This window comes from Pseudorasbora parva, chromosome 15 (genome assembly GCF_024679245.1).
Source record: "Pseudorasbora parva isolate DD20220531a chromosome 15, ASM2467924v1, whole genome shotgun sequence".
NCBI lineage: Eukaryota > Metazoa > Chordata > Actinopteri > Cypriniformes > Gobionidae > Pseudorasbora > Pseudorasbora parva.
The window spans coordinates 23,256,830-23,518,334 of NC_090186.1; the positions used below are offsets into that span (position 1 = coordinate 23,256,830).

At 42.7% G+C, this 261,505-nt stretch overlaps 1 protein-coding gene across 3 annotated transcripts; it reads right to left on the bottom strand.

Moving 5' to 3' along the window:
• Window positions 1-52,787: 52,787 nt before the first annotated feature.
• Window positions 52,788-234,546, bottom strand: traf3ip2a (TRAF3 interacting protein 2a). Of its 3 annotated transcripts, XM_067417394.1 has the most exons (10): window positions 234,455-234,536; window positions 234,132-234,183; window positions 187,266-187,790; window positions 160,340-160,439; window positions 103,972-104,141; window positions 102,098-102,186; window positions 101,932-102,000; window positions 91,591-91,695; window positions 54,281-54,355; window positions 52,788-53,672 (listed from the first exon to the last, which is right to left on the bottom strand). In XM_067417394.1, the coding sequence occupies exons 2-10, from the start codon at window positions 234,145-234,147 to the stop codon at window positions 53,526-53,528; spliced, it is 1,296 nt and encodes a 431-aa protein (XP_067273495.1). In that variant the 5' UTR covers window positions 234,148-234,183; window positions 234,455-234,536; the 3' UTR covers window positions 52,788-53,525. The 3 variants fall into 3 exon arrangements, with proteins under 3 accessions (XP_067273495.1, XP_067273496.1, XP_067273498.1); XM_067417395.1 differs by lacking the exon at window positions 234,132-234,183 and having other exon boundaries at window positions 234,455-234,546; XM_067417397.1 differs by lacking the exon at window positions 91,591-91,695.
• Between the last annotated feature and the right edge of the window lie 26,959 nt (window positions 234,547-261,505).

A 261,505-nucleotide genomic window follows, 5' to 3' on the forward strand; every position in this document is an offset into this window, starting at 1 on the left:
TATTAAGTGGGGGTCTTTTTTTTTAGGATTCTTTAGCTAACTGAAGTCTCTGAGATCCTGACACCTTCACTTCTGGAGACTCCGGGTAGGTTGCAGTTCTGGAAAATTGTGCTGCTGGGGACTAAAGGGTTTCTGATGGTTTAACACTTAAATCTTCACCTTAATTCTTAATTATTTTGCAGTTAGCGTGTTAGCGTGAAACCACATTGGTTTCTTTGCCATCTGTGTTTGTCTGACGTGGGGTACCAAAAGGTGGTACAATGATTGATTAATTTGTTTGGTCTTTTTCAAAGGGCTGTTGGGAGAGCGATGACAGAGGAGTGAGGAGCTGCACTGTTTTTCTTTGATTTGTTTGTGAAATACATTATTTTAGACTGTACTTTTGATACTTTTGTATTATAAAGTTGTAAATGTTGTAAGACATTTTCAAATTATTCCAAATAAACCTTATAATAGCATAATAAACTAAAGCATGATCTACTGGTTTCTGTTCATTGAATACTTTTAACATTTTAGTGTAGTTAGAGGTTTACTATAAGATAACCCAAACAGAAAATATGATAATCCATCTATATACCATCTATATTCCCATTGTGGCCCATAAGAGCCCTACATAACACCCATCTGGGTCCTGTCATCAACCCATATAGGCAGACCCATATAGGCCCCAAATGGATGCTACCTGGGTTACCCATATGGGCCCAGTATGAGCCCATCAAGAGACCTGTCAACAACCCATTTAGGCCCCATAAGGGTTCTGTATGTGGCCCACATTGGCCCCATTTATTAGAACCCATATGGGACCCATGTTGGCCCCTATAATGAACACACAAATGGTCCCCACTTAGAGCCCACTATGGACCCATCATGTGCCCCTGTGGGCTAACACACATGGGGCACATGTGGAGCCGATGGACAAAATTGTACAGGCCCCACTTGGGTTGCCCATGCAGGGCCCAAGTGACAGCCCATCAAAAACCCACATGGGGCCCACATGTTGGCTGGGTATATATATATATATATATATATATATATATATATATATATATATATATATATATATATATATATATATATAAATATATATATATATATATATATATATATATATATATATATATATATATATATATATATATATATATATATATATATAAACATATGAAATACTTCAAATGTAATCAGTTGTTAGGGTTAGGCTGTTACCGATAATTGTACAAAAACAAAACCAACTGCAAACAATAAAACTTTACAATTCTAAATATAGCCCAAATGTGGCCCACATGGGACCCTCAAATAAACAATAATGGGCAATCTAACTGGGCCCCACAACTTTATCCAAGATGGGACCCACATTCAGCCCATCAAACTGCCCACCCTGAGCCCAAGCCCAGATGACGCCCATGTAGCCCAGCTAACACACATGGACATGTTGGCTGGGATATTTCCTCACACCCTGACGAAACTTAACATTTCACAAGATTGATGGAATGCATAGCTGATATAAAAAAAAAGGATGAATAGTAATTTCCTGCAACTTAATTTAGATAAAACGTCTCGGTTACGTATGTAACCCTAGTTCCCTGAGGGAACGAGACGCTGCGTTGAAACGCTGTGAGAACGCCTCTGCGTTAATGCGTCATGAAGCGCGTGTAGAACCATTCCATCGGAAGATCGATCGATCGTCGGCGTGATGACGTCATCCACCGGAAGCTATAAAGCGTCCGCAAAAACAAACAGGAACTAGCTTCTGATAAAGCCTGAAGTAAGTGATCACGGACACGCCGGGAGTATGGCAGAGCGACGCAGCGTCTCGTTCCCTCAGGGAACTAGGGTTACATACGTAACCGAGACGTTCCCTTTCGGGGAACTCGAGCTGCGTCGAAACGCTGTGAGAACGCTTATACCCACATCGCCATAGGACCAAGTGTCTCGTATGTGTGAAGCCGAAGCGCACACGATTACGAGAGTACCTGCGCACCAACAGTAGAAGCCAGATCTAGTTCGTAGAACCTGACAAAGGTTAGTGGAGACGACCAGCCGGCCGCATTGCAAATATCATGGAGGGAAGCCCCCGACAAAAGTGCTTTAGAAGCAGCCATACCCCTGGTAGAATGCGCCCGGAACAGCCAGTGGAGACGGCTGCCCGGCCGCCTCATAAGCGAGTGAGATGGCCTCGACCACCCACTTGCTCATTCTCTGCTTAGATACTGGAGCCCCCTTCTTAGGGGCTCCAAAACAGACGAACAACTGATCAGTCTTTCTCCACAGGGCAGCTCTGTGGACATAAGTATCTAACGCCCTAACAGGGCACAGCAGATTTAATCTTTCCTGGTCTGACGTCGTGAAAGGAGGAGGACAAAAGGCTTGGAGAGTAATGGGGCCCCGTGGGCTCGTAGGAACCTAAAAAAGCCTTTACCATCCCTGGCGCGAACTCTAGGCATGAGGGCCCTACTGACAGGGACTGAATATCTCCTATTCTTTTGAGAGATGAGATGGCCAAAAGGAAGATAGTTTTGAGGGTGAGGAACTTGTCCGAAACCTCCTCTAAGGGTTCAAACGGAGGCTCGGACAGGCCCCGCAAGACAATGGCCAAGTCCCATGCTGGGACCCTCGAGTGCATAACCGGCCTCAACCTTAAAGTGCCACGGAGGAAACGTGTAATCAAAGGGTGTCTTCCCAAAGACACTCCACCCAAAGGGACGTGGAAGGCACCCAAGGCCGCCACGTACACCTTTATTGTGGAGGGGGTCAACCCTGCCGAGAACCTTGCCTGCAGAAACTCCAGCACTGTACCAACCGGGCAGTTAACTGGGTCCCACTGGCGTTCTCTGCACCATGCTGAGAAAAGTTTCCATTTCAAAGCGTACAGCTTCCTCGTGGACGGAGCTCTGGAGTGAAGGATGGTCTCAATGACCTCGGCCGAGAGACCCTCCTCTATGAGCCTGGCCCCCTCAGAGGCCAGGCCCACAGTTTCCACAACTCTGGGCGTGGGTGCAGGAATCTCCCGCCCGCCTGAGAGAGTAGATCCCTCCTGGTCGGAATCTCCATTGGAGAGCCTTCCAGGAGAGATATCAGGTCCAAAAACCATACTCTGGTCGGCCAGTACGGAGCCACTAGAAGTACTTGGGCCCCGTCCCGGCGTACCATCTCCAGAACTCCTGGAAGCAAGACAATCGGGGGGAAGGCGTACAGGGGTAGCCTCGGCCACTCCTGTACCATGGCATCCAACCCCAGCGGGGCTGGATGGGACAGAGAAAACCACTGCGGGCAGTGGGAATTCTCGGCCGAAGCAAATAGGTCTATTTCTGCCTTCCCATATACCTTCCATAGGAGCTCCACCACCTCTTGGTGGAGTCTCCATTCCCCGGGCCTCGGCCCCTGCCTCGACAGGCTGTCTGCTTCCTGATTCAGGACCCCCGGGATATATACTGCCCTGATTGACAGCAATTTCCCTTGGGCTCACAGGAGGATCCGATGAGCCAATTTGTCCAGCGGACGGGACCTCAGACCCCCCTGGTGATTTATATAGGCAACCACCGATGTGTTGTCTGTCCTGACTAACACATGGTGGCCCCTGAGGTCGGGCAGGAACTGTTTCAATGCCAGAAACACTGCGAGCATCTCTAGCCGATTTATGTGCCAGTGCCGCTGATGTTCCTGCCATAGACCCTGGGATGAGCGACCACTCATGGTCGCCCCCCAGCACGTGAGAGAGGCATCTGTCGTTAGCGTTACGCGACGAACATGAGCCCCTAACACGGGACTCTGAGATAGAAACCCCGGGTTTTTCCACATGACCAGAGCACGTAGGCATCGCCGCGTGACTTTGATCGTGCGGAGCGGATTTCCCCTCGGGGAGAATCCCTTTGTTTTGAGCCACCACTGCAGTGGCCTCATGTACAGTAGGCCAAAAGGTATAACGTTGGACGCTGCTGCCATGAGACCTAACAGTTTCTGGAACTGTTTCACAGTGACGGCCCGGCCTAGCTTCTGTTCTTTGATTGCTGCCAGGATCGATGCTATGCGTATTGGCGATAATTGCGCCCACATGGTTACCGAATCCCAGTTCACACCTAGAAAAGTGGTTCTCTGAGCCGGAGAAAGCACTCTCTTCTTGGCGTTCAGCCTCAACCCCAGCTTCGACATGTGCGCGAGAACAGCATCTCGATGCTGAACCGCCATCTGTTCTGTGTTCGCTAGAATCAGCCAGTCGTCGATATAATTCAGTATGCGGATGCCCTGCAGACGCAACGGAGCCAGAGCTGCATCCACACACTTGGTGAATGTGCGGGGTGACAGAGCTAGACCGAAAGGAAGTACTCGATATTGGTATGCCTCTCCCCCGAAGGCAAACCTCAGGAACTTCCTGTTATGTGGAAGGATGGAGACATGAAAATACGCATCTTTGAGGTCTATGGTGGCAAACCAATCCTCCGACTTGATCTGCGATACAATCTGTCTGAGTGTGAGCATCTTGAACCTGAGCTTGGCCACTGAGTGATTTAATAGACGCAGATCTAATATCGGGCGTAAGCCCCCATCCTTCTTTGGCACGATGAAGTAACGGCTGTAAAACCCAGACTCCCTGCCGGGAGGAGGACCCCTCTCTATAGCCCCCTTTCGCAGGAGTGTCTTTACTTCCTGTGCCATCACCAGAGCCTGCTCCGGGCCCACCTCTGTGGGTAGGACACCGCTGAAAGGAGGTGGCCACCTTTTGAATTGAATGGCGTACCCCCTTTCGATTATCTGCAGGACCCAACGAGATATATTTGACAGATGTTTCCATTCGTCTAGAAAATCTACTAAGGGAACCAGCCTCCCGGCGTTGCGGCGGGGTTGGCAGCGCGGCCCCCAGAGGGTGCTGCAGGGAAACGGGTACCGTTAGCAGGGGTAAACACCGTTTCCCTACGGGGGGAACCACCCTCAGCGTCCTGACATCTCTGGCATCAGGAACGCTTAGACGAGGCCTTCTTGGCGATCAGGACTGTCCTCAGATCAGCCCTGCCCCTCGAAGGCCTCGCCTGAGAGCGCCGCCCCTCGTCCCCGCGCTGAGGGAGAGTTCGGGTGGCGACGCTCTGCTTCTGTTGCGCCATGTGAGCGGAGCTCGTACTCGGCTTGGGCTGCTTGGTGTCAGCAGCAGCCCCAGGGACCTGGACCCGGAGAGGGAGAAACTGCTTTAGCGCCGCAGCTTGCTTCTTTGACTCCTGGAACCTCTCGGTGACAGTGTGTACTGCGTCACCGAAGAGGCCGCCAGGAGACAGCGGCGCGTCAAGCAGGAAGCTTTTCTCCCTCTCCTTAATTTCGGTGGGGTTGAGCCACAGAGGCCTCTCCGTAGCCACCAAGGCTGCCATAGAGCAGCCCACACATCTGGCGGAGAGCAAGATCTGCCGACGTTCTGAGCTCATTGATAATATCACCCCCCCACCTCATCACGTCCATCAAGATCCCTGAGCAGGTCAGCCTGATATGCCTGCATTATTGCCATAGAGTGCAGGCATGCAGCAGCCTGACCTGCCGCCGAGTACGCTTTGCCCACCAATGCCGACGTTGTTTTCAATGGTTTGGTGGGCAAAGTCAGGGCCTTCAGGGACGATGCCGAGGAAGGCGTCGCCCCATAACCGTAGTGCTTCAGCCCGATGATGTTGCTATAGACCGAAGTCTGTGGGCTGAACACACGATATGATGCCGGTCTCTTCCATGACTTTGCCACCTCGGTGTGCAAATCATGAAAGAATGGCAGGCCCCGGCGCTGAGGTTCTGAAGCGCGAGAGGGCAGGAATCTTTCATCTAATTTACTAGACCTCTTTCTTCCTGCCTCTGATCTTTCAATGGGCCAGTCAATATTAATCTGGCCACTGCTCGCGTCAAAACCTCAACGAGCTCCTCACTCGCAGGGGACTGAAGTGGCGAATCTTCAGTCACGATGCTCTCAACGTCCACCTCCTCAGAGCTGGATAATTGGAGCACCGGCGACTCTCTCGGGGGGGAAGAAACCGCAATGCGTGCTTCCAAGCCCCGAGAAGAGCCACTGGATGGTGCAGGTGAGGGCAGAGATAAGGCAACGCCCGTCTCAAACCCCTCTGCAACATCCAATTGTGAACCCGGCAGCAGCGGGACCAGAGCCGCGGGGAACACGAGCCGAGGCACCCTCCTCGAAGAGTGCCCGGCGGGAGCGCAGCGTTCTCAGCGGTAGTCTCTCACAGTGCTCGCAAGCAGCCCCCTCGAGGGCTGCCTGGGCATGCTGCGCTCCCAAGCAGGCAACACAAAGAGAGTGTGTATCCCCACCCGTGATGTAGCGTGGCCAGGGATGAACACACCTCTTGAACTGACTGCTTTCACTCGCCATTTTCGATCTATTATTTTCTCTTTTTTGTTAATATAATGATATATATTTAACAAAGGGTGGAAAAATCTTGCAATAGACAGACAAAAACATCAAATAGACAGACAGGTTCACACAGATCGCTTACTGAAGGCACAGAAGCTAGTTCCTGTTTGTTTTCGCGGACGCTTTATAGCTTCCGGTCTATGACGTCATCACGCCGACGATCGATCGATCTTCCGATGGAATGGTTCTACACGCGCTTCACGACGCATTAACGCAGAGGCGTTCTCACAGCGTTTCGACGCAGCTCGAGTTCCCCAAAAGGGAACTGAAGTTTTAATTATTGGACAGAAAATCTCCACAAGTAGTAACCTAGAATACTGTCTAACACTTGATGACTGCTCTGTCAAGCCCTCATCGTCAGTCAGGAACCTGGGTATGCTCTTTGATACCAATCTTTAATTTGAAAGCCACGTTTCTAGCATCTGTAAAACTGCATTCTACCATCTTGAAAATATATCTAAATTCAATGCAAAATTCTGAAAAGTTAGTACATGCGTTCATGAGCTCAAGGCTAGATTATTGTAATGTGTTCTACTGGGTGGTTGCCCTGCTCGCTTAATAAACAAACTCCAACTAGTCCAAAACGCTTTCTTACTAGAACCAGGAAGTACGGTCATATTAGTCTAGTTCTGTCAACACTGCACTGGCTCCCTATTAAACATCGCATACATTTAAAATTTTGCTTATTACTTACAAAGCACTAAATGGTTTAGCTCCCCAGTACTTAAGCGAGCTCTTAACACATTATACTCTGTCACGTCTATTGTGGTCTCAAAACTCTGGCCAGTTGATAATACCTAGAATATCTAAATCAACTGCAGGCGGTCGATCCTTTTCCTATTTAGCACCTAAACTCTGGAACAGTCTTCCTAGCATTGTTCGGGTGGCAGACACACTCTCAGTTTAAATCAAGACTAAAATCACATCTCTTTACTATGGCATACACATAGAATATTTTTTTACTTTCATTATTCAAATCAATTGACTGATTGTTAGGCTGCATTAACTAGGTCAGCTGGAACCGGGAACACTTCCAATAACACCTGATGCACTTGTTACATCATAAAAAGAGTGGCATCCACACTAATGTTAGTCTCTCTGATTATCACAAGGTTTACTGAAGTCGGCCAGATCCAGATCCGCATGTCTGGATCGGATGGTGGACCTGCGTCTGGACATGACCAGCACATCCTGGAGTGTCTGCTGAGTCCGTGTCAATTGGTGTCTCCTATGAATTTCCCTCACTGGCATGTCATCCTCAATAAACTCGCCTCAATAAACTCGTCTCATGTCATCCTCAATAAATGCGCCATTCTAAATGAACCCGTCTCTTGCGTGATATCCAAAATTTCAAATATTTCTATCTAATATGATTTATGACTTGCAGGGTTGGCAGAATAATACACTGCATGAAAACCCTGGAATACGGCATTATCCGGGCATGGTAAACTCCTGTGTAATTTGAGGTTTACCAGACGTTTGTGGGAAAAAGCGGATCAGAGTAACATGGAACAGTATATTTCAAGATACACCCGGAAACCTCACATATGCGGACATATACAGGCATCCGTGAAATTTCACGGAAATATACAGCTGAAACACTGCTGGGTGCTAGGACTGGTGACTGTTAGGTGTGAAGAAGGCCTTTCATATGTTAATGACACTGAGGTGCTGGCTGTTCTCAGAGGGAGGGGTGGCCGGGGAGGACTTCAGGATTGAGGATTATAACTCTTAATCAAAGTTTTTATAAAAACACTACAAAATAAACACCCCGAACATATAGTCACAAAAACAGAGTATTTAAATTAAGGAATTGAATGGAACAAATAAAGGAAAATTAACCAACCATTTTAGAATAAGACACATTTATTGTGAAGTTTTACAAAATGCAGTTAATAACAATAACATTTAATAAAAAGGAATGTACATTAATGTGAAATAATGAAAACATGGCTTTAAAAACACAAAAAAACAGATATGCTCAAAATAAAATTAAAGGAATAAAAAGAAGGTCGTTGGAAATCGCATGGGGCTAAATCTCAAACATCGTGCAAATGGGAATTATGACTAATACCTTTTCTTTTGTCTGACTTAACTGCACAATGTATGTACTTAGTACACATCTCCCTGCAATACGTTCCACAGGTAGGAACGCTGCTGCACAATCAGTCTGTGTTCCATACCTCCACAGGGTTCCCAAAGAAACATCTGTCTGGATGAGGGTGCAACCACGAAACCTTTGCGACAACATGGCGTATAGGACGTGTTAGTTTTTAACACTGATTATAAGAAATCTCTTAATGAATCCAGTACGCAGCTCTGCATTTGGGTCGAGGACTGGTTCGTCCAAGAATTTGTATTTCTCTCCACGCCCCTCTTTTTAAAAAACCCAGGTCTTTTTTACCAAGGTCTCTAATGACTGAGGTACTTTCTTGTAACAATAGGTTAGTTTGGGGTAGATATTCCTTGCCATTGAAGCTTATCATCTTTTTGGACAGACAGCATATTCAGTGAAGTTGTCGTACTGGTATATTTTCTTAGTTAATATAAAGTCTAGGGAATCATACCAGCAAATTGCATTAATCAATCAACTTTATTTATATAGCGCTTTTACAATGACGATTGTTTCAAATTAGCCTCACAGTATCAAACGAGACAGTATTGCAACAAAATTTTAGTTGGCTGTAAAATAAGTAAATAATCAAACGGTGTAATAAATAAATAATAAATATATATATATATATATATATATATATATATATATATATATATATATATATATATATATATATATATATATATTGTATTATTAATAATTATTTGTATTAACACAATTATTTAACTAATTATATAAAACAATATTGTCAATGCCCTACAAATAAACTGGTTTTATACATTTTTTTAAATTCAAACCCACAACACACACACACACACACACACACACACACACACACACACACACACACACACACACACACACACACACACACACACACACACACACACACACACACACACACACACACACACACACACACACACACACACACACACACACACACACACACACACACACACACACACACACACACACACACACACACACACACACACACACACACACACACACATGTCTGGTTCACTATCGTTCTGGGGACTCAGCATAGATGTAATGGTTTTTATGCTGTACAAACCATATATTCTGTCCCCCTACACTGCTCCTACATTTTCCTACATTTTCGCCTTTTCAAAAGAACTCATTCTGTATGATTTATAAGCTTTTGTACCCATTGGGAAGTCCCCATGAGTCTGTGTGCATAGAAAACCATTCACACACACACACACACACACACACACAGAGGCAAGGTTTTTTGCTTGAAAACTTATACAATATTGCCCTCTACTGGTCATTTAAGTGAGAGCATAAGTGTTGAAAAAAAACACACACAAAAAAACAGTGTGATATATATAATAACCAGCAGGTGGGAGTATAGCCTTATTTATGAACCAGGCACTTGTGTGCTTATTTTGTCTTTTTTAGGCTTTTGCTAAGGGAACACCGTTTGAGATATCAAATAACCGTTCGCATTTTAGCATCTTCTGTATATTTACTTCATGTTGTCCGAGTTTGGAGGAGATTGGATGAATCGCTTTTGAGGAGAAGGTAAAAACTCAGAGCTTAACTCCAAGTCTTCCAGAGTTTCGCCAGTTTCTGTGTTTACTAGAAGCACGCGCAGCTCTGCCGTCATTATGTTAAGCCCCGTCCACCGACTCTATACACGATTTGATTGGCCCGACCAGAGTTTGCGTTTACAGCTCAGAAGTGTATTGAGAGTTGCTAGTCGACACTCACGTCAGATTAGATTTAGATTTAGATTTACTGCCGCTAGGGTGCATCTAGATTTCTAGGCTACCTTCCCTGCTCTGCATGTGAAACAACTATGCACTTAACTGTACTTTTAGCAACTGGACACAACTGATCCACATCCTGCAAAGGAGTTTCATCAATATAGTCTATTGTTGTCACCTCCATTTTAAAAACATGAAATATTTTTAACGTGTTGCAAATTGTCCCGAAAAATAATGTAGAACATTTGTTTATTTGAATATATGTGGTGGGTGTGTAAAAGTATACTTGTTGAAGGGTTATTAGGAGATACCTATTTCTGAAGCAGCCTAATTGAATGTTTAAACTTGTTAAAACATTCTGCTTTTTTGTAACTTATTTTGAACATTTTGTATTGCATTTCTTTGTGGCCTGGTGAATCTGAGAAAATAAATACAGTGATTTGAAAATTTGAAAATTAAAAAAAAAAAATTTGTGATCTGTTTATTATATATACATATACAATGCAAAATGGTGACCATTTGGAAATTTAGAAATGTTCTTTAATTCCAGAGTGCTAAAAGCACAATTAATCTTTGTACTTTTTTAGAATAAACCTGTGTGGTAGGGTTTTTACCCGGTTAGTGTAAAAAATAACCTTTTAAATTGGTGTATAATACCCTCTTGCAGAGAGTAATACACAGTGTACACTAGTTTATTGTAGCACTGTTCAGAGGGAGTGAGGAAGAAGACAAGGGGTCGGCGTGTCTGGGACTCGTGAGTAACTTTATTATTCTCTCGGTCAACAAAACAGGGTGCACATCGCGCCCAAAACATAAATCATAAAGTAAGCTCGTTTCGTAGTTCAATCGTCGGTTTTAGCAGTGCCTCTCTGCATCAGCGTTCACGAGTCCCCAGAGCAGTGGTTCTCTTTCTCTCCTTGCTCCTCCTTTCCTTCCGGCTTTTATCCTGTCTCTCCACGCCAATTACTGCAACAAGAAACAGGTGTTCGTCATTTGTACTTGACCTACTTACGTGCTGCCCGGCCCCTGAGTCTCTCTCCTGTCACAGACTTCGCTAAACCACGCCCCCCTCGCCACGTTTATATTGTACACTTTTGGTGTAAAATAATGTACACTGTCGAGGGGTATATATTCAACACTTTTGAAAGTGTTACTTAAACACCAGGCTGGTGGAACCTATATATACACCAGAGAAGTATAAAATGTACACCAGAGGAGTTAAATGAACACCGGGCAATTTGCTGTGCAGACCTGACTACATTAACCCACAGTCCAAAATTCTGTTTGGAAGTTTAATGACAGAAATTATGTTTTACTTTCATGTCTCTATCCTTCCTCGGCACAGACCGTTCCTACACTTTGCGTTCGAGTGGAGGGCATATCAATACAAAGTCCTGACCTTCGGGCTGTCCCTGTCGCCTCGCGTCTTCACGAAAGTCACAGAGGCAGCCATTGTTCCGCACAGAGAACGCGGCGTTCGCATCCTCAACTATCTCGACGACTGACTCATACTCACCCAGTCTCGAGAGCAGTTGTGCGAATACAGGGACATCGTGCTCAGTCACCTCAGCCTGTTGGGCCTTCAGGTCAACCGAGTGAAGAGTAAACTCTGTCCCACATAGAGGATCTCTTACCTCGGTATGGAGTTGGACTCGATCAGCCAGACTGCGTGCCTCACAGAGGAGCAAGTCCAGTCGGTATTGAACTGCTTGAGTTCGTTCAAAGGCAGGACAGCGATCCCACTGAATTTTTTTCAGAGGCTCCTGGGGCATATGGCATCTGCAGCCATGGTAACGCCGCTCGGATTGCTTCATATTGCTATTCCAATTGGTCTCTGGAATTGCCAGTCTGCCGTAAACAAAGCAGACTTTATTTCATCTATTGGGACTCATTCTCAGCTCAGCCTCATGGCCCTTACTGAGACTTGGATCAAACCAGAGGACACTGCCACTCCTGCAGCCCTCTCAACTAATTAAATTTTTTCACACACACCTCGACCATTTGGGAGGGGTGGGGCTACTGGTTTACTGATCTCAAATGATTGGAAATTTGATCCCTTACCATCTCTATCAGCCAGTTCATTTGAAACACACTCAATCACTATTACTCACCCTGTTAAAATCCATGTTGTAGTGGTCTATCATCCTCCAGGTCACCTCGGTAACTTTGTTGAGGAGTTGGGTGTGTTACTTTCTAGCTTTCCTAAGGATAACTTTTAAAATTTAAAATAAAAATGTATCAAAGGCACTCCTTTGATTCTGCTTGGTGACTTCCACATCCATCTTGATAAACCCCTAGCCACAGACTTCACCACTCTACTGATGTTGTTTGACCTTAAGTTAGTATCTACTATGGCTACTCACTAATCAGGTCATCAATTAGACTTCGTCTACACACGCTACTGCTCCATGGACAACACTTTAGTTACTCCATTACACACCTCAGACCACTTTCTCTTCACTCTTAACCTCAGACTGACACAACACACACTCCTACACAGATTAGCTTTTGGTGTAATCTAAGCTCACTCTCTCCCTCTCGCCTATCCACTATGGTTTCATCTTCACTCCCTCCACCTGCTCAGTTCTCAGCACTGGACACTAACAGTGCTACTGACACTGTTTGCTCCACTCTAACATCCTCCTTAGACAGTTTTTGCCCCCTTTCATCCAGACCAGCCCGCCCCACCCCAACTGCCCCCTGGCTGTCTGATGTTATCTATGAACATCGCTCTGGACTCAGGGCGGCAGAGAGGAAATGGCGGAAATCTAAAAACTCTACCGACCTTACCTTGTATCAGTCTCTTCTATCTTCTTTCTCTACAAATGTCTCCACTGCTAAAACAACATACTACCACAACAAAATCAACAATTGCTCTGACTCTCGCACACTCTTTAAAACATTCCCCTTTCTTCTTTGTCCTCCCCCTCCTTCATCAACTCTTACAGCTGATGACTTTGCATCATTTTTCAGAAATAAAACCTCTCTCATCAGCAACCAGTTATCCTCACCACAAACTGACACGCACATCTCAAAAACTAACAAGAACACGCTTCCATCCTTCTCTCTGAGGCAGATATTTCAAAACTCATCCTTTCCAATCACCCTACTACCTGTCCACTTGATCCTGCACTCACCTCCTTCAGGCCATTTCTTCTTCAGTCACTCCTGCACTCACTCACATTGTCAACACTTCACACGGGAACCTTTCCCACAGCATTTAAGCAGGCTCGGGTAACCCCACTGCTTAAGAAACCCTCTCTGAATCCAGCATTTTTAGAAAACTACAGACTGGTATCCCTTCTGCCTTTCATTGCAAAGACACTTGAACGAGTTGTGTTCAATCAACTCTCTATGTTTCTTGAACATAACAACCTCCTGGACAACAACCAATCCGGCTTCAAAAGCGGCCACTCGACTGAGCCTTGCTTTCTGTAACTGAGGCACTGAGACTGGCAAAAGCAGCTTCTAAATCCTCAGTGTTCATCCTGCTGGATCAGTCTGCTGCTTTTGACACAGTTAACCGCCAGATCCTCTTGTCAACTCTTAAGAAGATGGGTATCACAGGAACTGCTCTCCAGTGGTTCAGGTCTTATCTTCAGGTCATGGAGAGGTAAAGTGTCTAAGTCACATCATCTAGCTACTGAGGTTCCCCAGGGCTCAGTGCTTGGACCACTTCTCTTCTCCATCTACATGTCATCATTAGGCTCTGTCATTCAGAAACATGGCTTCTCCTATCACTGCTATGCTAATGACACTCAACTCTACTTCTCATTTCAGCCAGATGATCCTACAGTCAGTGTTCGTATTGCTGCCTTGCTGCCTTGACAGAGATTTCTGACTGGATAAAGGAGCATCACCTTCAACTTAATCTTGCAAAGACAAAATTACTTGTTGTCTCAACCAACCCAGTACTTCATCAAAATGTCTCCATTCAGATCGGTTCATTAACCAAAACTCCATCCAGGACAGCCAGGAACCTTGGAGTTGTGATTGATGACCATTTAAACTTCACTGACCACATTACTGCAACAGCCCGGTCCTGCAGATTTGCCTTAAGATACAACATTAGAAAGATTAGACCCTTCCTATCAGAACAGGCTGCACAACTCCTGGTCCAAGCTCTTGTTCTCTCCAGACTGGACTATTGTAATGCTCTTCTAGCTGGCATTCCAGCATGCACTATCAAACCCTTGCAACTAATCCAGAATGCAGCGGCGAGAGTGGTCTTAAACGAGCCGAAGAGAGTGCATGTCACGCCGCTCTTCATCAGACTGCACTGGTTGCCAATGGCCGCTCGCATCAAATTCAAGGCACTGGTTCTCGCCTACAAAGTAACCACTGGCTCTGCATCAATTTACCTAGACTCACTTGTTTAGACTTACACACCCTCCAAAAGCTTGTGTTCTGCGAGTGAACGGCGCCTCGTGGTTCCATCCCAAAGGGGAATGAAATCGCTCTCACAGACATTTTCCTGGACCGTTCCCACCTGGTGGAATGACCTGCCGATTTCAATTCATGCTGCCAAGTCTGTAGCCATTTTGAAAAAACATCTTAAGAAACATCTTTTCCACTTGCACCTAACCAATAAAGACTAGCACTTCAACTATCCAATTAAATTTTGTGTGGTTGTTTGTCCAAAAAAAAAAAAAAAGTTGTGTACTGTGCTCAATCAACTGAGAATTCTTACAGCCCTTGCAGGCTGTTGGACTTGTTTGTTTCGTTGCTTCTATTGCTCTCCCCCTTTTTTTAAGTCGCTTTGGATAAAAGCATCTGCTAAATTATTAAATGTATAAATGTCATGTAAGACCGCTTCAACCGGTCAGTACCGGGTCCCAGTTACTTCTTACTGCTGCCAAACTTTTTAGCCCGTGGTCCAACACTTTGTTTCTTCGGGCCGGGGTGCCCTTAGAACAAGTGTCAAGGCATGCTGTGCTTTTCACGGATGCCTCTGCCACGGGCTGGGGGGGCACATACAACGGGCATGCAGTTTCAGGTCTGTGGACAGGACCTCAATTGCATTGGCAGTACACTTGGCACCGTCCCGCCTCAAGGGGCTGCTACGTGGCAAGCATGTACTGGTCCGTCTACGCAGGGGGGTCAATGCTCCCGTTGCATGTTCCAACTCGCCCGCCACCTCCTCCTTTGGAGTCAGAAGCAGCTGAGGTCGCTTCGGGCCATTCACATCCCAGGTGCGTTCAACCGGAAAAACCATCAAGGTATGGGGGAGATTCTGGGTTTTTAGGATAATGAAATTGAATAGCCTACTGAATATAAAATACATTTTATGAACTTATACTTATATTTCACAGAAATATTTATGAAATAATTACTTTTAAAGGATTTTTGCATGGATGCTACTTTTTAAATATATATAGGCTATATTTTAAAATCGCACGTACCCCCTGTAGTGCCTTCACGTACCCCCAGGGGTACGCGTACCCCCATTTGAGAACCACTGCCCTAGACAGTCGTAACAGTGGCAAATAAATAAATAAACTTTTATCGGCCCCAGAGTGCTTTGGCCCACAGGGAAAATGCCCGGTATACCAGATTACCAGTCCAGCCCTGCGTTATGCATAACTGACAAGCCTACATTGACCGAAAAATGTTTTTTCATGACCATTAGCTTTAACATCAATCTGTCAATGAACTAACGTATACATCAGTAAATACATAGCATTTGCGCTAACGTTACCCTGCCAGTGTACAAAGAGAGATCAAAATGATATTACGTTAACCAACCATTCAGAAACGTCCAGCTCGCCGGTCATCATCTTGTTCTGGCTTCAAACTGATACGATGTGTCCTCACACACTCCTGTTGCTGTTCTTTCTCCAAAATATACTACAACTGTTGTCAAAGCAACAAAGCGCCCCACAGAAAAGAGGGGTGGGGTGACCAAAGCTCATTATCATTTAATGCCGTATTCAGCCGTTAATACGTTGCTTTGGATAAAAGCGTCTGCCAAATTCATGAATGTAAAATGTAAATGTAAATGTAAAATGCTAGATAATTACAGACAGCGGATGTGGGCCACTTCAGGCAATGATGCGGCACTGCAGGCCTTCTTATGGCCCGGATAAAATGTATGTGAGCCTGATGTGGCCCACAAGTAAAATGGCAAATATGGCCCAAATATTTAAAATCACATGTGGGCCTTTTTAGGCAAAGATGCGGCACTCATGGCAATGTGTAATCTGAATATGAGCCTAAAGTGGCCCATATAATAATTAATGAATATGGCACAAATATCACAAACCAAATGTGGGCCACCTATGGGAAAAATCTGGCAAAACCGAAAATGACTAATCTGGGTGTAAACCAAATATGGCCCGCATATGTTGCATCAAATGTGACCCAGTTATGTTATAACATATCTGGGCCAGTTTTGGCACATATAAGGGACAGTAATCACTGGCAAATCGGAATGTGAACCTAAAGTGGCCCACACTTGGCAAAGAAAATAAGGCCCGAATACTTTACATCAAATTTGGGCCACATTTGGCAAATATATGGCAAAGTCAGCACTGGCTAACCAGGGTGTGAGCCTAAACTGGCCCACACATAGTGCAGCAAATAAGGCCCAATTATGTTAGAACATATCTGGGCCATTTTTGGCAAAGGTGAGGGACAGTAATCACTGGCAAATCTGAATATGAACCTAAAGTGGGCCACACATGGAATTTGCAAATATGGCCTGGATACAGGGCCGTTTCTAGCCTTTCTGGCACCCTAGGCAAGATTCATATGTTGCACCCCCCCCCCCCCCCCCCCTTTTTTTTTCTTTCTTTTTTTTAAACTATAACCTATAAAGCAAATATGACTTCCTTATTTCATGGGCATATTGGAAATTTTTGATTTCTATGATCTACATATGTGTATTTTAAGATGTTCTGAAGGCCAAAAAATTAGATAACAATAGCTTGAAAACCATGTAATTTGGGGCCACTGCGGATTGAAGAACACATGTGACACAAGGACTAAAAGACGGGACGAAGCCGTAGCCGAAGCCCCGCGCCAGTTTCATATGTTTTAAAGGTTAATCACATATTTTTTTAGGGGGGGCTGAGCCATAAGTTCATAAAAAAGGGCCTAGTGACGCCTATGGTTATGACATTAGCCTACTTGATCAATTTAAACAGCTATCTCTGATGTAATGTTTTTTTTAATTCAAATTAACTATGCTATAATGTTCTGCACCTGAAATGAGCTCGGCGTGTGGTCCGTCCAGTACTAATATTCAGTGTAATGTTTTGCTCAACGTTATGATAGAGCGACCAGCTTATATAGAACAAGTAACCAACAAGTAACTAACATACCTGTATATTTCGCTTTCTTTTTTATATTTCCTCTTTTTTCTTTTTACGATACTGGGCCCCTGATGGCTTTGAGCTTATCATGATGATGAAACTGAACCACTCTGTAACGAGTAGAAATATAGTGTGGACCCTTTAAGAGTTGTGCGCGCTCCCTGCAAACGAAGTCTGCATTTTGTGTATGTGCGCACTGAGTCTTGAGCTCCCATGTGTGGGGATTATTTTCTGTTTTCTGTTGTTAAAAGTCAGTTATTTTGTTTTCTTAAGTAATGAAGTGCGATCTGTTTGATGTTAATCGCCTCCGTGTTTGCATCCACTCCAGTTACATTAAGTGAGCTATCCGCATTTTTCACTCGGACACAAGCATTACAACGCCACGGATGACAACGTTCTGCCGCCCTCTACATGATCTCATTTCATTACAGCAGCGCCAATATCACCATGGCGACTTCACTCCAATAATCGCAACTAATCATAATGCCTTGAAATAGCAAAAGTACGAAATATTAATATATATGAAATAACTAAAAAAATCTTGTTGGGGCGGGGGCTCACTGGCGCCCCCCAGCTGTTGGTGCCCTAGGCGACCGCCTAGTTTGCCTATGCCTAGAAACGACACTGCCTGGATACATTATACAAAATTTGGGCCACATTTGGCAAATGTATGGCAAAGTCAGCACTGGCTAACCAGGGTGTAAACCTAAACTGGCCCACATATAATGCAGCAGATGTGGCCCAATTAAGTAAAAAACACCTGGCCCAGTTTTGGCAAAGATGAGGGACATTGATCACTGACGAATCTGAATGTGAACCTATTGTGGCCCACACATGGCAGAGCAAATATGGGCCGAATACATCACAGCAAATTTGGGCCACATTTGAAAAATATATGGCAAAGTCAGCACTGGCTAACCAGGGAGTGAACCTAAACTGGCCCACATTAAGTGCAGCAAATGAGGCCCAATTATGTTAAAACATATCTGGGCCAGTTTTGGCAAAGGTGAGGGACAGTAATCACTAACAAATCTGAATGTGAACCTAAGGTGGCCCATACATGGCATAGCAAATATGGCCCGAATATATCAGAGCAAATTTTCGCCACATTTGTAAAATATATGGCAAAGCCAGCGCTGGCTAACCAGGGTGTAAACCTAAACTGGCCCACATTGAGTGCAGCAGATGAGGCCCAATTATGTTAAAACCTATCTGGGCCAGTTTTGGCAAAGGTGAGGGATAGTAATCACTTTCAAATCTGAATGTGAACCTAAAGTGGGCCACATATGGCATAGCAAATATGGCTCAAACACATTACACCAAATTTGGGCCACATTTGGCAAATGTATGGCAAAGTCAGCACTGGCCAACCAGGGTGTGAACCTAAACTGGCCCACATATAATGCAACAAATGTGGACCAGTTTTCTTAAAAAAATATCTGGGCCAGTTTTGGCACAGATGAGGGACAGTAATCACTAACAAATCTGAATGTGAACCTAAAGTGGCCCACACATGGCATAGCAAATATGGCCTGAATACATTACATTAAATTTGGGCCACATTTGGCAAATATATGGCAAAGTCAGCACTGGCAAACCAGAATGTGAGCCTAAACTGGCCCACATATAATGCAGCAAATGTGGCCCAGTTTTCTTAACAAAAATATCTAGGCCAGTTTTGGCAAAGGTGAGGGATTGAAATAACTCGCAAATCTGAATATGAACCTAAAGTGGGCCACACATGGGATAGCAAATATGGCCCGAATACATTACACCAAATTTGGGCCACATTTGGCAAAAGTACAGCAAAGTCAGCACTGACTAACCAGGATGTGAGCCTAAACTGGCCCACATATAATGCTGCAAATGTGGCCCAGTTTTCTTAAAAAAAATATCTGGGCCAGTTTTGGCAAAGGTGAGGGACAGTAATCACTAACAAATCTGAATGTGAACCTATGGTGGCCCAGACATGGCATAGCAAATATGGGCCGAATATATTACACCAAATTTGGGCCACATTTGGAAAATATATGGCAAAGTCAACACTGGCTAACCAGGGTGTGAACCTAAACTGGCCCACATTAAGTGCTGCAAATGTGGCCCAATTATGTTAAAACATATCTGGGCCAGTTTTGGCAAAGGTGAGGGACAGTAATTACTGGTGAATCTGAATTTGAACCTAAAGTCGCCCAGACATGGCATAGCAAATATGGCCCGAATACATTACACCAAATTTGGGCCACATTTGGAAAATATATGGCAAAGTCAACACTGGCCAACCAGGGCTTGAACCTAAACTGGCCCACATTAAGTGCTGCAAATGTGGCCCAATTATGTTAAAACATATCTGGGCCAGTTTTGGCAAAGGTGAGGGATAGAAATCACTCGCAAATCTGAATATGAACCTAAAGTGGGCCACACATGGCATAGCAAATATATCCCATTACATTACACCAAATTTGGGCCACATTTGGCAAAAGTACAGCTAAGTCAGCACTGGCTAACCAGGATGTGAGCCTAAACTGGCCCACATATAATGCAGCAAATGTGGCCCAGTTTTCTTAAAAAAATATCTGGGCCAGTTTTGGCAAAGGTGAGGGATAGAAATCACTCGCAAATCTGAATATGAACCTAAAGTGGGCCACGCATGGCATAGCAAATATGGCCCGAATACATTACACCAAATTTGGGCCACATTTGGCAAAAGTACAGCAAAGTCAGCACTGGCTAACCAGGATGTGAGCCTAAACTGGCCCACATATAATGCAGCAAATGTGGCCCAGTTATGTTAAAACATATCTGGGCCAGTTTTGGAGAAGGTGAGGGACAGTAATCACTAACAAATCTGAATGTGAACCTATGGTGGCCCAGACATGGCATAGCAAATATGGGCCGAATACATTACACCAAATTTGGGCCACATTTGGAAAATATATGGCAGAGTCAACACTGGCTAACCAGGGTGTAAACCTAAACTGGCCCACATTAAGTGCTGCAAATGTGGCCCAATTATGTTAAAACATATCTGGGCCAGTTTTGGCAAAGGTGAGGGACAGTAATTACTGGTGAACCTGAATTTGAGCCTAAAGTGGCCCAGACATGGCATAGCAAATATGGCCCGGATACATTACACCAAATTTGGGCCACATTTGGCAAAAGTACAGCAAAGTCAGCACTGGCTAACCAGGATGTGAGCCTAAACTGGCCCACATATAATGCAGCAAATGTGGCCCAGTTATGTTAAAACATATCTGGGCCAGTTTTGGAGAAGGTGAGGGACAGTAATCACTAACAAATCTGAATGTGAACCTATGGTGGCCCAGACATGCCATAGCAAATATGGGCCGAATACATTACACCAAATTCGGGCCACATTTGGAAAATATATGGCAAAGTCAACACTGGCTAACCAGGGTGTAAACCTAAACTGGCCCACATTAAGTGCTGCAAATGTGGCCCAATTATGTTAAAACATATCTGGGCCAGTTTTGGCAAAGGTGAGGGACAGTAATAACTGGTGAATCTGAATTTGAGCCTAAAGTGGCCCAGACATGGCATAGCAAATATGGCCCGAATACATTACACCAAATTTGGGCCACATTTGGAAAATATATGGCAAAGTCAACACTGGCCAACCAGGGCTTGAACCTAAACTGGCCCACATGAAGTGCTGCAAATGTGGCCCAATTATGTTAAAACATATCTGGGCCAGTTTTGGCAAAGGTGAGGGACAGAAATCACTTGCAAATCTGAATATGAACCTAAAGTGGGCCACACATGGCATAGCAAATATGGCCCGAATACATTACACCAAATTTGGGCCACATTTGGCAAAAGTACAGCAAAGACAGCACTGGCTAACCAGGGTGTGAACCTAAACTGGCCCACATATAATGCAGCAAATATGGTCCAGTTTTCTTAAAAACATATCTAGGCCAGTTTTGGCAATGGTGAGGGACAGTAATCCCTCGTGAATCTGAATATAAACTTAAAATGGCCCATACATGGTGTAGCGACTCAGGCGAATCAAACACACAATCGCCAGTTACATTTAACAAATATGTTTTGAATGCTTTGTGCTTAGTAACAGGCCTTCCCCCAACACAACAGAGAAAGATTCTTCGTTACCCTGGAAACCATCTGATAAGATGTTTTATGGCCCAAAAGAATTTGGTCACAGAAAAGTGTCTTAGACACAAAGACTTTAAGACACGAGGCTTGTAACACACCCGCTTTTGCCTCAAATTATAGACAAACCATCTATAAATGAACATGCACCCCAGGACATTATATGTAAACACATAACTGTTTTGTAAAATGTTTCTTCTGTATGGTATTTTGCATCTTTTTGTCTTTGTCTTAACAACTTACTAGTTCAGGTAACCTCATATATGCATGCCTACTCAATCATGGGGGTAGAAACAATGTAAGTTTATTTTAAATGCTTGTATTTCTGTATAAGAATGTATCTCTGCTTTAATACCTCCCAGCCATAAGGTGTTTGATATCTAAATATTCCTATTTCTTTGACTTACTCAACGATGCACCAAATGGGATTATGAAATGTATCATTAATATGTTTAGCAAACTTGGGAGTAAAACTATACAAAATCAACACCCCTTTACGACACCTCAGAAACATGCAAAGCAGGTCGTAAACCAAGACAAAGAGAACTTTTCCCGCTCAGAATTCACCCTCTGGATTGGGTAGACTACCCAGAAGGGGGCGTGGATTAATTGTCTTAAAAGACCAGTGGAGACCACAATTGCTCTCTTCTGAAAATCTCTTCCGAAATGCTCTTGTCTTCTCTCCCTGGCTGAACCAACACGTCCCCCCCAAGCAGGGAGGGGCTCCACATACAGAGCCATGTGCTGTGTGGGACCAGAAACCGAGGCCCACAGGCCCCAACTCTTCCCCTCTTCCTCCTCTTCCCTCCTCGCTTCGCTTTTGCATCGCATCAAATTACTAGCCTCAAGGGCATTCTTCAGAAGGAGAACACGGAGCATCCCTAAAAGCAACCAGCCGCTCCCCCCGACCTCGGAAAGAACCGCCGGACACGCAGGGCATTTGAACTCGGAACACACGCACACGCGAGATGCCACAACTAGAGCAAGTATGCTTATCTTCCAAATTCAAACTGCTGTTAAGAGGGTGTGTTATTTTCCCGTTGGGACAAGTTAACTCCGTGAAGGTTGTATTTGATGAACTGAAGGAAAGCTGCTTCTTATCCCTAATTCTTTGTCCCATCTCTCTCATCTCTCTCTCTCTTTTATCTCTCTCTAATTTCAGTCTATTCATTATCCTCTTTTATGTATTCTTTCGTTAATATCTATATTTCTACTCTCTTGATGCATATTTAGTGTGTACTTTCTGTGTGAATCGTAGTGTTATTTTTAGTCTGTGTTTTTTAAACCTCCAAAAGACATTTAATGAGTTGAGTCTGTTGTTCTCCCACATACACAAAGTCAATGAAACTTAAGATCTAACGTTACCTAACTGCTTATGCTACTATGTTAGTAAAGTAAACTGTATGACCATTTGAAATATTGAACTTGTCCTGATCAGTAAAGTTAATGTTTCTTATGTGCTCGTAAAGCAGTAATCCCTTATTGAGAATTGATTTGAGAGTCTATAACTAATTTGCAGGACAAACTTAGTAGGATAATTTCAAGCAATTCCGTAAAGGGTTACTTGTATTTAATTAAACAATTTTCCCTATCGGAAAATTTTAATACGTAATGAACGACTAGCAAATTATATTCATAAATTCATGAATATTGAATATTAAATCCCTTTTGAGTTAATTATTCCCCGAGACATTAAACTCATAAGTCATTGTCGTTACAATGGCATAGCAAATATGGCCTGCACACAATACACCAATTTTGGCCCACATTTGGCAAAAGTACGCCAAAGTCAGCACTGGTTAACCAGAGCGTGAGCCTAAACTGGCCCACATATAATGCAGCAAATGTGGCCCAGTTTTCTTAAAAAATATCTGGGCCAGTTTTGGCAAAGGATAGGGACAGTAAATCTGATTGTCACCCTAAAGTGGCCCAGACATGGCATAGCCAATATGGCCAGAATACATTACACCAAATTTGGGCCACATTTGGCAAATATATGGCAAAGTCAGCACTGGCTAACCAGGGTGTAAACCTAAACTGGCCCATAAATAGTGCAGCAAATGAGGCCCAATTATGTTAAAACATATCTGGGCCAGTTTTGGCAAAGGTGAGGGACAGTAATCACTGGCGAATCTGAATGTGAACCTAAAGTGGCCCAGACATGGCATAGCAAATATGGCCCGAATACATTACACCAAATTTGGGCCACATTTGGTAAATGTACAGCAAAGTCAGCACTGGCTAACCAGGGTGTAAGCTTGTTAATAGTTAATAACATTTACAGCCATGTTTGCCAAATATACAGTACAGTTGACATGTAGCCTGACAAGCCAGACCCACATCAAGATGTTTGGTCTGGAAACTCACCATTGACGGCTCAATCAGAGGGGCGGATAAACGGTTGTCTGTCAAACTCCCTCTGCACGCGATAGGATAGCGCTACAACCAACCAGAGCAACGAAGGTGAAGCAGAGCTCGTTGAGAGATTAAACATTCGCCGTATCCGATCGGCTAAACTCAGAACACATCTTCCCTTTTTAAGAATGACTTCAGTGCCGTTCTTTTCTCAGAGAAAAGCTTAACTCCAAGTCTTCCAGAGTCGCGGTCAAAGCTGATTCGAAAGACCGCCGTTCGCCAGCTTCTGTGTTTACTAGTAGCACACAAGCGCAACTCTGGTGTCATTGTTTTAAGCCCCCCCCCTACCAACTCTATACACGATGTGATTGGCCTGACCAGAGTTTGGCGTTTACAGCTCAGAAGGGTATTGAGAATTGACGACACTCGCGGCAGATTAGATTTGCTGCCGCTAGGGTGTGTCTAGATTTCTAGGCTAGTTGACATGGAAAATATGCCTTAAATATAATTACAGTTAATTTAGATGTATAGCTAAAAATGCCCACATTTGAAAATATGGCATAGTACTTTGTAACAAAATTGGGCTATGTTTGATAGGATGCAACTCTTAATTGTACAGTTTACTCTGGACAAAAAGAGTTGCGGATTGGCCTGCCTTGTGATAAAAAAAGTACATAACTTTAATTGTGTGTGTGTGTGTGTGTGTGTGTGTGTGTTTGTGTGTGTTTGTGTGAGGTGTGTGTGTGTGGGCATGTTTTTGTTAAATATCTGTCACGTCACAGACAAAGGAAATGGTGCGAGGACTCAAGTGCAGAAAATAATATATTTATTTATAAAAAATAAAACAAACTCAAAACAAAACCCACGAGGGGGAAAAACACATAATAGAATAATAACATATAAACTTAAACAAACCAACAGAATCACGGGGAGGACGGAGGACGGAAGACGCAGACATTACACAAGGATCCAACACAGACTGACAAACACAAGGAGATTATAAAGGGAACAAACAAGGCAGATAATGAGGGAGAACAGGTGGGGCAAATAAACCAATAATCAGATAACAAGAAGGGCGGGGTTGACAGTAGACCGGAGACATGACAAAACCCACATGTGCACACAAGACAGGACAGGCATGTGACATTACCCCCTCCTTAAGGAGCGGCTACCAGACGCTCCACTAGGGACGGGCGGGACAGACCAGGGCGGGACGGGAGGGACAGACCAGGGCGGCACGGGAGGGACAGACCAGGGCGGCACGGGAGGGACAGACCAGGGGGGCACGGGAGGGACAGACCAGGGGGGCACGGGAGGGACAGACCAGGGGGGCACGGGAGGGACAGACCAGGGGGGCACGGGAGGGACAGACCAGGGGGGCACGGGAGGGACAGACCAGGGGGGCACGGGAGGGACAGACCAGGGCGGGACAGGGGAAACAAACAAGGAAGGAACAGACAAGGGAGGGGTCAACAAGGGAAACATGGGGAAAACAAAAAGTTCAGGTGGCCATAGTGGCACACAAAGTTCGAATGGCCAGGACAGCCTGCCGAGGTCGGGAGGCCCACCGAGTTCAGGCGGCCCGCAGAGTTCAGGCGGCCAGGGCGGCCAGGGCGGCGCGGTGAGAGCAGAACTCCTGGGTGGTGCGGTCAGTGCAGGGGGCGCCAAGGAGGTGCGGTGAGAGCAGGACGCCTCAGCGGCGCGGTGAGAGCAGGACGCCTCAGCGGCGCACGGAGAGCAGGACGCCTCAGCGGCGCACGGAGAGCAGGACGCCTCAGCGGCGCACGGAGAGCAGGACGCCTCAGCGGCGCACGGAGAGCAGGACGCCTCAGCGGCGCACGGAGAGCAGGACGCCTCAGCGGCGCACGGAGAGCAGGACGCCTCAGCGGCGCACGGAGAGCAGGACGCCTCAGCGGCGCACGGAGAGCAGGACGCCTCAGCGGCGCACGGAGAGCAGGACGCCTCAGCGGCGCAGGGAGAGCAGGGCGCCTCAGGGGCGCAGGGAGAGCAGGGCGCCTCAGGGGCGCAGGGAGAGCAGGGCGCCTCAGCGGCGCAGGGAGAGCAGGGCGCCCCAGCGGCGCAGGGAGAGCAGGGCGCCCCAGCGGCGCAGGCAGGGCGTTGAGGAAACTTCTCCAGTCCAGCAGTATCCACCGGCACTGGGACCACCGGAATACGATCTGCTGGCATTGGGACCACCGGAACATGATCTGCCGGAACTGGGACCACCGGAACACGATCCACCGGCACAGGGACCACCGGAACACGATCCACCGGCACAGGGACCACCGGAACACGATCCGCCGGAACTGAGACCACCGGCACACGATCCACCGGAACTGGGACCACCGGAACTGCCTCCGGGGCTTCGGATAAAGCCCTGTGCTCCTTCCACGCATGCAGGACTGCCACCACAAAGCATCCCATCACAGCCCTCCAGGCCGTTTCCGGACTCGGGACCACAGGAACGGAGTCCACCGGCACAGGGACCACCGGAACACGATCCACCGGCACAGGGACCACCGGAACACGATCCACCGGCACAGGGACCACCGGAACACGATCCACCGGCACAGGGACCACCGGAGCACGATCCACCGGCACAGGGACCACCGGAACACGATCCACCGGCACAGGGACCACCGGAACACGATCCACCGGCACAGGGACCACCGGCGCACGATCCACCGGCACAGGGACCACCGGCGCACGATCCACCGGAACTGGGACCACCGGAGTGGTGGATGACACCCTGTGCTTTTCCCAAGCATGCAGGACTGCCACCACAAACCCTCCCATTACGGCCCTCCAGGCCATGTCCGGACTCGGGATTCCCGGACTCGGGACCCCCGGAACTGGCACCGAGGGAGAACTTCTCTGCTGAGTCCTCATTGTATGGTTGGATCCTTCTGTCACGTCACAGACAAAGGAAATGGTGCGAGGACTCAAGTGCAGAAAATAATATATTTATTTATAAAAAATAAAACAAACTCAAAACAAAACCCACGAGGGGGAAAAACACATAATAGAATAATAACATATAAACTTAAACAAACCAACAGAATCACGGGGAGGACGGAGGACGGAAGACGCAGACATTACACAAGGATCCAACACAGACTGACAAACACAAGGAGATTATAAAGGGAACAAACAAGGCAGATAATGAGGGAGAACAGGTGGGGCAAATAAACCAATAATCAGATAACAAGAAGGGCGGGGTTGACAGTAGACCGGAGACATGACAAAACCCACATGTGCACACAAGACAGGACAGGCATGTGACAATATCAGGACACTGATTAAATGGGTATTATGACATGGGTATGACACATGTGGGAGAGGGTGAAATATGAGGACATTACCCATGACCCCATTTTTTTTTAAATGTTTATAAATCACACAGGATGAGTTTTTTTGTTTTGTTGAGAAAATAAAAATGCAGAATGTTTCCTGTGATGGGTAGGTTTAGGGGCAATGTGTGTGTGTGTGTGTGTGTGTGTGTGTGTGTGTGTGTGTGTGTGTGTGTGTGTGTGTGTGTGTGTGTGTGTGTGTGTGTGTGTGTGTGTGTGTGTGTGTGTGTGTACTTGTTTATATTATATTGTAGGGACCAAAAAATGTAATATAAACCTGAGATCACCAGCCAGCGGTCCCCACAATGTAAATGGATTCATAAACATACTATGTTTTTTGAAAATGTAAAACTGCAGCATGTTTCCTGTGATTAGGGGTAGGGGCAGTGTAGGGGGATAGAATGTACAGTGTAAAATCCATTACGCTTATGGAAAGTCCCCACAATTCACACAAAAAACAATGTGTGTGTGTATGTGTGTGTGGTCTAGGTAAACCCTATGTTATGGGGACACAAAAATGGCAATATTTGAAATCCTTGTCCATGTGGGGATGTTTTTGGTCTCTATGAAGAAAACTAAATTAAAAATTATGCTTTTTGAAATTTAAAAAAAAAGTTTAGATTTCTTTGTGAAGGGTAGAAGTTTTAGTAGGTTTAGTGTAGGGTGATACAATATACAGTTTTTACAGTATAAAAATCATGTTTGTGTGTATACTGTGTACACAAAGATGTGCACTAGAGACAGCTACAGTAGGTTGAAAATATGTGTGTGTGTGTGTGTGCGACCTGGTAATCCCCACGTTATGGGGACAAAATGTCCCCACAAAGATGGCAATATCCGAAATCCTTATCCTTGTGGGGACATTTTTAGGTCCCCATGAGGAAACCATCTTATAAATCACACAGAAGGAGTTTTTTTGAGAAAGTAAAAATGCAGAATGTTTTCTGTGATGGGTAGGTTTAGGGGCTGTGTGTGTGTGTGAGAGAGAGTGGGTAGGTTTAGGGGCAGGGGCAGTGTAAGGGGATAGGATGTACAGTTTGTACAGTATGAAATCCATTACGCCTATGGAAAGTCCCCATAAAACATGGAAACACGACATGTGTGTGCGTGCGTGTGTGTGTGTGTGTGTGTGTGTGTGTGTGTGTGTGTGTGTGTGTGTGTGTGTGTCTGATTAAGAATTGTTTGCAACAGGTCAAATTTGTAAACTGTTTATAATGGTCCTGACTTGAATATTTGGCTGGGATACATTTTGAGTTGCTGTATGTGAAAATCTTTGTCAGGATTTTAAGTAGGACATATTTCTAGGTCTACATATGTATATATTTATCCTGGAACACAATTCCTGTCGTGAAACATAGTCCTAACCCCCTAACCCTAACCTAACCCTACCAAAGAGGGAAATGATAGGTAAATAACTAGCACCAAACCCTGCAGTTAAACATAAACTTGACATAAACTTTAAGCTTGTCACTGAAATATGATTTGTTGTTTGGAATGCAGGATTATATATATAAAAACATTTTTTATCCCTTGCTAGAATATATATATATATATATATATATATATATATATATATATATATATATATATATATATATATATATTCTAGCAAGGGATAAAAAATGTTTTTTGTAATGAAAGCATAACAAAAAAAGGGTTGAAAAAAGTTGGCTTCAAAATAACAATAAAATGTTCTCATAGCAGGTTTTGCTGATTTGTCATTCATTTAGCCTACTCTTAAATGCATATCTCAATTAATATACTGACAGGTTATAGGACAGGACATATATATATATATATATATATTCAATATTTAAGTCAATATTTAGCAAAAATGAAAGACAAATTGAGTATTTTATTTATAATAATTTAGAATATCAGGGTCACTTGAGGCGGTTTATAAGATGACACTGCCTTACAGTTCCATACATTTACAGGTGAATGTGATTTCAACAAGACTGTTTCTGGATATTTATAACATTGTATATATATATATATATATATATATATATATATATATATATATATATATATATATATATATATATATATATATATATATATATATATATATATATATATATATATATATATATATATTTTAAATCAACTGGTTCGAGTTCCTATTTCCGGCCCTTTAAATTAAAAAATAGCCGTGGAAAAGGCGCCCAAAAGACGGAGCCGCAGAGGAGGATTATTGTTTGGAGATTTGACAGTGGAAAACGGCAAAGAAAGTTAAGGTAAGATTTAATAAAAAAAATATTGCTTCGTTTCGGGGATTGCTTCGTTATATTCAGTTGGAGTAGTGCATGTTATGTGATATTAAAACGTTAGCTAATGAAAGCTACAATTGTTAGCTAGCAAACACATTAGTTATTTTGTCAATTCAAAACTTTTGCCATTGCCTGAAGGATTTTGTAAGTGACATAGCAAATTAAGTTGATTATCGTTAGTTCACCTCTCTTTCATACATTTGCGCCACGCCAGTCTCATGCCGGAAGTGGGCGGAGCTGATTTATCTTCGCATACATTGCTCTATTTGGAGCGTTTCAAGCCCAAAGTTTAAACGATGTTAATAATGTTAAGTATTTAATTAATAAGTTCTAATTAAAGATAGATAGAGAGATGATAGATAGGCTAGATAGATATACTCACTCATAGTTAAATCATATAAATATGTTTTAAAATAAACAATACTGGATATTAATACAAAATAAAATAATTTACGTTAAAAATGTATTAAAAAAACCATTGTAACGTTTTTAAAGTAAAAAGTTGCTATTATTATTATTTTTTATTTATGTTATGTCTTAAATATTATATTAGATAAACTGAACACAAATCTTAACACACAAAAAATGAAAACAAAGATTAAGCATTTGAACATTTATTTTTATGACAATATATATATATATTTTTTTTACTCAAGCATCTCAGAATAAACCTTTTTTTCATAGTACTTAATATACATTACACAATTCTACACTGTTATGCAGGATTCAGATTAATCAAACCCCAAAACACACAGAAATTGTTTAATTTTATAAAATGTTCCTTAAAAATCCCCTTAAGTAGAAAAGGCATCATATACTAGCTTGGGTTTGCCTTAAAAAATACACAATCAGACCAAGGGGAATAAATTGAACTAAGTTGAAAGTTATTGGACAGCAGGTACATGACAAATTAAATCTAAAATAAATGTAACCTCTATAAACACTGTCAACTGTCTCTTTGGCCAGCTGTCGGTCAACCATTCAGCCTGTGAAAGTTGAAGGGCTTTTTCCTAGTCTTCCACTTTCAAATTTCAGAAATCAGGGCTCTTCCACTAAACTGTTGAACACTTCTGATTGTTCCACAGTCTTTACACTGCAGTGCAGAGGTCTTCTGTGATCCTTCGCTCCTTCATGAGACAAGGGTACAAAAAAATAGGATGACATGTTGGAAGTGTTTTAACAATATCGTGTGTCAGAATGTATAATAAAGTTGTGAAATTCAGTTTCTCATGTCTATATTTCTGACATAAATTATACCCTGTCACAATCAAATTAATTAACCATTTTCAGTTCAAAATGTATACAGAAATCAAAGGCAAGCACTTCATAGGGCTTTTCACACTGAGCTTATCGTCATTCTAAACACACTTTTAACCTCGGGTAAAGTAACATTTCACACTTTTATATTTACGTGCTTTGGACAGTCACTGAAACACTGTGCACTCTATATAAATAATAAAGTCAGCATTGAAGAGGAAAAACATCAAATGCAAACAGAAAACGCAATTGCAGCGAAGAAGAGACCATTTAAATTAATGTATAGTCTGAAATGTCCATTCAGGATAAACTTGTAATACAAGGACAGGCAAAGCTTGAGCATTTATGAAAACATATTATGTGCAGTGCAATGTCTGTCAGTGACCCTGATACTGCACATGTGTTATCCCATGGTTTATTAAAGTACAGTGTGGAACGGCAGTGTATGAATACCCAGGATTAATTGTTCATCTCGGGTAAATGATGATCAGTGTGAAACATGAAGCAAGATAACCCAGGATTCTGTATATACAATCTTTACTACTAAGTTTACTATTTCAAGTGTGTAAAGCCCTCATGTTTTTTATCCTAATGAAGGGAAGCTTGTATTTTAAAAAAGTTTTACCTTTCCCTTCTTTTTCTTACCCTTAACATGAAGATCCTACTGTCAATAGAGCCATCCAACTGTTGTGGAACAGTCTAAAACAATCGAACATTATAGAATAGAACTATAGAACATTCCTGGAAAATGACATATAACAACACACTATCTGTATAAGTAGCTTATGTCTTTATTTGAGCCTTTTAAAACTAACCTTGTTTTTGATCAGCTTCCATTGTCCTGGGGTGACATTCTGATTATCAAATTACTGCAACAAAATCAAACAGATATATATAATGCTTGGTTGTGTATTTAATTTAATTTTAACATTCAAACACATGAAATAGTGTTTGCATTTTGCTAGCTTAAGCACTATATATATATATATATATATATATATATATATATATATATATATATATATATATATATATATATATATATATATATATATATATATATATACACTTGAAACTTTATAACCAACTAATATTACTTATACTATTTCTTGCCACTGTGTATAAACAAATAACTCCAAACCTTCATACCTCCGTGGACAGCTGCTTTTTGAAGTGAATTTGAAGGTGTACTGTGCCATCTGGTCAGTTTAAAACACTGGGCAGTAGAAACTGTTGCAGAATGTCTTGCATTGATGTACATGAAGTAAAGCTGATCCTCTGCAAATCATAATGCCTCTAAATTAGTGGGAAAAACACATAAAACACTGGTCAGTATCAGATAAAAGCAAATAAAAAATATGGCGCCAACAACAAAGTAAAATCACAAACAAAAATGTTACTTAAAGCAAGACCATATCAACAGACGCGATAGACATCGTAAAGCAGAGCACATTAGAAAAAAATAGAGCCACGTTCTGTATAATGTGTTAACAATGGGTTAAAAAACACAAATAAACTTGATAGATTAAAACCACAACACAAAACAGCTGTTTACCTCTCTTCTTCCGCCGTGCCGATTGTTTAGTTTTCGTTAACTCCGCCCACTTCCGGCATGAGACTGTGGCGTGGCGCTGTTGTCCTCAGACCGTTGTGAGTGACGTATATGGGTTCTGCGGTTCTGCAGTTGGTTATTATTGAGGGGGCCGATTCAAGATGGCGGCGAGACCAGACGCGATTTGAATAGAGCTGTAACGACTGTTGAAGATTGCTGCTCAGTTTAACATTTAGAATTTAATTTAGCTGCTAAAAGTTTTTTTTAATTTACTGGTTGCTCGACTGTGTTATTAAATTTCATTTTTTCTGCCGTTTTTTTGGAAAAATAGCGTCTTATTATTCCAGCTAGTAATTGTTAACTCTGCAGCTAGCATAACAGCGCAATGGAAGTGGTGGCAAATAAGGAAAAACGAACTGTCCGAGAAATACACTCTTATGCATGCCAGGCCAGTGCTTTTGAGGAGTGTATCTCATCTCCTAACACACCTACAAAACCTCAAATGAAAAAGGCAAGAGGCAGCGAAGAGCAGCCATCGCTGCTGGAACTTCAGGATACCATCATCTCTGCCGTCATCGACAAGATAAATGAACGGGCGGATCAGACCGACAAGGCGGTTCACTACAATACAGTCCAGATAGATGGTCTGAAAAAGTCTTTGGACTTTTGTCATAAAGAAGTGGCAGATTTGAAAAAACAGAATAACATCTTAAAAGCTTCATGCGAGACACTCCAGAGAAAAGTCTGTGAAATGGAAACTAAAGTAAATGAGAGTGATCGATACAGCCGACGACAGAACCTACGTTTGCACGGGATCCCAGAGAGAGAGGATGACAACTTGAAATCTCGTGTGCAAGAGATCTGCCGTGCGGTGCTGTCGGACAGTGAGGTTGGAGCAGTGCTGGAGGCAATCGACGTTGTCCACAGAATTGGGAGACGCAAAGATGGTAATTCCAATCAGCAACCAAGACCAGTGATCATCCGGTTTATGTCGAGAACAGCGAGAGACTTAATCTGGAGGGCATCTAAGAAGAGTGAGTTCCTGAGCAGCAAGAAGCTTCGTTTTAAAGAAGACCTGACCGCTGAAGACAGAGCCATTCGCGGCCGGCTCTGGCCAGCTGTAGAAGCGGCAAGAAAGAGAGGAGAGAAGGCTTATTTCGTGGGGATCAGAGCATTTGTGAATGGAAACGAAATTAAAGACACCTGAAAAGGAAAGATCTTGTATGCTCTGTTGAAGTGCAACCATTTCTTAAGGTAACCCCCCATGTGTAATAAGGGGCATTGAGGCAGCTTAATGATTACATTAGAGCAGTTATCTCTGCAGTTTTTGCACAGAAGTTCATACAGTTAACGTTAAATTGTTCTGAGTTTTTATGTCTGTATCTGTTTTATCTGTTAATGCCAGAGGTGCTAGAGACCAATTAAAAAGGAAATGTTTATTTTTGTTTTTTCAAAACAAGGGTGCTGATTTTTATTTTATACAGGAGACTCATGCTACTAAATCGGATATTTCTTTTTGGGAGAGTCAATGGGGGAAAAATATATGGTTCTCATTTGGGAGTAACCGATCAGCAGGGGTCGCTATTTTACAGGGAAACTTTAAAGGGCACATTATTAAACATTTAGCAGATTCAAATGGGAGATGGGTAATACTGGTTGTTGATGTAGATCATTCCTAATTCATTATTGTAAATATATATGCGTGTAACAACAAAAAAGACAACAAGCTATTATTTACAACAATAGAAAATATAATTAACCAGCTGATTACAACTTTTCCTATTGCCAAGATTATATGGGGTGGTGATTTTAATACAGTTATGAATGGAAATCTGGATAGATGGCCTCCAAGAAATAGTTCTTCAGATGAGTTGGAGAATGTATGTCAAAGGATGAGTCTTGTTGATATCTGGAGACACAAAAATCCCAACAAAATCATATATACTTGGAGTAATAAAGATAGGTCACAGAAGTCCCGGATAGATTTCTGGTTGATTTCTTCGGAGATCGATGACAAGATGGTTTCAGTTCATATAGAACCTACTGTTCTCACAGATCACCAAGCCATTTATATAAAGATAGATTTAATAATACTTAGTTACAAACCAAACAGAGATTATTGGAAACTAAACCAAATGCTATTACAAAATAAACAATTTAAGGATGATGCAGCCGTGATAATTGGGAAATATTGGAGAAAAGCTATTCTTGATAACGACTTTGGAAGCTGCTGGGAGCTGATGAAATTTGAAGTTCGTAAGTTAGCTATAAAACTAGGGAAGAAAATAGCCAAAGACAAGAGAGAGGAAGAATCCAGAGTTATCACTAGAATAATAATGTTATCAGAGAAAGTTAATTTAAATGGATGTGAATTTACAGAACTAACTTCTTTACAACTTAAATTGGACAAGATGTATGAAGACAAAGCTGAAGGGGCTTTTGTCAGATCTAGGAGGAAATGGCTTGAAAAAGGGGAAAAATGCACTAAATATTTCTTTAATCTAGAGAAAAGAAACTTTGAAGTATCATCCCTAAGTAAATTGAAAATCAATGATGTTGTCTGTGATGATAAGATCCAGATATCAAAATACATTGCTGATTTCTATCAAAGATTGTACTCTACTGATGTCGAAAATGCAAAAAATATGGATCTCTTTCTAAAAAGTAAACAAAATTATATTGATGTCATTGACGATGGCTTTAAATTGGTTTGTGACAGAGAGATTTGTTTATCAGAAGTGCAAAAATGTATTGCCTCTCTAAAAGAAAATAAATCGCCAGGGAATGATGGGCTAATAAGTGAATTTTACAAGGCTTTTGACCAATTGTTAGCTCCTTTTTTAGTTAAAGTTTATATAGAAGCAATTAAGAAAGGGGAACTTCCACCAACTATGCGACAAGGACTTATTAAACTGATACCCAAACCAAACAAAGATAAATTAAGTATTGAAAATTGGAGACCAATTAGTTTATTGAATAGTGATGCTAAAATATTTGCACTTATATTTGCTAAAAGATTAAAATCAGGGTTAAATGATATAATTGATGAAGAACAATCAGGCTTTATGCCAGGCCGGAATATAGGTAATAATATACGCTTGATTTTGGATATGATTGATTATAATGAATACATAGTAGATGATAGTTTTGTCCTATTTGTCGATTTTTACAAAGCATTTGACACAGTTAGTCATCAATTTATGTTAAAAACGGTCAAATGCTTTGGTTTTGGAGAACAGTTTTTAAAGGCTATTCAAACTCTATACAGAGGATGTAACAGCTCAGTTAAACTTGCTCATGGTACAACTCCTAGATTTGAGGTAGGTCGTGGAATACGACAAGGATGTCCCCTTAGTCCTTTTCTTTTTCTCCTTGTTACACAAATCATGGCCAGACATATTAAAAATGCCCAGTTCCAAGGTATATTGACATTAGGTACAGAATTTAAAATTTCACAGTTAGCGGATGACACAGCATTATTTCTCCGTAATAAGCATGAGGTTATCAAAGCAATTGATTCTATAACAAAATTCTCCGAAGTCTCGGGCTTAAGAATGAATCTAAATAAATCTGCCCTGATGTCACTAAAGGATTGTGACGTATCAGTCATAAGCGGTATTCCTGTTAAAAATACAATAACATACTTGGGGGTTATCATTGATAAAAATGAAAAAAGGCGTTGTAATCTCAATTTTGACCCCATAGTGGAGAAAATAAGGAAAAGATTTAATATATGGTTGATGAGGGACTTGTCACTGAATGGCAGAGTTTTATTATCTAAGGCAGAAGGGATATCACGTGCCGTCTATCTATCTTTATCCATGGGAATGCCAGCTAGTGTATACAAAAAACTTGATAAGATCTTATTTAATTTCATTTGGAGGAATAGATCCCATTATTTACGTAAAGATATTTTATGTAACTTAAGGAAAGATGGTGGTCTTGAAGTGTTGACTTTTGAAACCTTAAGTAATTCTTTTTTGGTGAGATGGTTAAGTAATTTACTTAAGGAAGCAGAGAGTATTTGGAACACCTTTCCCAAACAGATTTTTGATTCACTGGGAGGATTAAACTTGTTGTTGAAATGCGATTTTAAAATTGAGAAGTTACCTGTAAAGTTGGCCAACTTTCACAAGCATGCCCTGTTAGCCTGGAAAATGATATACAAGCACAATTTTTCTCCCACAAACTGTTATATTTGGAACAACAGGAATATTCAATATAAAAATAAATCTATATATTATCGAAGATGGGTAGATAACAACATTCTTTTAGTTGAACAACTCATGAATACAGAAGGTCAGTTACTAACATATGACGAGTTTCTTTTAAAAGCTAAATTTCCTGTCTCCCCTAAGGAGTATGCTATCGTTTTTGATGCTGTGCCAAGAAATATCATTCAGATGTTAAAATATAACTCGACTGTTGTAAGCGGCAGTTATTTGACTACACAAGAAATTTTTCTTGGCGACATTGACATCACTACCAAAAAATGCCCAAACAAGTACATTAGGAATCTAATGCATACTAAGATACTTCCTGCAGCAAGATCCTTTTGGGCTTCTCAGTTTGAAGAAATCAAATGGGAAAGAATGTGGTTAATTGGGGACAAGTTCCTCTTAAATAATAAAATAAAGGAGGTGTCTTATAAAATTGTATATAGAATATACCCAGCAAAGAAAACGTTAGAGAGATTTAAAATTGACATTGAATATTCCTGTACCTTTTGTGGTAATTATGATGAAACAATTTGTCATCTGTTTTATGATTGTATATATAGTAAAATATTTTGGAGAGATGTTGAAAACTATATAAGACGTAAAACTGGACTAAATTTAACATTAAAGGGAAAAGATGTGTTTATTTACTTTGAAGATGGTGGAACAGATAAGGATTTTTCTTTTTTTGTCCAATTGCTTTTAATCTTTGGAAAATTCCATATTCATAAGAAGAAATGGGCAGAGTCCAAACCAAATTTTGAACACTTTTTAGCAGAGCTAAAACAATATCACACCACTGTAAGAGGTCTTAAAAATAGAAAGACTATTAAGACTGATCTTGTACTCGCTAAATATGTGTAATTTGCATCCTTTTGTGTAATGTGGTCTCGTTTTATTTTATTTTTATTTTATTTCTGTTTTATTTTGTGGTTATTGTTTGTCTTGTATACCTGTTTTAGTAGTGTATTTTGTGTATCAACCCTGGCATAAACAGATTTTGGTGTATTGTATTGTTAATACTGAATAAAAAAAAATAAAATAAAAAAAAGATACTGTAGGCTATAGGGCTGTAACGATACACCAAACCCACGATTCGGTTCGTATCACGATTTTTGACCCACGGTACGATACAAACCTCGATATGGTGGGGACAAAACAGTTTTATTCTGTACAGTATTCTGTAGCCTATTTTGCCGTCAATACCATATATCTGTATGGTCAATAGGCTACTGCCAACGTTTTCTTTGCGGTACCAATAGGCAATATATATTTAACATGAAGTATAGGGCCTCCTGTACATCAATACCAACAGAAGCGGCGCGTCAGACACGCTTCTGGTGTGCAAAGAAAGAGAAAACGCCACGTAGCCGCCCCGCGGATGACACGCAACAGAAACCCCACGCTCACACCACTTTGCCAGCCGGTTGGGGAAGCTTCTTGAAACATTTACGGCAAATTGTGTGGGTCTTGTCAACTACACGATTGCCATCCTTGTTCTCCACCGGGTAGCTGAAATGTTGCCATACTGCTGACTTAAAAGTTGGACCTGGACAGGAAGGATAATTCTGGGAGTTGGAAGGGGTGTGTCGCGATTCTGCCTTCTCAGATCGCGATACAGGTTCGTGGACCTGCGTATTGCGATTTCGATTTCATATCGCATATCGTTACAGCCCTAGTAGGCTAGCAAAAAAAAAAAAAAAAAAAAAAAAAAAAAAAGGTTATTATTGAGTCTATGCGGCTCTCACGTGACAAAAGTATGAACAAGGCCTAACGTTACCAGAATAACCTAAATGAATCATCTGTTTCTCATAATTTGTTATTTTGCCTGCAATATGTATAGTTTTTATTATCATTATTTTATTATTTATTTTAAATATGAAGTTGTTATCAAAGTTTGTGCTACTTGAGGTGATTGTTAACGTTAAATGATTTAAAGATCCAAGTCAGTAAAATGATATGATCTTCCCATCACTAACGTTACAAAGAAGTCCTTCGAACTGAAAATCACATTGTTTTCTGCTGAAAAAAAGCATAGACCAGCATGATTTCACTTTCACTCACTGTATACCAACCTGCAGTCAGTTCTGTATGGTCAACGTATTTTCCCAATTATAATGTTATAATTATAATGTATAATTTGAAATTCATCTATGTATAAATTTGACATTAAACTGCACTAACTAGTTGTATTACTTGTATTACAGAAACAACAGGATCACAGAGCAAGCGAGTAAGCTGTAGAATCCCACATCAACAGATGGCTTCAAATTTCAAGTGAGACAGAGGGAGAAGAGAAAAGGAGTAACGAAAATGGACACGCAAGTAATTTACACGGTCTATTTTGCTAATTGTTTGTAATCATTTGGAGTAAATCCGGGACTACACTTCACTTCACTTGTTAGGTCTATCTCATCTATTTCATCTTTGTTAATAAAAATTAGAAGAGATATGCAATAAAAAACAGTAATAGAAACTGTATTTTAGGGATGCAACAATACAGTTAGTCCACAGTTCAATACATAACCTTACTTTGGTTTTTAACCACGGTTTTCCGGTTCGGTTCGTTTTTTTTTTTTTGCTCTTCTATTGTTAGGTGACAGGAACAGAAAAAGGTTAAGGAGAAAATGTTTTTATTCCAATACTCTTTCTTTATTTTACTTAAAAGACTTGAAAACCCTTACTTAAACTTAAAACTTTACATAAAAAAATGTATACACATTCCCAGTGTATTGTATTAAATAAAATAAATATATATAAAGATTTACAGTAGCAGCTCAGAGATGTACAGTAGCATTTAAGTATGAAATTGAATGAATAAATGTAGAGTATAAACGTAAATGCGGGTAAACACCCTTAACTTTAGTGCATATAATTGGATATTTGCTCAAATCAGCGCATAGACTCAGGCAAACCATTAAAAAAAGAGCAGAATAAATAAAGCGGAATATTCAAGCGGGTAATCTAGCGCTCGGAAAGCGTTCCACCCATAGGGGCGGCCATTGCTAACCAAGCCATCACCCGCTGTTAGCATCCCATTGACTCCCATTCATTTTTGAGTGACTTTGACAGTGAATAACTTTACATCAGAAGCGTTTAAAGACTCCATTTGTCCATTGTTTATTTCTAAAGAAACACGACAATGCATAAAAGGCTCCATTACCTTGTATCTTACACTATCTCCCCGCAGAAGCTGTTTTTGTAAAAATAGGCTAACTATTGCGTTATAACCAACGCGACTCTGTCGCACAGTTGAGAAATTACCGTATAGACCTGAGGAGACGCTCGCAGGCAATCTTTTACTGTCTATGAGACAGTCGGGGGGACGTGGAGACATAAAGTCTGATAAAGTCAAGGGGGAAGAATGGGGAGAAGCCCATAGTGTGCCAAAAGCAACGGGAGAAAATATTTAAGCAACGTGATTCAGATTTCACTTTCCACAACTACTAGAAGACCTACAGCTGTCAGACAGGTTGCTCACGTCACATCTACGTCGTCAAGCTCAGTCTGAGCCTGCGCAGTTCGCTCAGCCATCAGGAAATAAGTGTTCCTTTACTGATCTCACTTTCCGCCGTCGAAGTCAATGGGATAGCTCTGTCCATTTCTTTTACTGTCTATGGGAATATTTCAAACGGGGGGAAATGGAAATAATTAATTAAATGCAAAACCGATTCAATATTATATTGAGTATTGTGGCATCCCTAATATATATATATGTATACATACAGCTCTGGAAAAAATTAAGAGACCATTGCAAAAAAAAAGTTGGAGGAACATTGTCACAGCAGAAGGAAGCATGTTTTCTTCTACACTCTAAACACGCTGGGTTAATAACAACCCAAGTTGGGTTGAAAATGGACACACCCAGAAATTGGGTTGTTTGAACCCAGTGAATGGACCCTTTCAAACAACTCAATGTGTGGGTTTGTCCATTTTCAACCCAACTTTGGTTGTTATTAACCCAGCATTTTTTAGTGTAGGACAACCTTGTACGTGGTTTAATTCATGCGTCCTTCACAAAGACAAGTCTGCCCAATTCAAGCTTTGCTGAAGCACTCCCAGATCATCACCGATCCTCCACCAAGTTTCACAGTGGGTGTGAGACACTGTGGCTTGTAGGCCTCTCCAGGCCTCCGTCTAACCATCAGACGACCATGTGTTGGACAAAGCTGAAAATTGGACTCATCAGAGAAGATGACCATACTCCAGTCCTCTACAGTCCAATCCTTATGGTCTCTTGCAAACCTCACCCTGGCTCTTCTTTGCTTCTCATTGATGAAGGGCTTTTTTCTAGCTTTCCACAACTTCAGCCCTGCCCCTAGGAGCCTGTTTCGAGCCTGTTTTCTGTTTTTGCCATTCTTTTTGTAGGTCACCTGAGGTCATCCTATGGTTGTTGAGTGACATTCGAATGAGTTGGTGGTCATTGCAGTCAGTATAGAGTCGTTTTCGCCCTCTGCCAGTCTGTAACTTTGTTGTCCCCAATGTCTGCTGCTTGACCTTGTTCTTATGAACCGCCGTCTTTAAAATTTTAAGGATGGAAGCAAACCGACGCTCACTGTATCCCTATGCCAGTAAAGCCAGAATTGAAGCCTTCTTTTCCTCACTCAAAACTTTCCTTTTCAACTTTTTTGGCACGGTCAATAGTTTTTTTTTTTTTTTAATTCAAATTACTTTTGAGGTACTACTAGCACTGTTTTTGCCATTCAGCTAGTCCTACTGCAAGAGGATAGTGATGACCACAGAAGTACAAAAAAAAATACTTTTCCTTATTAAATAAGATTTGGTTCAGGTGATCACCTAATCAGCACTTCAGTAGAATGAGTTGAGCTTGTGTTCAACAGACATTGGAATGGAATGGCTTCCATACTTGTAGAGATGCTGATTTAAGAAAAAAAATGCAGTGGTCTCTTAATTTTTTTCCCAGAGCTGTATATATATTGTAGTGTTTTACTTATCTAAACTTTTTAGGGAAGAAAAACAAATAATCAAATCAAATAAAAATCAATGTTTAGTCTTTAGTGTGTTTATTACAAATGAATTGATCATTATTAAAGCTACAAATGTAGTTCAGTTAAGAACAGTGAGTGATTACCTTTTTTCTTTTATTGTTTCATTAACATAAATATAAAGACCTAATTCACAGATCTAATATAATGTTACACATCATTTCCCCAACTGCTCCCCAAATGTTCACTTTGCATTAAGTTAGCCTGACAAGCCAGAGTCACATCAGGAAGTTAGCTCTGGGAACTCACCATTGACAGGGCTCTATCCGAGGGGCGGGGTAAACGGTTGTCTTTCAAACTACCTCTGCACGCAATAGGATAGTGCTACAACCAACCTTCTCGGAACCTTCTCTGCCGTCATTATGTTAAGCCCCGCCCACTGGCTCTACACACAATGTGTTTGGCCTGACCAGAGTTTGGTTTTTACAACTCAGAAGTGTATTTACAGTTGCCAGACTAAACTCATGGCAAATTAGATTTGCTGCCACTAGGGTGCGTCTAGATTTGTAAAATAGCATTATGTAACATTTGCAGTAAGATATCCCAAAACCACTAGGCCAATACTACATATTTTGTTCAGTTGAGAACCTCAATATCCCAAATGTTTCCAACTATTTGTAAATCGTGAGAAAATTGCTATTTTAACCAAGAAACCGGGATGTGTGAGGGCGTCGCCTAATGATGTCATCATATCTCTTAACCCTCGGTTTCTGGTTTTATTCTGCTGATGCACTTTACTCCGACTGCAGTGTTAACAAGTGTCACACCAGCCGCTGAGTGAACGCACAGAATAACGTCATAACATAATTTAAAACTCACTCAAATGTGTTATATGATAAACAGAGCTGCGTTACCTCATACTCATTACCAGAAAAGCAGAAATGGTGCCGGCGACAATGGCATAATCAAAGTTTTTCGCGCTGCTCGTGAGGCTTGTGTTGTTCATCTCATTAACAATCACTCCAGCAGCCTTGCTCAGCTCCTCAACACTCGCTCCTGCTCTGCTTCAGGGGCGGCAGTGGCTCAGTGGTTCATGTAGGTTGTCTACAAACCAGAAGGTTTGTGGTTCAATCCCCGGTTGACCCCACCTGACCAAGTGTCGAAGTGTTCATGAGCAAGACACCTAACCCCAGCTGCTCCCGACGAGCTGGATGGCGCCTTACATGGCTGACATCGCCGTCGGTGTATGAATGGGTGAATGTGAGGCAATAATGTAAAGCGCTTTGGATAAAATCGCTATATAAATGCAGTCCATTCACACTGCAGTAACGTTAATAGGGATGTAATGATAAATTGTTATATCGCATTAATAAAATGTGACGATATGTATCGTTGATGGAAACGATATGATTTGCAATATAGTTATTTTATCCAAGGCTCAACTTGCTGTAGTAAGCCTATTTATAAGGTATAATTTACCCAGACACAAATTTACAAATGTACCTCAAATGTAAATTCTGTCATAATTCTCACCATCATGTCGTTTTTCGTTTAACTTCCAAAAACAAATGAAGATATTCTTTATGAAACCCATTTTTAAAGTCCATTACTCTCAAACTTAAACGATGCAAAAAATAAAGTAATCAAGTGGTCTAATCCAAATCTTCTGAAATCTTCAAGTCTTCTGAATAGACACAATGGCTTTATGTGGTGAAAATATTTAAAGCTACACTGTGTGATAATTTCCCCCATCTAGTGGTGAAAAGGTATATGACCAACCAGTGATTATTAGTTTCTGTTCCTCTCAATTCCGATTTTGTTTTAACTCCTACAGTGGCCAATTTAGTCCAAGATTAACATGGCATCCAGTTCAACCTCGTCCATGAGTGCCATCGAGTGTTAAAACACGAAAGGCGAAGCTTGAATTTACGTGTATGTCCCTCTTTGGCTAATGTACTTTAAGATGGAGGGGCAACATGACGACCGGCATCCGAACCCCTCACCTGTATGTATTTTCAATGGCATATTATAAACTTACGAGAATACTTTATTACTTGAAAGAAGTGCATTACATCACATTACATACATTAATGAGCATATATTTTTGAAAGGACTAAGTGTTTTTAAGCTAAGAATAAACTAAAAAAGTAACACAGTGTAGCTTTAACACAGTGAACATTCTGTAGTAAACACAGACGTTCAAATGATTGTGTGACGTGCTTGATCATCTGAAATGCATGCACTGCTGGAATGACCCTCTTCAAAGTGAGAGCGCAAACATTATTTAAAGCGGCACTCCTCCAAAGTCAAAGCGCAAACACCATTTAAAGCGGCAATACTTAGTGAAAGCGCAAACATAATTTAAATCACCAGATCACAATTAATTTTAGTAGTATGATTATTCAAAGCAGTTTAGATGGTTCATTCTTATACTGCATTAATAGCAGGAACAGCAGGACATAGCGAGCATGAGCAATGCTGCCTGCATTGAAAGTGCGAGTAATTTGTGAGGGATTTTTGTTTTTTAATTTACAGAGTTTCAGTGACACTATTACATTAATAATCTCATTACATTATACAACGACAAAACATAATGTTAAATATAATTAATAATAATGCAATGGGGGAATATTTGTGGGTCCTGATAATAATACACAAATAATAATATAATAACAATAAAAAAGTACAAAATAAAAATAAAAACTTTATTTCGGCTTATCAGGATACATATCGTATCGGCGAGTTTAGTATCGAGATACATATTTAATCGTGACACGAGTGTATCGTTACACCTCTAAATGTTAATAATCACTTCCATGAACATGATTTCTGAGTCCTATCCCGATTTTTTTCCTACCGGCTGTGAGGTGAAGACCACATGTCCCAAGATCTTTCCCAAAACTGACCTGATTGTCGCTTGTGCAGATTAATATTAAGATCTGTTTGATCTTTCTGAATTGTAGAAATTAACCAAATGATACAAGGATCAGCAGTTGTTTCTGCACTGAAAGTAAATCCAGACACGATTAAAATCAACGTTTGGGAAGCCAAATTTCCAGTATTTTTTGCACAAAATAATAAATCATGTCAATAAAACCCTAATTTTAGTGTTTAGGATGTTATAATCTAGATACATAAAAGTGACATACATATTTTTATGTATATATGGGAGCGATAAGGTACAGTAATGGTTTTACAGTAATGGTTTTTAAAAAATCTGGCAAACAAGAGCGGACCGCCCAAGTGCTTTTATTCCATGTGGTATGTGGGCCAGAGCAAGGTATTAGATCTGGGCCGGATCTAATACCTACACATGAAGCAGAACTGGCCCACATCTGGGCAACAGTTGTGGGCCAGTTCTGCTTCATGCGTTTTGTTCATAGCTGACATGTGGCATTGCTATGGCTTGATTGTGGCCCAAATCTGGCAAACAGGATCGGACCGCCCAAGTGCCATCATTTCACACAGTATGTGGGCCAAAGCAAGGTATTACATCTGGGCCGGATCTGGGCCAGAATTCAAATAAACTGTTGCCCAGATGTGGGCCATTTCTGCTTCATGCGTTTAGTTTATAGCTGACATGTGGCATTGCTATGGCTTGATTGTGGCCTAAATCTGGCAAACAGGAGCGGACCGCCCAAGTGCCATCATTCCACGTGGTATGTGAGCCAAATCAAGGTATTACATCTGGGCCAGAATTAAAATAAACTGTTACCCAGATGCGGGCCAGTTCTGCTTCATGCGTTTTGTTCATGGCTGACATGTGGTGTTGCTATGGCTTGATTGTGGCCTAGACCTGGCAAACAGGAGCGGACCACCCAAGTGCCATCATTCCAAGTGGTATGTGGGCCAAAGCAAGGTATTAAATCTGGGCCTGATCTGGGCCAGAATTAAAATGAACTGTTGCCCAGATGCGGGCCAGTTCTGCTTCATGCGTTTTGTGTTGCTATGGCTTGATTGTGGCCTAAATCTGGCAAACAGGAGCGGACCGCCCAAGTGCCATCATTCCATGCAGTATGTGAGCCAAAGCAAGGTGTTAGATGTGGGCTGGATCTGGGCCAGAATTAAAACTAACTGTTGCCCAGATGTGGGCCAGTTCTGCTTCATGCGATTTCTTCATGGCTGACATGTGGTGTTGCTATGGCTTGATTGTGGCCTAAATCTGGCAAACATGAGCAGACCACCCAAGTGCCATCATTCCACGCGGTATGTGAGCCAAAGCAAGGTGTTAGATCTGGGCCGGATCTGGGCCAGAATTAAAATGAATTGTTGCCCAGATGTGGGCCAGTTCTGCTTCATGCGTTTTGTTTATGGCTGACATGCGGCGTTGCTATGGCTTGATTGTGGCCTAAATCTGGCAAACAGGAGCGGACCGCCCAAGTGCCATCATTCCATGCGGTATGTGAGCCAAAGGAAGGTATTACATCTGGGCCAGATCTGGGCCGGAATTAAAATGAACTGTTGCCCAGATGTGGGCCAGTTCTGCTTCATGCGTTTTGTTTATGGCTGATATGCGGCGTTGCTATGGCTTGATTGTGGCCTAAATCTGGCAAACAGGAGCGGACCGCCCAAGTGCCATCATTCCACGCGGGTAGTGGGCCAGATGAAAGTGTCAAGTGTGGGCCGGATCTGGGCCAGAGCAATTTTGCTATCTGGGATTGGAACTGAAATCTGCAGGATGGCAGCTCTCCAGGAGCAGGGTTGGACACCCCTGCAGTAGGCTGTGAGAAAGTGAAAATGGAACTTGTGAACAGAAAATGTGTTGTTTGGCAGTACTTTCAGTCACAAGAAGGCAATTCAAGCCGAGCTATATGTTCAATTTGCAATGCCGATTTGTCTCGTGGTGGCAAGAACCCTAAACAATAGCCACTGTGATGTCCGTTTCGTAAAAACAAATTGTTCTTTTTAACCAGATCTTTTTAGTGATCCGGTCGAACCAGTTCGGACTGAATTTTTCTAAATGGTTCACGTCTCAAATCAGCGCTGATCCCAAAAGTTACTTGTGCGACTCTTTTTTTGGGTCAGGCTGTTTGTTGTGCGTTTTGTTGTGAGGTGTTCGTTCGGTGTACTGGGGGAAACGATAGGCAATCGGATGGTCGGATGAATTTCTGGCATGTCAGAGAGTTGTAGTGACTGGACCACCTATATTAATAAATTAAATTAGCTCAATAGGGAATTATGGGGATTAATATTTAAATATTTATTATTAATCATAACTGGTTATGATCAAACAATAAATCTTCAGGGTTCAAGTCATGTGACCAGATCACTGCCTGTCTCATTTCGACTGGGTCATAAAAACTGTCTTAGGTGTCAGCTCCTCCAGACTTGTTGGCTTCGGGTCCCTAATTTATATGTGGCTAAAAGCTATCCACCCTAAACATCAGAATTGACTCATCTTTGATCCTGATGAGAGAGACTCCAGACGCTACAGAGTTCTACCCTCATGTCAGTAGTGCACAGCTGAAGCAGAGCTACAAACTTATTTCCCTATTTTTCCGTCACTGCACCTGCGCAAAAGCAGTTGTAAATTTCATCTTTAATGCAGCAAGAAAGAACACGAAAAGGGAGATCTTTAAAACATTTTTATTAGGCCACAGATACATTTGTAGAGCTTTTATCAGGCATTGCTTTTACTATAAAAAACTAGCGGTTTTAACAGCAATTTGATCAGACATCTGTCACACCACCAAGACTGTATAGAAAAAGTTCACTTTATTGATAATTTAATCCAGCAAAAAGAAATATCTTTTAAATAACATTTTAAACAACCATTTTTTTTAATTATATAAAACACTTCCCTGCCTACTGGGAACAAGGAGAAGAAGACAGTCTTGCCGGAAAAGGGACGTCCACAGGAACAAACTTCCTTCTCCAGACTCATGGCAGTTAAACATAAACAAGTCCATATGGCAGTGTTTTGAGTCCACACCCACATAAAAACATTGTGTCAGCCCATATCTGGCCTACATGCTGCGTGGAATGAACTCCTGTTTGCCAGATCTGGGCCACAAGCAGGCCTTAGCAATGTCACGTCAGCCAAGAGCAAAGAAATAAAGCTTAAAGGGATAGTTTCCCCAAAAATGAAAATTTCATGTTTATCTGCTTACCGTTGCTTGTATAATGCATGTCAATGGGAAGGGGGTCTATTCTAATTAAACCCAATTGATATGCATTATACAAGCATTGGTTGGAGTTAAGAATCTTTAATTTGTGTTCTACTGAAGAAACAAACACCTACATCTTGGATGCCCTGCGGGGGGTAAGCAGATAAACATAACATTTTCATTTTTGGGTGAACTATCCCTTTAACTGGAACTTATCAGAGCCAAAAAATCTGTGTTTATTAAAGGTGCCTAGAAAGAGTTGAAAAAATATGTTAAATTATTCTCTGATATCTACACAGAGGGTATGTGGCTTATTTAAGGGCAAAAATTGTCCAGATACAGTTTTACAGGTCCATTTACAACCCTATAAATTGTCCCTAGGATGTAATGCTCTGTTTTTGCCTTATTTGGAAGGGTCATGAATATTAATGTTGAGCTCTGCTCTTATTATTTATGTTCAGTGAAGCAGCTTGTGAGTCCTGACAGAACACAGACCGACTTAATGACACTTTAAGCAGAACATCTCAAATGGAAATTGATAAAATGCAGCGTACTTGTTTATTAATGTTTTCAGATCATCTGCGCGCGAGAAAGACCTCGGTGCTTGTGGTTGCTAGATTTCAGTAATTTAAATCCCCTATCAGAGCTTTTCTGTAAAAAGAACACGTATACTATCCGGTGTTTTACCTAAACATGTCCAATCTGGCAACCATATGCACGCAAGCTCTCTCTCGCGCGCGGATGATCTGAAAACACCAAGAAACACGTAGGCTGCATTTTAGCATCTCCATTTGAGATGTTCTGCTTAAAGTGTCATTCTTGTAGACTACATTTTAGACTTGTCTTTTATCGTTAAAGATATTGCATTAACGTTAGTCACAATGTAGGCTACGCAGTGACTGTGATGTGCTCTGAGATACAAGCATGCAAAAATATCATAGGCCTACTTTAGTTCTCAAAAATATAAATATATAACTTATATTTTTACAAAATTAATAGCCTTGTCAAATGACTGTCGTTTTAACTTATATGGTGGAAAAGGTGACGTTTGTTAGAAGGATCGAGTGAACGATCTGTAAGCAGCATATCTACGGTTGTATTTTGTAATACAAAATAATATTAACCTTTGTCATTAGAAAGACTATTTAGTTTTGTATGGTACTTGGAGTTTGCTATTGTTACTGTACTATATCTTGCGTACATATAAATGATCACCAGCACTCGCGTCACGGTTGGCCTTATGAATCACTTCTTTGTCTGTAGTGTTTTTCATGCACAAGATTTACATATAAAGGAGGAGGCAATGGTGTTTGAGACTCACAGTATGTGATGTCCATGTCCTGAACTCTTATTATTTCACTATGGCAAGGTTAATTCACTTTTTCATTCTAGGGCACCTTTAAAAATTGGGTCATCGCAACCTTAATAAGCCTTACAAAGCAGAAACACCTAAGGGAAGAAGAGAAGAGAAAAAAAGAGTCGAGCAGAAACACAAGAACCACAACTGACTTCAGTCACAGCCTTACATAAAATCAACTTAAGATAAAAGAAGACATCTCTGAAGATCTCAGCAAAGGAGGATTAAACAACTCCACAAACAGCATTACCAGCTTCACTTATTACTAACCAGATTAACTTTATTTTTGTTAGATGTTTACAGAAATTCTCATTGAGATTAACAGATGTTAATAATATGTTTAATTTAAGTCCCCATAGCAGTGATTAGTGTTTCCATTAGTTAGGCTCTTAATTCTTATTTGTATATTTTGGCTGCTGTGAAAGTGTGTTTGGAAAACACTTTTGCAGTAAAAAAGTAAGCTGAATTGAAAACAAGTGATGGCTTTGTCATCATGAAATCACCTGATGGTATTTGAAACTATTAAATGTGTTGTGCAAACATCAATCAATCAACTTATTTATATAGCACTTTTACAATGGTGATTGTTTCAAAGCAGTTACACAGTGTTAAACAGAATTTAAACAGAAACAAAATTTGATTCGGCTGTACTGTCGTTCTGGAGAAAACGGTGATGTTATCAGCTTATTTGAATTTATCATATAGCGACAATGTTGGCAGATCAGTATTATAGTTTGTAAAATTAATTAAGACCTAATAAATTAATTATATTTGTATATTTATTTGAATAACTTAGATCAAAATTTAAGTGTCCCCAACTGAGCAAGCCAGGCCAAAGGCCAAACATGAGCAAACATGAGCACAAAAACTTGACAATCTATGACACATACATCAAGAATCTGCGTATGCATAATGGTAAAAATCAAAAGTGCCATACTGAAATGCATGCTGGGTACCAGCATAGTACAAAACTCGTAGCATGCATTGCATCATGAATAAATTATGCAGCTTGTCCTGTTATTTAGTTTAGTTGTGAATATTTTGCTCTTATTTTTTTTGCTGTTTTTTTTGTGTGACCTTTAGTATGTTTTTTGTACAAGGTTGATATGGTTATCTGAATATTTTGTTAATTGCCACTAAAGATTCATGTGCTGATACTTGATGTCTGTTTTTGTGCTCATGTTTGTTAAAATTTGATTGTTGTAATAATGCTGTATTTTATGCAGCAGGATATGTAATGAAAATGTATTATTATTAGCACCGATCATTATTTCATGATCATTATAAAACCATCATCACCTGATTTTAATTCAGTTTCCTTTTTTATTGCAAATGTGTTTTACAAACACACTTTCAAAGTAGACAACTAATGGAAACACTAATCATTCAGTACGTTTACATTGACACTGTCAGTTGGGGACACTTAAATTTCAACTGTATTACAGATCTGCCTGCATTGACACTATATGATTGATAATTTAAATTAGCTGGATAACATCACTGTTTTCTCCAGAATGCCTGTACAGCCTAATCAAATTATGTTGCATTATTTTCCTGTTAACACTGTGAAGCTGCTTTGAAACAACTGACATTGTAAAAATGACTAAATAAATAAAGGTGACTTGACATGGACAACAAGTCTCCAATAATAACCTGATTAAGACAATACTCTTAATTAAGAAACTACCATGTAGACAGTGATTTAATTACCTTAATCCAGCTAAAGTCATACTTGAAGTAAATGCAAATCAAATAAAGACATAGGGAGTATTCCTATTTTAGTCGCATTATCAGAGTTCATTAAAGATTTGTACACAACCTAATCTATTTTATTAGAATCTATTTTATTATTTCATTGTTAATAAGTTATATGACAAAGTGATTTGATTTCTAACTGGAGACTTGGAAAGCCATGGGAGACTGGAAAAGTTCTGGGGAACATCTGAAGTGCTGTTGATAACGTTTGAGTTATTGTGAGCACTAGTGGCCGAGCCCTAGTTAGATTATTGAGAGAAATACAGTTAAACCGAGTTTACATCAAGCCGACCCTGTCTTCTTCCTTCATTTCCTATACTGAACCTTGCTACAAAAATGTATAGCCTATTTAGGTTTTGTCTATTTTGAAAAGTGAACAGCATGAGCAAGATACATTGTAAGATGCACAAAATGTGGGGGACATGAATCAGTATCAGATTTGAGTAAGGCTGTAACGATAGGCTACATCTTTCTGTAATACATTTCTTGAATACTAATGTTAATTTCAGTAGGCCTATAGATAGTGATAACATTTGTGGCTTTAAAGCAATAGGCTTTATATATTGTATACTTTATATATTGTATAAAGTGATATTAATTCCAGAGCTGGTGCAAACATATCCACATTGATATGACCTGATCAGAGGCTTTCACTTTAAAATGTCATATTTGTTGTGTGTTTTTAAAAACCTTTATGTGTGCAGCACATATTCACTGGATATTAATCTAAACGGCGTTGGGGTATGGAGGACCAACACTGCATAAATTAAAAATAAATAAATGAGCAAATAAATAAATATACACATATGTAAATTAATAAACAGAAAAATTATAAATAAATGTGATATTATAAAAATAAATAACAGAATAAACGACTTGATAAAATAAATGATAAATTTTTAATCAAATAAAATTTTGTATTCTCTTTCCCTTATTTATTTTCCTATTATCACATTTATTTATCTATTTATGTGTTTATTAATTTACATATGTGTATATTTATTTATTTGCTCATTTATTTATTTATTTATTTATTTATTTATTTATTTACTTATTTACTTATTCATTAATTTATTTATTTTTAATTTATAAAATGTTGTTCATTAACCGTATAACGCTGCAAAGGTATTTCAAAGTTCTTTTGACTAAATCCTAAAGCAAAGTACGATCAACAACACTGTAATGAAGTTTGATCATGATAAGGAAGGAAGAAGGCAGGGTCGACTTGCTGGAGACTTTTTGTCACAGAACATAAGTCCCGCCCACTGGTGTTCACAATAAACTTAAACGTTCAAGCGCCAGAGTTAGTTCACTCTCCCGTGTGGTTCCCAAGCCTCCAGACAGTCTCTCTTCCAGAACACCTCTTCCTGGTAAATAGAAAAGCCTATTTTAGAACCATTGTTTTCATGAGAAGTGAAAACTGTAAACTGTAGCCAGTAGAAACATGAAACCTGTAACCTACTGCACTGTAGGCTACAGTTTTCGTGAGATCGAGCTGCGTGTCTAGGGAACCCTATATAAGCAAATGTGTGTATCTAACCTAAAGGCTAAACTAATTAAAATCAGTATCTTATCTGTTTCTTGTAGTTCTCTTTGTGTGTGTGTCTGACACAGAAATATAAATCAGCCTAAAGGATTAATCTTTATTTAATTGATAATTTATGCAATGCAGACTGTTTGATAACGATTCAATTTCTATATATTTCCTACTGGTTAGACAGGTAGGAAGGGCACAGGTAAATATGACATTTATTGTAGGTTTACAAATGTGAGGAAAATTCACTTGAATTAATAGTTGTTATAGTTTTCTTAATGCCTAATAAATGTTAACAAAATTTGATAGCTTTCCATTATACTCTAATGTTGAATGATGAAACAAATGTTGAAACAAAAGATTAACAATGCATTTATTTTCACAGCCCCCCCCCCCCCCATATTTACAAAGGTTACCAACAATTTTGTCCATGTCTGTATATATTAGACTTGTATGGCTCATAAATGCAATTCATTGCAACTCAATGATAATTGAGAGATTGACAAATAAATGTCTATATCAGACACACACAAAAAATACAACCCATTATAATTAGTGATGCTGTCTACACTAGATGTGGAGCGATACGACAAATTCAGTAAACTGACACCCTGTTGTATTTTTGACATGCACCTAGAGCTCTTTCAAAAAGGACAATTTTATTTGCAACATTCGCATTGCTGTGTCCAATATATAAAAGCCATATATGATAACCAATGTCCAGTGTCAACAAATTTAACAAGGCACATCTCACCATTAAACTAAAAATACAACAGTAGGTAATGAAGAGAGATCAGTCTGATGTGTACCTCAAAATATTAGCTTCTGACAGTATGAAGCTGAATAAGTTCAGATGCGCCACTCATAAGAGACTTCACAAACACAAAGAGAAGCCCATTGAAGTTGATTAGTTGTAGTACTGTATTAATGACAATTGAAGTATTAATGGTCATATCTGAGGGTATCTTTATGAAGGTGCACATACGCGTTTAGGAAAAAGTTTAGGAACCACTGTGAAACACCAGTAGATCCAGTAAAATTACACTGCAGTAATGAGAATCACTATTGAGAATAAGGTTCAATTAAGTTTTTCCTTTTTGGGGTGAAACATGATTTGGACATGCTGTAATGAGATAAACTCTTATAGGGGTTTGATAGTGAGCATCAGCTCTTTGCCCAGTGGAGGGACAATGTATTTTTCCTCTCTAAGTAAACGCAGTAACAAGTCCTTAGCATCCTCAGGCCACCGGTACAGACGAGTGCTATGCAGCCACAGCGGAACATGACTCTGCAGAAAAAGCAACTGATTTTAAACTTCATAGTTTTTATGTATGTATGTACACCGATCAAGCATAACACTATGACCAACTCCCTGTTATTGTGTTGTTCCCCTCTTTTCTGCCAAAACAGCCCTGACTCGTCGGGGCATGGACTTCACTAGACCCCTGAAGGTGTACTATGGTATCTGGCATCAACAGCAGATCCTTTAAGTACTTAAATGCTTGCCTTCTTCCCATAGTCCATCCTGATTCCTTCCTTGGACCACTTTTGATAAATACTGACCACTGCAGACTGCAGACCCTACAAGAGCTGCAGTTTTGGAGATGCTCTGATCCAGTTATCTAGCCATCACAATTTCGCCCTGGTCAAACTCACTCAAATCCTTATGCTTACCCATTTTTCCTGCTTCTAACACACCAGCTTTGAGGGCAAAATGTTCAGTTGCTGCCTAACATAACTCACCCACTAACAGGCGCTGTAATAAAGAGATAATCAGTTATTCACTTCGCCTGTCAGTGATCATGTTGTTATGCTTGATCGGTGTATGTATTTATTTGCTTTCTAAAGATGTATTGCATCTCATGCCCATATAACATACTTTTTTTGTAGACTTACTTGATTAGCTTTGGGAAACAGCACTGGTACCAATCTGAAGTTCAGACATCTCTGCAGAATGAATTCATTTTGGATCTGAAAAAAGGAAACAATCAAAATAATGCAGAGCTAACCCAGAGGGGAAGACAATTTAATAGGCACAGATAATAGTCTTTAACCTATGTCATTTGGACAAATGGAACATTTGGACATACCCATAATAAAAAGACAGCTGCTCACAAATTATTCTGAATATACACATAACCAATATATTTATTTAGAAAGCAGACACTTGAGAATTTACAGCTGAATACTCAGAATTACTCAGACAGTTATTAATATAGGCTAAAACATAAACATAAAAAAGGAAATATTTAAAATATTTTTCTTCATGTATAAAAATATTAGCTGTGTCCCAAAGTGAAGTGCACGCACTTCGAAGGCCGCATTTGAAGTGCGATTACGTCATAGCGGCACTACAAAGGCTGTCCCAATGTGAAGGCTGCACCCTCTGAAGGCCGCATTTGAAGTGTGATTACGTCACAGCGGCACTACGAAGGCTGTCCCAAAGTGAGAGCTGCACCTTTGAAGGCCACATTTGAAGTGCGATTGCGTCACAGCGGTGCGACGAAGGCTGCCGCAATTCATGAGCGACTTCAAAATGCGCCCTTCGGTTCTCAGGCAAAGGAAGGGTAAAGCATGAATACTCAGAATTACTCAGACAGTTATTAATATAGGCTAAAACATAAACATAAAAATGTAAATATTTAAAATATTTTTCTTCATGTATAAAAATATTAGCTGTGTCCCAAAGTGAAGTGCACGCACTTCGAAGGCCGCATTTGAAGTGCGATTATGTCATAGCGGCACTACGAAGGCTGTCCCAATGTGAAGGCTGCACCCTCTGAAGGCCGCATTTGAAGTGTGATTACGTCACAGCGGCACTACGAAGGCTGCCCCAAAGTGAGAGCTGCACCTTTGAAGGCCACATTTGAAGTGCGATTGCGTCACAGCGGTGCGACGAAGGCTGCCGCAATTCATGAGCGACTTCAAAATGCGCCCTTCGGTTCTCAGGCAAAGGAAGGGTAAAGCAGATGGAACCTTCCCACAACTTCGCAGCCTTCCCTATCCCAGAATTCTTAGCACACTGGTGACTACAGGATTTGACTGGTCCGCATTCCCGCGGCACTCGATCAGATTTCCCAGTTAAAGATGGTATAGCGGTCGGTAACTCAAGTGTAGCCTATTGAACACAACAGCGCAAGCGCTTGAAGTAAATAAAACGTTTAGTGCATTCGCACAGTTCCCAGTTCCCTGCCCTGAGCAACCAAGATTAACTTTAATTTCCCAATTTTTAAATGCTATTTATTTCGCAACCATTATCTCAAGAAGATGAATCAGTCCATTATCACCCTTTTCGCTGTTTCTTTCACCTCTTTTTTTCCATACACTTTCTTTAAATAGCCTTCAAAATTAAATCTACGCGGGGCTGTATTTTCGTCCTGCTCCCGCTATTTCACACCGCACCATTTCGCTCGCGCGTAAAATTCACTCCGTGTAATAAATTATTTTATTCCCGACCCGACTGATCCAGCTAAATTTAGATTTTGTTTCCAGAATCTATCTTTTAAATGTCCCTTACAGAAAGAGAGACATTGGGGATAGGAATTGTCCGTGCAATCATTTTTTTTTTTTTTACAGCATAGTAGCCTAGCCTAGGCTATAGCCTGTCAACACCGTAGCTAAAACAAATATCACAGAAAAATAGGCTAAATCAAATGTGACATCTGTCACTCAGAATTATAAGAAAAAATGTAAATAAACGAAAACTGCGGACTTAATAAAGTTTTTTATATGAATGAATGAATAAATGTTCACTGACGACGGTCAAAGTTCGATCCTCCTAAGGCTGAATGCGTGGCCGACACAGAACAATTTAAATGGCTAGGCTATATTATTAGTTTATTATTATTTTTTATGCAAGTTATTTGTAAATTAAACAAAGAAACTACTGTCTATTGTTCATTTTCGTTCACTTCAAATGTAGGCTAAATTAAAGAGAAGTGGTTGTTCTGTAGCTTAGCCTACATTGTTTATTTTTGTAATGCACGTTATAATTTGTAGCTACATTAAACACATTTATATATGTTTATACATAGTATTTTCTTGTCATGTAATTTAAAATGTGTAAATGAAAATAAATTGGTCTATACATTAGCCTACCCTTTTTAAAACTATAGCCTATTTATAGACCAATAATATAACTTAAGTTTAACATCAGAAACAACAGAAATTTTACTTATCAGCCAAACCAGAAGAAAACACTTTTCTACACTTTCATTGCGCTGAGCGGAAGAAGCTGGAGCTGGACCGGGATGGGGAAAAATGCACAATAGAGACTCTGGCGGGACATCATCTTCTGGGATGAGTGCATATTTCCACTGTCTGCAGCTTTGCGAGGCTGAATCGGTCGACGGCTGGCATGTCATAAAACGTTGACAATGCATCTATGATGATGAGTTGAATAAAAATAAGTAGGCCAACTTAAAACAAAACATGGACGTATATATAGGCCTAGACTAAATGTTTAAAATATATTGTAACAGTTACATTTAACATAAGAAATAAACTGTTAACTAATATTGGCAATTTGACAATATTTAAGCGGCTAGATTTACATGCTATGGTCCGGTCTCCCATCGTCGCAGGCTTTGAAGCATGTCAAAACCCAATAAAAAGCTCAAAAAAATCATAAAAAGCTCAAAAAAATAATAAAAAGCTAAAAAAAACAAAACAAAAAAAACTATATATATATAGTTAAAACTATAAGTATTATTATTATTATTATTATTATTATATATGCTCCATTTCTCTTATTAAAATCTTCTCACGAACGTCCGCTGTCAGTTGTCACAACCTGCTAGGCCATTGGTTCATTGTTGCCAAGTCTGGAATGGGGTTGCATTGAGGCTACTGTTGCTTTGGGGTGTTTGTAGCCTATAGTCCACAGGTTAAGTTGTCTTTACTTACGCAATATTTCTACCGCCCACGCCCCGCATTTTGGGATATTTTGGCCCATTCTGGCCGTGATTCCGATACTTTTGAATAACAATTGGAGGGGTTTTGTTATTCAGACCTGGCAACCCTGTTCCTCGGTTCGCCCTTCGTGCAGCTTCATGCACTTCGTGCACTTTGAAGGCGTGGCCTGGCCTGGCCTTTGAAGTGCATGGCCTTCGAAGTGCGCACCCTTCACTTTGGGACACAGCTATTATGTGAATGTAGTATAACGACTTATAACTACAACTAAAGTGAAGCCACAAGTGTGGTCATGCTTTATTTCAAATCTGAGGCTTTGTCCAAAACGTCTCGGGTTACTATTGTAACCCTTGTTCCCTGAGAGGGAACGAGACACTGCGTCATCGAGTGACGACACTCTGGGAACGCACCCAGTGTGACGGCTCTGAAGTATGAATGAAATCAGCCACCAATCCGATTGGTGCAACGTCATGACGTAGTAGGCGACGCCGTACGCGGAAGCTATAAGAAGGCACCGCCCCAAACAACAGACTGCCTTTGCGATGAAGCGAGCGCTCTACGTGTAGGTGTGGCGACGAGACGCAGTGTCTCGTTCCCTCTCAGGGAACAAGGGTTACAATAGTAACCCGAGACGTTCCCTTTATCGAGGGAACTCAACACTGCGTCGTCGAGTGACGACACTCTGGGAACGTTAATACCCACTATGCCACACCGAAACACACACATCCTGGTGTGAAGCTGGGAACCAGGCACACTCAGGACGCAAGCACTCTAGCACCCGGCGTAGCCGGGAGGTCCAGCTTATAAAATCTTATAAAGGTATGTGGATTAGCCCAACCCGCCGCCTCACAAATCTCAATAAGTGAGGCTCCTGAAAGGAGGGCCACCGAGGAGGCCAAGCCCCTCGTAAAGTGAGCCCTCACGGCCATGGGTGAAGGCATATTGCGCACCCGATAAGCCGTGGCTATAGCCTGCACGATCCAGTTACTGATAGTCTGTCTCGCCGCAGGCAACCCTTTCTTAGGGAGGCCAAAGCACACCAAAAGCTGGTCCGACTTCCTCCAAAGAGCTGACCTGTCCAGATAGACCCTCAATGCCCTAACAGGGCAGAGCAGGTGCAGCCTAGCTTCCTCTGCCGTTGCGTGAGGCGGAGGATGAAAAGCCTGAAGAAATACTGACCCCATCCCCGTAGATGGGACCTTGGGCACGTAGCCCGGTCTGGGGTGCAAGATAGCTTTCACCTGGGGCAAACTCCAAGCAGGTTGGCGTGACCGCCAAGGCCTGGAGTTCCCCCACTCTCCTCAGAGAAGTGACAGCGAGGAGAAAAGCTACCTTCAGGGTCAGATTTCTCGCCTCAGCCGACTCCAATGTTCGAAGGGGGCCTCGGCAAGCCCTTCGAGAACCACTGCCAGGTCCCAAGCTGGGACTCTGGGATGAGCCGCAGGCCTCAGTCTCCTAGCCCCACGGAGAAACTGTACAACCAAGTGGTGTCTGCCCAGTGGGCCCCCTTCCAAAGGCGAGTGGAAAGCCCCTGTGGCAGCCACATACACCTTTAGAGTGGATGGGGTCAAACCGGCGGAGAAACGGTCTTGAAGGAACTCCAGCACTGAGGCGACTGCGCAGTCAACTGGGTTCACCTCCCTTTCTCTACAACAGCTAGTGAAGACATTCCACTTCAGCCTAGAGCTGAGAATGGTCTCTACAACCTCTTGTGGCAGACCCTCCTCTAGGTACTGTGCCCCCTCAAGGGCCAGACCCAGAGGTCCCACAACTCTGGCCTGGGGTGGAATATCATTCCCCCTGCCTGAGACAGCAGATCCCTCCTCAGAGGGACCTGCCATGGGGTTCCGTCTAGAAGTGCCACAATGTCGGAGAACCAAGCTCGGGACGGCCACCGGGGTGCCACTAATAGGAGGCTGATGCCCTCCCGGCGGACTCGCTCTAGAACTCCCGGGAGCAGAACGATCGGGGGAAATGTGTACAGACGCTGCCTCGGCCACGTCTGTGTCATGGCATCCAGCCCCAACGGGGCCGGAGGCCTGAGGCCGAACCACAGCGGGCAGTGGGTCGTTTCTAGGGATGCAAACAGATCCACTTCCACCGGGCTGAACCTCTCGCACATGGCCTCCACCACCTCTGGGTGGAGCCGCCACTCCCCGGGCCTCAGCCCCTGCCTCGACAGGACGTCCGCTCCCTGGTTCTGGTCCCCTGGGACATACATCGCTTTGAGAGACGACAGTTTCCCCTGGGACCACAGGAGGATCTGATGCGCCAACCTGCATAGTGGGCGCGACCTCAAACCCCCCTGGTGATTCAGATACGATACCACTGACGTGTTGTCGGATCGTATCAGGACATGGTGGCCGTGAAGGTCCGGGAGAAAGCTCCTCAAAGCTTTGTAAACCGCCAACATTTCCAAGCAATTTATGTGCCAGGAGGAATGTTGGGGTCCCCACAGACCCCTCATGAACCGGCCTTCCATGACCGCGCCCCAGCCCGTGAGGGAGGCGTCTGTTGAAAGGATCTTCCTGCAACATAACGCTCCTAACACAGGCCCTTGGAACAGGAACCTCGGATTTCTCCATATGACGAGGAAACGAAGGCATCTGCGCGTTACCCTGATCATACGGAAAGGTTTTCCCCTCGAGGAGAACCCCTTGGTCCCTAGCCACCACTGGAGGGGCCTCATGTATAGCAGGCCGAACGGAATCACGTTGGACGCTGCTGCCATGAGTCCCAGCAGTCTCTGAAACTGCTTCACAGTGCGGCTGTGGCCTAGCTTCATTCCTGAGACCTCCGCCAGTATGGACCCCACCCGTGCGGGAGACATGCTCGCTCGCATCGAGGTTGAGTCCCATACTACACAGAGGAACGTGGTCCTCTGGGCGGGTGTTAACACGCTCTTGGCCGTGTTTAGTCTCAGCCCCAAGCACCCGAGATGGGCTAAAATGACATCTCGATGCCGAATCGCCATCTCGCGCGACTGTGCCAAAATGAGCCAGTCATCGATATAATTCAGTACACGGATGCCCTGAAGCCTCATCGGGGCCAGAGCCGCATCCATGCACTTTGTGAAGGTGCGAGGGGAAAGAGCTAGACCGAAAGGAAGTACCCGATATTGGTACGCTTTGCCCCCGAAAGCGAACCTCAGGAACTTCCTGTGGGCAGGAAGGATGGAGACATGAAAGTATGCGTCCTTTAGATCTATCGTGACGAACCAGTCCTCGAACTGGATCAGGCCCACGATCATTTGAATTGTGAGCATCTTGAACCTGAATCTCCTCAGAGACCGATTCAAGTGCCTCAGATCTAATATTGGACGTAAGCCTCCACCCTTTTTGGGAACAATGAAATAGCGGCTGTAAAAGCCTGACTCCCTGTCTGGCGGAGGGACCTTCTCTATCGCCTCCTTGACCAGCAGAGACTGCACTTCTTGTTCCATAACCTGCCTCTGGGCCGGGGGGACCACGGTCCAGACCACACCGCTGAACTTCGGTGGTGGAGCTCTGAACTGTAATCTGTACCCCCTTCCCACTGTACTCAGGACCCAAGCAGAAATATTCGGGAGGCATGACCATGCGGAGATATATGCTACTAGGGGAACCAGCCTCTTGAGGCTGGTCTCTGGTACCCACCGAACCTCCTGCCCGACCCCCTGAAGCGGCCACCCGGCAGAGCTTAGTCGGGGAGGATTTTCGGTGTGCGCACGCATTCGCTGCCCCGGCGCAAGTTGAATTCGAGGCGGCTGGGACGGCGCACATACACGGGAAATCGACGAGGCCCGAAGCGTTGTTAACGGCGGGAACGCAGCATCGATTTCCCCAGAGCTGCGGGTTCGGAACGACCTCGGTCGTCCGCCCCCGGGAGGGCCAGCTCTGAGCGGTCCTGCCGCAGCCAGGACCGCTTGCCAGAAGCCTTCTTCGCCTGAAGGACTTCCCTCAAGTCGCCCTTCGGCTTAGAAGACTTCTGGCGAGAACGTCGCCTCCTTTGCCAGGCTCCCTCGGGAGGGGCGCGGGAAGCGACGCTCTCCTTCTGTGCCTGCCTATGGGCGCTGGCGGAGGGCCAGGACTGGCCACCAGAGACCTCCCTTCTGGCTACAGGAGGCCCCTGGCGGCGAGGGAGGTACTGCCGGAAAGCCGCCGACTGCTTCCTCACCTCCTGGAATCTCTCGACGACGCTGTTGACTGCGTCGCCGAAGAGACCCACAGGAGCTATCGGGGAATCCAGAAGAAAGGATTTCTCCTTCTCCTTCATCCCCGATAGGTTCAACCAGAGGTGTCTCTCTACGCACACCATGCCAGCCATAGAGCGGCCGATAGCACGGGCCGTCTCTTTGGTGACGCGGAGAGACAAGTCGGTAGCTTTCCGCAGCTCTGTAATATCGTCCGGTGACGGACCTTCTCCCTCATCGAGCTCCTTGAGGAGCTCAGCTTGGTAGGCCTGCAGTACCGCCATGGTGTGCAGACAACTACCAGCTCTCCCGGCCACTCGGTAAGCCCTGCCCACCAGGGACGACGTGTCCCTGCATGGCTTGGTGGGTAGGACAGGGGCTTTCAGGGACGCTGCTGCCTCGGGAGACAGATAGCTCGCTAATGCCTCCTCGACGCGAGGCAGCGTCCCATAGCCAGCCTCAGCGGCGCCCACAACACACCCGAAGTCGAGAACTGGGGGTGTCGATAGGCGCGACGAGTACGGTTTTCCCCAGGATTTGCACAACGAGTTAGCAAATTAGAAAAACAGAGTTAGAAAAGAGTTAGAAAAACGGCAAGCCCCTGCGTGGCGGCTGAACACGCTTTTTGAAGAAGCGTCCATCCAACCTGCTCACAGGCTGGACTTCGACCTCTTCCTGTGGCCAGTCGATGTTGGGTTTGGCCACATAGTACGTGTCAGCACATCCACAAGCTCTTCTTGAGCGGGAGAGTGAAGAGGTGAATTCACCTGCACTCCGCCCGCCTCCAGGCTGAACTGATCTGACCCCTCGGAATCAGACAGCATCAGCACTGGGTTATCGACCTCGTGGGAAGAAGCCGCAGCACGGGCTTCCTCACGAGGCGGAAGAGCGTCTGAATCATCAGACGAGGATTGGGAAGATGCCTCAGCATGCCCGCCTCCCGTCGCGAGATCCAGTTGTGAGCCCCAGGATCTACGCCGCCGCGCTGCCTCGACAGACGCGGGACCAGATCCACGGGGCTCGCGAGCCTGGCCGCTCTCAGTGAACACGGCCAGCTGTGAGCGCAGCACCCGGAGCGGCAGCCTCTCACACTCGCTGCAGGCGGCACCCTCAAGCGCCGCCTGAGCGTGCTGCGCCCAAGACACTGCACACACAGCTGGTGTGTGTCCGAGCCCGTAATGTAGCGCGGGCACGGATGAACACACCTTCTGAACTGCTCGCTTGCCATGCTTATAATAAGGACTGGTGACAGACAACAGTAAATAGACAAACAATATTCACACAGAGCGCCTCGCTGAAGAGCAAAGACTGTCTGTTGTTTGGGGCGGCGCCTTCTTATAGCTTCCGCGTACGCCGTCGCCTACTACGTCATGACGTTGCAACCAATCGGATTGGTGGCTGATTTCATTCATACTTCAGAGCTGTCACGCTGGGGGCGTTCCCAGAGTGTCGTCACTCAATGACGCAGTGTTGAGTTCCCTCGATAAAGGGAACTATGATTTTTATGAAACATTTTCTAAGACCATTGTGGCATCATAAGAGCGCGTGTTGTAGAAGGCAGATACATTGCTCTAAGATGGCTGGAGCAAGAGGGCCTCTTGTAAGAACTACCCTTTCCAGGTTACCCCATGTTAGCTGTGTCCCAAAGTGAAGGGTGTGCACTTCGAAGGCCATGCACTTCGAAGGCCAGGCCAGGCCACAAAGTGCACAAAGCGGCACGAAGGGCGAACCGAGGGACAGGGTTGCCATGTCTGAATAATAAAACCCCTCCAATTGTTATTCAAAAGTATCGAAATCACGGCCAGAATGGGCCAAAATATCCCAAAATGTGGGGCGCGGGCGGAAGAAATATTGCTTAAGTAAAGACAACTTAACCTGTGGACTATAGGTTACAAACACCCCAAAGCAACAGTAGCCTAAATGTAACCTCATTACAGACTTGGCAACAATGAACCAAGCGTCGTTAATGGGTTAGGAGGTTGTGACTGACAGTGGACGTTCGTGAGGAGATTTTAAAAAGAGTAATGGAGCATATATAATAAGTATAAAAAATACTTATTATTTATATATATATATATAAATATATATATAATTGAATCGCGTACCCCTTTTCTACAATCTGCAGGACCCAATGAGATATATTCGATAGACGTTTCCACTCGTCTAGAAAATCTACTAAGGGAACCAGCCTCTCGAGGCTGGCTTCTGGTGTACTTTGAGCAACAAGTGCGGTGCCCTGAAGCGGCGAACCGGCAAATTATAATATATAATTATATAAGACCGGACCATAAGCATGTAAATCTGTAGCCGGTTAAATATTGTCAAATTGCAAATATTAGATAACAGTTTATTTCTTATGTTAAATGTAACTGTTACAATGTATTTTAAACATTTAGCCTATATATACATCCACTTTTTTTTTTTAGTAGGCCTACTCATTTTTATTCAACTCATCATCTCAGATGCATCTACTTTTTATGACATGATACCAGCCGTCGACCGATTCAGCCCCGCAAAGCTGTAGGCTAATGTGTAGACCAATTTATTTTCATTTACACATTTTAAATTACATGACAAGAAAATATAAGTATAAACATATATAACTGTGTTTAATGTAGCTACAAATTATCACGTGCATTACAAAAATAAACAATGTGGCTATAGAACAACCACTTCTCTTTAATTTAGCCTACGTTTACTTTGAACTTAACAAAAATGAATAATAGACAGTAGTTTCTTTGTTTAATTTACAAATAACTTGCATAAAAAATAATAATAAACTAATAATATAGCCTAGCCATTTAAATTGTTCTGTCGGCCACACATTCAGCCTTTGGAGGATCGATCTTTAGGTGACCGTCATCAGTGAACATTCATTCATTCATTCAATCATATAAAAAACTTTATTTTAGCATCTAAGTCAGCAGTTTTCGTCATTTGCATTTTTTCTTATAATTCTGAGTGACAGATGTCACATTTGATTTAGCCTATTTTTCTGTGATATTTGTTTTAGCTACGGTGTTGACAGCCTGGCTATAAGAAAAATAAATGATTGCACGGACAATTCCTATCCCTAGTGTCTCTCTTTCTGTAAGGGAAATTTAAAAGATAGATTCTGGAAACAAAATCTAAATTTAGCTGGATCAGTCGGGTCGGGAATAAAATAATTTATAGCGGAGTGTTGCTTCTTCCTGGGTTCTGGCTCAAGGCGCCTCGCTGACAGACATATGTAGAGCTGCGGGCTGGGCGACACCTAACACGTTCGCTAGATTCTATAGCCTACGTGTAGAGCCGGTATCTTCCCGCATCCTCGGCCCCAGTGGCCAGGAGCGTTAAGTGCCCGTTCTTAGTGTCGGCTTGCGAAACGCCACTCCCGCCCTCTGGGCCGGATACGTGCGTCTATTGTCTCCAGTTGTGTTCCCCGGGAAACCGGCTAACCCTGTCGAGCTCCTCCGTCACCCCTTCGGTGTCAGACGTTGCGGACCATCTGACGCCAGGCCTGCACCCGTATGCTTGTGAAACGTGGCTGTAGGCTGGGTTCCATATGTAGCGGTTCCCTCACGGCAACCCCATATGTGTATTCTTCCACGGTACCAGCTACCGTGTCTTTCCCTCGACAGAGCCCGCTCTGTCGTCTCTGGGCGTGTTCTTTCCCCCCCTTCAATCAGGCTGGAACCACCCCAGAGACTACCATATGTTGCACTACCCTGCCAGGTTAGTCCTTATGTGTACTCCGCCACCTCTCCTTCCCTGAAGGACATGGCCCCACAGCGTACCCTCTCTCCGAGGTAGGCACACTTTCCCAGCTTTATCCAATAGTCATTCTGAGTGGGTCTTGCAGAAACAGCAGTGACTGTACTCCCTACTTGGAGCCCTGACTTCCGTACCATACTAGACGGTGTAGTGTGCTCAAGCAGGACGCTGGAAGAGCCAGCATCCTGGCGTTTTCCATAGGGATCCCATTCGTCGGTTCAGTTCTGACGTACGTCAAACGTGACAGTCTGAAAGGGAACGTCTCGGTTACGTATGTAACCCTCGTTCCCTGAAGGAGGGAACGGAGACGTACGTCCCGTCGCCAGGTGGTGTGCTTCCGCTGGGAGTCCGGTCACCTCTCGGCTCCTCAGCAGGAAAAGCGCTGATCTACCATTCCACTTCCTGTTTTATACCCGCGCCGCGGGGCGGAGCGTGGAATGCGTGGATCGCATGCCAAATTTCATTGGCTCGTTGTTAGATGCTCGAAGTAGGATTGGTCTCTAAAGTAAGATCCCATTCGTCGGTTCAGTTCTGACGTACGTCTCTGTTACCTCCTTCAGGGAACGAGGGTTACATACATAACCGAGACGTTTTTCAGACTGTATGAATAGGAACATGGCAATGTTCATTAAAAATATATAATTTGGATGCACAACAACTTGTCTACAGTTTTACATCGGCCTTTCACATTCAGTGAATTTATTTCAGGTAAGAATCGGTTCACAATAGTCAAACATCAGCTGTGGTGAGCGTGTCAAACCAACTATCAAAGACATCAGAATTTTAGCTTGTTCAAAGGTATCATTTAGGATTGTGATTGTCTGTTTCAGACTGCCATATTGTGGGCAAAATCGGAATGATAGGAACGAAGGAGGTGGGAACCAACAAACATTCAAATATTTTAATTAAATAAATAAACAAAACGAAAGTAACGCAGGCATCCCCTCACGGACGACTGCCCGCACACACACAACAAGACTCCCGAGACTGCGCTCTACTCCCCTCCCCGTTCACGGCGGCCACGGCACCTGGGGTAAGGACATATATACATTATAATCCTCCTAACTTCAGATGCAAAGAATTGCAGTTGTCCAACTCTCTATGCATAGGCCATTGTTTTGGATCGTGCTGTTACGAATGCAGCTGAATGTGGAGTCTGCATCCTCAATCAAGGTGCTGTTTATATGGTCATCCTCAGCATTCTAGTTACAAGCAAGACTCAAAATAACTAGCATATAAGTAGTATTTCCATGCAAATACTGGTGGTGGTATGTATTTCTCATTCATTACTACTTATTAATCCTGTTTGTTAGAATCAATAGCCTTTCATGATCATGTGGCTTTTGTCTCCATGTGGTCTACTGTGGTTTTGTCTGTGTGGGCTTCACGATGTAAAAGAAAATATCTCAAAGCATGCCTGCACCCCTAATTATTGTTCACTTTTCATACTCTCCAACGGGTCTCCCATAACATCTTCTCATCTCATCTAGTATACCGAACATTTATCCAGGATCATGTGCTGCTACAATGGTAAACAAATGTGGTTGGTTCCATGATGGTCAAAATGGTCTTCTTCAGCACTTCTAATCCTATATAATTTCAGATGCCTGATTGAGCATGCTCCACAATCTACAACTCTCATAATCTCAAAGGTATATTTCTAATGCAAACTACTGGTGGTGGTGGTTTTCATATGCTCCAAAATCACAGTTATGTCCATATCTACCCCAATTAGAGCTAAGTGATCTGCTAATTCCATTGACCATAGGTAACCTCATCCAATATCTTGCTTCTCAGACTAACGTGACTCTATTCTAAACATCAGTAACAATTATATTATGTATTATTTCCTTAACAGGTAATACTAAGATTACATATGTGCCTTAACAAATATCAGGTAAGTTTGCAGCATATCATTTAACTCCTAATACAACATGTTATGTGGTGGGTATACTATCTACACAAACATCTGGTCATGGTGGCAGTTCCTATATCTATTTTATTAATACGGCTCACTTTCATTTGGTCTATCCAGGCCAACTATGCAACTATGCACCTATGCTGTCTTCTCACTTTGGGCTATTGGATTAAAATTTTGCTTCACTTCACACCCCACTTTCTCCCCAATTCTCTCGGTTGGGAGGCCAGCTTGTCAGCTGGGTCTACTATCATTCCCTGTGCACTGCCTTACCTCCTTTCAAGGACAAGCCACAGATCTGAACTGTAAACATCTTAAGTTATGGCTAACATTCTCACAACACAAACTCAGACTCTTACTCGAATCATACAGACCCCACCCCCATCCCATCCCCCCTCCATCTATCTGCCTCCTCCTTTCCTCTCTTCCTCTCCTTACCCAATCCAAACAAAAAATCCCATCATGTGACCATGTGTGCTGTGTTAGTATGTAGATGTGTTTTGTATGTATGTATGCTTAATCTGCATTTTTTTCTGGAGAGCGTGTGGCGGCACATTAAATAGCAGTGGCTCGGAGGCTTGCTCCAAACACATTTTGTTTCATTGTACTTGTACATGAGTAATGCCAATACATTTGACAGAAATCTAATTGACAGAAAACCGATTATTGGTATAAAGCTCAACACAGTCTTTTTGTTTTAAATCTTATTCTTAATTTCTTAATTTACAGAGAGTACCATGTTTTACCTGTTGTTGCATATTGCACTATAAATACGCTTTATCCCAACCTCTAGTGGAGGGGCTTCTCAGCACAAAAAGAGATATAGTAGCAATTGTGTGCTTTCGACTTTGTGTTATTCCAGTAAATATGTCTCTATCTGCATGTATCAGCTACAGTGATATCTGGATGCCTTTGTCTATTTTCGGAACTATAGAATATAGTGTTTCATCTCATTTGGACTTTTTGTGCTAGGGGGCTGTAAGGGCACCCCTGGTTACGATTAATAAAAAAAGAAATGTGTATTCTCACTAAAGCTCACAACACCATATTACGGGCAGAGGTGTAGTGGTAAAAAAAGAGGTGGGTAAACTATAAATTCTGGGTGACCGCATCGTGGTCACCGTAAGGCGGGCCACTGCCTACCGGTGTATGCAGCCCGATCTCACGGCAATTCGTACTAATTTTACGAGGTGGCTAATATGAGCACATATGAGAGAACACACTAGAACATATTCACATTAAACAAGCTGGAATCAAAGAATTTTACTTTTGTCTTAAAAAATTACTCAAGCCGACTAATTGATTATCAAAATGGTTGTCGATTACAGTTTTTGCCAATTGCTAATGAGGCAGGTGCAGATTAACGACAGAAGGATGAATTTGGTGCCACATATTTTAATTTAAAAAAAAACTTAGTTTCTGTAATTAACAGAAGAAAGACAATATAAGTTGCACTGTAGTTTCCACAAGTGTATAGCCTAATGGCTGCCGACATTAACAGACGATTTTGCTAAACTAAAAAAACAATAAAACCAAAATTTTTCCATTTGAACACAAAATACACTGCATCATGACAGCTTTTTTTATTTTTATTACAGGGTTTAGACATGCTCTCTACATTAAACCAGCTGCCTGTGATTAATTAATATCACAACAATGTCCAGAGTGCCTCTTTGTCCACTTGAAAAGTGATGGAAAAGGGTCACAAGCTGATTAAATGTACTACAAATGGATAATTATGTAATTTTGAAAATTGCTGGATATCCATTTTTGGTTGTGTGTCGTTCATGAATGATTCGTTCATTTTGAACGAATCTTTAATATGACTCGGGACTACCGAGTTGTCTCAGAGAGTTATTCGTCCATTTTGTGTTGACCGCGCATGCGCATTACGCAACATATGGGTTCTGATCATTCTGATTCTGAATCGACAGGTGAGATCTGAGTCTTTTGTTTTTCCTGTCAGTCAAATAGAGACGGAAAGAGAAAAGATTGGTTCATTTTGCTGAACGAGACTCAAAGATCCGAGTCAGTAAAATGATCCGAACTTCCCACTACTCTCACTTGACAGTTGCAGCGCAATATGAAAGACTTCGTCTAACTGTACAACAAACAACCAATGAAAATGAACAAAATGAAACTAAAATGACATAAGCTTAATTTAAAATGGCTTAGGAACTGTAGGCTATTTAGAGGTGGATAAACTCAATTTAGAGGTGGATAAACACACTTTGGAGGTGGGTAAACGCTATTTCTGAATTTTGGGAGGTGCGTAAACGGTGTTTACGTCCGTTTAGCCTCCACTACATCCCTGATTACGGGTATTTCAAAGGTTTGGGTAACACTTTACAGTAAGGGTACATAAATTATCATGAATTCATGCATGACATATGCATTACTACATTCATTAATATCTCATGAATCATCAGGAACTAAAATGAATTCAAAGTCTTTCATTCATGACTACATGGATGAACAACACCTTAATTAAAACATTAACTAAGGTGAGTAAATCATCATACATTATGGTTTATTATACATGATCATGATGTTTTCTATGTTTAAAAATTGGCCTAATTCATGCATGTAAGACTACTACCGAAACCAGAATTTATGTATGTTTGAATGTATTTATGTAATTTGTGTATATTTTACCTACTATGATTTAATGTTGTTGCTGTAGTTGCAATGTAACATTTTAGAATGGACCCCATGAAGACTAGCTGATTGCATAGACTTTCAAGCTAATGAGATCCATTAAAATAAACAAATAAATAAAACTAAGACTATTTTAAACTGTTTTATTATATTTATCGTGAGGAGCACATTCAGACAATTAACCTAATTAATTTGCTTTACTCTAGTTGTTTAATGTAAGTGTGAACGTGTGAATTATTAAAGGAATATACAAAAATCCACATTACCTTATGCACAGGCTAGACCAGTATATAAATTAATGTGATTAACTAAAGTTTTTTATTAATTTAATTCGTTTTTTATTATTTTTTATTTTAACTTCTTTATAATAGCCTGCAGGTAAATGGTCATACCGCCAAAACTGGCCACAGGCTCAGCACATAGCACATGAATTCAGTTGACATTATAATACAGTAGTCATCATTTACTAAGCATTAGCTTCTCATGACTTTATCATGGTTGTGGCCCCTCAACTAAAGTGGTGACATGGTCCTTTGAAACAATGATGTGTTATTAATAATGGCATTGTGAAACGACATGGATATGTACATGAAAGTTCAAGCCTTTACACACAGTTATCGTAAGCTTTTTCATAGTTTAATGTGAGGTACAGATGAATATTAAAGTCTATAAATTCAACATCATTAAAACTCTTCCCTCCCTCTGCTGCGGTGTCATGCAGAGATGTATAAAGTACTAGAGACCAAGACTTGAGTAAAAGTACAAGTGCTCTATCAAAAAAGGTACTTGAGTAGAAGTTGAAGTCCTCTTTAAACTCCACACTTAAGTAGTTTATTAAAAAAATGACTACTCAAGTACTGAAAGTAAAAGTACAAGTATTGTGTTATGTTGTTATTAAAGAAAGAAGTCAAAAGTTTGAACATCATATTTCATTACCAAAAAGTTTATTCTGACTAATTTTCTACCATATAGAATTTAATATGATTAACAACTCGCTTTGCACCTTTTTTTTCCTGTTTTCACCTCACTCCAGTCTAAACTAGGCTAAATTATTTTTTTAGGTAATTTTTCACATTGTCATATAAATAACCTGAAAATACTGTAGTTCATTAAGTTTAAATCTTACTAAAAACAAATATTAGCACACTTATATTCTTATTTCAAGAGGTCTTCTGAGTAAATTATTTGTTTGTAACACATTAAAAATTTTTGATTAGTTACCATTACATTAGTTCCCAACCTTTTTTCAGTCATGGCACCCTTTGAAAATTTTCAAAATTTTGTGGCACCCCCTCACATACGTTACGCTAGGGGTGTAACGTTACAGAATGCTTATGGTTCGGTTTGTATCACGGTTTTAGGTTCACGATTACTATACATCTCTGGTGTCACGTTATTACAGTCAACATGATGAGGATTCAATATTCCTGTTATTATACTTAAAATAGTTTACAGAAAAGGCTCAACAAACTATTGCATAGATAGGCTACAATAGGCCTTCAGTATGCATCAATATCTCTTTCCTTTGTGCTTTTCTTTCCTTTGTGCTTTTAATGTTGTGTTGTGAAGTGGAAGCGTTGCCTCTGCACGTGTGCATGCTATGACTACATGTTGCTTCAAGCACATCATTCTGCGCAAGGGATGTGCATTAGCGCATGCGGGCTTTGTGCTGCCTATCGAAGTCTTTCATATTATAATACTTTAGCGCAATAAAAGATTGTTATAATTTATTTTTCAGTCCTGTATATCATATGTTGCTATTTTTGTCTTGTTTAGTCTAAATACCTAAACATTCTTAAAGCAATATGCATTTACTAGATACTTAAAATGACTTAAGATATTTTTTTCTTGTTTTGTTGAAAATAAAATGCAAATCAAGTTAGTTTTTGCTTAAAACAAGTGAAATAATTTGCCAGTGAAGTAAAAAAAAAGTATATTGTTTCTGACTGAAATCTTCAGTGGTGGAATGTAACGAAGTACAAATACTTCGTTACTTTACTTAAGTACATTTTTCACGTATCTGTACTTTACTTAAGTAAAATAAATAGTGCATACTTTTTACTTTTACTTCGTTACATTTTGCAGCAATTATTATATTTTCTACTCCACTACATTTCTACAATGTTTCGATACATTTTCGTGACATTTTCTGATCAGTTTCAGGGCTCGAGATTAAGGCTTGCCCGGATAATAATATATAATGTACATTATAGGCTAATGAATTGACGGTTGCGCTGTTGAGGCTCGCGCAGCCTCTCGAGGAGAAATGGAAACAACTCGCTCACACAAAGAAACTCAGTAACATACTATATTAAAAATTCAAAATGTTTAGTTTTTATATTTTATAACAGTTAAAAAACATCACATGACACGACCAACGAGTGTAGTTTTCCTGAATACCATCACGACAGAAAATGTGACACTGATTTCATTTGACAATTCCATAAACAATGAATTAACATCAAGTCACTTACATTTTATTGATTGCTTTTGTTCTATTTCAGCAGCGAAAATATTTCCAAGATCAGATTTCCACATCTGAACCATAACGTATTGCACAGCAACAGTGCGTTACTGAATCAAAGATTCAATGCCCTATTCATAAACGACTGCTTCATTTATGAACGAATCAGCCATTTGATCGAATCGACTCAATGGGCCCTATCTTGCACCCAGCGCAATTGACTTTGTACACCGACGCATGTGTCATTCCTATTTTGCACCCGCGCAAAGGGCGCTTTTCCCTCTACAGAAGCACGTCACTAAACTAGTGAATGAACTTACGCTCCCTGGGCGGTTCAGCGCAAAAAAGGAGGCGTGTTCCGGCACAAACAATCCCTGGTGCTATTTTGCTGTTCCATTAAACAGTTGCGCCACTGACCAGAAAAAACCTAGTCTAAAGTCAGTGGCGCGTTGCGCGTTGTTCATTATGCTATTTTAAGCGCGCATCCTTGACCATAATGTATAGCGTGCACAATGCGCATACACTTTGCTCATGTAATCTACACAGATGCAACAGTTATTTTTGCAAATCATAAATTGTTACACAAAAAAAAAATATTAACACATTGTGGTGTGCCACGAAGATGTGAAAAAATAGGCATAAATCTAGCTTACAAATTATTCAGGCTAATTGTAGTAATTAAAGGGTTACTTCAGCGATTAGCATATGGCTTTGTATCAGTAGAAACCCTGGAGAATATTCAAATTATTGTGCTTTTCCCTCTCATATCTCCCTGAGACGAGAGATTTATGCATTTTATTTCTGGAAAAATTCCTCCTATGATGCAAAATGACGATTTTTGCATCATAGGAGGAATGTTTGCCCAGAGGCCAAAGACTACAGCCAGCAGAGGGAGCCATTTCCGCATGTTTTGAATCCGGCATTGGGGGATGGGAGATTACACTCAGCTTGCAGGGAGTGCTCAGCTTGCAGACAGGATCATTTAAACGGAGCTATGGTGAGCAATGTAAGTCTTTTAACTTCTCAAATTCATTTCTATGAAAGTTAAGCTTGCAAAGGCATGAACTGAAACGCGCCAGACTGAACTCGCTTTGTGAATGTATGCCGCGAATGTAGTCGCGATTACCTCAGCTCTCATCACTCCTGCAGTTAGTGCTCAGTGCTGTGAGACTGGCGCGGTGACTCACTCATTATATTGAACAGACACGTTCAGTTTTTAATTGTAGTGTCTCTAACTCAGTCACAGTAATGAAGTTGTTGGCGTTGCGAATGGCCTCACAGGGCAGCGAAGCATTCTGGGAATTGTAGTCTTTCATCCCCATGGGACAAAAATACATTTTCTGTCTTTTCTCAGTCTAGAAGACACCAAATTCAAAAATAATTTCACATTTCTACTGCATTGATGACCCAGTTTAAATACAGATTCATCTTCCCAGCGCTGAAGTACCCCTTTAAGGATCAGACCTGTTTGCCCAATAGTGGCAAGACATATATGTATATAAGGACATCTGACAAATTGGTTTGTCCGTCAAGAACCAGGAAAAAAAATCAACTGAAAAAACTGTTTAACCGACGCTATTTTGGGTGGGTTTCTCCCATCCCCATACAACACAACTTATCTGTCTTTCACTCCCTTACGAGAGGAAAATATATTTACCAATATATTACTTGAAATATATTTTAATATATTGTAAATATATGGAATAATATATTGATGGTATTATAAAATATATTATATATTCATGTAATATGTAATATATTGCAAAATATACAAATGATTGCCGCTTTCAATATATTGCAATATATTGAAAAATATAAATATTAATTCCCATATATGTGAATATATTGCCTAATGTATTGCATGAAATTTTCCAATATACTGCAATATATTTTTGTGTCGTAAGGGCTGCTCTTACAAGAACGTGCGCCTGGTAAATATGCCATAATAATAGCAATCCATAATGGAACTTGCACCTGCTTTTAAAGGGAATGTTGGATGACGCTCTGATTGGTTTATTCACGTTATGCCCAAACCACACCTATGAATAATGAAGCTACTTCAGACCAACCCATTTTAGATTTGCGCCGGGCACAAGAGCCATTTATAGCAATAGCGCCGAGACCCGCCCACAAAGTTACTTGCGCTTTGCGCTTTGACACTTGCGTTTCAGATCGTTAAAATAGGGCCCAATGACTCTCTCATAAGGATTCACCTGCTGCCATCTACTGGTGGTTTAGTTAACTTTTTTTTAGTTAAAACAATCTCATAGCATTATTTAGTGCAGTTGTAATTTTTCAGTGTTAATTATTTAATTTGATTGGTAACAACCCTATTGTATCTTATTCTAATATAATTTATTAATCACATTTCAGAATATAAAGGGAAAGCTGGAGCAAAGCCTATATTTAATAAGATTAGGGGAAAATGTCCTTTATAAAAGGTAAAAATATCATAAATATGACGATTTAAATACATCAAAGCTGATGAGAATGTTGCTTCAGAAAAATTACATTTAACTTTGCAGATAATTAGAATTGTAAGTCAGAATGTAAACTAGGCAACAGATGGTAAGAGCAATTACATTAACCCAAAACTAACTAAATTAAAATGCCAGCACTCATACTGTTTTCTTCTTTTTAATTATTAGAATTAGACATTAAGAGAATGCATTTTTATGCAAGTACTTTTACTTTTAATACTTAAAGTACTTTTAAAATAAGCTACTTTTTACTTAAGTAGGGTTGTCGTTGTAGTACTTCTACTTTTACTAAAGTAAATATATTTCTGGTTACTTGTACTTTTACTTAAGTACTGAGATTCAGTACTTCCTCCACCACTGGAAATCTTGTTTCTTGTGTTTGTCCCAAACCGAAAGAAGATTATTTCTCTCACCCGATTGGCAGATCATTTTGCTTGTTTTAAGCACAAACTCACTTAATTTTTAATTATATTTGGACTGAAAACAAGAAACAAATACCAAATAAATAAACCAAATAGTGGTTAGTTAATGATGAACTAATCATTTACAAAACATTCATAAATGATTATCAAGTGATATGCTAACATTTTATGAATGTTTTGTAAATTCCGTTACAAGTCATTTACAAGTGATTAGTGTCACAGAACGCTCAACTGCGCCTCCTCCTGGTTTCACCAGATCCCTCTCTCCTGCGTATTAGGACTGCATGCTCCCATTAAACTCATTATCTCTGAATCATTTTCACCTGTGTACCCTCAGCTCACCTTTATATGGACTACTAGGTCCTTTGTTCAGTTGTGAAGTCTTGATTTACCTACACGCTGTCTCTAGCTTATTTCTTGTGTTAGCTCTTGTATTTTTGACTTGGACTTTGATATAGTTTTTGTATCTAAGCCGCCTGCCTCTGACCTATGCCTGTTTGACCTACGTTTCTTGGATTGCCCTTGTTTGCTGTATTAATAAATTACTGCAAATGGATCCGAAAGCCTCAGTCTCTTCGTCACAATTAGTAAATAATTAACTAATGATTTATGAAACAAGACTATGCATTCATAAATGATTAATGAGTGATTTGTAAATTATTTTACATATATTTAGTAGATTCTGTTATAAGTAATTTACAATTGATTAGTTAATGATGAACCTATGATTTACAAAACATGACAATGCATTTCATAAATGTTACTAAATTGTTACTTTTTTGTATATTTTGCAGATTCAGTTATAAATTATTTACAAGTTATTAGATAATGATAAACTAATAATTTAAAAATCATGAATATACATTCATAAATTATATATAATTTATGCAACTAAATTAAGTATAATATACTAATTTGCAGATCTGTGGTAAGTTATCTTTAAAAAATAGCATATCATAAAATAATCAAACAGATCCTTAGTAAATGGTTATTAAGTTACTAGTTAATATATTATTAATCACTGAAATGTCAGTGTACCATTATCTCAATAAACAATTGTTAATCATGAACAAATGATGATCAAACCATTAATAAACAATGAATATTTAATTTATTGATGCATCATTAAATTTGTAAGCTTTACCCACAAAATGCATTTATAAATGTATGCATTTATATTTTAAAGAATGATAAATTACTAGTTGTCAAATAAAAAAAAAACATTTTAGAATGACTTAAAGTCAGGGGATTGCAGAGCGTTAAGTCAATGGATCAGACTTGTTCTGTGAGGGGTCTAGTGATAATGTGAACTGGTTTTACCCTCCGGGGAAGCATCAGGTGCACATTAAAGACTGCATTGTGTGTCAGAGAAGAAAGCTGCCTATATCCTCACCAGTCAGCATTTCATTAAAGTAAGTTACACACTACAAAGTGTTCATCACTTGTTAGAGATGATGTTATAAACGCATGAATAAATCATTTACAAAGCTTTATCACCCATTACAAATGATCTGTACATGTATACAAATCATTTACAATAGTTTCTGCATCCCCTAATCTAAAGTGTAGACTATTCATCACTTGTAAATGTTTTACACATCATTTGTAGATATTTCTCACCCGTTACAAATAATCTGTACATGTATACAAGGCATTTACAATGCTTTTAGCGTCCCCTAATCTAAAATGTAGACTATTCATCACTTGTAAATGTTTTACACATCATTTGTAGATATTTCTCATTTCTCACATACAAATGCATCCACTGATTGCTACAACAAATGTAACGTTAAATGTGAAAATTAAATTCTGCTATTCCTCACCTGTTGCAACAGAAATGTGTAAATAGGTAATTCATCTTATTACTGAAAGCATTTAACTCCTATTTGTCACATAACCAATCCCTTTCCTAAACCTACCCGTTTGGGTTTTATATTATAAAAAAACAGGCAGATATGACTGCAGGAACAATTTATTCAAAAAGTACAAATATTCCAAGTGTCCCGAGGCCAAACGATTGGTTTTTGTGAAGTAAATCCCCAGAAGCGATCAGCATCGTCGAGTCCATCAGCCGGCCGATGATTAATGATTAAAGGGGGGGTGAAACACTCAGTTTCAGTCAATCTCATGTCTATCTTGAGTACCTATAGAGTAGTATTGTATCCTTCATATCGCCGAAAAGTCTTTAGTTTTATCATATTTATAAAAGAAATATAGGCTGTACCGAGTCTTTCCGGAAAAAAACGAGCGCCTGGAGGCGTATCGTGTGGGCAGAGCTAAAGAATGACAATCCCAAACAAAGCGGTGACGTCCTCAAGCGTGGAGAAGCCCATCGCTATCTCAGCTAATACAGATAATGATCCAGAATCTAATCTGAGGCAGAAATAAAATGAACAGGAGAAACGGCAACTTCAGGACGTCCGTCTCTGTGGCATGTAACGTTACTGTATTTAGGGGCCTGTCAACATCTCTGTGTCTTTACAAGCAGTTTATGAGGACATGATTCAGTTTATGGACTATTGTATGCGACTAGACCTTAGAAGTAGCAAGCAAAACGGTTTTGCACGTCAGAGTCAGACTAGTGTAACGTTATACAGAACAACAATGGAGTAACCGTTAGCGCATTTGAATGACGAAGCACGCGATCGTGTCGTTTACTGATGTTAACTCACGCGAGCCAATAGCAGAGACATTTGAAGCAGATTTACTCACCGGCTGCTTCCAAAGCAGGACCGAACCTTTATCGCTGGGACCGCTCCGTCAAAAACACACTTCTTTGGTATGATTTGTTGAAGTCCTGTGACAGCAGTGACCGTGGAAATCCACTTTGAGACGTGACTGAAGCGATGCTTTGAAGCTTCCCGTAATTTCTGCGTTCAAATCGGTTCAAATGTAGCGCTGCCTTCCCGGAATGCTGTGCTGAAGTGTTGAAGTCGCTCGACGTCACCCATAGGAATAAAGTGGAGCGCGGCGCGAGAGCAGTGATTACGGCGTGCATATCCTCTCTCTCGCTCTAGTGACGCGCGCGCGCATCCCTACCGGGAGAAGAGCCCGTACGGCCCATACAAGGACCTTCCGTTTTATTAACGTCAAGTGGACCCATACTCGAAAAAAACTCTCCGAAACTTGTGAGAAACCGGAAGGAGTATTTTTAACACAGAAATACTCCATCAAACGTCCAACATTAGTTTTTGAAACTTTGTCTATGTTTAGGATGGGAATCCAAGTCTTTAACAGTGTAAAAAGCTCAGTATGCATGAAACAGCATTTCACCCCCCCTTTAACACATTTCAAAATTTGCCGGCAGGAAGAAACGTCACGTCAGCTTTGACAGCATTGGCTGTCGTGCGTCTCGTGACCAATTGCGTCATTACGTCAGCTTTGTTTATAAAATGCCATTGGCTCTCATGTGTCATCTGACCGATTGCATCATGCTAGAGTCCGGATTATTATTTGAATTATAAATATAAGAAATATGCATTCATAAAGGGATCATCATTTCAATGATTAAAACATTAAGATCAACTCTGTTCTTCACATAAAGATATCGTATGACTTCAGAAAACTTGGAATGCAACATGAGCTAATACTTTTATACTGTTTTTGCTCAGTTTTTGCAATAAAAGCCTATTTATATTTATAAAATCATGTCTACCTTTACAAATGCAAATAATTAAATGTGTCTTGATCTGATGCATTGGGATATGCATCTATACATTATATAGGCTACTCATCATTTACTAATGGTAAATGTTTGATCATCATTTGTTCATGATTAACAATTTATTGAGATAATGGTATTTTGACATTTCAGTGATTAATAATATATTAACTAGTAACTTAACCATTTACTAAGGATCTGTTTGATTATTTTATGAAATGCAATTTTTTTTAAAGATAGGCCTAACTTATGACAGATTTGTAAATCGTTAGCATATTAATCATTTATTAATGTATAATCATGATTTGTAAATTATTAGTTTATCATTATCTAATAACTTGTAAATAATTGTTAATTATTATAACTGAATCTACAAAACATACAAAAAAGTAACATTTATGAAATGCATTGTCATGTTTTGTAAATCATTAGTTCATCATTAAGTAATCAATTGTAAATTACTTTTAACTGACTCTACTAAATATATGTAAAATAATTAACAAATCACTCAATATTCATTTATGAATGCATAGTCATGTTTCATAAATCATTAATTATTATTTTTTGCTAATCACTTAATGACTTGTAACGGAATTTACAAAACATTCATAAAATGTTGGCATATCACTTGATAATCATTTATGAATGTTTTGTAAATGATTAGTTCATCATTAACTAACGACTTATAAATGACTTACAACTGAACGTTATTATAAAGTGTTACCCATTGTTCAAATGTTTCATAATAACAAAGGAAGAACATTCTCTCTACCACTTTAGGAAACTGTTTTGAGGATATCATTGAGAGATGAGATGTTGAATGTTCTTTATATATTTTCTTCTAATGTGACGAGTTAAACAAATTAAAACATTTTACTTGCAACATTTTGAGTATATTTTGGAAATGTTCTTAAATTGAAATTTTTATAATGATATCAATATAACATTGTCTTAATGTTTCATCAAAAACAAAGGAAGAACATTCTCTCTGCCAAATTAGTAAACTGTTTTGAGCATATCATTGAGAGATGAGATGTTGAATGTTCTTTATTAATGTTCTTCTAATGTGACGAGTTAACAAAATTATAACATTTTACTTGCAAAATTTTGAGTATATTTTGAGAGTGTTCTTAGTTTGAAAGATTTTATAATGATCTCAATAAAACATTTTCCCAATGTTTCATAATAACAAAGGAAAAACATTCTCTCTGCCACATTAGGAAATTGTTATAAGGAAATCATTGAGGCCTGATGTAAGAAAGCATTATGATGAGCTCCGAAAACTGGGAACCACTATAATCATCACCAACTTTCAACGTGATGTACCACAAAGGCCTTTAGGACAGATTCAATAAGTATCGGAGTGGACCTATCGGAAGAGCCTTGGGCAGGTTGACTCTTGAGGGAACTTTTGTAAAACTGTTTGAAGATATCTTAGAACCTAGCAGTAGTTTTGGGAGTTCATCTTCCCGAAAGGTCCATTTAGCTCATTGATGGAATCTGGGCCCGTATTCATCAAGCATCGTCAAATTACTCACAAGAACACTGCTAAGAATTGACTTAAGAGTACAAAAATTCTTGGCTCAAAGCTGTGCTTAAAAGTTAGTTATCAAGCATCCCAATCATACTTTAAGTAAAGTGTAGGACTAAATCTTAAGTGTCAGTCATAAGCTTGGGACATACTCTGCAAGAACAAAGAAATATGTTTGTTTTCTCAAGGTGGCAAGAACAAGAACAAAGATCATTCTGGCCAGTACATTCCATACTTTACGAGAAAAGCAGTTGCTGAATATAACGCATCTCGCTCTTCAGTGCCATCACAAGCACAACATATGACGAATTGGGATCCCTACAAAAATGCCAGGAGGCTGGCCCTTCCAGCATCCTGCTTGAGCGCACTGCTGTTTCTGAAAGATCCACTCAGTGTGACTATTGGATAACGCTGGGAAAGCGTGCCCAGAATGCATCTCTTACCGAACAGCAAGCGCAACAGCGGATGAGAAACCCGCACAAATAATAAATACTACAGTTAATGTGTGACAAAATGTAGTTTTAAGACTTTTTCAGCCGAGAATATAGTTGTTTAAAGCTCAAATTTGTGGTTTATTTATGAAGAAAGCGCCGATTTGGCTATTTAATTTGGCGTTTTCGGAGTTGTGAGATCCAGTCGGTCCAGCGGGTGCTCAGCGCTCATTAACCCGCCGAAAGCAGCCATTTCTCAGCTAGACCTTCTGACGTTTGCCGCTGGCTCTGATGTCTCTGGTGGTTAAACATGAAAAATAATTTGTCTTGTGTAGATCTAACAGGCAATCTTTGGTCTCATTAATCTATAATTTGTTGCCTAACAGATCGTTTTGGCTGATGGCAGAATGAAGTTTTTTATTTTATTAACTTACCGTTGTAGATAGCACGAACTTCGTTTGACTGGATTGTTTGCTTTATTTCTTGTATGGCTTCTTATTTTATTTATACTTTTATATCATTGAATACACTGACATTTAACAAAAAGAGACTGGGCTGTGTTTTATGTCATATTTCATTTTATTAGAGTGAAAATCATATGCACACTTGTCTGAATCACATATTATTATTATTATTATTATTATTATTATTATTATTATTATTATTATTATTATTTAATGTAAACGAAAAGAGGCAGGGTTTTTTATATTTCGTTTTGTTAGATACATGCAGTGAAGATAATGCATTGCCTGCACTACATTTGTGTGTAATATCATATTTTTTTAATGAAAAGAGGCAGAGTGGGTGGTGTTTTATCATATATATTTTGTTTTATTGTAGCCTAAAATATAAATATAGCCAATAGGCCTGCACTTTCAGTGACACTATAGAGGGACGCTTCTGTTAGCAGATCAGCTTATGTCCTGCCGTCCTCGGGAGTCCGTTCTCCAGTCGAACTTGGCAAGTCTGAATTACACGGACGCAAGCCATTCGCGTACTTGGTATTGAAAAACGTATTCTATGCTACAATAAAACGAAAACACGAGCTGCCTCTTTTTTTCTTTTCATAAAAAAAAAAAAAAAAAAAAAAAAAAAAAACCTAATCATTTTAGGCTACAATAAAACGAAATTTCATAAACAGCCACTCTTCCTTTTTTCAATAAAAAAAAAAAAAACTTCAATATTTTAGGCTACATTAGCGAAATAAATCATAAAACACTCTGCCTCTTTTCTCCATAAAAAAAAAAAAACATATTATAGCCGCACAAATGTGGTTCAGGCATGTATATTTATAACAAAACAAATATAAAACACAACCCTAGCCTCTTTTCTCATGTTTTTGATATCTGATGTTTAACCACACCAGAGTCAGCGGCAGACGTCAGAAGGTCTAGCCGAGGAAAGGCTGCTCTCGGTGGGTTAACGAGCGCTGAGCACCCGCGGATCGATCTCACAAAACGGCAGATAAAATTGTCAAATATGCGCTCTCTTTATAAATAAACCACATATTTAATCATTAAACAAGCATATTCTCGCCTGAAAAAGTCTTAAAACAATTATTTTTTTGACACATGAACAGTAGTATTTTCAAATGACGCAAGGTTTCTCATCCGCAATTGACGCTTTGCTGGTCGGTGCGAGATGCACTCTGGGATGTCTCCTCTCAATGCAGCCTCGATAAAAGGGGTGGATCAAGGACACATCCAGGGATTCATCTTAAAAATATATCTAAATTACGGCACATGCTTTCAATGCAAAATGCTGAACAGTTAGTACATGCGTTCATGAGCTCAAGGCTAGATTATTGTAATGCTCTACTGGGTGGTTGCCCTGCTCGCTTAATAAACAAACTCCAGCTAGTCCAAAATGCAGCAGCTAGAGTTCTTACTAGAACCAGGAAGTATGATCATATTAGTCCAGTTCTGTCAACACTGCACTGGCTCCCTATTAAACATCGCATACATTTTAAAATCTTGCTTATTACTTACAAAGCACTAAATAGTTTAGCTCCCCGGTACTTAAGCGAGCTCTTAACGCATTATACCCCATCACGTCGATTGCGGTCTCAAAACTCTGGCCAGTTGATAATACCTAGAATATCTAAATCAACTGCAGGCGGTCGATCATTTTCCTATTTAGCTCCTAAATTGTGGAATAGTCTTCCTAGCATTGTTCGGGAAGCAGACACACTCTGTCAGTTTAAATCTAGACTAAAAACACATCTCTTTACTATGGCATACACATAGAACATTTTTAACTTTCATTATTCAGATCAATTGACTGATTGTTAGGCTGCATTAACTAGGTCAGCCGGAACCGGGAACACTTCCCATAACACCTGATGTACTAGTTACATCATAAAAAGAGTGACATCTACGCTAATGTTAGTCTCTCTGTTTATCCCGAGGTTTATCCCGGATCTGGGCCCTGTCCGGATCGGATGGTGGACCTGCCTGGACATGACCAACGCATCCTGGAGTGTCTGCTGAGCCGTGTCAAATGGTGTCTCCTCCGAATTTGCCTCACTGGCACGACATGCTCAAAACCCGTCTTCGGCGCAATAATTCCGATCTTTCATGTATTCATACTCTTGTGTAATTGACGCCCCATCCTAAATAAATCTGTCTCTTCCGTGATACCCTGAAAATTTTGAATAATCCGATCTAATATGATTTCCGACCTGTAAGGTTGCCAGAATAATAATCTTACACGGTGTGTTAATAGGCCAGAGGAGAACTGGCACCCCGACTGAGTCTGGTTTCTCCCAAGGTTTATTTTTCTCCATCATGCCCCGATGGAGTTTTGGTTCCTTGCCACTGTCGCCTTTGGCTTGGCTTGCTCAGTTGGGGACACTAAAAATATGATTAAAGTTATTCAACTTATTATACAAATAAAATATATGAATTAGGTCTTATTTAATTCTATAAACTATAATACTGATCTGCCAACATTGTCGCTATATGATAAATTAAAATAAGCTGATAACATCACTGTTTTCTCCAGTACGGCTGTACAGCCAAATCTAATTTTGTCGCAATATTACCCTGTTTGACACTGTGAAGCTGCTTTGACACAATCGTTATTGTAAAAGCGCTATATAAATAAAGTTGATTGATTGATTGATTGATTTTAACCGTTAGCCTGCTGTGAACTTTTGAACGGAACAGTACTTGGGCAGCGACTGATGACGTTTCACAAGTCCATGAGAACACAAGTACAGACAAGTATACATATGAGGTGTGTCTCATTTCAGAAGGCTGCATCCTCCGGAGGTCACATTCGAAGGGTGCATACGTCATAAGGCTGTCTCATTTCAAAAAAGTGAGTAGGATACTTCAAACGCGACCTTCGAATGCGTCCTTCTTTCACAGGATTTCGGAGTGTGCATGAGGTGTAGCCTTCACGGCTGGAGATAACCCATAATTCTTTGGGTCGTCGTTAACAAGCGTCATATATATATTTTTATATGCAAAAACTGCACCACTGCCAGATATACATGCGAGCGTAGGTGTGGTGTTTAAAATGTAAGTTCAAGCTTGTTTTTATTTTTAAGCTCTATTACCTCAAACAGATAGTTGTGCTTAACAGGATTACAACGCTTTAGTGCTTTTTAAACGTTTAGAACAGTACATTGCTGTCGACAAGAAACATTTCATAGTAATTTTCAAGTTATAAATAATTTTCATTCATATAACTGCCGTGAGAGGCTGAACGTGTTGGCATAGCAACATGCTACTTCCTGCCTGTGTGTCCTACGAAGGACGTCTCGTTTAATTCTGATTGAGGACGCTTCGTATACTGCATCCTACACAGGACGTGTCCTCCGGTGGATGCAGCCTTCGAAATTTAACGAAATGAGACACAGCTATTGAGAAACGGCCCTGGTCTAGTCCTCGTTTCACTAATTGTGCTCACCTGATCCTCATGTGCTCTGGTCCCTTTATATTGTGCTACCTTGCCTCACGTCCTTGCTGGTTCGTTGCTTTTGTGTGCATTTTTGTAATGTTTGCAATCCTCTAGCTCCTTGTCAGTCAGTACAAGATTTACTTTTCCATGTCTGAGAATTTCCTTTTTGATTTATTCTTATATTTCTTTGTTACTGAATTTTTACCCTTGCCCCATTCTAGTCTTTATTTTGTGATGTAGTTTTCCCTAACCTTATTTTTTGGTTTTCTAGTTTTTTTATAGCTTACCTTTTATTTTATGTCTCTCCAGTTTTCACCTTTTTATTTTTAGTTCAATCATTTTAAGAGATTGTTTTATTTGATGATTTAGTTTTATTTTTCCTCCTTTGCTAGCTCCAGTTGTTATTTTTTGTTTTGTTTAGTCATTTGTTAGTTTGTCTGTTATTTCTTGTTGTCTTGTCTTGTCTTCCCTGGCCACTGTCTCTACTGCCTGACAGCCAAAACTAGAGCTGATTCTGAGAGAGAACATCAAGCGTAAGATTCCTCCCAAGCTGTCCTCAAGTTCGTTGTCTCCCTGGACTGGTCTCAGTGGTCAACCCTCTGCCTGTCACCGTGGTGTCTGTCCCCTGCCCTACTGTCTGAACTCACTCCTTGTCACTTCCTTGTCGTACCCTGTGTTCAGTCTTGTTAATAAAGTGTAATTTATTCTTTATTCTGCGCCTGGGTCCTCAATTTCAGAAATCCTGACAATAATGTTCTAAAAATGTTGTTTAAACATTTAAGGGATATCACAAAACATTTATAATGTTTTTAGAAGAATGTTACCTTTTAAAAGAACATTTTGGGAACAAAAATAAAACTACCCGCTGAAAACATTTATAGAACAATGCATGGTAATGTTCTCAAAACACTCTAATAACAAAATAATTCTAGCTGAGATGCAAGTGAGCAAAATTTCCTTGAAACTGAGGACAAGATCATGTTGTGGTCCAAGTATGCAGAGCCGGACATAGACATTCTTGTAACTCAGTTCAAGTCTGCTTTTTTGGGCTGAGGCGATTCCCGGGAAAGTAAAGTAGTGCCATGGATGCAGCAAAGGTTCGAAAGTGATAAACTAGATAGGAAGCTCCATGAGCTCAGGGAGGCTTTGTACACTTGGAGAGATTATCGGCCACATGGAAAAGACAAATGGATGCTCCTTTTATCATTGAGAGAGGATAAGATGCAACTGATGGATGGGTGGGCATACCAATATGTGAGAATGAGGCCATAAACAGGAACAGTACAGAACTAAAAGATGATAGCAACAGAGACAGAGGTAAGAAGGAAGAGGACGAAGATGTGGGAGGTGATGACGCAGCCGGTGGGCATGTCACAAGCAGGCCCGTCACGACAAGGCAAGCAAACCAAGCAGTTGCTTGGGACCCCGAGCTGGCCTGGGGCCCCAAGACAACGACAGGTTAAGAATAAAATGCAACGACAAACTGCGTGAGCACCCCTTTGATAGTCAATGCAGTAAAGTGCAATGACACTGTTATCAGGATCCCCCTCAAGAGGGCTCTCTCAGGAGTCGCTGACAGCAGCCAGCCAACCATGCGATCTATGCTGCCGGCAAAATACAAAACCTCCTCTGCAATCTTGAAGCGGAATTATGCTTTAGGAAGAAAAGAAAAAAGAGAAAAAACAAGATAGTGGTAAGTGATAAATTACACTATATAAAATAGCTCTACTTGTACAAAAATGGTGTAATTTTGAAGCAGGTAGGCTAGCAAAAATATGTTTATGTTAACTAACTTACCTGCCTGACAGCAAATGCTGCTTGTAACGAACAGTTGGTGCAACTTTTTTTCCGAACGGATGAAATATGGTTACATACTGTAATATGTTTTTTAATGGGATGAAGAAGACGCAGATCTGTTGCAGAATCACTGTTTTTCGTATTTAATGACATGACATTGCTTAAGCTTTGTAATAGGTTTTGATGTAAGTCATGGGCGTAGATTACGCCCGTAGATTACTTTTAATCAAATGTATTTTCGTCCCCCGCACTTTTACTGGGTCTCACCGATTCTAGTCGACCCGCTCCGAGCGGGATTCGAACCAGCGTTAGCCTGCGCGGCGATGGCCAAATTAACAGGGACGCTAAAGACAGCCTTCTCTAATCTCAGTTGATAGAACGCTTTTTGAGGTCACGGGCAAGTGTATTTACATAGAAACCAACCAATGTGAATACATTAAGATTTAAAATCAGAGACAAAAATTAATCTATGCATGTCCTGCTGTCATTTTATTCGCATCTAAATATGAGGAGGGCGCTCTCACAGAAAGTACAAATTCCAAAAGCGGATTCGTAGAAGTAATACCCTGTCACGCTGGAGCTGCAGCTGAAGGAAAACAATCGTTATGAGTGATGAAACGTGACGAAGACAATCAGACGAGTGCGACAATATATGCTTTATGTGTGTTTTTCAAGCCATCTCAATGTAGCCTATTTATTGACAATAAAATAGCCTATCATATGAATAATGCAGCTTTTAATGTTTAGTATCTTCTGCTCACCAAGGTTGCATTTATTTAATCAAAAATAGTTAAAACAGTAATATTGGGAAATATTATTACAAATTAAAACAGGTTTTTTCCTATGTGATCAAAGCTGTGCTGCTCATGGTGATGCTTAAATTTTGTGGAAACCATCTAAAAATTTGTGGTAAAAATGTGTGTTGATCATCAAATCATCATATGAAAATGATTAGTGAAGGCTCATGTAACATTGAAGACTGGGGTAATGATGATAAATTCAGCTTTGATCACAGGAATAAATTGCATTTTACTATATATTTACAGAGAACAGCTGGTTTACATCAGAATTAAACAATTTTTTTTTTACATTGCATAAAATCTATGGAGACTTAATGCACAAGTATCTGTAATATATAAACCAATCACGAAATTTGCATAAAAAAATAGGAGAATAATATTATAGATATTAGGGGTTATTGTTCAGCAGTGTATTTGATATCTTACCAAATTAAAAGCAAGAGATGCGATAAATTATATCGGTCCCCCCAAAAAAAATGGTATTACATTTCTGTCCCCCTCACTTCTGAAAAGATGGCTACGCCCCTGATGTAAGTGGCATAGCATGCTATACTAACTATTCTTTAGGCTATGCATAAATAACCTGGAATAGTTCATATAGCATGCTATATTAACTATTATTATAAACATTGTTTAACCAGAAAGAGGCAGAGAAACATGATTTTTTCATAGCTTATATAAATGTGCTAGTGTCGGGATATACGGTAGTGACAGTTTATACAAATATGACATTATTTTTTATAAGTTACCAATGGAACTAGATGTCCATTTTACTTGGGGCCCCCAAATTCCTTCAAACAGTGGGGGGGGGGGGGGGGGGGGGGGGGGTGCAAGAAATGTAATTTACTAGAAAGTATAGGAAAAGTGAACTCAGGCTGTTGTGCGGCACAGCAGAAGAGATTGTGTTGGAGGTTCAATCACGACCTGCTGTAAAGAACCACCCGTCACGGAAAATTTTAGAATTGATTCTAGCAGTGAAGAGGGCAGCATTGGACCTGGAGTGTGAAGACGCTGTATGGAATCAGCAGGTGATTCTGTCTTTGGAGAGTAAACTCCCTGATGTTATTAAAAGAGAGTGGCTCATGTGTGTGACAAACCCTGTTAAGGATGTCCACCCTGAAAATTGTTTTGACATACTCTTGCTATTCCTGGAAGACCAAAAGACACTGCTCGTAAGGTTAGAGCCGTTGCTGCCCGGCAAGCCATGGCCTGCTAATGATCCTAAGATACCAAGTGAGAAACCAGGTGAAAGATGGAGAGAGAATAGGTCATTCACTAAGACTACAGCAAGTGAAGTCAAAAGACACTCCAAGCAGTTACTATGTGCTGTGTGTGGTGATGAACATGGAGGCAAACTGTTTCAGTATAAAACTTTCAGGAAGGCCAGTCTGTAGAAGAAAGCACAGGTGAAAAGGGGAAAAGAGTGGCTACACTCCAAAGTTCCTCTGTCGTAAGTCGCACGATAAAGGTGACAATCCAGTGGACCACCACTATGTCCTCTGCCCTAGGACAAAGAAGGACCCTTTGTTGGAGGTCCTCAAAAGCTCAAGCCAAGAGGTTGTTAAACCCTAACAGTCTGAAAGCTGCATTCCATGACCTGTGCCGCCCAGAAGGGAGTTAGGTTTCCTGTGACAACCTTAAACAGACTCATCAGCTGCGTCTGAAACTTGGAAAATGCTGCCTTCGGAGGACACATATGAATGCAGGAAGGCGTCAAGACAGGTCCGAATCTAATGTTTGCTTCACTTCCTGTCTCCTGAGAGACCTTCATCTAATGGATTTTGAAGGCATCACACATGTATCCTTCGCTGCCTTTGATATCCCACAATCCTGTGCTTTCCATTCTGTGACAGTTGAGCTGGGGAAAAAAAATGGCATTCAAAAGTTGCGTTTACTGGTCGGCTTGTGTGTAAATGTATGTTTTTTACCAATATTTTCCACTTCTGATGTCCTTTCTAGCAAGAAATGACAAATGTAGTAATTAAATATGTGTTTAGTTTTCACCAAAGCTCTCTATTTTGCTGTACATAATTAAAGTGTTACACTGCCTTAGAAGTCTGTCCGAAATCAGTTTCTTGAGGTGCCTTTATGCACAAAAAGCTGCCTTATAACTCATTGTCTGATAAGGCAGCGAGGCAACGAGTCAGCTGCCTAGGTTCTCGGATGCAGCTATCGTCAACATTGATGAGGATTCAGGGCTCCTAACATGCTATGGTAGAGTCCAGGCCATGACCCAGGGAAAGACCGGTGTGCCCCTGGTCCCCTACAATGTGTGGATCAGTACACTTTTCACACAAGAAGCCTTTGAAGCTAAGCACGAAGGTGTTGCTTACACTCCTCCATGTGAGGCCTAAAGCATGGGTGATGATTGGACCAAGGATTGCCAGAAATGTCATTGACTGTATGCACTGTCGAAAGATCAAAGCGAGAATGTGCAAACAGATGATGAGTGAGCTCCCCCTCAAGCGAACTGAACCAGCTACTCCCTTCAAGTTCACAACATTGGACCTTTAAGGTTCCCATGTTGTTAGAGATACTATAAGACGAAGAAAAAAGATGAAAATCTGGGGTGTGGTGTTCAGCTGTATGGCTTCGAGAGCAGTACATGCTGACATTGTGGAAGATCTGTAGACGGAAGGATTTTTTAATGCACACCAGCGCTCCTGCAGCCAAATTTGTGGCTGCAGGGCCAGTATTAAAGGGGCTTTTTGAGTTCCTAAGTTACATCGACAAGGATCAGGTCCAGAAGAAGGTGGTATCTATAGGCACCAACAGGATGTGGGCATTTCACACATCAGACTCTCCCCACCGCAATGGGGCAGCTGAAGCGGCTGTCCATGTACTCAAGAGAGCATTAAGCAGTGTTGGCAAAGAGGGTAACCTGACAGCGCTGGAGTTACATATCCTCTTGCACTTGGCTGCTAACCTGTCAAATGAGAGATCAACTAGAGCTCAGGTACAAGATGAGTCCGTGTTTTATCACTCCCAACTCTCTTTTGCTTGGTAACGGAGGGCCCAATGGGGACTCCCAAGGGTTTGAGTACTTACTTAACTTACCCTGTTGTGTGTCTGAGAGCACACAACAGGTGTGTGTCTTGTCGAGGTTGACAAGTTCTGGAAGTGGTGGAGCCAGCTGGCAGGTCCTCTACATCTGTCAGAAGTGGCATGCACCCGCTAGTAAAGTTGCAGCAGGAGACCTGGTGTGGTTAGCTGATCAAAATGTACTGAGGGGCCATTTCAGACTGGGTCGAGTTGTGGAGGTGTGTCCTGATGTGATGGGTGTAATACAAGATGTGAGGGTGAGAACATGTCGAAGCTATCCAGTTTTCAGCGAAAAAAAAGAAAAGAAAAAAATGAAAACACAAATGTCAGAGCATGGCAAACTTCTCCGGGGCCACAAATTAGCCTTAGGGTATAGAGGGTTAAAAATATGCAAGCTCTATCTGTGTAGCTGTTTCAGGGAAAACGCTCTCCAATGCAAGCTGAAGCATACAGGGGATAGTCGTGGCAACACAGACAGGGAAAATCTGCAGCCTGTCATATGCACTCTCTCTCATAGAAGGCGAACTCTTACTAGCCGTGAAAACGTTTTTTCAGTGCTCTAAACAGCGCACCGAACCAGCTGTGAGAACAGCCTTTTGTTTTTGCTCAATAAAACAAAATAGAAATAGAAAGAGAGAAATTTGACCCCACTGCAATGCCGTCACTCCAACACCAAATGAGGAAAAACCCAACCAAAGAACGTAACTCGTTATCATGTATAACGCTTTGTAGAGAGTGATTTCAGGACTATCCATCCACCACTCGGCTTCAAAGCAAAAGGCTGATTTGACGCAAGCACATGTGCCTCATTTATACCCGCGCTGTGTGGCATGAGCAGCTGGTGTAATCATTACATGCCAATGTGCACTGGCTCGTTTAGTTACACTCAAAATAGACTGGCTATTTCTCGCTAGCGAGATTCCTATTTGTCGGTACTGCGACGTGGCGTTGAGAGTGACCGACTGAATGGGAACTTACATGCAGCACCTTTAAAAAAATCACAACAGGAGAAGATCACAAGAAGAATTTGTCAATTTTAGAGTGTGCTAGAGATTCAGAATTCATCAAGTACGCACCACTTGATATATCAAAATATATCAAAATAATGAAAACAATTTTAGATTTTTATAACTATAGCATTACCTGATGGTAAAATGCTAGATCTTACAAAGATCAACTTTATCAATAAAATAAATGTAAGAAGCTTTCACACAGATCTATATAGAAGGATCAGAAAAGGCAACTGTCAACCAGCTCTCACCTGAGTATGTATGTATTTGGTGTGTAGTCCATGTTGATCAGATCCGTCTCCTTCAACATCTGTCTTATACTTTGGACTGATCACTACAATTATTAGCACTGACTTCTGCAATAATAATAATAATAATAATAATAATAATAATAATAACAATCAGATTCAAGTAGAAAGCAGAAAAACGTATACAATTTACTGGCTAATTTTGCCTGAAATTGCTCAATATTAATTACTTGTTTAAAAATGCGTACTGTGGTATATTTTTTTGTTTTTCTCTGCTCAATTGAACTACAGCCCAAGACTGTGACTAAAACTATATTTTGTGTTATTAAAGGAATCAATTTAAAATGACATACAGTACAGGCTAAAGTTTGGACACATTACTGTTTCTAATGTTTTTGTAAAAAAATTCTGCTCATCAAGCCTGCATTAATTTAATATTATTACAATCTAAAATATTTGGTTTTCAATTTATTATACTTTAAATTATAATTTATTTCTGTGATGCAAAGCTGAATTTTCAGGATCTTCAGTGTCACATGTGACATCCAGTCTATCACATGATCCTTCAGAAATCATTCTAATATTCTGATTTATTATGAGTGTTGGAAACAGTTCTGCTGCCTAATATATTTGATGAATAAAAGGTTCAAAAGAACGTCTCGGTTACGTATGCAACCCTCTTTCCCTGAGGAGGGAACTGAGACGTAACGTCAGTGACTGACGAATGGGGGTTTCGCTTAGAAGCCTATCAACTTCGAGATTTATAAAACACCCAATGGCAGTGCCAATGCCATGGGCATGCGAGATTTGCATGCATAATTCCGCCTCCCCGAGTGGGTTGTAGCGACAATGGGATATGGTAGTGAGTTAATAATTAAACATATGACCGGATGACCAGAGCTCCGATAGATAGGGCAGATTTACTGGCGTGGTCAGTGCTGGAGGAGCTCAGGGCTTTTGGAGAAGCTCACCTGAGAAAATATATTGCGCGTATTCAGTCTGTGGAGTGGAATGGCGAGCAAGCGAAGACACCTGAGCCTAGTCCATTACCAGCTACTTGTAGAGGTGAGTACATAGTCGGACACAGGCTCCACTCAGAGATTGTAAAATCTGGCGAATGTGTTCGGTGTCGCCCAGCCTGCAGCTCTGCAAATGTCTGTTAGAAGCCCAAGAGGAGGCCACACTCCGGGTGGCGTGTACCCTGACCCCAAGGGGGCATGGGAGCCCCTGCTGTTGGTATGCCAAAACAATGGTGTCCACTATCCAGTGGGACAACCTTTGCTTTGAGAGAGCCTTCCCTTTTAGCTTCCCACCATAACAGACAAAGAGCTGGTCTGAGGACCAGAAACACCACGTCCTGTCTACGTAAGCGTGGAGAGCGCGTACTGGACAGAGCAGTGCCAAGGCTGGGTCTGCCTTCTCCAAAGGCAGCGCTTGCAGGTTCACCACCTGGTCTCTGAATGGAGTGGTGGGAACCTTGGGCACATATCCAGGCCGGGGTCTCAGGATCACGTGAGAGTCACCCGGTCCGAATTCCAGGCACGCTTTGTCAAACGAAAATGTCTGCAGGTCCCCTACCCTCTTGATGGAGGCCAATGCGGTCAGGAGCGCTGTCTTCATAGACAAGACCTTAATCTCCACTGACCGCAAAAGCTCAAATGGGGCCCTCTGCAGAGCATCTAAGGCTACTGAGAGGTCCCAAGAGGGTACGAGAGGAGCGTGAGTAGGATGTAGTCTCCTTGCACACCTCAGAAACCTGATGACCAGGTCGTGCTTACTTACCGGTTTGTCGTCCAAGAGGTCATGATAGGCAGCGATAGCGGCCACATAAACCTTGAGGGTGGAAGGAGACAACCTTCGATTCAACCCTTCTTGGAGGAACGACAGCGGCAACTTGATCTGGCATTTCCAGGGGTCTTCTAGGCGAGAAGAACACCAGGAGGTTCCACTTCAGCGCATGGGCGTGTCTCGTGGACTCAGCTCTAGTGGAAGCGATTGTAGCCACAGGGAGTGGAACCCGGATGCCACAGGTGGCCCTGTCACAGAGAGAGGAGATCCTGTCTCAGAGAAATCGGCCAGGGAGGGGCTGTCGCAAGGAGGAGTAGTTCTGAGAACCAGGTCCGGCCGTGCCAAAACGGGTCGACCAACATGACCTGCCCCTTGTCCTCCCTGACCTTGCACAAAACCTGTGCAAGAAGGGTCACTGGGGGAAATGCATATTTGCGCAGGCCCTGCGGCCAGCAGTGCGCCAGTGCATCCTTACCGAGTGTGCCCTCGGTCAGGGAATAGTACAAGCTGTTGTATTGTCCCCCGGTCCTGCTACCGTCCCCTGGAAAGAACTGCCCATCCCTGAGCTGTCCGCGTCAGGAGCGCCGCTTAGCCTGGTGTTTAGCGGGCTGCGGGGCTGGAGCGGACTGGGGCGGCTTCCTGCGGTGTGCTCCGCAGCGCAGGTGAAGGCTGTTGCTGTGGCCACACAGAACCGGAGGGGGGGGGGGGGGACCACTGGAGGCCACCCTCGGCTGTGAGCATACTGAGACGACTGTGCTGGCGCTGCTTTAGCTGCAGCAACTGGCCGCCGGGGCAGTGTTTGTTTAATGGCCTCAGTCAGCTTCTGGGCAGCCGAGAACTGTTGGCCGAAATTCTCGACCACGCCACCGAATAGCCCAGCTTGGGATATGGGGGAGTTAAGGAAACGTGTTCGCTTGTCCTATCCTGACGTGGCACACCCAAAAACTAATCGTCCAACTGCGAGGGCTCAGCCACTCCAACCCAAGCGCCGCGGCTGCCCGGGCAAGCATGCCTGTCAGCTCCAGGTCCGACTCGTGGCAATGCTGGCACACCCGAGGGCGGCAGCACAGATGAATCATTATCCTCGGAGGACTCTAGCCCACCTTGCGATGCAGCGACCGACATCTCGTCGTCCTCTGGAGCGCCGAATGAGACCTGGGGGGTGGGCTCGATTCCAACGCTTGTGGGTACCGGTGTGCTAGAGGGGGGTGTGGGTCAAGGCATGAGCATTGGAGCTGTATTCCACACCATCACCCTCAGGTCACCCTGGCCCAGAGTCCTGCACGGGTCCATTTTTGGAGACCCGCCCCTGCCCGTACCCGCAAGGTTTAGCACCAGATCCGACCAGTGACCCGTGAAAATTTCAATATTAAATCCGCACCCGCACAGACCCGTTAATATTTGGCCCGTTACCCGACCCGTGTCCGCGATAAATCACACGCGCTAAAATCATTTAAATTAAAATGCTTTATTTTTTTATCCTGCACCTCTCTCAACATCACAACAGGGTCATGAATGGGCTAATGAAACAGGCAAAAGTGCCTTTAAAGACTCGTTGTCAACAATTTAATATACTCCACTCACCAACTTTACTTTTACTTTATCCATTGTTACTCCTGCAACGCTCACTCCTTCTGGGTTACGAGAGGCATCAACAAAAGTTTCAATGTCGCAGTGGTGGTGACATGATGGGTCAAATGGCATATGGTTGCTGCGTGTATGTGTAATGGTAATTTGGACATAGAAATTGTAATAGCCTACAATATGTTCGAGGGGGGAAGAAGGAGGCGGGAACCGGCGAACATTTAAAAGACTTTAACCAAACAAAACGAAAGTAACGTGGGCAGCCCCTCACGGACATCTGCCATGCGCACACACATAATAAAACGTAAACACAACTCAACGTCAAATCCAGGTCTGGTGATCTCTCGTCCCATGATATGCCTCCGAGCTCCCTCAGAGGACTCGAGACCGGTGTGGCTCGCAGGTGACGCTCATTCACAATCACGCCCCTGTCTCGCTCGCTCGCCCTCTCTCTATCTCATTCACCTCGCCACAGATATATTGCACATAGGTCTATTTTTCATCCGCGCTACTACCCGCCCGCACAGAGTTAATTATCCACCCGCATCCCGGCCCGTGAATTTTATAAATGTCACAATCCACCCGTTTTAGCCACTTTTTAGCCACCCGCGGGTACCCGACCTGTTGCAGGACTCTCCCCTGGCCACCAGCCAAAGTGACACCTCACGTAGAGACACCAGCACAGAGCTCACTAAGTCTCGACCGCAACATGGAGATGGCCATATTCCCGCAGTGGGGAACAAGCGCTGCCTAAGCGTGCTGAAAGCCCAAACACGTCAGGCAGTCGTGCCTATCAGAAGGCGGCAGAGACCGACCGCACCCAGAAGCAAACAGGTGAGATATCCTGAAAAGGATGTGCCACGTGTGAGCTCTTTTTGTGAAAGGATTAACCTCGCAGTCGATGCCGAAGCACCCAGGGACCACCATCTGGATACCGGATTGTCAAATCAGCAGGCAGGAAGTATCCGATCGCTGGAACGCGCCGTTGACACCAACACCGACTAGAGGGTCTTCTGCCAGCTTCTTCCTTATATACCCACATGGGTAGGAGGAATTATGCATACAAATCTTGCATGCTCATGGCATTGGCACTGCCATTGGCCGTTTTCTAGATCTTGATGCATAAATCTTGAGTTGATAGACTTCTAAGTGAAACCCCCATTCGTCAGTCACTGACGTTACTCTGAGTGATTGAACGAAAGGGAACTGCATTTATTCAAAGGATTAAAAGAGATTTAGCAAAATAAAAACATATTTTCAAATAATATAAATCTCCTTTACTATCAATTTTTTTCAATTGAACACATTGTTGCTGAAAAAAATGATTGATTTATTTCAAAAAAAGAAAGAAAAAAAATGACTGACCCCAAATTACTGACCAGTAGTGTATCTTGTTGTTACAAAAGATTTCTATTTTTAAAACATTTGCTTCTTTTTTTTTTTTTTTTTTTTTTACTTTTTATTCATCAAAGTATTATAAAAAAAAGTATCACAGGTTATGAAAAAATATTAAGCAGCAGAACTGTTTCCGACTTTGAAAATGATTAGAATGATTTCTGAAGGATCATGTGACACTGAAGACTGGAGGAATAATACTGAAAATTCAGCTTTGCATCACAGAAATAAATGATAATTTAAAGTATAATAAATTGAAAAACAAATATTTTAAATTGTAATAATATATCACAACATTACTTTTTTTTCTGTATTTTTGATCAAATACAAGCAGGCTTGATGAGCAGAAGAAACTTCTTTCAAAAACATTACAAATAGTAATGTCCAAACTTTTGGCCTGTACCAATTAAACACTTTAACTTTAGTTCCCTTTCAGTCGGTCACGTTCGACGTACATCAGAACTAGACAGACGAATGGGGATCACTTCTGGAGACCCTATCAGCTTCGAGATTTAGAAAACGGGCCAATGGACATTGGCGTGCGTGCTTTGCATAGCGCACCCCGCCCCGCTGCGCGGGTATAAAGCGGAGGCGCTCACCACGCACCATTGTCATTCACTTCGGAGCCGAACGGCGTTGATGAAGCATCTGACTGCCTGCTATCAAGCACGAGAGAGAGAGAAAGCGTGTGCCGGGGGAAATCGCTCGTGTTGGCCAGACGGCACAAGACAGCACGACCGCGATCTCACCGCTGCTGAGAGAGCTGCTGTTTTCACAGCTAACTGAGCAAAGTTGCACACAGACATACACGCAAACCACACACACACAGTTGGTTCGGTGGCCGTGTTCACTTTTTTGGTGAGAGCAGATGACAGGCTGCATAAAATCCTGTCATTTCTGCCACGGTTGATCCCTGGGTGCTTCAACACCTAAAAGAGCAAATTTTCCTCACAAAAAGAGCTAAACGGGTGACGTGCTGTCCTTTTCAGGATGTCTTTCAACCCGTGCGTTTCTGGATGCGGTCGTTCCCTGTCGCCCGCTGACGGTCACAAGTGCTGTATCACGTGTCTGGGCTTACAACACGCTGAGGCAGCGTTTGTGAATGGTTCGTGTTCTCACTGCGGGAACATGACTATCAAGGCGCTGTGGTCGAGACTCGCCTTCCTACCCATAGTTCAATCTAGGTCTATTTCTGCCCAGCAGAATAGACCTGCTGTGATGGATGGCGGGGGTGACCTCAGGATTACGGTTAGGACAAACCCGTCGAGTGAGCCTCCGCGGGACCCTAATCCCTCACGAGTGCCGCAACCGGTGGTGTTTTCGGGAGACCCCATCGGCCCCCCACATGCGCGGCCGACGGTGTCTTTTGGGGCACCCGCGGACAAACAGATGTCGATCGCTGCATCGGAGGGGGAGTTTCAGTCCTCTGGGGATGAAGATTCGACTGTACTGCCTCCCTCTGGGAGAGTGGCAACGGTCAAGTCGGACCCGGAGTTGATGGCTATGCTTTCCCGGGCCGCCAAAAAGGTCGAGCTTGAGTGGAACCCTCCACCACGTCCCGAGCCTTCTAGGTTGGACGACTGGTTTCTTCTCAGCGTCCCGCCCTGGTACCTTTCTTCCCGGAGGTGCATGAAGAGCTGACTAGGTCGTGGAAAGCACCGTTTAGCGCCCGCGGGCGACCTAGTGGCTCCTCCCCCCTCACTACCCTTGATGGCGGGCAGGCCAGGGGGTATGAGGGTCTCCCGCCATGGCGTTGCTCCAGGTGCATCAAGCACAGGCACTCATGGACATGCACGAGGGTAGTCCTGGCCCAGAGCTCCTCCGGGAGCTCCGGGTGGCGTCGGACCTCGCCCTACGAGCGACGAAAACCGCTGCCCGTACTATTGGCCAGGCGATGTCCACTTTGGTGGTTCAGGAGCGGCATCTCTGGCTCAACCTGGCCGACATGGGGGAGACCGATAAGTCCCGGTTCCTGGACTCCCCTATTTCGTTGGCTGGGTTGTTCGGCGACGCGTTCGAGAGCTTTGCCTAGCAGTTCTCGGCCGCCCAGAAGCAGACGAAGGCCGTTCGGCACATCCTGCCCCGGCGGTCCACTGCTGCCTACACCCCGCCGGTGGAAGCATCTCCGCCTGCTCGTCGCCGAGGGCGTCCGCCCGCCGCCGCTACGCTCCTGCCGCCCAGCAGCAGCCTCCATCCGGGCGTAGATGTGGAGCCGGCCGCGGGAAGGACGTCCAGCCCGCTCAGGCCGCTGCCGAGCCAGGTGGCAAGCGCCATCGTAAGAGACCCTGAGACGGGCCACCCAGAGATGAGGGATCCTGCTCGACAGGAAGTGGCAGCAGCACCACTTCCTCCCCCCGGAGGAGGGCCAGGGGGCTTTCCTGTGACTATAACATCTGTTCTGGTAACATCTAACATCTGGTACCCAAAACTTCACAGGAAGAGCAGTTTCCAAAATCTTCGGGTGCCTAGAGAGTGTGCCTGGCGGTGTGCGACGCTTCCATGCCTTGCCGCCCTCGGGCGCCTCTTCAATCGCCAGCAGGGGCACGCCCCCACGCGGCCTCCCCTCTGTTCCGCGCCCCCACAGCGGAAGCAGGAAGGTGTTGCCACGCGCACGCAGACCCCACCACGGGCCGGCCTCGCGCCGTCCGGGTCGGGTTCCTTGAATGCCGCCACGCTGCCCCGCTGCGAGTACGTCTGTGGTACCGTGGGTCCCGCCGGGACAGTCACTGGGAGCATGGCTAGTGCTCCCCAGCCCATCCCGCGGGCTCTTCCGCACCATCAGACTCGGCTGTGCGATTCAGTTCGCCCGGCGTCCCCCCAAGCCCAGGGGCGCTCTCTTCACCTCTGTGTTGAGGGTGTTTGCCCCGGTGCTTCAGGCGGGGACCGCAGTCCTACTGGCGAAGGATGCAAACGAGCCGGTCCCTCCAGCCGATATGAAGACCGGCTTTTTCACCCCGTACTTCATTGTACTCAAGAAAAGCGGCAGGTTACGGCCGATCTTGTGTCTGCGGTTCTTGAACCGGTCCTGTCCCAGGCTACCGGTCGGAATGCTAATCCAGGAACGCGTCCTCTGACACATCCGTCCCTGAGATTGGCCTGCAGCGATCGACCTGAAGGACGCGTACTGGCATGTCTCGGTTCTTCCGCAACGGTTTCCTCGCTCTGTGTTCGGCGAACGAGCCTTTTAGTACGAGGTTCCACCCTTCTGGCTTTTTGTGCTCGAGCACCTCAGCCAGTGAGGGCTTCAGGTCAACTGGGAGAAGAGCAAACCCTGCCCGATGCAGAGGTTTCCTTTTTCCGGTATGGAGCTGGATTCGGTTGCCCTGACAGCACACCTCACCGGGGAGCGCGTCCAGTCGGTGTTGGACTGCTTGAATTCGTTCAAATGCAGGATGGCGGTCCCACTGAAACTATTTCAGGGGCTCCTGGGGCATATGGCTCCCGGAGCGGCAAGCGCGCCACTCAGGGTGCTTCATATGAGACCGCTTCAACGCTGGCTACACGGCCGAGTCCCGAGGTGGGCGTGGCACAGCGGATCCCTCCGTGTCTTTAGTTACACCGAGATGCCACTAAACCTTCAGCCCATGGGCGGACCCTGTGGTTCTACGGGCGGGGGTGCCCCTAGAACAGGGTTCCAGGCATCCGATTGTCTCCACGGATGCCTCATCCATCGGCTGGGGTGCCACGTACAATGGGCTTGCGGTTGCGGGTCTGCGGACGAGTCCTCAACTGCAATGGCATATCTACTGCCTAGAGTTGTCAACAGTTCGTCTTGCCCTGGGCCGCGTCAGGACGCCGCTCCAGGGCGAGCACGTTCTGGTCCGTGCGGACAGCACGGCGGTTGTAGCATACATCAACAGACAGGGTGGTCTACGCTCCCGTCGCATGTCACAACTCGCCCGCCACCTCCTGTCATGGAGTCTGAAGTGTCTGAGGTCACTTCGTGCCACTCACATTCTGGGCCGGCTCAAGCGTGCGGCCGACGAGCCCTCACGGCAGACAGTTCTTCCGGGAGAGTGGAGACTCCATCCCCAGGTGGTCCAGCTGATTTGGGATCGCTTCGGGACCGCACAGGTAGACCTGTTTGCCGCCCCGGACACGGCCCATTGCCAGTGGTTTTACTCCCTGACCGAGGAGACTTGTAGAGCTGCGGGCTGGGTGACACCCAACATGTTCGCTAGATTTTATAGCCTACGTGTAGAACTGGTATCTTCCCGTGTACTCACTCCTCAGAGTCGGTAGCACCGAAGTGCTCGTTCTAGTGTCGGCTTGCTGCGCCACTCCCTTCCCTCTGGAACGGATATGTGCGCTTATTGCTCCGGTCGAGTTCCCCAGCTTGGCGAACCCTATTGAGCCCTCCGCAACCCTAGGCAGACAGACGTGGCGGAGCGTCTGACGCCAGGTCTAACACTCGTATGCAGTTGGAACTTGTGTTAGGCTGGGTTCCATATGCAGTTACCCCCACGGTGGTCCCATATGCGTATTCTCCACGGTTCAGCTCCCTACGGTGAGCCTGTGTCTTTCCCTTGGCAGAGCCCGCTCTGCCGTCTCAGTTTGGTGTCTGCCCCCCACCCATCTGGTCCGGGGCCACCCCTGGGACTCCCGTATGTAGTACTGCCCACGGTCAGTCCATGCGTGTTTTCCACACATTATCTCCTTCGGGGGAGTGTGGCTTCCGCAGCGGCCCCCAGGGGCACGCTTTCCCAGTGTTATCCAATAGCCACTGTTTGGGTCTTGTGGGATGGCAGTAAGGCTCTCCCTGCAGGAAATTCCCCCCCCGCTCAGACGAGGTCCGAGGGACTCTGGCAGGGCACTGGAAGTGGTAGTAACTGTGGCATTTTCCATAGGGATCCCCATTCGTCGGTCTAGTTCTGACGTACGTTGAACGTGACCGACTGAAAGGGAACGTCTCGGGTTACGTATGTAACCCTCGTTCCCTGAAGGAGGGAATGGAGATGTACGTCCCGTCGCCACAGTTGCTGTACCATCACTGCAGTTCGAGCCTGGTTCGGCTCCTCAGTGAAAAACAATGGTACGTGGTGAGCGCCTCCGCTTTATACCCGTGCAGCGGGGCGGGGTGCGCTATGCAAAGCACGCACGCCAATGTCGATTGGCCCGTTTTCTAAACCTCGAAGCCGATAGGGTCTCCAGGAGTGATCCCCATTCGTCGGTCTAGTTCTGACATACGTCTCCGTTCCCTCCTACAGGGAACGAGGGTTACATATGTAACCGAGACGTTTTTTCATGTTTTAAAATCGAACTAAAGTACACAGAGGTAAAAACTTAACTATGAAACAAAAAGTCAATTAAAGGTGAAGTACCAGGGTAGAATTACAAGAGAAATGAGCAAAAGATCAATGTTTTGGCTGTATCAAAAGTCACAGTATTTACACTTTTTGGAAGAACAAGTCTACGAATGCTTACAGTATTTACATGTTTTTAAATATTAAGCTGTTTTTATTTTTATATAACACACATCATTTAAAAAAATAAAATACTTAAGTTATTTTTCTGCCATAATAATAATAAAATATAATAATAATAATAATAATAATAATAATAATAATAAATTCTTACATTTTTTAAAAAACTGTCCATCCATTTGTTGATGTCCATTTCTCTAACTCTGTCTTCAAATATATCAATCTACAAAAGATTTAAAAAAATGTTTTTGTTACATGTGACAAACAATAAATGTTTAAATAATTGACACTGTAAATAAGCAAAAAGTAAACAATCTTACAGCCGGTCTGAATCCTTGATTATTCAAAAAACTCACAAAGGGCATCAACTCTGCTGCAGTGTCCACAGAGTATGTTATGAAAACATCTCCTGAAAATCATAAAAGTTATATAGGTTTCAAGAATTCAAGGTGATATGAAAATCTTTTTTTTTTTTTTTTTGCAACAAGGCCGTAACCATGTCTTAGACATGTTTTTATTTATTTTTTGTTTTATTTTTTGGGTATGGGTAAGGTTGGGGGTACTGTCTTATAGGTTTATTTAAAAGAATTAAATTATATAAAAGGACTAAAAGAGAGGTAACACTTTGCGGTAAGAGTGCATGAATTATCATGAATTCATGCATTAATTAATACATGACTTATGCATTACTACATGCATTAATATCTCATGAATCATCAGGAACTAACAGGAATTCAAAGTCTTTCATTCATGACTTCATGGATGAACAATGCCTTAATTAAAACATTACCTAAGCTGAGTAAATCATCATACATTATGGTTTATTACACATGATCATGTTTTCTATGTTTAAAAATTGGTCTAATTCATGCATGTAAGACTACATTCGAAACATATGTATGAATGTATTTATGTAATTTGTGTATATTTTACCTACTATGATGTAATGTTGTTGTTGTTGTAGTTTCAATGTAACATTCTAGAATGGTCTCCAGGAAGACTAACTGATTGCATAGACTTTCAAGCAATGGGATCCATTAAAATAAACAATTAAATAAAATAAGACTACTTATGTTTTATTTTATTTATCGGGAGGAGCACATTCAGAAAATTAACCTAACTAATTTGCTTTACTCTAGTTTTGTAATGTAAGTGTGAACTTGTGAATTATTAAAGGAATATCAACGTTTAAAAAAAAAATGAACGTTACCTTATGCACAGGCAAGACCAGTATATAAATTAATATGATTAACCAAAGTTTTTTATTAATCATGATCTCTGATGTCTTCTTCATAGTAGCCTGCAGGTAAATGGTCAGAACCCAAAACGACCACAGGCTCAGCAGAACGCAGAATTCTGACATGAATTCTGTTGCCATTATAATACAGTAGTCATCATTAACTAAGCATTAGCTTTTCATGACCTGATCATGTTTGTGGCCATAAACTCAACTAAAGTGGAGACATGGTCCTTTGAAACAATGATGATGTGTTATTAATGATGGCATTGTGAAATGACATGGATATGTACATGAAAGTTAAAGCCTTTACACACAGTTATAGTAAGCTTTTCCATAGTTTAATGTAAGGTACAGATGAATATTAAAGTCGATAAATTCAAGTTCACGTAAACTCCCCCCCCCCCCCCCCCGCACTGCGGCGGAGCTTATCTACGCAATAGTTTGTTAGCCTTTTCTGTAATAATTTTAAGTGTAATAACAGGAATATTTAATCATTATAGTGTTGACTGTCATAACGCGGCTGTCATAAAAAAATCTAAGTTTTTTTGGTGTTTGGTGTAGTTAATGTTTTAATTAAGGTGTTGTACATCCATTAAGTCATGAATGAAAGACTTTGAATTCCTGTTAGTTCCTGAAGATTCATGAGATATTAATGCATGTAGTAATGCATAAGTCATGCATGAATTAATGCATGAATTCATGATAATACATGTACCCTTACCGCAAAGTGTTACCAAAAGAGATTAAGCAAAAATAGTGAATGTCTGCATAAAAATAAATAAATAAATATATATTTTTATGCAGACATTCACTTTTATTTTTGTCTGCCAAATATGTAAAAATGCTAACTGTTCAGTTATGATTTACATAAATAATGCTATATTTTCAAATCAAAAAGAGACCAACCTAAAAATGTCTATAGTGGTTACGGCCCTGCTTTGAAACAACACTCACTGCAGTCATCAGGAAGACTGATGTTACGCTTCAGCGTTTGAAGGTGGCCGACAGCAGCTGGTTGAGACGGCTGGACACACACTTCTGACATGAGCTCTTTCACAGGGGCTGTGCTCTGATGGGATGTGACTTGAGGGGGCCTCACAACAGCTGCTTGTCTAGGGATGGGCCTCCAAAGGAAAGCAAAAAATGTAGATATTTACAAGGCAAGTCAGTTCAGGTTGTGTCATAACCATAGGTGTAAATCACGGGGGGTGGGGGGTGGGGTCAGGACCCACCCCAGTGCGACCACATTGTGTGTTGTGAATAATAGAATCATATATACTTAAAATATTTGTTTAAGTAGTAAAACAATACAAACACAAATGGGGCAAAAAAAGTCTCCCTGTCTTGCCTCACAGTGGTTTGGTCCACCTGGCCAGGATTAAGAACACGTGAGGCCCTGGGGCTCTAACAACCCAAAAGGCCCCTATAGTAGCCGATCTCTGTGCCATAACATTTCCTAACACAGAAATAATTTGTATTTTAAAAAAATAAATCTTCAAAACACAGATATACAATGAGCATATACAGTCTGAATATTAAATTGTAATATTAGGTAGGGCTATATTTAAATATTCCAGACTGCAACACATTAACAGCATAAATGCATTAACTCCAGATATGAGGTCAAAGTAAACTGGGGCCATATTCACAAAAACATCATGTGGCTAAGAATAGCCCCTAAATGGAGCTTGAGTGATCGAATGGAATTCAAACGTAGTTCAGGCAGAACACTGATCGCTAAACTTTATTAGCTGACGCTCAGCTGATTTGTTACACCACCTACTCTAATCACTTATAGTATTTAAGCTCATTCAAACTCATGTTCCTCAGTCTGTCGCACAGACATTTACACATTGACAGGTTCTCAGCATTGCCTTTAATTCAATACTTCTCAGCTCGAGGCTCACGTAAGCTTATATACACAGGGCTCGACACAGTAAGTACTACCAGCTTGCTAGCATTTTCAACTAAGGGCATTTTCACAACTGATGTCCGCCCCCAACGTCCAAATCCAAGTTCATGTTTGATTTGATACATTCGTAAGTTTGTTGGTTTCACATTCCAATCCTGTGAGCCGCTAAGCTAGCGCACTAAAACATTTCACATAATTGCGTCCTGTAAGTTACATTCATCTATTTGGGCTGCATCTTGACATTGTTTGGCTTAACTGACATGCGTCTGATGTCAGCGTGTTGTCATTCGGCGGGTAACTTTGACAAGAATGAATGAACAGATACAATGGTGCCACTAATGAACGTTGCACATTGATTCCCATTAAATTTCTTATCGTTTGGATTGGAAGTGGACATTTTAAGCTTCTATACAATTTCTCATGTTGTGAGGCAAGTAGCCTGCTGAATTTCGGTTATTCATGAGACATTCTAAGATGTAAACATGAACATTGGCATAAACAGGAACTTCCCGTAAATGGTCTGAAAGTCCGAGGGATATTACGTTCGTTCTTGAACAATCACTCATATTTTGTTCACTGAAAATCCTCCCTCCACAAACAGCATGGAGCTATTTGCAAGGAGCGCATGCGCAGCTTCGTGGACTGTTGCATTCTGTCAAAGATTGACAAACCTTGAGCCAATAGTGTTCTAGTATGAGTTGTGACGGATCATGTGATTGTTGAATCAGTGAATGAATACGCCCTTTACTGACCGAGATGCTTTGAGTCTGTCTCTGAATGGGAGATCTTGTTAGCGAACAAATTAAACAAATTGGTGCATATTGTTTGCGAAATGAGGAAGTGAACCAGTTGTTGAACGATAGCGAACAGGTGGAGCTCAGCTCGTGTAGGTGGCATATTGCAGCAAAAAGCAAAATATACACTTTACCATTGTAATGAAAACAGTGTAACAACACAAACAATGGTTAAATGATCACCTCACAGAATTGAAGTGTGTTTGTATTTTATTTTCATGCTTAAACAGTTTACTCATTTAAATTTAACGACTTCATTGCGTCTAAGTTATGTCATGCTCTTTCGAAAGTCAGAAATCCGGACCAAACTGTAAAATGTATTTTAGAGAACCCGTTTTAAATATAAAATCAATACCTTAAAGTAAGCTATATTAAATACTGTGTAATGACTAATTCAAGCCATCTTATATTCTGGGGAGCGAAAACGTATAACGTTATCATGATCCTGCAAACCTCAAAGGCTACGATTTCATTAAAAAAACTTGAGCTCACGTTTCAGAGCATTCTACAGCCTGCACACTACAATGCTTAAGACTGTTAAAGTTCAGAACCATGTGCGGTCAATAAATAGCGTGCATTATAATGCCAAGCAAATTCTTAATGTGTAACGCTTTGACCCAGATAACTGTCGTTGAATCATGAAAATAGAGCGTGAAGGCGAAAAATCTGTATTTCACATGTTTAATGGTAGGTAGGCTACACAGACACGCGCTGCCTCATACATGAGGGAATCACTTTTTCATAGCGTCACAAATAAAAGTATTGTTAAGTGTCACATAAGTTCGTTGGGGGTTTGTTAATAAATTCAGAGTGTCCTATGTATCAAGTATAGTCTGGCTTCTCTATTCCTCTGATCACGCATGATCAGTTTCTGAAATTAGTCAAGGAACTGTGTTCCCTACCCCTTTGAGGCATGCTACCTCCAATGATTTCAGGAGCTGCGCTCCTCTTAGACACGCTGTCTTTAGTAGTTACGCAATCCAACGCATAGAATTCAACAACCTGTCACACAGACGTTTACAGCCTTTGAGCTGCCCTATCGGCAATTCAAAATGCCTCATCTAACATTGCTGTAAGGCTACAAGCGATTGAGAACCAGCAACATACAACTTTATCTCTCCAATTATTATGCTTCAGGAATTTTCCTGCATGCAACGCTCGTTGGTAACTTTAAGTCTCATGTTTGTTGGGGGTTTGTAAATAAATTCAGAGTGTCCTATGTATCAATTATAGTTTGGCTTCTCTGTTCACCCATGATCAGATTCTGAAATTAGTCAAGGCGTTCCCTACCCTTTTGAGGTACGCTATCTCCAATGATTGCAGGAGCCGCGCTCCTCTTAGACACGCTGTCTTTAGTAGTTACGTAATCTGACGCACAGAATTCAACAACGTTATTGTGTTGGGGGATTCTGCCTCAAGGATGTATCTTGAGCTGCCTAGTATGGCAGCTCGAGCATCTCTGAGCCTAAGCCTTTCGCCAAATCAAAGATTGTCAATAAATTTCATTCTCAAAGTGGTCCTGACTGAAATGGAGCTTGAGTGAACGAATGGAATTCAAGCGTAGTTCAGGCAGAACACTGATCGCTAAACATTATTAGCTGACGCTCAGCTGATTTGTTACTCCACCTACTCTAATCACTTATAGTATTTAAGCTCATTCAAACTCATGTTCCTCAGTCTGTCGCACAGACATTTACACCCACCTCCACCCCTTCACCTCCTAGTGTCTTCATTATTGAGTATGGGATTCTGTGTAGAACTCTTGTTACCATTTATATTTTCTGTAATGTATGCTAAGAAACTTTTGGTTATTATGAAGGCTGGGGGATTCTGCCTCAAGGATGTATCGAGCATCTTTGAGTCTAAGACCTTTCGCCAAATTAAAGATTGTCAATAAATTTCATTCTCAAAGTGGTCCTGACTGAACTTGCATATTTAGGAGAAACACTTAAAAATGATGGCCGTGTCAGTCCTAATTTTAAGACTCCTACATTTTTGCTCTAATAGCAAAAGCATTTTCACACAGCATTTTAGCACTAAAACTAGCTCCTAAATCCATGAAACGCTAGTTTCAAGAGGACTCCTAAGTCACTAAGACCAAATCACAAACAATCATAATGGCTGTTGCGGACCTTTCTCCCCCTATTCTCTTCCACTTCACTTCTGTATACTCACTGTCCTATCATAATAAAAAGGCAAAATTGCCAAAAAATAATAAATATTATTTATTTAAAGCAGCACTGGGCAACTTTTGCTCTCGGGGTCCCCCTACAGTTGGGAAAAAATAATGTCCTCAACTACTGTCGTAAGCTCTGTCGTCCTTCAACAGGGGATGCCATCGGGCGTGCATTTGTTGACATGACAACCCTGATAGCCCTGAACTAGTGATGCGCGGGTCGTCTCATAACCCGCGGACCCCGTATGCCTATTTAATGGTCGCGGGTGCGGGGCGGGTTTTAAAAATATATACAGTGGTGCGGGGCGGGCCAAATAATTTCATAAAAGCGGCCCCGCGGGTTGGTGCAGCACTAACAGTTACCCTGAACACTGCAGGAGTTTACATGCAGGTGTTCTTCTGGCGTTGCGTGTGAAATGTCTTCATCCCAGGTACAGTCAGTGGCATATGTTTTAGCATGTCATATGAATATAATTTCATGGGTTTTTTTTCTTTTCCAAATACCAAATAATCCCGATGCTCATGTTTACAAGCCAGCATCATTATAGTACTCTATTGGTTACCGTTTTACAGAATCTATATGATACTTCAATTCAATGTTTGAGTGGTAGGTAATCACCATAACAAGCATGATAGCATCGGTCGGGCACGCCTCCTTCAGCTCATGCCAACGAGCAAACGGTGGTCCAATGTTGATCCTCGTCCTGCCTTTAATCCGATCCCTTTTTCGTTTCCTCTTATTGCTTTCCTCCAACAAAACCTTTTCTTTCTTATTTGTCTGTGCTGCTTCGGACATTACTATATTATCCGACAAACAAAGTTGGGCTTGCACATCTGAATTTAAGGAAGTGTGGGTGTTGGTGGAAGTGACGTATATGCCGTAAAGCAGTCGAATTTTGTAGTTCTTTTTGCTCTCGGGTTACAACCCGAAGTTTAAAAGTACAATTAAAAACGATACAGACCCCATCAAGCTATGGCAGACGTGTCATTCAACCTATTGTAAGTCAATGTATCATCACAAGAGTCTTGAAAATATATTATGAAGGTTGAAAAGTTACCTGGTGCTGCTTTGATATTAAAATGATAAAATGTCTGATTACCTGGGGCAGTTGTTTCACAAGCTCACACTTACAAATGATCGGAGAGAGTAAAATAGTAAAATAGGCCTATTTGCCATATTGTCCAAGAGGCGTGAGGTCTCCAAGCCCAAACTCCGAATAGGCCTACTCCCCTGAATCCCTGGCTGGGCCGAGAGTGAGGAGTCAAGGTGGTGGAGGAGGGATGCAGAAAACTGTTGAGGTAACAACAGGATTTGGCTGTGTATACTGTATGCCTTATCTCAAGCTGATTAGATAATACTCCTTCTGAACTTGTTTATAAAACATAATTTTTTGCTTGAATTCTGCAATCTCTGGTTGATAAATAGCTGAATATATACTTGTTTAATTAGTGACACTTAGACTACTTTTTAAAATCTTTATTTAAATATGGCAAAAAAAATGTTAACCTTTATTTGAATATGGCAACATTTTTATTTTAAAATCTTTATTCGAATATGGCAACATGATACGTTCTACAACATTTCTATCACTAACTGAGATTTCTCCTCCATCAGCCAATCACTGTGGGCATAGTTAGTAAGTGCGATGACATCATCCATAGCAACGAGGTCAACCACGCCCTTACTCTTAGCTTAAGACTGTTCGCTCTCAAAAGCTTTGTGAATAGGTTTTAAAGGCCCACTGAAATCAAAATGGAAGTTTTTTAGCTTTTAGTATGACTGTGTTAGCCTTAAAGTTATGAATAAGCTGGTATGTTCCAAAACTATGACAAAATTTGCATTTAGGAGATATAAGCATTCAAAATTTACAGTCTCTCACTTTCTTAAAAACGGATCTCAGATTTTGATGACATCATCGCAGACTTCACCTTCTCGCCATATCTTCTGTCCAATCAAATGCTCTCTAGAATCTAAAGCCCGCCCCCTACACTAGGCCCTCCCTAGTGTAGACCTAAAGCCCACCCCCTACCTTTCAGCTGCAGCTGAAATCGGTCAGTTGTTGACACACACACACACTGTAAAAAATTATTTAGAAAAAAAGTTACCTGGTTGCCTTAATTTTGAGTTCACTGAAATTAAAATTTTGAGTTAATACAATGTGGATAGCCTTGATATTGTGTGTGTTTTATTTCTGATCATGCAGTGAAACATGCCAAATAGTGCTATTTTAATGATTTATTAAATTTTTTATGTGGTTCAGATACAATAATATTTTGAGTTTCTATTTATTAAACAAATTTCCTTCATTGTATCAACTCAAATTTTTAATTTCAATAAACTCAAAATTTTAAGGCAACCAGGTTACTTACTTTTTTAAGTTAAACCAACAAAAACCAACCAAATTTTTTTACAGTGCATTTACTAATTTCTACATTGTGAAAGGCACATAGCACACTATATATGTTATAGGAAACGATTCAGTGTAAATATGCTTTCATTTGAGGCGAATGAAGTCTGTTTTCACGTTAGTTTCACGCACCACAGCAGCGCACTCACTCTAACGGCTCTGGTCAAAATTTAGACTACAGACACGAGAGCGCAGCGAGGATCATATGCAGAAGTCCGCGCAGACAACAAAACATATCGACCAATAAGAATTCTGCATTAGGGCTGCCCCCGACTAAAGATATTCCTAGTCGACTAACACTTGCGTATATACAAGGAAAGGTATAGTCCAAGTTGAAGTTTAAAGGGTCATGAAACCCCCCTGCTGCAGCGGTGTTTTTTCACACCTTCGATTTGAAAAAGCTTGTTAAAAGGGGAGTGGTCGACTGTGAAAAGGTGGGATGGTATTGTGTGGAAAGAGGGAATGTTTGCATAAATAGGGGAGTGTCTGTCAGTAGGTGCTGAGCGGTTCTGAGACATGTTCTTGGTTCACGTTGGCATTGTTTACCACAGTGAGATTAAATGAGGGATGAGTACAGCGAATGAGAGAGCTATGAGTGGCATGCAGCAGAGATCGCAAATCATTCAGCTCTTCAAAGTTCAAACCAGCATAATTCAGTGAGAAATGAAAATAAATGTTATTCTGCATGACGAAATATTTTGCAAACGTGATAAAACTATATTTGTCCAAATATGCACGCTGTTTGGCAAGATGAACAACGCGCCGACTTGATAAGAGAACGTGAACCACCCAACATGCGATGTGATAAGAGATGTGTAATTCTAGATCGGTGTAAAAGCGAAGAGGTTTGAGGCTAGTCTCGACCGCGCATTGCCGTGACGATCCGCGCTGTCTATCACTCGGCAGCTAAATCTATATTTGTCCAAATATGCATCACACTGTTTCACTAAGAGCCCGAACACATGCGGTTTAGTGCATAGCTGTGACGACAAATAAAACGGAGAGGACGTGGCTTTTGTTCATTAGCCTACAGATTACAGATTGGTTATTTTGCACTCCTGACATAGATAGTCAACGCTTGCAGGTTCGGCGTGCGATTCCTCAGGTGAATTTTACTTTACCGAGCCTTTGTAGCAAAGGCTTCCACAGACGGCGCCCGGTTACAGCTCACTCGGCGCCCTTTACGTTACTTCGTATCAGCACAACGCCTAGCTTTCCTCCGTGACTTTTCCGCACGCTGCTTCCAAAACTTCCCCACCATATCTCTACAATAATGATGTAAGACGAGCCTGACAGAAGTGACTGTCTCATGCATATTAACTAAATTATCTTGTATGCATACTACAGCGCAGGGATTGGACTGAATGAGCTTCATGTCATGAATATATATCGAGAATCGCTCGGAGCGGTCGACGTCAGCATGTGCCCAACTGCCCATACTTGGGCCGAAAAGGCCGTGCCGACGTCAGCATTTGTGACGTTGCTCCGACTAAACTTTTCAAACCGGAAGACAGAAATCGCTCTGAAAAATGCAAAAATAACTATTTTCACATATGCATACCATTAATGAGTACCCTTAGTGTTTTCAATGATGTGCAGCCTATACATATCTGTTTACATCTCAAAAAAAGTGTTTTGGGGTTTCATGACCCTTTAACACTTCCTTATGACAGAAAATGCTAAAGCATGATATTAGCGCGTTCAAAATAAAAATGAAGTGCTTAAAACAGAATAGTAAAGTGTTTAAAGTATAGGCTACAGCGCTTACGGACACAAAAATCAGTGGCCGGAACGTTATAGGCTAAAAATAACATTAAAAACAGCAATCAGACTGCCTGTGCATTTTAATAATTTATTATCAAAAATGCAAACTGTAACAGTTACATGTCCAAAAAAAAAAAAAAAAAAAAACAGTTTTGAATAAAATAAACAAATAAATTCATGAAAATAAATTCATTCTTTAAAATTAATTAAATTAACGTATTATAACTTAGGCCTAGTACAAAACAAGTACTGTAGCTAAAATGCTGTTTGGTATAAAAATACAGTGGAACATTTATATACTTTTTATATTGTTCAAAAGGAAAATTAACAAAAATGAAGAATTTAATAAATGCACACTAATACACTAATCAAAAATATCAGAGCAAAGCCGCAAACTGCCATTAAGACGACGGATGAGTCTTGAACTGAAACAACAAGTTGCAAAACTCAGACTAATTTTTCTTACAGAATAAAAAACAACTTCTGCATTTTATAAAAACGAATAAATAAAAATATGTATTTATTTATTTTTATAGCCTACCTGTTATAAAAATACTTGTTTTTATAAAGCCTAACAGATAGCAAACAGAAACACTATAAGGAAACGTTACTACTTTTTAAATGATAAGACATTTTCGATGTTGACGCGTGATAGGCAAATGTTTGCCTGCAGAGTTTGCAAACAGCCTTTTTAGGGTCATCCTTCGACTTTTCAAAATGATCCCACACTTTGGACTTTTTTCCTGGCATAATTATTAGCATCAGCCAGACACCACTCCCACAAGTGCGCTTTGGTATACCGCGAGGTGCGAGGTCTCGTTGATCTCTCGTTGCTTTGATGTCATGTCATACTCCATCTGCAGTGGGTGTGCGGTGCGTGTTGCGTTGCGTATGCGGTACAGGATCCGCACGCCCTGTTGTGCTTTCACATAGGCCTATGCTGCATTTGTAATCCGCAACTGATCCGCTGTTGCATACCACAAACAGCATTTATTCATTATTTTTTATTTAAAATCCAAAAGTTGTTACTGAACATGGCTCATCAGAATTGCAATTCTCTTTGTTTACTCTTTCATAGTCAGGATAACGTATACTAGCCTTCATTTAAACAACATTTTATTAAATTCATTAATTCATATTTATATAGCCTAGTACTTTAGATTTAGCTCACACAAGTGGCAAAACATTTAAACATAGGTTGTAGCCAAAAATCACAAACATTTTAAATTAGAAACTTACAATAGGCTATTCAAAAACAGCATCACAAAATAGACTCGGTACGAAAACGATCGTCGCACTGCAGCAGGACCGCATCCGCGTGCAGTTTGAAAGCTGTAACCCGTTAACATGGGTACGGAAAAAACTATGCACCGCACACGCACTGCAGACGGAGTATGTGTGAAACGGGCGTGACTGCACAGCCCCTGATTGCATAATTTTTTTCACTGGATTTTTTTCCCCGACTAACCACCTAATGAAAATGTATTCGACCAAGCCCTCTTCATATCGACTAACGTTTAGTCGACTATTTGGGGGCAGCCCTATTCTGCATAGAATGCTGCATTTCAAAGCGATATGGAGGAGATTATGATGGTAAACAGTGTTAAAGGAAACTGGCTTTACCAAACAGAAAGGTCTGCTCTTGCGCTCTAGTCAAACTGTATATTAACAAAACGCTTGGCTGTTTCAAAAAAGGGGAGGAGCTGCTAACAGCTGGAGCCGTTTCAGGGGAAATTACGTCCACACATTGAATAATGCAGCGCGTTTCAAAGCACTTCAGCAGGCCTTTAAAGGTGGGATAAGTGTTATTTCAAAACCTTTTTAGAAAAAGGACACGGGCCGGTTTGTGTTTTTGTGATAGAAGGGATGACTTTTTCATTTAATATTCGACCTGGATTAGATACACAGAGATTCTGCCATAGCTGTTGATGCCTCTGGGTTTACGTATGTGTGGGGGGGCGCTATCAAAATAGGGGCGAGACCCTTTTGGGGGTAGGGGCGTGTTTGTTTTGGTGATTTGAAATATCAACAACGGTTACCAGATAGCACTTACCCCAGCTTTAAGAGAAATCTCGGTAACACTTTAGAATAATGGTCAGTTATTAATAGATAACTATGCAGGAAGTAATGCAGGACTAATGCGTAGCACTACATTAACACTTCAGCTACTACTATTAACTAGTATAGAATATTGTTATCCACAAATTAATGTAAAGCGATTCACAAAAAAATATAATTTCACAAATCAATAGAATGAGATCCACAAATATATGCAGGAGTTTCACAAAAAGGAATTCGATTCACAAATAAATACAAAGACATTTGTGAATAACAAAAAAATCCACACATATTTTGATGTCACAAACACACAACTCTGCCTTGCATAAGTTGCATTCATTTGTGAATCGCTTCCTGTGCATTTGTTGATGGCTTCCTCTGCATTTGTGGATCTCTTCTTGCGCATTTGTGAATCGCAGCACAGCACGTGGATTTTGAAACATTTCTAGCGTCTAGACTCCACAAATACATAGACTCCTCCCACCGTCTACTTAAGCCAATCAGATCACGGCCATATCGTGCTGACCAATCGTAGCACATTCTCGTTCCAACCAATCAGATTTTGGCAAGTGCCGCTGAAAAACAGAGTTACAACCAATGATCTATATAAATCTATATTTCTATATAACTCTGTCTCTATATATCTATAACTCTATATATCTATATAACTCTATATAGGTCCACTTCCATAGGAGCTGAGGAATGCAGAGCGCTTGTCACGGAGTGACCAATAATTCGATCATTAAACACCATTAATTTCACATGCGGCTATCTCAAGTGCACTCATTGGAAAATTGATGAAATTAATGCATATTTTTTTAGCATTTATTTTTTATGCATAATTTAGATTGTATGGCATTATTGGCCTCTCAGGAATATTGACAGAAGATGTATTTTATGAAGCATGTTAGAGTTGATGTATATATTGTTATATAATAGATAGTCAGACTCTTAACTGCAGTCTCTAACGTGAGATCCCTGCTAAAGCTATTATATCCTGATGCTATCTGCCATTTCAACAGTTTTTAGATTCTCTGAGATCTTTCTGTAAAATGCGTTTATATTCATTCAAGGAGCAGGCTATCTAGCACCTGAATGTAAGAGTTGAATATTTGCCCTGTTTTTTAACCACCATTTGAAATTCCTTTCTTGGGTAAATTATGTATATCCTAGCATCATTCCTTTATATTCACCTGTTGTGTAAGCTTCGAGTATCAAAATAACAATTTAAAAATAAAACACTATGCTAGTAGATGTCGGAAGAGTTATTGGCTCATTAGCCTTTTTTCTATTTTGAATGAATTTTTATAGTTAATCAGATTTATACCACTAAAATAATAACTTTTGTTCCCTTTCGTTCAGTCACTCCGACGTAACGTCAGTGACTGACGAATGGGGGTTTCGCCTAGAAGCCAATCATCTTCGAGATCTTAGAAAACGCCCAATGGCAGTGCCAATGCCATGGGCATGCAAGATTTGCATGCGTAACTCCCCCTACCCACATGGGTATATAAGGAAGTAGCTGTTATGATCGCATTATGTTTCTGCTTCGGAGCCAAGAGCAATTCTTCACTCCTGCAAGCCTGAATTCTGAACACCTCTCTTCAGTCTTCGAGACGAGCGGTTCTCCAGGGTGTTGGTGTAACGGCGCGTTCCAGCGATCTCACATTGCCTGCCTGCTGATCTGTGCAGTGATCTGCAACAGCTGTGTGTGTTTTCCCTGGGCGCTTCGGAACTCTGCAGAGCTTCCTCTCACAAAAAGAGCTTGCGTGTGGCACGTCTTTTTCAAGACAGTTTGCCTGCGCACTTCTGGGTGCGGTCTCTATCTGTTGCTGTCTTTGGGATGCATTCACTGCTCGACGTGTTTGGGCCCAGCACGTTCGGACAGTGTTTGTGGATGTGCTGTGTTCCCTCTGCAAAAAGAGAGGAACATGACCATTGTGATGTTGTGGTCGAGACTCAATGATCTCTGTAAAGCGAGAGTCCCCTCTGCCACACCCCGATCTACCATCTCCGAGAGAGGTGGTACTTTGGCTGGTGGCCAGGGTGACCTGAGGGCGGTGCTGTGGTATTAAGAACCCCGACGATCATTCCTCGGGCCACTCCTGCCCTCTTGCACATCGCTTCCAGCAAGTTTTGGACTGAAGCAGCGGGACCGTCTGCTGACGCCCCGTTCATTTCGTTCACACTCCAGATAGCGGCGAGAGGTCGATTGCCGCATCTCAAGGTGGCCTAGAGTCCTTTGGGGATGACGATTCGGCTCTGCTCCGCCTCCGGGTAGCACTGTCGAATCTGACCTAGAGTTAACAGCCATGTTATCTCAGGCAGCCGCGAGCCTCGGGCTGGTGTGGAACTCCGCCCTGTCACGAGTGCTTGTGGTTGGGTGATTGGTTTTTGGAGGTGGCACCCGACAGCTGCGGGCCCCACCCCCAATGCCATTTCGCTCCCGAGATGCATGAGGAGTGCACGTGGTCCGGGAGATCTCCGGGTCTTCCCGCAACCGTTCGGTGGCCTCCTCCGCCTTCTCTGCCCTCGAGGGGTCGCGGCCTAAGGGTACACTGGGGTCCCTCCCCCCTCAGTCAGATGCTCTGTTGTACACTACAGTGTCCACTGAGTGCTTTGACCTGACGCGGTGAGGACGCGGTGTATCCTAAGCGCCTTCCCAAGCCTGTTGGCTCGTCTACTGCAGTGGCGTAGTCTAGCAGTGCTACGGGGTAAGCTGCCGCCCGATGCGTATGCACGAGGACAGAGCTGATTCAGGGCTTACGAGCTGCGTGCCACAACCGATCCCGCCCAAGGCGGCGTAGGTGACCACACACCCCCTGGGTCAGGAGATGTCCACAGCTGTGGTCCGGGAAAGACAATTGGCGTTACTTGGTTGATGTGGGAAGGCTGAGTTAGCCCGCCTCCTCAGCTCGCCCATATCCCAGGCTGGCCTTATCGGCGGCACGGTCGAGGACTGCAACCAACATTTCTAGGCCGTCCCCTGAGGCAGACTGAGGCCACTTACTCAGGGTGCAGTCGTTACCAGTGCCCCGACACCGGGCCGCTATGCCACCCGAGTCCGGGCCGGTAACACTGCCTCGCTGCCTCACCGAGGGTACGCCAGTGCTCCGTATGACCCAGTTGGTACACTCCCTGGGAGCGTGGCTTCAGCTGCCGGGACTGTCCTGCTGGGTCGCGTGGACCACCAGGCTCGGCTATGCGATTCAGTTCGCGCGAGCTCCTCCCCGCTTCCGGGGTGTCCGGTTCACCATGGTAGGGCTCTTTGCCCCTGTCATGCGAGCGGAGATCGCTACCCTACTGGCTAAGGGCGCGATCGAGCTCGTCTCTCTAGCCGAGATGAAGTCCAGCTTCTACAGCCCTTACTTCATTGTACCGAAGAAATCCGGTGGGTTACGGCCAATCCTGGACCTTCGCATCCTGAACCGATCCCTTCTTAGGCTTCCGTTCGGGATGTTGACTGCGAAACGCCTTTTTCAATGCGTTCGTCCATACGATTGGTTGCAGCGATCGACCTGAAGGACGCTTACTTCCATGTGTCAATCCTTCCGCAGACCGTTCCTGTGGTTTGCGTCGAGGGGCGGGCATATCAGTATGCTGTACTCCCATTCGGGCTAGCTCTGTCCCCTCGCGTCTTCATGAAGATTGGTTCGCACCCTGAACTATCTCGATGACTGGCTCATACGGGGCCACTCTCGGGAGCAGGTGTGCGAACACAGAGACCTGGTTCTCCACCACTTAGCCCGTCTGGGCCTTCGGGTCAACTGGGAGAAGATAGCAAGGCAGTCTCAGTCGAATGGCCGCTTTTGAAGCCGGATTGGTTGTTGTCTAGGAGGTTGTCCCGTTCAAGAAACATAGAGAGTTGATTGAACACAACTCGCTCAAGGGTCTTTGCAATGAAAAGCAGAAGGGATACCGGTCGGTAGTTTTCTAAAAGTGCTGGATTCAGAGAGGGTTTCTTAAGCAGTGGGGTTACCCGAGCCTGCTTAAATGTTGTGGGAAAGATTCCCATGTGAAGAGAAGTGTTGACAATGTGAGTGAGAGCAGGAGTGATTGAAGAATAAATGGCCTGAAGGAGGTGAGTGGGTATAGGATCAAGTGGACAGGTAGTAGGGTGATTGGAAAGGATGAGAATTTACAGTTACTAGCCTACAGAAGTTGATTTTACATGCAGTAAACATCCAAGTTACTTCAAAACATCATATAAAACATCGCATCATCACAATACATATATTTGGTACATTGAAGAGGTAATTTAATCTAAAAGTCCATATATTGCTGATCTGTGTGTTCTCAGAGCAGTTTCTCTGTGTATGTGTGTGTGTATGGGTGAGAGGTCGAAAGCAGGGGGGTTGTTTGGATGACGTGTATGCTGCAACCCAAAAGGCCTGAGGTGTCCAGGACTTTAACACAAAATCATTTCTTTGGGGATTATAATGTGGCGCCTCATCAGTTAATTAGTAGTATAGTTGCAGTACAAGGGACTTCTGTAGGGTGATTACATCATCCCAGGATACGTGATTATCTGAGCTCTGGTCATCCGGTCATATGGTTAATCATTAACTCACTACCATCTCCCATTGTCGCTACATTCCCCCCTTGGTTGTTCGATAAGGTCTTATCGTCATTATTGGACAACCACCGATGACAATGGTTTGGATGGTAGATGAATGGGGTCGGGTCAGATAGCAGGTGTTTGTTATGGCTGAGGAGCCAGCTCGATGAGGTTTGCATCTGCTTCTGGCGTGGTACCCTCCCTCCGGGGTTTCCATCGGAGACCTTCCGACACAGCTGTCGTGAGTTTGGCTGTGGAGGTCCTCATCTAGTTGAATGTCCTGTACAGGAGAAAGGCTATGCCCAAGGTGAGGGTATTGGCGATGATCATAGAGATGCATAGGGCAGTGTCAGCGGCGGTTGTGTCCACCTAACTCCGCTTGGGTGACTGTCATCTTCTCCAGTTGGTTGAGCATGTGCTTGACATCTGCCTCTGCATGGAGGAGAGAGTCCTCAGTCCAGTGGGCGCCGGCCCAGCTGTACTGGGCTACTGCGCAAGGGTAGTGTGCTCTGTAGACGTTGCGGGAGTCGAGTCGAACGTACACTTTCTGGCTGTGCGTCCAGCAATTTGTGATCAGGAGTCCCAGTTGGTCTCTCAGTACAATGCCTGAGGCTGGTCCTGGTGTACTGATATCTGGTGGCGGCTGGCCTCTGGTTGACTGGAGGCACAGGTGGATGATCACAGCCACGTCTCTTAGGCATTTCCAGATCTGTTGCATGATCTTGGTGGTGAAGTGGATGCCTCTGTCTGAGTTGATTCTCAGTGGCAATCCGGACAGGAAAAAGATGTGATTCATCAGGTGGTATGCCGTGGTCTGGGCAGTGTCGTTGGGTGCTGGCAGACACTCTACCCACTTGTTAAACTGGCACACCAACGTGAAAAAGTACTTTCTGCCTTTTGTGGACCTGGGCAGGGGTTCTACCCGGTCGATTTGTAGGTTTGACCATGGGAACATGATCCCTCTGTGTTGCAGTGGGGCTCTGTTGTTTGGGTTCGCTGGTTGAAACTGGCAGCAAACCAGGCATTCTCTGACATACTTTGCCACATCTTGATGCATCCCAGGCCAATATACCACCTGTTTCAGTGTGTCATACGTGGCTCTGGTGCCGTGGTGTCCAGCACATGGTGTGTTGTGGGCGTACATTAGCATCACCCCCCCTTTGCGACCGTGGCACCACAAGCCGTGGCGCTGTGTTGCCATCGGGTGCAAACCAGAGAATGTTGTCCAGAATACGCATCATGTGTCTGGAGTTATGTAGATGTCTGTGGCTAGTCATCAATGAGCTCAGAGTCAGTGATAGGGTGGTTGGAGGGGTCTGAGAGGTGGTCAAGAATTGTCTTTATTGCAGTGTTAGAGGCTTGCATATCCGCAATATCGTTGTTGGAAATCTGCAGAGTTAGCGATAGCAGCTGCGAGGCGGGCATTGTAGCCGGTGCCGATCGCTTGTTGTGGGTTAGCACTGCAACATTGAGGCTGGATGTGGGGTTTGGGGGTGCCCACATGTCGCCGTGTGGTGTGTTCTTACTGATTTTATTGCACAGTGAGAGACTTTTGGCTGAGTTGTCTGACCACAGTGCAAGGAAACTGTTCGTTGTGGTGATGTCATTCAGCTGAAGGTCAGTCATGACCTTGGGGCTGTATGTTTCAGAGTCCATGGTGAGTTGAAATGTGCAGAGTAGCGAACTTGAAACTTGGGCCTTGGACCGGGTTCTCATGGCTGGCTGAAGGAGTTCCTGTGACCTCTGTGACTTGACAGTCTGGCTCTGAGGGAGCTTCCGTGACCTTTGTGACCTGGCAGTCTTACTCAGATGGCCTGTGGGTCTGGAGGGGAAGAGGTTCTCGCACTTGAGCCCAGCATTTCAGCTGTTTGAAGTCCAGTAATGGTTCAAAGCGGTCCAGCAGGTCTTTGCCGATGAGAAACGGATAAGTGTTCAAAGGTGACACATAGATAAGATGTACAAGACTCATGGGCCCAATTGCCAGGTGAATGGGAGCTACAGTTCTGAGCTGGATGTCGTTTTGGCTGTATGACTGCACATTCAGCTTACATGTGTGAAGGCTAAGAGTGCGGTTCCGTCTCTGTGCTTCAAATTTGAGTTTGTCAAATAGTTGGGCAGATATCAGTGTGAGGTCGGAGCCGGTGTCAACGAGGGCTTCGAGTCTCAGTTCTTTTTCCAAAGTGATGGTTAGGTAGAGTTTTCGATCAGGTTTCCTAAGAGTCTGGGTTTCGGGACCTGTGTGTTGATCGGTGAGCAGTTGGGATACGTCTCATGTGTCTCATTGTGAGTGCAGATAACCAAAACCAGCACTTTCATGCATCTTGGTGTGTGGAGTGATGTTGTCTTGGTCAGGAGTTGTTGCCGTCAGCTGGAGTGAGTGGATGCTGCTGACGTGGGATGCAACAGCTCGTTCAATAGTCTGTGGTTGGGAAACAGTGTTCTGGGTGTTTGGTTCAATTGCAGAAAGGTTGGGAAGGTTGATTTCATGTCTAGTCATGCGGTGTCTGGTTCATCCTTCTTGTCTTCCTTGTGAGGTTTCTTTTGGAGCAACTGTTTCAGTGCCTTCAGCAGTTCTGCAACTTCGGAGCTGATCGCACTTTCCTTGTTAGGTGTGTGCTCCAGTCCGAGCTTACCAGTATCACGTCGAGAGTGACCTCTCTGCCGGCTTCTTGGGCTTGGTGTTCTGGGAGATCGGGTTTTGCTCCTTCTGGGTTGCGGGCCGGCTTCCCATGTGCCCCCCCCCCCCCCTTGGTGGTGGAGGGGGCGAGGCCGGTCCCAGGGTCCCCCAGAGCGATCGTTCTGATACCTTGGATGGGCATCACAACGTGGATGAAACGGCATGAAAGTTGTGTCCTCCTGCAGGGTCTGAGCTGAATGTGGGGATATTTCGGGGCAGCTTGTCAAGGTCTTTGGAAGCTACGTGGCTGTGGCTGTTGACCCTGACTTCCTGGAAGGGTTCCCTTTCCTCCGCTGCTGACGGGGATTCGTGGAAGCTGGCGGGTGACATTCTGAATGGTGGGCTGTCACCCCTTCTTTTAGCTCTAGGATCTTGGCTAAAAGGTGCGGACCCGCTGGTGGGGGGAAACTCTGTGTGGTGTGTCCCCCCTTCCCGGTCACTTTGCAGTTTATAGGAATGTTTCAGTTCTCTGTGAACATGGTCAAGTTCATCTTTGGGCTCACGTCTTTGCTGCACAAGCTCATCGATCTCAGTTCGGGCCGCCTGCAAGTGTTTTTCGTAGGCGTTGGTTTTAGCATCTCTTTCTTTAAGTTCTGCGTTGGCTCTCTCTAGGAGAGCTTCGCCACGTCGGAGCTGTTTGTTGAGATCTTTTCTTGCATCTTTCTCCAACTGTTCTTTGCGGTCTGTGTCCAGACGAAGATTTTTCAGGGCTTTTTTGAAGTCTTTCTACTTCCTTTTCTTGTTCTGTGTCCGTCTCGTCCTCTTCTCCGGTCTCTAGAAGTAGCTGATCTAGCTGACGCTGGATGAGGGCCTGGTTTCTGGAGCTCTAGCGCTGCCGCTTCCTGTTCCAGTCGTGCCTGGGCGACAAAGTTATGGGCGAGGCTCCCGAGGATCTTGGCCAGTTCTTTGTGAGGGTAACTCTGTGTGGGATCGTGTGCCATCAGCTTGTCAAGCTTGGTGTCCAGTTGCTCCTGGCTCAGCTGCTGCAGATCACTGGCGTCCTCGGACAGAACATTGCTCGTCATAGCTTTCAGCCATATCGCTAGGCGGTCCCACGGGACAGCGGGACTGGGTGAGTGGGACATACTGGTTCACTGTGGGCGAGAGAAACACAACACACCCACACACAAAGAGGCCAATGCAAGTTTTTTTCTAAGGTGAACGAATTATCGTGCGGTCTATGCCGCTGACTAGAATTTTGGGCTAAATGATGTAGACAGTTAGACAGTTTGACAATTAGGCGGGCCAAATTTTTGGGTCAGCCTGAAATAGAGATTTTGACAGACGGTAGCCCTGTGAGTCACCTGGTGACGCCGGCTGCTGGGTTGTCCCTCTATTATTTAGTTTTCCTTGGGGTCTCTTGGTGAACTGAAAGAAACTAAATTACAACAGTCCGAACAGTGAAGATAGCGAAAAGAAAAAGTAGAAATTTAATTAGTCTGCACTGAAGAAAGAATAAGTGCGAACGCTGGGATTAGAGAGAGGCAAAAAGGCTAAGCCTGCTACCCTTTGTAAGAGTTTCTGATAGGGCCTACAGCATGTGTGGCAGGGTAGGAAACCTTGGAAGAGGGTGCGGCTTAGATAGGAAAGGCGGGCCAAACGCTCAGGATATACTTGGGGAATATCTGATATCCAGCTTATATCATGGGATTTATCTCATTTCAGTTTATCTGGGGCGAATTGAGGTCGCTCAGGTGGAAAATTTAGCAGTGCAGCCACCCTCCAGGCGTTCCCAAACACCCAACTGCTGTGTCCTCGGTCCCTTGTTACTCTGTGTCGCGTTACACCCACTCAAACAGCTTATGACTTTAAACACAACCTGACAACACCAATCCGTCAACCGCCAACCAACACAGCAAAATCGGTACGTTCCCCAGAACCCTCTTTTTCAAGAGTGGCCCCTTATTAGGCCCCGGTTTAGGTAATGGTCCCGAAATTGCCTTGCGTGTGTTGGCTGAACTGGTTGACTTCTTTGGAGTGTCAAATTGCTGATGTCGCCACTGCGGGCCGCAACAGCGGACAGAGGTATAGGGAACCAAGACTCACACGCAGCCGGTGTCGGTCACGTCGGTCGGGCGACTTTGCTTTTAGAAACCAATTTGAGTCGATTCTCAGTTCACCACAGATTCTTGTGAGCCCTGCAACAGATACACAAAGAGGGTAAACAGGTGAAATTAAAATTAATTAAAAACTCTCTTGTTTACCGGATCGTGATATATGATTGCAGGCGGAAAGGAAATGGAAAATAATATATCAGGAGCTAATTTGGAAAACCAAAACAAGGGTTTCTATCAAATAATGATAAAACAAAAGGTGCTTTTGATACTTTTGGTAATTATCAAAACGAACCTAACCCAAATAAAAGAAAAAGATAGAAAGGAAAAATAAATTTAAAAATAAATAAATAAAATGAAATTAATTTAAAATCGAAGAAATAATAACAAGTTTAAATTAAATTTAAATAAGCCCCTAAGGAGAGTGTTAATAACGTTGAAGTTTAATCAGTAACCCAAAAAAAGAAATTAATCAAAAAGGGAAGAACAGGAATAATGCACTTTACACAGAACTAGAAGGAGGGAGAGAGAAAAAAAAAGAAAAGTAGAGAGCTGTAAGCTGACTTGGCAAGGTACGGCCACAAAGTGGCGTCCTTCCTTCCAAGTGGACCGTTAGTAATTTGAGGAACCTTATTTTAATTCAAGTTAGAGAAAATAATTTTTCCCTTTAAACTCAAATTAAATTAAAGTTGTTTAATCAGCGAGAAAGGAAGACCTGGTCGCTGCCTAACACCAGTAAAATTGTATAAATGAAAACGTTACTAACAGTAATCAATAAACAATTCACATGCTTTAACTAGGCAGTCAAAATTAATAGCAGAGAGTAGAACTATCCGAAACTGCTCACACGATGGCGCAGAGTTCATCCAGACTAGGGTCAGTTCTGGGGAATGCTCACCCGGTGGGGCTGTTCTGCCCTCTAGGGATGTTGCTATGGTGATACATAATTCTAGAGCCGTTAGGTCACTTCCTGTGGCTGCGCACGCAGAATTATCAACAATTGCAATTAATCTTTTAGATCGTGGCCGATCCTTTCATGCAGTGGCATGAGAAACATGTGGTCAAAGGAATTAACATCTGTTTACTTCACATTTAAGTCCAATAGACCGTTATCAAAACTGACGTTTTCAACATCGGATTCAAAGTCCTAGGTCTCCTTTGTGCTGCAGTGGCACAAGAATTAAAAATATAACAAGAATGTGGATACAGGAATTTAACATCTGTCTACTTCACATTAAAGAACTCCGATAGACAAATTTATCAACGGCTGAGGTTTTCAGCATATGATCAAAAATGTTTTAGGTCTACTTTTGGGTAGCTAAGCCAAATGTTAAACCAGGAGCTAATAATAGCCAATAATATCAGGCCTATTATTGGAGAGGGGAGTCTCGCCCTGTTCCAATCTTCCGCAATGATAGAAGATTTCGTCGTTCAGATCAAGCGGGATAACGCAACATTGTACCTGTCTACAGACTACGCCAAAATCTCATTATCTTGATGGAACGTGTTTATATTGCAAATTTTAGCATCTGTTAATAAGCTTGCGTTGAACTCGGCCTTGTGCCATGAGTGAGTTCGCTTTGCACGATTTGTCTCACAATTCCAAAAAGAAAAAAACGAACGCGCGTGTGAAATATTAATACCCAAAAATACATATGTGAATATTGCTCATAAAAATAAAGTTTGAAATGTGCCTAGAGTTCTCCACCAAACACCTGTAGCAATAACGAGTCTAGGGGAATAATTTATTTAAATGGGACTCATACTCATGAGTCTATAATGTGACTCGCTGGTTGTACATTAGTTTTTAATTTTATAATGGGACTTTTAATCCTGTTATTATCAAAGTCGATTTCAGTCATCCAGATTTTCCTCTCCTTACACGAGTGGAAAATGGGATTTCTTCATCGAGTATCAATCTTACAAACTCAAAGAAATATTAATTTGTTTGATCAGGACAAATAATACTTCATACATTTGTACAATTTGTATTACTGAAATAGTAACACCAATCAAGCTTAATTTGTAGCTAAGATCTTACGTCATCAGTGACTTCAAATCCATGATCAAGGCTTTCACTTCAATGTAATTAATGGGTTTTAATAGACACTAGAGTATACAAAACTACGATTTCACACAGGGTAAAACATGCATATATGTGGGTAACAAAACAAACAACATACAAGGAAAAATCAAAACTTAACGAATAAAACAAAAGTAACATAGAATGAGAGAGAGAGAGAGAGAGAGAGAGAGAGAGAGAGAGAGAGAGAGAGATGGAGACAACTTTTATCACGCAGTTCTTTCCAAGAGGCCCCAGTTAAATTCATACTATTCCCGTAAACAGGAATGGTCAAGACAACCTTTAAGCGCAGTTTGATTGCGAAATAGGATACTTGCATGTAAGTTTTAGGTGTGTAGGTCTGTTGCAATTTCTTAAGGTTCTCCTCAAGGCAATGACGCTTGGATGGCGTTCTTGGAGGAGTTTTCTGGGCGCGATTGCTGGATGTGTCTCTTGGGCAGGTTTGCCCATTTCTCCTTGCCCGCTCTCGTGCTCAATCGTTCTTCTCTTCAGAGTGGCGGAAAAGTGCCATCTCTTCATCCCATCTCTCAAGTTGGAAGCGCGGAAGCGCCGATCCCGCTTTGGTGGAAGGCGCTCGCAAAGAGTCATTGTGGGTCTAGGTTTTTATAGATGAGATAGGCTGAGAAAGTTCAATCAGGAGATGAGTGGTCACAAGACTGTTCCCATTGAAAGCCCCCACTTCCTTGTGACTCAAACAAACATGGGTGATGTTTTAAGAGCCCATCTTTCTTTCTTTTCCTGGAAAGTGTATAGTTTCATATTGATGCCATTTGTCGCATATTTAAATACCGAATTTGTTGCCGTTGGGCGTCCGCGATTCCAATGATACCATGAACGACAGTATTGACATTCGAGAATGCAGAGATACAGAATTTACGGTTACTAGCCTACAGAAGTTGATTTTACATGCAGTAAACATCCAAGTTACTTCAAAACATCATATAAAACATTGCATCATCACAATACATATATTTGGTACATTGAAGAGGTAATTTAATCTAAAAGTCCATATATTGCTGATCTGTGTGTTCTCAGAGCAGTTTCTCTGTGTATGTGTGTGTGTATGGGTCAGAGGTCGAAAGCAGGGGGGTTGTTTGGATGACGTGTATGCTGCAACCCAAAAGGCCTGAGGTGTCCAGGACTTTAACACACAAAATCCTTTCTTTGGGGATTATAATGTGGCGCCTCATCAGTTAATTAGTAGTATAGTTGCAGTACAAGGGACTTCTGTAGGGTGATTGCATCATCCCAGGATACTTGATTATCTGAGCTCTGGTCATCCGGTCATATGGTTAATCATTAACTCACTACCATCTCCCATTGTCTCTACACTGACATGATTAAGTGTATTGAAGAGGGTGGCATGAATGTCATTGATTTTTCTGTCATGAATGGTGTACTGAAACTGAAATGGTTGAAATCCTTTGTTTGTCAAAAAGATTTTTTTTGGTTTAGCATCCAAAATGCAATTTTCAAAAAGATGGGTGGAACTGATTTTCTATTACGTTGTGACTATGATTTATACAAATTACCTGTAAAATTATCTGATTTTCACCAACAAGTTCTTCTAATGTTTGAACATAACTTAACACCACATAATACACCTTTGTGGAACAACAGATATATTCTGAGTAATAGGAAATCATTGTTCCCTTTCGGGGAACTCGAGCTGCGTCGAAAGCTGTGAGAACGCCTCTGCGTTAATGCGTCGTGAAGCGCGTGTAGAACCATACCATCGGAAAATCGATCGATCGTCGGCGTGATGACGTCATCAACCGGAAGCTATAAAGCGTCCGTGAAAACAAACAGGAACTAGCTTCTGTGCCTTCAGCAAGCGATCTGTGTGAACCTGTCTGTCTATTTGGTGTTTTTGTCTGTCTATTTGCAAGAGTTTTTCCACCCTTTTGTTAAATATTCCATATATTAACAAAAAAAGAGAAAATAAAATAGATCAAAAATGGCGAGTGATAGCAGCAATTTCAGGAAGTGTGTTCATCCCTGCCCACGCTACATCACGGGTGGGGATACACACTCTCTCTGTGTTGCCTGCTTGGGAGCGCAGCATGCCCAGGCAGCCCTCGAGGGGGCTGTTTGCGAGCATTGCGAAAAGTTACCAGTGAGAACGCTGCGCTCCCGCCGGGCACTCTTCGAGGAGGGTGCCTCGGCTCGTGTTCCCCGCGGCTCTGGTCCCGCTGCCGCCGAGGCTGAGCGGAGGCTGCAGTCGTGGGGATCACAATTGGACGTTGCAGAGGGGTTAGAGATGGGCGCTGCTTTATCTCTGCCCTCACCTGCACCGTCCAGCGGCTCTTCTCGGGGCATGGAAGCACGCATGGCGGTTTCTTCCCCCCCGAGAGAGTCGCCGGTGCTTCAACTGTCCAGCTCCGAGGAGGTGGACGTTGAAAGCATCGAGACTGAAGACTCGCCACTTCAGTCCCCTGCATGCGAGGAGCTCGTTGAGGTTCTGACGCGAGCAGTGGCCAGACTTAACATCGACTGGCCCACTGAGAGATCTGAGGCAGGAAGAAAGCGTGTTAGCAAGCTAGACGAAAGATTCCTGCCTTCTCGTGCCTCAGAGCCTCAACGGCGGGGCCTGCCATTCTTCCATGACTTGCACACCGAGGTGGCAAGATCATGAAAGAGACCGGCTTCCTATCGTGTTTTCAGCCTGCAGACCTCGGTCTATAGTAACATCGCCGGGCTGAAACAATACAGTTATGGGGCAATGCCAAAGGTCGAAGAGACGCTCGCAAGCCATCTCTCGCCTTCCTCGGCATCATCCCTCAAGGCCCCGACTTTGCCCTAAAGACAACGTCGGCATTGGTGGGCAAAGCGTACTCGGCAGCGGGTCAGGCGGCTGCATGCCTGCACACGATGGCTATCGTGCAGGCATATCAGGCTGACCTGCTGAGGGATCTGGACAATAGTGATGTTGTGGGGGGAGATATTGTATCTGAGCTGCGATCATCTGCCGATTTAGCTCTCCGGGCCACCAATGAGACGGCCAGATGTGTTGGCCGCTCTATGGCAGCCTTGGTGGCCAAGGAGAGGCATCTTTGGCTCAACCTCACAGACATCAAGGAGAGGGAGAAAGCCTTTCTGCTTGACGCGCCGCTTTCTCCTGGTGGCCTCTTCGGTGACGCAGTTCACACTGTCACCGAGAGGTTCCAGGAGTCGAAAAAGCAAGCTGCGGCGCTGAAGCAGTTTCTTCCTCTCCGGGTCATCAAGCAGCCCAAACCGAGTACGAGCGCCTCGCACAGGGCTCAACAGAAACAGAGCGTCGCCACCCGAACTCCCCCTCAGCGCAGGGACGAGGGGCGGCGCTCTCAAGCGAGGCCTTCTGGGGGCAGGGCTGATCTGAGGACAGTCCTGATCGCCAAGAAGGCCTCGTCTAAGCGAGGCCTCGCCTGACGCCAGAAGCTTCAGGACGCTGAGGGTGGTTCCCCCCGTAGGGAAACGGTGTTTACCCCTGCCAACGGTACACGTTTCCCTGTGGCACCCTCTGGGGGCCGTGCTGCCAACCCCGCCGCAATGCCGGGGCGCAGTCAGTCTCCGCGGGCCACCCAAGGGTGGTCCGCGCCCCCCTCGGGGGGCCCCCGAGCAGTCAAGTCAGTTGTTCCCTGCCGGTCCGCCACTTCAGGGTGCTGTGCTTGCTGTTCAAAGTACACCAGAGGCCAGCCTCGAGAGGCTGGTTCCCTTAGTAGATTTTCTAGATGAGTGGAAACGTCTATCAAACATATCTCGTTGGGTCCTGCAGATAATCGAAAGGGGGTAAGCCATTCAATTCAAAATGTGGCCACCTCCTTACAGCGGTGTCCTACCTACAGAGGTGGGCCCGGAGCAGGCTCTGGTGATGGCACAGGAAGTAGAGACACTCCTGCAAAAGGGGGCTATAGAAAGGGTTCCTCCTCCCGGCAGGGAGTCTGGGTTTTACAGCCGTTACTTCATCGTGCCAAAGAAGGATGGGGGCTTACGCCCGATATTAGATCTGCGTCTATTAAATCGCTCAGTGGGCAAGCTCAAGTTCAAGATGCTCACACTCAGACAGATTGTATCGCAGATCAAATCGGAGGATTGGTTTGTCACCATAGACCTCAAAGATGCGTATTTTCATGTCTCCATCCTTCCACATCACAGGAAGTTCCCGAGGTTTGCCTTCGGGGGAGAGGCATACCAATATCGAGTACTTCCTTTCGGTCTAGCTCTGTCACCCCGCACATTTACCAAGTGTGTGGATGCACACTTGAGATGCTGTTCTCGCACACATGTCAAAATTGGGGTTGAGGTTGAACGCCAAGAAGAGTGTGCTTTCTCCGGCTCAGAGAACCACTTTTCTAGGTGTGAACTGGGATTCGGTAATTATGCAGGCGCAATTATCGCCAACACGCATAGCATCGATCCGGGCAGCAGTCAAAGAGCAGAAGCTAGACCGGGCCGTCACTGTGAAACAGTTCCAGAAACTGTTAGGTCTCATGGCAGCAGCGTCCAACGTAATACATTTTGGAGACTCCACCCCGAGGTGGTGGAGCTTCTATGGAAGGTATATGGGAAGGCAGAGATAGACCTATTTGCTTCGGCAGAGAATTCTCACTGTCCTCAGTGGTTCTCTCTGTCCCATCCAGCCCCGTTGGGGTTGGATGCCATGGTACAGGAGTGGCCGAGGCTGCCCCTGTACGCCTTCCCCCCGATTGTCTTGCTTCCAGGAGTTCTGGAGAGGGTACGCCGGGACGGGGCCCAAGTACTTCTAGTGGCTCCGTACTGGCCGACCAGAATCTGGTTTTCGGACCTGATATCTCTCCTGGAAGGCTCTCCGATGGAGATTCCGACCAGGAGGGATCTACTCTCTCAGGCGGGCGGGAGATTCCTGCACCCACGCCCAGAGATGTGGAAACTGTGGGCCTGGCCTCTGAGGGGGCCAGGCTCATAGAGGAGGGTCTCTCGGCCGAGGTCGTTGAGATCATCCTTCACTCCAGAGCTCCGTCCACGAGGAAGCTGTACGCTTTGAAATGGAAACTTTTCTCAGCATGGTGCAGAGAACGCCAGTGGGATCCAGTTTACTGCCCGGTTGGTACAGTGCTGGAGTTCCTGCAGGCAAGGTTCTCGGCAGGGTTGACCCCCTCCACAATAAAGGTGTACGTGGCGGCCTTGGGTGCCTTCCACGTCCCTTTGGGTGGAGTGTCTTTGGGAAGACACCCTCTTATTACATGTTTCCTCCGTGGTACCCTAAGGTTGAGGCCGGTTATGCACTCGAGGGTCCCGGCATGGGACTTGGCTATTGTTTTGCGGGGCTTGTCTGAGCCCCCGTTTGAACCCTTAGAGGAGGTTTCAGATAAGTTCCTCACCTTGAAAACTATCTTTCTTTTGGCCATCTCATCTCTCAAGAATAGGAGATATTCAGTCCCTGTCGGTTGGGCCCTCATGCCTAGAGTTTGCGCCTGGTATGGTAAAGGCGTTTCTGCATCCCAGACCGGGGTACGTCCCCCTGGTTCCTACAAGCCCACGCGGCCCCATTACTCTCCAAGCCTTTTGTTCTCCTCCTTTCACGACGTCAGACCAGGAAAGACTAAATCTGCTGTGCCCTGTCAGGGCATTAGATACGTATGTCCACAGAGCTGCCCTGTGGAGAAAGACCGATCATCTGTTCGTCTGTTTCGGAGCCCCAAAGAAGGGGGCTCCAGTATCTAAGAAGAGAATGAGCAAGTGGGTGGTCGAGGCCATCTCACTTGCTTATGAGGCAGTCGGGCAGCCATCTCCACTGGCTGTCCGGGTGCACTCTACCTGGGTTATGGCTGCTTCTAAAGCACTTTTGTCGGGGGCTTCCCTCCAAGATATATTTAACGCGGCAGCTGGTCTGCTGACTTTTGTCAGATTCTACGAGTTAGATTAGGCATCTACTGTTGGGGCGCAGGTACTCTCGTAATTTTGTGCGCTTCGGCTTCACACATATGAGGCACTTGGTCCCATGGCGATGTGGGTATAAGCGTTCTCACAGCGTTTCGACGCAGCTCAAGTTCCCCGAAAGGGAACGTCTCGGTTACGTATGTAACCCTAGTTCCCTGAGGGAACGAGACGCTGCGTCACCCTGCCATACTCCCGGCGTGCCCGTGATCACTTACTTCAGGCTTTATCAGAAGCTAGTTCCTGTTTGTTTTCACGGACGCTTTATAGCTTCCGGTTGATGACGTCATCACGCCAGCGATCGATCGATTTTCCGACGGTATGGTTCTACACGCGCTTCACGACGCATTAACGCAGAGGCGTTCTCACAGCATTTCAACGCAGCGTCTCGTTCTCTCAGGGAACTAGGGTTACATACGTAACCGAGACGTTTCTCTGAACTTCACTGTATAAAGTGAACCTGGGTGAAAATTGGATTACTACAACTATTGGAGTCTATTTACTTGGTTTTTCTGCTTTCCTAATTGTAATGGATTATTGTACACTTTTTCAACTTAAACACATAGAAATTCAGATAGATTCAAAATCTCACTTTCACCCATAGTATGATTTCCCTTTAGAAACTCACTTTCACCCAAAGTATGATTTCCCTTTAAGGACACCCACGTCAGATGTTTTTTTCTGACGTCATGACGCACGAGCCTGTCTGAAAATTTTCTGCTCAACCTCCAATTTCTTTTTCTCTCGGGACTCGGATGAAAAAGATAGGTTGGAAGTTTGTTTTAATTACTATACTCGAAAATGAACCTTGTGGACGTGTGTTTTAGTTGTTTATGAGTTAATTGATGTTGTCTGTGAACATAAATTCTAATGAAATCTAAATTAACCGAACTTTTGAACGTACGTTTGCGATATAGCGTTTCTGAATATGCTCTATGTATACAATATGTTGTATTTAACTTAAGTTACTCGTTTGTCTTATATAAATGTGTTCAGTTTGGATCTTGGGAACATGTGTATGAAATATATATTTTTCTTGATGCCTCCTTAACCATCCGCGCGAGATAACGTTAACGTTAGTGGAAATGCTGTGGGCAGGAATTCGAATTTGAATTCCTGCAGTATAATATTGAGTTTGTTTTTAAAGTCGGACATCCATTTGTGACACCAGCTGTAACTTACACTCTAACTTACACTTACATGCCCTATTTGAGGGTATAGGAGGCGATTTCTGATTCAGCCTGTGATGAATGTCATTGTGCCTAACACTAGCGCCGTGCATTTGCCTACCTCATGGTGTTACATCCAGAAAAATGGTCAGGTTTTTTTAGTAGAAATATTAGTATTTCCACAACTTATTAATTAACTTCCTTGACCTGAGGCAAACCATTTTTTTTTACTTACAATCACTTACAAACTACAATTGTTGACAAAAATTAGTTTTTCTCCTCGTAGGACCGAAAGTTTTACTGTTTGACAACTGAGGACACTTTGCTATAATATTACATGGTAAGTAATTTCTCATTCCCTTTCAGTCAGTCACGTTCGACGTACGTCGGACTTAGACTGACGAATTGGGATCTAACCTCAGAGACCTATCCACTTCGAGTGTATAAAAATGAGCCAATCGGAGATCCGCACATTCCATGCTCCACCCTACAGCGCGGGTATAAATAGGAAGTGGAATGGCAGATCAATGCTTTCTACTTCGGAGCCGAACAGTACTATTGCTGTGTCTACGAAGAGTGTATAGAATTGAGTCTCGTGAGAGAAGGAGAACTGCCAGTGCGGGTGAAACGGCGCTTCAGCGAGTGATCGACAGTTGCATTTGTTTGCATTCACAAAAGAGATTTGTTGGTTCGCTGGCCGTTTTCCAAACTTGAGTGTCACACACAGGCTTGCACTGTGTGCTGACCGTGATCATCTCCCTGAGTGCTTCAGCACATCTAAAAGAGCAGTTTTCCATCCTAAAAGAGCAACACGGTTTGACCCTGCATCTTTTTCAAGATGTCATTCAAACCGTGTGTTTCTGGGTGCGGTCGCTTCTTGTCCCCGCTTGACAGTCACGTTCGTTGTCTCACGTGTTTGGGCGTTCAGCACGCTGAGGCTGCATTCGTGAATGAGTCATGTTCCCACTGCGGGAACAAGACCATCGCAGTGTTGAGGTCCAGACTCCATTACCTCAAAGCAGGTGGAGCATCCTCGCGCATCCCCCCCGTCTAGCGGTCCTTCTGCGCCTAAGCAGAGGGCTGCTACTCTGGCTGATGATTTGGGTGGGGACCTGAGGGTGACGGTCAGGGCTAACCCGACGGGTCAGATGGCTCCTCTGGCCCCTCCCCCCTCCACAGTGCCGGTGGAGTTCCCGGAAGGGCGTGCTGACCTCTCGCGCGGAGTGCCAGCCGTCTCTTTCGGGGCTCTGGCGGAAGACAGGATGTCGGTCGCAGCATCGGGGGACGAGCTAATGGGCTCTGAGGATGAGGATTCGGCTGCGCTGCCCCCTTCGGGTGTGACAGCGTTGCCCGAGTCGGACCCAGCGCTTACGGCTATGCTTTCCCGGGCCGCCGCAAGCGTAGGGCTCGAGCGGAACCCTCATGGTTGGATGATTGGCTTCTCGGGACGGCCCCTGCTGGTTCTCAGCACCCTGCCCCAGTGCCTTTCTTCCCGGAAGTGCATCAGGAGATCTCGAAGTCGTGGGCAGGAAACCCCCCAGTCGAGCGGTCGGTGGCGATGCACCTGTGTCCCAAGACCGCTGCGGACTGGCGCGGTGCCCCGCGTCTCCCCTCCCGGGCGTGTAAGTTCTCGTCCGGGCTAACCGGCAAGGCTTACACAGTCTGTGGAGAAGCCGCATCGGCATTGCATGCCATGGCGCTCCTGCAGGTCTACCAGGCCAAGGCGCTCATGGAATTGCACGAGGGCAGTTCCGACCAGGGCGTTATGCAGGAACTGCGTGCGGGGACAGACCTCGCTCTACGAGCGACGAAAGTCACTGCACGCTCCCTGGGTCAGGCGATGGCCACGCTGGTGGTCCAGGAACCTGTGGCTGAACCTGGCAGATATGCGTGAAGCAGACAAGGTGCGATTCCTTAACGCCCCTATCTGTCAGGCCGGCCTCTTCGGCAACGCCATCGAGGACTTTGCCCAGCAGTTCTCGGTGGCCCAGAAGCAGACAAAGGCCATTAATAACATCCTGCCCCGGCGACCCGCTGCTGCCTCCACCTAGTCGCCGACCGCAGCTCCCCCGCCTGCTCATCGCCGAGCGCATCCGCCTCTGCCCCTGCCAAGCCAAAGCAGCAGCCTCCACCGGCCAAGCAGGGTGCCGGGCGCAAGGGTGGCGCCCAACCTGTCCAGGGCGCTAGGCCTGCCGGCAAGCATAAGGGGAAGCGGCCCTGAGACAGGCAGCCCAGGGAGGAAAGGAGCTGCTCTTGGGGAGATGATGTCCGCTTCCCTCCCTCACCCTCCGGAGGAGGACCGGGGGGCCCCGACTGGTCTTCTACATCTGCCGCCAGCTCTCCGGAGCTCGGCGGTACCCACATTTTCACAAAAAGAGCAGTTTCCTATCTCCCTGGGCCCCAAGAGGGCCAGGGTGGCAGTTCACGATGCCTCTGGGCTTTGTCTCTCCCTCCCTTCCCTCTCCTTGCCAGGGGGCAGCAGAGTGAGCCTCGAGGACGCCTCCGGGCCTTCTCACCCACTCTCTGTCCCACTCGGCAACACTCAGACAACACTCCGGGCTGCCCACGGGCCTCCCGAGTCGGGCCTTCTCACCCAGTCTCTGCCTGCACCAGCAGTATTCGGGCATGTCTGTGGTGCCGTTGGTCCCGCTGGTACGGTCCCTGGGAGCGTGGCTACAGCTCCCTCGACCGTCCCGTTGGCTCATCTTTACCATCAGACTCAGCTATGCGATTCAATTTGCCCACCGGCCACCCAAGTACAAAGGCGTCCTCTTCACCTCAGTGTGAAGCAGCAACGCCCAAGTCTTGCGGTCAGAGATCGAGGTCCTACTGGTGAAGGACGCGATCGAGCCGGTTCCTCCAGCCGAGATGAAGATAGGGTTCTACAGTCCCTACTTCATCGTGCCCAAGAAAGGGGGTGGGCTACAACCAATCTTGGACCTGCGTGTCCTGAACTGGGCCCTGCACAAGCTCCCGTTCCGGATGTTGACGCAGAAACGCATTTTTCAATGCATCCATCCCCAGGATTGGTTCGCAGCAAACGACCTGAAGGACTTTCATGTCTCTATCCTCCCTCGACACAGACCGTTCCTATGCTTTGCGTTCAAGGGAAAGGCATACCAGTAAAAGGTCCTGCCCTGCCCTTCACGAAGATCGCAGAGGCAGCCATTGTTCCAATCCGAGAACGCGGCGTTCGCATCCTCATTTATCTCGACAACTGGCTCAATCTCGTCCAGTCTCGGGAGCAGTTGTGCGAACACAGGGACATGGTGTTCAGTCATCTCAGCCTGTTGGGCCTTCGGTTCAACCGAGAGAAGAGCAAGCTCTGTCCTACTCTTACCTCGGTATGGAGCTGGATTCGGTCAGCCAGATGCGCGCCTCACGGAGGAGCGAGTCCGGTTAGTGTTGAACTGCTTGAATTCATTCAAGGGCAGGACAGCGATCGCACTGAAACTTTTTCAGAGGCTCTTGGGGCATATGGCATCTGCAGCCGCGGTGACGCCGCTCGGATTGCTTCATATGAGACCGCTCCAACACTGGCTTCATGGCCGAGTCCCGAGGTGGGCGTGGCAGAGCGGCCAGTACTGGGTCCCAGTGACTCCTTACTGCCGCCAAACTTCCAGTCCTTGGTCAGACACAACGTTTCTCCGGGCCGGGGTGCCCTTAGAGCAAGTGTCCAGGCATGCGGTGCTATTCACGGATGCCTCTACCACGGGCTGGGGGGCCACGTACAACGGGCATGCAGTTGCGGGTCTGTGGACGGAACCCCAACTGCATTGGCATATCAATTGCCTCGAGTTGCTAGCAGCACGTTTGGCACTGCGCCACCTCAAGGGGCTGCTACGTGGCAAACATGTACTGGTCCGTATGGACAGCATGGCGGCCGTTGCGTACATCAACCGTCAGGGTGGTCTACGCTCCCGTCACGTTCCAACTCGCCCGCCACCTGCTCCTGTGGAGTCAGAAGCAGCTGAGGTTGCTTTGGGCCATTCATGTCCCAGGTGCGCTCAACCAGACAGTCGACGAGCTCTCTCGGCAGCCAGCACCTTCGGGAGAGTGGCGACTCCACCCCCCAGGCGGTCCAGCTGATACTGGACCAGTTCGGAGCCACACAGACTCGACCAATTGCCAGTGGTCCTATTCCCTGACCGGGGGTACCCTCGGGCCGGCACAGATGCACTGGCACACAGCTGGCCCCAGGGCCTACTCAAGTATGCGTTTCCCCCAGTGAGCCTTCTTGCACAGACTTTGTGCAAAGTCAGTGAGGACGAGGAGCAGGTCTTGTTAGTTGCGCCTTACTGGCCCAACTGGACCTGGTTCCCAGAACTAACTCTCCTCGTGACAGCCCCTCCTTGGCCCATTCCCCTGAGGAAGGACCTTCTTTCTCAGGCACGGGGCACCCTATGGCACCCGCGTCCAGACCTCTGAAATCTTCATGTCTGGTCCCTGGATGGGACGCGGAGGTTCTAGATGGACTACCACAAGCAGTCGTAGATACCTTCTCTTCAGCTAGATACCATCTCTTCAGCTAAATGGAACCTGTTCGTTGAGTGGTGTTCTTCCTGCCGGGAAGACCCCCGAAGGTGTTCGATTGGTGTCGTGCTTTCCTTCCTGCAAGACGGCTTGGAGCGAAGGCTGTCTCCCTCCACCCTCAAAGTGTATGTCGCTGCAATAGCGACGTACCACGACGCAGTTGAAGGTAAGTCCGTGGGGAAGCACAACCTAATCGTCAGGTTCCTCAGAGGTGCGAGGAGACTAAATCCTCCTCGCCCAACCTCAATACCCTCTTGGGACTTAGCTCTAGTGCTCAGAGCACTTCAGAGCCCTCCCTTCTAGCCTTTTTAAAATTTTGTCAATGAAGACGGTGCTCCTGACTGCATTGGCCTCTATCAAGAGGGTAGGGGACCTGCACGCACTTCCGGTCAGCGATTCGTGCCTAGAATTCGGGCCTGGTAACTCTCACGTTATCCTGAGACCCCGGCCCGAATACGTGCCCAAGGTTCCCAGCACTCCCTTTCGGGATCAGGTGGTGAACCTGCAAGCGCTGCCTTCTGATGAGGCAGACCCAGCCCTGGCTTTGCTGTGTTCTGTCCGCGCTCTTCGCGCTTACATTGATCGGACCCAAAGCTTTCGGACCTCCAAGCAGAGGTTAGCCCACTGGACAGTGGATTCTATAGTCCTGGCTTACCAGTCCCAAGACGTGCCTTGCCCATTTGGGTTGCTAGCAAACTCCACAAGGAGTGTAGTATCCTCCTGGGCGCTGGCTCAAGGCGCCTCGCTGACAAACATTTGTAGAGCTGCAGGCTGGGCGACACCTAACACGTTCGCTAGATTCTATAGCCTCCGCGTAGAGCCGGTATCTTCCCGCATTCTCGCCCCTGGTGGCCATGAGCGCTAAGTGCCCGTTCTAAGTGTCGGCTTGCAACGCCACTCCCGCCCTCTGGGCCGCATACGTGCGTCTATTGTCTCCACTTGTGTTCCCCGGGAAACCGGCTAACCCTGTCGAGCTCCTCCGTCACCACCTGTGATGTCAGACGTTGCGGACTGCACGCTAGGCCTGCACCCGTATGCTTGTGAAAAGTGGCTGTAAGCTGGGTCCATATGTAGCGGTTCCCTCACGGCAACCCCATATGTGTATTCTCCACGGTACCAGCTACCCTGACGGCTAGCTCCGTGTCTTTCCCTTGACAGAGCACGCTCAGTCATCTCTGGGCGTGTTCTTTCCCCCCTACAATTAGGTTGGAACCACCCCAGAGACTGCCATATGTTGCACTACCCTGCCAGGTTAGTCCTTATGTGTATTCGGCCACCAAGCCTTCTCTGAAGGACGTGGCGCCGCAGCGTACCTTCTCCCCAGACGGGCACGCTTCCACCGCGTTCAGTTGTCACTCTGAGTGGGTCTCGCAGAAACAGCAGTGACTGATCTCCCTGCTTGGAGCCCTGACTTCCGTATCATACTAGACGGTCCAGTGCTCTCAAGCAGGACGCATGAAGGGCCAGCATCCTGGCATTTTCCATAGGGATCCCAATTCATCGGTCTAAGTCCGACGTACGTCGAACTTGACCGACTGAAAGGGAACGTCTCGGTTACGTCTGTAACCCTCATTCCCTGAAGAAGGGAACGGAGACGTACGTCCCGTCGCCAGGTGCTGTGCTTCCGCTAGGAGCCCAGTCACTAAGTCGGCTCCTCAGCAGAAAAAAGCATTGATCTACCATTCCACTTCCTATTTATACCTGCGCTGCGGGGCGGAGTGTGGGATGTGCGGATCACATGCCAATCTCCGACTGGTTCGTTTTTATACACTCAGAGTGGATAGGTCTCTGAGGTCAGATCTCAATTCGTCGGTCTAAGTCTGACGTACGTCTCCGTTCCCTTCTTCAGGGAACGAGGGTTACATACGTAACCGAGACGTTTCTTATATAGTTGATGATATGAATTACTAATGTTAGATATGTATGAGTAAATTCCATCTTATGTTCTCTAACATTATTGACTATTGACAGGTGTGTGTAGAGGTCTGTTAACCTGCTGAAAGCTTAAGCAGCCACAGACTGGAACTTTTAACAGAGGCTGGAAAAAAAAGGAAAAATTCAAGGGTTGTCAAGAACAAAATGTCTCTTTCGTTTGCTTACAGATAGCAGGAGGTAGTGAGGCAGGAGGCCAGTATCAGGGATTTCAAGGCGAGGTGGCCTGCGCTTTTCAGACATTACAAGGTATTGAAAAAATTATTTAAAGGTCTGGTTTTACTGGCTAAATACATTTTATGAATTGATATAATCAGTTTGACTGTTGTTGACAGTAGTTTGACCGTAGTTTTCTCTGGTCCTCTCCCTGCGAAAAGGAGTGATGAAATAGTTAGCAGATTATCATCACTCAATGGCTGGTTGTCTAAGTGGTGTCTGCAAAATAACATAGGGTTCATAGACAATTGGAAAAGTTTTTGGGGCAGACCTGACCTGTTGAAGATAGACGGCATTCATCCCTCCTGGGCTGGTGCTGCTCTTCTCTCTAGTAATTTGGCACATAGTCTTAGAGCTAAACCTTGACTCACTGGGGCCCAGGTCAGGAATCAGACAAACTGGCTAAACCAACCGTCTGCTAGCTGTCTCACGTCACCAAAGTCAGCTAAATCCCAGCACATAGAGACTCTTTCACCTAGATATTATCATATAGAGACTGTGTCTGTTCCCCGAATTAGTAAATACCTATAAATAAATAAATAAGGCCACCAGGGCACAATACAGACTTTATCAAAGAATTTGCTGGTTTTGTATCGGAGTTAGTATTAGCTGTAGATAAAGTACTAATTGTTGGGGATTTTAATATCCACGTAGACAATGAAAAAGACGCATTGGGATTGGCATTTAGAGACATTCTAAACTCTATTGGAGTTAGACAACACGTATCGGGACCCACTCATCGCCTTAATCATACTTTAGATCTAATAATGTCACATGGAATAAATGTTGATACTGTTAAAATTCTGCAGCAGAGCGATGACATCTCAGATCATTACCTAATATCATGTATACTTAATTTACCTAAGGCTGCAAAGCCATCCCCTCGCTTCAAATATGGCAGGACGATAACCGCTGCGACTAAAGATTGCTTTGTACATAATCTTCCTCATCAGTTCCATCTCCTCAGCATTACAGATAGCCAAGAGGAACTTGATGCTGCAACAGAAACTATTGACTCTCTCTTTACTAGCACTTTAGACATAGTTGCTCCCCGGCGCTTAAAGAAGATTAAAGCAAATAATCCAACGCCGTGGTACAACGAGCACACTCGGGCCCTTAAAACAGCAGCCAGAAAAATGGAGCGCAGCTGGAAGAAAACAAAACTGGAGGTTTTTCGCAATTTGTGGAAAGAGAGCATGATTGCATACAGAAAGGCCATAAAAACTGCTAGATCTGCTTATTTCTCAACTCTTTTAGAAGAAAACAAACACAACCCTAAGTATTTATTCGATACAGTGGCAAAATTATCAAAAAATAAAGCTTCAGCTTCTGATGTTTGTAAACAACACAGCAGTAATGACTTTATGAACTTCTTTACTAGTAAGATTGATAATATTAGCAATAAAATTATAACCATGCAGCCGTCTATTACAGTATCACTTCAGACAGAGCGCTGTAGTGTCACTGAGGAAAAATTACACTCATTCACTACTATAGGAGGAGAAGAATTGGCTAAACTTGTAAAATCATCAAAATCAACAACCTGTATGCTTGACCCTATACCGACTAGGCTATTAAAAGAGATACTTCCAGAGGTCATAGATCCTCTGCTTAATATCATTAATTCATCTTTGACATTAGGATATGTACCGAAAACTTTTAAGTTGGCTATAATTAAACCACTTATTAAAAAAACGCAACTTGATCCTAAAGAATTAGTCAATTACAGGCCAATCTCGAATCTACCGTTTCTATCAAAAATACTAGAAAAGGCTGTGTCTTCACAATTATGTTCCTTTTTAGAAAGAAATGGTATATGTGAGGATTTCCAGTCAGGATTTAGACCGTATCATAGTACTGAGACTGCTCTAATTAGAGTTACAAATGATTTACTCTTATCATCTGATCGTGGTTGTATCTCTCTATTAGTGTTACTCGATCTTAGCGCTGCATTTGATACTATCGATCACAATATTCTTCTGAATAGAATCGAAAATTATGTTGGCGTTAGTGGAACTGCTTTGGCATGGTTTAAATACTTATCTGACCGTTATCAGTTTGTAGCAGTAAATGAAGAGATGTCACACCAATCACAAGTTCAGTATGGGGTACCGCAAGGCTCAGTGTTAGGACCGTTGCTTTTCACCCTGTATCTGCTACCACTGGGAGATATCATTAGGAAAAATGGCGTTAGTTTTCATTGTTATGCTGACGATACTCAGCTCTATATTTCCTCACGCCCTGACGAAACCTACCAATTCACAAGATTAACGGAATGCATAGCTGATATAAAAAATTGGATGAATAGTAATTTCCTGCAACTTAATTCAGATAAAACTGAATTTTTAATTATTGGACAGAAAAGTTCCACAAGTAGTAACCGAGAATACTGTCTAACACTTGATGACTGCTCTGTCAAGCCCTCGTCGTCAGTGAGGAACCTGGGTGTGCTCTTTGATACCAATCTTTCATTTGAAAGCCACGTTTCTAGCATCTGTAAAACCGCATTCTATCATCTTAAAAATATATCTAAATTACGGCACATGCTTTCAATGCAAAATGCTGAACAGTTAGTACACGCGTTCATGAGCTCAAGGCTAGATTATTGTAATGCTCTACTGGGTGGTTGCCCTGCTCGCTTAATAAACAAACTCCAGCTGGTCCAAAATGCAGCAGCTAGAGTTCTTACTAGAACCAGGAAGTATGATCATATTAGTCCAGTTCTGTCAACATTGCACTGGCTCCCTATTAAACATCGCATACATTTTAAAATCTTGCTTATTACTTACAAAGCACTAAATAGTTTAGCTCCCCGGTACTTAAGCGAGCTCTTAACGCATTATACTCCATCACGTCTATTGCGGTCTCAAAACTCTGGCCAGTTGATAATACCTAGAATATCTAAATCAACTGCAGGCGGTCGATCCTTTTCCTATTTAGCTCCTAAACTGTGGAATAGTCTTCCTAGCATTGTTCGGGAAGCAGACACACTCTGTCAGTTTAAATCTAGACTAAAAACACATCTCTTTACTATGGCATACACATAGAACATTTTTAACTTTCATTTTTCAATTCAATTGACTGATTGTTAGGCTGCATTAACTAGGTCAGCCGGAACCGGGAACACTTCCCATAACACTTGATGTACTCGTTACATCGTAAAAAGAGTGGCATCTACGCTAATGTTAGTCTCTCTGTTTATCCCGAGGTTTATCCCGGATCTGGGCCCTGTCCGGATCGGATGGTGGACCTGCCTGGACATGACCAGCTCATCCTGGAGTGTCTGCTGAGCCGTGTCAAATGCTGTCTCCTCCGAATTTGCCTCACTGGCACGACATGCTCAAAACCCGTCTTCTGCGCAATAATTCCGATCTTTCATGTATTCATACTCTTGTGTAATCGACGCGCCATCCCATCATTTATTTCCAAATAAATCCGTCTCTTTCGTGATACCCTGAAATTTTGAATATTCCAATCTAATATGATTTCTGACCTGTAAGGTTGCCAGAATAATAATCTTACACGGTGTGTTAATAGGCCAGAGGAGAACTGGCACCCCGACTGAGTCTGGTTTCTCCCAAGGTTTATTTTTCTCCATCATGCCCTGATGGAGTTTTGGTTCCTTGCCACTGTCGCCTTTGGCTTGGCTTGCTCAGTTGGGGACACTAAAAATATGATTAAAGTTATTCAACTTATTATACAAATAAAATGTATGAATTAGGTCTTATTTAATTCTATAAACTTAAATACTGATCTGCCAACATTGTTGCTATATGATGAATTAAAATAAGCTGATAACATCACTGTTTTCTCCAGTACGACTGTACAGCCAAATCTAATTTTGTCGCAATATTATCCTGTTTGACACTGTGAAGCTGCTTTGACACAATCGTGATTGTAAAAGCGCTATATAAATAAAGTTGATTGATTGATTGATTGATTGACAGTGTTTTTTTTCCCTCTGTTTTTTTCTTTTCTTCTGATTTTAGATCAATTCAGAGTTCTATAGGCGTATGGCTGTTCCACTGGAAGACACGTTCCTGGCCCAGTTAGACAAGTACATGAGTCAACTAATCAGAGTAATCCATTCAAAAGGAGGAGCAACCCATACAAGCAAATCTTGTATCAGGTACGTCTGTGTGTTTTACATTAATATCAACTACACAATCTTATTTTAGTCTTAATAACATTTTATTGCTAAATACTTGTTTATAGCATAGAAATTAGATATGTCATCACCACAAACAAAATGGACAATTTAAAAGTGATAGTTCACTCATAAAATAAAAAATGCTGTTAATTTACCCACCCTCAGCCTATCCAAAATATGTAGGTAACTTCAGCCGAAAGGAAAGTTTTTTTTTTTGGAAACATGCCAAATTTTTCTCCATATAGTGGACTTCACTGGGATCAACAGGTTGACGATCCAAACTGCAATGTCAGTGCAGCTTCAAATGGCTCCCAGACAAGGAATAAGGGTCTTTTTTAATGTAACAATCTGTCTATTAAAAAAATCTGCGATGTTTTACCCTCTTTCTTTAGGTGAAAGGGGGTTTCGCTTTGCAAACACTGGATCGGTACTTCCACCTATGTCACGCATTACCTTTCCAGCGTGATAACATAATGCGAGAAGACGCAGAGCTAGTGCAAAACAAGCATTTGTGGTTAAAACGTATACCGATGATTTGGCTCAATTAGACATTTATTCCTCGTCAAGGATCGTGCAGAGCTCTTTGAAGCTGCAGCTCTTTAAAGCTGCACTGAAACTGCAATTTTGATCTTTATAGAAGTCCACTATATCGAGAAAAATCCTGGAATGTTTTCCTCAAAAACCTTAATTTCTTTTCGACAAAAAAAAAAGAAAAAAACATGTCAAATTTTTCTCCATATAGTGGACTTCACTGGGATCAACAGGTTGACGATCCAAACTGCAATGTCAGTGCAGCTTCAAATGGCTCCCAGACAAGGAATAAGGGTCTTTTTTAATGTAACAATCTGTCTGTTAAAAAAATCTGCGATGTTTTACCCTCTTTTTTTAGGTGAAAGGGGGTTTCGCTTTGCAAACACTGGATCGGTACTTCCACCTATGTCACGCATTACCTTTCCAGCGTGATAACATAATGCGAGAAGACGCAGAGCTAGTGCAAAACAAGCATTTGTGGTTAAAACGTATACCGATGATTTGGCTCAATTAGACATTTATTCCTCGTCAAGGATCGTGCAGAGCTCTTTGAAGCTGCAGCTCTTTAAAGCTGCACTGAAACTGCAATTTTGATCTTTATAGAAGTCCACTATATCGAGAAAAATCCTGGAATGTTTTCCTCAAAAACCTTAATTTCTTTTCGACAAAAAAAAAGAAAAAAAGGCATGAACATCTTGGAAGGCATGGGGTGAGTAAATTACCAGTAAATTGAATTCTGAAGTGAACCAAATAATTTTTTAAAGAGCTTGTTTGACTACGCGAAAGGATCTGTATTGCTCGTTTGATTTCGCGGAAGCATCTCTGGAGTACTTTGATCCGCGGAAGGATACAGATTAAAGGACTTCGCGAGTTTCACCGAGAGGCAGCAGCAGCAATTTTGAGGATGCAGTTCACGCGTCAGGTAAGTGTTAATGATTAAATTGCAGACAAATATGTTGAACATATTAGGCTTGTGTGGGTATTTAACGTTAGAAGTGAAGTAAGAAGTAAATATATCCAAGGGAAATAGAGATTATTTAGGCCTAAGTGATGTCTACATCAAGTTCACTCCTCATCGAATAAATGATTTACGTTATGTTAATGTGGTCTTTAACCATGTTTAAGTAATAATACATAATTTTCTTTTAAACTATAATACTATATAATGTATTTTAGATTTAATCTCAGCGTGTTGTGTGCAATTTTTGTGTCAGACAAACTTTCTCTCATTAATAGGCCAAGGTGCTGTGGTGTTTTTTATACGTGCAAATTTACTGAAACATGTCAAACGTGTAACTTAATGTAGGCCAAATAATGTACTCTATTTAGGGTTACGTGGTTATGTTGATTTTTTTCGCGTTCCAACTTTTGAAATTGTCCCGTAAAGTTAAGGGAACAACATAAGGTCTCGGTTACATATGTAACCCTCGTTCCCTGAGGAGGGAACGGAGACGTAACGTCAGTGACTGACGAATGGGGGTTTCGCTTAGAAGCCTATCATCTCCGAAACTAGAAAGCGCCCAATGGCAGTGCCAATGCCATGGGTATGCGAGATTTGCATGTGTAACTCCGCCTACCCACGTGGGTATATAAGGAAGTAGCTGGCATAATCGCATTATGTTTTACCTGCTGAGGAGCCAAGTTGAACTCCGTTCCAGCGGTACAGCGGATGTGGCAACGGGACGTTACGTCTCCGTTCCCTCCTCAGGGAACGAGGGTTACATACGTAACCGAGACGTTCCCTTTTGTTCAGTCACTCCGACGTAACGTCAGTGACTGACGAATGGGGGTCCCAATGAAATAACGCCACTCGGCTGTCTTCCAGTGCCCTGCGCAAGCGTGAGAGCCCTGATGCAAGTTAGGACGGTCAAAGGCCTCTACTTAACGCAGGAATACCAAGGTACACTGGGAAGCATATTCCAGGAGGAGATATGCGCCAAGATGCCTACCCGTAGGGAGGACTTAAGAATACACGCATGACCCCGGGGGGCTGCATACGGAAGATTACTGGGGTACCAGCCGCAGGTGGATTTTTAACCCCATGGGGTGGCAAGATTGCCAAGGGAATACACCCGCTCAGGGAGGCTTACGGTGGAAATACACATGTGGGGGTCGCCGGAGGGGAACCATGCACATGGGGCACCTGGCCGGACACGAGTGTCTGGGCTAAGGGCAGACTTACTGGTATCGGCGTCGTCAGTGCTGGAGGAGTTCAGGGCTCTCGGGGAGCTCACCTGAGAAGAATATCGCATGTATCCAGTCCGTGGAGTGGAATGGCGAGCAAGCGAAGACACCTGAGCCAATCCATTACCGGCCACTTGTAGAGGCGAGTACATAGTCAGATACAGGCTCCACTCGGAGGTTATAAAACCTGGCGAATGTGTTTGGTGTCGCCCAGCCTGCAGCTCTGCAGATGTCTGTCAGCGGAGCGCCATGTGCTAAAGCCCAAGAGGAGGTCACACTCTGAGTGGAATGGGCTCTGACCCCAAGGGAACATGGGCGTCCCTGCTGCTGGTAAGCCAAAACAATGGTGTCCACTTTCCAGTGAGACAGCCTTTGCTTTGAGAGAGCCTTCCCTTTCAGCTTCCCACCATAACAGACAAAGAGCTGGTCTGAGGTCCTGAAACACTGCATCCTGTCTACGTAAGCGCGAAGGGCGCGTACTGGACAGAGCAATGCCAAGGCTGGGTCTGCCTCCTCCAAAGGCAGCGCTTGCAGGTTCACCACCTGATCTCTGAACGGAGTGGTGGGAACCTTGGGCACATATCCAGGCCGGGGTCTCAGGATCACGTGAGAGTCGGCCGGCCCGAATTCTAGGCATTCTTCGTCAACTGAAAATGCCTGCAGGTCCACTACCCTCTTGATGGAGGCCAGTGCGGTCAGGAGCGCTGTCTTCATAGACAAGAACTTAACATCTACTGACCGCAAAGGCTCAAATGGGGCCCTCTGCAGAGCACTTAAAACTACTGAGAGGTCCCAAGAGGGTACGAGAGGAGCACGAGGAGGATGTAGTCTCCTCGCACCCCTCAGGAACCTGATGACCAGGTCGTGCTTACTTACCGTTTTACCGTCCAAGAGGTCATGATAGGCGGCGATAGCGGCCACATAAACCTTCAGGGTGGATGGAGACAGCCTTCGATCCAACCCTTCTTGGAGGAGAGAGAACACAGACCCGATCGGGCATTTCCAGGGGTCTTCTTGGCGAGAAGAGCACCAATTGACGAAGAGGTTCCACTTCAACGCAAAGGCCTGTCTCGTGGACTCGGCCCAAGCGGAAGTGATGGTAGCCACCACCGTAGGTGGTAGGGTACTCAAACCTGCCGCGTCCCATCCAGGAGCCACACGTGGAGGTTCCAAAGATCGTCAGCGCACCCAAAAACCAATCGTCAAGCCGCGAACGCTCTGGCCGGGGCGGAGGGTTCCACTCCAGCCCAAGCGCCGCGGCCGCCCGGGCAAGCATGGCTGTCAGCTCCGGGTCCGACTCGGACAATGCTGGCGCCCGGAGGCAGCAGCACAGCTGAATCATCATCCTCGGAGGACTCTAGCCCACCTTGTGATGTGGTCACCGACATCTCGTCCTCCTCTGGAGCGCCGAACGAAACACGCGGACCGGTCGAAACCGAGGCCGCGGGCTCCATCACAACGCTCGCGGGTACCGGTGCAACAGAGGGGGGTGTGGGCCGAGGCATGAGCGTCGGAGCTGTGTTCCACACCATCACCCTCAGGTCACCCTGGCCACCAGCTGAAGAGACGCCCCGCGGACCGGATGATACCGAGGCCGCGGACACGTCAGATCGGGGGGTGACGGAGGGGACTCTCACTCCGGCGGCCTCACGGAGATCATTGAGTCTCGACCGCAACACGGAGATGGCCATGTTCCCGCAGTGGGAACATGACTCATCCACAAGCGCCGCCTGAGCATGCTGGTAGCCCAAGCATGCCAGACAGTGCGAGTGCCCATCAGAAGAGTGTAGAGACCGGCCACACCCAGAAGCACACGGGCAAGACATCCTGAAAAGGACGTGCCACGTGTGAGCTCTTTTGTGAGAGGATTAACCTCGCAGTCGATGCCGAAGCGCCCAGGGGACCACACACCAACTGGAAACCAATCGTCTGACCAGCAGGCAGGAAGTATGTGACCGCTGGAACGCGCCGAACACCAACACCGACTGGAAGATCCTGATCGTCTCGAAGAACTGACTTAACTCAGAAGGCTTATAGGAGTGAAAGGTATGTAATCCTTGGCTCCGAAGCATTAAAACATAATGCGATTATGCCAGCTACTTCCTTATATACCCACGTGGGTAGGCGGAGTTACGCATGCAAATCTCGCATGCCCATGGCATTGGCACTGCCATTGGGCGCTTTCTAGTCTCGGAGATGATAGGCTTCTAAGCAAAACCCCCATTCGTCAGTCACTGACGTTACGTCGGAGAAGTAAGGGAACCATGAATATGATAAAATGGTGCTCATTTCCTCATCCTCACAAGTGGGACGAATTCTAAACTTTAGTTTAGTCACACATGCAAGTAAATTCTTAATATTGATAAAATGTATAAAGAATATATATATATATATTTTATTATTATTAATTTTTCTCTTTCTTTCTCCAACAGGGTGTGACCAAGATATCCATTGATGCTTTGTCGTTTCTCATCCAAGCCAGTCAGTTCTTCTTAAAGGGATAGTTAACCCAAAAATGAACATTCTGTCATTTACCCTCATGTTGTTCCAAACCTGTATGAGTTTCTTTGTTCTGCTGAACACAAAATAAGATATTTGGAAGAATGTTTGTAACCAAGCAGATGGAGCAACCATTCACTACCATAGCAGGGGAAAAAATACTAGGGTAGTAAATGGTTGCTCCATCTGCTTGGTTACAAACATTCTTCCAAATATCTTATTTTGTGTTCAGCAGAACAAAGAAAATTATACAGTATATATGAACAACATGAGGACGAATAAATGAGGACAGAATGTTCATTTTTGGTGAACTATCCCTTTTCCAGCTGAAACACTGACAAGTAGCAAGAATGCTCCACTGTATCTACTTTGACTGTGTGTGTATTTTCAAAACTAAAGGTGCATTAAAGACATTAAAGAAAAGTGACAAGGGCTTTGGTCATTTTTTTATTATTTAAAGAAATTTGAAATTAATTCTTATGAAAATGTATTGTTTGCATGCCAAATTTTATAAATGCAGATGATACAATGTGCTTTAATTTGTTTTTATCCTCACTATAACATGTTGTAACTAGTTCCACCACTGCAATTTCTAGTAAGAATTAAAACCATTTAAAAATGAAACCCCTAATTAAAACGTTTTAGTTGAATTAATTATAAAAACAGATTGAGTAAACGTACATTTTAAAGTTGAAGTCAAGTTTGAGCCAATTAAAAAATATTAATTGAGGTAACAATTTCTAGAACGAAATTGAGTGAATGTAAAATATCTGTGGAACTAGTTACTAAATAATAATTCGTTGAAAGCACTAGAATTTTTTCACAGTGCATGAAAGAATGTCTGTGTTTGAAAGAATGTCTCTAGTTTAGTTTAAATTGTTTTCTTATGTTTGTAAGATTATCCATTTTTTTTCATATGTTTGTCTAGTATAAATATCTAGTTGTATGTTTGAATCTGTAGTTGATTGGTGGAAGGGTAATTTTAAACATTTTCCATGATCTGTTAATTTTTTTAATTAGATTTTTTAACATGGTTCAGAGCATTACCTGTAAGCTTTTCTAAAGCACTTATCACAATACACTCAGTAGAAATGGTTCCATTTTAAGAATATATTAAAAGGATATAGTTCATCCAAAAATGGTTCATGTTGTTCCAAACATGTATGAGTTTCTTTCTTCTGCTGAACACAAAAGATGTGTTGAAGAATGTTGGTAACCAGACAGTTGACGGTACCCATTGACTTCCAGAGTATTTTTTTTTTCCTGTTATGGGAGTCAATGGGTACCGTCAACAGTCTGGTTACCAACATTCTTCAACACATCATCCTATGTGTTCAGCAGAAGGTAGAAAAGAATACAGGTTTGGAACAACTTGAACCATTTTTGGGTGAACTATCCCTTTTTGTGAAGTATCCCTTTTTATTTATGTGGCTAATTTATTCGCATAACCACTGTTTATATTTATTTTTAAAGATAGATTAGTGGCTCAGTTTTTAGCATAATGCTGTGCAAAGACAACTTTTCAAAAAGACTGTTAATGAAATGGATGTTAAGTGTGTCAGGAAGTTTCATTTGCACAACAAATATGAACAGTTTGTAATGATTTCTCAAAGTTTGTAAAAAGGGAAATGAAATTTAATAAAATGAATTGTAAATAAATATTTCTAAAGCTATTTGAGTCTTGTGTGATTGAAATTAATTTTATATAATGTAGTAATTTAAGTTGAGAACTTATTTTTTTAAGGGTTACCAATTGAAGTAATTTTTTTAAGTTGATCCAACTGTAGGAAAAACTAAAACATTTAAGTTGGAATGGAATGAAATTAAGAGACTAATGTAAATAATAGGGTTGAATGAACTCAAATAATATAAGTGTGTGTGGTGTGGCAAGCAGCGGGGCGAGGGACCGCGAGAGCGGGCCAGTGACGAGTGGTAATGAGTACCAGCTGCGTAACACACCGGTCTCGTCTCGCGGCCAAGTGACGGGAGCATAAAAGGAGGAGCGAAGGCAGCGGAAGACGAGAGAGGACCAGGCCTGGATTTATGTTATGTTTTGTTTACGTTTTATTATGTGTGTGCGGGCAGTCGTCCGTGAGGGGCTGCCCTAGGTTTTACTTTCGTTTTGTTTATTTACTTTGGAATTAAAGTTTGTTAAACGTTCGCCGGTTCCCGCCTCCTTCCTTCCCATCTACGAACTTTATTACAGTGTGATTGACCCATTGAAAGTAAGTTGATAAAATGTAATAATTTAAGTTGAGAGAACTTAACATGTTTAGGTGTTACCAATTGAAGTCATTTTTTAAGTTGATCCAACTGTAGGAAAAACTAAAACATTTAAGTTGGAATGGAATGAAATTAAGTTGAATGAACTCAATTTTCTCAATTAACTCCATGAACTCAATTAAAGGGATAGTTCACTTTGAAATTAAATTTTGATATGTTTTAGCTTACCTCATAGGCATCCGAGATGTAGGAGTATTTGTTTCCCCAGTAGTTTCAATTTTGATCATTTTAGGTCAAACCATTCTTGTCTGTGCCTCACATAATGCAGGTCTATAGTCACCACCTCAAAGAGCATACACAGAGAAGTCCAAATTAAGGAATCCCCCATCGTAAGTACACACTGATGGTCTAAGACACGAAATGAGCGGTTTGTGTGAGAAAATGAACAGAAAATGAGAAAATGATTTATATCGTTTTTACCTCTTGTACACCACAGGAAACACGCACGCGTGCCCTCGGATCAGTCGGACGTAGGGGTGTACAAGAGGTAAAAACGATATAAATACTGATTGTTTTCTCACACAAACCGCTCGTTTCATGTCTTAGGCCATCAGTGTGTACTTACGATGGGGGATTCCTTAATTTGGACTTCTCTGTGTATGCTCTTTGAGGTGGTGACTATAGACCTGCATTATGTGAGGCACAGACTAGAACGGTCTAGAAAATGATCAAAATTCCTAACCCTAACCCTACTTCTCAGATGCCCATGAGGTAAGCTAAAACATATCAAAATTTAATTTCAAAGTGAACTATCCCTTTAATATAAGTTTGATTGACCCATTAAATGTAAGTTGATAAAGAGATAAGATAGAAGAGATACTTATCATACCCAATTCTTCCCAAAACCAAAGAAGTGACATTTAAAATTTTGAACGACATTTATCCATCCAACTCCTTTCTGCATGAGAGATTCAATTGGGAAAATAATTCATGTGGATTTTGTGAGAAAGACATTGAAACAGTAAAACATATTTTCTTTCAGTGTGAATTTTTAAATGAATTTTGGCTTTCATTTAAAAGTTGGATTAAATCTAAAGATATATTAATACACCCTTTGAATATGACCTCAATTAAAGTTGGAGTGTTTATAAAGGATAACAATTTAGAATGTTTGATAAATAACCTGATTCTGTTAGGCAAACACTTTATCCACAGATGTAAGTATCTAAAGGTCAAACCCCATTTCCCTGGTTGGAAGAATGAATTGAAGTTATATTCAAAATCAAGGGATGATGGACAGAAATGCCTTGAAACTTTCTTCTGCTCTTGACTTATATATGTTGTTAGAATAAGACCCCATGACATTTTTTTTATTTTCTTTTTTGTGTGTGTGTGTGTGTGTGTGTGTTGTGTTCATTTTTTTATTTGAATGCTGTATTAACACGGAAAATGGTTATATGATTGTAAGGAATGCCTTAAATGTTTTATTTGAACAATCTATAAAAATAAATAAATAAAACTAAATAAATAAATAATAATAATAATAATAATAATAATAATAATAATACTCCCGACTCAATCCCAACTCAGCATGACGCAATCGGTCACATGACACATGAGAGCCAATGGCATTTTACAATCAAAGCTGACGTAATGACGCAATTTGTCACGAGACACACGACAGCCAATGCTGTCAAAGCTGACTTGACGTTTCTTCCGGGCGGCAAATTTTGAAATTTGTTAATCATCGAGACATCGGCCGGTGGATGGCCTCGGGACACTTGGAATATTTGTACTTTTTGAATAAATTGTTCCTGCAGTCGTACCTGCCTGTTTTTTTAATATATAAAACACAAACAGGTAGGTTTAGGGAAGGGATTGGTTATGTGACACATAGGAGTTAAATACTTACAGTAATTAGATGAATTACCTATTTTCACATTTCTATTGCAACAGGTGAGGAATAGCAGAATTTAATTTTCACAAAAAACGTTAAAAAAATTTTGTAGCAACCAATCGACCCATTTGTAACGGGTGAGAAATATCTACAAATGATGTGTAAAACATTTACAAGTGATGAATAGTCTAAACTTTAGATTAGGGGACACTAAAAGTGATGTAAATGCCTTGTATACAGTACATGTACAGATCATTTGTAACAGGTAAGAAATATCTACGAAAGATGTGTAAAACATTTACAAGTGATGAATAGTCTACACTTTAGATTAGAAAATGCTTTGTATACGTGTACAGATCATTTGTAACGGGTGATAAAGATTTGTAAATTATTTATTCATGCGTTTACAACATCATCTCTAACAGGTGATGAACACTTTGTAGTGTGTAACTTACTTTAATGTAAATGCTGACTGGTGAGGGTATAGACAGTTGTCTTCTCAGACACGTGCACCAAATGCTTCACTGGAGGGTAAAACCAGTTCACATTGGCCCTCATTTATTAAAAGTGCGTACACCAAATTTCCAGCGTACACCTTGCGTACACCAAAACCCAAGGTGACTTTGAGATTTATCAATATAGACGTTGGCCTACGGCACGCTCAAATCCTACGCCAGCTCAGGAGGTGGTGTACGCACGTTTTGAATTAGTGCGAAAATGAAAAACAATTCCTAACACCACAAAACGCACTGACAAATATACGCGATTTCATGACCCACTGTAAAAAACAACAACAGCAACACATTCTTCTTCTAAATAACAATAAACGTCATTAATAATAAAAATCATAATAATAAAAAGAATCTTACAAATTGTCATGCAATTATTAATGTGAATGAATGGTAGGTTACTCCACATCACATCATCATCATGTGATGTGACTAAGTCATTCTAAAATGTTTATTAATTTGACAACTAGTAATTTATCATTCTTTAAAAAAAATAGCTTTAGCATAAATGCATTTTGTGGTTTTAACAGACCAGCCTAAAATGTAATGATGCATCAATAAATTATATATTCATTATTTACTAATGGTTTGATCATCATTTGTTCATGATTAACAATTGTTTATTGAGATTATGGTACGTTGACATTTCAGGGATTAATAATATAATAACTAGTAACCTAATAACCATTTACTAAGGATCTGTTTGATTATTTTATGATATGCTATTTTTTAAAGATAACTTACCACAGATTTGCAAATGGTTAGCATATTATACTTAATCATTTATGAATGTATAATCATGATTTGTAAATTATTAGTTTATCATTATCTAATAATGTGATACAGAATAGCATGAAATACCCTTTTATTAGAAAACTACACAACACAGTGTAAAAAGAAAAATTATCCTTAATGTACATATATTATAAAATGTTAAAGTCTGCAAATACAGTCATGAAGCACAATCGCTACTCATCATCAGTCCTAACTATTACGGTGTTCATTACAAAACAGTCATGAAGAAGCATGTGTTCACTATAACATTTTCGTCTTCGATTTTCCCCCACAAATTAATTCTGTAATTTTGGCGAGGTGTTAACGATCAGTCTATTTGTTAGAAACATATAAATCCTCCGAAGACCCGGGTATGTAATGCTTTATGATGCACTGCTGGCACTGTTGGAGGATTACGGCAATGGCAGAATAAGAAGAGAACAAGTTTTCATCTAACAACATTATCAGCAAAACTGCATGAATTTTATTTGATTTGAAGTGTTTAAAATTAACTAAATTAACCAAATATTTTTATTTAGCCTAAAATAACACTTTATTTATTTATGTTTTATATGGATATTTTGATATATTTATTCTACAACATAAAAAGGATATTAAATGATATTCAGCAATGTAATGTGTAAGGCACAAATGGCATTTATAGTCCGTATCTAATATTTTTCAATTTCTTTTACCTTTGACAGTGTTAAACATGATGTCATGTGGATGGGAATATGCATGCAAATGATATGCATATGAGGTCATGCATAGTAAAATTAGGCGTTGTAAGCTCCATATATGGTGATTTCGGGGAGGAGACAGGGTGGAGATGCACGTATGCACAATCTGCTGCTGGCAGGGATTTATGCGCAGGTTCTGGCGCACGCATGGTTTTATAAATCTGATTTTTTTTGTGCGTACGCAAAATCTAGCTTGTACTGTACACTTTTAGGATAAAATCTACGCAAAGTTTTATGAATGAAACCCCTGGACAATTATTTTAAAGGTCCCTTTTTTCGTGTGTTTTTGAAGCCTTGATTATGTTTACAGTGTGCAATATAACATGAGTTCATGTTTCGCGTGTAAAAAAAAAGTATATTTCACACAATTTACTTTTGAAAAAGAACTGTAAATTCTTATCTGTAAATTCATCTTGTGTTTCTGGTTATATTTGGGCAAATTTTACAGCATACCTGCTACTACTTACTGCCAGACAAAAAAACAATGAAAGCTGTGGTTAAACGCAATAAAATGAGCGGACTGGAGTGAGTATTCCATGCGCTGGCTAGGCGGAACTTCGGATCCTACGACACAAAACTCATCTGTTAAATCTTTAAATCTTTAAAATTAAATCTTTTTTTTACAAGTCTTGTATGTGTACATTTAGCACATAGTAAGCATCTAACGATCTAAACTATGCACGTTCATATTTTCACCATGAAGTAAACTGCGAAATGTAGATTTTTTTTTAAATAAACTTTTTTAAAACAAAATGTTTTGGTATTTGAAATAAACCTGTATTAAAAATTTAAAATTACATGAAAAATGCCATATCCCTTAAATACTGCACAACTGTAGAGTGCAAATATTAGGCTATTAAAAGGTGTTCCTGAACTTTTTATGTGTTTATAACAAATGTCTCAGGTTACGTATGTAACCATGGTTTCCGGACAGGGAACTAGACGCTGCGTCGGAATGCTGCGGGAATGCTTCTGCGTAAATTGCTTCGTGGATCCCTCGTGAAATCAGTCCAATGGCATGATGGTATGTCACAGGTGGGAGACATTATTGACTAGGAAACTATAAAGCACCCCTGAACCAAACGATGTCTGCTTCTAAAATGTCAAAGTAAGATGGTCACAGGCATGCTGGGAGTATGGCAAAGCAATGCAGCGTCTTGTTCCCTCTCAGGGAACCATGGTTACATACATAATCTTAGACGTTCCCTTTCAAGGGAACACGCGCTGCGTCAGAAAGCTGCAGGGACTCAATACCCACACCTCCATAATACCAAGTGCCTGTCTGTGTGAAATCTTAGCGCAGAACTCGAGACCCTGGAGTCGAAGCCACACCCAGGTTATAACCATACTCCGAGTTGGGCTTGGATACTTAATGATGAAGGTGGATCGGCAGACTCATAAGCAACTGAAATAGCCTCAGCAATCCATTTGCTCAAAGTCTGCTTAGATGCAGACTTCCCCTTACTAGGGGACTTAAACCATACAAACAACTGGTCGGTTTTACACCACAGGGCACCACACTACTGTGGCCGTAAGCATCTAATGCCCTTACTGGGCAGAGCATATTTAATTTCTCCTAGTCTGGATCCTGAAACACAGACAAAGCCCTGGAGTGAAGAATAGTCTTTACCACCTCAGTGACAGGACCTGAATCTATGAGCTGGGCCCCCCACAGTTTCCATAACTCTGGGTGGGGGTGAAATATTGACTCCAACCTTTGGGAGAGAAGGTCCCTCCAGACAGGAATTTCTGCCGGAGGGCCGTCTAGGAGAGACACTATGTTCTGATAGCCACACTCGGCCCAACCAGAACGGGGCTATTAGGAACAACCGAACCCCATCCCGGCGTATTCTCTCCAGAACCCCTGGGAGCAGCACCACCAGGAGAAAGGCATACAGACTCAGCCTCGGCCACATCTGCACCATGGCATCCAATTCCAGAGGAGCTGGATAAGCCAAAGGAGCTCCACCATGGATGGAGTCTCCACTTCACGGGTGTCAATCCCTGCCTCAACAGGAATCTGCTCCGTTATTTAGATGCCCTGGGATGTATAATGCGCTGACTGAGCAACCTACCTTGGCCCCCCAAGAGGATCTGGTGTGACAATTTGCAAAGTGGGCACAAGCGCAAGACCCCCTATGTGGTTTATAAACACGATCTACTCATGATTGCCCCCCAGCTAGTGAGGGATGTATCCGTCGTTAGCATCAAGCGACGACAATGAGCCCCCGACACCGGTCCTTGGGACAGAAACCAAGGATTCTTCCACATAACCAAGGCATGAAGGCATCGCAGCGTGACCTTGATCATGCAAAAAGGATTTCCCCTCAGGGAGAACCCCTTGGTCTTGAGCCACCACTGCAAGGGTCTCATGTACAGCAGGCCAAAAGTAAGTGACTTACTTTTACAGTAAGGTACTGGCCTAGCTTCACCTTATTTATGGCTATAAGAATCGCTTCTACCCGAGAGGGCGCTAGATGAGCCTTCATGGTTTTCGAATCCCAAACTATTCCTAGAAATGTGGTACTCTATTTTGGAGATGAAACACTTTCTTGGCATTTAGCCTCAGCCCCGACACTTTCATGTGAGTGAGAACAGAATCTTGATGCTGAACCGCTAGTTGTCTTGATTGTGCCAGAATGGGTCAATCGTCTATAGTTGATAACGTGGATGCCATGGAGTCTCAGAGGAGCCAGAGTTGCATCCACGCACTTTGTGAACGTGCAGGAAAATAAAGCTAGGCCGAATGGAAGAACCTGATACAGGTAAGCTTCGCCCCCGAAAGCAAACCTGAGGAACCTCCTGTGTTGAGGAACGATGGAGACGTGGAAGCATGCGTCCTTTAAGTCTTTTGTGACAAACCAGTCCTCAGACCTGATTTGACACAATCTGTTTCAGCGTGAGCGTTTCTTGAACTTTAGTTTCTTTACTGCAATTTAACTGACGCAGATCTAGAATGGGACGCAGCCCTCAGTGCTTCTTTGGAATTATAAAGTACCGGCTGTAAAACCTTGACTCTCTGCTATGGGGAGGGACCCTCTCTGTAGCATTTTTTTCACAAAAGCTTCCCCGTGCCAGTACATTTCCGGGTGGACACGGAGATGTGTGCTCACTGAGGACCGCTGTGCCCTAAAGTACACTAGGTGGCAGGTGTCACAGGGTGTTTTGGTGAACACTGTCATGTTCTGTCATGCACTTCCTGGTTTGTCATGTGATCCTGCAATGTGCTCCCTTGTCTTGTGTTCCAATGTCATGTTGTCATTGGTTTATTGGTTAATCATTGTTTACAGGTGTGTCTTCTATAGTCCTCAGTCTTTGTGTATTTAAGCCCTCATGTTTGCCATGTGTCTTTGTCTGTTATTGTAATTGTGTAATCTGCTGTCGGTGAGTTTATGTTAAGCCAAGTCTTTTGTTTGTTTTGCCAAGCCAAGTCTGTTTCATGTCACCAGACCCTGACTGAGTCTAGTTTCTCCCAAGGTTTATTTTTCTCCATCATGCCCTGATAGAGTTTAGGTTCCTTGCTACTGTCACCTTTGGCTTGGTTTGCTCAGTTGAGGACACAAAAATTATGATCCAAGTTATTCAACTAAATAGAGGGCGATCTCAGGAGTGCCCCCAGGCTGGGAAGGGCATTGGGGTATGTTGCAAGCAGCTAGGCGAGGGACCATAAAAGAGCGGGTCAGTGACGAGAACTAATGTGCGCCCGCTGCACGTCCCACCGGTCTCGTCTCACAGAGGAGTGACGGGAGCATAAAAGGAGGCGCGATGACAGATCAAGATGAGAGAGGACCAGGCCTGGAATTTATGTTGTGTTTTGATTATGTTTTATTATTTGTGTACTTTTTTGTCTACTTCATTACTTTCATTTTTTTCATTTTGTTTGATAAAAAGTTGTTGAATGTTCGCCGGTTCCCACCTCCTTCCTTCCTATAACTACGAACGTCATTACAATTGTTTTGGGGGCAGGCTGCTTTATTGCTTATGTTCTTGCAATGCTGTGATTGTCTCTGTGAGTTATAGCATGTACATTTAGAGTGTATTTGGTACTTCACAAAGAATGCTTTCAAAATGGTTTCAACTCATTTTTGGGTCAAATTTGCCATCATACCTGTCAACATTTGGGTATCAAAATCCGGGGGGGATTTTATGTTAAAAACATAAAATCAGATGTGTTTAAACACAGATGTTTTAAAATCTAAAATTAATACATTTTTTTTAATATATATAAATACATTTCTTCGTTTTTTAATTAACTATATTGATATTTTGTTTCTGTGATTCATCTTAATTAATTGCCATTAAAACATATATATATAATATGTATATTAGCTCCAAATTAATGTAGAAACAACATAAAAATGTGTTTATTGGAACCTTTTTATCTTTTTAGGCCAGTATCACTGATAGTAATACAGCTTCTGATGTCTCTATGAAATAATATTTAATTCACACTTAAATGAAATAACACACTAACATTTATTAAGCTTCAAAAAATATTACTTTAAATTGAAGTGAAAAAAAAAAAAATCCTCACATTTCATTTGTACCAGTGCTCAAGAAGTTAACAAGTAGGAAAAATACATGTTATCAGTTTGCACTACATACATTATGAATTATATATAGATTAATCCTTATTAAAGGTACTAAAGTTATTTAGTCAAGAGCAGAGCATATTTAGTGAGCAATTACTTTTGTTCTTTACATTGTCATTATAAGTGGTTACTGTCACTTTAAAAGATCTTCCGCTGTCGTACATGATGCGTAGCCTATCTCACACACATCTCATTTTCTCACACCTCTTTAAACTCATTTAAGATGTTATTTAACTTTTTAAGGCTGCTCTTACAAAGAAACTTAACAAAACTGGTATATTGGCATAATTGTGTGTGTTATTATTTGTTAAAGCGCGAAATAGAACTTGAAACCGGGCGTTGTGTGAGTTTTTCATACAGCACATTCTCTTTGTCTTGTCGCTCTTAAATGGTTTAAAAGCATTTGCATGAATAAACTCATGATCATATAATGTAACAGTCAGGGGATTACAGAAAATAAATATTTACCAGTGGAGTCTTCTCTCGTTTCTACCATGGTTTCTACTAATAATGCTTGATTCAACTTCCCGCGCCCTGCGCAGATATCAACAGCGCAACTAGATTGCCAGGTCGACGCCACAAAGGGTTTGAAATTTGTGCAATGTGTCGATTGTATGAGTCGCCGTTACATAAAAGATCTGGCAACTGAACAACCTTGGAATAACACATTTGTGATTATTCAAAGAACGAGGTTTGGGCCATACAAATTACGGGAGATTTCCGGGAGAAATTACAAAACGGGAGGGGGGCGGGAGATGGGTGTGAAATACGGGAGACTCCCGGCAAAAACTGGAGTGTTGACAGGTATGTATGCCATCTGTTCGGTTTAAATTTTTTATTTGATCAATTCCTTTTTAATACATTTTTTGACATTTAATTAGTTTTTAAATTTAGTTTTTTCAAGATATTACTATTTTTTGTTATTTAACAAAAATAGTTTGTTAGTTAGGGCATAATATATTGAAGGAAAAAAAATGCATAAAAATCAAAATACCTTGCATACTCAGGTAGTGGCTGATTCACCAGAAAGTTGGGCTGTGGGTAATTTGCAGGCTGCTTATGCCAGTGATATAAAAACTCTGGTGGGTATTCATCTATAAAAGACAATACATATGAACATATATGGTATGTATAATGGGTAACACATAATTACATTTATACACAATTAATAAACAACCAAGACAAAAATAAAGGAAAACTAAAATAATTTATGGAAAAAAAACATTTCATAAGGGATGACTTTAGATTCAATTTTATTTAGTCATTAAATGGATTTGGGTGATGGATGATATCTAAAGAAAACCAAAATTCTTATGATCTCCATGCAAAGCAGAATGTTTTAAAGGTGTCATGACATATCCTTTTCATTTTAATATGTTCCTTTAAGTTTACTTCTAATGTTAGTAAAGTTTCTTTGCACAGTCACATATTTGCTTATATTAGCAAATCATGCATATTTCTCACCTCATTCTGTCCCCAGTCTCATCAGTAAATAGAAACAGTTTATAAATTGATGTTTATAATTGACAAAAATTGTATCTCTCTCCTTTTCACCTCACTCCATTGCTAGACTGGGTATGGAAGTACTAAGGTAAAGTTATCATCATGTGTTGTTGTGGAGGCGGCCAGATGCAAATGTCTACAACAGTGTGGAGGAATAATGTGGAGAAAGCATAAAATAAAGTTGGTCCGCCCCAGTACTTAAGTGAGCTCTTAACACGTATACAAAATCACGTCTATTGCGGTCTCAAAATTCTGGCCAGTTGATAATATCTAGAATATCAAAATCAACTGCAGGCGGTTCATCCTTTTCCTATTTAGCACATACACTCTGGAACAGTCTTCCTAGCATTGTTCGGGAAGCAGACACACTCTGTCAGTTTAAATGTAGATTAAAAACACATATCTTTACTATGGCATACACGTAATACATTATTAACTTACAGTGGGTACAGAAAGTATCCCCTTTAGGGATGGGTATCGTTAAGATTTTAACGGTATTACTACTCTTACCGATACTGCTTATCGGTCCGGTACTTTAACGGTATTCTTATCGGTACTTTTTGAGATTTATATATATATATATATATATATATATATATATATATATATATATATATATATATATATATATATATATATACATACATACATACATACATACATACACACACACACACACACACACACAATAAACGAAAATACACATTATATAGGCCTACACAGTGCTTACATTACAGGAAGAATTCTAGTAAAATAACACTGCATAGTTTATCATAAATAGCCAAAATAATGCGTATTAAAGCTGAAGTTATTAATTCAAGAGCTGTGAGTGATTTTCTCTTTGCATTTGGTTGTTTAAATCGTAGTAATTCATCGGCATGTTTATTTACAACACTGCCTCTTTAAGACAGATGTGCAGCTCAGTGTTGCCAAGTCCGCGGTTTTCCCGCGGAATTGGGCTACTTTTAACCACTTGCCGCGGGTTGATTTTTTATTCCGCGGGTTAAAGGTTTAACATATTGCATCAGTTATATTTAGCTGAAATGGTTCTGTTGAAATAAATATTTTACTTTAGCCAATTCATATTCCACCAATGATAACAAGGATTCTAGGATGATGACATAAGCAATATCGTATCAGCATAACTGTGCTGATAAGCGCACACTTTGTGAGGTATGGTGGCACTGCTGGGCTTGTCCGCTAATGTGTGTGTGTGTGTGTGTGTGCTGCGGCGCGCACCGGCTGTTTTCGTTTCCATGGTAACCGAATGTGTGCTCTCCAGGGTTGTTGCTGGTAAAGAATAATTTAAAAAATAAATGTCATACACAGAAGAATTTTCTGAAAATTCTTCTGTGTATGACAAGTCTTTAACACTGTATTTCCAAGTCTTTAACAGTGTAAAAAGCTCAGTATGCATGAAACAGCATTTCACCCCCCCCCCTTTAATGAGGAATATCTTGCAATGTTTATTTTACATTATTTTTCATTTGAAATGAATTTCACAAGTTTGTGGTTCACTTCCACTGGAGTAATTCTGCATTTTCCCGCCCGCATCCATTACGTTTTTAAGCTCATCAGCTCATCATTACGTTCATCAGCTGTCAATCTTAAGGTAAGATGATTTTATTTATGAAAATAGACTGTTTACAATTACTTATACAGTTACTTACTTATACTTATACAATTATCTTTTAGTATAAATGGTGTGTAGTGCATAAAATGTGTATTGGAGTGTTTTATATAGATTTTTTTTGGTATTGGGCTAGTTTTGGGCTAGTTGGATTGGCCATTGGGCTACTTTTGGGCTATTTTTGATTGGCCATTGGGCTGGTTTTGTTGCGAAAACCTGGCAACCCTGGTGCAGCTCTATAGGCGACTGATAATAGGCAGATACACTACACTTTCTCCCGACTATATCCATAATAACTACGTCCATTTTAGACACAAACTAAAACTCTTCAACTGTTGCGTTTAAGAGACTCTCCAAGCCGGTCATTTTGACATAGATGTTTGTGTGATCGTTTAGACGCGAGTGTGAAACCGAAAGTGTAATTTGCTCGTCTCGTTGCGGGCTGTTTCGGAGCGCACGCGCCGACTTGGGAACAGCCTCTTGCGGACATTTGTGTGCTTTTAATCGCTCTTTTTATTATTAAACGCATCCCACAATTTACCAAAAGTAGCTAGACTGTATTTTACAACAATCAGTGATCGTGCTGATTTGTCATTGCGTTTGACTTTTATGGAGAAATGACAGCGTAGGCTACTGCTGCAAAGGTAATTACATAAGTTGCGCTAGACATAAATATTATTATTTTAATCTTTGGAAGCCAAAATCTAAAATAAAATCAGACTATCACAGATCTAAAGTGTAACCAGGCTATGTTTGACTGTTTAGTTCTGTCCTCTGTCGTTTCTCTCTCTCTCTCTCTCTCTCTCTCTCTCTCTCGTCACGTGTATTTTCAAAAGTACCGACAGAAGAACCGATAACGTCTGAGCTTATCGATACAACGGTCTTTCAAAATTCACCCCCGGGGCCATTTGTTGACATTTTTGTTGACATTTTTGCAGATTTATTAAAAAAAGAAAAACTGAAATATCACATGGTCCTAAGTATTTAAACCATGTGCTGTGACACTCATATATTTAACTCAGGTGCTGTCCATTTCTTCGGATCATCCTTGAGATGGTTCAACACCTCCATTTGAGTCCAGCTGTGCTTGATAATACTGATTGGACTTGATTGAGAAAGCCACACACCCATCTATATAAGACCTTACAGCTCACAGTACATGTCAGAGCAAATGAGAATCAGGAAGTCAAAGGAACTGCCTGAAGAGCTCAGAGACAGAATTGTGGCAAGGCACAGATGTGGCCAATGTTACAAAAAATGACCAGAACCCTTCCTAGAGCTGGCCTTCCATTCAAACTGAGCTATCGTGAGAGAAGAGCGTTGTTGAGAGAGGTAAAGAAGAACCCAAAGATCACTGTGGCTGAGCTCCAGAGATGCAGTCAGGAGATGGGAGAAAGTTGTAGAAAGTCAACCATCACTGCAGCCCTCCACCAGTCGGGCCTTTATGGCAGAGTGGCCCGATAGAAGCCTCTCTTTAGTGGAAGACACATGAAAGTTTGCTAAAAAAAAAAACAAACACATGAAGGACTCCAAGATTATCTGGTCTGATGAGACCAATATAGATCTTTTTGGCCTTAATTCTAAGCGGTATGTGTGGAGAAAAATTTGACCTGTCCAATACACTCCCAACAGTGAAGCATGGTGGTGGCAGCATCATGCTGTGGGGGTGTTTTTCAGCTGCAGGGACAGGATGACTGGTGTTTTTCAGCTCCAAGGACAGGATATCCTGGACAAAAAACCTCCAGAGTGCTAAAGACCTCAGTGGACCGAACGTTCACCTTCCAACAAGACTATGACCCAAAGCACACAACTGAAATAACAAAGGAGTGGCTTCACAACAACTCTGTGATTGTTCTTGAATGGACCAGCCAGAGCCCTGACTTAAACCCAATTGAGCATCTCTGGAGATACCTGAAAATGGCTGTCCACCGACGTTTACCATCCAACCTGACAGAACTGGAGAGGATCTTCAAGAAGGAATGGCATAGGATGCCTATATCCAGGATGTGAAAAACTTGTTGGATCTTTCCCAAAAAGACTCATGGCTGTATTAGATCAAAAGGGTGCTTCTACTAAATACTGAGAAAAGGATCTGAATACTTAGGACCATGTGATATTTCTTTTTTAATAAATCTGCAAAAATGTCAACAATTCTGTGTTTTTCTGTCAATATGGGGTGGTTTGTGTGCATTAATGAGAAGAAAAAAAATACTTAAAAGATTTTTCAAATAGCGGCAATATAACAAAGAGTGAAAGATTTAAGGGGGTCTGAATACTTTCCATACCCACTGTATATTATTCAAATCAATTGACTGATTGTTGGGCTGCATTAACTTTTTCTGTTTAACCTGTTAAGCTGATTTCTAAATTTTGAAAAAATCCTAAGAAATGTATACTCAGACTAAAACAAATACAGTTTGTGAATCCTTTGCACTAAAAGCATAATTATGGTCTCATTTGAAAGCAGACACCTGGCAGTTTACTGTAAAGTCAAAATGATAATATTTTTTATAATAAAAAAAAGCTATAATAAGCTTCAAAGTTTTGTAAAGTTATTAGAAATGTATTTGTATGATATATCTTTATGAAAATAAAATTGAAGTGGGCCTTGGAGAAATCTAGAAATGCAAAACAGCTAAAGCCACAAGTCTGACCATGTTATATTTCAGATCTGAAGATGATCAGTCTAAAACTCTGAATTTTATTAAACGTTTTACAAGATCGTTTCATGTGATTTTATTTTGAGATATCGCTGAAATATCAACTGATGTTTATTGCCATGTCTTCTCAGCTTTCATTCTCTATTTTGCCTCTATTGTTTAGAGGTGCAAACTGCCCCATTCAGTTTGTCTCCCCGGCATTCACACTTCTGCGGACTGGTTATGGCTCCAATTATTATTCTTTTGTCTGCATTATAATTACTAACGATTCTCTATTCAAACTGTTCTATTCAAACCTCATTTATAAATCAAACCTCTCACTTTACCCTCACTGAGGCTCTATTGAATGCATTTCGTCCAAATAAGCATTTCAGTAGTTTTACATTTAGAAAATGTTCATAAAAATAAAGTATTTACTCAGTGGCAGGTGCATCTAGGGCAAGCTAGCATGTTAGCTTAGCACACCAGCAAAACAACAATTTATACGATTAAAATCATGTTTTATTCAAAACTTGCTTCATATCACTTTATAATTTATAAGTCGAGTGTTTTATATAACAATATGTGATCTCATATAGCTTCGGGTCAAAAAATCTGACAGAAAATATACAATGCTAAAAGCTATGTGGAATAGCATTGCATTATAAATATCATCTATTATGAAACCACCCAACATGGCATAAAGAACACAGACCAACCATATATTGCCGCGATTGTGTGTTTATTGTCTTAAAACGTGTTTATCTGCATAAAATAGCGATCTGACGATCCCAGGGAGCTGTGTGGATATGTCCATATGTCAGATACTTCCTGAATGTCACATGGTGTGTCTGTTCTTCATGTGTTCCCCATGGGGTGAATTTTCAGTAGTACAGCTTTCCAGCGCCCTCCGGCTGCCAGAATGAATTGAAAACACAGCATATCACAGCCTACTGCTCTCATAATCACACATCCGCGGATTTTGGATAAAGATTGAATAAATAATACTTCTCTGTATAGAAATTTGACTCAAACGTGTGAGAATCTATCAATATTTCTCCACATCTGCACACTTTTGAAGTAAAAGCCCTGAGGGAAGTTGTTTTGTCGAGTGTCTTCATGACGACCAAGGAGGATTTTTTTATGAATGGGAGCAAATGACGCGCATATTACAATCAAAAGGTAGCGACGCCCAAGATCATATTCATAACTCCTGGAACATATTAACACATTACGGTCACTATAAGACTTTGAGAATAAAACAGAGGTAAAAAAATTAAACTTTAGTCTTAGATCTTTTTAATGATGTATAGTTTGTCAAGGTAATTACTTACATCTGATAGTAATTTTGAGCTAATTTAAACAAAGAGACCTTCAGTGCGTCCTCGTCCTCGTGACGGTTATCAGGTTAACATTGTGAAGCTGCTTTGAAACAATCATCACTGTAAAAGCACTATATAAATAAATGCTCCGCCCGCAGCGCGAGTATAAATCCTTAAGCGGAAGTACCGCATACCACTTTTTCAACTGAGGAGCCGAGATAGTGACTCTACCTTCAGCTGAAGTACAGCACCTGGCAATGGGATTTACATCTCCATTCCCTTCTTCAGGGAATAAGGGTTACATATGCAACCGAGACATTCTCTTTCAGTCTGTATTTTTGGGATCCCTACCAACACGCCATTGATGCTTAACCTTCCGGCACCCTGCCGGAGCAAGGAAGAAAAGGAGGATTTAGTCTCCTCGCACCTCTGAGGAACCTGACGATTAAGTTGTGCTTAACTAAAGATTTACCGTCTACTGTGTTGTGATATGCTGCTACTGCTTCAACGTACACTTTGAGGGTGCAGCGGCCACAACTAGCAAGTCCTCCCTGACCTTGCAGAGTCTGTGCTAGAAGGCTCACTGGGGGAAACGCATATTTGCTTAGGTCCTGGGTCTAGCTGTGAGCCAGTGCATCTATGCCTAAGGTACCTCCTGTAAGGGAATAGTACCACTAGCAATAGGTCATGTCCGGAGACGTGAACAGGTCTACCTGTGTGGCTCTGAAGTGGTACCATATCTGCTGGACGCTCCGGGGGTGCAGACACCATTCACCTGGAGGTGTACACTGACGATAGAGTTCGTCGGCTGTCTGGTTCAGTGCACCTGGGATGTGAATGGCACAAAGTGCCCACACAAACTTCTGACTACACAGGAGGAGATGGCAGGCGAGCTGGAGCATGGAACCGTAGTGCTGTCCGAATGGACCAGTATGTGCTTCCCAGGGAAAGCAAGACTTGACAAAAATGTAAAATGTGTACCTTGAATACAATGTAAGTCGCTTTGGATAAAAGCGTCTGCCAAATGCATAAATGTAAATGTAAATGGAGCGGTTACTTGAACCGGGCCAAGGCAAGACGTACTGCCAGTAACTCTAGGCAATTGATATGCCAACGCAGTTGGGGCACCGTCCAAAGACCCGAAACATGCAGCCCGTTGTACGTGGCCCCCCAGCCCATGGATGAGGCATCCGTGAAGAACACAGCATGCCAGGACACCTGTTCTAAGGGCACTCTGGCCCAGAGAAAAAAGGGGTCTGACCTTGGGTTGAAGGTTTGGCGACAGTAAGGAGTCACTGAGACCCGGTACTTGCCGCTCTGCCACGTCCATCTCAGGACTCGGTCATGTAACCAGGTGGTCTCATATGAAGCAATCCGAGTGGTATTACCGTGGCTGCAGATGCCATATGCCCCCGGAGGCTCCGAAAGCATTTCAGTGGGACCACTGTCCTGCCCTTGAACGTATTCAAGCAGTTCAAGAGCATATTGCAGGTAAAAACATTTTTGAGATGAGCATATAACCTTGTATGAAAATGCCATATGAAAAGGTAATGCAGGATTTACATTTTTTTTAAAGACATAAGGGCACAAATATAGCAGATAAAGTGGCCGTTTCGTTGGCTGTTTGTAAAAACACACACACACACACACACACACACACACACACACACACACACACACACACATATATATACATCGTTCACTTAAATACATACTCAAAACGTCATACATCCTCACACTATCGACGGTGAATCGGCACAAAATAAACCCATAACAGAATGAGTGAATAAAGGATCACAATAACACGTTATACTGTCTGTGGCTCGGCTGCGGCGGGAGATGTGACGGTCGGTCACGGATCTGTCAGACGATCAGCTCGGAGAAACCGTGTGAACTGAGCACCGTAACTGAGGCGATCCAGGCGAACACATACACACGAACGTTCGCATTAAACAGAGACTGGAGACTCAAAACAGAGACTCAATGTTGCTGCTAGCTATAGATAGAAAACATTACTTGTGTGCAAATGATTTGTTGAAAAGCATAGAACAGCAGCCCTTTCAACAGAAACAAGAGTATGGTTGCAGCAACTGAGCTATAGCATAATAATACTCATAGATCTAGCCTGTAACATGGTTGTGCATGATTTGGCAATAAGGGACAGCCATGCTGGTGAAAATCGAGCCGATTCCCGATTTTTTTGATTTTGTATGTTTAAAAAATATTGTGAGATAGGGAGGTGCGAGAAATGTGCTCGGCTTGTCTTGTTTTTGTTTGTCTTGTTTCCGAGCATCCACAATGTCCACGCGAGGGAAAAACATTGTCTGCGAGCTCGTATGACAGCAAAAACAGCACCGTGTAACGTTATGCCCCGCGCCCGGCTTTAACGTCTAATGTGGACGGCGAGTGTGACTTAAGCTAGATGGTCTGAACTTATTATTAGTTTCTGTTATTGGTATCAATACTCCTAGATGACAAATACCAGCTTTGCGATTGCCTAAAACATGATAATTATCTGCAAAGTATTGTAATCTGAGCACAGTGTTAGCGTATAATGTTATGCGCCAACTCTCTCACCTGCTCTGTTTTTCACTGTTTCTCCTCACACAACAACTCCATTAATCTCCTCTAATCGTTGTTCTGTCTAATCCTGGCCTGTCCTAGCCTGACAAGCCAGACCCACATCAAGATGTTTGGTCTGGAATCTCACCACAGACAGGGCTCAATCCGAGGGGCGGGATAAACGGTTGTCTTTCAAACTCCCTCTGCACGCGATAGGATAGCGCTACACCAACCAGAGCAATGAAGGTGAAGCAGAGCTCGCTGACAGATTAAACATTCGCCGTATCCGGTCGGCTAAACTACGAAAACATCTTACCTTTTTAAGAATGACTTCAGTGCCGTTCTTTGTTCTTTTCTCAGAGAAAAGCTTAACTCCAAGTCTTCCAGAATCGCAGTTAAAGCTGATTCGAAAGACCGCCGCCGTTCGCCAGTTTCTGTGTTCACTAGAAGCACGCAAACGCAGCTCGGCCGTCGTCATTATGGCCCCACCCGCCGACTCTATACATGATGTGGTTGGCCCGTCCAGATTGTGAGGAATACAGCTCAGAAGGGTATTGAGAGTTCCTAGACGACACTTGCAGGCAGATTAAATTTGCTGCCGCTAGGGTGCGTCTAGATTTCTAGGCTAGGCCTGTCCCTTATTGTGTCATAATTGCATGGCTGTGGTCTGCCATATGAGTATTAATAAACATAATTTCCACAGCGTCCGAACTGCCATTGCAATCCATTGTTTTCCTATGGTTGAAAGTCACCGCACTCCCTCTCGTTATGTCACTTCCGGTTTGCGCATTTTTAGATGCGGAAGTAAAATTTTCTCACAAAAACAACTCAAAAAGCCTTATTAGCGTATTTACAAGTATATTTTAAAGAAAATCTAGGTCCTACATTATTTTTCTATACACTGACTCACTGGAGTCTCTAACCTGCAATATGCTCCTTCAACACTGACCGTGCTCACTCTGGAGTAAGGCACGCAGTCTGCTTGACCAAGTCCAGCTCCATACCGAGATAAGAGATCCTCTGGGCGAGTCAGAGTTTGCTCTTCTCTCAGTTGACCCGAAGGCCAAACAGGCTGAGGTGACGGAGCACCAGGTCCCTGTGTTTGCACAACTGATCCTGAGACTGGGCCAGTATAAGCCAGTCATCGAGATTTCACATTTTCTGAGTGGAACAATGTGGCTGCCTCCACGACTTTCTTGAAGAAGCGAGGTGACAGAGACAGCCCGAAGGTGCAGGACTTTGTACTGATATGCCTTCCCCTCGAACGTAAAGCGTAGGAACGGTCTATGTCGAGGCAGAATAGAGACATGAAAGTATGTGTCCTTCAGGTCGATCGCTGCAAACCAATCTTGTGGACAGAAAAAATGCGTTTCTGCTTTAACATTTTGAACGGGTGCTTGTGCATGGCCAAATTCAGAAGGCACAGGTCCAACATCGGTCTTAACCCACCCCTTTTCTTGGGTACAATAAAGTAGGGCCTGTAGAACTCCGACCTCATATCGACTGGAGGAACTAGTTCGATCTCATCCTTCGTCAGCAGGACATCAATCTCTAATATGATTTCTAACTTGTAAGGTTGCCAGACTAATAATCATACACCGTTTGTTAATAGGCCAGAGGAGAACTGGCACTTCGACTGAGCCCAGTTTCTCCCATGGTTTATTTGTCTCCATCATGCCCTGATGGAGTTTTGGTCCTTGCCACTGTCGCCTTTGGCTTGGCTTGCTCAGTTGGGGACACAACAATTCGATTTAAGTTATTCAACTAAATATCCTAATACAATTATTTATTAGGTCTTATTTAATTGTTTAAACTATAATACTGATCTGCCAACATTGTCGCTATATGATAAATTAAAATAAGCTGATAACCATTTTTTCCAGAATGATTGTACAGCCGAATCCAGTTTTGTTGTGCTTACAGAAGCACCTGACATGACTTCTCTTGTACAATTTCAAGAACAGCTCCATTTACTTTATTAACTCTTTTCCTCTATTTTGTGTACTTGTTATTTGCATTTGATTTGTATTGTTACTGATTATGACCAGAAATATTTGTCTACATTCTTAAAAAATGCATCTTGCTTTAGTAATGTTTATTCGGGAATTCCTGAATAAAGTTCTAACATCAGTTAACAGATTTCTTGAAGTGCAAGAGACATTAACATGAGCAGGACTGTCACACTGCACAAAGCCCATGTTTTCATCCATCAGTGCTTGCAGAGCACATTTCTCTTTTAGTAGGAGCAAAGGAGGATGAAGATGGACCTCCTCCTGATAATGCTGACATTAGCTGTGTCCCAAAGTGAAGGGTGCGCACTTCGAAGGCCATGCACTTTAAAGGCCAGAGCAGGCCACGCCTTCAAAGTGCACGAAGCGGCACAAAGGGCGAACCAAGGGACAGGGTTGCCAGGTCTGAATAACAAAACCCCTCATTTTATTCAACTCATCATCTCAGACGCATTGTAGCCTACTTTTTATGACATGATGCCAGCCATCGACCGATTCAGCCCCGCAAACCTGCGGACAGTGGAAATATGCCCTGATCATCCCAGAAGATGATGTCCTGCTCAGGCCTTACCAGGGTCTCTATTGTGCATTATTCCCCATCCCAGTCCAGCTCCATCAGCTTCTCCCGCTCAGCGCAATGACAGTTTAGAAAAGTGTTTTCTTCTGGTTTAGTTGTTAATTTAAATTGCTGTTGTTTCAGATGTTAAACAGGTTATTATTGGTGTATAAAAAGTACTTTAAGTAGCCTAATGTAGGCTATAGACCAATTTATTTTCATTTAAACATTTTAATTTACATGACAAAAATATATGTAGGCTATAAACATAAGCCTGTGTTTGTGTTTAATGTACAAATTATAACTTGCATTACAAAAATAAACAATGTAGCCTACAGAACAACCACTTCTCTTTTATTTAGCCATTTCAGGTTAACGAAAATGAACAATTGACAGCAATTTGTTTAATTTACAAATAAATTGCATCAAAAATAATAATAGGCTAATATAAATAATATAGCCTAGCCTAGATAAATTGTTCTGTGCCGGCCAATACTTTACATTCAACCTTTGGAGGAGACTTTCGGTAATGGACCTTCATCAGTGAGCAACATTCATTCATTCATTCAGTCATTCATTCATATAAAAAAACTTTATTTTGCAGTAGCCTACAGGTAAGTCAGCAGTTTTCGTTTATTTGCATTTTGTCTTATAATTTTGAGTGACAGATGTCGCATTTGATTTAGCCTATTTTTGTCGGTCACATTCTTTAGCTACGGTGTTGAGTATGATAAGAAAAATAAATGATTGCACAGACATCATATCCTATCCCCATTGTCTGTAAGGGAAATTTAAAAGAGATTGTGGCAAGGGGGGCGTGGTTCAGCGAGGTCTGCAGCGGGAGAGAGAGCCGCGGGACGAGCGGTAAGTGAATGGGTTGGACGCAGATTGATAACACCTGTATCTCGTTTCAGTAATGGGCGCGGGGAGAATATAAAACGCCTGGGGAAACGGAAGCAGACAAGAGAGAGACGGACTGCTGACACCCCCCTGAGAGACTGAGTTTACTGGAAGCCGGAAGTGAAACTGTTCCTGAGTGTTTAAGAGAAAGATACACACTGTGTGTGTGTGTGTGGACATTGTGTTTTGAGTAATAATTACAATAAAAGTGTCAGCAGTCCTCCCGACCCCCGTGTCCTCTTCCTTCCATCCACGAACTTTGTTACACTGGTGCCGAAACCCGGGAAGGAAGTAGGACCGCGCAGCCGCCATGCAAAATCCATCCTCCACCCCCCTTGCGGACATCATCTCATCCCTTGCGGTCCTACACCGCGAACAACATCAAGCCCTGCTGGACCTTCGGACCGACCAAGAAAGGCGGTTCCAGGCCATAGTCCAAGGCCAGCAGGAGGAGAGAGGTTCCGGAGCTGGCTTGACCAGGAGGCTCGCACCGAGGCCGCCGGGCAGGCCAGCGCAACGGTCCACATGCCATTGCACAAAATGGGGCCACAAGACGATCCCGAGGCCTTCTTGGAGCTATTCCAAAAATCGCAAAGTTCGCAGCCGGCCGTATCGCTTGCCTGAGCACAAAAAAAAGGTGGTTCAGGATGAATTGGGTGCAATGCTCGACATGGGGGTAATAGAAGAATCCAGCAGTGACTGGGCGAGCCCGATAGTTTTAGTTCCGAAAACCGACGGCTCTGTCCGGTTCTGCGTGGATGTAACGGATTCACAGAGGCAGGATTCAATTGCAAGTAACTCAGTTTATTTAGACAGATAGTGTCACAGAAGTCTAAACTCAGAACACAGAAGAAGTCCGGGTAAGACGGAGCAGTGAGAGAGGCTCCGTTGGCGACACGGGCAGGCTGTGAGCAGTTGTGACTCGGGAGATCGGTAGAGGTAATCCGGGAAGGGATCCAGCGTTTCACGGAAGGGGGAAACGACAACCAACACGGAGACACAAGGGGAAACATCCAACAACGCTCTGACAAAGACAAGAGAGAAACAGAGAGACTAAATAGGGTGAAGGTGATGAGTTGCAGCTGGTGCAGGTGATCAGCCACAGGTGCGTGATGAGCCAATCCCAGGCTCCGCCCTCACCTACATTCAACACGCACCCAAGAGTGAGACAGGGAATCCATGAACCGTGACAGTGGATTATCGCAAGGGTAACGCTGTGTCGAAATTCGACACGTATCCAATGCCGCGGGTTGACGAGATGCTTGATCGGCTGGGCACAGCTCGCTTTTACTCGACATTGGACTTAACGAAGGGCTATTGGCAGATCCCCTTGTCTCCATTATCCAAAGAAAAGACAGCTTTTACCATGCCGTTCGGATTACACCAATTTGTTACCCTTCCTTTCGGTTTGTTCGGGGCTCCCGCTACCGTCTCATGGACAGGATTCTGCGTCCCCATGCGACATATGCTGCTGCCTACCTGGACGACATTGTGGTATACAGTAACGATTGGCAGCGGCATATGCAGCATGTAAGGGCGGTCCTGAGGTCGCTGAGGGAGCGGGGCTCACGGCCAACCCGAAGAAGTGTGCAATTGGGCGGGTGGAAGTAAAGTATCTGGGCTTCCACTTGGGTAATGGACAGGTGCGTCCCCAAATTGATAAGACTGCCGCGATTGCAACCTGCCCGCGACCTAAGACCAAAAAGGAGGTTAGGCAGTTCTTGGGGCTAGCGGGATATTATCGGTGGTTTATACCTAATTATTCGGACCTCACTAGCCCTCTGACTGACCTAACTAGAAAGGGGGTACCAGATACGGTCCAGTGGACGGAGCCGTGCCAGCACACCTTCACCCAGGTTAAGGCTGCTCTCTGTGGCGGGCCGCTATTACACTCCCCTGACTTCTCTCTCCCTTTTCTGTTGCAGACTGACGCTTCGGACAGGGGGCTGGGCGCAGTCCTATCCCAGGAGGTGGAGGGGGGAGAGCGGCCGGTGCTGTACATTAGCCGTAAGCTCTCAAAGAGGGAGGCTAAGTACAGCACCATAGAAAAAGAGTGCCTGGCCATCAGGTGGGCCGTTCTCACCCTCCGCTACTACCTCCTGGGGCGGGAGTTCACCCTCTGTTCGGATCACGCTCCTCTCCAGTGGCTCCACCGCATGAAGGATACCAACGCGCGGATCACCCGTTGGTATCTAGCTCTTCAGCCTTTTAAATTCAAGGTGGTCCACAGACCGGGTGTTCAGATGGCTGTGGCCGACTTCCTCTCCAGGAATGGGGGGGCTGCAGGCCGGACGGCTCCCCGGCCTGAGTCGGGCGGTGGGGGTATGTGGCAAGGGGGGCCTGGTTCAGCGAGGTCTGCAGCGGGAGAGAGAGCCGTGGGACGAGCGGTAAGTGAATGGGTTGGACGCAGATTGATAACACCTGTATCTCGTTTCAGTAATGGGCGCGGGGAGAATATAAAACGCCCGGGGAAACGGAAGCAGACGAGAGAGAGACGGACTGCTGACACCCCCCTGAGAGACTGAGTTTACCGGAAGCCGGAAGTGAAACTGTTCCTGAGTGTTTAAGAGAAAGATACACACTGGAGTGTGTGGACATTGTGTTTTGAGTAATAATTACAATAAAAGTGTCAGCAGTCCTCCCGACCCCCGTGTCCTTTTCCTTCCATCCACAAACTTTGTTACAGAGATATTCTGGAAACGATATCTAAATTTAACTGGATCAGTCGGGTGCATCGGGAATAAAATAATTTATAGCATGTGACGAGGTGAGCACGGAGTGAATTTTAGGCATGAGCGGGATGCATCTGAGATGATACTGTAGCGTTCTCAGGCAATAATGAGACGTGTTGGTGAAATGTTGGTCAAATGTATTTGGGCTGTTGTAGGCCACAACCCACGCCGTACACACCCCGACTTCAACAGAGAACCGCACTTGAAACAGCGAGGCACTCCTCTGCCCCCTTTTTTTCGTTTCCCCCCCAAAAAACCCCTAGGGGGTGGAGCCTCTTTGCATATTTAACCCGAACCTCCAATAACAGGTAATGAAGTTAATGATAACAGTCCACAACACCAAAAATGAATAGTGTCACATAAATATTAAACTCCTTGTCCACTAAAACACAATAACATTTAGAACATGTTACACTACCCTCCTTCTACTGAAGTCCTTGACCTCGAGGACAAAGTCTCTAAACTTGACTGGGGTTCTCCTCCTTCTCTTTGGACGCCCCCTGAGGAGCGTGTGACCTTAGCCTTCAGGTACTGATTCCTCAGAGCCCCTCGAAGACTTGCCCAGAGGGGTGTCAGTTAACAGTGTCACTTGCTGGCCACCACTGGACATCTCCGCTAATTCGGTTACCCCCTCTGGCCCCTTCAGGGTTTCAGCGTTTTGTGGAGGAAGCACTGTGCTGGCCAGCGGTGATGCAGCACCCCAGTAAGGGGCCAGCCTATCCCGACACAGCACCACTTTGCGCCCCCGAGGAGGCAACTGCACCCGATATACAACCTCCCCCAGCTTTTCCAATATTGGGCATGGTCCCACCCAGTGGCTATCCAGTTTCGGACACCTCCCTCTCTTCCTCACTGGGCTGTAAACCCAAACTAGCTCTCCCACCCCAAAGTCACGCCCCCGGGCATGCATGTCATAAGCTCTCTTTTGCCTCACCCCAGCAGTCACCAACTGCCTTCTGGTATATGCATATATGCATGAACAGGTGGAGCATCTGGGGGCTGGCCAAAGGCCAACTCTGCAGGGGTCCTAATCTCCCTACCCAATACAAGCAGGGCCGGAGTGCATGAGGTAGAGTCCTGAATAGCAGAGCGACATGCCATCAATACCAGCGACAGATGAGTGTCCCAATCATGTTGATGAGTGGATGTTAAGATGGACAACTGCTCAGCTAGTGTCCTGTTAAATCGTTCTACAAGCCCGTCACTTTGAGGGTGGAGTGGGGTGGTGCGGGTCTTGTTGATTCCTAACCGCTCACACATGGAAGAGAATACCTTGGACTCAAAGTTTCTACCTTGGTCACTATGGATACTCTGGGGTCACAGCCTCCTGGTCAGGCAGTGCAAAGGCCTCAGGCCATTTAGTAAAATAATCCATTGCAGCCAAAACAAAGCGATTCCCCTGCGTGGTGTGAGGAAATGGCCCCATGATGTCTACCCACACACGCTGCATTGGCCCCACTGGAAACTGCTGTAGCTGGGCCCTGGACTGACCCTGTGGCCCTTTGCATGCTGTATAAAGATCACAGCGCCTGCAAAAGTCCTCCACATCACACCTCAGCCATCCCCAATAGAAGCTCTGACGCAGACGTTGAAGTTTCTTTGTCACCCCAAAATGGCCAGATCCTGCAGAGCCATGCATGGCCGTCAACACTGTCTCTTGCATGCCCCCAGGAACCACTACTTGCCATATCTTTTCTCCTGTTGCTGGCCCCACCTATGCTCGCTGGAGAACCCCCTCCATTAGCCGCAAGCATCTGAACTTAGCCCACAATCCCTTGGTGAATGGGGAGAGGGCTGCTACCTCCTCCCAGGGTGGCCGCTGCTTTGCCTCTACCCACAGCAACACAGGCTGCAGGTCCGGGTCCCGCCTCTGATTCTCTGCCCATAGACTGACATCCACCTCTTGCAGCTCCCTGCAGACCAAGTCGATTTTCTGGCTAAGTTCCAGCTCCCGGGCTTCTCTGCGCTCACAATACTTGCATCTCTGCATGCTACATGGCCGTCTCGACAGGGCGTCTGCGTTACCATGCCATTCCCCCGCACGATGTGTCACAGTGAACTCGTAACTCTGTAATTGGCGCGCACACCAGGGCCTGTTTAAGAGTTTCAAAAGCTTTTTGATAGCCCTCTGACCAGACAAAGCACTGATCTTTCTGTAGTAGCTTGTACAAGGGAGCAGCAATACAGGAAAAGCCCTGTACAAACTTCCTGTAATATGATGCTAAACCAAGGAAGCTTTTTAGCTCTCTTTGGCTCACCAGAACAGGCCACTCCCGTACGGCTGTCACCTTGTCTTCAGCAGTGCCAATTCCCTCACTGCCTATGTAATGCCCCAAGAAGGTCACCTCCCTGCTCAACAGCTGGCATTTATTGGGATGTAACTTCAGACCTGCTGCTCTAATTTTCTCCAGCACTGCCTTCAAGGTTGTAACAGCTGAATTGAAAGAGCTCCCATGTGCCAGTATGTCATCCAAAAACACCAGACACTGCTGCTGCGGAATGCCTTCCAGTACCCTCTCCATTAAGCGCTCAAATGTGGCAGGGGCATTGCAAAGACCAAAACAGAGAACTTTAAATTGCCACAGCCCCCTACTCGTGCAAAAAGCCGTCTTGGGTCTGGCCTCCGATGTCAGCGGCACTTGCCAATACCCACTTCTCAAGTCCAATGATGAAAACCAGCAAGACCCAGCCACATAATCCAAACATTCATCCACATGTGGAAGAGCATACGAGTCTTTCCGTGTCACTGCATTGAGCCTCCTGTAATCGACACAAAAGTGCCACTCCTCCCTCCTTCTTCGGGACCATGACTACTGGGGATGCCCAGGGGCTTTCAGAAGGTTCTATTATACCGGCACGCTGCATCGTCACTAAAGCCTGCTCCGCAGCCTCCTGCCGTCCTAAGGGCATGCATCTTGGTCGCTGACGTATGGGCGCTGCGTCCCCTGTGTCGATATGGTGTTGTACCAGGGAAGTCTGACCCAGGTCCCCTTTATCACAGGCAAAACAGTGCCTGGAACTCCACTAGAAGCTCCCACAACTGTTCTTGTTGCTGCTTGTCCAAGCCGGCGGAGCTCCTCTGCATTATTTCCCGTAGCACCCCCATTGTCTCCCCCTCTCTTCCCCGAGCAGTCCTAGGCCATGTGCACTGTAACGGGGGCTCTTCTTGGGACTCACTGGGTGGTACTGTGTAGCTTGAGCTGTCCCCGTCATCTAAGTGACATGCCCAAGAACCAACCGCCGGCCCATCTGTGTGACGAGCTCCTGGAGGCCTCATCCTAACCGCCTGACCATTACCAAAACTCAACGTGGCCTTAGACAGGTCCAACTGACAGCCATGGTCCCTCAAAAAGTCCAGACCCAGAATACAACTGTCCTGCACATTAAATATCCACACAGGATGCTGCACGCTCACGCCCCCGACAGTCAGTGTCAACAGCCCCTTCCCTTTCATTGGTGCCAGCCTCCCCGTCACTGTGCGCAGCTGAACTGCTGTGTTCTCCAGCTGTGTTCCCTGTGGCACCACCTCCGGACGAACCACAGACCCTGTGTCTACCAGGGCAGTGCACTCAAGTCCCTCAATTGCCAATGGAAATATGGCATATGATATAGCTGTCCTTCCTACTACCACCACCCCTAGTTAATTTGTCCCGTTGTTTATAGTTGGCCTGTCTGATAGCACTGGCGCTGAGCAGGACAAGGGCTTGGGGGTCTGCAGCGTCCCGCCTACTGCGCCCCCTTCCTGTTTCCCGAATTCTTAGCTAGCACAGGGCATTCCTTAACCAAATGCCCCGGCTGACCACACCCCCAGCAAAGTCGGGCCTGTGTCTGCCGTCTGGGAGGAGGCAATGCCAGCCCACGAATCATCTCTGTAATCTCGTCCAGCCATTCAGCTTTGGTGAATGGCTCTCCAGCGCCAACTCTAAGGCTTCAGCCAAATCACGTGGGCGTGCCAGCTGTGTATGTATGCGCAGTTCTGCTGGAGAAAGAGCTCTGATGAACTGATCACGGGCCAACTCGCTCTGCACTGATGGTGGAATATGTGCATAAGCTCGCCTTGCTAGAGATTCAATATCATTGGCCAGAGCTCGCAGTGGTTCTCCTGGAATTCTTTGACGGCTGTCCAACTCGGACCTGAGAAGCTCAGATCGGAAACACTGTCCAAAGTGGCGTCTCAATGCACCAACCAATGCACCATAATCAGCTCTTTCACTAGTGTCAAGCAGCAACAAACATGAGAGTGCATCATCTGTTAAGCAAAGAGCGAGATGAAGGGCTTTCTGTTCTTCTGACCAACCATATGCATGAGCCAATAGCTCAAATTGGGCATGAAAAGCCTCCCCGATTTGCCAGAGTATTTAGGTGTTTTTATTCAAACCAGCATATTCGATTCATGGCCGCCGCCATTGTTGTTTACCTTTTGACCCCTCGCTTCATGCGAGAACGCGCTGGCGTCTGACATCATGACGTTCGACAGCGGCGGGCAATGGCGGCCGATGCCGCACGGCAGCGGCGGATAATGGCGGCTCGCTTTCTGGCCTGCATCAGTGGCTCCACCCGGCTCTTTCTTTACCAAATTCGCCTTAAAATGACTGGTTAAAGACGCGGTGTGCCCACCAAACGTATTTGCTGCCCCAGCATAACCGTCATCTTCCTCCATCTTAATGCGCACAGTATTATCCATTCTTACCCGTGGAAGATCAGCTGCTTGAATCACGCACGCACAATCATGACTCAAATCAGACACTTTATCTCCAGCTGTCTGCGATCGTTTTTACTTTTGACACCAGTTGTAGCGTTCTCAGGCAATAATGAGATGTGTTGGTGAAAAGGGGTGTTTATTTGGGCTGTTGTAGGCCACAACCCACGCCGTACACACCCCGACTTGAACAGAGAACTGCACTTGAAACAGCGAGGCACTCCTCTGCCCCCTTTTTCGCTTTTCCCCCGAAAAACCCTAGGGGGTGGAGCCTCTTCGCATTTGCACAGTTCCCAGTTCCCTGCCCTGAGCAACCAAGATAAACTTTATTTTCCCAATTTTTAAATGCTATTTATTTCACAAACATTCTATCAAGAAGATGAATCAGTCCATTATCACCCTTTTTGCTGTTCTTTCTCTTTTTTATACATTTTCTTTAAATAGCCTTCAAAATTAAATCTGTGCGGGCTGTATTTTCGTCCCGCTCCCGCTATTCCACACCGCATTCCGCACCATTCCGCTCGCGTGTAAAATTCACTCCGTGCTCACCCGCTATAAATTATTTTATTCCCGACCCGACTGATCCAGCTAAATTTAGATTTTGTTTCCAGAATCTATCCTTTAAATTTCCATTACAGAAAGAGAGACAATGGGGATAGGAAACAAATATCACAGAAATATAGGCTAAATCAAATGTGACATCTGTCACTCAGAATTATAAGAAAAAATGTAAATAAACGAAAACTGCTGACTTAGATGCTAAAATAAAGTTTTTTTATATGAATGAATGAATGAATGTTCACTGAAGACAGTCACCGAAAGATCGATCCTCCTAAGGCTGAATGCGTGGCCGACACAGAACACTTTAAATGGCTAGGCTATAGTATTAGTTTATTATTATTTTTTATGCAAGTTATTTGTAAATTAAACAAAGAAACTACTGTCTATTGTTCATTTTCATTAACTTTAAACGTAGGCTAAATTAAAGAAAAGTGGTTGTTCTGTAGCCTACATTGTTTATGTTTGTAATGCACGTTATAATTTGTAGCTACATTAAACACATTTATATTTACATTTAACATAAGAAATAAACTGAACTGTTAACTAATATTTGCAATTTGACAATATTTGAGCGGCTAGATTTACATGCTATGGTCCGGTCTCCCATCGTCGCAGGCTGTGAAGCATGTCAAAACCCAATAAAAAGCTCAAAAAAACAAAAAAACAAAAAAAAGAAATAGGCCTATTATATATATATATATATATATATATATATATATATATATATATATATATATATATATATATATATATATAGTATTATATAGTATTATAGTAAGTATTATTATTATTATTATTATTATTATTATTATTATTATATATGCTCCATTTCTCTTTTTAAAATCTTCTCACGAACGTCCGCTGTCAGTTGTCACAAACTGCTAGGCCAATAACGACGCTTGGTTCATTGTTGCCAAGTCTGGAATGGGGTTGCATTTAGACTACTGTTGCTTTGGGGTGTTTGTAGCCTATAGTCCACAGGTTAAGTTGTCTTTACTTAAGCAATATTTCTACCGCCCACGCCCCGCATTTTGGGATATTTTGGCCCATTCTGGCCGTGATTCCGATACTTCTGAATAACAATTGGAGGGGTTTTATTATTCAGACCTGGCAACCCTGTCCCTCGGTTCGTCCTTTGTGTGAACTTTGAAGGCGTGGCCTGGCCTGGCCTGGCCTTTGAAGTGCGCACCCTCCACTTTGGGACACAGCTAGCTATTGAGTGTGTCGACAGCCTCACCTGACCTGTGTCTTATCTTCTGGTCCCTTAATTACTAATCAGGTAATTATTCATATTCCTGAATTTCCATTCACTTAAGGGAATGTAACTGATTGCCATTCAGTATCCAATGAAACACAAATTATAAAAAACATCTTGTAATGATTGAAAAAGTGACTGACATGACAGCTATTTTGTTATAGAGATTATGGTTGACATGAGGTGAATCTGCAGCTTTAAAGAGATAGTTCTCTCTAAAATGAAAATGGTCATAATTTACTCAGTCTTCAGGAGAAGAGTGTCTTTCTTCTGCTGAACACAAAAAAATATATATTTTAATGAATAACCAGACAATTGGTCATTGAAATCCATAGTATTTTTTCCTACTAATCAATGGCTACCGTAAACTGTCTGGTTACCAACATTAATTAAAATATATTATTTTGTGTTCAGCAGAAGAAAGACACTCATACACGTTTGGAAAAACTTGACAGTGAGTAAATATGACATTTTAATTTCAGGGTGAACTGAACTATCCCTTTAAATAATGTTTTGTTGAAAACTGACTTGACATTTGAATGCTATGTAGTTTCACAGAAAATGAACTGAGATTTATGTAATGGTCTATGGTCATAGCTCAGAATCTCAGACTAATCCGGATAAATTTAAAAACAGAGTTTTCATCTAAAAACACTCCGCATCCACACTAACATTTTCAATCGTTTTCCAAAAAATGTTCATCTACACTGAAACGTCTGAAAACGCTTACATCCCCGTACTGTGCATGAGCAAATCCAAGACGCTTCGACTATACTCGTTTATTTACTCTTCATTTCCGCTATACTCGTTTATTTACTCTTTGAAATTTTGCAGCAATGTCTAGAAAGGGCACTGAGTTTTTTAACAGTATGTATAAACTGACATTAATATTTAACAAGGCTGTCAAAACAGAAAGCATACAAAACAACTGCTGTACAATGTCGTTCACCATCATGGCCATATGACTGCATCTCATAGCTAAAAATGCGCCATCGTATTAAAAAGCCTCCGTTTTCACAGTCCACACTACGACGCAAAGACGGCATTTTCAAATGTATCGCTTTGAAAAGCGTTTTCAAAACGATACGTTTTCATTGACTTAAAACGCTGTCTCAGTGTGGACGGAAGCACAAAACGGAGAGAGAAAAATATAAGTTTTCAAATGAAAACGTATTAGTGTGGACATGGCCTTTTCATTGAGGTAATGACCTTGATCAGCTGCTTCAGGTGTGATTAATTAGGGCTGGAGATAAACTCTGTGGGAAAAATCTCACACACTTTCTTTTGATATTGAGCGTTAATAGATTTTAGAAAACTAAAATAAATATATAGAATTTAACAGTACTATAGTTTGAATATTTTGTGTTGAGCAAAATTTTTTTTAAGTGAATCATATTGTGATTAGTATATTAACAGTCTTAAATTTGACTGTATGATTTAAATCTGAACTGATAGTAACATCCTGCTTACTTTTTCAGATTTCAGAGAACCCAAAGGAAAAGAGGCAGTCATCTGATGCAAGCCAGATTTTTAAAACCTGAACTGTTGGCCAACCTGCAGTTATAACGACATCAGACTGCTGAAATTAATTTTATTTTTAAAGGTTGTGATGCTTTTGTCCTCTTGTTCCCCTCTCCCCCTTTTTTAAAGAAGCATCTTTTATGTAAACTGTTAAATAAAGTAAATTCACTCAACTGCTGAGGTGGTGTCATTTATATTTTAAAAGGTTTTCTCCAAATCTGAAGTGGTCCATTGAAGTGTAGTTGTAATTTTCAGTTTCAACAAGTGATCTAGAATCAACATTGTAACAATGATTCAACCAGGGCCGTACCCACCATTGAGGTCCCCGAGGTCCGGACCTCGGTAATTCTCCGAGGTGTACATAATAGAAGTAGCACAATAATAGCCTATTAAGGCAGCGTGTACAAACAGGTGTTCTCGCCTCGCCCAGCATATGTTTTCAATTGTTTCCAATGGATGCGCCGCACTTTTCAATAGCGCCAACAGCTGGCAGGTTTTGTCCATTTTTACGCGTTGAGCGTCCACAGTTCAACTTTGGGTGAACATCAATGTCCAATCACAGTGGAGGAGAGGCGGGACAAATGCCACAACCACCAACCGGCGCTTCGAACAAAGGCTGATGTTTGACATCACATCACTGCGAAAGCGCTTAATAATCGCATGAAAATGCGTATAAATAGTACAAGTGTGCAATCTTGTGGAATGTATACGCCAAAATAAGTTTTGGTGTGCATATGGTACACTGTTTTTCACGTGCTTATGATACGCACTTTATTGCGTATTATACGTACGAACCCCCCACCCCCAACCTACTCAAGAGCATGTCATATGCACACCATAAAGTGCGTATCATATGCACGCGAAAGACTGCGTAGCACTTGCATTATCTCAGTATACATTCCACACAATATACATTCCAGACGATATACATTAGACACGATTTCACACTCGTACTATTGATACGCATTACTATGTGATCGTGTTAAGATGATGCATCTGAAATGCATTCAGGCTGGCTACGTGGTGACACAAAAGACAATCAGGCAATTGTTGAAAATACTGGATCCCCATGGAGTGCAATAGCAATGACAAGCAGATCAGAATGTTCTTTTCTGCTGTCTTGAGGTGTCTGCACAAAGTTGATGCACTAAAAACAATACAATTTTTATTACTTAAAGACAATGGCCCTCATTTATCAATCTTGCGTAGAAACTGGTGTATATGTTGGCGTAAGATTATGCTTACACTCCTCTCACCGCCTGATTTATGAAGCTGTGCGTACCTCTGCAATCAAGGTGTACGCAATACTTGCCCTTGATAAATTTGGCGGCTGAAAACGATCGTCATTAGAATAACACGCCCCTATATATTCAAGTCTCCGCCTCCCCCATGCCCTCATTTTACGCCATGGACAAACAGAAGACGGCAAAGAAGCGAAACTTCTCCGACGTGGAGATCGGGCGGGCTCAATCATCTCACTAGTCCACTAGTCAGGGCACTGATTAGGACATAAGTCAATGGGCTGATTCCCTGATCAGTGCTCTGACTACTGACCTATTGAGATGATTGAGACGCGCCCATCGAGATCACCAGGGAAGTGGAAAAAAAACCCGAAATTGTTTTATTTGGGAGTTTAAAGAGTAGAATTAAAGGCACCTACAAAAACAAAATATGGACACAAATAACGAGTACTGTTAATAGTGTGGGGGTTAAGAAGCGCACTCCAGCAGTTTAAAGCTGTTTGGATGATAAATTACCATCACTGCATTATTTTACAGCACGTTTTGAAAAAAATAGCATTTAATTTCGTATCACGGCACATGTATTGGGGTGTACAATAGTGATGATGATGTGATGTGGAGTAAAATTCATTCACATTAATAATTACATTACAATTTGTAAGATTCTTCTTCTTATTATTATGATTATTATTCTTAATGGCGCTTGTTATTTAGAAGAAGAATGTCGTTTTTATTGATTTTATTATTATTTAAAAGAAGAAGGTCATGTTTATTATTTTGTCAGTCTGAATTATTTTAGTCCCAGTCCGTGCGCAGCTGCCGGGCCAGGCGGGCCTGAAACGTCAGATAAAGCACACAGGCTCGCGACTGGATGAATACATATGCCTAAAAATCAAACGCTTTGGTAAAGTCACAGAAATGAAACATTGACGTTCATGTTGCACAAAAATAAACACTGAATGTTGTTGTTGTGGTTTTTAACAGTGGGTCATAATATAGCATATCTTGTCAGTGCGTTTTGTGGTGCAAGAAAAATTGTTTTTCTGCGCATTTTCACACTAACTCAAACGTGCGTACACCACCTCCTGAGCTGGCGTGGGATTTGAGCGTACCGTACGCCAACGTCCATATTGATAAATCTCAAAGTCACCGTGGGTTTGGGTGTACGCAAGGTGTACGCTGGAAATTTGGTGTACGCACTTTTGATAAATGAGGGCCAATGTCTCAAACCCAAAGTAAAATAAATCCGGATTAAATTTAAAAGGCGGGACATGTTTACTTCCATGCAATCCAAGTAAAATAGAGCTCTTGGCTGGATTTTGAGGGATCTCATTAATTCAGAAAAACAGAGCAAAAAAATGTATTCATGAAAAATGATCTCATAATTCTGAGATAATTAAGTCATTAATTCAGAAATACAGAACAAAATATTTTTTTCAAGAAAAAATTAAGTCATTAATTCAGAAAAACAGAAGAAAAAAATGTTCAAGAAAAAATTAAGTCATTAATTCAGAAAAACAGACCAAAAAAATTATTCATGAAAAATGATCTCATAATTCTGAGATAATTATGTCATTAATTCAGAAAAACAGAGCAAAAAACATTTATTCATGAAAAATGATCTCATAATTCTGAGATAATTAAGTTATTAATTCAGAAAAACAGAGCAAAAAAAATTTATTCATGAAAAATTATCTCATAATTCTGAGATAATTAAGTCATTAATTCAGAAAAACAGAACAAAATATTTTTTTTCAAGAAAAAATTAAGTCATTAATTCAGAAAAACAGAGCAAAAAAATGTATTCATGAAAAATTATCTCATAATTCTGAGATAATTAAGTCATTAATTCAGAAAAACAGAGCAAAAAAATGTATTCATGAAAAATTCTCTCATAATTCTGAGATAATTAAGTCATTAATTCAGAAAAACAGAGTAGATTTTTTTTCTCAAGTGAATGCAATAAGCTTCCGTATGAATCAATGATATCATGATATATTTTATAATTATGTCTTGAATTTTATCTGTATGGATAAAAATGATACTGTATTATAAGATGTGCAGTATGTCTGAAGACATGGAGTGGGGTCAGCAGACATGATTTTGACCCCTTCATTTTTTTTCTTGGTTTTGTTTTGTTTTTAGAAAGTCTTTCTTTATTTTGATCAATGTTTAGTCAATAATTGCCCGTATATTTAATAAATAAGAAGTAAACCAAAAACGCCGGGAATGGACTGACATGCGTAACAAACCCTGACCTGTTTCCAGTGAAGCTGAAATCATAGAGATAGATTCTGTTTTTAATACATGTCTAAAATATGTCCTAATTACAGGCCTATAGATAGTTATGATAGTTTGTAGCTGCACCGGAGTCCGTCAAAATTATGCCACTGAGGCTAATCATGAGTGATCCATTTAGAAGATGGTGATCTGTTATGAACTGTAAGCTACATCAATAAATTACAACAATATCTGCGGAGAGCACCACAAGAAAATTCTCTCAGCACAAGGTTCTCTCAGGTTGTTTTTACAACATAAGATCTCGTTATTAAAACAAAAGATGTTAAAACGTCAAGATCTTTTTATTACGACATAATTGAGTTTTTAAAAAAAAGAAAATAGGTGGCAGCAATGTGTACTCTGTACTCTGGCCTTTTTTTGGAGTGAGGTGGAAATTTTGAGGTCTGAAACCTACAGTCTTTTAACAATACAATGACCACTTGTATACCAAAAGATTAAAAAATATTCCTCATATCATGACCTCTTAAATCATACAAATAACAGACATACCGTAAAATCCTGGCTGTTTTGTTGGAGAATAGTTGCTGATATTCTCACCCAGGTCAGAACGAAGAGGACTAGGCTTTTCTAAAATCTCCTCATCCTCACTCACAGGGTTCCGGGCATGTGAATATAGGACAGGGGAATTCAAGGTGTTTTGAATGTTGATGCCTGAGAAATCTTCACTCAGATCTTCTATGTGGGCTCTACAGTCTCTCTGAAGGCGTCTTCCTGATTTTTGAGGCAAGTAGAGACTGGGCAGACCTGCAGGACTCGCTGTGTGTTGTAAATCACTTATGGAGAGTTTGGTTATTGGACTAACCGTTGAAATTTGAGGAGTAAGCCCACAGCAACCATCTAGGTAATCCAGCCTGGTTACATCACGAACACACAACTCAGGGCTGAATCTACCACTTTTGCCTTCTTTGGGGTTGTGTGACTGGCATTGCTGGCATGTAGGCCAGACCAGATTGAGAGAAGACGAGGTCATAGACTCATCAGTCTCTACAGGCATACTAAGATGTGGACAGAAATCTGAGAAAACAATTGGAAAAATGGAGAAAAAAAGAGAGAGGTTTATGTTTGGAGCATGATAGATATAAGCAATAATGTCATCTTTGTTTGATTCAGACAATTAACTTTTACAGGTATTGACTTATTTAATTAATTTAATTCTAGCATCACAGAAAGCAGGGACTAACAATGCTAAATAATACGCAGCCTGTCATATAATGATGCACTGTTAAAATAGCACAATAAATGTGGGGGTCGTATGTCCCCTTCAATAGAAATCACGTTCTGGGGTGGAAACAGCCAACCGCGGGGGCACTGTGGTGCGATCGAAAAGGAGACTTTCACTTTCAAAGGGGCAGGGGCTCAAGTCCCCCGAAACCCCCCCTTGTGCACGCCACTGTTTAGCCGTATGTATCCTGAATTTTAATTTCGGTGCATCACTCGTATAAATGTATTTACACAAAAATTACAATAGCAGGAAACATGAATATACAGTGTCTATTAATATGTGAATATTATTATAGCTTAATTTAAATAAATAATTGTGTTGGTTAAATGAAGAAGAAATAAATATTGAAATTAACGCAGGTTACCACTTTTTCCTGTGTATGTATTTAGTGCGCCACCCTAGGATTTTTACTGTCCTCTTCTGGTCACCCCATTAAAATTTTCCTAAAGGCTCCAAATGATTTCACAACCACAGATGAATTAAAATAATGCAAGCTATACATTTACAGAATGGAAGCATTGAAGTAAAGTAGAATAGATTGCACATTTTACACCTTGGATGTTTTAGAATGTATGTTTTTTTAAAAAAGACCAAAGAGTGTGACATTAACAGTGGGGAGTTTTCATTGACTTCATTGCAGGTTACAATGTTATTCCAGCAGGACCTCCCCTTTCTTTAGTCTGCTTTTTTGCACTGTCTGCTACCATTTTACCATTAACAAGCAGAATGAAGCGAAGCACACTGCTCTCCTTTTCTCCCTTTTCACGACGTAAGTGTAGAAGAAAGGAAAGGGATAAATATGTCCCCAGGTTAGACACACCCTTGTTCTGCATTTCTAACCCGACGGGTAAGGAGAAACTAACAGACACACCATTTCCTGAGCTTCTGACCTGATGAGGAAAGACACTACACAACAGTGGAGCACATCCAGGACCTCTGCATCAGCAGACATTGCCGGTCCCATATGGCTCCTCAGTGACGCAGCCAGCCTGCAAAGGACCCTGTGAAGATTCGACTGACCCAGCTGCCTGGTCCACTACATTCGCATACAATTCCCTTCCATTTCTACATTCTGTTCAACAGCATTGCATTTATCCATTCTGTGATCACATCATTTATTGGTTTTATTGGTTCATTCATTACTTTTTGGTTATTAGATTACTATCCTTTAGAATCCATTACTAGCATTATTAATCGTTGGTAATAAATTTCATTAATTTTATTACACTGTCTTCATTGTGTTGATGATCAAAGACTCTACTGGTTCCCTTTATCGAGGGAACTCAACACTGCGTCGTCGAGTGACGACACTCTGGGAACGCCCCCAGCGTGACGGCTCTGAAGTATGAATGAAATCAGCCACCAATCCGATTGGTGCAACGTCATGACGTAGTAGGCGACGGCGTACGCGGAAGCTATAAGAAGGCGCCGCCCCAAACAACAGACAGTCTTTGCTCTTCAGCGAGGCGCTCTGTGTGAATATTGTTTGTCTATTTACTGTTGTCTGTCACCAGTCCTTATTATAAGCATGGCAAGCGAGCAGTTCAGAAGGTCTGTTCATCCGTGCCCGCGCTACATTACGGGCTCAGACAAACACCAGCTGTGTGTGCAGTGTCTCGGGGCGCAGCATGCTCAGGCGGCGCTTGAGGGTGCCGCCTGCAGCGAGTGTGAGAGGCTGCCGCTCCGGGTGCTGCGCTCACGGCTGGCCGTGTTCACTGAGAGCGGCCAGGCTCGCGAGCCTCGTGGATCTGGTCCCGCGTCTGTCGAGGCAGAGCGGCGGCGTAGATCCTGGGGCTCACAACTGGATCTCGCGACGGGAGGCATCTTCCCAATCCTCGTCCGATGATTCAGACACTCTTCTGCCTCGTGAGGAAGCCCGCGCTGCGGCTTCTTCCCACGAGGTCGATAACCCAGTGCTGATACTGTCTGATTCCGAGGGGTCAGATCAGTTCAGCCTGGAGGCGGGCGGAGTGCAGGTGAATTCACCTCTTCACTCTCCCGCTCAAGAAGAGCTTGTGGACGTGCTGACATGTGCTGTGGCCAAACTCAACATCGACTGGCCACAGGAAGAGGTGGAAGTCCAGCCTGTGAGCAGGTTGGATGGACGCTTCTTCAAAAAGCGTGTTCAGCCGCCACGCAGGCTTGCCCTTTTTCCCGGATTTGCACAATGAGTTGTGCAAATCCTGGGGAAAACCGTACTCGTCGCACCTATCGAAACCCCCAGTTCTCGACTTCGGGTGTGTTGTGGGCGCGGCTGAGGCTGGCTATGGGACGCTGCCTCGCGTCGAGGAGGTGTTAGCGAGCTATCTGTCTCCCGAGGCAGCAGCGTCCCTGAAAGCCCCTGTCCTGCCCACCAAGCCATTCAGGGACACGTCGTCCCTGGTGGGCAGGGCTTACCGAGCGGCCGGGAGAGCTGGTAGTTGTCTGCACACCATGGCGGTACTGCAGGCCTACCAAGCTGAGCTCCTCAAGGAGCTCGATGAGGGAGAGGGTCCGTCACTGGACGATATTACAGAGCTGTGGAAAGCTCCCCACGTCATCAAAGAGACGGCCCGTGCTATCGGCCGCTCTATGGCTGGCATGGTGTGCGTGGAGAGACACCTCTGGTTGAACCTATCGGGGATGAAGGAGAAGGAGAAATCCTTTCTTCTGGATTCCCCGATAGCTCCTGTGGGTCTCTTCGGCGACGCAGTCAACAGCGTCGTCGAGAGATTCCAGGAGGTGAGGAAGCAGTCGGCGGCTTTCCGGCAGTACCTCCCTCGCCGCCAGGGGCCTCCTGTAGCCAGCAGGGAGGTATCTGGTGGCCAGTCCCGGGGCAGCGAATGCGTGCGCACACCAAAAATCCTCCCCGACTTAGCTCTGCCGGGTGGCCGCTTCAGGGGGTCGGGCAGGAGGTTCGGTGGGTACCAGAGACCAGCCTCGAGAGGCTGGTTCCCCTAGTAGAATATATCGGTGCATGGTCATGCCTCCCGAATATTTCTGCTTGGGTCCTGAGTACAGTGGGAAGGGGGTACAGATTACAGTTCAGAGCTCCACCACCAAAGTTCAGCGGTGTGGTCTGGACCGTGGTCCCCCCGGCCCAGAGGCAGGTTATGGAACAAGAAGTGCAGTCTCTGCTGGTCAAGGAGGCGATAGAGAAGGTCCCTCCCCCAGACAGGGAGTCGGGCTTTTACAGCCGCTATTTCATTGTTCCCAAAAAGGGTGGAGGCTTACGTCCAATATTAGATCTGAGGTACTTGAATCGGTCTCTGAGGAGATTCAGGTTCAAGATGCTCACAATTCAAATGATCGTGGGCCTGATCCAGTTCGAGGACTGCTTCGTCACGATAGATCTAAAGGACGCATACTTTCATGTCTCCATCCTTCCTGCCCACAGGAAGTTCCTGAGGTTCGCTTTCGGGGGCGAAGTGTACCAATATCGGGTACTTCCTTTCGGTCTAGCTCTTTCCCCTCGCACCTTCACAAAGTGCATGGATGCGGCTCTGGCCCCGATGAGGCTGCAGGACATCCGTGTATTGAATTATATCGACGACTGGCTTATTATGGCACAGTCGTGCGAGATGGCGATTCGGCATCGAGATGTCATTTTAGCCCATCTCAGGTGCTTGGGGCTGAGACTAAACACGGCCAAGAGCGTGTTAACACCCGCCCAGAGGACCACGTTTCTCGGTGTAGTATGGGACTCAACCTCGATGCGAGCGAGCATGTCTCCTGCACGGGTGGGTTCCATACTGGCGGAGGTCTCAGGAATGAAGCTAGGCCACAGCCGCACTGTGAAGCGGTTTCAGAGACTGCTGGGACTCATGGCAGCAGCGTCCAACGTGATTCCGTTCGGCCTGCTATACATGAGGCCCCTCCAGTGGTGGCTAGGGACCAAGGGGTTCTCCTCGAGAGGAAAACCTTACCGTATGATCAGGGTAACGCGCAGATGCCTTCGTTCCCTCGTCATATGGAAAAATCTGAGGTTCCTGTCCCAAGGGCCTGTGTTAGGAGCGTTATGTTGCAGGAAGATCCTTTCAACAGACGCCTCCCTCACGGGCTGGGGCGCGGTCATGGAAGGCCGGTTCATGAGGGGTCTGTGGGGACCCCAACATTCCTCCTGGCACATAAATTGCTTGGAAAAATGTTGGCGGTTTACAAAGCTTTGAGGAGCTTTCTCCCGGACCTTCACGGCCCCCATGTCCTGATACGATCCAACAACACGTCAGTGGTATTGTATCTTAATCACTAGGGGGGTTTGAGGTCGCGCCCACTATGCAGGTTGGCGCATCAGATCCTCCTGTGGTCCCAGGGGAAACTGTCGTCTCTCAGAGCGATGTATGCCCCAGGGGACCAGAACCAGGGAGCGGACGGGGCAGACACCACTTGGTTGTACGGTTTCTCCGTGGGGCTAGGAGACTGAGGCCTGCGGCTCATCCCAGAGTCCCAGCTTGGGATCTGGCAGTGGTTCTCGAAGGGCTGGCTGAGGCCCCCTTCGAACCATTGGAGTCGGCTGAGGCGAGAAATCTGACCCTGGAGGTAGCTTTTCTCCTCGCTATCACTTCTCTGAGGAGAGTGGGGGACCTCCAGGCCTTGGCGGTCACGCCAACCTGCTTGGAGTTTGCCCCAGGCGGGGTGAAAGCTATCTTGCACCCCAGACCGGGCTACGTGCCCAAGGTCCCTTCTACGGGGATGGGGTCAGTATTTCTTCAGGCTTTTCATCCTCCGCCTCACGCGACGGCAGAGGAAGCTAGGCTGCACCTGCTCTGCCCGGTTAGGGCATTGAGGGTCTATCTGGACAGGTCAGCTCATTGGAGGAAGTCGGACCAGCTTTTGGTGTGCTTTGGCCCCCCTAAGAAAGGGTTGCGGCGAGACAGACTATTAGTAACTGGATCGTGCAGGCTATAGCCACGGCTTATCGGGTGCGCAATATGCCTTCACCCATGGCCGTGAGGGGTCACTCTACGAGGGGCTTGGCCTCCTCGGTGGCCCTCCTTTCAGGAGCCTCACTTATTGAGATTTGTGAGGCGGCGGGTTGGGCTAATCCACACACCTTTATAAGATTTTATAAGCTGGACCTCCCGGCTACGCCGGGTGCTAGAGTGCTTGCGTCCTGAGTGTGCCTGGTTCCTAGCTTCATGCCAGGATGTGCGTGTTTCGGTGTGGCATAGTGGGTATTAACGTTCCCAGAGTGTCGTCACTCAACGACGCAGTGTTGAGTTCCCTTGATAAAGGGAACGTCTCGGGTTACTATTGTAACCCTTGTTCCCTGAGAGGGAACGAGACACTGCGTCTCGTCGCCACACCTACACGTAGAGCGCTCGCTTCATCGCAAAGGCTGTCTGTTGTTTGGGGCGGCGCCTTCTTATAGCTTCCGCGTACGCCGTCGCCTACTACGTCATGACGTTGCACCAATCGGATTGGTGGCTGATTTCATTCATACTTCAGAGCAGTCACGCTGGGGGCGTTCCCAGAGTGTTGTCACTCGACGACGCAGTGTCTCGTTCCCTCTCAGGGAACAAGGGTTACAATAGTAACCCGAGACGTTGTCCAGACTCACAAGTCCTTCAGATAAATCAGCTGACCAACTCCCTCCAATTTACATTAATTCTGAATTACTGAACAGCTCTTTTGCGATTGTTCTTATACTGTTAAGATGGTATTCTTAGCTGGTGCCCCGTATCAAAGGGGTAGAGGTCATCTGATACACTCATAACCACACCTTAAGTGACACGTGATCTGAAAATCACAACGTCATAGGCAGGGGCGGATTAAGATGGTCAGGGGCCCCTAAGCTGCTCTTTGTGTGAGGCCCCCTTAATCATTATGATTTACTGGAAAAATGTATTTGGTGCCATACATGGTCCACACACATATGGTGAACTGGCACAGTGGTTAAATTGGGATTTTTAGTGTCTGTGTGTGTGTGTGGGGGGGGGGTAAATAAATCATTAAAAGGCACTTTCTGAAGAGTTTTGTGCAAAGAAATGGAGATATTCAGTCTTACATGATATGTGAAAAACTGAAATCAGTCAATCAGGATGCATGCGCTTCATGAGGCACGCGCACTAATGCGCAAGGTCTCTCGCTCCCTCTCCCTCTCTGCCATGCGCGCAACACACGATTTGAGTATCTTGTCTTCTATGCACGCATGGTTGCTCACTCTAAGTTCCGGGAGATTTTAACAAATTTTGCGGGCATCAGGGAGCCGCCCGCTATTAATATGCGGGAGACTCCTGGAACTTCCGGGAGACTTGGGATGTCTGCAATAGGACACAAACGAGCAGCCTGAGAGCCCCGGTCCAATTGAACCCCTAAACTGGCATACACACACATTGGGATGCCTAATACTACCATGTTTAAAAGGAGCTTGCGGGCTGCCATTTCCACACGTGTATCTGTGATTATCTCACAGAAGTGATTTACTGCGCAGGCAAGCATCAGTTGTGCGCTCAGTTATTAATGCATTTTAAAAATGGCATTCAATATTATCCAGTAGAATGCGTGTAGTGATTAAGTTTTTGTGCTCCACTATCGTACTTTCTTTAGCAATAGTGATATAAATGAAAACCAGCAGCTGATTGGACAGATGCACAGACCCAAGTCACATATATCCAATCCTGCTTTTTTATGTTTCTTATGGTCCAAAAAGGGTCTTTTTTTGTTTGCGCTGAAGTAAATAGATAGTAAAAAAAAAAAAAAAAAAGTCAATTCAAAAAGTCGAAGTCAAAGGCAATTTCGGGGCCCCCTCTACACGTGGGGCCCCTAGGCTACAGCCTAGGCAAGCCTGTGCGTTAATCCGTGCCTGTTCATCGGTGAACTGAGTAAAAATCACTACAATTGATAATATATTAGAAATACACTATTAAAATGTTCTCAACATTAGGCGCAACAAACATCAGAACATATTGTAATGCGTGTGCGTGTGAGAGAGATTTTTTGAGATTCTATAACACTTTATTTTGAACCAATTAAAAACAGTTAACAAACATACACTTCACTCAAGACTTCTAGCAAAAGTTAATTTTTCATCTTTAACACAGCATAGCTTTTTTTAATAATCCCATACATTTTCAAATTCTTTAATATCCTTCATATTTTTATAAAACAAAAAAATCAAACTTGATTCTCACTTTAATTAAACTCTTAAAAAACTTGTATTACATCCTGACCACTTTCACCCACTATTCTTTCCTTTCTTGTCAGATAAATAGCCATTTTCACTTTTCCAATTATAAAGTTAATAAGTTGTCCTTTCTTTCTCTTTTTCTTTCCAAACCTAAACCCAAAACTGAAACCAACCTTTTAAAAAATAACTTTAAAATCCACAAACATGATTTTAAATAACTTTTTTTGAATAAACTTTTTAGCCTGTCACAGTGTACAAAACAGTGAAAAACGGTTTCCCTCTGGTCACAAAAAGGACATTTACTATCAGCTGCCGGATTAATAATGCTCACAAATGCATTTACAGCAACAATAGCGTGCAGTATCCTCCACTGCAAATCCCCTTCCGGTTTGGTCAACGGTGGCTTGTACATAGTTCTCCACACATGTCTACAATTCGTTTCATCCCCATAATGAGCAACCCATGGTGTTTATACCCGCACTTTCAATGTTTCTTTGTTCAGTACTTTAACATACAACTAACATACATACTACCTTTTTTCCACTAATATCACAAAAATCCAACCCTTTAAAACTTTTAATCATGAGCAGCTGATGAGAATATTCATCTTGCGTAAACGTTGGTAAAACGTCCATGCTTGGAAAAATGTCACTTTCCTCAGGTGTAGTCCACTACAATAATTCCTGAGTAAAGAAATGTCTTCATCATTCATTTTCTCTTTTATATTGTCCAGAAAAAGCTTCACCATACTCTGTAATTTGATACCCAGGCATTGCACAACAGCTCCCACATTTTCAAAACCATTACCAGCAACTCCTAACAGTTGTCGCAAAGTCATTTTTTCTGCTATTAAAATGTTTGTCATGCCCGGCATTGTCTTACCAGTAGCAACCAGCCTTGCACCTTTAATTAAAGGTTCTTCAAGTAGCCAATGAAGTGATGGCATAGACACAGTTCTTACAGTTCTTACTGATGAACTGTTCTTACTCTTTCACCTAGAACATAGGGTTTATAGACAATTGGAAAAGGTTTTGGGGCAGACCTGACCTGTTGAAGATAGACGCCATGCATCCCTCCTGGGATGGTGCTGCTCTTCTCTCTAGTAATTTGGTACATAGTCTTAGAGCTAAACCTTGACTCTCTGGGACCCAGGTCAGGAAGGAGACAAACTGGCTAAACCAACCGTCTGCTAGCTGTCTCACATCACCAGAGTCAGCTAAATCCCAGCACAGAGACTCTTTTACCTAGATATTATCACATAGGGTGTCTGTTCCCTGAATTAGTAAATACAAAAAATCATCAAAACTACGGATGCATTGAAATTAAAATTCTTGTCCGAAACCGAAAAAGAGGAAACCAAGGCCGAAAACCGAAACACCAAAAGAAATTATGCCAATTATTAGTAATTGTAACCAATAGTACCCATTGCATTTATGGCTATGATGACTGTGTAACTTTACTAAAAATCAAGGCATTGCAATTACATAAATACCTTATAATAACTTACTCATGTGTACATTAAATAATAATTTACTGGCCTGCAGAAAGGTACAGAAATTGAAAAAAGTAATCAAATGTAAAATAACTGCATATTTAACTGTATAAATTAAAGATTTATCCTTATAAACTTACAAAAAATATTCAATCAAGAGCAGTGAGTGATTTTCTTAAAGAAGTACTTAAAGGCTACTGCCCCTTTAAGACCTAATCCACGGTTATGTGTCTTCTGTATTGTTATCATAAGGCATATATACAGACTATGTCTGCAAGGATACTCATCAAGATGGACATGTTAACATACTTGTTGTATGAGTTTGTCCATTTAAGCACAAGACTTGAAAGAGAACTCAATATTTGCGCGCTGTGAGACGTGTGCGCGCTTTAGGATGATGCACAAAGACAGATCTTCTCACAGCATGCGCGAGTTCATTCGCGTCTTCTGGCTCTACACACTCCCGGGTGATGACGGCGAAAATGACTGCTAATATTCGAACATACGGCAGCACTCGCATGCATTAAACAAAGTTTACAAAGTGAGACCGTTTTGCCCACGTTTTTCATTTATTGGCGCTGTTGTGGTAGTGAATCACTGAGGAGGCATGTATCCATCGACAGAAACATAAACAAAGCCTTATTTTCAAGTTACAACCCATTTTATATATGCATTAGGCATATGCCGATATAAATTTTTCATGTTGTGATTAATTGCTGAAGTTTTATCACGATATTATCACGATATTGAAATAAGTTGCAAAAAAAAGTGTTGCCATAGCATAACAGCTTTAAGAACTATTTTTGTAATAACAAAAATAACTGAATGTTTAATACAATAGTGCACCAAAAATATATACAGCTCTGGAAAAAAAATTAAGAGACCACTTAACATTGAGAAATCAATGAGAAATCTGTCATGAGCTAGGTTTGGCTTCTCTCTCTCTCAGCTGTGTGCTATCACAATCAGCGCGCTCTCTGATTGAGAGCGCACCTGTTCCTCTTTGCATGCTTCTCTCTGGCTATTTATTGACTCGTGTTTGTGGCTTCTTTGCCAGATTATTATTGAATGCATCTCGATCTAGTGCTGATCTCTCGTTTGTCCTGTCTAGTCTGGTCGGTTTGTCCAGTGTCTGTTCGTGTTGGTCTCACCTGTGTCACTGTCCAGTCTCCTGCTGTACGTGAGTACTCTCTGGACGCTCTCTGTGGTGCTGAATGCTGTGTCTGGGGTGGTTTCGCTCACCACGGACTTCCCGCTACGAGCTCAAGACTTCGGCCCGTTTCTAAGGACCTTATTCCTTTGTTTGTGCCTGTGTTATGCTCCAGATCTGCATCACCCGTGCTGTGATCGGCTATCTGCCTAAGTTAATAAACATTTCTGTTCTGCACCTTTGCATTTGGGTCCTTTCTACAATCTCTGACAGAATAATCTGGCCACGATGGACCCAGCAAGGGAGACGCCGTTCCGCGCTGCTGTTGAGATGCAAGGTGCTCTGCTGGGCAAGCACGAGGAGGAGCTCTCTGTCACCAAGCATGCGGTGGAGAGCCTGGCAGCCCAAGTTACCGAACTCACGAGTCAGCTCCACCAGTTGCGCCTGGGGCAGTCTGCAAACGGGTCACGCAGCTCCGCAGAGCCTCGGATCAATAATCCCCCCTGTTATTCAGGTGAGCCCTCTGGATGTCGTGCCTTTTTAACACAATGCGAGGTGTTGTTCTCTCTTCAGTCTACCACCTATGCGGAGGAACGTTCCAAGGTTGCCTTCGTTGTCTCTCTCCTCACGGGACGGGCTCGCGACTGGGGAACGGCTCTCTGGGAGGCTGATTCCGCATGCTGTCAGCAATTTGCTTCCTTTAAGGAGGAGATGATAAGCGTGTTTGATCGCTCCGTCTTCGGAAAGGAGGCTTCTCGGCAGCTCGCCGCCTTGCGCCAGGGTAAGCGTTCAGCTACTGACTTTGCCATTGAGTTTCAGACTTTGCCCGCTACCTGTGAATGGAACGAACCCGCTCTTTCTGCACGTTTTCTGGGCGGGTTAAATGACGAGCTTAAGGACGAGATTTTTGCATGGGAGATTCCTTCCCAGTTTAACCAACTGGCGGAGCTGGGGATCCGCCTTGATAAGCGTTTTGATCTGCATCGTCGGGCTCGCAGTAACAGCCTCAAGGAGCCGATGTATCCTTCCGCCGCACCCTTTTCTGAGTCTAGTTCCGGTCCTGAACCCATGCTGCTGGGGAGAACACGGATCTCGTCTACCGAACGACAACGGTGGATGCAGGAAGGTCTCTGCCTGTACTATGGCGGCTCTGGTCATTACGCTGCTTCCTGTCCAGTAAAAGCAAGAGCTCGCCAGTAGTTCGGGTAGTACTGGTGAGCGCGACCCCCATCTCCCCACTTCACAAGAACCGCACTATGTTTGATGCTGTCGTGCGCTGGCGAGGCTCATCATTTCCCTGTGCTGCCCTTATTGACTCCGGCGCTGAGGGGAACTTCATGGATGAGAGCTGGGCTATGGAACATGGTATTTCCTTACGGGAACTGTCTGATCCCCCCCACCGCCATTGCCTTAGATGGTCGTGTGCTGTCTAACATTCATCAAGAGACTGTAGCAGTGAGTCTCACCATTTCTGGTAATCACCAAGAGACCATTTCCTTTTTTATTTTTCATTCCCCACTTGCCCCTGTCGTTCTGGGTCACCCTTGGTTACAACAGCATAATCCCCAGATTAATTGGGTGAAGGGGTCTATTTTATCTTGGAGTTTACCGTGTCATGTCAAGTGTCTTGTGTCTGCTGTCCCTGCTGTCTCCTCTATCTCTGTCTTTCAGGAGGAGTCTATTGATCTCTCTAGGGTTCCTGAGGAGTACCACGATCTGCGAGCAGTGTTCAGTCGTTCACGGGCCACCTCTCTCCCTCCCCATCGACCATACGATTGTAGCATCAATCTTCGCCCGGGTACCATCCCACCTCGCGGGAGATTGTATTCCCTATCTGCTCCTGAGCGCGAAGCACTAGAGAAGTATTTTTCTGAGTCCCTGTCAGCCGGTACTATTGTCCAGTCCTCCTCTCCTGCCGGGGCGGGGTTCTTTTTCGTGAAGAAGAGGGACGGCTCGCTGCGTCCCTGCATTGATTATCGAGGGCTGAACGACATCACCATTAAGAACCGGTATCCTTTACCGCTGATGTCGTCAGCCTTTGAGATCTTGCAGGGCGCGAAACTGGACCTCCGCAATGCATATCATTTAGTGCGCATAAAGGAGGGAGACGAGTGGAAGACGGCGTTCAATACCCCTCTAGGCCACTTTGACTATCGCGTCCTTCCTTTCGGGCTGGTAAACGCTCCCGCAGTTTTTCAGGCGCTAGTGAATGACTTGTTGAGAGATGTACTAAATGTCTTCGTCTTTGTGTACTTAGACGATATCCTCATTTTCTTGTCCTCGCTCCAGGAGCATATCCAACACGTTCGATGCGTGTTACAGCGTCTTTTAGAGAATCGCCTGTTTGTCAAGGCTGAGAAATGCGAATTTCATTCTGAGTCTGTAACGTTTCTTGGTTCCGTCGTTTCAGCAGAGGGGGTTAGTATGGATTCCGCTAAGTCACAGGCTGTCATCGATTGGCCCGTTCCCGATTCCCGTACAGCTCTTCAGCGTTTCCTGGGATTTGCGAATTTTTATCGACGGTTTATCCGTAACTTCAGTCAGATTGCAGCTCCCCTAACTGCCCTCACCTCTGTCAAATCGCGTTTTCTCTGGTCCGACTCTGCTCAGCACTCCTTCGAACATCTGAAGAGCTTATTTTCCTCTGCACCTATCTTAATTACACCTGATCCTCAGAGACAGTTCATTGTGGAGGTTGACGCTTCGGATGTGGGAGTGGGAGCGGTTTTGTCGCAACGGTCGTCTATTGATAACGGATCCATCCGTGCGCTTTCTACTCTCACAGGCTTTCACCCGCGGAACGTAATTATGATGTGGGAGACCGTGAACTCTTGGCCATTCGGCTAGCTCTCGGTGAGTTGCGTCATTGGCTGGAGGGGGCAGCCGTTCCGTTTATCGTCTGGACCGACCACAGAAACCTGGAGTATATTCGTTCTGCGAAGAGGTTAAATTCACGCCAAGCCCGGTGGTTGCTTTTTTTTGGACGGTTTGACTTCACCATTTCTTTTAGACCAGGCTCTAAGAACCTTAAGCCTGATGTGCTTTCTCGTCAGTTCGGCTCCTCGGGGGAGGGTTCCACCACCGAGTCCATTTTGCCCAAGGGCTGTGTGGTTGGGGCGCTCACCTGGGGGGTCGAGCGGTCAGTTAAGAGAGCGCTCACCCGCGTTGCGATTCCTCGTGGTTGTCCGGAGGGTAGATTGTTCCTTCCGAGGTCTGTTCGATCTGCTGTTCTCCGCTGGGGTCATGTCTCCATGTTTGCCGCTCACCTTGGGGTGAGGGGTACCTTGGCCACTGTTTCCCAGCGGTTTTGGCGGCCGTCTATGACTCGCGAGGTTCGTCAATTCGTGGCTGATCAAGTCCGGTAATTCTCCTCCTGCGGGTTTGCTCCAACCTCTCGCTATTCCTTCTCGTCCTTGGTCCCATATTGCCCTAGATTTCGTTTCGGGACTTCCCCCGTCCTGTGGTAATACGGCGATCCTTACGGTTGTTGATCGTTTTTCGAAGGCGGCTCACTTTATTCCCCTCCCTAAGCTACCTTCTGCAAAGGAGACTGCGCAGCTGGTTGTTGACAATGTCTTTAGGATTCACGGGCTTCCCTCCAATGTCGTTTCTGATAGGGGGCCTCAATTTGTCTCGCATTTTTGGAGGGAGTTCTGTCGACAGGTCGGCGCTAGTCAGCCTGTCGTCAGGATTTCATCCACAGACAAATGGCCAGGCCGAACGGGCTAACCAGGATCTCGGATGATTACTTCGCTGTCTGGCCAGCCGCAATCCGTCGTCTTGGAGGGAGCAGCTTACGTGGGCAGAATACGCGCACAGTGCGTTACCGTCGTCTTCTACCTGGCTGTCTCCGTTTTTCTGTTGTCTGGGGTATCAGCCGCCTCTGTTCTCTTCTCAGGAACCTGACGCGGCTGTCCCTTCGGTCCAGTCTTTTATCCAGCGCTGTCGCCGTACCTGGAAGAAGGTGCGTGAAGCTCTTTGTCGTACCAGAGAACGCACCCGCCGCGCTGCCGACCGTCGCCGCTCGCGAGCTCCTAGGTACGTTTGCGGTCAGAAGGTGTGGCTTTCCACTCGTAACCTGCCTCTTCCCTCGGCTTCTCGGAAATTGGCACCTTGTTTTATCGGTCCCTTTTCTATTGTTAAGATCCTTAGTCCGGTGGCGGTGCGCCTTCATTTATCTCACTCGTTGCAACGTGTCCATCCCGTTTTTCACGTTTCATGCATTAAACCCGTCATTCGTGCTCCCCCCCCCCTGTAAAAGTACAATTTTCAAACAGATTGAAGTGCAAAAGAATTAGGCTATAAAGAACAACAGGTAGGCTAACAAATAAGGTCTCATTATTTAATGCATTAACTAAGATTGAGCAATAGCTACATTTGGTACAGAAAGTATAATGTTTTTGGCAATGTTAGTTAAGAAATACTGATCATTGTTAGTTTTATCTTAGGTCCATAAAAAGTTATTTTGACTTTGATTGTAATGTTATTAAACAGTAACTAAGAAATTAACATTACTCAGAATGGTTAATTCTTTATAAGTATTTTTCATTGTCAGTTTGGTAATAATGAAGTTGGATGTCTCAAAGTTTTACTGAACAATAACAAATAATTAGAACAGTTCTAATTATTAGGGCATCTTGTAGCCTAGTCCAGATTAAAACATAAAAATGTTTAAGTTTGAAAATAAATAGCCTATTAAGTCTTGCTGGTGCTGTGATGAACAACATTGAGATTACAAAAAACGAATGGCTGTTTTAAAAACTACAGGCGTTTTGTTTGCGGGTTTCCGGGGTAACTGCAGCATTCTGCAGTTCATCAGTGCCCTCTGCTGTCACTGAGCGGCACTTCATCAGCACGTCTACTTCACCGGTTCAGTCATGTGCAAACACACGTTAGGCTTGTTTACATCTGAGCGCTTCCCTTTGACGCAGAATACAGCGGTGTTGAGCATTTATACGGTTGATGGGCAAAGTATTCTTGAATGCATTATAAAAAAATTATACATTTTTAATAAATTATTATTTACGATATTTTAAAGTGCCCACGATAACAATATTGTGCATATTCATTATCGTGATAAATCGCATTATCGAAAATCGGCACGTCTAATATGCATCATCAGATGTGGGATGAACCACATGCATCCACACCGCAGACATGTTGCTTTAGACAAGCACATGGAGGTCACGGTATCTGTTTGCATCATCACAATATTTTGGCGTATTGTTTTGGTGTTAAAAGTCTTTCGGCCGAAAACCAAAAATGAGATGAAAATTCGGTGCATCCCTAATCAAAACCATTCAACAGTAAAAATGTAATTAATGTCCAACAAATAAACAACAGATATAATACAGATGAACAAATGATAAAGCTCGGGTTGCTGAATATTCGATCCCTTTCTCCAAAAGCACTTATTGTTAATAATATGATTATAGATCATAACCTACCCAGCCAACATGTGTATGTGGGGCCCACGTGAATTAAACATGGGCTACAGGGGACCAGAGTGGGCATGGACTCAAAATGAGCATCTTATCTGGGGCCCACTTGGGTGACCAAGTACGTCCCACATGGGCAAACCCAGCTGGGCTTCTCATGTGAGACCTAGCTGGTTCACTAATGGGAAATGAGAACATGGGTGGAAAATGGGCTATTCAGTGGTCTAATTCATTCACAGTCAGATATAGTGAGACATACAAAATCTGCAGGGCTGGTGGTACGCCAAGACGGGTTTGAAACCATAACCATGATCATTTAAAGGGTTAATGATGGGTCTCTTGATGGGCTCATACCAGGCCAATATGGGTAACCCAGGTTGCACCCATTTGGGGCCTGCATGGGTTAGCCCAGATGGGTTGATGATGGGTCTCTTGTTGGGATTATATTGGGCCCATATGGGTAACCCAGGTCGCACCCATTTGGGGCGTACACGGGTCTGCCCATATGGGTTAATGACTGGACCCAGATCGGGTTTATGTAGGGCTCTTATGGGCTACAATAGGTATATATAGATGGGCTAGCATAGTTTCTGTATGAGTTATCTTATAGTGAACCCCGTAATACAAACATCACATGTAATCCTCTAAACCAGTGGTTTTCAAACCTGTCCTAGAGGACCGCCAGTCCTGCAAATTTTGTATGTCTCCCTTATCAGACACACCAATTTAGTTCTTGCAGTCTCTACTAATGAGCTGATGACTTGAATCAGGTGTGATAAATGAGGGAGACACAGCTGATGGTCCTCCAGGACAGGTTTGAAAACCACTGCTCTAAACTACACGAAAATGTTAAAGTTAATCAACAGAAACCAGTAGCTCATGCTATACTTTGTCATGCAAGGTTTATTTAGAATAATTTGAAAACGACTAAATTACAGTTACAACTTTATTTGACAAAAGTACCACAAAAAAAGTAGAGCTCCTGACAGACATAATTTGACAAAACTTGTATTGTTTATATATGTACATCTGTACACTTAAAGTTTATGTATTTCACAAACAAAAAGATAAAAACAGTGCAGCTCCTCACTCACTCCACCATAATCGCTCGCCCAAAAGCCCTTTGAAAAAATTTCTAAATAATCAACCATTGTGTCACCTTTTTTTTTTAAATTCTCTTTTTCACATTTAAAGCTTTTTGGTGCCCCACATCCAGTTGATCTTGATGACATGGTCTGTAGGGTCAGACAAAAACAGATGGTGACGAAACGACACAAACTGCAAAAGAATTAAGGTGAAGATTTAAGTGCCCACTTAATAAGAATCACAAGTGGATGTATTGTTAAAAAAAAAAAAAAAACCTGTCTTGGCGTACCACCAGCCCTGCAGATTTTGTACGTCTCACTATAGCTGACACACCCAGGTTTTGAAATCTCTACTAATGAGCTCATGAGTTGAATCAGGTGTTATTGATGATGGAGACATACAAAATGTGTTAAGTATAAAGTAAAGATCCTGGTGTAACCTATTAACAATGACTCAGTATTACCTAACCCTGCAGAAGACATTCCAACTTATTTGGAACATTATTCTAAAGCCATTACTAATCGGAAACTAGTGGTTCTGTGCCTAAATAAAATTTATTAAAGATTTATTCAAAATTAAACATTTGAGAAAGGAAATATTTCACTTAATGAGTACACTTTTATAATAAAAGCTAAAATGATCCCTGTATGGCACTGCTCTGTGATCACAAAATAAACCAAATAAAATTGCTATTGTGTTGGAATTTTTAAATTTTGATTAGATTAAAGTCACATTAATTGTGTTCCAGTGTCAAAATAACAATACTTTTTTTTTTCAAGGGTGCATATTTGTGTACTATCTACCCATGTAATCAACCTTTGGAATTGACTGTGTTTCCTCTTGTCTTGACTGTGAATGAATTAGACCACTGAATAGCCCATTTTCCACCCATTTCCCATTAGTGAACCAACTAGGTCCCACATGAGGAGCACAGCTGGGTTTGCCCATGTGGGACGTACTTGGTTCACCCAAGTGGGCCCCAGATAAGATGCCCATTTTGAGTCCATGCCCACTCTGTACCCCTGTAGCCCATGTTTAATCCACGTGGGCCCCACATACACGTGTTGGCTGGGAGTGTCCTCTGACAAAACGGCCACTGAACCTGTGTCTTTGGACAAGATGGCCGGTGAGCCTGTGTCCTTGGACAAGAGGGCCTTCGAACCGGTGTCATGGGAAGCCGATGGCCACCAAGCCAGTGGCCGCCGAGCCGGTGTCCTCTGACAAAATGGCAGGCGAACCTGTGTCTTTGAACAAGATGGCAGACCTTCCAGAGCCTCGTGCCGTCTCGGGCAGACCTTCCAGAGCCTCGTGCAGTCTCGGGCAGACTTTCCAGAGCCTCGTGCCGTCTCGGGCAGACCTTCCAGAGCCTCGTGCCGTCTCGGGCAGACCTTCCAGTTATAAAAAAGTTATAAAAAAATTCACCCCCCTCACAGTTGTCATAAAGGTCAAAATTAGTGAGTGGGTGAGTGGGTTGGACGCAGATTAATAACACCTGTCTCTTGTTCCAGTAATGAGCGCGGAGAGGGGATAAAACGCCAGCGGAACCAGAGGACAGGGAGAGAGAGAGCCGGACTGTTGACGCGAACCCCAGAGACTGAGTTTACCGGAAGCCGGAAGTGCCGACCCGGAAGTGATCGTTGTGTTGAGAGAAAACCACACCATTGAGGGTGCTGATGTGTTTTGAGCTTTATAATAAAGAGAGAGGGTCAACAGTCCAACCGACCCCCGTGTCCTCTTCCTTCCTTCTTTACGAACTTTGCTACAATTACTTCTGTATTGGCTTGAAGAGAAATCGCGGGAGGTTGCTGCTTGGTTTAAAGCCTTGCGTGCAGAGGTTCTGCTTGACCTTCATCCCCGCTATCTGGGTCTGATAATATTGATGCCATTATTTATGCTGCAGATGTGACTTCTGCCCATAATGGCAAGGAGCGTGGCATTTCCGGCAACCTGTGCTTGGCACTTCAGCCAATAAAAATACATGAAACTACATTTGGCCATCTAACCAATCGGTAACACTTTATTTTAAGGGTCCAGAATAATGCACTAGTTAAGCATTAATTAATGATTAACTTGTTCACAATTAAGCATTAGTTAAGCACGAACACACACGTAATTAATGATTCATTTAACATTAATTATGCATTAGTTAAACTAGTAATTAATTATTTGTTTGTTCACAATTATGTACTAGTTAAGCATGGACACAATAGTAATTAATGATTAACTTAACATAATAGAAAGGCCATATTAGCCATTATTTACAACTTAATAAACCATATATTATTTTTGTGTAGTGATGTAATTATATTTCTGTGCCATTCTATTAAGGCTCAAAATATAATTATATATAATTAGTGGCTCAAATTGTAGTAGCAATATAGCATTTTAATGTTATATTGCTACTACAATTTTTATTTAATTTTTGCCCATTAAGTTATAGTCATTTTTATTCTCTGTAAAATTATGTTTGTGTTTAGTGAAGTAACATGTATCTATAAAATGGTAAAAGGAAAATTTAAATTTTTTATGATATAAAATATATTTTATGTAATATAAACTTTCCCTTTAGAATAGAGGGTCAAATTGCCTTTATTAGTACTGTATTAATGGTGGTTGGGCTTAATTATTGACTTATTCTGGTCAATAAACTTGACTATCACTCAATAAGTGCCATAATTGATGAGGATAAAGCTTTCACTTTAGAATAGGGGGTCAAATTGCTTTTATTAGTACTGTATTAACGGTAGTTAGGCTTAATTATTGGCTTATTCTGGTTAGTAAACTTGAATATCACTCAATAAGTGCCATAATTGAGGAAGATAAAACTTTCACTTTAGAATAGGGGGTCGAATGTGCTATATTACACTATTTAAGCCATTTATAATGGCAAAATCAGCAGTAATTAAACATAACTACTAGCTTATTGCTCAGTTAACTTAACAGAATGGCACAGAAATATAATTACATCACTACACAAAAATAATAAATGGCTTATTAAATATATATATGTATATATTAAATATATATATGTATATATATATGGCTTATTAAATATATATATGATTAAATATATCAAAAATAATATATGGCTTCTCATACTGTTCGGACGCTCTTGCTTACTGCTCCGCGCTTTGCTCTATCGCTTCAATATTTTATCTCATAACTTCAACTTCAGCAAATCAACACAGCGCTCAAACAACAAAGCTTAAATTTAATGATAAAACTTGAAACTCTGGACACTGGATTACTACAAAAAAGCGAAAACTTCATCCGACCAACCTCTCCCTGCCATCAGCTTACATTCCGGAAGGGAAAACACAGCTGCCTACTATCGAAAGGATAAGAAAATGCCTCTTTTATTTCAAGAATCTACTTGCTGCACAAACTGCCACAGACTTTCACAACGGATTGCAGTTCTTGAAACAAAGTTATTTACGGAACTACCGAACCGGACAAATCACACAGCAGAGCTTCATCACGAACGTCCTCTGCACACAGCTGGTGAGTCCCGTAAATTTAGTGCTACTCAACATAGAGAAACAAGTAACTGATCAACACATTAATCGATGGCACAAACAGGGGGCAAGACCCAAACGCTCTCGAGACGTCAGATTGTCACGAGCTTCATATATTGCTGCAGTAGCATGCTCTACCCCAGACACAAGGATTGCAAACACTACTTTCCGACCACCATCGATACATCTTGAAAACAGATTTGAAGTATTAATGAATGAGGGTGATGAATCCCAAAACGTGATGAATGTGATCGAACACAGATTGCATCAGCCCACAGCTAACACTAATGCTAACAGGCGCTCAAGTTCGAGCAGACAGCGGCCCTCAGCTCAGAGCGCAGCCGAGCCAAGGACTCTGATAGTGGGTGACTCTACAGTCAGAAACATTAGCAGCAGAGATACAACTACATGCTGCCTTCCACAAGCAACCATTTCTGATGTAAACAGGGAAATTCAGAACATCCTGATAAAACATAAGACTGCAAATCGACTTATCATTCATGTAGGGAAGAACGATATTCAGAGAGAGCAGTCAGAACTCATTAAAAGGGATTTCAATGAACTTTTTGAAACACTTAGCAAACTGAAAGTTCAGCCATTCATCAGTGGACCACTGCCAGCAAGAGGAACAAATAGATTCTCACGGTTGCTTGGGCTTAATACATGGCTGCAAAAAACCTGCATGATGAAGGGAGTGAATTCTTCTTAACACTTTTAATTTGACACAGCATGTAAATGGACCCACACACAATCGTGGACACACCCTAGATTTACTTATCAGTAAGGGTCTAAACATTTCATCAATTGTTATTAAGGATGTGGCACTGTCTGATCATTTCTGTATTTTCTTTGATATATCAATCTCTCCTGCCATTGAAGCTAGATCTGTCTCTGTCAAAAAGAGATGCTTAAATGAGAACACTAATGTGCTGTTTATGAAGGCTTTATCTCTAAAATCAAGCATATCTGCAGACTCTGTTGATTTTCTCCTCGACTCCTTTAACTCAAAAGTTAAGAGTGTAATTGATGATATTGCTCCTCTAAAAGTCAGGAAAAAGAGTACCAAACAAAAGACACCATGGAGAAACTCAACAGCAGTTCAAATAATGAAAAGACAATGCAGAAAATCTGAACGCATGTGGCGGAAGACACAACTTGTAGTCCATTATAACATCTATAAAGACACCCTTCATGCTTTCAATGTTGAACTAGGCAAAGCTAGACAGACCTTCTTCTCAAACATTATAAACAGAAACATAAGCAACACGAGCACTCTTTTTGCTACTGTCGAGAGACTAACAAACCCCCCGAGTCAGACTCCTAGTGAAATGCTCTCAGATAGTAAATGCAGTGAGTTTGCTTCCTACTTCTCCGAGAAAATAAATAATATCAGAAAGGCGATCAGCACATCCTCTAGTTGCTCTGGGGTCAGTAAGATCATACCAAACCCTCGGAAAATTACCATGTCAGATTCCGAAGCTATTGACTGCAAAATTTTAGAAGACACAGTACAGCATCTTAAAACTTCAACCTGCGCCCTTGACACACTCCCCACTTCTTTTTTCAAAAGTGTGTTTAACTGTTTAGAAGCAGATCTCCTAGAAGTGGTAGACTCCTCACTTCTCTATGGGACTTTTCCAACCGCCCTTAAAACTGCAATAGTTAAGCCTCTTCTGAAAAAGAGAAATCTGGATAACTCCACACTGAGCAACTACAGACCAATCTCAAATCTCCCCTTCATAGGCAAAATCATTGAAAAAGTTGTTTTCAATCAGTTGAACAAATTCTTACACTCGAATGGATACTTTGACCATTTTCAATCTGGTTTCCGTCCACATCACAGTACAGAGACAGCGCTCATAAAGATTATAAATGATATTCGCTTAAACACTGATACAGGCAAAACATCAATTCTGGTTCTACTCGACCTCAGTGCTGCATTCGACACTGTTGACCACAACATACTTCAAGACAGGCTGGAAAACTGGGTCGGGCTTTCTGGGATGGTCCTCAAATGGTTCAGGTCATACTTAGAAGGGAGAGGTTATTATGTGAGTATAGGAGATCATAAGTCTGAGTGGACATCCATGACATGCGGAGTCCCACAAGGGTCCATTCTTGCACCACTCCTGTTTAACCTGTATATGCTGCCACTGAGCCAAATAATGAAAAAGAACAATATTGCTTACCACAGCTATGCTGATGACAACCAGCTCTACTTAGCACTATCACCTAATGACTACACCTAAGTGATTAAAATGGATGTTAATCAGGGAATAGTGATTAAAATGGATGTTATGAACGTGTTTGAGAAAGAAATGAATGAGAGGTGCTCTAATAAAGATGGTACATGTATGTATGCTGTAAACTGAAGAATGTTTATTTTTATATCAGGGATCTGACCTTTTTATTTTTATTTTTTATTCTTATTATTGTATTTACAACTGTTTTTAACTATGCTTGTTTTAAATTTGTATTCGTCCATATGGTACTCTTTTTTTCTCATGCATTTGTTACCACTGTTTTAATTAATTTCTATGTAAAGCACTTTGAATTGCCATTGGGTATGAAATGTGCTATACAAATAAACTTGCCTTGCCTTGCCTTGCCTTGCCTTATTAAGTTGTAAATAATGGCTAATATGCCCTTTCTATTATGTTAAGTTAATCATTAAATACTATTGTGTCCATGCATAACTAGTGCATAATTGTGAACAAACAAATAATGAATTACTAGTTTAACTAATGCATAATTAATGTTAAATTAATCATTAATTACGTGTGTGTTTGTGCTTAACTAATGCTTAATTGTGAACAAGTTAATCATTAATTAATGCTTAACTAGTGCATTATTCTGGACCCTTAAAATAAAGTGTTACCAACCAATCAACTCAGGAAGTTCAAAGGACAGTGGAGACAGCGGTGTGGAATAAAGGTAAAATATAAGAAAAATACGGTGTTTAAAAAAATAAGAAGTTTCAACATGCTATACTGCGTCCCATAAACACAACCAAGCCTAGAAAAACACCACGGAACCACCCCTTCAAATTTTGTACCAACATAGGTCATCCAAGTCATCACATTTTTAGGTTCAACGTGACCAAATGTGTCCACAAATGACCACGTTATATGAAGGTCTTTTGAGGGCTAAGCATGTTTTGGCAAGTTTGTATAGTCTAAAACAACAAAGATGAAATTTTTAATTTATAAAATTTTTAATTTACAATTTTAACTTGTAATAAAATAGGGAACTTAAGAGGTTAAATTCATTAAAACATTGGTTTATAAAGTTCAGCCTTCATGCAAAAAAACAACTACTGGGTAATTTGTAAGTCAGAGAACACAATGAGTAACTTTGCATCTGGCAACCACAAGTATGACTGCTAGTGAAGGCTTGTTACGAATGCAAGACAACGCAAATCCCAAAGAAAAGACAAGTTTCAAGTATAAATCATGAGTAGGACAATACCGTGACGATTATTTGAAATAATTTGAGAGAAATAGATATCGTTATCGCAATTAAAATACGATTAATCGTGCAGCTCTATAACCTATAAAGCTAGCAAAGCCCAATGTCCCAAAGATGTGCATTTTGTTCACTCTCTTGACTTGATATTTAAAGGCAACATACAATCGTGGAAGTGTGGGCCAAGTAATGTCAAATAACATTCCAATCAATCGTGGATGGATGAGAGATAAATCATTGTGTTTGTCTGACATTTTGCAAGCCCTGAGGGATAAATCATTCCAGTTGCCGTTTCTCCACAAGCTTTCAAAACAATGCCTCAAGCTTACTCACTGGGGAGCCGAAGTTCATTAAATATATAAAGCTTATCCAATCATAACCGTGGGCGTTAACACACCCAACACTACAGTGCGGCACACCCAATAAAACCGAGCATGTCTTGAGAGAGGCTCAAAACCAGTGTAGAAAATAGCCTATTACTTATTCATTATGATATATTTTAAATTAAAAAACATGCAAACGTCACAAGTAGACCTCAGACAAAAGTGTAAAAAAATTAAAAGCCAGTTCATGACACATTTAAACTAATTTTGTGATGCTTAAAGTGTTTGATACCTTTGGATTTTATTATAGGCAAAACAAGTCTAGTGTTGATCTGAGAGACTAAAACGTTGGGTTAACTCACTTGTCAGCCGCTGGCCGCTTGGTCGTCACTTAAAAAAAAAAAACTTTAATTTAACAAACAAATGCTCCAACCTTTTTTTTAAATTAACTTAATAAAGAAACTAAATTAAATATAACTACTTTGACATTAAAAACAAAACATAACTATTTTAATGTCTGCAACAATGTGTAACTGGGAGGATAAAAACAAAACAAAAAATTAGCCTAGATTTTCTAGAGCTTCTTGTCTGCAAGCGACAAGCACACTAACTGTTCATTTTTTACGAAAGAGTAACATGAGTAACAAACATTTAAATTTCAGTAATTTTAATTGCGTTAAATTTTAGTTACATGCACAAATTTTTGTTACATGCAAGTTACCTCAAAAAAGTGGAATTGAAATAACACGTTACTTTTTAGCGTGTTACTCCCAACATATTGATATATGTCAAATGTTAATTTAAAGCAGTACCATGAGTAACAAATATTTGATGATATGATGAGCTGTTTGGCATTAATGACTTGGGTTTAGATAAAGTTTGTTCTGTTTTTCATTCTTGCATGCATTTAGCTTTATCTGTTTATTCATTATTTTTTCTTGTTAGTACAGCCATGCACAAATTAATTCCTAGTTAAGCATTTGCATTTAACAAAGCAAATTTGGAGTTGACATGTCAGTGTCAAAATAATATTCTTAAATTACTGACAATAGCCATGTTTTTATTTGCTTTTTAATAGCAACCGTGTTCATCAAAAGGCTGGGTGATTTATGAAGCTGCCTAGCTATTATGTTGTGTAATATTTTTAGCATGCATTTTGTCAAGAAAATTTACAATCAAGCATCATACATATAATGACTACCAGCTTGTAAGCCTTAAGCACAAACATGAGACAGCCCTTCCCATAATGAAAAAAATACTTCTGAACATTTTGTATATGTCACGTTTCTATGGAGGTTATTCTGATGTGTGGTGTGCGTGTGTGTTTGTATGTACGTCATTGGTCGTCATGTGTTGCTAGGCAGTTTACGATCGCTGATTAGCGATCAGCTGCAACTTTACATGCACACCAGTAAGCTGATAGCTCCAAAAAATCAGCTTATTGAAATAACCACATGCAAATATATGCAAACCAATAAACGGACAATGCAAGTAAACCGCGTTTATTTATAAACCAGGTTATTCCTTGTAGTGACGTCAAAAATAATACCGTCCGTATATCTGACAGAGTTTTTCAAATGTTACGTCATTTGTGATGTTAAATAAAGCGTGCGCCGTGTCAGCGGGAGATTTACGGCTCATATTATCCCTTATGCAGTTATGCAGCATTTTGACTGAACCTCTTCTAGGCTACTTCTGTTCTGCTGCATGAGAAAAGAGAACACCTCTTTACAATTTTCTGGGTCTTAAATGAGTCTGCGTTTGTGATATCCTTATTTCATGCAAAATTCTAGCTCGCTCTGTCTGGATGCATTTAAATCTGCTCTAAGTTTGCGTTTTTGTCACCTATCACACATGCGCGCTCAAATAAGCTGACAGAAAGCAGGTTAATGCGTTTACATGCAGCGTGAAATCGAGGTAAGAGGAAGAAAACTACCTGTCCCGACCGGTTTATGCTTGCACCGTTTATGACTACTCCGATAAAAGAAAACGGTTACCGCGTTTACATGACCATGTTCATTGTCGGCTTATTGGGCATAATCGGCTTAAGAACATGCATGTAAATGCACACATTGGCCCTCATTTATCAAAAGTGCGTACACCAAATTTCCAGCGTACACCTTGCGTACACCCAAACCCACGGTGACTTTGAGATTTATCAATATGGACGTTGGCGTACGGCACGCTCAAATCCTACGCCAGCTCAGGAGGTGGTGTACGCACGTTTGAGTTAGTGCGAAAATGCGCAGAAAAACAATTCCTAACACCACAAAACGCCCTGACAAAGATATGCTATATGACCCACTGTAAAAACAACAACAACAACAACATTCAGTGTTTATTTTTGTGCAACATGAACGTCAATGTTTAATTTGTGTGACTTTACCAAAGCGTTTGATCTGTAGGCATATGTATTCCTCCAGTCGCGAGCCTGTGCGCTTTATCTGACGTTTCAGGCCCGCGCCTGGCTCAGCAGCTGCGCACGGACTGGGACTAAAATAATTAAGACTGACAAAATAATAAAAATGGCCTTCTTCTTTTAAATAATAATAAAATCAATAAAAACGGCATTCTTCTTCTAAATAACAAGCGTCATTAAGAATAATAATCATAATAATAATAAGAAGAATCTTACAAATTGTCATGTAATTATTAATGTGAATGAATCTTACTCCACAATACATCATCACTATTGTACACCCCAATACATGTGCCGTGATACGAAATTAAATGCTAATTGTTTCAAAACGTGCTGTAAAATAATGCATTGTGATGGTAATTTATCATCCAAACAGCTATTTAAACTGCTGGAGTGCGCGTCTCAACCCCCACACTAACAGTAGCTACTCGTAATTTGGGTCCATATTTTGTTTTTGTGAGCGCCTTTAATCCCACTCTTTAAACTCCCAAATAAAACAATTTCGGGGTTTTTTTTCCACTTCCCTGGTGATGGTCTCGATGGGCGCGTCTCAATCATCTCAATAGTTCAGTAGTCAGAGCACTGATCAGGGAGTCAGCCCATTAACTTATGTCCTAATCAGTGCCCTGACTAAGTGGACTAAAGAGATGATTGAGCACGCCCGATCTCCACGTCGGAGAAGTTTCGTTTCTTTGCCGTCTTCTGTTTGCCCATGGCGTAAAATGAGGGCGTGGGGGAGGCAGAGACTTGAATATATAGGGGCGTGTTATTCTAATGACGATCGTTTTCAGCCGTGGGATTTATCAAGGGCAAGTATTGCGTACACCTGAATTGCAGAGGTGCGCACAGTTTCATAAATCCGGCGGTGAGAGGAGTGTAAGCATAATCTTACGCCAACATATACACCCGTTTCTACGCAAGATTGATAAATGAGGGCCATTGTCTCTGTGTTTGTCAGTTCCTTGTCGGATCGTTCTGTTGTGTTCCTTGTGCTCACGCTCTGGTCCTAGCAGTTCTTGCCCTCCGTTCCTGAGTTCCAGTTCCTGTTCATGATCCTGTCCTCTGCCGAAGTGGATGTTTATATCTGCGTGGAGTTCTCGTCTGCATCTTCATTCTGGAACTGCCCATTCTAGTCCCTGTGCATGCCAAGGACCATCATCTGCACCCTATTCTGTGACAATATCAGAACGTTCTGCTTTATTCCTTTTTCAATAAAGGATTTGTACTTGCACTTGAATCCTGAGTTTTCCTGACATAACGATCCGACCAAGATGGATTCAGCAAGTGGTGAGTGGAGAAATGTTATTGTTAGTAACAATCTTCGTATGGACCAACAGGAGGAACAGTTACTTGCTACAGGGCGTGCGGTGCATGTCTTGGTGGCACAGGTGTCTGAGGTTTCTGCCCAGCTCCACAACCTCAAGGCCGACATCGACGGAGCACCCACTGTGCCCACCCCGCCATCCGTTTCCCAACCCGCAAAGCAACTTGAGCAGCGCACTGAACCTCGTCTTCCTCCTCCGGCACAATATGGTGGCGAGCCCTAATTATGCAGAGCTTTTGTAACAAAGTGCTCTTAGTTCTTTACTCTTCAGCCCACATAATTTCCGACTGAGCAGTCGAAGGTGTCTTTGATGATCACACTTCTGGCAGGACGTGCTGTGTTGTGGGGAACAGCGGTGTGGGAAGCCCAACATCCATGCTGCACCTCTTTCCAGCTAATTTCTGATGAACTTAAGATAGTTTTTGACCGATCCGTTTCTGGCCGTGAAGCAGCTAGGAAGCTGACGGAGTTACAACAAGGGGATCGGTCGGTTACTGACTACTCCATTGATTTCCGCACTCTCGCGGCCGGGACAAACTGGAACGAGGAGGCACAGTGGGACCATTTCCTGCATGGGTTGGCTGACCATGTCCAGTGCGATATCATGGGCTTGGATTTGCCCACAACCCTGGATGGACTGATTGAGTTGGCGATTAGAGTTGACAGCCGACTGCAACATCGTGATCAGCGGAGACAGATTCATTCCTCCTCAGAGGTCGAGACTGTCAGAGACATGGTCAGCCCACATCAAGATCCGGAACCCATGCAGGTGGGCAGAACCCGGCTGACCAGGGAGGAGAAGGCTCATCGGAGGAATAATGGACTTTGTTTGTACTGTGGAGCGAATGGGCACTGTCTCGAACTGTCCGGTAAAAACCATAGCCCGTCAATAGATTTGAGGTTATTGACGGGCGGTACTTCCTTCGAGAAATCCTCTTCCTCTTCTTCTACTCTCCTCCAGGTTAGTCTACAATGGGCCTCTTTCTCTCACGCCTGTCAAATGTTAGTGGACTCAGGAGCGGAGGGGAGTTTTATTGATGCGGATCTGGCCGTCAAGCTCAAGATTCCGGTGGTGGATTGTCCCAGACCCATCTCTGTGCAGGCTTTGAACAGCCAGAACATGCCTTCAGTTACTCGCTGCACGGTTCCCATCAAGCTTGTGACTTCTGGTAACCACACGGATGAGATTAGACCCCTTTTTAATGGATTTGCCATGGGTTTCGGTGGTGTTTGGTCATCCCTGGTTGTCCCTTCATAATCCCCACGTTGACTGGCAGAATAGCACTGTTCGGAGTTGGAGCAGTTTTTGTCATGTGTCTTGTTTAGTGTCTGCTTGTTCTTCTGTGTTGTGTTCGGTGTTTCAGGAGGAATCCATGGACCTGTCAAACGTGCCCAAGGAGTACCTGGACCTGAAGGTGTTCAGTAAGTCTCGGGCTGCTTCTCTTCCTCCACATCGTCCCTTTGACTGTGCTATGGAGTTATTACCAGGTACGTCTCTGCCTAAAGGTAGATTATACTCACTTTCTGCTCCAGAAAGGGAGGCCATGGAGAAATAGATTTCTGATTCTTTAGCAGCCAAGATCATCCGTCCTTCCTCTTCTCCTGCGGGTCCGGGGTTCTTCTTCGTGGGTAAGAAGGATGGTTCCCTGCGGCCTTGCATCGACTATTGGGGGCTAAATAACATCACGGCAAAGAATACCTATCCTTTGCCGCTGATGACTTCAGGTTTCGAGCGGCTGCAGGGAGCTTCCTTTTTTACAAGTTAGATCTCTGCAACGCTTATCATTTGGTCCACATTAGGGAGGGGGATGAATGGAAGACTGCGTTTAATACCCCCAGGGGGCACATTGAATATCTGGTCATGCCTTTCAGGCTGTCCAATGCTCCCGTCTTCCAGGCACTTGTCAATGATGTGCTGAGAGACATGGTCGATCAGTTCATATATGTTTACCTGGATGACATTTTGGGGCAGGAGGGGCGTGGTTTTGCGAGGTCTGTAGCAGGAGAGAGGAGGCGGAGCCGAGCGGTGAGTAAGTAGGTCAAGTGCAGATCACTAAAACCTGTGTCTGTTTACAGTAATTGGCGTGGAGAGACAGCATTTAAACCACAGCAGAACAGAGAGAGAGAGAGAGAGAGAGAGAGAGAGAGAGAGAGAGAGAGAGAGAGAGAGAGAGACCTGGACTGGGACTGCATGTGCGCTGTGAGAACTGGAGAGACCAAGTTGATTCTGAGTAAAAAGTCTGTGAGTGTTTTAAGTGTTCTATGTACAAGTGTCCTGAGTATAACGCCCACGTGCGTCCTTTTTGTTTTGATCTAAGAAAGTTGAATAAAACGCAAGTCCCAGTCACGCCGACCCAGTCTTCACATCCCACGAACATTCATTACACTGGTGCCGATCGCTGCCGCCATGCAGACCCCGCCGAAGATGCCGCTTGCGGACATCGTCCAGTCGCTTGCCGGTCTTCACCAGGAGCAACATCAAAACCTGCTGGCCGTGAGGGAGGAGCAAGAAAAACGATTAGAAGTCCTCCTTCGCTCCCAGCATGAAGACCGGGAGCTGTTCCGGAGCTGGATCGACCGGGAGATTCGGGCCATCCCCTGCTACATCCAACTCAGCGACCCTATTCCAGCTGTCGAAGATGGGGCCCGAGGATGACCCGGAGGCATTCACTGACCTCTTCGAGAGGTCCACCGAGTCCAGGGGATGGCCCCGCTCAGACTGGCCAATGCGGCTCCTGCAATTACTGTCCGGGGAGGCGCAGGTAGCCGCCCACCAACTGCCAGTCCAGAATCTCCTGTTCTATGAAGACCTGAAGCGCGCCATTCTAAAGCGGGTCGGCCGGAGTCCGGAACAACATCAGCAGCGGTTCCGGACCCTGACCCTCAAAGACTCCGGCCGGCCCTTCGCCTTCGTGCACCAGCTCCGGGACTCCTGCCGCAAGTAGCTGATGGCCGGTGGAAGAGACGTTGATGGCATCATAGATCGACTGGTACTGGAGCAGTTCGTCGCACGGCTTCCCAAGAAGAATGCCCAATGGGTCCAGTGCCACCGCCCGACGTCGCTGAACCAGGCCATCCAATTGGCAGAGGATCAGCTGGTGGCGTGCCTCGGGGTCGGCGAGCATTTACCATCTGCTTCTCTCTCTCTCTCTCTTTCTGCAAATCCCCCCCTCTCTCGCCCCATCCCCTTTCCCAGGACTCGCAGGGGAGTGCTGCCCAAACCAGCCCCAAGATGGTGGACAGGCGGATCTGGGGAGCCTCTGCCACCTCCCCGTCCGGCACCGAGGGGAGGGGCGACAGCGCCGGACACAGTCTCCTCTACCTCCAATCCCACCTTCTCTCCACGGCAATCTGCCGACCTACTTCCGGTCACTACGGCGGCGGTGAGGCCTGGGCCAGCTTGTTGGCGCTGCAGGGTTCCGGGACATTTCATTGATAGGTGTCCCATCATGGAGGTGGGCACACTGGTCCGGGGTCCCGACGCTCCGCATGCTGCCCTCGATCAAGCTGGACTGTACCTAATACCTGTAAGTATCAAGGGGGGTACTTATCAGGCTTTGGTGGATTCAGGTTGTAACCAGACCTCCATCCACCAAAGCCTGATGAAGTCTAAGGCATTACACACCTCACCAGCCGCACGGTTATGTCGGTACACGATCCGTTCCACCTGCATGATCCATTCTTTGCATGCGTAGTAGACTCTTCAGAAAAACGCACATGCGCAAATGATAATTCTGTTTTGCAACGATTTACGACACTGCCTATCTGTTCCATGCATGCCCATATTTCTACCCATATATATTAGCCTATATAGCCCTATACTAAAACAAAATGACTCAACTTAAAGGTTTACTATTAGCACCTCTTAATAAATAAATAAAAAAACAACACAAACCGTCTTTGACAATACTACTGACCTCAGACCAAAACATGGCAAGTTAAGTACCAATAAGTTAAGCCTAATACCAGCAATGAATCGCAAAGTATGGAGGAAACTGATCATGAAAGTTTATGTAACGACTTACAACTCCATTATTTTGGATTGGGAACCAAGTAAACACATCGTAATGCATAGAATAAGCTACATTTAAAAGCATTAAAATAGACCCGCTGTTAAATGTTAAACACAATACAACTAACGTTACACAAATATGTGCCACCTTGCCGTCAAGTGTTTCATTAGTAGGTACCGATAATGTAGGAAAACCATGACGTTTTCTACTACGTAATTACATGCATGCGTGAAACGGATCCTGCTGGTGGAATGGATCATTTACTCACACCGACCAAGTCTATTCATAGGCTGCATCCGAAACATGGAAAATCCTGCCTTCGGAAGACACATTTAAAGGCAGGAAGGACGTTCAAGCAACGTCCGAATCTAATGTTTGCTTCACTTCCTGTCTCCTGAGATACCTTCATCTGATCGATTTTTGAAAGCAGCATACAGGTATCCTTCGCTGCCTTTGATATCCCACAATCCTGTGCTTTCCATCCTGTGAGAGTTGAGGTGGGGGGAAAAGATGGCGTTTGAAAGTTACTTTTGCTGGTCAGTTTGTATGTAAATGTATGTTTTTTAAACCAATACTTTCCAGTTCTGATGTCATTTCATTTCTGATGCAATGAGTCAGCAGCGTAGGTTTTCGGATGCGGCCATAGTTTTCATGTGTCGTCACACGCTTATAGGAATGCCCACCTGGAGGGCAAAACAATGTTCTTCTCCATTGCTCGCCAGTCAATTTTACCAGGTTTGTAGTCAGTAATAATACAGTAAGACAGTGATATTAAAATACCAAATTCATTATACCTTATTAATGTTGCATACTTTGTACAGGAAAGCAGATGAACACAGTATATTAATGCAACACAGGTTTCTCATTCCCCATTGAAATAAAAAAAATGGGTTGCATTCATATTCTGGCCTAATCTATTCGGCTTTACATAGTATGCATCATCAAAAAGGTGTAACCTGAATTGTAGTTTGAGCGCAGCATCTTGGGACATGTGGTCTTCACCTCACAACCTGTGGAAAATAGGATTTACGTTACTGTAGTATGAAGCAGAGCAGGGCCGAGTGTTGTGGAGCAGAGCACAGCAGCTGCTGGAGCGATTGTTAAACAAATACCCACCCCGCGAACACTGGGACTTTTATTATGACGGGACGGGACACATTCGCCGGGCGCCTGCAATGATACGCTCTTCCGGTTATGATTATGAGCTAATGCAGCTCTGTTAATCATATTAGATACATTTAAGTACGCTGAAAATTATGTTATGATGTTACTCCGTGCGTTCACTTGTTTACATTTACATTTAATCATTTAGCAGACGCTTTTATCCAAAGCGACTTACAAAAAAGGGTAGAGCAATAGAAGCAACGAAACAAACAAGGCCAACAACCTGTAAGAGCTGTAAGAAATCTCAATTAATTAGCACAGTACACAACTTTTTTTTATTTTTATTTTTTTTATATACCCAGCTACAACAAATACTCACGTACGGAAAATACAGAACACTGGATTTTGATAGCTATGATAACAACCCATTAGGACTAAGGCTGATGCCCCAACTGTTGTCGTTAATGCGGATTCAGTGGCCCAATGGGTTGGTTTTGTATGGCATTCTAGCTAAACGCGCAGCAATAGCCATCGACAGCAAAAACTCACGTACGCAAAATACAGAACACTGGATTTTGGTAGCTATGATAACTATGTAACATACCCGCCTGAAGGCACAAATCCGGATGAGAGAAGTAGATATGATCAGTAAGTGCTATTCTGTATTGGTCAACTGCAATAGGAAAAGTGCAATTGGAAAAGATGTGTCTTAAGATGTTTTTTAAAAATGGCTACAGACTCGGCAGCACGAATTGAGATCGGCAGGTCATTCCACCAGGTGGGAACGGTCCAGGAAAATGTCCGTGAGAGCGATTTCATGCCTCTTTGGGAAGGAACCACGAGGCGCCGCTCATTCGCAGAACACAAGCTTCTGGAGGGTGTGTAAGTCTGAACAATTGAGTTTAGGTATATTGGTGCAGAACCAGTGGTTGTTTTGTAGGCGAGAACTAGAGCCTTGAATTTGATGCGAGCAGCCATTGGCAACCAGTGCAGTTTGATGAAGAGAGGCGTAACATGCGTTCTCTTCGGCTCATTAAAGACCACTCTCGCCGCTGCATTCTGGATCAGCTGCAAGGGTTTGATAGTGCATGCTGGAAGCCCAGCCAGAAGAGCATTACAATAATCCAGTCTGGAGAGAACAAGAGCTTGAACCAGGAGTTGTGCAGCCTGTTCTGATAGGAAGGGTCTAATCTTTCTAATGTTGTATAAAGCAAATCTGCAGGACCGGGCTGTTGCAGTAATGTGGTCAGTGAAGTTTAACTGGTCATCAATCACAACTCCAAGGTTCCTGGCTGTCCTTGATGGAGTTATGGTCGATGAACCAAGCTGAATGGAGAAATTTTGATGAAGTGCTGGGTTGGTTGAGAAAACAAGTAATTCTGTCTTTGCAAGATTGAGTTTAAGATGATGCTCTTTCATCCAGTCAGAAATGTCTGTCAGACAGGCAGCGATACGAACACTGACTGTAGGATCATCTGGTTGAAATGAGAAGTAGAGTTGAGTGTCATCAGCATAGCAGTGATAGGAAAAGCCATGTTTCTGAATGACGGAACCTAATGATGACATGTAGATGGAGAAAAGAAGTGGTCCAAGGACTGAGCCCTGGGGAACCCCAGTAGCTAGATGATGTGACTTAGACACTACACCTCTCCATGACACCCTGTAGGACCTACCAGAGAGGTAAGACCTGAACCACTGGAGGGCAGTTCCTGAGATACCCATCGTCTTAAGTGTTGACAGGAGGATCTGGTGGTTAACTGTGTCAAAAGCAGCAGACAGATCCAGCAGAATGAGCACTGAGGATTTGGAAGCTGCTTTTGCCAGTCTCAGTGCCTCAGTTACCGAGAGCAAGGCAGTCTCAGTCGAATGGCCGCTTTTGAAGCCGGATTGGTTGTTGTCTAGGAGGTTGTCCCTTTCAAGAAACATAGAGAGTTGATTGAACACAACTCGCTCAAGGGTCTTTGCAATGAAAGGCAGAAGGGATACCGGTCGGTAGTTTTCTAAAAGTGCTAGATTCAGAGAGGCTTTTTTCACACTGCTAAGAGTAAAGCGCTCCTGCCAAATAAAACCCGAAACCGAGGGTAGCGCAGATATGACGCAACTGACAGTCGACTTCCTCAGACACTATGATGAAACATCCCGTTCCTTAGTTAAAATAGTAATTTTCTCACAATTTACAAATAGTTGGAAACATTTGGGATATTGTAGGTACTCAACTGAACAAAATATATAACACCGCCTGGTGGTTTTTGGATATTTTACTGCCAAAAATACTACATAGTGCACCTTTAAGTACATTACGGCACTCTAAGTCCTCTAAATCCTACTCTAAATCCTAATCACGGATTCTTTAGCCTGTCATAAGTTCACCCTCCATCTGCTGCTACTATAAATCAGCTCTATAACTGTGTTTTTAGGGGGGTTTTTTCAAGATGGCTCCTTGACTACACACGTTTTGTTGAGCTCCACAATCCTAACTACTTAAACTAATCTTCCTAAATTTGCAAAGTTAATATTGAAACTAAACTAAACTTGATTTTACATTGATTCGCCAAAACCTCAATGGGTGGCTCAGGAAAAAGGAAAAGTACTGGAAAGAAGGCTGAAAAACTAGAAAAGTCAGTACATGCCAATATGGCTAGTAAAACTAGCAACAGTTCGCAGAATACTGACTCGTCTGTTAAAGCCTCTTCAAGCAGCTTGTTTACAAGCAGTTTTCACGATTATCTCAAACAGGACAAAGAGCCAGAAGAATTTATGCTGGCAGAGGAGGAATTTCCATTGCTCCCTGAAACTCACTGTAAACCGCCAGTCCCCAAACAGCGCAGGATTGTTGATAAAGATACAACAATCATCCTCTCACAGATCTCGGACCTTTCTCGGCTGGTACAGGACAGATCATACGCACTAGAGAAGTTGGTGGAAAGAAATTCAAGGGTAATAAATGAAATGAAAGAAGAAGTCGGTGTCAACACAAATCAAATCACCGCATTAAAGGAAACGATTGAGTTTATCTGTGCCGACGCCAAATCTATGAAAACAGGCCGAAAAGTGTGTCCCGAGGAGCAAGAGAGATGTCTAACGTTGTTGGAGGGCTATTCCCGCAGATGGAGTTTAAGGATTCAAGGGCTTCCATAGAAAAATGAAGAGGATGTCCGTTGTGAGATCATCAAAATATGCCAGTGTCTCCTGCCGCATCATACAGATAAAACTCCTTACGTCGTGGACATTGCACACCGTCTTGGTCGTAAAAAACCCCGCGGGACTCAATCCCAATGCAGCCCTCTAAAAAGAGGAAGTGAGATATATTTAAAAAAGGAAAACAAAAAAACAATCTTTGCATTTAAAAGGAATTGCTGTTCTCACTTGTTGCAACAATTTAAGTTTTGCTATAACTCTTTATAGGAATCTTCTGGGTTAGATTGTGTGTTTTCTGTAGGTTTTTGTTTATGTCTATATCTATAGTTTCTCTTAATTGTAGAGGGTTACGTAACATTGTTAAAAGAAAAGCAATTTTTTTGTACTTGAAGCACCTTAAATCTATACTGTGTAACTTTTTTAGTTTATTCTTAGCTACAAACACTTAGTTCTTTCAAAAATATATGTGCTCATTAATGTATATTATTTACTTCTTTCAAGTTATAAAGTAAAGTATTCTCGTAAGTTTATAATATGCCATTGAAAATACATACGGGTGAGGGGTTCGAATGCTGGTCGCCATGTTGCCCCTCCATCTTGAAAGTACATTAGCCAAAGAGGGACATACACATAAATTCAAGCTTCGCCTTTCGCGTTTTAACACTCGATGGCACCGTGTCGAATGTGAAGAGGGAAATTAATCTTGGACTAAATCGGCCACCGTAGGAGTTAAAACGAAAATCATAATTGAGAGGAACAGAAACAATTATTCCCTGGATTGTCATATACCTTTTCACCACTAGATGGGGGAAATATCACACATTGTAGCTTAAATACAGACTTTTCTTTCTTACAAGAATGCCATTGTTAGAGATGTACATTTTTGGAGGTCGCAATGGGGGGTTTATTTATGGTTATCCCATGGCACCACTAATTCTGCTGGAGTTTGCATATTGAAAAAAATCGATTTAAAGGAAAAATACTAAAATCTGACTGTGATACTTCTGGACACTACATTTCACTTGCCCTTGAAATTTTAAAACTCAACCCGTATTATTATTAATGTTTATGGCTTCAATTTACAAAGAGAGAATAAGACCTTCTTTGACAATTTAGGTGATCGTGTGTAACTCGCATGTTAGCCATATATCCTAATTCTTCTCTGATCTTTGGAGGTGATTTCAATGTCGTCCTGGACAGTAGGTTAGATAGATGGCCTCCTCAGGATGAAAATCCAAGTCCCGATTATGTAATTACGTTTTTGGTGAAATTTTCTTTAATTGATTTGATATTTGATTTGATTTGATTGAAGTTAATTTTCTTTTAATTGACATGAAGAAAATCTCACCCATCACAAGAATGCTTTACCTGGAGCAATAATTCTAATAATAATTCAGCCCAGGATTTTTGGTTTACATCTAAGGATTTGGATAATGTTGTTACTGATATAATACCATCCCCATTCTCAGACCACAAGGCTATTTCAATTAATATTCCTTTTAGACCTTCCGCAAATTTAACTCAAAAGTCTGGGTACTGGAAATTAAATAATTCAGTACTTCAACATAATGGAATAATCACTGGTGTGGAAAAAATAATCTTAATTTACTGAGAACTTTTTAAATTTGAAAGTGAGTTGGCAAAAAAGAGGAAAATAGAAGAGGATAAAACTCTGTTCAAAATATCTACTTTGTTATCCAAAAGAGTAGAAGATTTATCAGAACTCGATAAAGCAGAGTTTACTGTGCAGAAACTTAAACTAGGGGACATTTACAAACAAAAGGCAGAAGGAGCTTTCATAAGAAAAACATCTCGAACATCTCGAAGGAAATGGCTTGAAGAAGGGGAAAAGAGCTCTGCTTACTTTTTTAGACTTGAGAGGCAACATGCAAAAAATAATTATATAGAAATATTGAGGATTAATGGTGAGTTTTATAGTAATTTATATGCATCTAATATTTGTCAACAATCTACATCTGAGTTTTTTTTGAGTCCCTACATAATATAAAGATTAGTAATGAAGAATTCAACTCATGTGAAGCCCCAATTTGTTTACAAGAAATTACTGTGGCCATTAATTCTTTGAAAAATAATAAATCCCCTGGAACAGACAGCTTAACTGCTGAATTTTATAAAGCATTTAGCAAGAGTTTAAAAAAGCTCCTTTTTTATTTGAAGTATTTACAGAGAGCATAGAAAGAGCCTCGCTCCCTCCAAATTTGTGTCAAGGACTTATAACTTTAATTTCAAAACCAAATAAAGACCCCTTATTAATTGATAGTTGGCAGCCAATTACATTCAGGGATGCAAATGCATGTATGGTCAAAAAAGAGAGAGGTAACCACCACCACCACCACCCCACCCCCCAATGGGGCAGCAATGATATGATAGTCACGAGAGAACAAGATAAACTATTCTAATAATAGTTCACTGCACAAAACCACATGAAACGCTTCAAATCAGAGTGACACTAAGCACCTATGCGCATCCTTGGTGCAGAATGATGTGCTTAAAGCAACACAGAGTCACAGCTGCAGCGGTAGTGCACATTAAAGAGTTCACGGTAGGGCTGAACGATATTCTGTTTTAACATCGACATCGCGATGTGACTATCGCACACATCGCCGGAACATGCGATGTGAAGGGTAGTAGCCCATGGTGCATTAAGAGAATGGTAGCACACAGTAAACACGAGTTTGCTGCTGGAGTGACATGCACGTTCCGCGTGCCTGCACAGTGCATTGGTTCGCTGTGCCGCTGCTCACCGCTCACAGCCAAACATTCACTGCTAAAATGCGCAACAAAGAGGATCCGAAGAGAAAAAAAAAAAAAAGGTTCATACCAGAAATCATCTTTTTGGGACTATTTCGGCTACAAAGGAGGATGTTGACCAAAAAGAGGTACTTACTTTGCATGGAGTGTTTTGTGGCCACAAAACAAGAAAACACCACCAATTTGTCTGATCACTTAAAACGGCACCACAAAGATTGCGACGAATACAAAGCAGGGCTCGAACATTAACGCTTATCCGGAACATGTGGGTGTTTTGAAGGGACAAGTGAAAAAGAATTTTACTTGACTGACGGACAAGAGCCTGATTAAAACAAAAAATAACTAGCGAATCACCAAAATGCAAGAATGTTTGCGCATTATATGCACTGATGATAATAAGGTCGCGCTGTTCACGCTCATGCAGCCTCTCAAGGAGAAATCACAACACTAGAGCGTTTTCCTGAATACCATCACGACTGAAAATGACACTGATTTCATATGACAGTTCCATAAACAACTAATTAACATTCACTTAGTCACTTATAGGGTTGGGCATCGAGAACCGGTTCCAACTTGGAACCGTTTAAAAAATAACGATTCCATTGGAATCGTTTAGAAAATTTATTTTCGGTTCCGATCTTCGGTTCCAAGCGCGCAAGTTTTGGTTTCCATGGCCACCTGATTTCCGGTGCTTGCGCGCCCGCTTGTTTGTGGAAGCCCGGTAAGCGGCTCTGAAGTGTGGATTTATTTCACTTTTAAAAGCCTGGGTCGGCACAGTGCAACTAGTGTTGTCAAAAATATCGATACTGAAATATCTGAAAAGATACGATAGCCTGCTCAGCCTACACAATCCATCCCAGCTGCTCTCCTCTCCTCTCTGACCGCCAGCGAGTTGACACGCAGCCGCATATTCTCATTCAGCCGGTTAACCTCTGAACACGACGGACGCGCGTTCTGCTGGACTTTTCCTACGACAGCGTGTTAGTGTTAGTGTGTGTGATCGGTCTGAATTTCGCGCGGGATTGCACATAATTCTACGAATCCCCGCAGATTTCGCACTCACATCTGAAGCGCACACACACACATAGCCTACCGTAATAAAGCCTCCCCTGACATACAAGTGCAAATATTCGCTTCTTTATCCAGCTTATTATTGGTCAAATACACTCAAACTAATTCTCAGTGCACATTTTGAACAGTATGTAAACACAGTCTGAAACAAGCAGTTCTTAAAAGGACAGCAGTCATTTGTTATTCAAAGTCAAACTACAAAAAGACAAACGATCACACTGCTCTTGACTGATCAACTTGTCTAACTTTAATGGTTTTATATGAAACTATTTAATTTTTTGCAAAAACATTATCCAATGTTATTTTAAATTTATTTAGCCACTTTGCGTTTTTTTATTCAGTTTCTTACCTGAATGTTAGACCTACCTGAAAAAATAAAGCAGTCTATTTCATTTATATCTTTTATTCTATTGTATTTATTTGTGCTATTTTTTGTAATATGTATCTTTGTTTATTCAATTTACCATTCAAAATCAAGCTTACTTGTGCTGTGTGTAAACTATTGCAACACAATTACCCCGTTGTAAAAATACATTGAGTTAACAAATATTTGTGAGATAATTTTAATAGTAATTGATCAATGTTTATATATGAGAAAAAGCTTAAAAGCTTTATCATATAAAGTGATCTCTTCAGAAGAAATGTTTGATTGCCTAGACTTTCAAAAGACAGACAAAAAAAAAATTATATAAAAAATATCTAATTGACAGTATGCAGCGTTTTTCCCCCATTGTATTGAAAATAGCATTGAATATCGATGTGACATGTTTTGACTCCACCCCTTAAAGAATCGGAATCGAGAATCGAAAAGAACCGGAATCGAAAGTAAGAATCGGAATCAGAATCGTTCAAATCAAAACGATGCCCAACCCTAGTCACTTACATTTTAGATGCAATATTTAGTGTTGTTGTTCTATTTCAGCAGTGAAAATCGTTCACAGCAGACCCGTAACACGTCTTACTCATAGCAACAAGTGTGAACGATTCAGCGTTTGAATGAATCGTTTGAATGAACGACTCAGTGACTCACTCATTAAGACGGTCACCTGCTGCCACCTAATGGAGGTTTAGTTTCATGTTTGCACATACTTTCCAACATTTCTTAATATCACAGAATGGTAATTATTGACTTTAGCCTGGATTGATGGCTCTCAATATCGCAATATATATCGTTGGGGAAAAAATATTGCAATGTAATTTTTTTCCAATATCGTGCAGCCCTAGTTCACGGCACAAAGTGAAGCGCTCAAATCCTAGTAAAGTGTTTCGCCAACCTTTTTTCAGTCATGGCACCCTTTGAAAATGTTCAGAATTTTGTGGCAGCCCCTTGCATACATTACGCTAGGGGTGTAACGTTAATGGTACTGATTGCTTCACGGTTTCAGTACGGTTCAGTATTTGCTATGTTCAGGGAAAAGGAACTAATAAAAGTCCAATAAATAACTTAAATACAAGCAGCATCACAAATAAATACTACTTAGCAAAGATACTAATAAAATAAACAATGCTTTTCATGTTTTTCAGTTAGGTCTAACATTTTTTTGTTAGTTTTTAGGTAGAGAAATTGAATAAATAATCAAATGTAAAATAACTGTAATATTTAACTGTTTAAATTAAAGATTAATCCTTATTAAATTTACAAAAGCTATTCAATCAAGAGCAGTGAGTGATGTCCTTATCTTTTGTTTGACATTGAACAGACAGCAGTAAAGGCAACTGGCCCTTTAAGACCTAATGCAGGCCTAATATGTCGTCTTTCTCGACTGTGTAAAGTTATCTTAAAGGGGGGGTGAAAAGCTGATTCATGCACAACATTTTGTGCACTAAGCTTTTTACACTGTTAAAGACTTGGATTCCCATCCTAAACATAGACAAAGTTTCAAAAACTAATGTTGGACGTTTGATAGAGTATTTCTGTGTCAAAAATACTCCTTCCGGTTTCTCACAAGTTTCGGAGAGTTTTTTTCGAGTATGGCTCAGCTTGACGTTAATAAGAGCTGATGGTCCTCCGTAGGGGCTCTTCTCCCAGTAGGGTGCGCGCGTGCGTGACTAGAGTGAGAGAGGAAATGCACGCCCATAAACACTCTCTCAGCTGGAGATCCAGTCATCCGTGAACACTAATGTCGCGCACCGCGCTCCACTTTATTCCTATGAGTGACATCAAACGACTTCAACGCTTCAGTACAGCATTCCGGGAAGGCAGCGCTGCATTTGAACCGATTTGAACGCAGAAATGACGGGAAGCTTCACAACATCGCTTCAGTCGCGTCTCAAAGTGGATTTCCACACCACTGCTGTCACAGGACTTCACAAAATCATATCAAAGAAGTGTGTTTTTGTGTGCACCTCTTTGTTCGCGATCGTCATTCTTTATCTCCGCCCACTCGATACGCCTCCAGGCGCTCGTTTTTTTCCGGAAAGACTCGGTACAGCCTATTCTTTTATAAATATAATAAAACTAAAAACTTTTCAGAGATATGAAGGTTGCAATACTACTCTATAGGTACTCAAGATTGACATAAGATTGACTGAAACTGAGTGTTTTACCCCCCCTTTAAGGCATATATAGACTATGTCTGCTTGGATACTCATCAAGATGGATATGTTGACATACTTTTTGTGTGAGTTTGTCCGTTCAAGTGCAAGACTTGAAAGAAAGAACAACTCAATATTTGCGCGCTGTGAGACAGGTGCACGCTTTCGGATAATGCAAAGAGACAGATCTTTTCAGCGCACGAGTCCTCATTTGCATCTTCTGGCGAATATACCCGGGTGATGATGGCGAAAATAACTGGTCATATGGCAGCACTCGCATACATTGAACACAGTTTACAAAGAGGCTGCATTTACACTGCAGGTCTTGATGCACAATTCCGATTTGATGACTATATCCGTTTTTTTTGACGACCCGCTTACATCATCTTTTCAAAAGCGACCCGTATCCAATATTTGCATTTACACTCTACACTGGCAAAACAGCCCAAGATGTTCTTAACCGGTGAAAGGAAGTAAAACAGCGCGATATGCGATGGACGCACACAAAATGATTGTACAATGTTTTGCTGTCTGCATTGTTCCACACATTTTTAAAGGTCGGCAAAACATTTCTCTCGTAAGGCGGAGAAAAAGAGGAGAGCCATTGACAGGGTTGCCAGGTTTTCACAACAAAACCCGTCCAATTGCTACTCAAAACTGTGTTAAAGTAACCCAATTCCGCATGAAAACCGCAGACTTGACACTGACCCTTGATCCCAGTTTGTGTCCACCTGAGTTGACGTCATTCGTCACGCCTCCGTCCTTTTTTCAATGGCGTACGACTCGCATTTACTGGAGAATATCCGATTTGACCGCTTACATGGCAGACGCAAATGCAAATGTCCGATCTGTGCCACATGAGAGGAAAAAAATAGGAATTGGGTCACTTGAACCATGCAGTGTAAATGGGGCCAGAGAGGCCATCTTGCCCATGTTTTTCTTTTATTATAGCTGTTGTTGTGTAGTGTATCACTGAGGAGCCAGCACGTGTATCCATCGACAGAAACATACATAAAGCATTATTTTCACCTTACAACCCATATTAAAGATGCCTCATCAGATGTGAGATGAACCGCAGCCCTTTATTTACAGATCAAGTAGCTATAGGCTAATGAGAATATGATCTTCGAGAGAGTTTTACCTGCTGATGACTGCTGTCGTAACCGAACGTGACGCACAGTTTGAATGCTGAATGGAGATGATGATTGACAGCTGCAGTGGAAACTATAAAATCAGACCCCCTCCCCTCCCATCTAAAAACTCTTTGGATCTGCACGATTCACACAAGTCACACAAACTGATGTGAAAAAAGCGGGAGGCGCCGAAAAGCGCACTGTTTGCATCCATGTACATAGTTAAATAACGATTACAAAATAATTGCTCTGATTTTATCAAAAAGATTAAAATGTGTTTTGAATAACTTAATTAATGAATGCCAATCTGGCTTTCTGCAAAAAAGACATATTTTTAATAACATATGACTAGTTTTAGACATTCTAGATTATTCTGACTTTTTCCCTAATGATAATTTTTTCTCTTCTTAGATTATAATAAAAATGAATTTCTGTTATAGACTCTTCGTAAGGTGGGATTGGGTGACTTCTTCTGTTGATCAATTAAAATGCTTTATACCAATTGCAATAGCTCTATCAAAATCAGCAGTGGGACTTCTCCTAGATTTTCTCTAAATCGGAGAGTCAGGCAAAAATGCCCAATCTCCCCGTATCTATTTCTAATAGCCACAGAACTTCTAAATTTGTATATCAGAGAAAGTTCTTTAAAAGGAATAACTGTTAATGGTACTGAAGTGATAAGTCAATTAGCAGACGATACAGTTTTATTTTTAAAAGACGCCTCTCAGGTTGCTGTAGTATTAGAGACTCTTGAGTTTTCTAAAGCCTCAGGCCTTCGACTTAACATTAACAAATGTGAGCTACTTCCAGTTGGTAATTGCCTAGAATCTTTCATTTGTAATATCCCTGTAAAAAAAGTGTTACTTACTTAGGAATTAAAATAATAAAAGATGATAAAATTAGATGCTCCTCCAATTTTCTTCCAATCATTGAGAAGACACGTAAGGTGCTTAATCATTGGTTACAACGAGATTTATCACTCAAAGGCAGAACTCTGCTCACTAAAGCGGAAGGCATTTCTCGATTATCATATGCTGCTCAATCAATGTCTGTTGACAAACATACTTGTAAATTAATTGACAGCATGTTGATAACATTTTTGTGGAAAAACAAAATCCACTACATTAAGAAATCCGTAATTCTGAATTCGTATAATAAAGGTGGTCTGAATTTGATCGATTTTGGCTCTCTAAACAGTAACTTTAAAATTAATTGGATAAGACATAGAATAGATCTACAAAATCCTTCATCTATTTGGAATATAATTCCTCTGTTTATTTTCTCAAAGTTGGGTGGGTTAGAATTTCTTTTAATGTGTAATTATAAAATATAAAAAATTCCAATTAAACTTTCTAAATTTAACCAGCAAGTACTTGGTACCTGGAGACTTATTTATAAACACAATTTTACCCCTCAAAGTTCTCTCATCTGGAATAATGCCAACATTTTATATAGAAATAAAACTTTATTTTTTTCACAATTGTTTTAGTAACGGGTTGTAATTAGTGAATCAGTTATTTAATGGAACTTTGCTTATGTTCGAAGACTTTGTCTCAAGATATAATATACCTGTTACTTTAAAATAATTCAAGATGCTTACCTTCAGGTGTACATATGCTGTTCAAAAGCAGTGTGTGTACATCAATACTCTCTGTCTGTCCTCCTAGACCTGAACATACCTCAGTCGGCCTATTTGTTTTTCTGGGTTAAAGCCGAATAACCATAAGATTAGATCCTTGTTTCTTGAAGAAAATATTTCTACTCCGCCTGCCATTTTTTACTGGAACAATATATTTAATAATATAGACTGGTCTCAAGTTTGGTAATTACCTCAAAAGTTTCTCCTTACTAATAAAGTAAAGGAAATATAATTGAAATTAATTCATAGGGTTTATCCTACAAAAGAATTCATACAAAAAAAATTAACTGATATTGATTTAAAATGCTCTTTTTGTGAAGGCTACACAGAAACAATTTGTTTCTGTCTTGTCAATATACTTAGGATTTTTGGAATAGTGTGAATGTTTTCATTGCTGATAACCTTTTAAAAACATTTTCTTTATCTTATAAAGAGGTTTTTGGTTAATATATTAAAGAACACTCTTTAAAGGATGTAAACTTTATTATAAATGTTATTTTATTTTTATGTAAATTTCACTTTCATAAATGCAAGTTTACAAAAGGTAAACCTCTTTTTATAGTCTTTGAAAAAGAAATTAAAATGTATATAGATGTGATGTCAAAATCTAAAAATAGTTAGATTTTGTTAATCAGTAATCAGTTAAAATGATTAATATATGCTCCTCCTTGAACATTTTCACAGAAAGTGAAAGTATTTAGTGGTGCTTACATGCAGAATATATTCTATATATATCTTAACATAGAATTATAACACAAATCCAATATGTATAATATGTATAGGCCTATGTAAAATAATGATTATGTACCCACTCTTTTTTACTTTGTTTTATATTATGTCTTTTATTTTTTATTTTTTGTTGAGGCATGTGAAATGTCTTGTTATACAATGATATGGAACTTTGTACATGCTTTTTGTTGACAATAAAGCATTAAAAAAAGTTTTTACTGCGTTTTGAATCTGTGTTTTAAATTAAGTGATGCAACAACTCAATTTAAAATAAAAGCCATATAAGCAAATTCTAGTTTAGCGTTAAACTTTGCTTAATTTAATCCTTATGGGTGCAACTCTAAAGTGTTTTTCACGTTACGCGTTTTTTTTAAAAAAAAAGTCCCGCTGTTTTTAGTGATTAAAAACACTGCAGCAGGCGCAGTTTATCGATCATAACTCATAAGTGCCTCTTGTTCATATATTTTGTTTTAAGATGGAAATGTGACAAGCTTGTTTTGCAGTTGGTGGTTTTGCCCTAGCCTCCGCGACAGTCACGTGACTGAAAGCTATGAATAGTGGGTTTAGATACAAGAGAAGTCCTACTGTGGAAATACTGTGAATGTCATGCAATTATCAACCTGGAATATACTGTAATTTCACACTGAAACAGTTTTAACAGTGTGTAAAACAGATTTACCTCGAAAAGATTCCATTGCTTGCCCTGTGTTCTTGAATTCAGACCGTGATATCTGAGTGGGTAAATACAAACCACACAACACCGTATAAAAAATTTGAGATGAATCAATATACTGTGTTTTAAGTAAAACGTATAACTTAGCCAAGCTGCAAACTCTGACACTCTTTAACAATTTAAAAAAAAATCAAACCACATAGGCTACAATAGTCTAGGCTACTCTCTCTACTAGTCCAGAACACTTTATTTTTTAAATAGATCAAAAGTTTGTTGAAACATATGCATCTATAGACCCGATTATGATTACAGGTTTGTGGGTTTCTTACCTGCTCAGTGCTTGTACGTGTCTCTTCCTGGACAGCGTCTCACCTTTCTGTTCAGGAAACATTCACTTCTATGGAAATTAGGGGAAGTCTACGCTCTCCTTATGCAAATATTGCGGAGCGAAAAGTCTGAGCCATCCAATCAAGTTATAGAACAGCGATACATACATGTGCAGCGTCCCAATTCGCCTACTTATACTACGTCCTAAAAGTATGTAGGCTACTCTTTTTGTGAAGAAAAGGTACTTTTGACTGAGTGTGTAGCAGAAAAGTATGCAAGCTGCACGGACTCTGTCGCTTGGTTACGTGCATTCCGTCACCGTTTAACTGCCCTGTAAGGCATTAGTCCAGGCAAAATAGTGTTTTACGACAGACTAATTGTAAAATAATTTTTTTCAGCTTAGATCTTTTCTATGAGGTGTCCAGAACAACATACTAAAAGTCCTAAGAAATCCTAGTTGAGGAAATATGTTAAATTCGCATCAATCCGAGACGTGTGCCAGGCCAAACAATGCACCCCAATGGGGCTATTTTTTTCCTTTACTCCTATCAAAATGAAACTTTACACAATGAAAGTACACATGAAAAGTAAAAAATTTTGTTTTACAATTTTCTTTGAAAATGAATGTTACTATGTAAATGAGCTATACACTAATCGAATATGCCCAAAATACACCCAAATGGGCTTATTTTTTCCTTTACTCCTACCACAATAAAACTTTGCACAATGAAAGTCGACATGAAAAGTAAAACATTTTGTATTAGAAGTTTCTTTGAAAATGAATTTCAATATGCAAATGAGCAATATACTTATCGAATATGCCCAAAATACTCCCTAAAGGGCTTATTTTTCCCTTTACTCCTATCACAATCAAACCTCACACAGTGAAAGTATATATACATTCATGAAAATTCATGGGAAAATCTATTTTAAATATGCAAATGAGCTCAACACTATGCCTAATTGACTTATGGTCAAGAAGCCATAAAGGTACAAGTAGAAAAAACAGGGGCTAAATATCTAACACATTCATGTCCATTTAGTAGTTAACCTATGCATAAACACGATAATTTTAAAAAGCTTCTCGTCTTCTGGATTCTTAGATTTTGTTGCTTGTGAAATTCACAAAGAATTGAGTGGGCTATGTCTCGCAAAGTGACCACACTGATTTTCCAGGCCGGTCATTATTACACTATCTCCAAAGTGTTCCTTTATTTAAATGTTAATCCACTTTGCAGAATATGGTTCACAACCTGTTTTACAAGTACTCTGTCATCTTTACCATAAGGTCTTGAATAGTAATTTGTTCATCATCGTATTCTTCTAAAAAGTTTGCTTCTTTTAGGAATGCTGTTGTTCTCTCATAATCTTCAGGTCTTCCGACTTTGAATCTTTTGGGTTTGTTGCCAGGGTTCACAGAAAATTGACTCGGAATATTCTTCATATTTCGAAAATTAGTGTTGCATATGTTGTGGTACATTGCATCGGCTGCATGAAGGTCATGGACAGATGATATTCTCCCCAAAACTGTATCAGACCATTCATCGTTCCTTAAATGGCAAACTGGAACAACCATTTGCTGGAAGTCTCCTGTTCTTACTGGGTAGATATCAATTTTCTCTCTTTTCTTATTTTTCTTATCTATTTCAGTTGGTTGTCCACAGAACAAGCAATGCTCTTGAAAATTAAAGTTCTGTTCTGAGTGGAGATTATGTTTGATTTGTGGTTGTTGCAAAGATGGTATTACATTATCACATACAATAGTTTCTGCTTTACAATAGGCTGCGGCGACATTCAATGTGTACTCGGTCTCCAGGAATTGTCATTAAGCTACTTCCACGTTGAGCACTGGCACAGTTCACACCATTGCGGCCTTTTGCTCGTAGAACAACCGATGTGTTTTCATCACTGAATGACTCATTACATATTTTACACTTCTCCATTTCTCCCTGAAAAAGGTATCAAAGTGTTGTCTAGCAATGAAATTAGGCCCAATAGAATTTGAAGTCTGATGTGTGGCCTGCCTGGTCTAAAATACTTGCTAACTACAAAAAAGAGAAGCAGTTTTGGTGTCTGGCAAAATTATTTTAAAGAGCTGGAATGTCTGGAAAGTGTCTCTATCTGGTTTTTCATCTCTTCTGTGTGAGAGTGAAACATTTAGTTGGTGAGAATGACTTCTGCCTGTAATCTCATAATTTTACCAACAATCCCAATCTTTTGTAAATCTACCAGCCCAAAATGTTATCTCACCACATTACTAATGACTAAGATGGCTATTCTGACTTCTTCTGATGTTATCTGTGGGGGAATGTCATTAGGCAAGGCTTGTTTGCAAATTAAAAATATAATTTAGAAAGAAACTGGAGGCAAGATTGGGTAATCAATTCCTAAGGTCAATTTAAGTCTTTTGTGGCAAGTGACTTCAAACTTAACTTACTAAATGGACATGAATGTGTTAGATATTTAGCCCCTGTTTTTTCTACTTGTACCTTTAAGGGTTCTTGGCCATAAGTCAATTAGGCATAGTGTTGAGCTCATTTGCATATTTAAAATAGATTTTCCCAAGAAACTTGGAAAACAAAAATGTTACTTTTCATGCATGTATCCTTTCACTGTGTGAGGTTTGATTGGGATAGGTGTAAAGGAAAAAAATAAGCCCTTTAGGGAGTATTTTGGGCATATTCGATTAGTATATTGCTCATTTGCATATTCAAGTTCATTTTCAGAGAAACTTTTAATACAAAATGTTTTACTTTTCATGTCGACTTTCATTGTGTAAAGTTTTATTGTGGTAGGAGAAAAGGAAAAAATAAGCCCATTTGGGTGTATTTTGGGCATATTCAATTAGTGTATAGCTCATTTGCATAGTAAAATTCATTTTCAAAGAAACTTGTAAAACAATTTTTTTTTTACTTTTCATGTGTACTTTCATTGTGTAAAGTTTCATTTTGATAGGAGTAAAGGAAAAAAAATAGCCCCATTGGGGTCCATTGTTGTTTGGCCTTACTGGCACGCATCTCGGATTGATGAGAATTTAACATATTTCCTCAACTAGGATTTCTTAGGACTTTTAGTATGTTGTTCTGGATACCTCATAGAAATGATCTGAGCTGAAAAAAAATATTTTACAATTAGTTCTATTTTTGGCTCCAAAATGAGTTACTTTGCCTGGACTACATCATCAGATTCGTCACAGTTGAAATCTTCCACATTCATGTCACAAGCAAACGAAAAGGATCCAAAAGCAAAGGTGATAATGCAATGTCTTTAATGTCCAACAAAAGAGTCAATAGACAGAAAGCTCAGAACTGGAACTCAAAAAGGTGCTCTCAGGAAGACAGCTCCTCCGTGGATACTTTGCCACAAGTGCTAACAACAAACAGAAAATGCTCTCTGAGAGAGGGACCCCAGAAGATGGCAGCTGAGCGGAGAACTCCACAGGTGAGGCTCGCCAGGGCGGGCAACGGGAGACAACAGGGCGAACGCTGCTTCACAAGACAAGACACACAGGTAGGGATGGGTAGCTTGACACCCTGTGTCGACACACATCTCGAGTTTTCGAAGCACTAGTGCTTCGAAACAGTGTTTCGAGCATTGCTTTGAAATGAGGCTGTCACGTGACCTGTGGAAATGAAGCTTCGTTATGTCACTGACACGTCATCATGACGTGCTCAAATACAGAGCGCGTCGATTGTGCTGTCCCATATCTGCTATCCATTTAGTGCGATATTCTAATTAGCTTAATAATGTAATCATTTTTAACTTGGTGCGTTGTTGCTAATTAAAGGGCTACAATTAAATACATCTGAATGAAATTGTCTGAATGTAAATTAAAACATCATGCAATTAAGCTTGATTGAACAATTAAGCACTGTTCCCAGAAAACTGAATAAAAGTCATTTCTCAACGACAAACTTATTTGCTGTTTGTAAACGCTATCCTCAGTTGTCAACAGCTCACATTGTGTTTGATTTCAATATGGAGAATGCACGAAAGAGACCACGTTCTCAAGTGTGGGAACACTTCAGTCTCGACACTCCTAATAAAGTATCATGCATGATATGTGACCAAACTTTATCTTATTCTAATAATACATCCTCAATGCTTCGACATCTACGCTCCAAACATCCAAATGCTCTGCCCAACGAGACTCCTACAACAGAGCACCAGTCTGCTCCAACTGAAAAGGTCAAATTTGGGACTAAAAAATATTATGTACTTTCCCCAAAGAGTGATAAAGTAATTAAAATGCATGAAAATTCACCCTTTTGAAGGTCAAGTTTTCATTTTCTATTCCGTTTCTTTATGTGGTGGAATATATGTATATTCAGAAATATTAACTAATCACAAATAGTGTAGCCAAAGTTTCAAAGGAACTCAACCAATCCTATTTCTAATATTCATGTCTTTCACAATGACCTTTATACACATAATTGTTACTTTTAATATCCAACTGTATGTCTCCCTGTGTTTATGAAATGTAGGTCCTTTGCCCCACCTCTGTATTATACTTTCCATTAGTGGGTGGGTTGATATAGGTTATGTTGGATTTTTAGGCCAACTCCAAACAAACACTTTTGTATTGCCAATGAAATATTTTTTTGTTACTTGGTTAAACACTGCATGGGCTTAGTTTGCATTACTTACTTTTACTTACACTGCCAATATGAATGAATGGTATAATTGTGCTGTGTATTATTAGGAAGGAAGAAGGAGCTTGATGAGGCCCTTGTCAACATGGTTGTGAAGGACTTGCAGCCTTTCTCCATCGTGGAAGACGAGGGATTTAGAGCATTTGTGAACAAGTTGGACCCCACCTATGTTCTGCCAACCCGGAAAACTGTTAAGACGATGGTCAGAGAGAAATACAAAGAGGTGAAGCAAAAGGCTATGGCACATCTGCAGAACATCCCATCTGTCTGCCTCATAGCTGATATGTGGATCTCCCTCACTATGGAGTCCTATCTGGGGGTCACATGCCACTACACTAACAGCAACACAGAACTTGGGTCAGTCATGCTGGGAGTATCAAAGTTCCCAAAATCACATACAGCTCACAATATCAAAGAGGCTTTGTCGGATCTGATATCTGACTGGGGGCTCACTGGTTCAGTTGCTGCCATGGTGACAGACAATGCGGCCAACATGGTATCAGGAATTCAGAAGCTGGGACTACGCCATCTCCCTTGCTTTGCTCATACCATCAACCTCATTGTTAAGAGGGCAGTTGAAGAGCATGAGGTGTTTGCAGACATCCGTAAAAGAGCCAGGAGAGTGGTGTCTTTTTTCAGGAGCAGCACTAAGGCCACTGAAAACCTAATCCTTGCCCAAGAAAGGATGGGCAGGCAGCCCCTGAAGCTTCTCCAGGAAGTGGACACCAGATGGAACAGCACGCATGATATGCTGCAAAGACTCATTGACCTCAGAGAGCCTGTTGGTGCTGCTTTGGCTAGTTTGTCAAGTGACATCATGCCACTTTCAAGTGCTGATTTTGACATAATTTCTGAAAGCCTTGAAGTACTGGCACCCTTCAAGTATGCCACTAAAGAGCTCTCCGGTGAGAAGAGCGTGTCAGCTTCAAAGATCATCCCAATCATTAGGATGATTCAGCACAAGGTGGCAGAAAAAACAGCCCATGCAAGAAATCCATCTGCTTCATCCTTAGGAATGGCTCTTCAGCAGTACATCAACAAGCAGTGCAGTAATGTTGAATCCATCCGTGTGCTTGCACTGGCCACATTGCTAGATCCCAGATTTAAGACCCTTGGGTTTGGCAACCAGGATAATGCCCGTGAAGCTGAACGGTTGTTGACGGGTGAATGTGCTTCAATGATACGGCTAACCAGTGAGAAAGCTTCACAAGCAGTGGAATCATCATCTTCATCTTCATCTCAGGCAGCTCAGAAGCCACCATCCTCAGATAACCTGTGGGAGCTCCTGGATAGCCGGGTCAGTGAGACACAACAGCATCATAGCTATAATGCTGATGCCACCATAGAGGTCAAGAGATACATCAATGATGCATACCTCCCTCGAAGTGATGACCCTCTCAAGTACTGGCAGGCCCATAAAGTATACCCCAATCTTTATGCTTTGGCCAGTAAATATCTAGCCATTACAGCCACATCTGTTCCGTGTGAACGAATTTTTTCTAAAGTTGGGGATGTGATTAGTAAAAAAAGGAGCCGCTTAAACTCCAGCACAGCAGAACAAATAATATTCTTGAATAAAAATATGTAATTGCATTTGTAATTGTGTATTTGTGTGTTTTGTTTTGTTTTTACAAAATGCATGTTTGTGTTGGTTTTGTAAGGAACACAAAAAATAGTGCAATGAAAAATCACCTAGGCCTCATTTATTGGCATATTTAACATTCTATTTAGAAGTTTATGTGAGTAAAAATGAAGAACAGAAAGTCTTTATTTGTCATTCTATTGTGCAAAATACAATGAAAATTATTAAATATACAAATAAACCTTCCCAATGAACAACATCTGAATGAATGACACAGTTGGTGTAGGAATTTTTATTGACCACCAGATGGCAGAGTAGAGCACTGTGTCAAAAGCTTCGACGCACCAACACAGTTTGTTGTAAAAGCCTCACTGCTTCAGAAGCTTCGTTTGGCACATCCCTACACACAGGTAAGATGTACAGCTGACAAAAGAGAGAGCGTTACTCACATAAATCACACAATACTCCGACACAGAACAGAGAGAACGAACACCAGAAGTAGACTGAGTAATTAGACAAGACACGACACAGGTGTGGGCACAAGCAGCGAGAGCGCTGATGGTGATGAACAACAGGTGAAGACAGAGTGTGACACATGACAGTATTGCTGCGTCCCAATTCGCCTACTTATACTACGTCCTAAAAGTATGTACTCTTTTTGTGAAGAAAAAGTATATACTTTTTAGTGTGTAGCAGAAAAGTATGCAAGCTTCGGGACATACTACTTCGCCATCTTTAACGGACTCTGTCGCTTAGTTACGTGCATCCCGTCACCGTTTATCTGCCCTGTCAATCATCGTCAGATTCGTCACAGTTCAAATCCTTCACATTCAGTTTAATCTCCTACCCTATCGGAGAGAAATGTAGCCGCTCGACCTGCCATTTGTGGGTCTTTAATGCAGAGACTCTCCTCATGTGTTTGCAGTTTAAATATAATGATGCATTTAAAAGTTAAAGGCCAAACGTGTCATTACAAAAGTTCACAATGCTGCTGCATGTGAACAATATAATGTGGACAACACTGAATAAATATATTTTTGTCAGGTTAAATATTGATAGGGTCACTCAAACCCCTTTATAACCGCATGCTTAACCGTCGAACTCGCACATCCGTCATGTTTGTAGTTTTTTAACGTTTTGTATCCGCGTTTGTAGTTCTAATCGAATCCTCGCCCAACTCGCAATGGGTTGTGGGCAATATCAGCCGTTAGAGTGCCCATCGATCCATACTGTGAATTCGGACCAGAAATAGTAAACCATCCGGGAATCTTTGGAATACTCTTTTCAACATAGGCTACTACGATTTGGAACATACTAATTCTATTTTCGAATACTATTTAGGATGGATAGTATTCGAATTGGGACGCAGGGTATGTGTGTGCGCTGGAGAGTGAGAGAGATGGGTGTGTCAAAGAGTGTGTGACAGAAGCTGTGTCTCATTTCGCTAAATTTCGAAGGCTGCGTCCTCCGGAGGACACGTCCTGTGTAGGATGCAGTATATGGAGTGTCCTCAATCAGAATTAAACGAGACATCCTTCGTAGGACACACAGGCAGGAAGTATCACATTGCTATGCCAACAAGTTTTTTCATATAATATAAAAAAAAAAATGACAGTTGTTAACGGAGACGCAAAGAATTACGGGTTATCTCCAGCCGTGAAGGATACACCTCATGCACACTCTGAATTCCTGTGAAAGAAGGACGCATTCGAAGGTCGCATTTGGAGAGTCCTACTCACTTTTTTGAAATGAGACGGCCTTATGAGGTATGCACCCTTCGAATGCGACCTCCGGAGGACGCAGCCTTCTGAAATGAGACACAGCTAGAGTGTGGTGGTATGAGAGTGAGGGGAAACAGAGAAGTAACCCAGATCCTGACAATTCAGTTTAATCTCCTGCCGTATCGGAGAGAAATGTAGCCGCACGTTGATATGCCATTTGTGGGTCTTTAATGCAGAGACTCTCCTCATGTGTTTGCAGTTTAAATAGCCTATAATGATGCATTTGAAAGTTAATGGCTAAACGTGTCATTACAAAAGTTTACAATGCTGCTCCAGGTGAAATATAATGTGGACAACACTTAATAAATTTTTTGTCAGGTTAAATAGTGATAGTTGGTCACTCAAACCAGTTTGCAGTTTTTTAACGCTTTTTATCCGCTTTGTAGTTCAAATCGAATCCTCGTCTAACTCACAATGGGTTGTGGGCAATATCAGCCGTTAGAGTGCCCAACGATCCATACTTCGAATTCGGATTGCAAATAGTAAACCATCCTGGTATCTTTGGGATACTCTTTTCAACATACTACGATTTGGGACATACTAATTCTATTTTCGAATACTATTCGAAAATAGAATTAGTATGCAGGGAAGGAGTTATTCTAAAATCCAAAGAATAAATCTAGACAGCTTTTCACCTTTCACCAGAGAAGCGTGTGCACTATATTATGAGAGAGAGAGAGAGAGAGAGAGAGAGAGAGAGAGAGAGAGAGAGAGAGAGAGAGAGAGAGAGAGAGAGTAGATGTTATGAAATAGATGTTATGAAATTCCCCATAGGCCTAAATGTAAGTGAATGAAGACAAAACATGAAAAATAAAGATGACAACAACAACAACAATAATAATAATAATAAAATAATAATGTTATTATTTACATAATACTTTTTACTTAGTCTGTTTGTGTAAATCCCCTTGAGTTTCAGAGTAATTGCTTCCCTCACATTGATTTCACACACCATGTCAGGGAGCTATGCTGGGTAGACACGCCGAGGAATTGGCAGCCGCTAAGCACGGCGTGGATGCACTCGCTGCCCAGGTAACAGATTTGACCGGCCAACTACACCTCCTGCGTCAAGACCAGGACAGCCGGTCATGTATGCTTCGGACCGCCCCAAGGTTGCGTTTGTGGTGTCTCTTCTCACGAGCCGAGCCCGGGATTGGGGAGCGGCAGTCTGGGAGGCTGAAGCTAACTGCTGCAAGCAGTACACCTTATTTAAAGAAGAGATGTTGAAGGTGTTTGATCGCTCTGTCTTTGGTCGCGAGGCTTCTCGCCAGCTAGCGGCTCTCCGCCAAGGAGGACGTTCCGCGGCCGATTATGCGATTGACTTTAAGACCTTGTCGGCCACCTGTGAATGGAATGAGGCTGCTCTCACTGCACGCTTTTTGGAGGGCCGGAATGATGACCCGAAGGACGAGATTTTTGCTCGTGAGTTTCCCTCGAACCTAGATGAGTTGGTGGAATTGGCCATTCGGTTAGACAAGCGCTTTGATCTGCGCAGACGCGCTCGTGCTGACGTCATGGGTTTCCGGGGATCCCCATCCACGCCTTCGGCATCACGGAGTCATGCCCAGACCCTGAGCCAATGCAGCTGGGCAGAATACATCTCTCCTCAACTATGACGTGGGTAATAGGGAGCTCCTTGCCATCCGGCTGGCCTTAGAGGAGTGGCGTCATTGGCTTGAGGGAGCCTCCACTCCGTTTATCGTCTGGACTGACCATCGTAACTTAGAGTATATCCGCTCCGCCAAGAGACTTAATGCTAGACAGGCTCGCTGGGCTCTTTTTTTCGGGCGTTTTAGTTTTACGATCTCTTACAGACCTGGGTCCAGGAACGTTAAACCTGACGCTCTTTCTCGCCAGTTCTCTTCCTCTGATGATGGTGCCACCACGGAGACCATCCTACCGGAGGGATGCGTGGTTGGTTCCGTCACGTGGGGAGTGGAACGGTTGGTGAGAGGAGCGCTGGCGCACACCGTCGTTCCTCGGGGGTGCCCTGAGGGTAAACTTTTTGTCGTACAGTCGGTTCGTCCAGCTGTTCTTCGCTGGAGTCACGCCTCTAGATTTGTTGCGCATCCAGGGGTGGGGCGCACGCTGGCAGTTGTCCGCCAGCGATTCTGGTGGCCTGCCATGGAACGTGAGATACGTCGATTTGTCGCGTCATGTTCTGTCTGTGCGCAGCAAAAGTCCGGTAATTCGCCTCCCAAGGGTCTTCTTCGTCCCCTCTCTATTCCCTCCCGCCCTTGGTCCCATATTTCCCTGGATTTCTTCAAGGGGCTTCCCACCTCCTGTGGCAATATGGTGATTCTGACTGTTATTGACCGATTTTCTAAGGCGGTTTATTTTGTCCCTCTTCCCAAGCTTCCGTCGGCTAAAGAGACTGCGCGTACGGTCATGGACCACGTCTTTAGGATTCATGGACTTCCTACTGATGTGGTTTTGGATAGGGGGCCCCAGTTTGTTTCTAACTTTTGGAGGGAATTCTGTCGGCAGATTGGGGCTACCGCCAGTCTGTCGTCAGGGTTTCACCCACAGACTAATGGTCAGGCCGAGCGCGCTAATCAGGACCTTGGGCGGATGCTTCGCTGTTTGGCAGCTAGAAACCCCTCCTCCTGGTGCGAACAATTGACTTGGGCAGAATACGCGCATAATTCGTTGCCGTCGTCGTCCACTGGCCTGTCTCCGTTTTCATGTTGCTTGGGTTACCAGCCACCTCTGTTTCCCTCTCAGGAGAGCGCGGCTGCCGTTCCCTCGGTTCAAGCGTTCATTCAGCGCTAGGTATGTGTGTGGTCAGAAAGTTTGGCTCTCCACACGTAATTTACCCATTCAGACGCCCGCTCGTAAGTTGGCTCCCCGTTTCATTGGGCCCTATGTCGTTACTAAGGTTATCAGTCCAGCGGCAGTACGGCTCAGGTTGCCACATTCCCTTAAGCGCGTTCACCCGGTTTTCCATGTCTCATGCATTAAGCCCGCGGTTCCCTCTCGGTTGCCTCCCCCCCCCCCCCCCTTGCCATTCGTGCTAACTCCCCCGTCTTTAAGGTTAAGAAGCTGCTGGATGTCCGACCCCGAGGGCGGGGTCATCAGTATCTTGTCGATTGGGAGGGATTCGGTCCGGAGGAGAGAAGCTCGGTACCAGGAAGGGATGTGCTGGACCGCTCGCTTATCGAGGACTTCCTCCGCTCCCGGCAGTCTTCCATCGGGGAGGGGGTACTGTCAGGAGTTTGGTTTGACTTCTCTGGCTTTACTCTTCTCTGTACGCCTTCTCTCAGCTGCTCGCTATATTAATTAGCAGCCGCGCTCTGTGCATCTCACACCTGTCCCTCCTTTGTCCTGATCACCTTGCTATTTAACTCTCATGCTCTTCTCCCCTCTTTGTCGGGTTATTGTTTGTTCTTTCATGTCGGCAACTAACGTCTTGTCCTCTTATGCTCGCCTAGTCCTGTTTCGCCGTGTGTGTGTGGTTCAAGAGGATTTTCCCCTGGGTTCTGCGGCTTCCCAGTCTGCTCTTCAGCACCGCCGTATCAGCCGAGTGAGGTGTGCGTTCCGATGCGTCCTGCGTGCGCTCCCTGGCCAGCAGTACCCGTTACCAGGCTACCCGCCAGCTCCTTATATGTACTCTTTTGTTTATCTCTCCTGACCTGCGTCCGCCTATACGGCTGGTAACTGGCAGTCAGCCTTATTTTCCCTTTTCCCGCTCAATAAATTACTAATTTACCAGCATTCGCTTTTGGGTCCTTTCTACATTGTGACACACCATGGAGTGCACGTTGTAACCAGGTTGTAACATCTGACAGTTGAAATCTGATCTGATTCAATTAAAAAATATGTATATAAGACCAACTAAAATAGTTTGTCAATAAAAATACTGAACTCTTATTATTTCACTATGGCAAGGTTAATTTAATTTTTCATTCAATTAACCTTGCCATAGTGAAATAATAAGAGTTCAGTACATGGACATCACATACTGAGTCTCAAACAGCATTGCCTACTTATGTAAATCTTGTACATGAAAAACAGCACCAAAAAATAAGTGATTCTCAACAAAACGCCACGTGACGCAATCGCTGGGGATCATTTATATGTACATACAATATTTGCATATGTCCAAATGTAGCCCTTAGCACGTTACTGCGGGGTAGTTAAATCACTTTTGGACCAGTCACAGAAGACTAAATTCAACTCTCTGGAGGAAGAAAAACTGATGCACAGCAAGAGCAAGAAGGGAATGACTACTCAGACATCAAAATTAGATATTAAGAAAATTGTATTTTTGTATAGTTCTTGTTTTCTAGGACTTTTTCTTAATGACTGTTGAAATGAAAGATAAAAGACAGCGACAAAAAAAAAAATATATATCTTTACAAAAAAAGATATTAATTAAACAGTAGTGTTCAAATGGAATGTCAAATAATAAACAAAAAAAACAGTGTCTTAATTCAACATTGAATGTCTCAATTCAAAATCAAGGTCTCAAATCAATTTCAGTGTCTCAATTCAGATCCAATGTCTCAGTTCAGATCCAAGGAAGCAAAATAATGTGGAAAAAATTATTGAAGAGTGGTTGCACACGGTTGATGGGGGAAAAAAAACAATTCAGTCCAAAAAAAAAATAATCAGTGACGTTATCTCAATAAAAAAATGGAAGGGAAAAAAATTAGTTCGGTCCAATAAAAAGAATAGGAAAGAAAAATCTGTTCTGTCCTACCAATCTATATTTCACACTGTTGAAATCACATCACCAGGTACGAAACGGATGGGAATGGCTCACCAGTCCAAGCAACGTGCAAACAGCAACAGGCAAGGACAATTCCACAACGGCAATCTCAATCGCTGGAGCTCAGGATCGACAGCAGACGAAACATGCACTCACATATGCATAAAGAAAAGAGAGAGGGGGAGAAAAAAAAACCCGGCCTTGCAAACAAAGCCAAAAAGAAAATAATAATTAATCACATCTTCACGGTCATTATATTTCACTTCAATTTCAAATAACCTTTTGTTTTTTTTATCCAAAAACTGTCTGTTATCACTTTTACTCTCATATACACAGAGAACACGCATGCTAATCACTCACGTGCGATTGATACACTAGGAATCTATGTACAGCGTTAGCAAGACTAGCACCTCATGTCATACTTAATAGAATGAAACTGACTTCACAAATATTGGCATTGTTTGCTTTTTTTAAACATTAACACTTTACATACTCACTTTTTTCTCTTAGTAACTCCAAATTACATTAACACAATCGTCCAGTAAAACGCAAATACATTACCCTTTCCATATGTACATGTAAATTACTCAGATACACGTTCTTACATTCACAAACTCACTGAACATATCTTGAATGTGAAAATGTAACTCACCAAGGAGAAAATAATCCAAATAACAAGAAAAGCATTGAAAAAAAACTCTTGTAAACGTTGATTCAGGCTTCTTCAGGAAAATCCTCTCTTTCTCAAACTCAAACGTATCTACACTCATTAGTGTTTGATAAGACGCACTTTCAGAAGATTCACGCTCAATTTCGCCATTTTTTCCTCTCTTATTTCTATCTCTTATTATATCTCTGCAACCAAGCAAGCAGACTCGCTTGACTTCTTCATCCGAACGATCTCTAAGGGGCGGGACTAACCACTAGTTCAACCAATACGGGTTCTCAGATCGCGCCAACCAGTTTCAATTTGCATAAAACAGAAATATTTTTATGTATCAATTTCTCTTATTATTTGAAGTATGTTTTAAGTTGTATTAATGACATTTTTTTCTACATATAAGGCATGATGTATTTTCTTCTCAAGATTCTATTTTTAACCCTTTAGTGACCTGGGTTACACCCTCCCCTCCTGAATATATGCAGGTCCCTCTGCATGTACGGGGCTGACTGGTCACAACAGGATCAGGATTTGCGGTACTGGCTGAAGATTCAGAATCATCCAAAGAGGTAGTTAAAGCAGTACTAAGGCCTGTCAACAGGGACTGGATGACTAGGCTGAGGGGATGTCCTAACTGTGAGTATTGGAGTCGTCTCGGGGGTTCTCTTGGCCGTAAGGAACGTCTAGGGACAAAACTCTCTTCCACTTGAACATCCTGTTCCATCTGATCCTGATGGGAATTCACTTCATTGTTTATCTCTTCTTGAGTCAACCTCCCTTCCTCCTTATAAGTGCTGGACAATTTCTCCATTGCTTGCTCAGAGAACTCCTTTAATGTTACTTGAGGTTCTTCTCTCTGTCTTTGTTCTACTGTTTCAGTTTCTTCTCCAGATTCATCATCAGACATAGTCGCTCCAGCCGGATCCAGTACAGATAAGGAGTTTCCCTCAGGTGAGTGACCAGGTAAGTGTTCCACAGATCCTGTTCCTTCTGTATTTTCAGTATCCTGGTAAGCTCTTGTTCTGGGTCTACGGTTGAGACTCTGTTTTGGTAACTCTTCTGATTCATCCACGTGAAGAAATCCACATGGCAACAACAAGTCCCGATGCAAAGTGCGGATAGGACCATCCTTTCCCTCTGGCTGGACTACATACACTGGGATGTCAGCAACTTTCCGGGTAACTACATAGACATCTGGCTCCCATTTGTCCGCAAGCTTGTGCTTCCCTCTTAGTTTAACATTCCGCACAAGGACTTTATCTCCTACTTCGAGAGCAGAAACCACCACACGTTTGTCAAACCTGCGCTTGTTACGTTCAGCCAGTTTTGCTGCATTCTTGATAGCAATCTCATAACTTTCCTTCAAACACTCTTTTAGATCCTTCACATATTGATAGTGAGACTTGGTAGGTCCATTCACTGGCAGACCAAAGGCCAAGTCAACTGGCAGCCTGGGCTGTCTCCCAAACATAAGCTCATAGGGAGTATATCCTGTCACATCATTTCGAGTGCAGTTGTAAGCGTGCACCAAGGGCTTCACATACTCCTTCCAGCAAGACTTCTTCTTATTTTCAAGAGTACCCAACATCTGGAGAAGGGTTCTGTTGAATCTCTCTACCGGATTTCCTCTCGGATGGTAAGGAGTAGTTCTCACCTTGCGTATGCCCACAATGTGACATAGCTCTTTGATCAGGCGCGACTCAAAATCTGGCCCTTGATCGCTGTGCTTGATCTCTCCGGAAATCCATAATGTACAAGGAAATTTTCCCATAGGCATTTAGCCACAGTCTGAGCCTTCTGATTTCGGGTGGGCATAGCCACTGCATATTTGGTGAAGTGGTCTGTAATGACCAGTATATCTTTGGTGTTACTCTTATCTGGCTCTAAGGACAAAAAGTCCATGCAGACCAACTCCAATGGTCTGGTAGTCTTGATATTCACCATAGCGGCAGCTTTCTCTGGGAGCTTTTTCCTACGTACACATCTCTCACAGGTCTTAATTTTCTCTTCCACAGATAATGACATCTTTGGCCAAAAGAATCTGGTCCTGGCAAGGTCAAGAGTCCTTTCCATGCCCATGTGCCCCATGTCATCATGGAGACTCCTCAATACTGTTCCTCTCAAAGCAGAAGGTAAGGCTAGTTGGTAAAGGGTGGTTCCTTGATCTTGCCTCTTCCTGTAGAGCACTCCATCTTTCAATTCTAGCCGATTCCACTCTCGTGTCCACAAGGCAATAGCAAGGGACTGGCTCTTTGGGATAGGAGGCTTCTCTTTCAACTCCAAACAATCAATTATGATTTTAAGATCTGGATCCATCCTCTGCTGCTTCATCAACTCTTCATTGGATAAGTGAGGAATAACAGGGAGACCATGCTCCTTTTCCTGTTCAAACTCATCAGGTAACACATCTGCATGTAAAGCCAAAGATTCAACAAGGCCAAAGAAAGGATTTAACAATCCGCAACCATTAGGGAACTCTCTAATCTGATGCCTTTCACAGATGGCTTTTATGGCTTCTGGCAGAATAACAGAGTCTTCAGCTGCTGCTTCATCTAGATGATGAAGGGTAAACTGTTTTATCCTCTCCCTCTCTTTTTGAGACACCAGATCGTCCAAAGGCTCTTCCTGTGGACGTCGAGACAGCCCATCAGCGTCCTGGTTCTGGCTTCCAGCCCTGTATTGTAGCTTGAAATTGTAGGTAGACAGGCTTGACAACCAGCGATAACTGGTGGCATCCAGCTTTGCAGACGTCAGAATGTAGGTTAAGGGATTGCTATCTGTTACAACTACAAATTCCGTTCCATACAGGTAATCGCTAAACTTCGACATAACTGCCCATTTGAGAGCTAGAAATTCTAGCTTGTGAGCTGGGTACTTGGTTTCACTTTTCGTCAATCCTCGGCTTGCAAATGCAATCACCCGCATTTGTCCTTCTTGCTTCTGGTACAAGGCTGCTCCGAGCCCGGTCGTACTGGCATCGGTATGTAAAATGAACGGGCTCTTTGGATTTGCAAATCCTAGGACAGGAGCAGAAGTGAGTCTTTCAATGATTACGTCGAAGGCTTGTTGACACAAGTGATTCCATCTGTCCCCAAACTGCTCTTTGGGGTCAAGGTACTGTTTACTCTTGTTTTGACTGTGACCTTTTCGAAGTGGGGGATAACCTGTTGTGAGATCATTAAGAGGCTTGATTATCTTAGAGTAATCCTGGACAAACCTCCTATAATATCCAGAAAACCCCAGGAAAGATCTTAATTCCTTGAGGTTCCTAGGCCTTGGCCAGGTTTTAAGGGCCTCGGTTTTCACTGGATCTGTCTCCACTCCATTCTCAGACACAATATGGCCCAGGTATCGAACAGATGTCTGAAAAAACTTGCACTTCTGAGGTGACAATTTTAATCCATATTCTTTGAGCCGTTTCAAAACTTGCAACAGACGTGACTCGTGCTCTTCGAGACTTTCAGAGAAGACTATCAAATCGTCAATGAAGACTAAAACTTCTTTCCTGTTCAAATCCCCCATGCATCGCTCCATCAGCCTTTGAAACGTACTAGGGGCATTGGTGATCCCCTGGGGCATCCTATTGAACTCCCAGAACCCCAGGGGACAAACAAAAGCAGTCTTTCCCTTGTCAACTTCTGCCATCTCGATCTGATAATATCCCGATTTTAAATCAAGGACAGAGAACCACCTCGAACCAGTCAACACTGAAAATACTTCTTCCAGATTTGGCAAAGCATATGCATCTTTGATAGTCTGTGAGTTGAGCTTTCTGAAATCAATACACAGACGAACAGAGTTGTCCTTCTTCCTCACAACCACAATAGGGGAAGCAAAGGGGGATTCTGACTCTCGTATGATCCCAGCGGATAACAATTCTTGCAGATGTTTCCTTACCGCATCAATGTCTTGAGGGTAGATGGGTCGAGCCCTGTGTTTGAAGGGTGTCTCGTCGTTAAGCTTAATATGGTGGGTGACTTTATCAGTGTGCCCATAATCTAAGTCATGCAAGGCAAAGACTTCTGGCATGGAATTCAACTGATCTGTTATTCGGTTTTTCCATTCAGGTGACAAGGGTGAATCTCCAAAGTCGAAAACGAGATTGGAACTGATAGGGGCTTTCGCATTCACAGCACTGGAATTTATCTGTTCATTCTTCATTACAGTCTGGACAGCGTGCATCTCAGCAATTATAGTTTTCGGCTGGATGGCGATATCAGTCTGGGTATCATTTCTTAGCACAACTGGTAACTGATAATGCCTCTTGGAAGGTAAAGTGTGCAAACATCTTGCAACCAGCAAACCACCAGGTAAGAAGGGTGAGGTTGGTGACTCTAAAGTTACCCATTTCTCTACATGAGGACTGTTCACCAGGACATGTCCATCCAGGACCACTGTATTCCCGGCGGGTACTACCTCTGGAACTTTCCCCTTGAACTTCACCCAGCCCACCATATCGACACATGTGTGTTTGTGTCTTGCTTCAAGAACTCTTAGCACGGCACGGTAACCATGAGAGCTGGATTGAGGGTATGCTGCAGGCTTCTTGATATAATCATGGTAAAGGGCATCTAATGAATTTGTGCCAATCAGCACTTGAGGCATATTCATCAAATCTGGAACCACTAATGCTAAGGTAGGGACCTCTGTTTCTATTCCAAGAAACTCTCTGGGAAACTTTAAGACCAGTTCCACATATCCAAGATAAGGCACTGCTTGTCCATTCGCCCCTTCCACCTCCAGTAAATTGTTCAGTGACTTTAGAGGACAGTCTGACAAGTGGCGTTCATAGAATGACCAGGGAATTGTGGTGACTTGGGATCCTGTGTCCAAAAGGCAAGAAACTTCTTTTTCACCAACAGAAATTTGGGCAGTACACTTTATTCCCACTAAACCTCTTGGTAAGTTGCATGAAGGAGACTTGCTACAAGCATGTTGGTTGAACGAGTGTCTATAATTCTTTGGGCAATTATTTTCTTGTCCGGTCTCTGTATGCCCCTCTACGGAGACCTTCCTCAGTTTAAAGGTTGCATAGCTGCAGTGTGGTGCGAATCCCACTGGGCTTGTCGTTCTCTTAACTTGAGTCGTTTTTCTGCAACTTTAGCGGGGTCAGGAGTATTACCACAACCGCTGTCAAGATGACCGTCCTCCCCACATCTGAAACAATACCCCGGACGGGGTCGGCTATCCAGCATTTGACCATTTCTGGACCACTCTGTTGCACTTGATTCAGGTATCTTGCGCTTAGGAAAGTCTCTGGACGGAGGGAATTTCTCAGGACGGTTTCTATGCATATCAGAAGCAGAGATTTGGATTTTCAAATCAGCAATCTGTCTCTTCAAGTCAGTGATCTCAGTCACTTCCACCTCATTCTTTTTTGAAACAGCTGCAGCTTTCATAGCTGTGACCTGGGTCTGTAAGTCAGTGACAGCTTTTTTTAGTTCACTCACTTCATCTGTTTTAACATGAATGGCTTTGTCCTTCTGGCCAGAATGCTTTTGCATGGAAGTAACCTGAGCTTGAAGTTCACAGACTTGCTTTAAGAGAGTTGTTTCAGCGTGGCCAACATCAAGCGCATCGCATGGTTGGACAGATATCTGGTGGGTTGACATTCTAAATTTTGAAGGAGCAGGGCTTTGCTTGTTTAGTCCTAAATGCTTCCTCATTCGTTCTTCTTTTGAGGCATTTTTGTCTTCTTCTGTGCGAATGAGCACTACTAATTCCGCGAATGAAGGTGGTTTGGATTTTCTCTTTTCCAACTGAAGGTCTGCGATGAGGCCATTATCCCAGCAGCCGCGACAAAATTGCTTCAGTAGACAACAGTCTTTTTCACTTTCAGACATGCCACCTCGTCGAATTGTTGTGCTCAAGAGAACTTGCAATCTATGCAAATAAGTCGACGGTTTCTCGCCATGGTTTTGAAGAGTGCTCATAAACCTGGCTAGCAACTCATCTCCATCTTCAACAGAGCCATATACAGACTCCAGCAGCTCCAGATACACAGCAGGTAGACTTTTGGGGGAGACATGTTTGACAATATCTGCAGCTGGGGGAAGCAGACTGTCAAGAATTTTCCTTGTTCGATGCAAATCAGAGATAGAAGGATCTGTCATAAGAAGGTCGACACTCACACGCCAAGTGTCGAAATCTGGCTCGTTTCCGGGGCGAGGAATTTTACCAGAAAAGGGCCGAAGACGAATTAAGGCTTGTTGTGGTGGAGCTGCTTCATTTGCCTTCACAATGTGCTCTACCATCACTCGTTGTACCGTGGGTGTGTCGAGGATGCTTGCTGAGATGGCTGGAGACACCATAGTAACAGGTATGGCTCCACTGGCTTGCGATCGCAAAGGTGTAGCAGTAGCTGTGCTCTCCTTAACCGGGCTTTTTAACTCTGGGTTCTCATCACTTAACAGAGGGGGATTGCTGCCCTCCGGAATCAAGAGACCATCACCAAGATTGCAGTAGCTCACGTCCTGTGATTTCGCTAGTTCTTTTTCAGAAGCACCAACCTGATGAATTTTTGCCAATTCCTCCTGAAGCACATCTTGAAATGACCTTCCACTTGCACTGGCAATTGCTTGCAGTTCTTCGAGGTACCCCTTGGTAGCATCACTGCTGTCAGCTTGAGGGCATATGCTGTCTAAGGGGCGTATATGAAAAGTAACACTCAGGTCAGTAGGGCATACAAATGTCAAGGGTAGTAAGGGCCCTAAATTGCGCATGGCAGTACTATGGGCAAATTCCACTATGGCATTACGGTGGAATTTTGAGGTAGGGTCATCTATAAGTAAGTTACGTTTTACAGAACCGTATCGAAGCAAATATGCTTCCACAAAGTGGTCTGCTTCAGCTAATGTAAGGCCACTTACGAGAACTGCATTTGAAACGTTCACATTTTCTTGTCTCACTATATCCATTTTGGCTGTTTCAATGAAATAAATTAGAACTTTCCCTTTTTCCTCTTGCACTTCAATAATATTTTTTTCTGTTTTTTGAAAACTTCTTTTTTTTTTTTCCTCCTGGCTGGGCTCGCCAAATTTTATGTAGCCCTTAGCACGTTACTGCGGGGTAGTTAAATCACTTTTGGACCAGTCACAGAAGACTAAATTCAACTCTCTGGAGGAAGAAAAACTGATGCACAGCAAGAGCAAGAAGGGAATGACTACTCAGACATCAAAATTAGATATTAAGAAAATTGTATTTTTGTATAGTTCTTGTTTTCTAGGACTTTTTCTTAATGACTGTTGAAATGAAAGATAAAAGACAGCGACAAAAAAAAAATATATATCTTTACAAAAAAAGATATTAATTAAACAGTAGTGTTCAAATGGAATGTCAAATAATAAACAAAAAAAACAGTGTCTTAATTCAACATTGAATGTCTCAATTCAAAATCAAGGTCTCAAATCAATTTCAGTGTCTCAATTCAGATCCAATGTCTCAGTTCAGATCCAAGGAAGCAAAATAATGTGGAAAAAATTATTGAAGAGTGGTTGCACACGGTTGATGGGGGGAAAAAAACAATTCAGTCCAAAAAAAAAAAATAATCAGTGACGTTATCTCAATAAAAAAATGGAAGGGAAAAAAATTAGTTCGGTCCAATAAAAAGAATAGGAAAGAAAAATCTGTTCTGTCCTACCAATCTATATTTCACACTGTTGAAATCACATCACCAGGTACGAAACGGATGGGAATGGCTCGCCAGTCCAAGCAACGTGCAAACAGCAACAGGCAAGGACAATTCCACAACGGCAATCTCAATCGCTGGAGCTCAGGATCGACAGCAGACGAAACATGCACTCACATATGCATAAAGAAAAGAGAGAGGGGGAGAAAAAAAAAACCCGGCCTTGCAAACAAAGCCAAAAAGAAAATAATAATTAATCACATCTTCACGGTCATTATATTTCACTTCAATTTCAAATAACCTTTTGTTTTTTTTATCCAAAAACTGTCTGTTATCACTTTTACTCTCATATACACAGAGAACACGCATGCTAATCACTCACGTGCGATTGATACACTAGGAATCTATGTACAGCGTTAGCAAGACTAGCACCTCATGTCATACTTAATAGAATGAAACTGACTTCACAAATATTGGCATTGTTTGCTTTTTTTAAACATTAACACTTTACATACTCACTTTTTTCTCTTAGTAACTCCAAATTACATTAACACAATCGTCCAGTAAAACGCAAATACATTACCCTTTCCATATGTACATGTAAATTACTCAGATACACGTTCTTACATTCACAAACTCACTGAACATATCTTGAATGTGAAAATGTAACTCACCAAGGAGAAAATAATCCAAATAACAAGAAAAGCATTGAAAAAAAACTCTTGTAAACGTTGATTCAGGCTTCTTCAGGAAAATCCTCTCTTTCTCAAACTCAAACGTATCTACACTCATTAGTGTTTGATAAGACGCACTTTCAAAAGATTCACGCTCAATTTCGCCGTTTTTTCCTCTCTTATTTCTATCTCTTATTATATCTCTGCAACCAAGCAAGCAGACTCGCTTGACTTCTTCATCCGAACGATCTCTAAGGGGCGGGACTAACCACTAGTTCAACCAATACGGGTTCTCAGATCGCGCCAACCAGTTTCAAATTGCATAAAACAGAAATATTTTTATGTATCAATTTCTCTTATTATTTGAAGTACGTTTTAAGTTGTATTAATGACATTTTTTTCTACATATAAGGCATGATGTATTTTCTTCTCAAGATTCTATTTTTAACCCTTTAGTGACCTGGGTTACACAAACATGTGTATTGTCAGACGGAACTGACAGAGCCGAATCATCGGGACTGCAGGTCAACAAGCGACATTCGAGGATAGCGAAAACAGCAGCTGTCATGAACACAAATGTCATGTTCCAGGCTGTGCAGGGGATGTTTAAACAATTTCTGATTAAATTGAAAGTTTCTTAGAGAGGCAGCATTGTCTAGATAATGCACTATGCTAGTACAGTAACAATAGTTCAGTCAGGACCACTTTGAGAATTAAATTTATTGACAATCTTTGATTTGGCGAAAGGCTTAGGCTCAAAGATGCTCGTGCTGCCATACTAGGCAGCTCGAGATACATCCTTGAAGCAGAATCCCCCCAGCCTTCATAACAACCAAAAGTTTCTTAGCATATATTACAGAAAATATAAATGGTAACAATAAGAGTTCTACACAGAATCCAATACTCGATAATGAAGATACTAGGAGGTGAAGGGGTGGAGGTGGGTGTAAATGTCTGTGCGACAGACTGAGGAACATGAGTTTGAATGCTATAATTGATTAGAGTAGGTGGAGTAACAAATCAGCTGAGCGTCAGCTGATAACATTTAGCGATCAGTGTTCTGCCTGAACTACGCTTGAATTCCATTCGATCACTCAAGCTCCGTTTCAGTCAGGACCACTTTGAGAATTAAATTTATTGACAATCTTTAATTTGGCGAAAGGCTTAGGCTCAAAGATGCTCGTGCTGCCATACTAGGCAACTCGAGATACATCCTTGAAGCAGAATCGCCCAAGACAATAACGTTGTTGAATTCTATGCGTCAGATTGCGTAACTACTAAAGACAGCGTGTCTAAGAGGAGCGCAGCTCCTGAAATCATTGGAGGTAGCGTATCTCAAAAGGGTAGGGAACGCCCCTTGACTAATTTCAGAATCTGATCATGCGTGATCAGAGGAATAGAGAAGCCAGACTATACTTGATACATAGGACACTGAATTTATTTACAAACCCCCAACAAACATGAGACTTAAAATTACCAACGAGCGTTGCATGAGGGAAAATTCCTGAAGCATAAGAATTGGAGAGATAAAGTTGTATGTTGCTGGTTCTCAATCGCTTGTAGCCTTACAGCCATGTTAGATGAGGCATTTTGAATTGCTGATAGGGCAGCTCAAAGGCTGTAAATGTCTGTGTGACGGACTGTTGAATTCTATGCGTTGGATTGCATAACTACTAAAGACAGCTTGTCTAAGAGGAGCGCAGCTCCTGAAATCATTGGAGGTAGCGTACCTCAAAGGGGAAGGGAGCGTGGTTCCTTGATTAATTTCAGAATCTGATAATGCGTGATCAAAGGAATAGAGAAGCCAGACTATACTTGATTCATGGACACTCTGAATTTGTTAACAAACCCCCAACAAACTTATGTGAGACTTAACATTACTTTATTTGTGACGCTATGAAAGAGTGAATCCCTCATGTATGAGGCAGCGCGTGTCTGTGTACCTACCATTAAACATGTTAAATTTTTTCACCTTCACACTCTTTATTTTCATGATTCAATGACAGTTGTCTGGGTCAAAGCGTTACACATTAAGAATTTGCTTGGCATTATAATGCACACTAGGGGTGTCCCCGACTAAGGATTTACACATTCGAATCAGAATTTTCGAATCTCTCTATGGTCGACCAATAGTCGAATCGTGTGTAAACCATAGACTGGAAAAAAAAAAAAACGGTATAAACGGGTTGGGAAGGACAGGACACTAGTCAGCAGGAGGCAAGCCCTGCGTCCCAATTCGCATACTATCCATCCTAAATAGTATTCGAAAATAGAATTAGTATGTCCCAAATTGTAGTATGTTGAAAAGAGTATTCCAAAGATTCCCGGATGGTTTACTATTTCCGGTCCAAATTCACAGTATGGATCGATGGGCACTCTAACGGCTGATATTGCCCACAACCCATTGCGAGTTGGACAAGGATTCGATTAGAACTACAAACGCGAATAAAAAGCGTTAAAAAACTACAAACATGACGGATGTGCGAGTTCGACGGTTAAGTAGAAAAGTTTAGATAAAGGGGTTTGAGTGACCCTATCAATATTTAACCTGACAAAAATATATTTATTCAGTGTTGTCCATATTATATTTCACATGCAGCAGCATTGTGAACTTTTGTAATGACATGTTTGGCCATTAACTTTTAAATGCATCATTATATTTAAACTGCAAACACATGAGGAGAGTCTCTGCATTAAAGACCCCCAAATGGCAGATCAACGAGCGGCTACATTTCTCTCCGATACGGTAGGAGATTAAACTGAATGTGAAGGATTTGAACTGTGACGAATCTGACGATGATTGACAGGGCAGATAAACGGTGACGGGATCCACGTAACTAAGCGACAGAGTCCGTTAAAGATGGCGAAGTAGTATGTCCCGAAGCTTGCATACTTTTCTGCTACACACTAAAAAGTATATACTTTTTCTTCACAAAAAGAGTACATACTTTTAGGACGTAGTATAAGTAGGCGAATTGGGACGCAGCATAAGACTCTCTACGTTCTCTCATAACATTTAAAGGCCGCCATCGAAACACAGAACATCACACAAATATATAAATGAACATTTTGATAAATAAACCTAAAAAAATACCTGCCTCGAGAGGAAAAGAACACTTTGAGTGCGTTTATATGCACGTTCTTATGCCGATTGTGCCTAAAGGGGGTCGCACACCGGACTGAAGCTCAGCGCCGTGTCTCAGGATCTCACACCAGGCAGACGTGAACATTACGTGCCGCTCGCGAGCTCACTTTTGAATCGACTTCTGACAGAAGAGCTGCACGATGAGTGTATCTTGTAGCACAGGGTGAAATCAGTATGTACATTCACGATTTGAGGGAAATATACATTTAATCGCCGCGGACAGGCGTCGAATGCTGCCGTCGTGTATATGTGTTCGACATTTAAAGGCGTGGCGCATCCGGTGCGAAGCTCAGTGCCCTTAAAGGGGCGATCACTCCGCGACACGTCTTTATAACACTAATATTGAGCACACCCATATTGCCAAAATGGTATAATCCTCGTTTCATAACACCCGCGAAGATTCGACCATGAGATCAGTGGTCAAATCCGGTTCTCTAAACCCTCTAAAACGGGTTCTCTAAAATACATTTTACAGTTTGGTCCGGATTTCTGAGTTTCGAGAAGAGCATGACATGACTCGAACGTAATGAAGTCGTTAAATTTTAAAAGAAGAACTGTTTAAGTATGAAAATAAATAATACAAACACACTTCAATTCTGTGAGGTGATCATTTAACCATTAGTCAGTGTTGTTACACTGTTTTCATTACAATGGTAAAGTGTATATTTCGCTTTTTGCTGCAATATGCCACCTAAGCCGAGCTCCACCTGTTCGCTATCGTTCAACAACTGGTTCACTTCCTCATTTCGCAAACAATATGCACCAATTTGTTCAATTCGTTCACTAACAAGATCTCCTATTCAGAGACAGACTCAAAGCATCTTGGTTAGTAAAGGGCGTATTCACTGATTCAACAATCACATGATCCGTCACATCTCATACTTGAACGCTATTGGCTCAAGGTTTGTCAATCTTTGACAGAATGCAATATTCCACGGAGCTGCGCATGCGCTCCTTGCCAAAAGCTCCACGCTGTTTGTGGAGGGAGGATTTTCAGTGAACAAAATATGAGTCAATAGACCACGTGAATGAGAATGATTCGTTCACCTAGAAGATTCGTTCGAGAACGAACATAATATCCCTCGGACGTTCAGACCATTTACTGGAAGTTCCTTGTGGTGTGGCAGGCAGCGGGGAGAGGGACCGCGAGAGCGGGCCGGTGACGAGTGGTTGAGTACTAGCTGCGTGACACACCGGTCTCATGGCCAAGTGACGGGAGCATAAAAGGAGGAGCCAAGCCAGCGGAAGATGAGAGAGGACCAGGCCTGGGTTTTATGTTGAGTTTTGCTTTACGTTTTATTATGTTTGCGTGGGCAGTCGTCCATCAGGGGCTGCCCCCGTTTTATTTTGTGGGTATTTGCGGGCAGTCGTCCGTGAGGGGCTGCCCACAGTTTTACTTTCGTTTTGTTTATTTTGAATTAAAAAGTTGTGAAACGTTCGCCGGTTCCCGCCTCCTTCCTTCCATCAAAGAACTGCATTACATTCCTGTTTATGCCGATGTTCATCTTTACATTGCTCTTAGTATGTCTCATGAATAACCCGAAATTCCGCAGGCTACTTGACTCACCACATGAGAAATTGTATAGAAGCTTAAAATGTCCACTTCCAATCCAAACGATAAGAAATTTAATGGGAAGCAATGTGCAACGTTCATTAGTGGCACCAATATGTATCTGTTCATTCAGTCTTGTCAAAGTTCCCCTCCGAATGACAACACGCTGACATCAGATGCATGTCAGTTAAGCCAAACAATGTCGAGATGCAGCCCAAATAGATGAATGTATAACTTACAGGATGCAAGTATCCATGTAAAATGTCATAGTGCGCTGCCTAGCAGCTCACATGATTGCAATGTGAAACCAACAAATTTACCAAATGTATCAAGTTGAACCCTGTTTATATAAGCTTACGTGAGCCTTGAAGGATTCGATCACTCAAGCTCCATGAAACTCCAAGTAGCCAACCGTGTATAACCAAAACACCGGATAGTATACTGGTTTTGTCAGGGGAAATAAGAGCGTTCGTGCTTGCGGATTTCAGTGATTTAAATCTCCCAATCAGAGCTTTTCTGTGAAAAGAACACATATACTATATCCGGTGTTTTACCTAAACATGTCCAATCTTGAAAACATATGCACGCAAGCTCTCTCTCACGTGCAGATGATCTAAGAAGTAGCTGCATTTTAGCAATCTCCATTTGAGATGTTCTGCTTAAAGTGT

What these genes read in the sequence shown, in the direction of transcription:
- traf3ip2a (XM_067417394.1), bottom strand. An exon ending in CAGTCTTCCTGATGACTGCA is followed by an intron (nt 102,187 to 103,971) that starts GTGAGTGTTGTT and finishes TATGATTTTCAG; the next exon opens with GAGATGTTTTCATAACATAC. An exon ending in TGGACAGTTTTTTAAAAAAT is followed by an intron (nt 91,696 to 101,931) that starts GTAAGAATTTAT and finishes TTATTATTGCAG; the next exon opens with AAGTCAGTGCTAATAATTGT.